This window comes from Anastrepha obliqua, chromosome 3, assembly GCF_027943255.1.
Source record: "Anastrepha obliqua isolate idAnaObli1 chromosome 3, idAnaObli1_1.0, whole genome shotgun sequence".
In the NCBI taxonomy this organism is placed as follows: Eukaryota; Metazoa; Arthropoda; class Insecta; order Diptera; family Tephritidae; genus Anastrepha; species Anastrepha obliqua.
Window position 1 is genome coordinate 24,467,660 of NC_072894.1, and position 288,358 is coordinate 24,756,017.

At 36.7% G+C, this 288,358-nt stretch overlaps 20 protein-coding genes and 1 long non-coding RNA gene across 34 annotated transcripts; 10 read left to right on the forward strand and 11 right to left on the reverse strand.

Annotated features, from left to right (window-relative positions):
- The first annotated feature begins 80,485 nt into the window (after positions 1-80,485).
- Positions 80,486-120,628, forward strand: LOC129243078 (SEC14-like protein 2). 3 transcript variants are annotated; one of them, XM_054880178.1, is made up of 9 exons: positions 80,486-81,338; positions 81,406-81,641; positions 109,777-109,846; positions 109,947-109,990; positions 112,700-112,817; positions 112,876-113,166; positions 113,247-113,446; positions 119,594-119,903; positions 119,969-120,628. In XM_054880178.1, the coding sequence occupies exons 2-9, from the start codon at positions 81,579-81,581 to the stop codon at positions 120,112-120,114; spliced, it is 1,242 nt and encodes a 413-aa protein (XP_054736153.1). In that variant the 5' UTR covers positions 80,486-81,338; positions 81,406-81,578; the 3' UTR covers positions 120,115-120,628. The 3 variants fall into 3 exon arrangements, with proteins under 3 accessions (XP_054736153.1, XP_054736152.1, XP_054736154.1); XM_054880177.1 differs by having other exon boundaries at positions 80,486-81,311; XM_054880179.1 differs by having other exon boundaries at positions 80,486-81,183.
- Positions 120,629-120,729: 101 nt separating this feature from the next.
- LOC129243077 (mediator of RNA polymerase II transcription subunit 14) lies at positions 120,730-126,235 on the reverse strand. Its single transcript, XM_054880176.1, has 11 exons — positions 125,692-126,235; positions 125,409-125,616; positions 124,640-124,799; positions 124,322-124,580; positions 123,972-124,237; positions 123,587-123,908; positions 123,219-123,523; positions 122,963-123,154; positions 121,652-122,893; positions 121,232-121,501; positions 120,730-121,173 (listed from the first exon to the last, which is right to left on the reverse strand). The coding sequence occupies exons 1-11, from the start codon at positions 126,218-126,220 to the stop codon at positions 121,030-121,032; spliced, it is 3,897 nt and encodes a 1,298-aa protein (XP_054736151.1). The 5' UTR covers positions 126,221-126,235; the 3' UTR covers positions 120,730-121,029.
- Positions 126,236-126,474: 239 nt separating this feature from the next.
- Positions 126,475-129,885, reverse strand: LOC129240760 (mediator of RNA polymerase II transcription subunit 14-like). Its single transcript, XM_054876740.1, has 3 exons — positions 129,419-129,885; positions 128,153-128,285; positions 126,475-126,789 (listed from the first exon to the last, which is right to left on the reverse strand). The coding sequence occupies exons 1-3, from the start codon at positions 129,583-129,585 to the stop codon at positions 126,475-126,477; spliced, it is 615 nt and encodes a 204-aa protein (XP_054732715.1). The 5' UTR covers positions 129,586-129,885.
- Positions 129,886-131,415: 1,530 nt separating this feature from the next.
- On the forward strand, positions 131,416-134,169 carry LOC129241025 (phosphatidylserine lipase ABHD16A). Its single transcript, XM_054877149.1, has 10 exons — positions 131,416-131,633; positions 131,706-131,759; positions 131,825-132,138; positions 132,203-132,363; positions 132,426-132,584; positions 132,642-132,904; positions 132,969-133,150; positions 133,209-133,351; positions 133,640-133,764; positions 133,825-134,169. The coding sequence occupies exons 1-10, from the start codon at positions 131,574-131,576 to the stop codon at positions 133,933-133,935; spliced, it is 1,572 nt and encodes a 523-aa protein (XP_054733124.1). The 5' UTR covers positions 131,416-131,573; the 3' UTR covers positions 133,936-134,169.
- A 44-nt stretch (positions 134,170-134,213) lies between these two features.
- On the forward strand, positions 134,214-135,995 carry LOC129241026 (uncharacterized). 3 transcript variants are annotated; one of them, XM_054877150.1, is made up of 5 exons: positions 134,214-134,435; positions 134,492-134,768; positions 134,848-134,953; positions 135,633-135,747; positions 135,850-135,995. In XM_054877150.1, exons 1-5 carry the CDS (start codon positions 134,304-134,306, stop codon positions 135,988-135,990), a joined length of 771 nt encoding a protein of 256 aa, XP_054733125.1. In that variant the 5' UTR covers positions 134,214-134,303; the 3' UTR covers positions 135,991-135,995. The 3 variants fall into 3 exon arrangements, with proteins under 3 accessions (XP_054733125.1, XP_054733127.1, XP_054733126.1); XM_054877152.1 differs by having other exon boundaries at positions 134,645-134,768; XM_054877151.1 differs by having other exon boundaries at positions 135,633-135,782; positions 135,850-135,936.
- On the reverse strand, positions 135,300-136,881 carry LOC129241028 (zinc finger matrin-type protein 2). The gene is made up of 2 exons (XM_054877153.1): positions 136,619-136,881; positions 135,300-136,516 (listed from the first exon to the last, which is right to left on the reverse strand). Exons 1-2 carry the CDS (start codon positions 136,728-136,730, stop codon positions 136,035-136,037), a joined length of 594 nt encoding a protein of 197 aa, XP_054733128.1. The 5' UTR covers positions 136,731-136,881; the 3' UTR covers positions 135,300-136,034.
- Positions 136,882-139,204: 2,323 nt separating this feature from the next.
- Positions 139,205-140,214, forward strand: LOC129242760 (uncharacterized). The gene is made up of 2 exons (XM_054879582.1): positions 139,205-139,632; positions 139,697-140,214. Exons 1-2 carry the CDS (start codon positions 139,474-139,476, stop codon positions 140,210-140,212), a joined length of 675 nt encoding a protein of 224 aa, XP_054735557.1. The 5' UTR covers positions 139,205-139,473; the 3' UTR covers positions 140,213-140,214.
- A 564-nt stretch (positions 140,215-140,778) lies between these two features.
- Positions 140,779-142,106, reverse strand: LOC129240335 (peroxisome biogenesis factor 2). Its single transcript, XM_054876080.1, has 4 exons — positions 141,957-142,106; positions 141,817-141,894; positions 141,330-141,761; positions 140,779-141,262 (listed from the first exon to the last, which is right to left on the reverse strand). The coding sequence occupies exons 1-4, from the start codon at positions 141,993-141,995 to the stop codon at positions 140,954-140,956; spliced, it is 858 nt and encodes a 285-aa protein (XP_054732055.1). The 5' UTR covers positions 141,996-142,106; the 3' UTR covers positions 140,779-140,953.
- LOC129240333 (bifunctional coenzyme A synthase) lies at positions 140,987-148,804 on the forward strand. The gene is made up of 4 exons (XM_054876078.1): positions 140,987-141,078; positions 146,756-147,502; positions 147,556-147,905; positions 147,976-148,804. Exons 2-4 carry the CDS (start codon positions 146,959-146,961, stop codon positions 148,660-148,662), a joined length of 1,581 nt encoding a protein of 526 aa, XP_054732053.1. The 5' UTR covers positions 140,987-141,078; positions 146,756-146,958; the 3' UTR covers positions 148,663-148,804.
- LOC129240336 (chromatin modification-related protein MEAF6) lies at positions 142,946-143,870 on the forward strand. Its single transcript, XM_054876081.1, has 4 exons — positions 142,946-143,179; positions 143,241-143,454; positions 143,516-143,650; positions 143,712-143,870. Exons 1-4 carry the CDS (start codon positions 143,033-143,035, stop codon positions 143,861-143,863), a joined length of 648 nt encoding a protein of 215 aa, XP_054732056.1. The 5' UTR covers positions 142,946-143,032; the 3' UTR covers positions 143,864-143,870.
- LOC129240337 (probable Golgi SNAP receptor complex member 2) lies at positions 143,864-144,827 on the reverse strand. The gene is made up of 2 exons (XM_054876082.1): positions 144,631-144,827; positions 143,864-144,570 (listed from the first exon to the last, which is right to left on the reverse strand). Exons 1-2 carry the CDS (start codon positions 144,765-144,767, stop codon positions 144,060-144,062), a joined length of 648 nt encoding a protein of 215 aa, XP_054732057.1. The 5' UTR covers positions 144,768-144,827; the 3' UTR covers positions 143,864-144,059.
- LOC129240334 (thioredoxin-like protein 1) lies at positions 148,799-150,194 on the reverse strand. The gene is made up of 5 exons (XM_054876079.1): positions 149,971-150,194; positions 149,753-149,909; positions 149,580-149,693; positions 149,237-149,520; positions 148,799-149,173 (listed from the first exon to the last, which is right to left on the reverse strand). The coding sequence occupies exons 1-5, from the start codon at positions 150,063-150,065 to the stop codon at positions 148,960-148,962; spliced, it is 864 nt and encodes a 287-aa protein (XP_054732054.1). The 5' UTR covers positions 150,066-150,194; the 3' UTR covers positions 148,799-148,959.
- A 1,890-nt stretch (positions 150,195-152,084) lies between these two features.
- Positions 152,085-171,568, forward strand: LOC129240886 (uncharacterized). 2 transcript variants are annotated; one of them, XM_054876950.1, is made up of 6 exons: positions 152,497-152,565; positions 152,624-153,337; positions 166,771-166,879; positions 167,427-167,529; positions 167,770-167,920; positions 168,837-171,568. In XM_054876950.1, the coding sequence occupies exons 1-6, from the start codon at positions 152,558-152,560 to the stop codon at positions 170,878-170,880; spliced, it is 3,129 nt and encodes a 1,042-aa protein (XP_054732925.1). In that variant the 5' UTR covers positions 152,497-152,557; the 3' UTR covers positions 170,881-171,568. The 2 variants fall into 2 exon arrangements, with proteins under 2 accessions (XP_054732924.1, XP_054732925.1); XM_054876949.1 differs by having other exon boundaries at positions 152,085-153,337.
- Positions 152,634-153,773, reverse strand: LOC129240887 (uncharacterized). Its single transcript, XR_008582106.1, has 4 exons — positions 153,431-153,773; positions 153,128-153,371; positions 152,821-153,060; positions 152,634-152,742 (listed from the first exon to the last, which is right to left on the reverse strand). It is a non-coding gene; the product is annotated as an uncharacterized LOC129240887 (long non-coding RNA).
- Positions 171,569-175,294: 3,726 nt separating the features above from the next.
- LOC129240888 (trafficking protein particle complex subunit 3) lies at positions 175,295-177,637 on the reverse strand. Of its 2 annotated transcripts, XM_054876953.1 has the most exons (3): positions 177,356-177,535; positions 175,674-176,084; positions 175,295-175,598 (listed from the first exon to the last, which is right to left on the reverse strand). In XM_054876953.1, exons 1-3 carry the CDS (start codon positions 177,392-177,394, stop codon positions 175,512-175,514), a joined length of 537 nt encoding a protein of 178 aa, XP_054732928.1. In that variant the 5' UTR covers positions 177,395-177,535; the 3' UTR covers positions 175,295-175,511. The 2 variants fall into 2 exon arrangements, with proteins under 2 accessions (XP_054732928.1, XP_054732927.1); XM_054876952.1 differs by lacking the exons at positions 175,295-175,598; positions 175,674-176,084 and adding an exon at positions 176,091-177,269 and having other exon boundaries at positions 177,356-177,637.
- A 1,395-nt stretch (positions 177,638-179,032) lies between these two features.
- On the forward strand, positions 179,033-183,928 carry LOC129240891 (PHAF1 protein CG7083). Of its 2 annotated transcripts, none has more exons than XM_054876958.1 (2): positions 179,033-179,148; positions 181,389-183,928. In XM_054876958.1, exon 2 carries the CDS (start codon positions 181,653-181,655, stop codon positions 182,943-182,945), a length of 1,293 nt encoding a protein of 430 aa, XP_054732933.1. In that variant the 5' UTR covers positions 179,033-179,148; positions 181,389-181,652; the 3' UTR covers positions 182,946-183,928. The 2 variants fall into 2 exon arrangements, with proteins under 2 accessions (XP_054732933.1, XP_054732932.1); XM_054876957.1 differs by lacking the exon at positions 179,033-179,148 and adding an exon at positions 181,191-181,321.
- Positions 179,033-185,999, forward strand: LOC129240890 (DNA primase small subunit). 2 transcript variants are annotated; one of them, XM_054876955.1, is made up of 4 exons: positions 179,033-179,148; positions 184,470-184,635; positions 184,711-184,867; positions 184,928-185,999. In XM_054876955.1, exons 2-4 carry the CDS (start codon positions 184,503-184,505, stop codon positions 185,946-185,948), a joined length of 1,311 nt encoding a protein of 436 aa, XP_054732930.1. In that variant the 5' UTR covers positions 179,033-179,148; positions 184,470-184,502; the 3' UTR covers positions 185,949-185,999. The 2 variants fall into 2 exon arrangements, with proteins under 2 accessions (XP_054732930.1, XP_054732931.1); XM_054876956.1 differs by having other exon boundaries at positions 179,045-179,148; positions 184,487-184,635.
- A 427-nt stretch (positions 186,000-186,426) lies between these two features.
- Positions 186,427-188,198, reverse strand: LOC129240889 (heat shock 70 kDa protein 14). Its single transcript, XM_054876954.1, has one exon. It carries the CDS (start codon positions 188,091-188,093, stop codon positions 186,540-186,542), a length of 1,554 nt encoding a protein of 517 aa, XP_054732929.1. The 5' UTR covers positions 188,094-188,198; the 3' UTR covers positions 186,427-186,539.
- An 858-nt stretch (positions 188,199-189,056) lies between these two features.
- Positions 189,057-217,209, forward strand: LOC129240246 (rab GTPase-activating protein 1-like). 3 transcript variants are annotated; one of them, XM_054875921.1, is made up of 11 exons: positions 189,057-189,122; positions 189,485-190,199; positions 192,701-193,030; positions 193,458-193,641; positions 193,707-193,894; positions 193,958-195,096; positions 195,277-195,361; positions 195,423-195,526; positions 195,858-196,577; positions 201,300-201,767; positions 202,544-202,769. In XM_054875921.1, the coding sequence occupies exons 2-11, from the start codon at positions 189,944-189,946 to the stop codon at positions 202,754-202,756; spliced, it is 3,687 nt and encodes a 1,228-aa protein (XP_054731896.1). In that variant the 5' UTR covers positions 189,057-189,122; positions 189,485-189,943; the 3' UTR covers positions 202,757-202,769. The 3 variants fall into 3 exon arrangements, with proteins under 3 accessions (XP_054731896.1, XP_054731895.1, XP_054731897.1); XM_054875920.1 differs by lacking the exon at positions 189,057-189,122 and adding an exon at positions 189,146-189,351; XM_054875922.1 differs by lacking the exons at positions 189,057-189,122; positions 202,544-202,769 and adding exons at positions 189,147-189,351; positions 217,078-217,209.
- A 2,650-nt stretch (positions 217,210-219,859) lies between these two features.
- On the reverse strand, positions 219,860-234,211 carry LOC129241848 (uncharacterized). 2 transcript variants are annotated; one of them, XM_054878380.1, is made up of 10 exons: positions 233,790-234,208; positions 233,352-233,709; positions 232,861-233,262; positions 228,360-228,728; positions 227,936-228,289; positions 225,924-226,262; positions 225,604-225,751; positions 225,405-225,517; positions 223,242-223,446; positions 219,860-220,899 (listed from the first exon to the last, which is right to left on the reverse strand). In XM_054878380.1, the coding sequence occupies exons 1-10, from the start codon at positions 234,003-234,005 to the stop codon at positions 220,344-220,346; spliced, it is 3,060 nt and encodes a 1,019-aa protein (XP_054734355.1). In that variant the 5' UTR covers positions 234,006-234,208; the 3' UTR covers positions 219,860-220,343. The 2 variants fall into 2 exon arrangements, with proteins under 2 accessions (XP_054734355.1, XP_054734356.1); XM_054878381.1 differs by lacking the exon at positions 219,860-220,899 and having other exon boundaries at positions 223,353-223,446; positions 225,604-225,765; positions 233,790-234,211.
- A 3,995-nt stretch (positions 234,212-238,206) lies between these two features.
- Positions 238,207-248,999, reverse strand: LOC129241508 (isocitrate dehydrogenase [NADP] cytoplasmic). 3 transcript variants are annotated; one of them, XM_054877884.1, is made up of 2 exons: positions 248,834-248,999; positions 238,207-239,629 (listed from the first exon to the last, which is right to left on the reverse strand). In XM_054877884.1, the coding sequence occupies exon 2, from the start codon at positions 239,627-239,629 to the stop codon at positions 238,397-238,399; it is 1,233 nt and encodes a 410-aa protein (XP_054733859.1). In that variant the 5' UTR covers positions 248,834-248,999; the 3' UTR covers positions 238,207-238,396. The 3 variants fall into 3 exon arrangements, with proteins under 3 accessions (XP_054733859.1, XP_054733858.1, XP_054733857.1); XM_054877883.1 differs by having other exon boundaries at positions 248,820-248,999; XM_054877882.1 differs by lacking the exon at positions 248,834-248,999 and adding an exon at positions 243,939-244,167.
- Positions 249,000-288,358: the final 39,359 nt, after the last annotated feature.

The following is a 288,358-nucleotide window of genomic DNA, read 5'->3' on the forward strand; positions in this document are numbered from 1 at the left end:
ATCTTCAAAATAAAAAAAAGTTTGAAAAAATATTGATTAGTTTGTTTTTTATAGCCGATTCAAAAAGCAAATTTTATATGGTCCACCCTATAATTAAAACCGTAAAAAACGGTAGTGGTATTCACAGGGCTGTTGTAAGTGTTGCATTGTTGTTGTTATGAACATTTAATGGCTCAAATATTTTTAAGGAATTCATAGAATACCGCACAAGTCATATTTTGGGTTCCCACACAGTTCACATATAGTTGGTGGTGGCTTCAAGTCCACCAAGCATTTATTTCACCGCTAAAAACTTTATGACATAAGACGATAACTGGTGAGCCACCTAAATTTACTTTTATTCGACGTCGAAAAAATACAAAAGCATTCAAAGTGAGAAAAAATAGGCTGTAATACATTAGGTTGGGGAATAAGTTCGTAGCGTTTTTATATAATATTTTCTTGTATTTTACAACGTTTTATTTGCTGTTTGGCAAAGGGAAAGTATTAATTTGATAGAACTCTTTCTGCTCTGGTTGGTTGGTTAGGGTGGTAATTTATCCAGAACCCAACTAGCGCTTCCTCACCATTTTGTTGCCACATCCTCGTTACCAACCCTGCCTTACCAGTTATTTACGGCATGACTATATCCATTCTGTGAGGCTTAAGAACCGTATTAGGTTGTTGACATCTAAGTCAGACAGTTGTTCGAGACTCTCGAACAGCGATTTACCCAGGGTTAACATTCTGTCCTTCCATAGGGCAGGGCATTCACAGAGGAAGTGAAAGATTTTTTTCTTATTCTCCGGTTGTTTACAACTATGACAGTATACGTTGTGAGGGATGCCCATTTTGGCTGATTGTTCTCCGACAGACCAAAAGCCAGTTATGACCGCCGTTAGTCTCCAGGCGTCCCGTCGTTTCATGTTTAACAATGTTGGCTATTGTTTGAGGATGTAGGTGGGACATAACGTTCTGCTTATTTTGCATTTCGTCTGGTCTCTCCATCTACAATCCGCGATTCGAAGGTATTTTAGGGAAATTGTGTTCTTGACTGCACAAAGAAAGTCGCCTTCAAATTCTTTTCAGCATCTTGCCCGCCATCGAGCAACATGCAGTCATAAACAGAACTTTTTGTACCGAATTATCACGGGAGATGAGAAATGGTGCCTATACATCAGTATGAAGCAAAAAACAGAGCGGGTGGCCCCAGGAGATACACCAAAGCCGAGAGTCAAGCAAGATCTTCATCCAAAGAAGATCGTGATATGTGTGGGACTGGAAGGGCATGGTGCTCTGGGAGATGCTCGAAAAGAACGCCACGGTCAACAAGGAGCTGTATATTGCCCAGCTACACCGCAGGAATGAGGATATTCGTCTGAAAAAACCTGATCGACATGAGGATATTCGACTGAAAAAACCTGATCGACCCACTCTCCTTCACGGCAACTCCAGGCCCCTTATTACACAAGTCGTCAAAGCCCCACTTCTAACTCAGAACTCGAATCGGATGTTCTTAAATATCTGCCGCATTCTCCGGACCTTGTACCGACCGATTACCATTTTTTCCACTCCTTGTCAAACCATATGAAGGGGCCCTTAAAACTGGCTCAACAACTTCATTAACACCAGACCAGGCGGAACGGCATCAACAAATTGGTCGAGAGGTGGGAAGAGGCTGTAAACAGCAACAGCAAATATATAAATGATTAACTTATTGATAAATTATTGTTTTTGTGTAAATAAAAGTCTTCGGTAACGAACGCTACGAACGTATTCCCCGACCCGAATACGTATATTTATAAAGGGTTTTCCAATAATAAGTGTTATCTATCGCTGTCGAGAGATGATTAACGATTTTTTATGGCCGGAATAGGATGGTATTGAACTGGATAACGTTTATTTTCAACAACACGGCGCTACGTGCCACACAAGCAACGGAACCATTGATCTTTTACGGGAAACGTTTCCGGACCGTCTTATCTCTCGAAGAGGTGATCACAATTGACCATCGAGATCTTGTGATTTAACACTTTGTGACTTTTTTCTTTGAGGCCACGTGAAAGAGAAGGTCTAGGCCAACAGCCCAGGGTCGATTCAAGACATCAAAAATGGAATTCGTGAGGCTATCGAGGACATAGGGCAGCCACTTTGTAATTCGGTTATGGAAAATTTCATGAAAAGGATATTGTGCTGTAAGCGTGGTCGTGGTGGTCATTTGCCTGATGTTATTTTCCACTATTAACGGCATACCTTCCTCTTTATAATGAAATAAACGTCCGAAAATTTATATTAAAAAATAGCATTTTTCCTTGAATATCAAAATAACACCATTTATTCGAAAACCCTTTCTGTATAATTGGCTTTTACATACTTTAATGGATGTTTGGCAGAGCTGGTCCTGCTATTTTGTTGTTCGTCTTGATCTTTTTTTCACAAATATAGGCACCTATAATTTTAAGCCAACTCCGAACCGCAAATGTTTTTTTTTTTATGAGGAGCTTTTTCATGGCAGAAATACCTTCAGAAGTTTGTCATTGCCTGCCGAGGGGCGACCGCTTTTGAAAAACAATTTCGAGATTCGAACCCGAGCTTTCCTTATAGTAGTCACGCACCAACTCATTCAACTACGACGGCCGCTGCACACTTAGGCTGTTAGAAAATTGCAAATACTTTTATAAATGTCCTCCTTTGCGTGCGGCGGGTGTATGTGGGCTAATGCATTAAACATCAGCGTGCATACATATTTATCTTTAAATCTATACTTAATATAGTAGCTTTTCAACTTTTCCAATCAGCTATTCCTTCTAAATTCTAGTTACTCCCCTTCAATTCATAATACCTGTATATTAATTTTATCTTCTATTATCTGCATTTTTATACTTTTTTATGTAGGTTTACTATTGTATTAATGCAAAAACTTTGTTAACTCATATCTAACTGCCCATCGCCGCATCAATAAACGTTCACCCTTCGCAAAAGTGATATTGAAACACTCACAAACGGCTGGCGGATGCCACAAAATGCCACGCAAAAAAGCCCCCAGCGTATTCCGTCAGCCATCGCCACCCCTGCCCTTCCCCTCATTGACGCCAATTCAATTCAAAAGCAGCACTTGCCGCCAACCTCAACCTCAACCACTTGGGGCGAAAAAAAGGCGAACATTGATTTTTCTGTTACTGATACATTTTTCTAGTGTTCAACAAATAATCGTACATGTCCAACAGCCACAGTTGTTCGACAGCCATTGAGAAGCTATGCATGAATATGTATGTATGTAGTTGTTTTGCCACTTCATTGCCCTTTTCAATTCCACCAACAAACATACGAACAACTACAAGTATTGGCTCTCCAAACTCTCTACATACCTCTGCTTAGATAGGGTTGGTCTCGTGGGTTCATCCGCATGCGAGCATTTCTGAATGCCTTTAGAGACTATTGGCCTTCTTCAAAATGAATCAATATAGACATCGGAGGATTTAGTTGGGCGGCGTGCAGGATATTGATAAATATGTTTGGCTGTAATGCACAACTCAATATTGAAAAGATGCTGTTGTATGATTATGTAGCATATTTTTTTGCGCTCACGCAACCTCGACTACCTACACCTATGGCAATCGACAAACAAATGTTTCAAAAGCTAAATACAATATGTTGTTCTGTTATCCTGCTCTGTCTTGGTGGTATACTCGTATGTAGGGGTATTTTATTGACAACTTGAGTGAGTCGTTAAAGTCGAGTGGGATATGGAAAAAATCTCGCTACTTTTTCATAACTATTTGATTGACAAAGGTTACACAGTAGACAGAGGCGAATCGCCAAACGAATAGCATAGTTAGTCAGACAGGCAGAAACATAGATGGGCTTACTTGCGCCCACCTCCAAAACTACTGCTTTCTAACTACGAATTTATTCCTCGTACGCACTCCAGCAGGCGAATATTTTATAAATATTTACATTCGCGTCGTTTGACTTTTGTGTGATTCACCCACGCATTCACGCAGCACGGCATTACCCAAACTTTTATATACCAATGTATGAAGGTAAATTTATAGCATGAATGATTACCCCACTACATATCACTTCCTTCCTTCCTATTTCTCCCTTCAACTTTACTTGTGCCAACCGTCAATTCAACGCCGCCTCGTCTTTGATTTCCACTTGGCTGGTCTAAGCAAACACTTCGTCAGCACACCCCTCACTCAAGTTGCTCGGCTAAGTTTTCCAATGTCCGCAGGTTGTTTTCTTTGTATGGTATTGTTTTGTGCCACCCATTCTATCAGCCGACACAGTTGCAGTGTTTTGGGGTAACTGTCAGTGGACTTAATTAAGAATCGAGCGGGAGAATATGTGTGTGCGTGCGATGGTGTGTGGGTGTGTTTGAGTGCAAAATGTAGTTAATCATTGCTTAATTGTAACCTGATATGTTGATTTACACAATTTGATTGCTGTTCAAAGAAAATCCAAACGAATTACTCATATTCGGGGTCGCTACAGAGTAGATTTTCGTGTTATTTCTTGCGGGTGGTCTTAGTGTAATTATTGCTTGTACTTACTATTTCGAGAGGTGTAGAAAAGTGAATTAATAAAGAAAAGAGGTATTTCGATTGCCATTTAAAAGGAAAATCTTTCAAATCCATGTGTGTTGTTTAGTAAAGAATTACAAAACCAGCTGATTATTTCCTCCTTCAACTGTTCCTGGTTTATTCACATAAGCTTTATCTTTGAGATTTTAAAATGCCCCAAAAGAAAGTGGCATAAAGGCGTCAAATAGGGCGTTCTGGGTGACGAAAAATTTGGATAATATCAAGAAATTATTATTTGCGGGAATTTGGTTTGCAATGAGTTGATTTATTGGTTGTGCGACATGTCGCATCGTCTTTTTGAATTCACATGTCCATACCAACAACAATAGGCCATCAAAAAGTTACAAATATCACCTTAGTACGATTGAACTTGTCCAGAAAGTCTATGTCTATTAAGCTTTGCGTTCTTTGCATTTCACTGATCCAATTCCATCCTATAAAAGTTTGTGGTTGCTCATTAACCTAGAGTCACTAGAAGTAACTAGATGCACTATCCTCTTCCTGACATTCGTTTTCGATTTGATAAAAGGGGTGATTGACTACCCGTCGTTACTGGTCGTCGTTGTTTAGCATTAATCTGTTTTTCACAGTCTGTAAGAAATATTTTATTATTATTATTATTAGTATTTATAGGAGATATATTCAATATAACCCTAACTTAATTAGCACACTGGCTACTAGGGCCTTCAGTGCTAAGAAATATTTTGTTTCTAGATTACTAATGACCCCACAGCCCAATGAGACCACCGACCTAATCTTAAAATACTGGTGGCTGAGCGTAAAGTGCTTTGGTAAAATTAATAATAAACGTCAACCTTTGATGGTGTAGACAAAAAATTGACGGAAAAAGAAGAAAGATCTAGACGACGACGACGACTGAAAGAAGAGGGAGGGATTGTAAGACAGAGAGAATCACTGGCTGTTGCATTTACTACAGAAGTAGAGCAGGGTCTTGAATTCTGAGCTCAGCTTGCCGGACATTCCCTGCCATGGACAAAGTTGCAGCTTAAGATTGATGCCAGTTAAGCATTAGAGACTCCGTTTACATTCTTAATGCGGTGGTAGAAGCGCTTGGTCTGAGTAGCGATGATTTGCCTATTAACAAATACTCGATTCTAATAAAATCTAACTTCCAAAACAATGTACCCGAAGTAGTCACAGTCCATTGGGATGGACTCGGGTTGGGTATACGAAGTTCAAAAGAAAAACGCTTGGCAATTTAATTTCATAAAAGAACATATCGCCGTGAGAGACATTCAAGCTTTGCTATAATAATATTTTGTAAGGCAGAATTAAACGAAGGTTTTCAAAGAGATTACTACGCAAATTGGTCGAACTGTGGGTAATACTTTTGGCAGGAGACACAGAAGAAAACTTAAAAATAAGGCCCCCGGAGCTATGCATCAGGCACGCTAGATGACGAGAACGATCTATTCTTTAAAAATTAGTTGTTCAGTCACAATGCAGAAAGACAAAAAGGATCTACAAGATATTTGCTTATTTGTCGTGATGTTGTTTGTTGGTGTTGTTGTATGTTAAGGCTTGGCTCGAATGCACAGTGGCGAATAAAGCACCTCACCAAGATTTACGCCTCTTGAAGAGGTTAAAAGAGTACGAAAAAGTTGATGCACCAATTTCTAAAACTTCTATAGGCAAGTTTAGGTCATCACTTGTGGTATTTATGTGAAGAGAAAGTCATTCTATCACTGTTTGATGATGAAGCTGATAACCACACTAAAAAGAAAATAATTTCCAACTTCAACAGAGACAAATAATTATAACAAAAATTAAGATACAAAAAGAATAATTCAAATTAGAGTTAAAAGCGTGGGATGCTTGATATAGTAAATATTACAATCATTCTATTGGCAACTACCTATGTACAGAAGGTTATGAAAGTGGAGCAAAATGCATCCCACGCTTTTAACTCTAATTTGAATTATTCTATTTGTATCTTAATTTTTGTTATAATTCTGTTCTGAGGTAGTTGACTATGACTGATCGTTCGATTTGCTTTTACTTCATTATAGGTCTCTTTGTCATTAAAATTTATTTTCTACTTTTTAGTTCGATTAGCAATAAAAGCGTGTTTTTTAGTTTTTTTAAACTATTTTTTATTTTCTACTTTTTAGTTCGATTAGCAAAAAAGCGTGTTTTTTAGTTTTTTTTTAACTATTTTTTATTATGAATGAAAATTATTGTTATCATTGCAGCCAGTGAATTAATGATTCGATATATTCGTGTTATATAATATTTAATTCCTTTCTTATCGACTGTGAGTCTAAAGCTATGCAGTTATCGGCTGTGATAAAGAAGTAATCGGGATGAAGAACTTATTTCGTGGAGGGAGCCTGAGAAACGGCTAGCCCACTCCTGAAACGGAGAGGTAACAACAAAATATACTGACATAATCAATATGTTACATACTTTTTCCCATATAGATCATTGATTGAAGGTCGAGCCTTGTTTTTCTGAATGAAAATTATTGTTTTTATTTAGTCAGTGATTTATAGTCCGATTTAATTGTGTTATATTTAATTTCTTCTTTACCGACTATATAGTATGTCCAAAGAAAGACCAGCATTGGCCTTGACACTCAGCAGCATTTGCCGGACACTCTAGTATTCTTAAAAACTTTGAGTTCATCCCTAGGGTGCTGGACCACTGTACACCCACGCTAGGTCCGAGCGGACCTTTTTCTACCCACATTCCCTCAAGGGATGAGTGGGCGGGGTGCAACATTCGGCGGCAAGGCATGGCAAACATGTTCACGGATGGCTCGAAGTTGGACGGAAGGGTTGGTGGGGGAGTATTCTGTAAGGAGCCTCCCATCAAACTTAAATTTAGGCTCCCGGACCACTGTAGTGTTTTCCAAGCGGAGGTATCCGCAATTAAGGAAGCGGTGGATTGTTTGCTCAATTCGGTAATTGCCGTTAAGGAAGTAAATATCTACTCCGATAGCCAATCGGCAATTAGGGCCTTGGGCTCGCTGTTTGTGCGCTCGAGATTGGTCGGAGAATGTCTGGCTTCTCTACTTCTACTTCATCATCAGGCTCATTTGGGTTCCCGGGCACAGCGGCATAGAGGGAAACTGCTGGGCAGATGAGTTGGCTAGACAGGGAACTTTGGAGACGGTTTCGTCGCGAAATGAGAGAATTGGGGTTCCCCTGAGAACCTGTGGTCTGCTCCTGGAAAGATGGGCCTCGAGTCAACTCAGCGAGCGCTGGGCTACTGCGCAAACGTGCGAGGTCGCGAGATCCTTCTGGCCACGGGTAGATCGGGGACGCTCAAGGGAACTCCTAAAGCTAACAAAACCCCAGCTCTCAAATTTGGTGGGCATCCTTACCGGACACTGTCCGTTAGGTGTTCACGCCGTAAGGCTTGGGATTGCCTCAAGTCCGTTCTGCAGAAACTGTCTGGAGGACGAGGTGGAATCATCTCAACACCTTCTTCTCAGCTGCCCTGCTCTCGTCTGGCAAAGACTTAGATATCTGGGTTCTCACTTTTTCGCTACGCCTGCGGATATAGCCTATCTACATAAAGTTGGTGAAGTTCATTAGTAGCTTGTTACGGCTAACTACGAACGCAAATCAGCCCCCGTCGGCGCCGTCGTAAAATGTATGGTCGTCATCGTATCTAATCCCAAGGCTCCTTCTTCCTTCCCATCTCCTTTCCCATCTCCCATGTATGGCACCACAACGGACGAATTTACTAACATTTGTCCAAGTGAGCCCTTTAGCTAGGGCAGCCTTGACACAGAATAGATACTCTCAGCACAGAAAAAGGAGACCGTGGATTATATTGACACAATCAAAACGAGATGTAAAGTTCCAGTTTAGTTTTTTTTAGTTCATTTTTGTTGTGAATTGTACTTTAATCGATAAAATTTTATAAATGAAATTATGGTAATGATAAATTCCTTCTTTATTTGCCAAAATTTTGTTGCGTAAAATAATTTTAAAATTTATGTTTTGATTATTTTATTGTAATTAACAAAATTACATCTTATATGAAAATTGTTTCATCTTATATGAACATTGAATAGAGTAAATTTGCGTATATGAGACTTGTAGTATCTACGCATGTGTAAAGACTATACAAAGTGAGAATGCAACTACCCTGAAAACGTTTTAGCCTTCTATTCGTACTGCAGTGCCGCGTGCCCGAGCAAGTTCGAATTCGAAAGAGTAAGTCGTAGACTCCCGAAATCAGTAAGAGTAATAAAGAGTAAGAGAGTGCAGGCATGCGCAGACCGCGCGTTAGCTCTGTCTTTCTTACTCTTCTACAGAAGATCTACTGCTGTGGGCAAAAAGTAAGGTGAATTTATTTGTCAAAGTTCGCGGGATTAAAATTTCGCTCTAGTTATTTTTTTCCTGAGTTGGCAGCACTGTTAATAACATCTGGGCCAACTTTCATGTGAACGTCATTATCAGTAATATATTTACGCTTGTGTTTACCAAACGACCAAGAGTGCATTTTTCGATTTTTACAATGTCTGATTTGATTGAGGATGGTTCCATGTGTAGAAGTCCACGCAAGTGGGGAAAGTTACTGATCGCCATTCACTTGGGAATGGCCAGGACGATTCTTCTGCATATGGTTCAAGCAGCTCACAATGGCCGGGATTAGCCCACGTATCCTCTGGGTAGCTTCCGAACATCCGTTCGGGAGTGAGCTAACGTGAGAAGGCGAAATATTCCAGGATAGCTGGTTGTGCGTTGGGTTTGGGACCCGCCACTTAAAAATCGCCCCCAATGAAAAGTGTAAAAAAGCCTCGGATGAGACCTCCCTATACTGATGACGACCCCTGCAAACGAACTAAGGATTATGATTTGAGGGCATGCACCTAGAATGTCCGGTCCCTTAATGGGGAAGGTGCCTCTGCCCGGCTGGTTGATGTCCTCGTGAGAGTAAAGGCTGACATCACTGCCATCCAAGAGATGCGATGGACGGGGCAAGGTAAGAAAACCATAGGACCTTGCGACGTCTACTACAGCTGCCATGTAAAGAAGCGCAAATTCGGTGTCGGATTTGTTGTGGGAGAGAGACTTCGTCGCCAAGTACTGTCGTTCACTCCGGTGGACGAGCGTCTTGCAACAATCCGCATCAAAGCCCGTTTTTTCAACATATCGCTAATTTGCGCCCACGCCCCGACGGAAGAGAAGGACGATGCGACCAAAGATTCCTTCTATGAGCGCCTGGAACGTTCCTATGAGCGCTGCCCCCGCCACGACATAAAAGTCGTGCTTGGCGACTTCAACGCCAGGGTGGGCAAGGAGGGAATTTTTGGTCCCACAGTCGGAAAATTCAGCCTGCACAACGAAACATCCGGTAACGGACAGAGGCTGATCGACTTCGCCGGGGCCCGAAACATGGTAGTCTGCAGCACCAGATTCCAGCATAAAAAGATACACCAAGCTACCTGGCTGTCTCCTGATCGAAAAACGCGAAACCAGATCGATCATGTTGTGATAGATGGAAGACACGCTTCTAGTGTATTAGATGTACGCACGATCCGAGGACCCAACATCGACTCGGATCATTACCCTGTTGCAGCCAAGCTGCGCACCCGCCTCTGTGCAGTAAAAAACGTACATCTACCTACGCAAATAATGTTCGACATCGAAAAGCTGCAATCACAACAGACAGCCAGAAGATTCGCCACTCGACTCTCACTCCTGCTCTCCGAAAGCACTGCCCAACAAATCGGCATGCGCGAGCAATGGAGCCACATTTCTCGTTCCCTACGTACCGCCGCCGAAGAAGAAATCGGATTCCGGCGAGCCCGAAAAAACAATTGGTACGACGAGGAATGTCATGCTGCCGCAGAAAGAAAAGATGCCGCTTATAGAGCCACGCTGCGATCGGGCGCAACGCGAGCCATGTGGGATCGCTACAGAGAGCTGAAAAAGGAAGAGAGACGTATTATCCGAAAGAAGAAACGAGAGGCCGAAATACGTGAGTGCGAAGAGCTTGAGATGCTGGCCAACAGGAACAACGCCCGAAAATTCTACCAGAAAGTTCGGCGGCTTACAGAAGGTTTCAAGACCGGGGCGTTTTCCTGTAAGAACAAAGACGGCGAACTGGTGACTGACGTACAGAGCAATCTTAAATTATCAACACTTCTCGAACCTATTAAACAGTGACAGCTGCGCATGTCACAGAGAAAGTGAAGATCCCGATACCCCAATCGTTGACGACGGAATTGTCGTTCCGTTACCCGATCATGACGAGGTGAGAATAGCGATAACGCGGCTAAAGAACAACAAAGCCGCGGGCGCCGACGGACTGCCGGCTGAGCTATTCAAACATGGCGCCGAGGAGCTGGTAAGGTGCATGCATCAGCTCCTATGCATAATATGGTCGAATGAAAGCATGCCTGCCGATTGGAATTTAAGTGTGCTCTGCCCAATCCATAAGAAGGGTGATCCTGCAATTTGTGCCAATTACCGCGGGATTAGTCTTCTAAATATCGCCTATAAGGTTCTAGCGAGCGTATTGTGTGAAAGGCTGAAGCCCACCGTCAACCAACTGATTGGACCTTATCAGTGTGGCTTCAGACCTGGAAAGTCCACCATCGACCAAATATTCTCAATACGCCAAATCTTGGAAAAGACCCATGAAAGGAGAATCGACACACATCATCTTTTCGTCGACTTCAAAGCTGCATACGACAGTACGGAAAGGAGTTACCTGTATGCCGCGATGTCTGAATTTGGTATCCCCGCAAAACTAATACGGCTATGTAAGATGACGTTGCTCAACACCAGCAGCGCCGTCAGAATTGGGAAGGACCTCTCCGAGCCGTTTGATACCAAACGAGGTTTCAGACAGGGTGACTCGCTGTCGTGTGACTTCTTTAACCTGATGTTGGAGAGCATTGTACGAGCCGCAGAACTTAATCGCTCAGGCACAATATTTTATAAGAGCGTACAATTGTTGGCGTATGCCGATGATATTGACATCATTGGCCTTAACAACCGCGCTGTTAGTTCTGCCTTCTCCAAACTGGATAAAGAGGCAAAGCGAATGGGTCTGGTGGTGAACGAGGACAAAACGAAGTACCTCCTGTCTTCAAACAAACAGTCGGCGCACTCGCGTATCGGAACCCACGTCACTGTAGACAGTTATAATTTCGAGGTTGTAAAGGACTTCGTCTATTTAGGAACCAGCATTAACACCGATAACAATGTCAGCCTTGAAATCCAACGTAGAATCTCTCTTGCCAACAAGTGCTACTTTGGACTAAGTAGGCAATTGAGTAGTAAAGTCCTCTCTCGACGAACAAAACTAACACTCTACAAGACTCTCATCATGCCCGTCCTAACGTATGGAGCAGAAGCTTGGACGATGACAACATCCGATGAAGCGACGTTTGGAGTGTTCGAGAGAAAGATTCTGCGTAAGATTTTTGGACCTTTGCACGTTGGCAACGGCGAATATCGCAGACGATGGAACGATGAGCTGTATGAGCTTTACGACGACATAGACATAGCGCAGCGAATAAAGATCCAGCGGCTACGTTGGCTGGGTCATGTCGTCCGAATGGATACAAACGCTCCGGCTTTGAAAGTATTCGATGCGGTACCAGCTGGTGGTAGCAGAGGAAGAGGGCGGCCTCCTCTGCGTTGGAAAGATCAGGTGGAGAAGGACTTGGCTTCACTTGGTGTGTCCAACTGGCGCCGGTTAGCACGAGAAAGAAACGACTGGCGCGCTTTGTTAAACTCGGCCAAAATCGCGTAAGCGGTTATAGCGCCAATTAAGAAGAAGAAGATTTGATTGAGCAGAGAAGTGCCATCAAATTTTGTTTGCGGAATGAAATTTCGGCTGCGGAAACGTTTAGCATGCAGAAGACATTTGGTGATTCGACAATGTCGCAGAAAAATGTTTATAAGTGGTACAAAGACTTCAAAGAGGGTCGAGAACGTGTTGATGACTTGGAGCGCTCCGGACGACCATCGACGTCAACAGATGACCAACACGTCAATAAAGTGAAGAAGTTAATGCTCAAAAATCGTCGGTTGACTGATATGATCGGAATATCAGAAGGATCTGTGAAAACCATTTTGAAAGACCAATTGGGCCTACGAAAAGTCAAATCTCGTTTGGTACCGAAAACTCTCAATTTCTTGGAAAAAGTCGTCGCGTTGATGTGTGTGAAACAATGCTTTCAGACTATCAGGACAAGCTCAAATGCATCATTACGGGAGATGAGACTTGGATTTATGCTTACGACCCTGAAACAACCGACCAATCAAACGAATATCGTGCTAAAGACGAGGCCAGACCGAAAAGAGCACGTCAAAGTCGTTCAAAAATAAAGGTCATGATGACAGTTTTTTTCGATTTTCGTGGTGTGGTGCACTATGAATTCCTTCCACCTGGCCAAACTGTTAATAAGGAATATTATTTGAGCGTTATGCTTCGTTTACGTGAAGCAATTCGTCTAAAAAGACCAGAATTATGAGCCAACAACTTTTGGTTTTTGCATCACGATAATGCACCGTCTGACCATTTCGCCAAAAATTCCACGCCGTAGCTCCGTGTGACTTCTGGCTATTCCCAAAACTCAAGAGACCACTCCGGGGAACGCGTTTCGAGTCGATTGAGGAGATAAAAGTTGAATCGAAGAAGGTGCTGATGGCTATACCGGAAATGGACTATTTGGCATGTTTCGGGGATTGGAAAAATCGTTGGCATAAGTGTATTTCATCGAGAGGGGATTATTTTGAAGAGGATGAAATTGATTTATAAGAATAAATAAAGATTTTTCATTTTACAACCAAATTCGCCTTACTTTTTGCCCAAGGTAAAAAAAGAAAATATTAATCCTGGCAATCCTAATAAGGATAATGGAAAACTTTTATCAAATTATTGCATTGTCATCGGTCCTTGATCGGTGTGCAAAATTCCAAGTCGATCAGATTTTTAGAAGCCAGTGAAAATTAAGCTCAAAAATTCCGTTACATACATACAACCCGAGCTAATAAAAGTGTGTTAAAAAAGGCTTAATTAGCAATTCGAAAATGATGCGAAAACAAATTTCGCTTTCATGTCTCACCTTCTAAATGCATAGGTAGGCCTACCTTTTGAAGTGCATAGGTAGGTCTTCGATTCGAAAACTAGGCCACTCTCCAGCAAAACGGAACTTTCGTTACTCGAATGGAAATAAAATCCTTAATAAAAACTGCAAAAATCCCAAAACATTAACGTACTTGTACATCACCTTCTCATTTCTTACTCTCTCTCGCCAGAATATATGTATGTATATGTATGTATGTGTGCTGGTATTTGGCTACATTCCAATCATAATCATTACTGCCAGTCTGCTTGTTTGCAAAAAAACAAAATTGAAAATTCCTTTAATTTGAGGAACAGGGGCCATAAATTTGCATATTAGCACCAACTATGAACTATTGTTGTTATTGAAGTAATGCCACACACGAACTTTGTTTGGCGGCACCACATAAACATTAGCCACCATCAAAATGGTAACGCTTAAAGAAAATGTAAAAACAACACAATGCTATGCAATTAAGGCACCTCATTGCCTATAAACTTACCTTACACACACGCACACACACTTGCGCATATGTACAAACTAGCCGTGTTAGGCTTGCATAAATGTGTGTGTACAACTCCGTTTTCCTCGTAAGGGGCTATGCCCGCCATGGATAACTTGAACCGGATGTCAGACACTTTTGATGGTACGCTAGTAAGAAACAATTTTGCAACAAAGCCAATCGCGAATAATAAACTTTTCGTTCAGATTTTAATGTTGTTGCTGTTTCTTCATTGCAACATTGCATGCCACAAGCGAGTAACTTATTTTTTGGACATTTCCGTTTTGGTTCTTGTATGAATAGTTAACGAGAGTACTAGTATTTGGTGTTGTTGTTGTTCAACATTTCTTGTAGAAAGTGCAATGCACCGATTGTTGTTGCTGTGGTAAAAAAATTTGTAAGCAACACGAAAACAAGCCACACATCAATCAGTCGACAGAAAGGTGGCGTTAGGAGGGCATAACTGCTTGTCTTTAGGTGAGAAGTTTTCAGGTGTCTGCTTTTTAGTAAATTTTATGAAAACTTTAAGAACATTTTTTATTGTAACATCTAAACATTTTAAAATAAACCGAAAGAATACATACAGATGTTTAAGGGAACTTAATATAATGGCAGAAATTTATTGAAAGATGGAAGATGAAAAGACGCCAGGCTCACATTCAAACTATAATATTATCTATGATATAAAAATTGATGGCGCAATATTAATCGAAACTTTGTTTTTGAATAACATTTTCTTTTTCAATTAAAACCAAATATTTTGAGTGATGGAAATCTTTATTTTTGATGGAGCTTGCTTGTTTTTTACTGCAACTGCCTAGTTCCGAAGTGTCAAATACAAGGTGCCGTCCAAAATAAACAAAACTGGCGTCATAAACATGTTTTTGATTGCGCCATCTTTTTAATGAGTTAGTGCGTTGGAAGTTACATTCCTAGCTGACTTCCAGAGAAAACTTAGTGACGCTCGATTCAGTGGAAGCGGAGTTATTGCGTCTAAAGTGTTAGTATGTTTGTGTCATCGGTACAAAACTGAGTTCCGAACAAAGACCTAATATCAAATTTTGTTTTAAAATCAGTAAAACGTTTGCCGAAACATTTGAATTGATGAAAAAAGTTCATGGCGATGATTGTCCATCTCGTGCCAGAGGTCATGAGTGGTTTATACGTTTCAGATATGGGTGTGAGGTCATAAATGAAAATGAACATACGGCCCACCCAAAATCAATAATCATCGAAAAATCCATTGAATTTGTTCGTAAATTTATCAAAAATGAATTGAAATCATCGGTGAAATTCATGGAATCTGAGTTGAATATCTCCAAAACATCGATTTATTGCATTTTAACTGATCATTTGGGCTTAGGAAAGGTCTTGGCACGCTTCATTTCGCACAAGTTAACTGAGGACCAAAAATTGCTCAGAATTCAACATTCGAAAGACTTCATTAAAGAGGCGAGAAAAGACGAGAACTTCCTTTACAACATTGTAACTGGTGATTAAACGTGGTGTTTCCAACATGAATTTGAAACTAAGCGTCAAAGTGCCGAATGGAGGGCCCTGAACGAGCCACCACACAAAAAGTCGCGTTTGGAGAAGTCCAAAATCAAGTCGATGGTCATTTGTTTTTACGATTCCAAGGGAATTGTCACACAAGGAGTTCGTGCTAACGGGTCAAACCGTCAATGCAATTTTCTATCTTCGGGTTTTGAAGCGTTTGTTGCATCGCATTCGTCGAATTCGCCCTGTATACCGCGAAGACGCAAGCTGGCACTTATTGCATGATAATGCACCCTCTCATCGATCCAGTCTTGTGACTGATTTTTTGACTAGAAATCACATTTAACCATCAATCACTCACCATATTCCCCTGATATGGCTCCGTGTGACTTCTACCTATTCGGAAAATTACATTTGACAATGAAAGGAAAACGTTTGGGTCCGTAGAGGTCATCCAAAAGGCTTGTACCGACAATCTTAAGGACATTACGGTCAATGACCTGAAACACTCTTTCGCAAAACTTCTAAGTCACGCAAAACAGAGTATAGAGGTCACAGGGGACTATTTTGAATAAATAAACTCGAAGGTATCAGAACAAAGCTCCTGTCGTTTCTATTTTACCTCAGTCTTGTTTATTTTGGACTTCACCTTGTATAATAAAATTTACGTACGACGCCATTTGTAAAAATTATTAATCTTCTAATACGGCGATTAATTTTGCGCCATTTTGTATATTCTATAAGGCGTCTAGCATTTTTAAATGGGGCACACAGGGGGCTGCCCTTTTCAAATTACTATTAAATAACAGGCTCTAAAACAGCCGGCCTCTCCCAGAGAGAGCAGTTAATTCATAGTTGCCAAGTTAGTGCCTTAAGCACTAAATTTAGTGTTTTTTTTTTAATTAAAACGATATGGTTTAGTGCCTAGTACCATTTTCCGTGCACTCTTCTGAAGTCAAATGCCCCTTGCGCCCACTTCTCATGCAAAAACATTAAATAATAATTTCTGATATTTAAAGCTGTGCTAAAACTAAATTAAAAAAAATCTGTAACGGCGCCAAAATTAAATTATTTGAAAATGCGATAAATATAGAAATTCAACTCTTGGCAATGCAATTCAGAAGTTGAGCGCGTTTTCAGGACAAAATTCGTTACCGTTTATCACTTCTTTCAGTAAATGCATTACTCCCCATAAAAACGGATTAAACAGAGAAAATTGTTGTTGTGATAATTGGGCCATTTACATATAAATATATAACCATTTTTGGGGGTTGGGCCGAACTCCTACTTCTATTTGTGGCGCGCGTCTTGATGTTGTTTCACAAATGGAGAGACATGCAGTTTTAAGCCGATTCCGAACGACAGATATTTTGTATAGGTACAGAGTAATTTTGTGGCCTAACATTAAGGGGTTAGGTGGGTTTGAAAATTTCAAAAAATCGATTTCTTTTTTTTTGTCTTATTAAATAGTATAATATGTTTAAAATATTCTCCTAAAATTTCAAATTGATCCGAGTAAAATTCTACGAGATAGACCCTTCAGAAGTTCCGCCCATCAGGCCATGTCAGTGCAGCGTTTCGCAGGTATACGCGTTTATCTCAAAACTCGATTTTTTAAGTCGGTGGACACGATTTCTCGAAAAGTTATGAAGCGATTTTGTTCAAATTTTGCACATATCTTTGGAATAACATTATCAAGTTATTGAACGAAGGATTTTTTTTTATTTTTATTACAACTAATTTTTTCGAGCCAACACATGACGAAAATTTGACCAAAAAATGTGTTTTTTTGTTCAAAGTCTGTCAAAAATTCAAATTAAATTTTATTTTTTTTTCCTTCGTCCAGTAACGAGATTTATCCATGTACTAACGAAATATTTTTGGTTTTTTGATTTTAAATGAACCAATAATGAGTTATGCTGTCCACGGCAAGAGCATTTTTTTGTGAGACGTTAAGGGAGATGAGGTACCAACGGCTGAGTTTTCGGAATTTTTAAATAAAAATTTCACAAAATACTGTTTAAATATGTATCTTTGATATGCTGAATTGTTTAAATAAAATATATGATTGTATATATTAAAAAAAAAATTGTAAAAATACCCTTTTTTTGAACCTCTGTAACCCACCTAACCCCTTAAGATAACCTCTTCTTTCTTATCCACTAAGTAGAGGAAAGGCAAGAAAGATCTTACAGGGACAATGATTTATCGCAATTAAAATCAATGAGAGGTGACTTTAACCTAAGCCGATTTAAAGATTGTATGGAATTAAATAAGAATAATTTCAGTATCATCACAGAAATTCTAGAGGAACATTTTAGATTCAATTGTCATCTTATTAACCCGGAAATATATTGCAATGGAACTTCCAGGTTCTGTAGGGAGGAAGATGAAACCGCCAATAAAGTGTCTGTCATCGTGCCCAACACTGATCCAATCGGGGCAAAATTAAGCGTTTTAAGAGTTTTAGCAATTTTACTGAAAGGTTATACTCAAAGTCATGTATAGCCAAGGCATATACATTTAATAGTTTGGTTTTACAACCGATTTTGATGATTTTTTGATATTTTGAAATTCTGTATAAATAAATTTTCTCAGAGGTGGAATTAGCTCTTAGTAAAATAGCATAAACACTGAAATTCATTGAGAAAGTTGGCCTCAAAGAAAAATTTGATTCGTTGAAGGGTCGCAGTGCAAAATGCCTTCACAATAATAATAATTATTATTATATAAGAAAAATAATTTCTGCTATTTGCTGTTAAATTTGAATTTTTTTTAATTTAAGCAAAAGTTTTTGTATTTATGTTCATTTGAGTAACATATTTTCTTCAAGTTAGATTTATAATGGCATGTGATTATAAGAATTTGAAGTATACTTATAATTTTGTAATTTAATGCGCGCTGAGACCGAAAAATATTACAAATACAAGCTCACAAAAATAAAATAAAATAAATACAAATCGTTATGAAGAAAGTATTTGTTTAGGCTTTTAAAGATAGATGTTAGAAGGCTTTTTCCCAAGTTTTAGTTCTTTTGGAAATACAAAAGTTGGCAACACTGAGTAAATTCTACAGTCGCGCCAACATAGGCGTTGCACTCGCTATTCATTGCATTTTCGCCTTAATAAAAAAAAACTGTGAAATGTTCCCAACTTTCGCTTTGTCGACTTTCATTTTTTAGTGTGAAATGGCACCTTGACAACGAGCATAAACTTTAATTTGTTTGAATGATACTTTACGAGATATCGATCACTGCAGCGATCTATTGAGAAAATAGAGGATTTCTTCTTCCTCCCTAACTTATTTTTTTTTTAACAATAGAGCCTATAGTAAACCGTCTTTCACATGAGCCCCCAGATGTTTTTCTAATAAAACATGGAAACATGTCTACAGATAAAACCCGTCAAACAGTCAATTCATGGATGCTTAATTGTTGAGAACTTAGAGATGTCGATGTTAAAGGTTATTCAGCACATTTTGCGCTGCAGTGGCAATAATTTCAACAGGACGTTTAGTTTTTGGTCTGCCAGTCCTTTTTCTATCTTCGTTTCTGGACATTTTTTCACCAACCTTTAAATTGTCGTCTCATTCGAACATTTATTTACACCAAAAAAATCGCGAATTTTGTGATATGTTGTTCTTAAAGATAAACCATTTTCATCAGAAGTTTCAATAATTTTAACGCGTATTCAATCATTTACGTATCCACGGTACATCTGCCTACTTGACAAATGTCCAAGATGAAATACAAATAGTACCGTCTAGGAATTAATCTAGGCGCCACTTTCGAAAGGCCCTTTAATGTACTTAAAAGTTTCATAATCAATATGACAACATAATATTAACAGATTGCATGTTATTTACTTACTTACTTATGTGGCGCTTGTAGGCTTTGGCCGATTCCAAAATACCGCGCAAGCTGTTTCTGTTCGGTTTCGGTTCGTACGTTCCATCCTTCCTCGTCTTCTTTTTTTGGGCTACCATGTCATAGACTCACCTTGCTGGAACGCATTTGTTCATATGATATGGCCAAGCCAGCGTAGTCGTTGAATTGGATTGGGGAACAAGTTCGTAGTGTTCGTTACCGAAAACGTTTATTTACACAAAAAACAATAATTATATCAACAAGTTAATCAGGTAGGTATATATTCGCCATTACTGTTTAACACCTCTTCCCACCTCTCGACCAATTTGTTATCGAAAGTAGGCCCTCCGTATGATTTAACAGGGAGCAGAAAAGATGGTAATCAGTCGGTACAAGGTCCGGAGAATACGGCGGATGCTGAAGGACCTCTCATTCAAGATCTTCGCCTGCCATGCGGCTTTGACGACCTGTGCAACATGGAGCCTGGCGTTGTCGTGACGGAGTATGGTTTGACCATGTCGATCAAGACTTTTCATTGGAATAGCCTCATTCATGCGGTGTCGCTGGGCAATGTAGTGCACCTTGTTGGTCGTGACATTCTTTTCGAGCATTTCCCAGTGCACCATGCCCTCCCGGTTCCACCAAAAACAGATCCGGCTTGACTCTCGGCTTTGGCGTATCTCCTGTAGTCACCCACTTCTTTTTTTTTTTGCTTCATACTGATGTATAGGCACCATTTCTCATCTCCCGTAACTATTCGGTGGAAAAGCGCTGCTTTTGTCCGCGTGTTGTTCGATGGCGGGCGAGATGCTGAGAAGCAATGTGAAGGCAACTTTCTTTGTTATTTTCGTTGAGCTCGTGAGGCACCTACGCTTCCAATTTTACAGTAAATCTTATTGAATGAAGGTGATTGAGAATCGTTGTATGATCCCATTTCATTTTTTCCGCCAATTCACGACTAGTTTGACGACCGTTCTCCTTCAAAAGCGATTTGTGATGTTCTTCATCGAATTCTGAAGGCTTTCCGCTGAGGGACGTGTTATCGACGTCAAAGTCACTATCTTTGAACTTTTCAAATCATTTCCATGCTGTAGACTTGCCTATGGCACCTTCTCCGTACACGTCGCAAAATGTTGAAGTAGCAACAATTTTTTGACCTCGATGAAAATCAAAGAAGAGCAGGTGTCGAAAATGTTGATTTTTGCCTCCTGGGCATTCCAGTCCTAAGCCTCAAACCTAACAAAAAGTTAAATAACTCAAAAATACAATTTACATAGTTTTGTAGAGCAGAAAAAGTTCTATCGAATGAATACTTCTGCTTTTCGAAACCGTAAATAATTCGTTTTAAAATAAAAGAAAATACAAAATCGCTACGAACTTATTCCCCAACCGAATATTTTTACACTCTTAGCTATGTCGCTGCTCCTATCTATAGTAGCTCATACAGCTCGCTGTTCCACCTTACACGATACTCCTCAATGACGCAGAGGGTGAATTTTTCTCTCGAAAGCTTCCAAAACCTTCTCATCTGCTGTTGGCATCGTCCATGCTTCTGCACCATACAGCAAGAGGGGAATGAAACCCGTTTTGTAGAGTATCATGTTACTGCTTAATGTTAATATTAAATTTTTCAATTTAAATTGCCTTTTTCGTATTCACCGATTTAATTTTCTTTTCTTGCACATATTGAGGTCTTCCACAAGAAATCAGTTATTTCGAGAAAAATAAGTCAATGCCGAGCTATCTATAAAATTACGTACATACATACGTACCATACGCACACGATTTATTTGACGCTAAATAAAATATTTTCCTAAAACAGATAAATTATTTAGTTACAGAAATATTCCATCCAATACAAATCCTAATAGAAATCATTGAACAAATAAAATTCCTCATCATCTATTAGTTTTATCAAAGAATAACAAAACTAACTCACATAAAATGATAACGCAAATACCCAGAGCAAACCAATATGAGATTCAAATCAAATTAACGAATTATAATGCCTGTTATCTGTGACTGATACGCCATTATTTATTGTTTTTAGCCGACGAATGTAACTATTGGTAAAACCGGAAAATGTACACTCATCCAGCAATAAGCTCTTATCGCAATGTTAACCATTTGAGTGCGTTCGGGATGCGGTAGCTGTTGGTTGAGGAGTGTGCGACGGCTGGACAAGCGGAGACAACAGAACAGACACGCGAACACCACCCTTTTGACATATAAAAAGGTAAAAAGAAAAACAAAAAATAATAAAATATGAAACATATTTTTATTTCAATGAAATTTTAGGAGCAAGCTGACGTATTTCTGGGCACCAACCCCTAGGTGCCTGCCACATGCCAAACATACATACATAAATTCATACATAAATGGAAGCGAAACTTTTACAAGTGTACGTGGAATATTCACAAAACAAGGAACTGCCCCTTGCAAAACGTTGTAGATTAACGAGAGTGGACATGAAAGACAGTTTGCGTGTTTAAGCGCAAGACCGAGCCCACCATATTATCACCTGCCTGGTGAGCCTTGGAGTTTGAATGGCTGACGTGTGTAGCGTGTGGTGTACTTGGCTTGTTGTTGGCCTAAATGATCGCGATACGCCCAACATTCGCGCCACTGTCATTCATTATGGCCGACAAGCTGTTCGCAGCGGAAGCGACCACTGTACGTTTGTGTTGTAGGCAAGTAAACATTTTCGTAAAAAAATATGTATGTACGTACTCGTAATATGATGGACAATGTATTCACTGGCGACTAGTGTATGTGAGCGCGTTCTTCCATTTACTACCTGCATATGTATGGCATGTAAGTGACATTTTTGCCATGTTGTTGGCCATGGCTGAAAGGGTGAAGCTACTTCTTCATTAAAGTTTTATGCTGATTAGTGTATTTGTTCAACGGGTGGCGAGGGTGTGTCGCCGCAAAACATATTTAATCACTAAGTTTGGAAAACAGGGTACTTATGTATTTATGGCAGCCATTATGATTTGGCCATATCATTGAGTGCGTAAAACATGCACGGCAACAATAATTGATAAGCCCACAACTGATAAGGGTACACCAATATATTTGCTTCTGATAAAATGACATACTCAATAATAAAATGAAAGTTAGAAAAAGAAATTACAAAAAAATTATGAAAGCGCGTTGTGGCCAATTTTTTAGCTCACGAAAGGCTAAATGGCGATGTTAATGAAAATATGTACTTGAATTTAGGTACGTGAATATGTAAAATTGGAAAATTGATTTGAGTGAAGGTCGGGCAGACGCACAAAAAGTGATCCTCCTCTCCATAGGCTGGGCAGCGTGCACTGTCTGAAATGTCTATCTTTTCCATGTTCTTTGCCCATAGAAAGTGGCCCGTCATCAGTCCAACCAGCCTCCTATAGTCTCTTCGGCTTAATGATACAACGGACTCAGAGCTCATCCTAGCTAAAAACTCAGAGGTCTCGTTACCCGCTATACCCACGTGTCGCAGGACCCATGGATTTTATACATCAGGATATTATATCTAGCAACATAGTTCAGTTCGAATGAGTTGATGCGTGACTACCATTCGGAATTCACAGAGAGAACGTAGGTTAGAATCTCGGTGAAACACCAAAATTAATAAAAACAGGCAATGGCGAACCTCCGAATGTATTTCTGCCAAGAAAACAGCTCCTCATAAAAATATCTGCCGTTCGGAGTCGGCTTGAAACTGTAGGTCCCTCCATTTGTGGAACCACATCAAGACGCACACCACAAATAGGAGGAGCAACTCGGCCAAACACCCAAAAAGTGTGTACGCGCCAATTATATATGTATATATATATATATAGTTCAGCTCGGATTTACAAGACTCAACTACGCTTGAAGTGGTTGAAGGGCTGTCTAAGGCCATGAGCGCAGCTTTACTGTCGCTCCAGACACATGCAGATCTGCCTATCCATCTGTTTTCCATAACAAAGTTCATCGCTTCTTGAACAGCATACACTTCCGCTTTAAACATAGAAGCGCGTCGTGCAAGGCCTTCTGAATTCGATGAATAATGTCTCCAATCACTTTTGAATGAGAACGGTCGCCAAACCAGTCGTCAATTGGCGGAAAAATGAACTGTGATCATAAAACATTTCTCCCTCCCCCTCGTTTAATGGAATTTCCCGAAAAATTGGAGGCCTGGGTGCCTCACGAGCTCAACGAAGAACACAAAGAAAGTCGCCTTCAAATTTCTTCGCGCGCCATCGATCAACTCACGATCATAAACAGAGAGTCAAGCCAGATCTTCATCCATAGAATATCCTGCATGATAACTGTTTGCTGTGACTGGAACGAAAAGAATGCCATGGTCAACAATTTGCTCCACAATTTCTTTGACACCAGACGAATTTTGGTGGAACTAACTTATTTGGTGGATTAACATATATGATTATTGTGTTTTGTTCAAATAAAAGTCTTTGGTAAAAGCACTAAGAATTTATTGCTCAACCCAATATAGCGGTCGCCCCTCAGCAGACAATGACAAACTTTCGAATCATGAAAAAGCTGATTAAAAAAAACCATCTGCCTTTTGGAGGCGGCTTATAACTGCCACATTTTTTTTTAATTTTTTTCATATGCTTTCGATGGCATTATATGAGCAGTGTAATTACTGCAGGTAGGCCATCCTGGTGACCCATTCTTTTGTATGACATTTCCGCACAACTGCATTTCAGTTTCGAACAAATAAGCCAAAGGATACCGTCGGGCCAAAATCCACACGAAACTGTAAAAACTGAGCCCAAGATACCGTCGGACCAAAATCCACACCAAACTGTACAAACTGTAATTTTTGAGGTGAAGATGCACCACATCTAATATGTGGTAGAGCTCCGTCGCTTCGAATTTGGCAATTTAGCTTGTGTGCGAAACCGCTGAACCAGAAAGGAAACTTGTCACTGAAAATTTTCTGACTTTCTTACAAAGTTAATTTTCCTATCAAGTTCAGTGACGAAAAAAGATAACAAATTTTAACAATTTAAAGGCGGTGATGAATCGTGTGGAGTCTCATTGTTAAATGTCAAGGCGAAATAATCACTCTTGCCACATTTGCCAGCTGTATATTTTCAAAGATGGCCGCTAAATAATATTAAATAGCGCACCTATTGATACACCTTTTATATGTACAAATGATTTTTAATATAACAATAATTAATAGAACAGTGCTCATTAGCCATAAAAAGTATTCATTTTCTATGTTCATACAAATGTTAGAAATATGTTTGACTTGACAGCAAATACGCAAAATCTGATATCAGCCACTCTTTATCAACCATCTGGTACAGTTCAGCCAAATTATAATTTTGTTCGTACATACACACATGTGTGTATATAAGGCCATAATATCGGTATATATATATATATATGTACATATACAGTGAAACCTCCTCTAACGGACACCTCTCTTAGGCAGACACTTTTTCCGGTAGCAAGTTTTCATTATAAATTTCAGAAAAAATTCGTCTAACTTAAGCGGGCACTCTTTTTGCCGAACACGAACAGTTATTTTTCACAAAATTTACACAAAAACGTCTTATTAAAAGATATCAAAAACATCTGTTGAGCGGACGCGAACTCCCCCACAAGATCTAAAAAATGGGAGTGAGCATTACTTACGAGTATTTTACTTAAAAAAAGAAATAAATAATCGGCGCGTACACTTCGGTTAGGTGTTTGACCGAGCTCCTCCTCCTATTTTTGGCGTGCGTCTTGACTTTGATTCACAAATGGAGGGACCCATGGTTTTAAGCCGACACCGAACGGCAGATGGTTTTTATGAGGAGCTTTTTCATGGCAGATATACACTCGGAAGTTTTCTATCGCTTGCATACTGAATATATGGAAAACAAGGGAGTCACCGGATAAAGTGTGATGTTTTTTCGTGCACACATTTAATTTAGTTTGCGCAGTGATTTTATACTATTATTTCACTCTGGTGATATGCACACGTCTGAAAAATATCCAAATAATTTACTACCAGGTAATACGTCTTCAGTTTGCCAACCTTTAGATCAAGGAGTGATTTTAAACTTTAAAATCTATTATCGAAACCTTTAAGTGAAGCATATTTTGGTAAGCTTAAAAACTGGCGTTAGGAAATAGGAAAAACGAGTGCAGGTTCCACAGACTACATGACTTCGCGCTTTAATTGAGAAGGTTTCATACTACAATTGCGGAGGAAAATGGCCCAAAGGCATGATGCCTGGCCGTAGGACTGTTCACATTTACACAGACGGCTCTAAAACTTTAAACGGAATGGGAGCGGGTATTTACTGTTAAAATTTAGGGATTAGGCATCCATTACAAGCTGCAGGATCAGAGCAATATTTTCCAAGCGGAAATTTTTGCTGTTAGGAAAGCCACAACTCAAAATAACTCAAAATTAATATTTACGTGGACAGTCAAGCAGCAATAAAAGGAAACAGAAAGACTGCACATCTATGGGATACCGGGTCACAAAGGCATCGTAGGAAACGAAATAGTTAATGAGATAGCTAAAAGTGATGTTAACCTACCTTTTGAATAAGATAAGACATACAAAAATCGTTAAATATCATTTACAACGAAATGGACGACTGCATAAAGAAGCAAGCGGAAGCTAGATTGACTGATCAGACCACATGCAAAACTGCAAAAGTCATGTGTAGAACTAACGACAAAAACTAACTTACGCTCTCGCAGAACTATCATAAGTATGCTGACAGATCATAATCTATTGGCTGCACATGCGTATAAGATAGGGATTGCTAGCAACGACAAATGTAGGAAATACAGAGAGGATATAGAGGAAACTTTAGAGCATCTTCTGTGTCTTTGTCCGGCATTATCAAAAACGCGATCGGAATGCCTGGGAGCACCACAGTTTGGGGGTCTGGAGGATATCGAAAAAAAAATTGTGCAGTGGTCAGGAAGCTTAATTGGCTGCTTGATGTCTAGCTTAGCGCAATAAATCCCTACACCTACTCCGTCCATCATTTTCGAGCCGTCAGAATATATATTAAGCATATTGGTGCTAGGTTTCATATCTCTTTTCCACCTCTTTTCTTCTATTGTTGTTCGAATCTCTTCACCCAATTTTATTTCGGTGTCATACAACAGGACAGTTACTTCACCAGATTTTTGAGCTGGCTCACGTAGATGACAGTTACCGCATTCGAAAGAAACTACGAGTTGTATGATCTTTACGGAAATATTAACATAGACAAACGAGTCCCCCTATAGCAACTAAGGTGGCTGGGTCATGTCGTCCGTATGGAAGGAACTGCTCCGGCGAAGACGGTGTTTGAAACGGTAATTGGCGGTTGGCGGTTGGCGGTTGGCGGCGAAGAGGACCGGTCGACGGCGTCCGGTGGAAGGCCCAAATTGAAGATAACCTGGCTTCTCTTGACTTAAAAACTTGGAAACTTGGTGTGCAGAAAACAGAGACGCCGACGAGCCATTCTTCGGCAGGCTGTAACTCGGTAACGAGTTGTTATGGCCAATTAATTAACTAAATAAGTAAGTAAGCAAAATAAGCTACCCTCCCCTTGAGCGGACACCGCTTTGGGCTTTCTGTAGCTGGCGGGCAAAAGTTGACTAACGGTGAGTGCCGCCCAAGGGAGGTTTTACTGTATATGAGTTGGGGTGTTTCGTTTTTAACTTACCCATAACAAATAACAAATAACTACACACGTATGCACATAGCTCCAACGGTTAAAGCGTTCCACCACTCCAACCCACTTTGGTTGACGTTAATTTTTATTTTCTTTTTTCTGTTGTGCTTTATTTAACTTGGCTAATTTTTTGTCAACATTAATGGCATGTCATAAATCATAAAAATATTTTCTGTTGACGTCGATAGAACGAATGGCATTTCCTTGTATTATGTGAGCATGTATGTATGTGTGACTGATAGCGTAATTGTTGCTCTTAGCCGTACGTATGCTCACATGTATGCATGTGTACATATGTATGGGTGTATGTACGTACCTATGTATACGCGTACAAGTAAATTCGCCATTGATTTCGTTGTGAGTAAATTAGCTGAAAAGTATGGCGGTATTATTATGAATTCGTTTAATGGAAACTTTGTTAATTATGTACTCGCACATACATACATACATATGTGCGGTTGATGTCTGTAACTGCACTCAATATTTTTTTCTCTCGTTACACCAAATTTAGCAGCGAGACAAATTAGTGTGAACAAAAAGAAGTTTATAAAAATGTGCGTTCATACGAAACTGAAATGTGACAACGTCAAGTTCTCCCGCTACTCATTTCATGTGAAAACTTCAGTTTAGTATATCGCGTAAAGTGAGTATCAGTTACTTTTGGAGTACGAATACTGAGTTATTCCATACTAACCCCTGGCGAATTCCTGCTAAATACCTACTCGTGCGTTGAGTAAAAATTATAACCCCATCCCTCTAAGTCGATTGGCCTTTTCTGTGACTGGTTCTTGTAATAGCCATGTACGGAATAATCAACTTTTGTTCTGGGTATTGAACCAAATCAATTTTTTAGGAGGTTGAGTCATAAATAAAAAAGTGATTTCTCCGATTTTTGTGGTTAGCCTTCGAAATCAAGATATGGAGCTTCTATGTTAGAGATTGAAGCTTTCGTAAAAAATTATTTAAATATAAATGTGCGTAAATAACTAAAAAAGTTAAAAACTGGTCATGATCCGCTTATTCCAACTATTTAAATAGTAACTACTTTTGTTGCCGAAAATTATATTACAGGTGCTTTTAGGGGTAAAGATCAGGTCTTGTAAAAATTAGTAGCATCTCTTAGAAAAACACTCATCAAGTTTCAGCGAGATCTTTGTGTTAGGCATTCGTTTGAATCGAAGAAGTCGAGTGATTTTCCTTTTCCAGCACGACAACGCACCAGCTCACACCTCAGCACTTGTGGTTGCAAAATTAATGGAAATAGGGTTCAAACTCGTTTCACGTCACCAGATTTGACTCCCTCGATTCCCCAGGACTCCTATTTGTTCTTCAATTTGAATAATTATCTGGCGGTAAAAAATAGCCGAAACGAATAGCTATTTTGCAGGCTTGAATAAATATTCATATCAACTGATAATAATTGTAATAAATAAACAATTAAAAAATAAAAAGTTATGCGGATAACACGTCCCGCAGCGGAGACCAAATAACTTTTGAAGGAGAACGGTCGCGTGAATTGAGTCGCGTATTGGCGGAAAAAATGAACTGCGATCACAAAACGATTCTCATTCACCTTCATTCATTTACCAAAGAACTAGAAGTCTGGCTGCCTCACGAGCACAGCGAAATAAACAAAGAAAGTCGCCTTCAAAATGCTTCTCAGCATCTCGCCCGCCATCAAGCAACACGCGGTCATAAACAATGCTTTTTGTACCGAATCGTCACTGGAGATAAGAAATGGTGGCTATACATCAGTATGAAGCAAAAAACGGAGCGGAAGTCGACCAAAGCCGAGAGTCAAGTCAAGTATTCATCCAAAGAAGGTCATGATATAAGTTTGGAAGAACTGCGAGTCTGAGAAATGCTCGAAAAGTATGGCAAGGTCAACAAGGAGCTCTACATTGTCCACCTACACCGCCTGAATAAGGCTATTCTACTTAAAATGCCTGATCGGTATGGCAAAATTATACTCCTTCACGACAACTTCAGGCCCCATGTTACACAAGTCGTCAAAGCCGCATTCCAAGAGCTCGGATGGAAGCTCCTTCAGCATCCGCTATATTCTACGGACTTGTACCAACCGACTATCATCTTTTCCTCTCCCTGTCAAACCATATGAAGGGCGTTACCTTCGATACCAAAGGGGTCCTAAAAGCCGGTGCTTGCTCATTAATCTAAAATCACTATAAAGAAGAAGGGCTATCCTCTCCCTTACTTTTGTTTTCGATTTGATAAAAAGGATGATTGACTCCCTATCCCTACTCGAAAAAGTTAATTTCAATATTCCTCAGCGAAGCTACGAAATCACGACATTTTTCGGTTAGGGATGTTTAAAACAATTTATGCTTCCGATGCTCCAATTTTTAGGACTAGAATGTAACTCGCTTTCAAGCCATATTGGCCTTGATTTTTTTTCCACAAAGTAGATACTACATCAAAATATTACTAAATGAATTGTTTAACTATGCTTTGTAAGCTGTAAAAAAATATTATATTTACTTCATTAACTTTTACTTCAAGTTTAATTCATTTCAAATTGAATATTTAGTATTAAAAATAAAATTGTTTAGTATTAGTCTTCAATTTTGTTGCTAGTCGGTATACAGGTGAGGCTAAGTATTTTGTTGCATTATTTCAACCCTTCTGCTGATTCACAATTTCTTCAAAGGGTATTTCGTGTTATGACTAACGACCACAGTAATTTGGTACTCAAAAAATTGGAGTCCAGATTCAAGAAAATTCGGAGCTTCAACATGAATTTCTTCATAATTATCCGGCTATTTGCCAGATCATTCACTAAAATAGCTTAGCTTAAAAAACTTAATGGCTTTAGAGTACCTTACGATATCATTTCATTAAATTTTTAGCAACCAACAACTTAATCAAAAACTTATATTTTTAAAATTGAAATAGTAGAGTGTCATAAAATTCATACACAAATTATCATAAAAAATTATGTTTGCCTTCAAATCCAATGCAGAAGGTTCTTGTCAACAAGATATTCGTAATTCTCTGAAGGTAAGTTCGATATTCGTTGAGAAAGCTTTTGGAATACTCGATCGAAATGCAATATTCTCTGGAAGTAGATGTACGCATTGATTTAAGAACAGGATGGTGTAATGCAAAGGCCCTTGAAACGGAACACTCTCTATCCAAAAAATGACAGCGACTACTTAGTTTCTGTGCTAGCAGTGAAAGAGCTGAAAATGGTGTTCAATGTGACTGTCAAATTAATACACCTTTTATCTGATAAAAGCGGTTATGACAAAAATTCATAAGGTGTGACGCACATTAGACCATTAACCGGCTCTTTGCGATTTTGAAGGAATCAACTGATTTCTTGACGTAGCCGTGGCCACAACGGTTTGTTTACAACAAAACTGAGACTGTGTTGGTGCTATAAGAAAAAATATATGAAAAAGTTACTTCGTTGCCGTCTGAGCTAGAAATGATTGAAAAAGCTTAAGAATACGTGTGAAATGAGCAGCCAAAAGTCTGCTACCGAATTCTCGATGCAGCCAATGTTACTCCCAAAATTTTGCTTCGGATGGCCAAACCTGCTAATCTATCGCGCATTAGATTATGGCCAGTTGGCGAAGTAAATATATTATTTTTTCTTTTTTAATTCACTACTTTACTACACTCGTTAAATTCTTCAGGCCTTCAAAATTATTATGAAAGCCAATTGATTATTCTATTCAAAGACTGCCAAATCTCCGACATAGTAAATCATTAATTTATTAAGTCATTTATTTAGTTAGTATTTATTATCAAATTTATGGTTAATTTTGAAAGGCAGATTTCTTCGCCTTTATAAAATATTTCCATACAACACCAATATTTTGCGCCTATCCAGTCAAACGCGGGTAGTCTGTGCAAAAACCTCATCACTCAAATATCGGTTGACACTTTGGGTGACGAAATAAAATGCCGTTGGCTATAAGTTTATTATAACTTTACTTTTGCTTTGCTTCGCTTTTTTTTAATACTTAGCTATATAATGGGTGTTGCCATTGTAGTTTGAAGGTGCGACTGCTATTCACAACACTCTAACACTTCTTTATTTATTAATAAAATCAAAAATATTTAAAAACTCATAAGAGTGAAAAATTGAGTAGTGGGACGGCACTTAAAAGGACTGAAAGGAAAAGGAAGCGTAATGTGTTGGCAGCTGGCAGCTTTCTACAATTCATTACAGCATTAATGTCGCCACGTGTCATCTTGATAAATTGCTCGACAAGTTTGATTAAAAAACTTCAACGGAAACGGATGTTCAAACATGCACCGCATTTTGTCACCGAACCAAAGTGAAGTGGCGGGTTGCTGCAACCACGGCAGTACGTATATGGAATGATGCAAACATCAAGAAGGATGTTGCAGAGGCGCGATAAGGTTGGAAGTGAGCTGAGCTGAGTAGTGCAAGTGTGCTTGCAAAAAGGCTTCTAACAAAGACTTTCTACTAATAATTAAAAAGATTGTACCAAAAAATGTATTACCCGAAAACCGAAGTTATCACAAATTACCATTATTTATTTTACAAATTTATGTATGTATCCAAATACGTACACACATACAAACAACTTTATTTATGGTCATTAAAAACACTCTTCCAAAAAACATTCTTCTTTTAAATATTTTATGGCTTTGCACATTTAAACCCGTCGGCCGCTCATTAAAACTCTAACTAGCAACATAATGTGACATTTCTGCGCTTGACCTGCTGCTGATATCGCTTTGATATAAGCCGCCATTGAGCTACTCACTAATACACAAACGAATGTATGCATGTGGCATGTTGAGTATGTCCTTAGCACATGTCTGCATGCATAATGCCCATCAAAGTGAGCAGCCAGTGAGGACAACTGAAATAACAATCGTCGGCTAATGTCCGAAATGTCCATCACTTATGTTGGACAAGCGAGAAAATGTCGACAAATGGAACTAAAAATTTTACCAGGTTCAAAAATAAAACATGTCCATCCAATTAACAATCACATATGTACGAGTACGTTGGTCAGTGTCTATCAAATTAGACAAAAAAAACGAAACAGAGTTCGCAAAAAGCGTACCAAGAATGTTAAAATATTTTTTTGCCCCGTACTATATTAGATATCTATTTTTCCAAGCATAATTGAATTAATGCATTTGCACACACAAATATGTAGGAACAAAACGTGAAAAAAGGTATGTCCTAACTCACTCACTTATTTAACAATCCTTTTCCCCCACTTCCACCCGCCCACACTCAACTCCTTGTGATTGTGACCTTTTCATGGCGCTCCTTCTTTTTTACAGACGCTACGCGAAAGTGTGAATTTCATTGAATTTTAATGAAAACAAAAGGCTTGAATGCGTTTACCCTACCGTTCGCGCACAAAAGTATGCCTCGAAATAAGGGTGTCTTACACCCATCCAAACAACTTCTCCAACTCCTTTCAAACTCAGCCGCTGCAAACTCATTATTTAAGCCATTTTCTATTAAGCAAAACGTCAAAATATGCTATTAAACAAGTCATTATGGTTGAGTGAAAATCTCGAATCTCACACCAGCTACTTTGAAAGGGATGCTACAACCAAAAATTACGTCTACACAGCAGCGGCTAATCCAAGTGGCGCAGGTGTGTGCATGTGGAAATGGCTGCGCATTTGTTGTTGATTTGATAAACATGCCAATTTAAAATGTAAGACTACGTCGGTCGGTCGTCTGGACGCGGAAGCATTGTCTGCTTAATTCCGCCGTATATTTGCATTTAATGATCATTTGTTGTTGTTGATACTTAAATTTTACACCATTCTTGACTTCTATGGCTCTGTTCTCGACTTTCTCCCACTTGGTATTCATAAAATTTGCACTTATACTTTGTAATAAAGTTTATTTTAACGATACAACTTTCGATGCAAATACCGTTATTCATGCCGAAATCAAAAATATATTAAACTAAAATATATTGTTGCACTTACTTTGCTTACCCTTTAGGATCTAATAAAAACTAAGTGAAATGATGCCATTAACTGTTATGGCAGATTTTGTGGGTCGTTTACCTTTACTGAAATTATTAAAAAAGTTTTAAAAACCCTCAAAGTGTTGTATACGAGGTGTGTCCGAAAAGTATCGCGAATTTTGTGTTTTTTTCAAAAATTATTTATTTATTCATTAATATAATATCTATTTTGTCCCCTTCCAAGTAATCCCCATGAAATATTATGCACTTGTGCCAACGTTTTTTCCAATCTTCGAAGCACTTCAAAAAATCATTTTTTTTTATCTTGTTCAGCTCCTCCTTCGATGCCGTCTTTATCTCATCAATCGTAGCGTAGCGTCGTCCTTTCATGGGCCTCTTCAGTTTCGGGAACAAGAAAAAGTCACACGGGGCCAGATCCAGCAGGAGCCAATTTTTGTTCTTCCACAAATCCGGGCGTATCTGGTCGATTGCTTGGCGCAAATTGCGCATAACTTGCAGGTAATATTCCTTATTGACCGTTTTACCCTGTGGCAAGAACTTTTGATGCACAACGCCCCTGCAATCGAAGAAAACGGTAAGCAAAACTTTTACATTCGACCGAACTTGGCGCGCTTTTTTCGGCCTTGGTTCGTGCGGCAGCTTCCATTGAGAGGATTGAGCTTTGGATTCCACGCCATAATCATAAACCCACGACTCGTTACCAACTGGAGCAAATTTGGGTCGTCGCGGACAGAGTCCAACATCTCATTAGCAATGTTCTTGCTAGTTTTGGTACGAATTTTTCGACCCGTCTCATGCCCAAATCATTGAAAAAAATCGAATGGCACGATCCAATCGATATGTCTAGGTCCTCAGCAACTTCTCTAACGGTGATTCGACGATTGGTCAATACCATTTTCTTCCCTTCATCAATTTTTTCGTCTGTTGTTGAAGTGCTCGGGCGTCCAACACGCTTTTCGTCGTTCACATCTCCTCGGCGCTCTGAGAACATTTTGTACCACCGATAAACGTTGCTTTGGTAGCTAGTAGCTTCTCCGTATGACACAGTCAACATTCGGAATGCATCCGCGCACTTAATTTCGTTTTTCACACAAAACTTAATACGGGTTCTTTGATTCATCTTTTTGAATAGGTAAAAATCGAAGGCGAGCCGAAACACGTGCAAGCAAAGCAGCTGTCAACGATTGACTGAACATTCAAAATGGCCGAACTCGTCGGCATGAGTACCAACATATCGCCACAAAAAAATCGAAATTCGAATATACGTAAAATTCAAAATTCGGGATACTTTTTGAACACACCTCGTATTGCGGAAAATCGTAAAGAAAAGCTAAGAGAAGGAAGTCCGAGATTTTTAGACTTATGTGCATATCTTGTGAGGATATTTAAAAACAAAAAAAACAAAACCGCAATAAAAAAGTTGATCAGATTGGAGGTACTTTTTTCCAATAGGGTTTTTTGACAGATCACGCGTGACTACTATCAAGCTAAATATATAATTTTTTCAGTATTCATTGACATTTCATCAGGGAAAAACTTACACCTCAAGAACAATAAATCGTAGGTACAATTACGTAAATTGTGAAAAGTGTTCATCGCGCTCAGGCCAACAGGTGTTCATGAGTCCCATTTTTGGCTTGATGGCTACGTCAATAAGCAAAATTACCGTATTTGAGCTGAAGAGCAACCGGAAACCAGTCAAGAACAGCCATTACGTCCATTGAAAGCAACCATTTGGTGCAGTCTATGGGCTGGAGGCATCATCGGCCCATATTTCTTCAAAGACGAATCTGGCACCAGTGTAACAGGGAATGGCGATAGCTATCACGCAATGATACTCGTAAGCCACTATTTGTTGCCGGAAATTGAAGCCTGTGATCTCCACAACATTTGATTCCAACAAGACGGCAGCCAGCGCTACTTGCCATACAGCCCGTGAAACAATGGCTTTACTGCGTCGTCGTTTCGGCGAGCAATTTATCTCTTGTCTCGGATCAGTGGATTGGCGCTTTTGGACTTTTATTTGTGAAGGTATGTTAAGTCTAAATGCTTTGTAGATAAATCAGCTTCGATTGAGGTATTGGAAGTCAACATTACTAAAGTTATTCACGAGATACCGACCGAAGTCCTCCAGCGAGTCAGTCAAAACTGGTGTTCACGTATGGCCGAATTGCGACGCAGTTTTTTTTCAATTTAAAATCCGATACCTCTCAGTTGATCGCCCTTTATATATAATTGGAGCTTATACCTTTTATATGATGCTTGGTTGAGCTCCTCTTCCAACAATTTGTGATGTGTGTCTAGATGTTTTTCCACAATTTTACGCCACCTCTGATTGGCAGATAATTTTTTTCATGGGGATCTTTTTCGGCGCTGAAATACACTCAGAGGTTTGCCAAAAACTGGGGGGCGACTGCTTAAAAAAAAACTTGTTCTGTCAATTGGTGTTCTGTGCCAGGAATTTCAAACCTGAGCGCTACCGAATGCCACGGACAGATGTGAAATGAATACATTTATAAATCGATTTCTTTCCTTTTGCAATACAGTATACAGAACAACTGACCTACAAATCAATTGGCAGCAATATAGATGCAGATGAGTTTGTTAACTATACGACTGAGTTCCACAATTCGTTAGATATCCCAGGGATGTCACCATACATTTTGTCACTCAAATTCCCTATTTTACGAAACATAAATCAGTCTATACTGTCCTATGGAACAGGAATGCCGTGAAGAAATCGATGCCCAGCATCATCGAAGTATGGTTTTTGGTCTATAGGAAAACAAGCAGCCAAAATGGGCATACCTCACAACACACACTGTCACAATTGTAAGCAACCAGAGAAAAAGAAAACGATTTTCCATTTCGTCTGCCCTGCATTATGGAAGAAGAGAATGTCAACCTTTTGTAAACCACTGTTCGGCGTCATTCAGGCTTAGACATCAATAGCCTAATAAGGTTCTTAAACCGTATATACAGGATATAGTCATGCATAAAATAACCGTTAAACATGTTGGTAACGCGGATGTGGCAACAAAATTGGATGAAACGCCACTTTAACCAACAAAGCAACCATCATCGAACCATCCAACCATTCTCAATGGTAAATCAAGAGAGGAAGATGTTCTGATTACAAGCAGCGACATCATCTCAAATGACATGCCTATTGATTTCGAATGCTTGCAGTTTCCCGTTCGCCTTGCTGTCTCAATGGCCCGTATTTTCCTCACAACCAATTCTATCTGGCATGCTTCCGGGTGGGAAGCCCGAAAAATTTATTTATTTTTACATAAATTGCAAAAAAAAAATGGTATACCCAAAAGCACTGGAATGAAATATCTTTAAAAAAGTGTTTATATTAGCGCAGCAATGCAAGCCGGATACGCTATTTATAAATAATATTAATAGGCTTTAATTACTTCAATTACCATACTCAGTGGAAATTAATTGTGATTGACTCTTTTCTAAAGGTTTCTATAACCCTTTATTAAAACTAGCCAAGGTAAAAGTATTAGCATCAATTTTAATTAAGTTCAATAAGTTGGAGTTCAGGCCATCTAAACTTTTGCCTACAATAACTAAGATTTTTCCACTAAGCCATGACAATATAAGTACTTATAAATTGACATTTTAAAATGGCTTCGATAATCTTTGAAAAAATAAGAGTTTTAGATAAATTTATTGGCAATAGGGAATTCGAGTGTCAATCGAATGAGTAAAATTAAAGACATGTCATTATAGATGAAGCCTAAAGGTTTAATTGCAAGTCTATTTGTAACTAATTGAAATGCATTCTCCACCTGTCGGAAGTAATACGAATAGTTTGAAAGTAAGAATTTGGCCTCTCACTCAACTTGTCAGTAATCATTAGAAATATTGGTGGTTAGAAGCTTTTATGAAATTTACATACTCACTTACTTATGTACATGCTTACATACTTTCATGCTTAGATACTTGCATACTTATATACTCACATACTTGTATGTGCAAAGGCAATAAATACACTGGTGGAAAAGAAAACAGAGACAAGAGCGATTTGCAACTCTTACGTGTAAATATATTTTAACTGACCGTTCAATCAAAGTCGCATTACATACCTTAACAAATTGCTTTCAAAAACTGTTCAGCTTCTCAGTGTTTTTAGAACATTGAACTGTGGCACGCTCGTAACACATGGGCTGAAAAGTCCTTGGCCTGACAAAGAATTTTTGTTCAAAAATAGTTTTATTCATCAACTGAATTTCCATCAAGAAGAACGCAATCATTCCAACACCACTCGAACATTTAAAAACAACTTTTGTAAAACGAATTAACTTTTGCCTCAAAACAAGCCTCAGTTTTAGCGATAACCGTTAACCTCTTCATTCGAACGAAATTTCGTACCGGCGAGCATTTTTTCAGGTCTTCGAAGTAATCGCTGGGAGCCAAATATGGTGGATGTGGGAGCACTTTGAAGTTCAATTCATGTAATTAGTTTTGCCACTGTTTTGATTCATCAACACATTCTTGTTTTTGGTCAAGAGTGAGCAAACGCAACACCCACTTTGAACAGAGTTTTCTCATTAAGTCATTTAGTCATATGCTCATGCAATATAAAGCCAACACTTCTTTTGATATCTTTACAATGTCAAGTAACTCACGCTACTTCACTTTTCGATCATTCGAAACGATTTTGTGTATTTTTTGGATGTTTTCAGGGGTTGCTGCCTCATTTGGAGTTCACTGCGTTTTACATCATCGGTGTCTCTATAACCCCGTTTAAAGTCAGCAATCCATCGTTTTATTGTTGTTCTGAAGGAGCGGAGTGCCCATAACACTTTTCAAGTCATTGCTTCGCTTGAACGGTATTTTTTCCATCAAGAAGCAGTGTAAAATTAAAACACGAAATTATTTTTGATTCATTATCTTAAAAAGAACAAAAGTAGGGTCACTCTTAGCATAATAACTTCACGAACTAATGAATAGAATATCATGAAATTTTAACAGCTGTCTTTTTAAGGTTAGTACTAACTGCAACAGAAGTGAATGGAATAAAACCAGGGCCATCTATGTGCTAAGCTTGAAACTTTTCAGCCCATGTGTTATTTTTATGGAAAGAACTAGAAACAAATCAAATTAACTTTGCGTTTTTCATTTGAAATGTAAGTAAGCCATTTATTTTCCATTTAAACTTAAAACATACAAATGTTCTCGCTGTTTTAGACAAACTTTATACAAAAATAGCAAAAATGGGCAGAAAAAACAATTCATTTCAATTGAGAAAATGATAAAATACTTATAAAATGAAAGGAGAACCATGAGCCAAATTGTCAGAATAATAAAGTGCTTCAAAAAAAAAGGTATTCACAGTTGTCTATGCATATGTAAAAAAACAGAAACACAGGGGCAGAAAGCGGAAAATCACAGTGCATCAGAACAAATCGACAAATCAAAGAAGATCCATTCAGCAATGCTGAGGAGATAAAGAAAAATATGCAGTTGGAAGTGATAACCGAGCAATCAGATATAGGTTAAAAGAGGCAAGTTTGCCGACAAGAAGTCCAAGAAAAAGTCCATTATTTTCCAAAGAGAGTATCACCCAGAGACTTTCCTTTGTGTTACAGCATTTTTATCGCAAATATTGGTTATATGAGTACAGGGTGGGCCATATAGCGTTAGCTTTTTGAACCACCTATTTTTTTGAGAATGGTAATACAAATGACATGTCAAATGTGTTCATAATTTACTTAAAGGTTTGACATTTACGACATGGGACGCTATACGCTTGAACAAAATTGGGAAACATTGAAAACCTATTTCCAAAGTGGTGAGTCTTCTTCTTTTTTTCTGATTTTCAGATCGGTGGCTACGTCAATAAGCAAACTTGTCGGATTTGGGGCTCAGAAAATCCACATGTTACTGTAGAGAAGCAAATGCATTCACAACGAGTCACTGTTTGGTACGGTTTTTGGTCTGGCGGCATCATCGAGCCATTTTTTTTCGAAAAGCGAGAAGCCGCGATTACAGTAAATGGCGAGCGTTACCGTGACATGCTCAACGAGTTTTTTCCAAAAATTGAAGAGGATGACATGGACGACATTTGGTTTCAACAGGGCGGTGCAAATTGTCACACTGCCAAAGTTACGCTCGAACTTTTGGCTACCGTTTGGTTTGAAAACCGAATAATCAGCCGAAATTCCGATATCAATTGGCCGCCTCAGAGATGTGATTTAAGCCCGTTGGACTATTTTTTGTGAGGAGCCGTTAAGGACAAATGCTATGCGAACCATCCACAGACGATTGATGCTTTAAAACACGAAATCGAAGTTGCCATTCATGAAATTAGAACCCAAACTATCGAAAATGTGCTTAAAAATTGGGTTGATCGAATTGCCTACTGTAAAGCCAGTCGTGGCAGTCATTTGAACAATATTGTTTTTCATTCATAAATGACAATGTTTAATCTTCAAAATAGAAGAAAAAGTTTGAAAAAATATTGATTAGTTTTTTTTTATAGCCGATTCGAAAAGTGAGTTTTACATGGCCCACCCTATATATCGAATGGTCCAGATGAAACCAAGATAGATTTGTTCTGATCCGTTGGAGAATGTTACGTGCGATCCTTGAGGGGCTAGGGGTAGTCAGAATTTTCAAAAAATCGGATTTTTTTTGTATTTTCTTAAAGTATAATATCTTAAAAATATTGTGCGAAAGTTTTAAGTGAATCCGACAAATACTTTTCGAGTTATTAAACAATTAACAAAGGGCGTTCGGAAGCTCCACAGCGTTCGAGAACCAAAGAGCTGGATGCTGCAAGTATGAAAGTGGCAGATAAGGCCGCTAACGTTAAAACTAGAGAAGGTAGAATGCTATCTAGGCAACAGCAAATCGATATTTTGGAAGAACTATTACATGGCCCATGAATAGATGACCCAGTGTAAGTGCGAGATGACACATGCGTTTTACTCAAAACCATGTTTTCATTATTGTAAAATAAAACAATTCACTAGCAAAAAAAACATTATTGAAAAATATCATTTTTTCTGGCCTCTGTCTACCCCTAACCAAAAAAAAAAAATCAGATATGGTGGTGGATCAATAATGTTACGGGACTGGTTTTCTGTTTGCGTGTAGGTCCAATTTTTTTGATTGAAGGCAAGATGTGCGCCACGAACTACACATTTATTTTAAATAGAGCAGTGCTCCATTTGCTAGAGTTGAGTTGCTTATGAAGTTAATACATTTTTAACATATCCTACAGCATTTCTAATAATGTACTGCAAAGTGTAAGAGAGCTTAAGGTTCTTGGAACCGATACGAAAATTTTCCTCCAGTGGGCACATACATTTTATTCTTTCAAAATCGTATTCGGTTCTAGGTTTCACTCGTCGCAATGCATCTGAATTTTCTGACCCGTATAGCTATAAATAAGTCGCAGCCGAATGGGCATTCGGAGAATGAAGCTTCGAATCAACATGAGACACCATGAAACAAGCAACCTAGCTAACCTGACCTAACCTAACCTAATATTAATAATTTTTTGCGACTGGTTTTTCCCTGTAACAGGAAGTAGATGTTATTCTGCATTATTTGTTTGTTTCTATTATATTTTCCAATTAGCATACTAGGTTAGGTTAAGTTAGCCATGTTGCTTATCTAAGACAAGACACTCGGTGGTTCTAAGCCCCGTTGTGTATTGAATTTGATTTCCAAAAAGTCAAATTGGGTCTGATGATTGTTTTGCACGCCCATTGGCATTTATACGGTTCAAGACCCAATTTTTTGTCAAATGTTCTTTTACAGATAAAGAGGGCATTAGAAACTTTCTTCATCCTTTCCTCGCTGTTCATTTCTTTCCTTTTTCCAAGAAAGCTTTGAATCCAGAATTATGTCAAGATACTTGGCTTCGTTTTATGGGGCTAGTGTTACTCTATTAATAGACGGTAACTGAAAACTCGTTATCTTATATCTTCTAGTGAACAGAACTAGTTCTTTCTAGGCTGGGTCAACCATTAGACCGTTTGAGGTCACCCACTTAGACAATTACCTTAACTCTGATTGCATGAGCCCGCTGATAGCCGAGAGAAACTTCCCTGTCATCAGGATGACTACATCATCCACATAAGCTACTATCTTGATCCGTTTCTTGCTCATAGTAATAATCAATTCATTTTAAAACTAGTTTCCGCAATTACGGCGTGGTGACACCCCTTTTGGGATTCCTCTGGTAACTGTTTTTCCTAGACTAGTAATACCTAAAATCGCAGTGATTACTCTGTTAGACAGCATCTGGTCGATCCATCGAATAATCTTTTCGTTCGTACCTATGTTCGTTAACGCTGAATTTATAGATTTTATATCAACATTCTTGAATGCTCATTCGAGAACCAGAAATGCCGCCATAGTGAATACCTTATTTTTCAAAGACTTCTCTATTATTCCAACAACTTCGTGCAGTGCTGTCTCTACAGTTTTAGCGTTCTGGTGAGCATATTGGGTATTGCTGAAGTTCTCGGTATTAAGAGTGATCTTGATTTCTAGATCAATCAGCCCTTCTAATGTTTTGAGTACAAACGAAGATAGACTAATTGGTCTAAAATCTTATTCAGTATTCCCCGCTTTGAAAATAAAGACCTCCCTGACTTTCCTCCATGAGTTAAGGATATTCCCTGAAAATAGGGATTCTCCAAAGATCTTATCTAACCATATATTGATCGTTCCCATTGACTGGTGTAACATCATTGGTATAATTCCGTCCAGTCCTCCTGACTTGTAGTGTTGGAAGGAGTTTACCGCTTGGGTTACCTTAGTCTCACAGATAATCTCTCTTGCAAGTTCATCTATCTGAATTTCAGAAGAGCTAGAACTTTGTGCATTGTTCGTCTATTTTTGGCATCCAGGGAAGTGTGTTTGTATGAGATATTCAAGTGTTCCCTGCTCTGTTTCTGTGTGCACGGTTCCTTGAAAAGACATTTTCTAAGTCTTCAAAACTCAGATGTGTCCTCCAATTCTTCACAAAATCTCATCCAGGATTCTTTCTTTGCCTTCTTTATTTCCCTCTTAAAGAAACTATTTCGATAGCAGTCCCAATCCTCTGCGTACTTTGACGCCTTTTCTGCCTTGTGAAGTCTTCTTGTTTCTCTTCATAGTAGTAGAGCTCGCTGGTCCACTATGATGGTTGGTTTTTCCCCTTTGGGCCTGCTTACTGGACAAGATTTACGGAATGCTTCATCTGTTGCAGATATCAACAAATTGACGTTAGTTTCCAAGCTGAAGTCGTTAGTTGTTTCCTCCTCTTCAGGGAGATCTAACTAAGCCATAAGCATTAATTGTTAATGAGTTTCTTGTTAACGGCTCACATAAATATTTTTGAAAAAAAAAGAAAATGCCAGAAATTGCCTTGTCTCTATTATTTATTCCACCAGTGTATATGGCCGCCAAAGTAGTCGGTCCAACCTAACTGAATATACTACAACATAAATATAATATATTGGAAAGAATTGCATACATATACATTAGGCCGGGTCGATTTGTGGGGAAGCAAAAAAATCGCCCATTGCTCTGTGAAAATCATATTCTAGGGATCAAAATAAGAAACTTTGCCGAAGGAACCATACCTCTAAAACGAATTCTGATGTCCCCCAATTTGGGTCGAACTTTTTAGTTTCTTTTCTACGAGTATAACTCACTTAAATTAATTTTTTCATTTACATATGTTCTGACTAAATAAATTTCTTAAGAGAAAAAATAGATATTATTATAAATAAATAATAAATGTTATTATACAATAAATAAATAAAAATAAAGAAAAAGCATAGCCATTTAGCCGATTTTTTCATGTAAAGGCCAAAAATGCTGATATTTTGAAATTGGGGGACATCACAATTCGTTTTAGAGGTATGGTTCCTTCGGCAAAGTTTCTTATTTTGATCCCTAGAATACGATTTTCACAGAGCAATGAGCGATTTTTAAATCGACTCGCCCTAATACACATACATACATGCATATTTCTGGTAGGGGCTTAAACAGACAAATCATTTAATCTAAATTTTATGTTGGCTGTCATGTCTACTTAAGTCAAAGTCCAGTGCATTTGGCAGAGCAACGTTGAAATATCGCTATTTGTGGAATTATTAAACGATTTAATTAGAATTTCATTCATAACTCTCAGTTAGAATTTAATGAATTAGTGTAGACATGGCGAACTTTTAAACTAAGTACGAAATTTCTTGCTGTGAATGCACTTTTAAACTTTAATAAGCTACTTTGTTTCACTTTCAAAAAACTTTGAGTAAAAATACTACGTTTTAATATTATATTTTTTACTTGCGTAGAACTTTTCACTCAACTCACCCAACTACCTAGCATCGCTCAGTCGAATACATTACTACACACATACACTCACTCCATTAATGAATGCCAAGCAACTGCAGTAGGCAACAGAAATGCATACTTGTGCATGTCGAACAACATGAGTTCGCTGTGACGCAGCAACCCTAACAGGCAGCCCACCCACTATGTATGATTTTTTGCCAATCTGCCAGCGCGCTCCATGATGCCACCCACATAGATGCACAGCTCAAATTTAGTTGATCCACAGTGATCGAGTGGCTGCCTGTGCTCCCCTGCCCCGCACCCCCGCAAAAGCCGCCTACCGTATAATAGAAAAATATCAAATGCAAACCGCAATAAACAAGTGAAAAATGTTAATCCCTCGAATGCCAAAGCGCGCACAAAATGTAAGTGATATCAGAAAAACAAAAAAAATGTAAAACACAGCAACGAATGCTGACAAATACATATGCACAAAAACAGAAGAAAATGGCCCACACATGTGTCATACCATAGTTATTTGTATTTTATTTAAATAATTTTCAATGAAAAACATTTATTCTCGCACATACTTTGAGGGTTAGTCACATTTTTTTTTTTATTAAATTTTTTTTTATATTTAGACCATTATACGACGGAAACCATTCGAAAACAGTCAATATATATTATAGTCCAAATATATTATGCAAATACGGCCATCCACATGGGTGGTCTGGTTAATTTAGCTCGGTTTCCCTAATGGGTCTTTGTTATTTTTCGCGTGCAATTTAGGTACTCAAATTCCAAAAAAGATACACATGGAAAAATTTTTATTAATTAAGGTGAAGAAACTCAAGTGAATAAAACTTAAAAGAAATACAATAAAATGAAAAAAAATGAAAGGAAAAGTAAGAAGTGAAAATAAACCGCTCCTTAAGATTTGGTACAAGACTACAAAGATTATATTGGGTTGGGGAATAAGTTGGTAGCGTTTTTATATTTTCTTTTATTTTACAACGATTTGTTTGCTGTTTGGCAAAGGGTAAGTATTCATGCGATAGAGCTATTTCTGTTCTACAAAACTATGTAAATTGTATTTTTGAGTTATTTAACTTTGTATTAGGTTTGAGGCTTAGAACTGGAATATCCAGGGGGCAAAAATAACATTTCAACACGATTCTCATTCACCTTCTTTCAATGAGATTTACTGAAAAATTGGTAGATTATGTGTCTCACGAGCTCAACGAAAAAAATAAAGAGAGCCGTCTTCTCAGCTTCTCGCCCGCCATCGATCAACAGGCGGTCTTAAAGAGTGCTTTTTGTACCGAAACGTCACTAGAGATAAAAAATGGTGGTTATACATCAGTATGAAGCAAAAAAGAAGTGGGAGTCGGCCAAAGCCGAGAGTCAAGCCAGATCTTCATCCAAAGAAGGTCATAATATGATCTTGGAGGGGCTGCAAGTCTGAGAAACGCTCGAAAAGTGTGCCACGGTCAAAAAGGAGCTCTACATTGCCCAGCTACACCGCGTGAATAAGGCTATTCGACTGGAAATGCCTGATCCACATGACAAAATCAGTTCCCTTTACGATAAAGCCAGTTCCGATCTTGAAGCAGAAATATATCTCGAAGTGACAAGAAAAAACCGGTTATTTTCTTCTGACACAGACTGTATGTGAAGTTTCATTTCAATCTGTCAGTTCAGTTTTTATCTATAGGGTTCGGCACTCGAAATGTAGCAAGCTTCAGATCCCTCGCTCAGCTGGTGCACGGGCTTCAGCTCTCTGTTAGTTAGCTAAATGACAGACCAGAGTATTGTTTATAAGCGAGCGGAAGCATTTTGCCGACTACATTGATGGCCTTTCGAATTGATTACCCTTCGAGTGCCAGACCCTGTACAAGCCATTTAGTATGGATGTGTCACAGTATTTTCTACAACAGAAAAAATCAAGTATGGTGCGGTGATTTAATTTTTATTTTTGGAAGGTTTAAAAGCAACGAATCTTAAAAGTGTGAAAGGACCTTTCGCCATCAATAAGTGCAGTAGGAAGATGGGTTGCTGAATTTAAACGTGATCGTACAGACCTTGAAGACGATCCACGTCAAAGTCGTGCAAAAACAGCAACAACACCAGATCGTAGAAAAAACTCAGGATATCGCATTGGAAATTCGTCGAGTGACTGAAAGAGATTTAACTAGTAGAGGCCCTAGACATCTCATTGGGCAGTGTAAGCAATATTTTGACGGGGGAATTGAGTTTCAGAACGGTGTGTGCAAAATGGGTGCCGCTTTCGCTAACAATGGAACAAACACACATTCGAATGCGACTTTCTCAGCAGCATTTAAAGTGTTTTCGAAAGAATAAAGTGGATTTTGTGCATCGATTCATCACTATGAATGAGACTTTTGTCTATCACCATGATCCTAAATCAAAGCAAGAGTGTTCGCTTAATTTTTTCATGATGTGAGAGATATTTTGTTTGTGGACTACTTCTAAATTGGTAAAACAATAAATTCTGAATATTATTGTAACCTTCAAGACCAGTTGAAAAGCAAAATACGTGAAAAAAGACCAAGTATAAAAAAGGGAAAAACTTTTCATCAAAACAGTGCAACGTTCAAAAATATAGAACATTTTGACAATGAGTAAAATCCATGCATTAAAGCTCGAATTGTTGGAGCATTCACCACTCACCGGATTTGGCCCCTAGCGACTTCCATTTGTTTCAGACCTAAAACAATGCATGTGTGGAAAGCGTTTTTCATCGAATGATGAGGCCATAACAGCTGTGGAAGCATATTTTGCAGCTCTTCTGGATTCTCACTTCAGGGATGCAATTCATAAATTAGAATTATGAGGCTGTACTGAAAAGTAAAGTGTAATTCAAACCAGATCTTAAATTATGTTTTTCTTATCGAGCCACAAAACTTATTGAAAAACCTAGTATGCATGTATGTATGTATATGCAATATATATTTCAAAGAAAATTCAAATTTTCTTAGCATCTGCATACCTATGTCAATGTGGTATATTCATGAGAATTGCGATCTTTTATTCTTTTACTCTTTCAATCGAGATCCCTTCATATTTTTCAGTGTAAATATGCAAACAATTCCACAAATAAGCATTTAACCCCACAAACCGCTTGCACTGCCGCTCGTTCAACTAGGTAACTGTATCCAGTATAAGCAATGCCCAGCGCCGGTGCAGAGTCCACTTAGTTCATTCCATGTTTGCCTCAGCCCAGCTCCCTCCCACCCACAACTCTGCTCGCACATTCGTGCGTGGCATACTCCCCAGTGTCCGGTGCAATTCAATCTAACGAGGTGTTTAGCATGAAATGATATGATAATCATAATTCCAGTCGCGCATTACAAATTTATTGTTGTATTTGTTGTTGCATTCGCAACAATAATTCCTGCAACAAACAGCAATCGCCTAGCAATTGTACGTATATGCATATGTGTGTATGTATGTAAACTCTCTTATGTATTTATTGTTGCTAACTGCTTTGTTGTGCGCCGATGAGAAATACGGTGGCATGCCATAAAGCAGCAAATAATCGCATTAAGAGGGAGGCATGCGCACCGAGAGACAGACGTGCAGACAAAGGCGAATGGAGTTGCGATTGCGACGAAGGCACTGGCTGATCGGCTCGTCGACAATGTTGGACCTCCAATGTTGAATTGTGGCACGATCATGTTGTTGATAGTCGTTTGTATTTTTTTGTTGTTGTTGCTAAAGTTGCAACGTTGCAACAAATGTTCATTATGGCAATTTCAATAGTTGCCGATATAAATTACTGCATTATGAGAGCGTGTGCGTGCACACAAGCAAATGCGCGGCGTGGGTGTGTGTCAGCGATTTGTAGTTGTAGATTTTTCTATGATACGAACGTAAAAAGTACAAGTGGCCTATTGTAAGTTAGCAGGATGGTCAGATTCGAAGACGACAAATGAGGAATGAGGTGCACTGAGGTGCAGGGCTCTCGCTGCACTTTATCAATGAACACATTTTTCACTGCGTGCCACTATCCGAAGTAAGCGTTTGTTGTGTGGCAATTTTCGTTGGACTTTGAGCGGCAGAGCAAAAAATAATAAATAATAAACAGAGGAAACGCGCCAACTCCGATGTCTTACTTCGTGTGTATGTATGTATGCATATATGTATGTATATATATGAGGCATACATATCTTACTGCTTAAAAATAAACACCGAAAGTATGCAGCGCCGCTGCAGCTTTTTATTGTAGGTGGCATATTTTGTTGCTATTATTGCTGTACGTTGCACATACCACTGTTACTTGGGTTGCATAATGCATACGAATACAGACGAATTGAGCGAAATGCTGGCTACTTGCCTGGCTCATACTTTATGGGTGTTGAAATTAGAGTAGCCCGCGGCGTGAATTTAATTGCCCATCATTGGCGTTGTAAAAACGCTTCTGTTGTAATTAGTATGCGTATCAGTAGCATACAGCGTTTAGCATATTTCACTGGCATTATAAAATAGAAAAAGAAAATATAATAATAATCATAGAATAGTTCAAGAAGCTATGGAAATATCGGCAAAACGAGAATGAAAATAAACAAAGTAAGGCGCTAAGAATTCTTTTGAAATTTCTATTAACGATATTTTGATTTACAGTATGTGTCAGAAAAAAGGAACCGCGATTATTCATGAAGTATAAAAGGTATATATTATATTTAAAATGAAATTACAGGAAAGTACAATTTGCAATTACTCAATAAGCGGCGTAGTATTCATCGCTGTCGAGTATAGCCTGGCATCTTCTTCATGCTTTGAACCAGCCTTTCTACGTAGCTCGTCGACAAACAGGACTAGATTTTGCGAACTTGACGCACGAGTTGCTTTGAATCATGGACCATTGGTCTTCCGGCAAGATGCGTTTTCATAGTTCCCACACATTTTCAATGGGGTCGGCGTCTGGGGACTGGAAAGGCCAGTCCAATACTGTGAATGTTTTTTTAGAGCAGTGGTTTTGATGATGTGGGACGGTAGGATATGTTCGCCTCCTTCAGTCGACGTTCGATGGCGTTGATACTCACATAAATTCCATTTTTAGCAAGAACTGATCGTGCTTGGCGTAGTCACAATGAAGGTCCCGCTTAAAAAGTTGGACGATTACTTTATCCTGTTTATTTGTCGCCACTCGCTTCAAGCCGCGCTCGGAAAAGTGATCTACATTTTTGTACACCTTATACCACTGATTCCACATCAGAACAAACTTTTTTAATTTCTTAATTAGGGGACTATTATGCAGCAAAAAGCAGAACGGAAAATCGAACGAAAGAAAAAAACCGACTCTTTTCTTCTGACATAGACGTTATGTATGTATACGTACATTAGCGATGCCAACCCCGAGATTTCCGAGATACCGAGATCTCGGAATCCGCATTTTTTTATAATTTCAAAAATCCCGTGATCAATCGATTCGCAAAACTGAGCAGTTAGCGTTGGCAACGCAGTTTTTTTGTAAAACAGCTGAGTTTGGGTAAAGTTTCACCGCACTTCATAAACTTTTTTACACAAGCAGGATTAAAGTTTTTATTGCCACTTTTTAATAAGTATTTAGGAAAAATACATTTAAAATAACTTGTTTAATTTAATTAATTCACAGATATCAGATAATATGCTTGGATTTTTTTCACATAAACAAAATCTTTATTAGAAATGGGCTAACAAAATATATCGGAAAACTATCTTGGTCTTCACGAAACTGTATAAACTAAAAATAAAGTATCATAGTAAGAATGCAAAAAAATTGCAAAGTCGTAAGACTTAGTGAATTATTAGTTACTTGCATCATATGGTTTTTGGAAATATATCGCTACTTTATTGCACTATATGGTTAAAATTATTGGGTTGAGGAATAAATTCATAGCGTTTTTATATTTTCTTTTATTTTAGAACGACTTGTTTGCTGTTTGGCAAAGAGTAAGCATTCATTGGAAAGAATTTTTTCTGCTCTACAAAACTGTGTAAATTATGTTTTTGAGTTACTTAATTTTTTATTAGTTTTGAGGCATAGAAATGGAGTACCCAGAAGGCAAAGATCAATCTTTTCGACACCCGCTCTTCTTTGCTTTTCATCGAGCTGCCGAAGCAGCCCAGGCCATTTTCGACGTGTACAGGTATGGAAAAGATGTCAAAGGCGAATCTACAGCATAGAAATGAGCTTACTCCCCAACCCAATAGATATCGTCATGCAATTTTTACATAGCATAAAAGCCTATTCCGTGGCCATTTCTGCATACTTATCTAAAAAAAATAATTTTTGTAATATATTATACAGGGTCCGACACTTGAAGTGTAACCAATTTAAAAAGCCATAAATTTAGTTTTTTACTTTTATTCAATTCATTATTCAATTAAGAATCAATTTACTTTTGCCCGATATGACTACCTTTGCCTAGACTATGGCCTTGAGACGGTCCAGAAACGAATCGCAAGTTGCCCAAATGTGACTTACAGGTATTTTGGCCCACTCGCGAGCAATAGCTTTTTTGAGCGCCTCGAGATTAATGAATCTTTTAGTTCGGACCTTGCTCTCCAAAATGTCCAAAGAGAATACAGGGTTTGATTGAAAAGTAATGAGCCTTCCCGCGCGGAGCGTCTGCCAAGCGATCAACCAAATCGGCTGGTGGGGCAAAATTATCGTTGGACCTTCCACTAGTAACCGGTCCCAGTTCGCTGGCAACAGCGGTGCAGTCAACATCGCTCCGCCCGTGAAAGCTGTTTTAAAAGTGTGTTAGGATTTTGCAGTGGCGAAAATGCAGCGATCGTTGGAGCAACGTTACTCGATCAAATTTTGCGTAAAGCTAAACAAAACGAGTACCGAAATTGGGCTACTCAAGGAGGCTTACGGGGACCAATCTCTGTCCAGTGCCCAGGTAAAACGGAGGCACAAGTCGTTCAAGGAAGGCCGGAAGAATGTCGAAGACGAACAGTGATCTGGAAGGCCTTTGACGACGCGAACAGACGAAGTTGTGAACCGCCTTCCTCTGCACCACTGCATTGGCCAAGATGGGGGTTGCAGTGCTTCACCACCCTCCCTACAGCCCAGACCTGTCCCCTCCGGACTTCTTCTTGTTCCCGCGCCTGAAAAGAAAGCTAAAGGGGAGGCGTTTCGACTCCATCGAGGCGATCCAAAAAACTGTGACAGCCGAATTGAACGCGATTCCGGCGGATGAGTTTAAAAAATGTTACCTGCAGTGGAAGGACCGCTACCAGCGGTGTATTGACGCTCAAGGGACCTATTTTGAAGAATATTAGTTGTATAAGCCAAAAGGTTTAATAAAACTGCTTAAAAAAATAAGGCTCATTACTTTTCAATCAAACCCTGTAATCTATCGGATTCGCGTCTAGTGAACTTGAGTGCCATTTTGTAAACGTTATGAAGTTCAGAACGTTGTTTTTTAGCCATTCTTGGTTCACTCGAGCTTTGTGAGACGGTACTGAGTACTGTTGAAACATCCATGGTCTGCCCGAAATGGACCGAAATGTGTGTCTGCCCACGGCTTCAAAGCAACCTCCAAAATACTTTCCCGTGGTGGCCAATCGATGACTCAAATTCTCGTGTGAACGGTTAGTCAAATAAACCCCATCGATTTGGGAGTTTACGAATTGCACAATTTTAAAAATTTTCTCGTCAGAAAACAAAATGTTCGGAAATTGTCCGCTTTCGGCCAAGCGAAGCAACTCCTTCGCTCTCTCAAGTCTGACTTGTTGCTGCTTTGGTGTGAGATCATGCGCCTTGTGGATCTTGTAAGACTTGACTTTGAGATCATTTTTCAGTATGCGGCGGATGCTTCGGTAAGATATTTTCTTCTTGAGTTCCTTCGCCATTTGATTGGCGCTTCGTCGGGGATTTCTCTCAAGTCGCTTCTTCACTTTTTGAACCATTTCATGTGGCGTTGCAGTCTTTTGATTACCACCTTCATGATGTTTCGCGATGCTACTAGAATCACTGCTCGAGCTCACGAAGAATCGCTGGTTGTGATTTTCCAGCCAAATATAATGCAATCACACGTGTACGTTTGAAATCCATTACTGATTTTCTTTTTTCGCGTTTACTATCGGAAAAAAATCCTCGCACGCGCTTGTAGACAATACTCTGGACTGTCAGTTAGCCAACTAACAGACATCTAATGTCGGTGCATCAGCTGCGCGAGCGATCTGAAGTTGATTACTTCTTCTAGTGCCGGAGCCTGTAACGCCATTGAACACACCTGATAATATTTCGTCCAGTTGTTTCTTCCAGCTAAGTAACATCACTGTTGCGTAGATGGCTGTAGTGATCGATATCTCGTAAAGTATCCTTCAAGCAATTTAAAGTGTATGCTCGTTGTCACGACGACATCACTACACTACAAAAATTCGTTTGCCGTATTTTTTTTTTTTTGTTCCATACAGTTGTGAGTTACAGGGTGTTACCGATAGAAGAAAATTCGGTACATTTTACCTTTCTTCTTTGATAAGAGCGAAAATGCATGTCAGGCCGCTGAAATTGTGAATGGGGCTTATGGTGCCAATACTGTAACAGCTAATTATGTGCAATTTTTTTTCACCAATTCCGTTCAGGCGTTTTAGATGTTAAAGAAAATGTCGAAAAAGTCGAACTCTTCTTTGAAATCACAGAAATAATCGAAATTAACCGGTATGTTAGTAGTCGTAGCATCGCTCAGGAGCTAAACATCGTCTATAAAACAGATTTAAGCCAGTTGCGTACAGATTTTACGCAAAAATAATGAATTTCGTTTTTCCCAAAATAATATATTAATAATAAAAGACATTGCCTTAATTAGCTTGAGAAAATTTCTTTTATATTCAGAAATACAGCGCGCTTTAAAAAAAAATTATCAATAATTTCATGGAATTGTTCTTTAATTAAAAACCCTTAAATGCATCTTACTTCTTTTTAAATCAAATTGTTTTCAAACAGTAAAAATTGCACAGACTAACCAGTTCGTTGACATTTGCATCGGATGGGATACAGATTTGAACTTAAATGTATGTATGTGTGTATGTGTATGAACGGTTATGAATAGTATCTGAGAGCTCCTATAATGAAATAATTAACTCAGCGCTTTTGCATTATGTTTTATTCCCCTTTTTTGCCAAATACTCAAAAACATGCGCCGAGTACCTATGTGCATATACATGTACGAGTACTTTTCTGTATATGAAAAGATTTTCTTTTTTTTTTGTGGCGCTACAAACAACAGTCGCTGCGACAACAATGACAAAATCCAAACATGACAAACAGGAAATGAAGCTACAACGGAAATGCCGAACAAACAAAAACCAACGAAATATTTTCTGAATTTGTAATGAATATGATGGCGATTGTGGTTGACAAGGCGAGTGCCGAGAGGCGGAGAAGAGATGGGTAACTCGATGCTGAATGGCGGCAAATACTGCGAAAAACTTTTGCAAAAATATCTGCACGGACAAAAAAGCAAAAGCAAATACGCATACATGTATAGAACATGAGTGCATATGCACACTTTTGCAACACATGCACGCATACACATGCAAAAACAAAGAAAAAATGTTACCTCAGCAAATAGTAGTTATTATCCTTGGAACCTTGCTGTTCTATTCACAAATACAAATGCATGCGTGCACATGTGTGCGCTTCACGGTGGGTGGAACCATTCAAAACAAAGCTCAAATGCATGCATACACTCACACATGCATTCGCACTTACCTACACACACGCACATGCATATCGACAAAATCCTTATGAAAATTGTTTTGTTTCGCGCTTTTATTTATTTGTTTGTCGGTTATTTTTTGTTTTTTTTTCTGGTTTTGCAAATGTTAACTCCCCAAGACCACTGCGATGAAAAATCTGGAAATTAAAAAAGTTTTCCTTTTTCATATCCATACGCAGCTATGTCCAAAACACAAATGTGTTTATAGTATAGTCGTAATGTGTACAAATTGCAGAGGAATCTGCTTACTTTTTTATATCAATACATTTGCTAATACAAAAATACCCATATTTTCGAACAAAACAATTAAGCATTTTGGAAAAGTGTTCGCAAGGTTGAGGCAAAAACAACTACTACATTAAATGTTTAAACTGCAAACCATTCCGTGCGTACATAAGTACTAGGTGCGACTAATAAATAACGAGACCGAAGCTGTAAGACATTTTATTTTAAGGCGAGTGGTCTTTCTGTGTTATAGCATAGACAGATGGTGGCGTTAATCGAGATGAACAACTTAGTTCGGAATTATCTCAGGAATTAAGTGCAACTAAGCCGCATCAACTACTAGACTTAGTTCCCATAATTTAAGCGGGTTAGGGCAATTTCCGATGGCAAAACTGCCGAAAAAGGTCAGTTAATAGAATATCTATTGTAAAATAAAAAAAAAAAACTTTTAAAAAGAAGAACAAGAACGACTGAAAACATTCATTGCAGTATTAGCCCAGTATTGTTACTTATGAAGCGAATGAAAATATAGGCGAATTAAGCAGTCTCGAATACTGGATGCGAATCGCTAGCGAATTTGCCACAAAATGGGGCACGCGTGTCGAAAATTAATTTTCTGTATCGCTTCACTATTACTGTCAAAATTTGGCTACTACTTATTCTTATATAATGCATTTAATAATTCCTAGATAAAAGCTATAGAAAAAAATTGCAAAAATGACCACAAAATAGCGCACGAGTGTCGGATATTAATTTTCTGTATTGCCATTGGCAAAAAACCTACATTCGTTTCGCCATTACTGTCAAAATTTGGCTACTGCTTACGGCGCATTAAGTACTGAAGGTGCCATTAAAAAACAGCTACTTTACTCTGAAGCAATACGAAAAAACTCCCGGAATTGTGGAAAAAAATGCATGGCTTTTGCATCATGATATTGCACCTGCTCTCCCATCTTTGCTTGTGAGAGGTGTTTTGGTCAAAACCCACACCGTCATCATGCCTCCGCCACCATATTCACCAATTTTGGCCCCCTGCGACTTTTTCCTGTTCCCAAGATTGAAGAGGCCCATGAAAGGACGGCTTTTTGCGACGATTGAACAGATAAAAAACGCTAGCAAAAGTGTATTACATGTGAGGGGGACTACTTTGAAGAAGATAAAATAGAAATTGATGAATAAATAAATATTTGTTGAAAACCATAAAAATACACTTTATTTTTTGAACACACCTCGTACATCAGTGATGCCATATCAAGTGATCCAAATATGGTATTTTGGACACAGTCCCAAATTTTCTAAACATTGGTTTTTTTTACAGGCTTGAGTTTGAAAGAAGTAAACTGAAACAATTTTGACAGACAATTTTTTGAAAGTTTATAATTTTGACACTTATCAATCAATTTGGTATAGAGTTTTTCAAAGGTCTTTGGTTGTTTTTAATATTTAATTATTTATTTTTTTTTTTAATATTTTTTTTAGAATAATTTTTTTACTTTAATTATTATTATTGTAACTTTTTAAATAATTAGTAATTAACTTAATTTTTTTATTAAAAATTTGTGTCTAATAAATTTGGTTTTGTCAGTTTTAAAAAACACCTCCTTCAGATCTTTTTCGTATTTTTTTTTTTCATTAATATCCGAAATTCAGTAAACCCCTCGATTAATACTGAAATGTCGTAAATAAGTAAAAAAAAGGTCTACCCTGTGCCTACTTATAAAGCAATCGTGCAGTGGGGCCGATACCTTATTACGAACGAAAGTGATGGTTGGACTGACTTTTTTACAGAACGAGTTGTACTGCATTCGACAGAGACAATGATTTCTTACAGACTATTTAGCAATTATAAGAACATAAGAATATAAATAAAAATTGTCTTAACCAAAGAAAAATCAAGATCGGCAGATGTTGAGTTTTGATTAAATTCGCAAATAGCCCTTCCAATAGGTGCATTACGGGCATAATAGCCACACCTCGTAAATAAATATATTTATTAATGTGCACTAATGCAAAAATTCCTCTGAGTATTCGTTTTTTCACAAATGGCAGAGATTTTGGTTTCCGTTTATCTTTTGATGTATAGGAAAGTAAAAACCTCCTCTACGTATTTCATATCACTTGCACACAGACCGCGTACATGTACACTCAAACACGCTCACACAAGGAAATACAGTAAAAACTTCATTATTGGTACATTTGTGTATTAATTTGTTCTTGCTATTTCAGTATTATTGTCACTATCAATCGTTAAGCTCGAAACTAAAAAATGTTTATGTTACTAAAGGTATGTATCTGCTATTGGCACAACTTCTCGAATAAAGCGATTTGTGTAAACAATTTCAGCAGAACTCACTTTTAATAGGTCCTACCAATGAAAAAAGAAGCTTTTACCTAAATTTTGTGTCGCTTTCAATGGGTTTTGTTAAAACAATAACTCATCTTCTATGTACATCTTGCCGATGTCTTACAGCATTTCTCATTCTTTGTTGCGAAGCTTGGATGAAATTAAAGTTGTCGGCTATATTTCTACGAGTAACTTTTCATTTATTGAGCATATCCTATGATATGAAAGTACCGAGAATGTTTAAATAAAACAAAACAGAGTTAAAGTTCAGGAAAATTTATTTTATCTCCTTCAAAATATGACCCATCTGAAGCAACACACATGTGCCAATGTTTAACCCAGTCCTCCATGCACCCCTGGTAGGCTGACGAAGGGATGGCCTTCAGCTCCCTCGTCGCATTTTCTTTGATTTCCTCTATCGACGGAAATCTCCTTCCGCGAAGTGGTAACTTCAACTTGGGAAACAAAAAGAAGTCGTACGGGGCCATATCAGGTGAATACGGTTCTTGGGCTCGGTGCGATGGCTCATCATGCAAAATCCAAGAATTGTTTGCCCACATTTCCGGCCGTCGACGTACTGCATCTCTCAAACGCTTCAAAACGAATAAGTAGTGACAGATGTGTGTCTTACAGTCCTACCAACATAAGAAAAAATATGGACCGGTTCCCACGTGCGCGGTTCGTTTAAATTAAGCATTCCCAGGAATGATCATAGGGTATAAATCATATTATCTTGAAAGCCTACTCGGTATTAGAGTTTGTGCGGCGAAATAGTTCCAAATTTACTGATTCTTATGCTCTACATAGAATTATTATATACGTACCTTGTTCGTTTCAATTTGAAATGCAGGAGTCGAAGTCATAAAATCTATTGGGTTGGGAAATAAGTTCGTCGCGTTTTTATATTTTCTTTTATTTTGCAACGATTTGTTTGCTGTTGAGCAAAGGGTTCATTCGATAGAACTATTTCTGCTCTACAAAGTGTTAATTGTATTTTTGAGTTTTTTAACATTTTCGACCACTGCTCTTCTTTGCTTTTCGTCGAGGTCAAAAAGCTGCCGAAACAGCCCGGGACTTTTCCGACGTGCATGGAGAGTGAGTTTACAGCACGGAAATGGTTTGCAAAGTTCAAAGATGGTGACTTTGGCGTCGATAAATGAATTGCGATCATAAAAATGATTCTCAGTCAACTTCATTCAATGGAATTTACCGAGCATCGAGCAACAAGCGGTCATAAACAGCGTCACGGGAGATGAGAAATGGTCCCTATACATCAATATGAAGCAAGTAAAGGAGAGAGTCAAGCCGGATCTCCATCCAAAGAAGATTATGATATGTATATGGTGGAACTGGAAAAGCAAACTGCACTGAAAAAGAATGTATGGTGCACTGGGAAATGCTCGAAAATATTGCCATGGTCAACAAGGAGCTCTACCTTGTCCAGATATACCGCGTGAATGAGGCTATTCGTCTGAAAAGACGTGATTTACATGGTCAAAAAATACTCCCTCACTACCACGCCACGTCCCATGTGACACAAGTCGTCAAAGCCGCACTCCTCACTCTACTGGGAGGTCCTTTAGCATCCGCCGTATTCTCCGGACCTTGCAAAACCTTCGAAGACGGTGAATTGGAGGCGTTGCTTAATAAGGACCCGTGTCAAGCGCAAGAAGAGCTTGCTTCAGTATTAGAAGTTACCCGCCAATCCATTTCCAAGCGATTGCATGCTTTAGGAATGATTCAGAAACAGGGGACTTGGGTTCCTTATGAGTTAAAACCAAGGGATGTTGAACGTCGTTTTTTCGCCTGTGAACAACTGCTCCAGCGGCAAAAAAAGGAAGGGTTTTTTTCATCGCATTGTGACAGGTGATGAAAAATGGATTTATTACAGCAATCCATAGAACAGAAAATCATGAGGACTACCCGGTCATGCTTCTACGTCGTCGCTTCGGCCGAATATTCACGCTGCAAAGGTTATGCAATGTATTTGGTGGGACCAAGTTGGTGTTATTTATTATGAACTCTTAAAACCAAGCAAACCCATCACTGGAGATCGGTTTCGACTGCAACTGATGCGATTGAGCCGAGCACTCCTCGTATCGTATAAAGTGTTAACATGTTACCATTATCAGTATTTTCTACGGCTCATATAATGGAGTTCATGCCTACACTACAAAATAAACCGATTGAAAAAGAATTTATTCTGTTCACTCAAAAAGGTTCTGTTACAAACTCACACGAACTTTATCCGCAAGTTATACTTTTAATTGTGTCTTATTTGAATGATGATCTGTCTGATTATGCCATAAGTCTAATTTTTCGAACAAATGGCTGCCTCAACCTCAACGCAAAAACTATTAAAATCACCTCCTCCGTGACCTGCCCAGTTTGCAACTTTGATTTATGTTAAACTTTTTCCGGTTTATTTGCCCTGGTCCAAATTGTAGGCTCTGCGAATAAACGGTGCTTCAATGCTTTGATATCATTTACGTACTCGTATAATATACACATTAATAATTTAACTACTCAGTTAATCGAGGTTGTACTGTAACTTTCATGTGGGAACGTACTAATTTATACTCACACTATTCTGTGCAACAATTTTTGTGATTCTATTGTCTTGCAAAGAGCACTTGTGTGTGTGAGTGTGTGGGGATGTGTGCAACAAACAATGCCAAAATTTTAATTCATTAACTCATTAAAATACTCATAAGCAGCAATGAAAAAAAAACGCAAAAAAACAGCCAAACCAGACGGGCGCAAAAACACATTCATCCACACATACGAGTACTTACGAGTATAAATCTGTACTTTGGTGGCACTATAGGAAATGCATCCTCTGATGGGGATGTGTGGATGATGATTCTCACTTGTGACAAAAGAAGTTATGCATCGGAATTTACCATCCTTTTGCAATCATACTTCTCACATGTGCCGTACGGGTGGTAGTCATAAGTGGATGGACGCAAATGTCAAGTATGCAGTTGGTTTGTAATTTAAACTTCGGCATATGGTTATTAGTAAAAAGTAACTGTTTACGTTGTTCTTAATCAGCTACTTACGGTGATTCTCCAACTATATAATATATAAAATGGTCGATCTGTCTCTGCAAAGCTCTCATCATTTTTACTTGAGTTCAACAATATCGGTTTATTTTGCGGTCTGTGTGCTTCAATTAGACGGTCTTAATGGGGCACTCACTGCAAAATTATTCAGTTAATTGTTGAAGCGACTTTCCCTCGGTAAATTAATGAAAGCAAATGATTGCATTTTATGACCATAGCTTTGAGTCCAATCCTGTATTTAAAACATACATTGAACGGATTCCGGTTTGTGTTGTCCCTCTAAATACGATCATAACTGTTTTTTTTTTTCATTATAACTTGAATATTTGTTGAGGAGAAGAGGGGAAATAATATTCTACACGGATGGATCCAAGCTAAAAAATAAAGTAGACTATGAAGTATAGAAATATTGAAAAAAATTGCAGGGCCGATGAGTTAGCCAGACAGGGTACTAATTTTCCACTTCTTGAAAACAGAGGCATCATTGGAGTCCCTATGGCAACTTGCAAAATAAGAATAAAAATATGTACAATAGTATTCTCCAGGAGGCAATAGGTCATTGAGAGAAGAAAATATGTATGTCACAACCAGGCTAATTTGGCCGCAAATTGATAAGAGAAGATGAGGAGAGCTGTTTAACCTCTCAAGAGAGAACATCTCGAAGGTCGTGGCTTTTATCAACGGTCATTGGCTGTTAGGTAGGCACTCTTCTAGGCTAGGAATATTTTCGTATGAATACTGCAGAAGTTATAGAGACGAGGAAGAAACACTAGAACACTTCCTTTGTAATTGTCCAGCCTTAGCTAGGAGTAGAGCAGGATTATTGGGAAAATACCATTTTGACTCTGATGATCGGTGTTGGTATAAAACCTATTTTACGCTTCATAAGAGAGTCTAACTGGTTCCATGAAAACTAACTGTAAGATTCGCGTGTTACACAGTGGTACCACAACGGACCTACATGGTCTAAGTGAGTTTAGCTGCTACTACTCTAAGCCGACTGTCACAAAAACCTAACCTAACCTAACCTACGAAGTCATTTTCACTCAGTTATCCAGAGTTGTACTGCGCTTAGATATTATTTTCGTTTCATCAATCTCCAGTACTTTGAAATTTATTGGAAGCTTGTCTTTAAACTGTTTTGCTAAATTTTTAAACAGAAAAGTAGCGGCTATTGTGGTTGCGAGTATAGCGAATGGTGTGAGAAAATGATGTTAGAAATTTCGCAAGTGTCCAATTATCTCATGGATGGGAATGCTGGAAAAGATTAAAGATTTGAAACGACGAAATCGAGTTTACGTTTGGAAATGGTTGATTGATCAACTCCCAAAGTTTTTGCAACCTCTTCTTGCGTTTGAGCCGGATCTTGATCGAGCAATTCCTCCAATTCGGTATCCATGAACTTTGGCGGCGCGGCCAAAATCACCACTTTTAAAGCGTGCAAACCACTTCTGGCACGTTCGCTCAGCTAGAGCATGCTCACCATAAACTTCCACCAAGATACGATGACTTTCGGCTGCTTTTTTCTTCATATTAAAGAATTCCCCGCAAAAACACATTATTTGGCACGAAATTCGACATTTTCAAGTGTGGTAAAAATATTGTTGTTTACGCTTCAAATAAAAAACTTATACTGACGTTTGTGCCTTACGACAGTAGCTCTCCAATGAATGTTTGGAAATGTGGATCGATGGAATAATAATCAAGTTACGCCATCTGTTGTAAAACCGCACGAACTTATCCATAGACCTATTAATTTAAAAAAATTTACTAGTTATAAAAAATTAAGTGTAGAATGTAGAAAGTATTTTCAAATAAAAATAGAAATTTATTTAAGGTACACAAAATACTTTTTAAAAACTATTTAACTGCAAAGAGACTAATATTTCTAATTCTTAACACCTTTGGCTACCAAGCTCAAATAAAAAATTTGGGAAGTCTCAGCGCTCAATCAATAAAAATTCATCCTAAAAGCAAGATAATAGACTACAGTCCAATCGTGATAGTCCGACACATACGGGACCGACTCGTTGTCGGATTATCAAATATTCCGGACAACCGAAGGTTCCATTTAATCAATGTTAATTCGAAAATTATGATCAAAATGCATAATGCAAAAATAATCTTTTTATTAATATCTCTTTTAGTGGGGGAACAAAAACGTAACTGCTAAACTTAAAGAAAATAATTACACGCAAAATTTTTAGTTTTTTATACATATGCAGTTAATATAAAACATGAACGTAAGTATATACATTATTGTAAATACATATGTAAAAACCAGCTTACGTTGAAACACCAAATATGAATTACGAAAGCGAAATAAGCTACTTAACATATGTAATCCACCACGTTCTTGTGACCAGCGTAGCAGTGTCGTAGCAGCCAAAGTGGCCTCGTCACTGCTGACAGTGAATTGCGTCGAAGACACCTCAACCTCGTCATATGTGCGGCCCGCATCTTCCGGGTCATTTTGAGCTGCCGTGAATTCTTCAATTATCTCGTCATCGGTGAAATCGGCATTAAAATCTGCCTCTAACAACCATTTTTCTAAGTCTTCACGCGGTAGTCCCTCATTCGAACTAAACTTGACATTTTGATAGGAACAAACCATAGACAGAGAATCTAAAAACTGTTCGTCAGTTTCATCCTGATTATCTGGTAACTGTTCTAATAAAGGATTGTCTGGCCAAACGTTTTTCCACGATTTAACAATGTTGGAAGTTGATACTTGATCCCAAGCATAGGCTGAATTTATCACTGCATTTTTAATATCAAACCTTTTCAAAGCCTATGAAATGTCACTTTGTGCGTCACTCACTATATCCATTAATAATCGTTTTTTATAGTGCATTTTCATGGCTTTTATTACATTCTGATCGAGGGGATATATTAAGGCAGTAGTGTTTTTTGGTAGAAACATGATCTCGATGTACCCATCTCGAATTTTTACTTTCAGGTTTTCTTCATCATCGATCGGGTGTCCTGGTGCATTATCCAATAAAAGCAAAGCTTTTATGGGAAGATCTTTTTTTTTTTTTAATTCTTTAACTGCAGGAACAAAATTTTCGGTGTACCACTCTTTAAAAACTTCACGTGAAACCCATGCTCGGCTTTGAGATTTGTAAACAACAGGGAGGGTTTCTAATTTAAAATTTTTAAAAGAACGCGGCCTTTTGAATTTCCCTACAGCTAAAAGTTTCAATTTATGCCTGCCTGAAGCATTTGTGCAGGGCATCAAAGTTAAGCGTTCTTTTCTGAGCTTTCGACCGGGTGCGCCGACTTCACCATGTGTAACAAAGGTTTTGGTCGGCAGTTGACGCCAATTTAAACCTGTCTCATCTGCATTATAGACCAGGCCAACTTCTAAAATTTTTTCTCTGAGTTTGGTTTAAAGTTTTCGATTTGTGATTCGTCCGCAGAAAGCTTTGCACCACTTACTTGGAGAAATCGTATGCCGAAACGGGATTTAAAATTGTCAAATTTAATGACAAATACGTTGTGACCGGAAAACAAAACACAATCCCCCTCTGCTGCTCTGCTACGACTGATCAAAATAAAATAATGCCAATTGCATCCATAGACGTTATGAGATTGTCGGATTACCGAACGTGTCGGATTAAGAAATGTCGGACTATCACGATTGTACTGTATTCACATTGCACTCACTAACAACATATTAGCAGAGAATGTTAATGAAATTTAAACATTCTCTGATTTCACTGTCGATATCAGATACGGCACCATTCCTCACTTGCTTCTCTTTCCACAGTGCTCTCACCAGATCATCTCACTAACAACATATTAGCTGATAATGTTAATGAATTAATGCAATTTAACATTCTCTGATTTCATTAACATTCTCTGGTATCGGCACCATTCATAAGTTCAGCGGCCTTTATCAAAGACTAACTGTAAGATGTACCGAATTTTCTTTGTTGGCTTCCTTTGTTAACACTCTGTAACTCACAACTGAATGGAACAAACAAAAACGAAACGGCAAACGAATTTTTGTAGTGTGAAATGTCACCTTGACCACGAGCATAAACTTTAAATTGTTTGATCGATACTTTACGAGATATCGATCATTACAGCTATCTACCGAGAAATAATGGATATCTTTTCCCCAAACAATATTTAAGGGCATTTGAAAAAAAAAAGCGTGTAGCGTAGTGCAGTGAAAGTGCAAAGTAGAAGTGAAACTTTCAAGGCAGATAAAGAAATAGGGAGAGACCCGAGAGAGAATGAGAGAGAGAGAGAGAGATAGAAAGAATATATATCTAAATAAATACACAACATTTGCAGAGAACACAAAGAGACCAAATTTACAAAAAACGGAGAAGGGTCGACCGGTGTAGGTAAACGCCCGACACAAACCGTGGCAACAACGCGCGCTACTTCGAGCGTTTATCACCCGCACAAAGGCAGCGATTCCAGGACCGCAGCAACGGCACAAATTGCCGCAAGGCAATAACAATAAATCCGACGCCGGAATGGATAGCACTTTATAGTACGCACAAGCACTAGCCAGGAAACGGATATAAGCGCCAAAAAAATAAGCACCAAAAAAACCGCGAAAAAATTGGGACCAAAAAACGCCCCAAACAGTAGGCACAAAGGAAATATAACGCAAAAAAATAGGCGCCAAAAATATATTTCCTACAAGTTTGCGCCAACAAACAAGCACCAAAAAGTAGGCAGTGTTATTTCTCACTAGAAATTAGCAACCACAAGGAAAAACTCAGGAAAAATAGTCTAAAGTGTATCTAAGATATATATAAGGTATAGCTCTCTCTCTCCTTTTCCTCTACGTTATATCTTTTTTCTCTCTCGCGGAACGAAAGTGCCGAAAACGTTGCATGACCTTGAAATTTTACTCTCCATTCTCGCTCGTCCATCGACGCCTAAGAAGTTTCACTTCAAAAAATATTTGTGGACATTTGAAAACAAAAATTGACTCGCATTGATTTTGCATGTAGACCAATGAACCCGGATATTTCAGAGAAAAGAAGGGAAAGGAAGGGAAAGTCATAAGTTGAATGATCTCCGCCATTTCTAAGCATCGCTATTCCTCAGCTCGTATACTCCCCATTCCCTCGCAACATGCTCAAACGATTTATCTTTGAATTTATTACAAAATCTCTAACTTTCTCCAAACTTTATTACTTTCGTTTACTGGGTTCACCATAGAAAATTAAGCAAGGTGTGAGCAAATTTTGACTCCACCTTGCACCTGCCAGTTCGGTGTTTTGAGGTGACTTTTAGTAATTTGTGGTCAACGCAGTATGTTGCTAGAAAGGACCCGATACAAGACACAAAACGTGCCAGTACATTAACATACACACACACACACACAAGTGCAGCTAAATATGTGAATGTGTAACGTCCAGGAACATGTGGAAATGCAGGACGAGATGGCCAGGCGTCGGTGACATGGCCGAAAACATGCCAACCACTGTAACAGTTACAGCATATCATTAGCAACAAGATGTTTCATTATCACCACCAACAACAACACAGTTGCCGTTGACAATAATGACAACAAAGTGACTACAATTGGAAAACATTGTCAAAGCACTTTAGGGCGTCGAAGTGAAATTTCACCATTGACTTGCTGTCTGTAGTTGTGAGCAGACATAGTCGTGTTTCAAGCTCAGCTTTTGTTGTAGTCTGAACAAATTTGAAAGTCGAAAATCAATTACATGAATCGCATATACGAGTACCTACTATACATACAACTGCATGCGTTTGTAAAATATTTACATGTAAATATGTATGTATGTACGTGTATGTCGGCTACACGCATACATACTTACAATACATACAAACATGACCACCTAAATGCGCCGCCTACTGTGCATTTCAAGCAATTGTGTTTAGTCTCAATAGTGGGTGGGTGGGTTGGTTGGTTGGTTTTGGACATTTTGGTCGGCTACTGCAACCGCAGCGTGTAGTGCGGACGGACAGAACTAATGACATGGTGGACAAATGCAAAACATAACGGTAATGCACTTTGTGCGTTTGTGTTAACAAGTTGTAGCTCATTACGTGTAAACACAGACAACCCACAAAACCCACACATCTCAACAGGCAGTCATACCCAAGCCTACGTGTCATACAAATGTAACTGCAAATGCGTGAAATGGCTGTGAAATCGTTCCTGCCGGCTTCCAACACACCCGAAAAGGATTGCTCGCCCTCGTAGAAACATGAAAAGAAGATTTCACATGTACATATTTCTAAAATTACTTGTATGTATGTGTGTAATGTATATAAAGATTGACTGTTTTTGTCAAGAAAATAAACGGATACTCTCTTAAAATTTATTGTATGGATTCCATTGCATGACTTAAATTATTAATTTGCCATTTTGGTAATTTTTTTAATTTAATTCATACCGAATTTGCAGAAAATTTTTAACTAATGCCTTAAAATTAATCGTGTGCTTTTAACATTTCTTTACTTATTTCAAACAAAGTTACAAACTTTAAAACTTATTTATGCTTATGCTAAGTTTCAGTTCAAACAAAAAAAATCGCATGCAACTTTTTTGACGATATTATTTACTAGCGAAAAACGTTGCATAAAAATAGGCTGCATTAACAAGACTAGTTATAGTTGACCTCTAGATGGCGCTGCTAATAACTTTTGCGACATCTATCTTTAAGGACTGGAAGTTCCGCCACAAACCATTGCTGAGCGCTCTCTACTTCTCGAATTTTACTGCTAAATATTTTTAGTACGATTGATTTTTAATGGTGCTCACAGTCATCAACGTAAACGCAGGCCCGTGTCAACTGATGCGATGAAACTAATGAGAAACACACACAAACCGATGTGTTGTGTAAATATGTAACTAAAAGAGCGCAGTTGTTTTCGACGGTATACATTTTGCTCAATTCTTTTGTATTCTACGGGCTGCGGAAAGCGACTACGATACGTTGGTGAGTGTGACCACCATAAAAGGTTTCTTGTAAGGGGCTTTAGAACACCGACTTTATAGGAACCGCACGGAGTTTTGCCCACACAAAAGATAAAAACACCACGAATCTCTCAGCTCAACATTAAATTAAATAAGATTTTTTACTATTTTCTTATTTTTGAAATAATAAGCGTAGACATAAAATTTATAACACAAATTTTTTCGATTACATAAAAAAAAATAAAAAAGTAAAAAATAAAAAATAAAAAAAATTGGCGCCAGGAATTGCTGTCAAATCATACATGTGGCAGGGATAAAGGCGCGGTGTGTTTGAACATTTGCGCCTTCTCATTTCATTAATATTCCCCGCTTATTTAACGAAAAAGTTAATCGAGCAGTGTTTTGTCTCTTAGATGTTGTGAATAAATTTTATAATTCTATATAGCAGAATTATAAAATTTGTATGCCAGAAATCTCGAGATATAAAATGAAATGTTATATGAAATTAACTCTCCGTTGGGCACCTTTTTTAAAACCTTCTGCTGGGCACCCGGGACTGGTCAGACTCCCATGTACGAGTATTTACATGCATTTGTATAGGAGTATGTGGCAAATGCGCCACATTTATAATTCATTTTTAAGTGTCGCAGGTATATATATCTTTTTAATTTTTTATTGAAATTTATTATGGTTTGAGTTACATACAGAGGCAAAAATAATCGCTGAAAATATTTTAGTTTGCGAAAAAACGGTTTTTTGTTTTGTTTTTAATTTTAGCTTATTTCAAAGAAGATTGAAGAAAAAAAGTTGATTACAGTGAAATTTATGGTAAAATATGAAATGATTCGGATTGTGGTTTTTGAGTGCTGTTGACATACTAGATTATTGCATATAACGAGTTTTTCGACGACGACAAAGACGACAATATCTCTTCGCTGTGAGTGTATCGGCTCCGGTTGTTTGGTTGACTCCAATATTCTCAGAGATAGTAATTGGTTTGCTGAAAATTGATTCCATAGCCACTATGATTCCATATTCACTATTGGGAATTCACGAATTGAGAAATAACGGCTGGATTATTCGAACAATCTTCGATGTTTCCAAGGGCCAATGCATTCAATAAAGTCATCAAAAAATTTCATCGTGCATCACTTTTTCTAAGCCCATCAACTTTCTTGCAAATACAAAATGTTTTTGAAAATAATTTTGATTTTTCGTTAGCTTATATTGTGTTTATTTTTCTTCTTCTTTATTTAGGATAATTTCCTGTTTCAATACTTTAAACAAAAAGTGCATCACATGGAAAATATTAAACAAATCTCATCACTTTTAAATTAATATCGCAGTTCAAAGTTCAGTCTTTCGTTGAGGTGGACGTCCAGCTTCTCTGGTCGGTGGTCTTGTTGCTGTAGGCTTACACACCATCGTAGCTTTGGCTAGGCGATTGTCTGACATTTCATTACGTGATCTCTCCAATCTTTTCGTCCTTTTCGGGTCCATTTAATTACATTCTGCGCCTCGCAAATTTCACGTATGTATGCATCCTTGGCGGCCGCCGTAGCCGAATGGATTGGTGCGTGATTACCATTCGGAATTCACAGAGAGGTCGTTGGTTCGAATCTCGGTGAAAGCAAAATTAATAAAAAAAAACATGTTTCTAATAGCGGTTGCCCCTCGGTAGGCAATGGCAAACCTCCGAGCGTATTTCTGCCGTGAAAAAGCTCCTCATAAAAATATTTGCCGTTCGGAGTCGGCTTGAAACTGTAGGTCCCTCCATTTGTGGAACAACATCAAGACGCACACCACAAATAGGAGGAGGAGCTCGGCCAAACACCTAACAGAAGTGTACGCGCCAATTATTTATTTTTTTTTTATTCATCCTATCGAGCGAAACGCTTGTATTTCAACTTTGCTAGCAGCACGCTCTGTGTCTTTCGCCTCTTTACTCATATGCTTATTTTTTCAAATTACGTCCCTGAGGCACTCAGACGTGAGTGTTGCTTTTTGCTGCAGATCATCTTCGTTATCCGATATAAGGGCCGCATCCTCAGCAAAGCATACAATTTTAATTTCTTGTCCTAACTTGAATCCTCGCCCCGCCCCCCCTTACATTTGATATAATCTCGTCCATTTTAACATTGAAAGAGATGGGACTCAAATCCGTATCTACTCCTTGCCTGATGCCAGCTACAGTTCGCAGCGCCAGTCATATTTCATTTTTGAAGTGAAAACTTCTTTAGAATCGTTGGGAGTGATTTGAGGAAAAGTGAAACGAAAAAGCGACCTCTTGGCTACGAAGCATTATTTTATATGTTAATATAAACGTAGCGACGAACTAAATAACTTTTATTTTTTCTTGTGATTCGAACCACGGATTTCGGATCGGAAGCTCACATTGCTAGTCGCTCGGCTACCGCGCCATGCTGTCGGTGCTGGCCTAAAAGTTATTTAGTTACGAAGCGTTATATTATATGTTGATATAAACGTAGCGACGAACTAGATAACTTTTAGGGCAGCACCGACAGCATGTCGCGGTAGCCGAGCGACTAGCATTGTGAGCTTCCGATCCAAAATCCTTGGTTCGAATCACAAGAAAAAAATTTTTTTATACAGTTATTTTATTTTATTTTATGATATGTTTATGAGGAGCTTTTTTTCATGGCAGAAATACACTCGGTGTTTTGCCATTGCCTGCTGAGGGGTGAGCGCTATTAGAAAAATAGTTTTCCTTAATTTTGGTGTTTTCACCGAGATTCGAACTGACGTTCTCTCTGTGAATTCTGAATAGTAGTCACGCACCAACCCATTCGGCTACGGCGTTTGTTTAATTTTACTGATGCAAAAATGAGGGAAAATATTTGAATAAAGTTTGCTTACTGTTTACACATTTTCCAAAGGTGACGGAGAACCAAAAAGAAAGTCGATTTTTAAACAAATACGAGTGCATATGTGTAATTGTGTTAGAGTTTCGGTCACGCCCCAGCAAAACCTGCGTGCATATGTGTTTGTAACATTCAAAAAAATGTAATTGTGTTAGAGTTTCGGTCACGCAGGTTTTGCTGGGGACGCTCATAATAGCAACCGCGTGTGTATTTTTATATTCGTAAATATTTTCATTTTTAAATATTTACCGCAATTATGCCGAAAAATAATGCAGAAAGGTGTCGTGAATATCGACAGAAAAAAAAATTAATAAATAGCATCACGGAATTCATTCACGAAAATTTAATAAAGCATACACCAGAAGTATCGCGGATACTTAGAAAAGATTACGATAAAGTTCCAATGATTTTAAGTGGAGATTTTAACGTAAATTTTGCATTGGACACAGCGGTTCCTTCAATTGACTTTCTCAATACAACATTCAATTTAAAAATGTGTAACAATCGCACTGAATCAACAACACGATCAAAAACAACATTTGACGCGGTATTTCAAAGATATGTTGACAACATCGAAACCAAAGCATTTGTATCATATTTTAGCTATCATAAGCCACTCGTATCATTTGTTGAAATTGAAAACATTGAGGATGAATAATAATAAAATGAAGAAAATAAAATATGAACTTTATAGCAGTATTATAATGAACCTATAATTATCCCGCCCCTAATGCTGCTTTCGTCTCATTCTCTCTCAGTTTGTTTTACGGAAGGTTTCACTTCTATCGCGTCTAACCGTTAGACTGGTATTTTTTTTATTCTAGCGCATGTGCTGTTGTTCGTATTCAGATCTTTTTCACCTCCATAATTTCGTCGCTAATCCCGCAATTCCGCAAGCTGGTTATAACATCGTTAAGAAGTACTCTGTCGAATGCTTTACTTAAGTCTACAAAACATAGAAATGCAGGTTTGTTAAATTCGATGGCTTTTTCAGCAATTTGTCCTACTATAAATATAACCTCGGGTGCCATAAGTTCTGTTACAAGTTAAGTCTTTATAGATATGAAATAATAACACTTTTTAATGAAGTTTGTTTTATTTATTCCTGACAAAAACATAAAAAAAAATAAAAATTTTAATTTTTATTCGAAATGGCTTTTACACAAGTCTTCAAACGATTAGACCATTCAGCTATTGCAGCACGCACGGTTTCCATGGATATTGACGTCGCTGCTCGAATCAATAATTGTTTGAGACCCTCCCCATTTCTGTTAGGTCTTCGACAGGCCATGTTCTCTCTCACAAATGTGTGGTTGAATGGATTCAGATCTGAACTTCCAGTCGTCAATGTTCTGTGGCTATGAACCCAGGAATTTTGTTTTTTAGCCACTACTGGGTGGTTTTTGCCTTATGGCCTGGAGTGGAGTCTTCCTGGCCAACGCTCTTCATTGAAGAGAGTACTGCTCAACTGCTTCACCACGCCTTCCAAGGCACCCTTCTGGACCACTTTTGCCCCAGTCTTAACCCCTTTTTCACGGAAATGAAAAGGTGTAAAAAACCTTTACAAGACACCAAACCATTACGGAGGCTGGATGGTGACCACACTGAACCCTTTCAACAACATATTTTGCGTATTTAGAAGTTTTAGCATAGATTTTGTCGTTTTGCTTGTTAAAATGAGTGAAAATTGTCTCATCTGTGAAAATAATATTTTCATACCCGTAAACGCGTGCCACCAAAGAATTAATAAACCTTTTGAGACTTTGGGCGTAGGATCGATCGTTGGCTCAGTAACAATGATATAAAATTAGCAAATCCATATGAGTTATTGCGCCGCGATATTGACTGCCGTCGTGATTTTCTTTAATATTTTGTGTTTTTGTTGCCTACAATGAGTAACCAAACACGAGAGTTTATAATTATAGCAAATGTCATTGACGGAGCGGATCGTACTATTATAACGGGCAGATAGTTCACCCGATATTTTATGCCACACTTCCGTCCTCTTGCTTCCATTATAACCCAAGGCGAATTGGTATTCTATCATTCTTGATTATAACCAGCGCTTTACAAAATTACATACATACATATTTAAGAGCACAAACTTTTTGCCACAGAGCTCATCGGATGCTCATGAAGCAGGTCTGTTCATGAAGCAAATAATTTGTAACAATTGTTACAACTATCAAGCTTTGGTGTTCAGCTACCCAAAAAACTTGCAAAGTAGGGGAAAATGAGAGAGCAAAATAACATTTCATTTTGAGGGGAAGTTACAAGTTTTTACAGGATACATTTTTACTTGTAAGAATTTGGAAGTGAGAAAAACAGCTGATCGCAAAGTAAAAATAAAGACAAATTAAAATTTGCAGATTGGGTGAAAATTCTATATTTAAATAAAAATTATGATTAAAATAGAGAATGTTGGTATGTATATTTTAGATAAAATTTATAAATTTTATTTGATATGTATAAAATATATTAAATAGAAATCGGCCATTGATATAAAGATATGTAGTTCTGAATTACAGCCTCCAACCGTCCTTGGTGCAGTTTCCGAAATATAAAGTTGTTGTCCGAAATAAAAGTTAAATGTTGGTAGATGTTTTATGTTTGTACTTTTTGGTTATTAACTAATTTAGAAATATTTATACATATATACATGCGCACAGGGAAGCAAGAAATATAAGAAAAAAGCTGTGATTGCCACAACAACAAGATTGCTAATTGAATGTTCTTCATCTGACAGAGACAAAGAAAAGGAACAAATTAAATTTATGTGAACAAAATAAAATCATGTGATGATAAGCTCGTTATTTTGCATTTTATTTGCTTTCTTTCTTTTTTAAATAATATTTTTTTTTAAATATTAAATATTTTTTTATTACGAGCAGCTTATCTGAAATTTTGTTTACTTTTTTTGATTTTTGCCGTCAAAAATTTAATCAGCTGTTTGTAAAACTTTAAAATTTTTACTGGATTTGCGTTCATGTACTTTTTTGATATATTTCTCTTTGAGAGCGAATTCTTAGAAATTAAGTTATATTATTATAATTTTTACACGAACAGACCTAATGTAATGACTCCACTAATATATACTTGTACATTTACATACCTTTGTGTATTCGCTTGTCCATTCATGTTTATAAAGCAAACGTAAATCTCTTTCATAGCAAATCTATTTTTAAATAAACTACAACACTTCGCATGCATAGTACATGCATATATAATACATACATATGTATATAATATTATTATTATACAGGCACCTTATCAACAGTTCATAAATATCCTATTAATAAAAACATAAAGTTAAGTATTCGAGTATGTCATATTCAACGGCTGACAGTTCACATGACTCGATGGCAATGGATGTTTGATAGAGGTGTTGGATTTTTTTGTTTGTTTTTTATTAAGCACGAAAAATCAATGGAATGGCCACTAATTTTCCACGTATCTCCAAAAAGAATACAAGTTAACGGCTTAACACACACTTTGGTCTGATGTTGTGATATACTATTCTATGTATAGGTAAGGATATAAATATATATGTAGGATATATGTAAATAAAACACATAATTTCAATATTTTGAACCTAAATATGATTTCAGGGCCTTTCATCATCCTGCGGGTATTCAGCCACATATATTTCTTCTCTGGTCTTTGTAAGTGAAAATTCTGCAAAAAGAGCAGAGAAGCACTGCAATTTCTCATACTGAGGGAGCAAGTGAGAGAGATGTATGTACATATGTAGATTTTGGAATTAGTGGCCGAAAGTTCAGCAGCTTATAGGCGGCTTTAAATCTAGCGAAAACCCTTATAAGAACAAGAAAAGTGGCTTTGCGAGTAAATTTCTCATTAAATCGAAGAGTTTGGGGTGCACAATTTTCCAAAGCGACACAAATTTGAGTTAATAAAGTGCAGTGAAAAATGTTTTAATTTAGATCAAATATGTTACCGAACATTTTAGTTAGTTCAATACATATACATAAATACAGCGGATGTAGTGTCAAAGTTAATTTTTATACTCCACACTATCGCGATCAAAAAATCAAATTTCAAGGTGATAGATACTTCTTAGCGGTAGTATCATGATGAGGCATGAAGGCGCTACTAATAACACTAATTATTTAAATGAAGAAGAAAGGAAATGCGACCTAATCATTGGCTGCAAATTAACTGGAAATGTAGACAGTGATATCAGAGAATGGCGGATTATCGTTTAGTGACTGATTTGTAAACACTAATCTACATATTAAGAGGATTGCCGATAAAAAGTATACTTTGCTTTTAATACTTAACAAATATCGGGTGTTTTTTTTTGAGAACCACAACAGTACTTAAAATTATAACACAAAACAGAACTACTGTTTTTTGTTTAGCATAATCTGCTAATTTCATGGTATTTATTTTTTGAATATAATATCTGGCATATATCCGCCGCGGCTATGAGTTACATGGTGCATTCGACCAGCCCAATTTTTGACTACTTTTTCCAATAAATCTGAATGAGCTTAACCAGCAACATGCGACGGTATCGATGGTCATTTAGCTTCATTTTTTACACATTTCTGGTTGGGTTGGAGAATAAGTTCGTAGGGTTACCGAAGGCTTTTATTTAAAGAACAAACAATAATTATATCAATAAGTTAAAGAATTACCGATGCTGTTTACAACCTCTCGAGCAATTTGTTGATGCCATTCCGCCATACCAGGCTGGTATCAAAGAGGTTGTTGAGCCAGTTTTTAAGGACCTCTTTGTTATCGAAGGTTTGACAGGAAGCAGAAAACATGGTAATCGTTCGGTGCAAGATCCAGAGAATGTGGCGGATGCTGAAGGACCTTCCATTCGAGCTCCTAGACTGCGGCTTTGACGACCTATGTAACATGGGGCCTGGCGTTGTCGTGAAGGAGTATGGTTTGACCATGTCGATCAGGTATTTTCAGTCGAATAACCTCATTCACGCGGTGTAGCTTGACAATGTAGAGCTACATGTTGACAGTGGCATTCTTTTCGAGCATCTCCCAGAGCACCATGTCCTCCGAGTCCCACCAAACATATGAATAAAACAATGAATATCTCTGAATGAAGATCCGGCTTGACTCTTGGCTTTGGTGTATCTTCTGGAGCCACCCACTTCCTTTTGCTTCATATTGATATTTAGACAACGTTTCTCATCTCCCGTGACGATTCGGTACAAAACGCGCCGTTTATGACCGCGGGTTGCTCAATGGCGGGCAAGATACTGAGAAACAATTTTTTTTGTTTTTTCTTCGTTGAGGACAATGCCCAGCATGTTGAGAACGATGTCAAATCGACATTTTAGCTCTTATGTGTTTAGATAAAGTAAACTCCCACAATTTGTAAGCTTTGTTCTGGCATTAAACGATTCATTTTTACTTGTCAAACCTTACTCAACAGAAATGTGAACACGATTTGTCATTCGTAGCTATCAAACCATAATTGCTCTCAACTATATTGATATCGAGATAGTTTTCATGCAGCTGAAAATACACCCGATAATCTGCAAACAATGTGTGGATTTGAGATTAAACTTTCTAGGGAACTGAAACACTTTTGTTCCTTAACTATATTGCTCGATGGTAAAAAAAATAAGAGATAAGGATAAATATTTATTACTGATATATATATGCGCTTACTTTTGTACTTGATTACTATTAACAATTTGAAAGGGCTTAACTTTAGCTATGAATAATACAGATTATAGAATAAAACTGTATTTTATAAGCAATTAAAATCGGTTCGTAATTTAAATGGTTCACTTATTGCATGTACATATGTATTTTGATCTGCACAATCATTAAAATTTATAATTTGCAATCACAGATACACACATATGAACATACCTATGCACCTACGAACAGATGTTAAAACTAGTAAGGAAGGCTAGATTCGGTTCGGACCGAACTTTGTATATCCGCGCACTTGATAGAATAACTTCATTTGAAAAATTAATGGAATTATACTAATATACTGGGAGTTGTAGCTTTCAACATCAAGAGGATGAATGCAAATTTAGTTTTGAGATATAAAACAAAGGCGAGGTGTTTATCCAATCTCAAAACGGGGGAAATATGTGTACCAAGTTTTATTGTCCTATTGTGGAACACATCAAGATGCACGCGACAAATAGGAGGAGGAGCTCGGCCAAACCCCTAACATAGTAGATAAATGCTGGCAGAGCGTATTTTTCAAAATTTCTTCTCTTGGGTTCATCATATTTACCAAATTTGAGTAATTCCGCTTCGTTTATAAGAGAGGTATCACGTTTGCTTATTCTTTTAAATTGTTTTTAATTTAAATGAAAGAGAGTAAATCTCTTACATATGTATATTTTCCAACGTTGATTCCGTTTTGCTAGAGAATGGTCTAGTTGCCGAATCGAAGACCAACCTTTTTCCACATTCATTATCGAAGGTAAGACTTGAAGAAAGAATTTGGTTTTCCAATAATTTTCAAATTCCCCCTGTACAATACGTCTACATTCTTCTCGACAGCCTGCTTTCACTCTATGTTGTGAAATTCTCATCTTACGTACATCGTCTTCTACGTCTTGCAACCATCGTCGCCTTGGTCGGTCTCTCCTTCCTGCTCCGTCAGGATTTGCTTAAAAACTTTTTTGGTCGCTCTTTCGCTGCTCATTCTTAGGACGGGTCATTGTCACCGTAGTCTTTACGACTTTCGTACCGCAATTAAGGGGGTATTCTAGTCTAAAGGCCCGAACTTCGAGCATTTTTTGACGGTGAATAAAATAAAAGCTATTGATATTTTTAATAAAATTAAATAAATTAAAAAAAAAATGCATGGAATTATGCGCCCTTGAAGTGGAAGGGGAAAACAAAAGGCAGTGTCCTCGTCGTCACGATTTCTAGCCTTCTGGTCATCTGAAAAAAAACTATGACAAAAAAACGCAGAAAAAAAGGGAAACAATTTTTTTTCATAAAATGGCGGCTACTAAAAAATTGAGCTCGATTTTTCCCTAATTTTTAAGCTTTCTCGAATTGTTTACACATATTAAAAAAATGAAATTTCCAGTTTTTCGTGCTTCATCCGATAGAGATATATTTAAAGAATATTCATGATAAACTTCAAGCAAATCGGTTAATTAGAACTTGAGATATCGTGCCGACCGTATCGAAAAAAGGAGTTTCGAGAAAAACACGTTTAAAGTTCGCCGTCCGCTCAAACCAGTCTAGGTGTCGCGTCACTAAAATAGTTGTAACTTCGAAAATAATTCGAATATTGAAAAATCCTTTTAGGGAGATATTTTTGAATACTTAAACTATCGAATTTTAAAAAAAAAAAGTTCGATACTTTTAAATTTCTAGACTAGAATACCCCCTTAAATCACGAAGCTCGTATTCGGTACGCAACATAAAGTATAGGGACGAATATTTTTCTGAAAATTTTTCTTTCAAATAACATCAGTAAATTCACGTCATTTAAACAGCCATAGGTGGAAACCGAGCTTATTATAGTTTTGTACATCTGGAGTTTTTGTTGCTTTGATACCAATAAAGACTTCATAAGTTTGATATGACCAAAGTATGCTCTGTTAGCTGCCTGAATACGATATTTTATTGGAGAGGAGGGATCCTTTTTATTGGTTATACATTTTTATTTTTTAAGCGTAACAAATTTCCAAGTTCTATTTTATTTAGTTTTTATTTTATTTTTTATAAAATTATAACGCATTCTACAACATAATACAAACGAAATAACTCAAAGCTCGAAACTTTGTACGAAATACAAAAAAAACAATCGAATTCTCCAATTCACGTTAAAAAAACTGATCTTACAAGCCAAAAAAGGTAAATAATGTTTCACATCGAATATGTCGAAATCTGTTAAGCCATTTGAGCAAATTAACCAGAAATTATCAAACAAAATCCTTAAGTAACTAGGACGACTTTCCCGGTAACCCTGTATGATTATTTTATAGTAAAAGCTTGCAAACTGTTTTTTAATCTATGTATCTATATGTTTTACCTCTCATTCTAAGTCAGAGAGGGTTATAGATGTTCTATACCCCACCATGAGTTAAGCGGCATAAAAAACAGCTTTTTTAGTATGTACTTATTAAACGTTTTTCTATATTGCTGCTGTTTTTGTGATTTTATGTGCATAGATAAGTGCATAAGTGGACATACTCGTACACTGTACTGCAATAGCCCTGTAGGAAAAAATACTGGGTGTGAACTGAAATACTACCAGTTTACTTTTTAGCACTTTTTTCGATGTGAGTCAATGGTATTTTTAACGCAATATCAATTGTCCGGCCATGCATATGCTAAATACCAGTAAAAATACAAGATCATACGAGCCAAAAAAAATTCTAGTCCTATATGTTTCTAAAGTAACCAGTAAGTATTCTAGCGGTACCAGCTGGTGGTAGCAGAGGAAGAGGAAGGCCTCCGTTGGAAGGACCAGGTAGAGAAGGACTTGGCTTCACTTGGTGTGTCCAACTGGCGTGGGTTAGCCCGTTGGCCAAAATCGCGTAAGCGGTTATCGCCCCTATTAAGAAGAAGAAGAAGGAATATGATTTTTCTTAAAATTAAGTTAAACTGCTTTCAAGTACAATAATTGGCGAAGCATTCAAAAATTGGTTCAAATTTACACTATAAATAAATACTATAAAAATTAAAACAAATTCTTTAAACTGTTTTAACAAAGAAATAAAATTTAAGGCATTCACTTTAGGAATATAAAGAAAATTATTCCTAGTTAGAGTCTTAAGCTCCCAGATGAGCCTTAAACTTTCTTTCAAATTCAACTCATTTTATTTAGTATGAATCCTTGTATTAAACACCTATATCTGAACTAGAATGTTTCCGTACTACTTTAGCTGCGGGGAGGTTACGCAGTTATAGAGCTACTAATATTTTTTAAATATGCAGCAATGACATCAGTTCACGCACTCACCAAAGAAATTTAGATAAAATCTTCTAAAATACAAGTTATCAATATTAAAATTTCTTTCCACACATTTTGGCTTTCCTAGCTGTCGGTAGTGAATAATTCCTAGACTGTACATTTTTATTCTGTGACATTTGTCAAATAGACAGATGTCAAATTTTACACAGAACAATGCGCTAAAATTATTGAAACTTATGGTCGGTATTTAAGAATAACAAATCGCAATATTCTTGACTTTTTTGGGAGACATAATCATATGAATGAGGCGAAAATTCAGAGGTTGGTGAAAAATTTTAAGAAACGGGTTCTGCCGAAGATAGAAAAAACGGACTGGCAGACCAAAAACTGGACGTTCTGTTGAAAATTTTGCTTGCGCTAGAGCAGCACAACCTTCAACACGGAAATGACGCGTACTCACCAATTAGGCATTCACAAATCGACTGTTAGGCCGATTTTACGTGTAGATGGTATCATGGTGAACATTTAAATGATGTAATTTTTCACATAAATATAATTGTTAAAAGCCGCATTTTGAATAAAAACCTGAAAGAATCTATATTTTTACATTTTTTATTTTAAAACGATATCTAGGTGCGTCTTTTAAAATAACCTGTATAAGCATTTATTTTTTGATACTCAACTGTCTTGCAGGGAAACGTGAAGCATGAAACAGTGTGAGAGAGAGAGAGTAAAAAGAGCGATTTTATTAAGCATTCAGCAAAGAACTTTTTGAAGTTATAAGTAAAGTTGCCACATTGAGTAATTTTCTCTTTGTTTTTTTAATGGAAGCCAATGAAAACAAAAAGATAATATTTTCTTAATATAAATTGTTAATTCTTAATACCTTCGCAACACACTTTTTCCAATTTAGCTCCCAATTCCAAATAGTATTATACTTTTTCTATTTTTAATATAACAAGCCGAAAGCAAAATTTTTGGTTCTTATTTTTTGATCCAGCCGCCTCCAAACTGCAGTACATCAGGCTTTTCAATTTAAATCAGGTATTTTGCATAAATGTATAATATTTGTGTTTAACTATAATCTCAATGAAATATATCTTTAAAAATACACATAACATTAGCCATTGCATGAAAACAGAGGAGCTCCCGCTTTGTCCATAATAAAATTATTCTAATTCTCTAATAATAGCTTGCAAGAATTATTGCTCCTAGACTGAAATAAATACATGAATAAATACCATGCCCGTGGTAAAAGAAGAAGGATTTCTATAAAAGTAGTGAGAAATTTGTTTGTTGACGTAGGTAAAATTATGCTAATGGCATTGAGTAGAAATACATTTACATTATATTAAAACTGTAAACCAAATTCCCCATAACAATGTAACGGAATCGAAATAACTAGATATAGACTTGCTCACCCCATAGTTTCAGAATGGCAGTCGGTTTGCACAGCAGTCAGTTGTAGGTATTACTTTAGCAGCATTCGATAACAACAAAAAAGAAATAAGGAATCGATTTATCTATACACAACTGCTCCTACATTCATGTCCACGTTGACTCAAGTAAAAATTTAAATATCCCCTCACGAAGAGTTTAGGGAAATATTAAGATATCTCAAAGAAACTCATGCCAATATTGATAAAGAATTGGTTAGCATTAATAATATTAAAAAATTATATTTTTCAGTAAGCAATAAAATAAATAATTAAATTGGAAAAGTAAAAAAATAAAAATTACAAAGTTCTTTTCTTAATTTTTTGGTTGTTTTTCCTGCAAAAGGTAGGAAAACACAATCTAGTGGCATCCATGGTATAATTAAATACCGTGAGCTTAAAAGCTCTTCATGTACCGTGATACCTTCTAGGAATATTTTATAGATGGGCACACTGCATTATACATATACTGCATTACAAATAGCGTAATCTGATACAATACTGATAATGCGAATTAAATTTCATTATCAGAAACATTTTACTGGTTACTGAAATAAATTGCAGTAAAAATATTTTTTTACTGATTAATGGATAAAAATTGCAATAAAAATATTTTTTTACTGATTACTGGAAAAAAATTGCAGTAAAAATATTTTTTTACTGATTACTGAATACAAATTTCGGTAAAAATATTTTTTTACTGATTACACGAAAAAAATTGAAGTAAAAATATTTTTTACTGATTACTGAATACAAATTGCAGTAAAAAAAGTTTTTTACTGATTACTGGAAAAAAATTACAGTAAAAATATTTTTTTACTGATTACGGAATACAAATTTTTTTATTGATTGCTGAATACAAATTTCAGTAAAAATATTTTTTTGCTGATTACTGGAGAAAAATTGCTGTAAAAATATTTTTTACTGATTACTGGAAGTTTTAACTATTAATTTTAGTTTTAATTGCACAGTAAAAATCATATCCGTGGTCTAACAGAAATCCAGCTTATGGTTAGACATTCACAAAATGGGTCCTTTTTTGCTTAAGCAAAGTTGGAAAAAATTAGAAGCATATGCACTGAAAACCCTTGGTTGAAAATGCGAATTTCCACCGGTGAATCCATATTTCCATCTCAGCTGCGCTACATGCCATACAACCAACATTAGAAGCCAAAACGGTGATGTGAATTCACACTAATTTACCTTTCTGGATTTTTATTTTTTTTAGCAATTTATTTGCATATGTATATATCCACATGTGTCAGCATACATACTTACTACATACATAGAAAATGAGTCAGCCACAATTATATTCTTTGTACTCACAAAGCATTCTCATTCGCTTCATTTGTATTCGCATACAGCAGTTACAATCGTCTTCTGAACCGCATACATACAATTCGTATAAATATACTCGTACCTATAATTCTACGTATGTATGTACATATTTATGCATAGCGAGCGGCGAAATAATTTCCTACAGTGCCACTTTATTTAGGGGCATCAATCGTGCCCGATAACAACTGGCTTCGAACGTAGTCTCGCGCTCGCGCACTTGTTGGCAGCTCACTCTACATGCAATAGCCAACAAGCCACAACCAACAATCAAGAGACAAGAGACAAGTTCAACTGAAACCTTAATGTGCTTGGCGGCGTTTAGCATACACTTTTATACATTGTACAGAAATGGATCTGTACAATGCTTTTATATCAGTGCATAAGCCAGTTCCGTATTAGTTTCTAAAGAAACGCGTAGCTAAACAATTCGAAAGACTTCTTGAGGTGCACCTAAAAACATCAGAGTACCAAGTTGGATAATTTTGGTTACAGTCTCGAGACAAGCGCAATTTGATTAAAAAGGAAGGAAAGAAGAAAACGACAAAAATACCAAAGTGCAGCAGCTGTAGAGAATTCTTACAAGTTGTGTGACGAATGCTTGCTTGCCTTCAAACGACTCTTGCTTTCAATGACAATAACAGTGAAACGAAATTACACAAAATTACCCATCGTTCCGTAGCATAATAAACCTAAATTATGAGAAAGTGAGAGAAAATTGCTTTGTTTACATTGCAGTAGCGCATTTTAAAGAAAGCGCCAAAAAAAGTAGTACATAAAATAAATATTTATAATTCATTTATTGTGACAAAGTGAAACCTTCATTATTTGGCAGTTCAACGCAAAAGCTCAATGACAAACAGAGAAAAAATACATAGGCACTTGACGAGAATTTAATGTGAGGCAAAGTATACGGGTAAATGCGAAGTTTCATATGTAAAACTACAAAGAATATACAAGTATAAAAGCTAAACAAAAGAGTGATAAATAACAAGAACAAAAGCGAAAACATATAACATACTTACATATAAGCTCGGATATCGGGTGAGTGTCGAAGCACGCAATCGGCCGGTAAAACAAATAGAATCTCATTCAGGCTATTTGTAATTTAATCATTTATTTTCTTACCTTCACACAGCGAAAACACCACGCGTTTAACTCAGATAAATACAAACATACAAAGAGAAAAATTAACAATTAAAATTTTACACGCAAGTCGAAAGCCAAAAACTACAGTACCTCCAAGCATACATAAGTAAATAAATAAAGAATAAATATAATTACTATTTTAAACATTAACGCCATATACGCATGAACACCGAAATGTCCAGCATACCAAGTATCAGCGATGAACAGGAAACTACTTTGAAGCAGGTGAGCAAATCGATTTATTGGCAAGAGATATTGAGTGCTAGTAGTTTTTTTTTTTAAATAGAATAGCGTACTTAATACGTTTATAGACGGTAATTGTTTACATCGAACTACTATGTATAGTGCATAGGAATATTTGGCACGAAAGTTCAATGTTGTAGTGATTGCTAGTTGAGGCAATATAAAATACATACGTGTGCATGAATACCCAGCAGGTACTTAAACTATGTATATATTGCAAACTGGTATTTGGAATTAAATGAGCAAAACGAACTAGTATGGGTTCCTTCTCTTTAATACAATAACAATCTGACAACCAAACCGATTATCACATTTCTTGCAACCATTTCGTATTCCAAAAATCGTTTATTTATTATTTAATGCGCAATGTAAACAAAACATAGTATTGTTCTGAAAATTGAAAAAGCTGACAAATGGAATTGTTGCTTTTGAAATTTTGATATGATGATATTTTGGAAAGAGTAAGCAACAGTTAACGCTAAGTTCACAAAAACAGCCAACGTTTCGAAGCTATCACAGTACAAACTCGAAGAAATTTTCCGTGTTTATATATGTATGTACGAGGGGGGTTCAAGAAGTACTCGTGTTAGAAATGAAGACACCATTTTTTTCAACATAGTCTCCTTTTAGAAAGAATCACTTCTGCCAACGCTTCGGCCGTTTTTTTTAACCCCTGCAAAAAATAGATTTGTCGAACTCTCCAAAATACGCCTCTGTCTCGGCGATGACTTCCTCATTTGAACTGAATTTTGTCCACGTGAGCCACTAGGAAAACAAGGAAAGTCGCAGGGAGGCAGATGGGGTGAATACGGGGGGTATGGCAGCAATTCAAAACGCAATTCATGCAGTTTGGCGACGACAACTACGGATGAAATTTTTTTTTTTTGTTTTTTTTTTTTATTGAAATGTTATAAATTTTTATTTACATTCCATAAAGATTACACCTAGTATAAAACTAATAAGTAATTTTCATTTCACAATTTGAAGTAGCTTAAACAATATTGACAACTAAGTCTTGAGGTTTCTTTCTTTTCAATCTTCTTTTTACAGTTGCTTCATCGCTTAGTACGGAAGCTTCTGCGTTAATGTGTTTTTTTAATTTTTCAGCATGCTTAACTGCACAGAAATTGGCTGTGTCTGAGACGGTTTTTAAATTTAAATCCTTGTGCAGATCTTCATTACGCACGTACGAGGGAGCTTTAACGATTCCCCTGATTACTCTATTTTGGAGGCGCTGTATAATGTCGATGTTGGTCTTTGCAGTACATCGCCATAATTGATGACTTGGTTGACTTGGTTGTATATGAGGAGTTTATTTTGAGTTGATAGCTCAGAGTTTCTGCCAATTAGCCATTGGAGTTTTTGCGTCTTTAGATTCAGCTCAGCAGCTTTGATTTTCACGTGCTCTTTCCACTTGAGCTTTACATATAAAGTCATGCCTAGAAACTTTGCACTATTAGCATTTGGCACTATTGCTGACAAAATATGAACTGGTTTGTAGATAATTTTTTTATTAGTAAAATCCACGTGAACTGATTTGGTTTCGTTTAGCTTTATGTTCCAATTTTCAGTCCATGTGACTACTTCGTCAATGGACTTCTGCAGTTTCTGGATGGATTCGTTTTCAGTTGATCCAACGGCTAAGATGCATGTATCGTCAGCGAATGTAGCTACTTTGCACATTTTCGATACTGGTAGGTCTGCGGTATAGAGTAGCTACAGTACTGGGCCGAGTATGCTGCCTTGTGGTACTCCGGCCAATATTTGTTTTATTTCCGAATACGCCTGCTTTTGCTTTACTCTAAAGTATCTATTTGTTATATAGGATGAAAGTGCTGGTGCGTTCACGTGGTGAAACATAACCTTCTTTTTCGCCAAATGCAGCCATGCCTCCTTCAGTTTTTTGTGAAAGCGTTCCAATAACTGACTGTGGTATTGGCCAGTGATCGTTCTTACTTTTTCTAAAAAGATCCACGAGGATGACGCCGTTGGCATCCCAAAAAATCGTCGCCATGACCTTCCCGGTCGATGGGACTGTCTTCTCTTTGGAGCAGATGCATCGAGAGAAATCTATTGTTTTGATTGTTGCTTAGTCTCTGGTATGTAATGATGAATCAAGGTTTCATCAACGGTGGCAACTTGACGCAAAAATTCTTTCGGATCTCGCTTAAATTGCTCCAAACACTGATTCGAAGTTAACAGCCGCATCCGCTTATTGTTGCTTGTGAACAATCGCGGCATCCATGGGGCCAACAATTTTTTCATCGCGAACTTATCATGAAAAATATTAATTGCCATTCTGGCCGACACACCGCGCACTTCTACGAATGGTCAATTAGCGAGAATCATGTCGTGGTCTTTTTGAATGATTTCTTCGGAAACCATGTGTGCCGGGCCTCCAGGTCGATCCTCATCAAAAACGGGTGTTCGCCCTCGTTTAACCAATAACTAATATAACTGTGGTCATAGATGGCGAAATGTCCCCATAAACAACACCCAACTTTGCTGTTATCTCCTCGCATTTTTTCCTATCCAAAAACAAAAAGCGAGTACCGAACGATACTGCTCTTTCTCCATCTTAGCGAAAATCACGAAACACATCTTACTCGAATAGCTGCCAAATCCAAACTAACCTATCAATCAGTGTGAAATTTGTTTTGCCGTCAGTTGATAGATGGCAGCACACGATGCTAACACCAAATTCCCTCAGGAACGCGCTCTGTCATCAAACACAGCTACTTATTGAACCGCCCTCGTATTTAAATATATTCTTAATGTTTGCAGAAGATTAGATTGAGGTAAATGTACTGCTTATATTATTTTGAGAAGCGTTCCTAGATGTTTAAAAAACTAATCGGAAAACCATTTTTAACTGTAAACCAAACTCATTTAACACGTCATACTTCACCATGTAATGATTCTTGTTTGATTTGCTTAGAAGTAATTAATAATAAATAGGAGCCCTGAGCTTCAAAAATTGTTGTATAAATCAAATGTTTGTGTACTTTTGAACAAAGGTTTCGGAGATAAGAGTTAACGGTACTACGTCCATATTTACTTTATTTAGGGCTCACAGTAACCGCAGATTTGTGGTGAAATTAAAGATTAATTTTTAGTTTATTTTTTCCTGACGATAATACTTAACTAAATTAAAAAATGCATACTTTTTATAGCGATGATTTAGAAGGAGGTTTTTATGTTTCGGGTCGGACCAAAGAATTTGTTTATTCAGTAGAAATTGAGACTCGGAGGCATTTGCTAGAAATAACTAGGCAAACATTTAAATAAAACAAAAAATATGTACGTGCATACCTATATATATTTATATATTTATAATATGTGTAATTGGCCCGTACATCCTTTATTGGGTGTTTGACCGATCTTCTCCTCCTATTTGTGGTGTGCCTCATGACGTTGTTCCACAAATGAAGTGATCTAAAGTTGTGAGTAACAGGGTGTTAACAATGCAAGCCAACAAAGAGAAAATTCGGTACATTTTACAGTTTTTCTTTGATAAAGGCGAAAATGCAAGCCAAGCCATTTGTGGCTGAAATTGTGAATAGTGTTTATGGTACCGATACTGTAACACCTAATTACGTGCAATTTTGGTTTCGCCGATTCAGTTCTGGCATTTTTGATGTTAAAGATGCGCCTGGGTCAGACAGGAACGTCACATGTTAGTAGTCGTAGCATCGCCCAAGAGGTAAAGATCGACCACAAAAAATTTTAAACCATTCATTCATATAATAATAAAAATGTTGTTAATCGAAATGGTTATTCAATACGCCAAAAATTAATACAACAAGTAAAGAAGTTCGAACTGCCTTTATATACCCACGCACATTTTAGTAAAATTTTATTGTATTTGGACTGGATGTTAATTTTTGAAATCAATCAAATTCATGCATAGAGAATGGCAGTCATAGCTTCTAACATCAGACGGTCGGACGGAAATTTTGTAACACATAAGCGTATAAAGAGTGGGCGTGGTTTCGTGTACCAAGTCTTGACGAGTTTCACTGAGGTTTTATTAATTTGCCCAAAAAAGGATATGGATACGGCCATTTTTCGAAAATTTTACTTGTGTCATACTTTTTTTGTACTTCTTCATTTGTTTATAAAAGAGATATCACTTTTTTCGTTTCTGAAAATTACCGTTATATGGCAGGTGGGCACGGTTACTGACCGAATACGCCCATTTTCAATATCAAACTTTCCTAAATAAAGTGTAATATGTATACTAAGTTTCATTGAAATATAGTAATTTTTGTTCTAGTTATCGTGCGCACGGACGGACTTACGCGAAATAGACTCCACCCATCATTCTCAGTATTTTAGCATATATGTATATGTCTATATCAATCTCAACGTTATATAATATTAACGAAATCGCCCGTGGGCTAATTCAGCTCAAGTCACTTTGCTATATGAATCCATCGCTTCCGCCACAGCTGCGGTCCAAGTGTCGATGGCGACTACTTCTTCAGAAGTTTAAAGTTACATATACAAACATATACATACATAGTAAACCTGAAACCTGAACGTCAGGTTAAGTTAGGTTGTAATGGTTGCCCAGAAAATGGGCCCACTTGGACGAAAGAAGCATATATACCCTATAAAACCTGAAAATTAAGGAATAATTTGTTGCAATCATTATATTTTTATCAATATAAAAATGTATAGTTCTTGCATTTCTCTTCTGACTTACGTTACTTCCAATTTGCTGCTTTGACGCTTTATAAGATTTGCCAGCAAAAATTCTTCGAGCAAAATCTTGCAACTTCCAACATAGATAGAGCAGCTCATTTACTTTCATATTTGTACCTACTTCTGGCAAATTCTAGCATGTTGGGAGACCAAGCTATATGAATTGTATGTAAATATGTGTGTGTATGTAGGTGCCATTGAAATCTTTGCAAATATATCACAGCGTAAATTTTAATATAGGGTGGGCGAGGTAAAATTTGATTTTTGAATCGGCTATAAAAAAAAACTAATCAATATTTTTTCAAACTTTTTTTTATTTTAAAGATTGAACATTGTCATTTATGAATGAAAAATAATATCGTTCAAATGACTGCCACGACTGGCTTTACAGTAGGCAATTCGATCAACCCAATTTCTAAGCACATTTTCGATTGTTGAGGCTCCAATTTCATGAAAGGCAACTTCGATTTCGTGTTTTAAAGCATCAATCGTCTCTGGATGGTTCGCATAGCATTTATTCTTAACGGCTCCGCACAAAAAATAGTCCAACGGGCTTAAATCACAGCTCCGAGGCGACCAATTGATATCGGAATTTCGGCTGATTATTCGGTTTTCAAAAACGGTAGCCAAAAGTTCGAGTGTAACTTTGGCAGTGTGACAAATTGCACCGTCCTGTTGAAACCAAATGTCGTCTATGTCATCCTCTTCAATTTTTGAAAACAACTCGTTGAGCATGTCACGGCAACGCGATGATGCCGCCAGACTAAAAACCGCACCAAACAGTGACTCGTTGTGGATACATTTTCTTCTCTACAATAACGTGTGGATTTTCCGAGCCCCAAATTCGACAATTTTGCTTATTGACGTAGCCACCGATGTGAAAATGAGCTTCCTCAGAAAATAAGAAGAAGACTCACCACTTTGGAAATAGGTTTTCAATATTTCCCAATTTTGTTTAAGCGTAAATTATGAACACATTGACATGTCATTTGTGTTACCATTCTCAAAAAAATAGGTGATTCAAAAAGCAAACGCTATATGGCCCACCCTGTATATACATATGTACATATATAATCTTTAAATCTTTAATTGTTCTTATTTTTATTGGTTTTACTCATCATTATTTTTCGTATCACGTATTTATAAATATGCTGCCAATCTAACGAATTTAATAAGTTATGCAATTTTGGATGCTTTTGTTTTGAGTGAGATCCTCTTAATGATATTTTCGTATTTGCCTAGAATACACGAGGGCGGTTCAATAAGTACGCGGGCCTGAAGGAAGTTGGTATTAGCATACCGTCTATCAAACGACGGCAAAACAAATTTCAGACTGATTGATAGGTTAGTTTGTGTTTGCCATCAATTCGAGTAAGATGTGTTTCGTGATTTTCGCTAAGATGGAGAAAGAGCATTACCGTTCGGTACTTCGTTTTTTGTTTTTGGATGGGACAAAATGCAAGGAGTTAAAAAAAAGATAAAAAGTTGGGTGTTGTTTATGGGGACACTTCGCCATCTATTTATTACCACAGTTAGATATTAGTTCAACGAATTTACACGTCTGCGAACATCCGTTTTTTATGAGGAGCGACCAGAACGCCCAGCAGATGTGGTTACCGAGGAAATCATTCAAAAAGTTCACGACATGATTCTCCCTAATCGACGAACAAAAGTGCGCGAAGTAATAGAGGCCTTAGGTGTGCCGGCCGGAACGGCAATTAATATTTTACATGATAAGTTGGTGATGGAAAAATTGTCGGCCCGATGGGTGATTGCGATTGCTCACAAGCAAAAACTTAACTGTTAACTTCGAAGCAGTGTCTGGAGCAATTTGAGCAAGATCCGAAGAAACTAAGGAACAATAAAAACAATGGACTTTTCTCGATAAATCTGCTCCAAAGCTTTTTTCGGTAACAACAGTATGCACATATTCTCGCCTTTACATTTTTGCGGGCGAAGACAGTCCCATCGGCCGGAAAGATCATGGCGACGATTTTTTGGGATGCGAACGGCGTCATCCGCATAGATTTTTTAGAAAAAAGCAAGAACAATCACTGGACAATACTACAGTGACAAAATTGAAGGAAACAATGCCGTAAAGAAGGTGCTGTTTCACCACGATAACGCACTAGCACATTCATTCGGAGTTTTCGCCGCCAAACCACATGAATTGCGTTATGAATTGCTGCCGCACTCCCCGTATTCACCCCATCTGGCTCCCTGCTACTTGTTCTTATTCCAAACATGAAGAAATGGCTCACGGGAAAAAATTTAGTTCAAACGAGAAAGTCATCGCGAGACAAAGGCGTATTTTGTGAAGTTCGAAAAATCCTACTTTTTGGAAGGGTTAAAAATGGCCAGAGCGTTGGGAGAGGTGTATCTTTCTAAAGGGGGACTATGTTAAAAAATAAAAAACAAAAAAATGTTTTAAAAAATAGTGTCTGCATTTCTAACACGGTGACTTATTGAACCCCCCTCGTAGTTATTTAACTGGTTAATTATAATCGTTAAATACAAAAAATTGCTCTAACCCAGTTGATTATTTATTTATTTACTTTTGACAGCTTCTCGTTCTTGAGTTTTATTAAATAAATTAGTGCCGTTATCAGTATTCGTAACTCTCAAAACTACCTCGACCAAGGTCACATAAAATTATTTTATTGAAAGTGTGACCAAATATTATACATTTTTTATGCTACTAGCGGTCTTATGCATTTTATCCATATAAAAAAATCGAGCAGTCGTTGTATGGAAAAAAACGTATAGCATCGGCAACAAAAAAAACTATTACAAATCAACATGGATTTTAAGCAACTTTAAACTGGTACCCGATTATACCAAATTTACCACTTTATTATATAAAATATATATATCCGGAGTTTTGATGAAAATTAGTTGATTTTTTTTTTATTTTTTTATATGTTTGTACAAAGTTTGAAATTTTAGGTTTTATGATCTTTGTTGTGGCATGAAATATATTTGAATGATTTGTTGCTTCGCTTGGCCGAAAGCGGTCAATTTCCGAATATTGTTTTTTTTTTTGCTGACAAGAAAATTTTTCAAATTGAGCAATTCGTGAACTCCCAAAAAGATAGGTTTTATTTGACCGACCGTTCATACGAGGATTTGAGCCATCAATTAGCCACCAGGAGGCAGTACCCGTCACAGGTAATGATTTGAGCCCCTGTAATCGCAGATGGGCGCTCTCCAATCGGAAAGTATTTTGGAGATTGCTTTGAAGCCGTGGGCAGACAAACCCGTCTTACAAAGCTCTAATGAACCAAGAATGGCTAAAAAACCACAATCCGAACTTAATTACGTCCACACAATGGCTCTGAAAGTCATCAGACGCAAATGCGATGGATTATTCTCTTTGGGCTATTTTGGAGAACAAGGTCCGAACTAAAAGATTCACCAGTCTCGAGGCGCTGAAAAAAGCCATTGTCCGCGAGTAGACCAAAATACCTGCAAGTCACATTCGGGCAGTTTGCGATTCGTTTTGGAATTGTCTCAAGTCCATAGTCAAGGCAGAAGGTGGTTATATCGAGCAAAAGTAAATTGATTCTTAATTTTGTATTATTTTCACACATTTTTTACCTATTTTAAATTGAATAAAAGTAATTTCCCAAACTAAATTTATGGCCTTTTTAATTGGTTACACTTCGAGTGCCGGACCCTGTAGGGTTCCCAGTTAAAAAATCTAGCAACCTCCTGGGCCCATAAAAGCACAAAATATTAGTGATTTGAAAGGCTGCGTACAGCAACTTCTCTGCAAAAAACTATATATTTGAGTATTTTTCAGTCTTCATAAGATTTTTGAAGATAATACCCCAATCCCATCCGTTATAGAACATAAGTTCTCACATTCCTTACATGATACCGAACTTGCATAATTTGGAAGAAAAACTATTAACTTACTTTTTAGTCTTAAACTTCGAAGCCGACAATGAGCGTAGAGGGATAGTAAAAAGAAATTGGATCGGTCAATGGAACTCACTCATCTAAACACGAACTGCTGTGATAGTATATTAAGAATGGAGTTTCAATAGAGAAAACAAGAGTACCCAGACCTGACAAGTTACGCATTAAACTGCACCCTCCTACAAATTTTTACTTGTTTTCTGCAACAAAGTAACAATGAAATGTTTTTAAAAACGAACATCGTGCTGATAATTTTTGCTGAACAAAGTTATTGTCCAACACATCTCAGATTTTTGTTTTTATTTGATTCCAAGTACTAAAGCTTGAAGAGCTCGAGTCTTGGTAACCGAAGAAAAGTTGTTTCATAAAAGCAGTTAATAATTTCGTGCCTAGACTTCGACGCGCCATCCTCTCTTCTTCAACCCTTTCTCAGTTCTTACCTAATAACTAACGTTCTACTTCATGATGGACGTTGAAATTAAAGAGGGAAATAAGCGTAAAGCAGAAAATGATTTGATTATTAGCATCTCAAAAATATGATCACGTTTTGAGAATTTTTTGAAAAACAAAGAATCCCATCCTTTTCACTGAAAATTTATTATGTATTATGGTGAAGGACGCATTCACACTTACCTTTTTTCTATTGCCCGCGAACGCCTGAGTATGGGGAATGTTTATGCAGTTACAACAACAACAACCAAAACCTGTTCACTAGAAAGTGCATTAATTAGCATGAAGCATCTATTGATTAACTGACGGAGCCTTAGACATACACTTTTCCATAATAACTATACTTATATAAATACATTTAATTGTATTTAATTGGGCAGTATACTTTATAACTTTAATTTACCGTTGGGCATAGTGCACTAAATAATTAATGCAATAAGTCGATAGTTAAAACACTGGAAAACTGAAGGTTTAGTTATAATGAAACCCTTATTTTAACTACCACTAAAAAATTAGTGGGCTGCCATTTAGTGGGTAGCGCAAAATGCTCAACCCTGGTTAATTATAAGGGTAGGCTTAATAATAAGTGAAAATAATGCAATGAACCCAACTCGTTTAAATCTGTATGCTGAGGACTTTCCTTTGAAGTTACGCTCATACAAAGTAAGGCAATTTGATCTACAACTGATATTTTCGATCCATTCCAATAGGAATCCTTTACTGAGTGGGTTTCTTGAAACAATCCGAAACTTACCTTTTGTGTGGTGACAATTGCAATTAAATCTCGATTATCCGGGATGATCGGGACCGAGCTAATTAGGTATAACCGAACATCTCGGTTAAATGAGTTTGGCCACGCAACACAATGTGTGTGTTTTTACTACGTTATCTTAAGACTCTTAGTAAGGTCAAGGTACTTTTGCTCTTTAGCTTTTAATTTCTTTTTGAGTAAATGGCTTTATATACGACACAGTAAAAAATAAATAAACATATACAAATTCATACAACACGAATAATAAATAATAAATAAATAATAAAGGCAGGTGATGGATTATTCTGCATTCTCTCTACCGTGTGCTGGAAATAAATGACGGTTAAATAAAATGGAGTCACAGATAATCGAGATTCAACTGTGTTCAGATACCTATTTATATAGACCCCACTGATCAGAAATTTTAAATTCCACTAAGCCTCGTCACCGCTCTACTGGTTAAAGCTGCGTGGACAAGGAACGCATTTTCATTGAGTTAAAAAGCTTACTAGAGGGGTAGCTAAAACAACACCTCATTGCATTACCAAAAATGATGAAAACTACACAGTGTTCACATGTAATAAATGAGAGAATTTATTAAGCTCTCAACTACAGAAATAATTCATCAACAGAGCAAACAGTTGGTAGGGGTATTCTATATGTGTTGTATATGCCCTTATATTCCGTATTTATGGTTTGTATGGTTTTTGTAGTAAATGCAGTACAATTTTAATAACAAAATACATGCACTTTTTAAATACAAAACTACTGCTAATACAACACAAGCAAGTCGGTTGCACTCGTGGTTTTATGTACCTTGTATTCTTTGCTTAGCTGATCGTAACAAAAATATGCCTGGATCTGCGGTACAATGTAAATGTTTAAAGGTATTATTATGAATATTATTATAAATGAAGTCTTTTGAGGAGTTAAATTAACAAGAAGAGGTAATTTAGCTGTGCGGGAACTTTACAACAGGGTGTTTGCGATGTATGTATATATGTAAACCTAATTTTTTTATTTATTTTGTTTTATTTTATTTTATAAAGGTTTATATAACAATAAAATTATTATATAAGCTGATAGTAGTGCAGCGCTGGCAGGTTGATTATGGCTCGATTAGATCAGATGAAGTAGATCAGTGTCTTTGAGATGGTGATATAATATAGTTATGCTGGCTTCGATTGGGTTTTTTAATATTTCAAGATGGTCGATATTGCGTAAGTGATGATGTTTAGCCAACGTCTAATTAGGGCATGAAGAGAGAAGGTGATTTATACTCAGAGTGGAGTTGCAAAAAGAGCATAGGTTGGATAGAACGCCTTGAAATATATAGGAGTGTGTAATTATTGTGTGGCCTAGCTGAAGGCGTGTGTATGGTGTGACTATATTCGTTGGGATTGACTCACTAAAAAAACCTTAATTAATTGTAAAAGTACTAAGAAAATATTACGAATGCAACAAATGTCGAATACCACTAGTAGTATACCAACACTAATCGTTAATTGATATAGAATATACATTATTATTCTACCATCCGGTTTCTTAATATTGAAAAGCAAGTTCGATATATCAAAGTTGCTGAAATAGAGCTCAAATCTTGGTTTAAATATCGAAATGGTTCTTATATTCTATACTTTGTTTTACATGGATTCATAAAAAAGTTAACAACTGACTAGTGTGAACGGTCTTGCCCAGCAAGAGTGTAAGTAAATTATTGTAAATAATATTTTTATTTATCCTTAGCTAAGCTTTCTAAGTAGTAACCACTTAAGAGTATATGCATGTAAATAAAGCTTCTGTAAAAAAGAGGTTGTCTGTAAAGTCGGTTTACTGACGATAGTTTAACGTGACAACGTCATAAGAAAATACTGATGTAATGGTTGCAATTTTCAAAACAAAATTTTAATTTTATTTGTTTGATGGATATTTTGTATGGATATAGAAAAGGAGGTAAATGGAATCGCAATGTAATAGGTCAAGTTACATTTACACAAACGTGAAAAATGACGAAACATGTATCAAATTCATGAAAGATATGTTCAATTTCGATTATGCATCAGACGTTAATAAGTCAACAACACTAAGAGGCAACATCATCGATTTGCCTTTTTCAAGACATATTACACTCGAAACACTCCCTTTCATTTCCTACTTTTCTCATCATCGTCTTATTCTCAACAGAGAAATGGTTCATTACCATACACACAGGAAGAAGGCATATGCAAATACAAATATGTGAATTTATATACATATGCGCATATACATACATATACATACATATATATGCTCACTCAAGTAGGAGAGAGCCAGATGTCGAACGTTGCCGAACGCGGGGGCCGATTGTGCTCTTTGTCGTTTGTTCCGCGCTTTCGCTTGCAGTTCAAACAAGGTAACGACGCCTAAGCAAGATAACGACGAATGAGCAAGATAACGACACATGTTTTCGTGCGTGCAGCGGGCTAAGTCGAATTATAAGACGTTATCATGTCAAAAGTTATTTAATATTATGATAAAACACGTTGAATTGAACTAAAAATACAAAATTTATAATTTATAATAAACTCATTGCTTATAGAATGAATTTAATCTAATGATTAAATTTTTACTTATTCAATTACTTTGGCCGTATTTTTAGTAAACAAAAGTGGATGTCTTTGTTATTTAAAAAAAAAAGATAATAAACAAATAATTAATTAATAAACAGAATTTGTAATATGTTAATTCCACTCCCTAGTCATTCCTTGTCATTTCACATGTCATGATGTTCCCATTGCATTAGAATCTCTTTGCCAACCATTTTATATAGTCAGTAAGAGAGAGGAGGACTGCGCTCACATAACATAACCACAAGATTGCGTGATGTCGCACTGGTGCAGTTGCGTGAGAAAAATTTGAAAACTCAAACATGAATGCATGAAATAGAAGTAACTACACAAACAACATACACAGCGAGTATGTCAAAGTCAATCATAGCAATAGTAATAGATATGGATGGATAGTAATAGGAATAATAATGATAGGGATAGTAATAGGAGTTCAGCACCACCTTTGTACTCTGTACATCGTGACATAGCAATCTTAATATATTTGTTTAAAACCAGTTATAATATAATATTGTACTAGAATTTATTATAGCATAAGCTTTAATTTTTCATAAAAAAATAATTGAACCTAAAAAATAAATAGAGTAAAAACTTGTCAAGCTGTGGGGCTTTTATAATATTGCAACGGGGTATATTTACATATTTCGAAGGGGGCTGAATTCGTGAGTGTGATACGTCCCATACCAGAGTGTAACAACTTTATAAAATCTCTTTTGGCACAGCATGAACTATAAGGCCCAGAAATGTAAAATTATAAATACTTGGCCTTCAAATTAAAGGGAACAAATAATTCCATTTCGATGGCGATAAAAGCGCTCAGTGGAGCGCAAGTGTGAAAGTAAAATTATTTTCTTTACAAGTGATAAAAGAGAATAGCGGGGACTACAGTTATCGAAATTTTACAAATTTAAGCTCATAATAAGTGGAATCGAGTCTTCCACGTTAGGAAATAGTCCAGAATTTTAATACGTACCTCCAGAACAAGATAAATCCAAAAACGTGGTCAGAGAGGAACAATTCTACATTCTTATGCTGTACGTAAGTTTTGACGGCGTTAAATCAAACACTAATATATTAAGCAAGAAAATTAACTTATATGTATCTATAACCCAGTGTTAGAATTAAATTCATGTTGTTTGGAGATGTAAGGGAAATGTTTGTAATGAGTTTAGCTTCGGTTTTGTTATGCTAACACTTTGAATTTTATGAAAAAACACTTTGCAAGTGCAGACGTAGGTAACATCTAGTATATTACATACTTGTACAAGTATACGTCCACGTGACTTCATTAGGCGACTCAATCATTTACTTATTAAGTCAACCTATTCACTTTCCGCTTGCTACATTTCTAATTTGCAATTTTAAATGCAAAAAAAAAATCATTCACATATATTCATTTTCAATAAGAAGGAGTACGGGCATATGTAAAATACGTATCTATATATGTAAGTATACATACTGTGTACATATGTATAGTGTAAGTGTGAATGCTCTAGAAATGCTATAAATAACTTAATAGCACGCATAAAACTTAGGTCCAAAGTACTTTCACAAACTAATTATGGTTGTCTATGCCTTATATTTATTTATGTTAATAAATTATTGCATCTAGATATATCTAATATACATATGTATGTATTTACCAAGCATAGTAAAGAAAAACAAAGAAAGAGGAAGGCGTCACTGTCTTAATCAAATATAGACCTTTTACTAGTGTCTACAAAAGTGCTTTAAAAAATACCATTCGAAGCAAAAAGTTCCCGGAACAACCGCCAGGTGACGGGTGACGCTGTAAGTCAACTGATTTGAGTTCTGTTTTGTTTTTGTTAGGCTGTCACATCTGTGATTAACATTCCTACCAAAATTTGATTGGTATTGCTTGACAGTTGTAAAAGCTACGCCGTCTTGAGTAAATGTACCGGTGCTCGTGTTTTCGATTTATTTTAAAAATGGATATGAATTCCCAACAACGTGTTGGTAAAAAAAGTTTGCATTAAAAATGGATTCAATGGTGCGAAAACCTTAGAAATGTTGTGCAACTGCCTCGCTAATGGTACTCAAAAGAAAACCACCGTTTACGATTGGCATGCAGGCTTCAGAAGAGATCGTGAGACAATCGAGGATGACAAACATAGGTGCAGGCCGTCGACATTGAAAACTGGTGAAAGCATCAATAAAGTTTAGGTAAAGAGAGTAAAGAAAAGTTGAATAATAGCCGCAAATTAACCATCAGAGAGCAGGCAAAGGACTTAAACATTGCTAATGGATCCATTCAGAACATTCTAGTTAACGATTTGGGTTTGTGCCGTGTTGTTACATTTTAGGAAAAGTTAAAAAGGAACCGCGTTGATATGGTCAAAAACATAATTTCCAATGCAGAATCCGACCCGACATTCATCAAACGCATCATTACTGGAGACAAGACGTAGGTTTATCAGTACTTCACGCCATTCAGACCTCAGACGAGTGAGGAGAAAGCTCCAAATGAACCAAAACGTTAAAACCACGTCGTTTTCAGTCAAAAGGAAAGCGATGCTCACGATTTTTATGGACACCACGAAATTTCGCCAGAACGTTAGAACGTTAATAAGTTCTATTTTTGGGCGTTATGAGACGTTTACGTGAAGCAATTCGCCAAAGAAGAAAGAATTTAGGAGAAAACAACTCGTGATCGAATTAAAAAACCACTACGGGATCCGGATTTGAACAGCCAACATACGGCTTGGAAACCAACATACGGCTTTAAGATTGATTGATCGTTCTAGCTCAGAACTTTCTCCTTATTATCTGACTCATTCTCAAAAAAAAAATGTCCGATTATCGATGCAATGTTAATTCAATAGTTCTGAAGTTTTCGCTTTGACAAAATTTGTGAAAATTTGTAAATTTGAAATCTAAGGGTTTCTTACACATTTTTTTCAATTGTTGATTTTTCTTTAAATCATTTTTAATTTAGTACAAAGTGTCTCGTTCAGCGAAAATAAGTCAATTTCTGTTTTGTATTATCATTATTTTTATTATCTATAATTTTGTAAATATATATTACCATTTTAAACTCTCAAACTCTTAAGAAAACATTCTTTATATGCAATATTAATACAAAAGATTTTATTAGGGCATAGCGTATTTTTAATAGAAGCATTGAAAATGCGAAACTCCATTAGCATTTGTATATAAATAGTGTTACTTTTTTAAGAGTTTAAGGTACATACATAGCTACCTCACAAACTGTTACCCTTTTAGAATCCCAAGTAGGTTGAACTATTAAAGTCAAAGAGAAAATTGAAATATGATTAAGAACTTTGAAAAGTTTAGAAAAATGCACAGTTTTCTTTCGGAACGTATCATTGGGAAGTAAAGGGTGATTATTTAAGAGCTATAGGAAAGTTTTTCGAAAAAACACACGTAAAATTCAGAAAAATGCATGCAATTTTTATTTAAATCGATAGTACAGTCCATATAATTTAATGTTTGAAGATTATATCATGCAAATGTTGACCGCGACTGCGCTTCAAATGGTCCATCCGCTTAGTCCAATTTTGGCATACTCTTTCCAATGTTTGGGCCGGTATCTGAATGTTGTCTTCCAATGCGTTAATTGAAGCAGGCTTGTCTGAATAGACATGAGCTTTAACATAGCCCCACAAAAAATAATCTAAAGGCGTTATATCGCACGATCTGGGTGGCCAATTGACAGGTCCCGAACGTGAAATAAAATGTTCACCGAACTCGCCTCTCAATAAGTCCATTGTTACGCGTGCTGTGTGGCATGTGGCACCGTCTTGCTGAAACCACATGTCATGCAAGTCAGTTGGATATCATTTCACGGTAGCGCTCACCATTCACAGTTACGTTGCGATTCACAGCATCTTTGAAGAAGTACGGTCCAATGATACCTCCAGCCCATAAACCGCACCAAACTGTGACCTTTTCTGCATACAATGGTAGCTCTTGCAATTCTTCTGGCTGATCTTCACTTCAAAATCGACAATTCTGCTTATTTACGTACCCATTGACCCAAAAATGAGCTTCGTCGCTGAACACAATTTTTCGACTTCAAACTTTTTAAACACGCATTTTTATAATAAAATTCAATGATTTGCAGGCGTTGTTCGTTTGTAAGACGATTCATGGTTAAATTAAAGACCAAACTGAAGATGTTTGACAGTGGAACAAAACCCGAAACCTGCGTCAGCTGTTTAAACCAACTGTTTGAAAAGATAATAGCTAAATAATCACCCTTTATAATAAAAATAACAGTGTGGCTAGTATAAGCTGATTGTTAATAAAAACGGATCCTAAATACTGCAATGTTTATTACACCACGATCAAAAATAAAGCAAATAGTTTATTTAAAATAAAAAGTTACGCCTTCGATTCGTCACTTTTCTGCGTCGCTTGATGAAAAATTTGCATGTGAAAGTAACAATAAAGTTATCGACCCAGATTCGCCGCTAGCAAGTATGATTATGCCTCATAAAACTGGTATACTTAACTCACTATTTTCAATATTGCCACATCTTTCTTTCCTAATCTTCGGAAACCTAAGTAGGTTTCATTAGACCGCGTTCATACAGGGAAGCTTTTTTTGCTTCAGCTTTGTGAATTCTTTTTTGATGGTCCTGCCGTATTCAATGCAATTGTTAGCTTTTGGTCTACAATCAACAATAACAATAACAAGCAACTAGTTAAAGCAACAAATGTTTCCCTATATGAACCCGGTCTTGCTAGTAGTCATTAAGTGCTTCCAATCAAATGTAATTTTTGCCAGCTCCTTTCCGGTGCTGTCAACATATGTTTATTTATTCCATATACCCATATATCATATTTGTTCACCACTTGCTAATGCTCGGCGAATCGGAGAGGCCTTCTATTGAATAACGAATCATACGTAAATGTCATAAAACCCCATATTTTTTTAAGGCGCATTTATTAAAGGTGGTGGCGCTACACCAACAAGAATGTTTTGTACTTTTGATTGTCACGGCAAAGTATTGGAAAAGTAGAAAACAAAAAATTAATTCGCCTTGTTTTATTCTGTGCTGACTGCCACATGGACACAGCGAAAGAAAAAAAAAAAACAAATCAGCTGATTTACCAATACCACCTTTAATAGATTCGCCTTGGATTTTTTTTTTAAAGAAATATGATTTTTTTCTAGTCAATTACAATTTATTATAAAAACTTGTTAAGTACATATAGTGTATTACTACAGGTTTTCTCTACAGAAGAGAGTATTTATACTAATTATTTATTACAATAAAAATGGAAAAAAATAAAGGCTGCTGACTCATCACTTCAACGATTAATGATTATTTAACGAAGTAAGATAACTAACTGGTTTAATTGTATTGTTATTTGTAGATTGTAATTAACAACACACGACAGCCGTAGCCGAATGATTTGGTGCGTGACCACCATTCAGAAGTGTTTAGGTTCGAATCTCCATGCAAGAAACACCAAAATGGCAGAAACAGTTTTTTCTAATAGCGGTCGCACCACGGCAGGCAATGGCAAACCTCCGAGTGTATTTCTGCCTCATATAAAATGTCTGCCATTCGGAGTCGTTGTGGTTCCCTCCTACATCAAAATGCAGGTCACAAATAGGAGGAGGAGCTCGGCCAAACACCCAAAAAGGGTGTACGCGCCAATTATATGTATATTAAATATTATTTGCTGTAGTAATTTATGGTTTATTAAATATGACCTTGATTTTCATGCCAAACTTTTTTAAAATCATTCACTTGTGAATCGTTATCCATTTTTCGTACTGTTACAAGTTTAAATAACGCAAATTTTGACAGCACGGCTGATACTGGTATGTACTTATATGTAGGTATGTATGTAACATATGTGGCTTTAATTTGCTAATTAAATTTTTTTATAGTAATTTTTTGAGTTATCAGGTTTCTGCCGTTTATCATATATAGAATTTAATTGCAATTGTAAAGTAGACTTGCGCGACATTGTTTACTTCTTCTGTGTAAATTTGTACATTTATGCACATCAGCACATATTTATGTGCACATGTACATACAATACATGCCCATATAAATAAGTTTTAATGCACGTTTTATATTCTGCATTCGCCTGGCGGTTTTTTTTTTTTTTGCTTTCGTTTTTTTCCAAGCTGCTCTTGAAGCTTAAAGGTATTCAGTATCGCTTAAATTTATGTCTGCGATGTGAATTCATTTATTCCAAGTCCAACCGGTTTTCTAAGTAGATTTCCTTAACGCGGCAGTGATAATTATTGTTTCTTATTTGTGCTTCGAGAATATCTCTTCACGCTTTTTTGTTGGTAGAGTCTGCAATTGAGTTAGTAGCACAGGGTTTTACTTCCACTTTTTATGTCTCGAAAGTATACGAGTATAATCGCAGACATTAAAACTTTGGTATAGTTAAAATTGAAGTTCAATGGTGTTTGTATGTCAATGCTAATTATTATTGCAATATATAACATTATAATGCATTTCAAATCATTTCATTTAAACATTCACAATTTACGAGCTTTGAAACACAATTGCTTAGTTTGAGCCTGCAGAAAAGGGCTGAATTAGAACGGCGTGGCCCAACGGCTTCTTTGACGAATTATTCCAACTCCATCAACAGAGGATTTAAAAACTCTTACTACCTACCTAAACTGAATACTGTTGAGTTAAGCTGTGATGTTGCTAATATGAAGTTCGTTGATAAAAGCGAACCACAAGCTTTGGAGGGTGAAGGAGGAAGCCCTAGAACATATCATGCTTAGTCTTGCCATAAATTCTGTGACAAATTTTGCATTACATACGGCAAGAATGAATTCGCAGAAAAAAGTTACGTTATTTTTGCTTTTGTTCATATGCATTTTATACTCATAAAATGGACTCAGTTTCGTGGCAAATTTCGCTTTTTAACAACGGAGTGGGGAGCTGAGGAAAATCGCATTGCAGTGATTTCACTTCATAAGAGCAATGAGATTTACGAATTGCTGAAAAAACTTAATATTTGCTTACCGCACGATCAATCATTTTTCCCAAATGTCTGAAGTCACAGACAGAAAAGAAAGTGGTCATCCTCGCCTGGTTCGAATCAGTGCATTCATAAACACCGTTCAATAAAAATGCGCAGAAGTCCGCTTAGAAAGCAGAATATCATGTCGAGGGAAATGAATGTATCGACCAGATCCATGTCAAGACTAATTAGAAATGATCTCCACATGAAAGCCTTCCGTCGCTCAAGTGGTCATCTTTTGGCATTCAATTTGGCGCTTGAAGAAAATTAGACTCGACAGATGCAAGCAGCATCGATGGTGGCAAGCAGGCAATGGCCATGAAAATATTATTTTCACAAATGAGAAAATTTCACTGCTCCACAAGTTTTTAATAAGCAAAACGACAAAATCTCTGCTTAAACTTCTAAAAACGCAAAAAATGCTGCTCCAAGGGTTCAGCGTGGGCACCATCTAGCCTCTGTAATGGTTTGGTGGGGAGTGTCTTGTAAGTGTTGCCTCTCTTAATTTCTGCGAAAAAGGGGTTAGAACAGGGGAAAAAGGGTGCCAAGAGGATGTCTTAGAAGGCGCACCAGTTGAGCACCACTCTCTTCAATGGGGAGCGTTAGATCTTCGAGCGGAATTCCACTCCAGCTCATAAGGCAAAAACCTCCCGGCAGTGGCTAAAAAAACAATATTTCACAGAAGATTGGCCGATTGGAAGTCTAGATCAGAATCCATTGGACTACAATTTTTGGTCAGAATTCGAGACCATGGCCAGTCGAAAACCTCACAGAAATTTGGTTAATCCGAAACAATTTTTGGCTCGAGCAGCGACGTGAATATCCACGGAAACCGTGCGTACTGCAACAGCTGAATGGCCTAATCGTTTAAAGGCTTGCGTAAAAGCAAATGATGACCATGATCGAATGAAAATTTAAAATTTATATATATAGGTATACATATATACATTCTTTCTGGATGTTTAGCCGATCTCCTCTTCTTATTTGTGACGTGCGTCTTGATGTTGTTTCACAAAATGGACGGGCCTACAGTTTTACGCCGACTCCGAACGGCAGATATTTTTATGAGGAGCTTTTTTATGGCAGAAATACACTCGGAGATTTGCCATTGCCTGCCGAGTGGCGACCACTATTGGAAAAAACGTTTTCTTCATTTTGGTGTTTCACCGAGATTGGAACCTACGTATGAACCTTCCGAATGGTAGTCACGCACCAACCCATTCGGTCAGCGTAATATTTACATTATTAAATAAAACTAACTTCATTGAAAAAAGTATTATAATTTCATATCTCTAACGGACTTTACTTGTAACAAAACTTATGGCAGGACTAAGTACATATAATCCAAATACGTAGACTCATACACTTCAAAATGTGAATATTTTCTCCATATGAAATTCCGAAAATGTCGTCCTTTGTTTTTAAGAGCTTGAGAGCTTAGAATGACAATACAATGCAGGAATATTGTTGGTATGATATTTTTTTAAATTATCTGGTAGATAATTTCATGGCATTTATTTTTTGAATATGATATCTGGCGTATAACCGCCGCGGCTACCATCGATCAGTCCAATAAATCGATTGTCAAATATCGTCGATATCGTTGACTTTTGGAAACAAAAATTCAGTCTGCATGGCTCGATATCGATAACCATTTACCGTAATGGCAACTCCTTCCTCAATTCGAAAGAAATAAAGAGAGATGATGCTGCCAACGAGTAAGCCGCGCGTTATATGGATGAAGTGCTCTATGAACTTCGCGAGCACGTTTTTTTTCAAAGTAAATTCTTCCAATTTGGAAGCATTGTTTTGACGTTAAAAGATTCATGATGACTTGTCAAAACTTGTTCTTCTCCTTTATTGACGGGATAACCGCTAACGCGATTTTGGCCCAGTTTAACGGAGGGCGCCAGTCGTTTCTTTCTCGTGCTAACCGACGCCAGTTGGACACACCAAGTGAAGCCAAGTTCTTCTCCATCCAGCATTGCTTTTCCTCTGCTACCAACAGCTGGTACCGACTCGAATACTCTGCGAGCCGGAGCGTTTGTATCTATTCGGACGTCGTGACCCAGACAACGAAGCCGCTGGATTCTACTATTTGTGCTTCTTTCCAAACCTTTCTGAACAAAAAAGTGAAAACTGTTTGCCATTCTCTGCCATCAAACCATAGTTATCGATATCGATAGCTCTCATGCAACTAAAAAAATACCCGATATAATAATTATGCATAACTACCATATAGCTAAGATTTCCAGCTGGCGCATAAAGCTTAAGTGGATAGCACCGAATGTGTATAATTTGCATAGCTTTTACCTTTTTGTCCTTGAATCGAGAATGGTAGGCTTAAATTTTCAATTTGGCAACGGTTACATAAATTTGTAGCTGATTTTCGTATAAAGCATAATCAACTTTTGCAGTCTTAGCACGTTTACCACTTCAATGTGCGGATATGAAAAGTTATAAACAAAATTTATAAGAAATAAAGTAAAAAAATAATTAGTTTGCTAAAACGTGAACCACAATCTGCAAGTCACCCACTGTAATATAATAATAAATTATGAAACAGTACATCGGGAATGCAAACTGATATACTTACGTATTATACAGTGTACATATTTGTATATACATACATACATACATACATAAATGTATACAAATTAATGCGCATGCGTACTTTGATGGGATTCATTACTCGGCGTTTTAATAGTTGGAAATTCTAATTTAGAGCCAACCAATGATTTAGTAAATTAATGAAGTCTAACCATTGTTGTTAGTTTCGTTAATAAACAATCAGGTTGTGCACATCCACAAATGACTTTTTTTATTTAACACCCAACACTCCCTTGTGTTAATCTGGGCACAGCGGCGCCTCATTTTATACAAAAAACTTGAAGCACAATGAATAATTTTTTCAATACATATTGATTTGTTTTTTATAAATACACAAACTTCTTCTACGCTTCCGTTTTTAATTGCTTTTTTTATTATTATAATTTTTTTTTTATGTTGAGTCAAATTGGCATTTTTTTCCAGGGGCTTATGCATGTTAAAGATACACCAATACTAAATTATGTACGATGTGAGGTTAAAAAAATAAGGTGAATTTTCAAATTTCGCGGGCTACGTACATTCGACTTTCGATTCTTATTTTTTTATGTTGATACAGTCCTCTGGAAGATATGTTCACGATTTTAGCAATATACTCGTATGATGTTTAGTTTGTTTGTGAGAGGCATAAATAAGACAAGTGTTTTGCGTGTTCAGCGATTTTCTGCTATGGAATAGAATGGATTGAAGAAGTGGCATCAAATTTTGTGTTCAAAAATGGAATTAAGTGCTCAAAAACACTTGAAATGTTGACAGTCGCATACGTTGAGAGTACTCTGAGTCAAAAAAATGTTTACAAGTGGTACAAGCTTTTCACAGAAGGTCGACAAGATGTGAATGTCGACACTCGTTCTGGACGACCCAGCACATCAACAACCGATGAAAATATTGAGAAACTGAAGAGAATTGTTACGGAGAAGCGTCGAATCACAATTAGAAGACTTGCTGAGGATGTCGACATATCGGCATATCGGTTGGCTCATGCCATGCAATCTTTTCGGAAATTTTGGGCATGAAGCGTGTGGTAGTGAAGTTCGTTCCAAAATTGCTGAATTTTGACCCAACAAAACGTCACATGAGCATCGCTCAGGAATTCTTGAGAGACATCAGCATCATCCAGGTTTATTTAAAAGTGTCATAAGTGGAAACGAATCATGGGTATATGGTTATGACATCGAAACCAAAGCCCAATCGTCCCAATGGAAGAGTCTAGGAGAGATAAGACCAAAAGAAAGCACACCAAGTTTGATCAAATGTTTAGGTTTTGCTCACTGTTTTCTTCTATTACCATGGCGTAGTAAATCAGGAGTTCTTTACACAAAGTCTTACGGTAAATAAGGAAGTTATGCGCCGTTTACGTGAAGCAATTCGAAAAAAATGCGACCTTTTCCTGTTCCCAAGATTGAAAAGACCCATGAAAAAACGGCGTTTTGCGACGATTGAGAGAGCTCAAGGACATACCAAAAAGTGCATATCAGAACTACTTCGAGGATTGGGAAAAACGCTGGCACAAATGCATTATATCTAAGAGGGACTATGTACATTGAAGGATATAAAATAGAAATTGATGAATAAATAAATATTTTTTGAGAAAAATGAAAATTCACCTTATTTTTGGACAAACCTCTTACTTAAGGGGTAATACCACTGTACACGCGTAAAATAAACACGATTTTTAAAGAATTTTTTTGTATAGAAGGAAATGGGAAACAATTACTCTGATTTGGGAAGTTATTACTTATATACTAAAATACAAAACTACAAAGTTTGATCGAAAAATTTTACAAAATGGCGGCATTGGAGACATTTTTGTAATGTGGTTTCTCTTGAAGGAGCTCCGCGGCACGCAGCACAGAGGGTGCATATTTTAATCTGGAACAAAGAAACATTTTTTTTTCTTAATCTAGATAAGAATAGCTAGAGAAACACGTAGGGGATTTAAAAAATATTTATTTTTGTGGAATTAGCAAGCATTTGAAGGAAAAAACTCTATTTTGGACTAAAAAAACGGCACTTAAATAATTATAACAATCGTTTAAATTAATCTATCGAAAATCCCCTACGCTCTTCTCTTAAAAAGGTTATTATACAGACGTAGTGAAAAACCTGATTAAAAATATTTAAAATTGTTTGAGTTATGCTGCGTGCCAATTTCAGAAAACGTGTTTTGAGAAAAACGCGTTTAAAGTTTGGAAATTTGGAGAAGTCGTTAGGTAGCAGTCACTAACGCTTGGTTAAAAGCTTAAAATATTTATGAAATAGACTTCGGTAACGTATAAAACTTTTTGTTCTGTATTTTAAAAGGTTCAAAGAATTTTTTAAGCTTATAAAAAAAATCAATTTTTTGAAATTTCTACAGTGGTGTTACCCCTTAAAGGATTCCCATAACTATATAGTAGTTTTGAGAAAACCACGTTTAAAGTTCCCTGTACGGGACTCGTCGGGCTAAGGCTACTAACTCTACTAAATTATAACTTAAACAAATCTTAATTATCACAATTATATCCTGGTTTTTTTCGATGCATTTTATTATTTGTGTAAAATTTTTTAGAGGATTTTTCTTTTTTTGCACAAAATAATATATCAAAGACATCTTCTGTACTTCTATGTATGTATATCTATTCATATGTAGAAGGTAGTCAAAATTAATCACGTACATACGTCAATTATTACAATATATATTTCACACTTGTGAACTATACAGCTGCAGTATTCAGCGAGACAAGCAATGGAGTGAGTAAAGGTCAAAATTTCAAAGGTTAAATTTCCATCAGTCAAATTAATTTTTTCTTAGTAACAACTTATTCAAAAACAAAATTATAAATTTTATGTCACCTTCGAAAATCGAAAAAAAAAATATAAAAAATTGCTGGTGTGCCATCAAAAGAGGCTACGCCGAAGAAAAACTACCTACCTTATTTACATATCCCTAACCCCTAAATGATTGTTACAACAATGAAATCTAATAAAAAATGTTCATAAGTAATAATTTATATTTTTTTTAGTTAGCTAGTAACAGTTTTTAACGTATCTGCTGGGACTCAAATTTGTTGTTCGAAAACTTGATCCGAAAATAAATTCTACATATGTATATGAAATTGTTCTTTGACTTCCTCTATTAAAGCTATATTTAAATTTGAAAGATTGCTTTAACTTCTCCCTTAACTAAATTAAAAACTTTTTTGACATAAAAGTTTTGACAAAAGCTCTAATTTTTTTTTCGAATCGAAGACGCGTTAAATTTATTTCGATTGCATTAAAAGGTAACAAGCAACTGTTATGGTATTATCACCAGAACATCATGCATTAGTTTGTACGGAATAGATAAACGGGAACTAAAATTTGACAACAAAATCACGTCGAGAGGCAATCGAAACTGTATTTGAAGGTTAGAAATGAGTTAATTTTAATAAAGAAAAAATAAAAACAGTTTTTATACAGAGTCTTTAAAGTTTTAACGGAACTCAATAGGCTAATAGCCTTACTTGCCGCTTGAAGCATGCGTATGTATTCGCGTATGTAAGCTTTTAACATTTAGTAGTTATAATTACTAAAAAACACCATCAATGTCAGGGGGCAGAGTGCAAAAGTGTATAGTATACAACATGCATATGTATGTATAAAGAATAGTAAGCATATGCGCGTTCAAAACCTCGAATTTATTTATAATTCACGTTTAATATGTATGACTGCAAGAAGAGGATAGAGCGTAACCGCAAACGAAGGCATAGAATGCGTGTATGAATGTTACGAGTAGGCATACAAAAACAATGAGTATGAAAAGGTCTACGGTTGATTAAACATTTTCACCTGCGTTAAGCCTCGAAGAGTCAGGATAAACAAGTTCACTTCCCACAAAAAATAATTCGCTGATATGCCTAGAAGTAGAATCTCTTCGGAAATACGTACATCAAAAAGCGCAAATTGCCTTCGCAGTGCAACCAGAACATTCAGAAATGTAAAACTTGCAGCACTGATAACTTCAAATATTCAAAAATGTAATTTTTCTATAAAGCGTCACTTATAATTTGCATCAAAAATATACACTGTGCTTTTGACGCTTAAAAAAATTCGGAAGAAAATTTAATGGAAACAATTTTTTGTTTTGATTTTTTTTGTATGGAAATTTTCACTTGTTAAATGAAATTTTAAATAATTTTGTATTATACATTAATATTTTTTAGCGACTCTCTATCTGCGAATGAGGTGAACGTTAGGTTGAATTGGAGATGAGGTGCGAACCAAGAATTTGATAGATTACCAGACTTGGTCAATCTGCTAGTGAAAAATAAAATTGTGCGACCTTCGGCTGCAACGACACCGAGCGCTTTAGCAACAACCCACGGTTTCCAGAAGTTTTGCATGAATTTTTTAACATCGCAAATCGATTTGTTTATTTCTTCAATTATAATTAAATTAGAGAACTATAAACACAAATGACTTTACCATATAAAAGCATATGATTTCAAAACGAAAGCACATCTTAAAATACAAATACAAAAAAATTCAGAAGGTGTGGCCAATATCAGACCGTTAATCGACTCTCATCGATTTGAAAGAATCAGCTGATTGAGCGAATTATGCTTAGTGAATTTGGAAATATTACTTCTCCGTCAACGAATCACTCTATTCGCTTTTTGGTGGTTCCCGAGGATGATAGATTTGTCGGGTTTGCTCTTTAACGGTGGTAAAAATGAAAATTATGAAGAGAACTTCGGCTGCCACGTTACTTGGGAGATTGAGCCGAGTTCTGCACAATCATTTCACATATATTCACACACTCGTTCAATCAGTCGTTATCCAATAGCAACGAAGCGTGAGGAGCGAAGATTGTGTTGATTTTTTTCGTACATAACTAACGCAATCTTATCGCCAGCCGAAATTTGCACAATCATTTCACATATATTCACACACTCGTCCAATCAGTCGTTATTTAAGACGACAACGAAGTGTCCTTCGTTGATTTTCTTCATATATCACCAACACAAGTTTTGGTGTAAACACATCCCAAGTGACGGCAGCCAATCAGCTGACTCTGTCAAATTCGCTCAGAGATTCGGTCTGCTAAAAAGCACAGCTCTAAAAATCTTCTCACCATGGTAGTTCCGCTCAAAGAGATGTAACAAAAATATCACCGTCTTTATAAATATATGACTTGAGAATTTTATATATGTGTGTGAGGTCGCGGTTGATCCTTTCATTCAGTTTTAACTTCAAAATCTCGAAAGTTCGTTTTTCTTTCAAATGGAAATTGTAGATTATTTCACACTTGTATGTAGTGATTATTTCTGCTCTTTATTAGACTGGTTACCACCTAAGCGATTTAGGCCAATTTCAACAAAGAGCACGGGTCTTATCCGGAGCTTTGCGCTACATACTTCTCATTGGAATGTTTCTTACTCTGCGGATCAAAACCCAGCGCGCAACTGTTTTTGGGAATTCAAATAAAGTCAAGCATTTATATGGTGCCGTAGCCGAATGGATTGCTGCGGGACTACCATTCGGCGTTCAGAGAGAACGTTGGTTCGGATTTCGGTGAAAGACCAAAATGAAGAAAAAGTTTTTTCTAATGGCGGTCGCCCCTCAGCGGGCAATAACAAACCTTCGAAAGTATTTCTGCCATAAAAAATCTCCTCATAAAAAAAATATCTACCCTTCGGAGTCGGCTTGAAACTGTAGGTCACTTCATTTATGGAACAACATCAAGGCACACGCCACTTCAAGACATAGCCAAACCAGCGCTTAAATAGGCGCTCCATATATATTTTAATGTGTCCTTAAACCGAATATGTCAGTGTGGTTCTTCCCCCTTCCGTTGTGAGCAAAGACTGCACACAAGTTGATTACCACATTTCACACATGGGTTACTCACTTTACCTATAGTGCACGAACGTGTGGACGAGAGTCGAGATTAAGTTTGGTTATTGCATACTCTGGGGTGCTTCTCTACTATGTATATCTCATTGCAAAATTAGATTAGAAAAAAAAATTTCTTTTAAATAAGGCAAATGTTTTTTTAAATTTTAAAAATTATAGTAATATTTAAATCTAATACGTATTTATTTTTCAATTATTCTTACAGTTCCGCAAGAGCGTTTCCGACATTCTGAATGACACGCATGATGATTACTACCTTCTGCGTTGGTTGCGTGGTATGGCCAACGTTTTATTATACTTTCATAATCATAAAACATATTTAAAATCCGTCCTTTTTGGACTAATTCATGCTTTTCTCTCTTTTTATCAATCAAGCAAGAAAATGGAATCCGGACGCGGCCGAGGAAATGTTGCGTGCGGTAAGCTGGTCATACATATTTACACCCGCGCGCACTGTTGCACAAGAGTATTATAATTTTGTTCACATAACGGTTGTTTGTCTGAATAACAAAATAAAGGAATCAAGTTAGAAATAAGCATTTGGGTGACTCCATGTCGAGTGATCCAAGTATTTACGGCATTATTGTTAAGTCTTCAAAGAATTGGTTTGCTTGAGTGCTTTACAAAAATTACTAAGAAAAGATGTATTTTTCTATTTCGAACAAAACAATATTAAATATTTAATTATAAGAAATGTAAAAATTGATTTTTTTGGGTTCAACATTTCTTTCACAAGTGAGACATTTTTCATCGTCCATAACAGAAACATCATTTTTTTCTTTTTCAACTATTAATTGGTAAATAACCACCAATTTCGCATATTTTGACTACCAACAAATAACTAAGTATCTTGGACAAATGGTAATATGTGTACCAAGTTTTCATTTTTACTTGAGTTATCGTGCGCACGGACGGACGAACTGGAAAAGCTAAATCGACTCTTCATCATTCTTAGCATTTTGGTAATATATGTGTTTATATCTATCTCGATTCCCTAATGCCTAATTTCCGCCGTTATATGAACAAAATTATAATAACACGGTGCTACAAAAAAAAAAACGAAATACACCTGACAAATTACACACTGTAGGTTGTTTATATGGTCGAATAATGCATAAAAATATTTTTGTTATTTTTGTTGTACCCTCCAATTTTTATTTATTTATAAAAAACCGTTTTTTTAGACTTTGCGCAGTAATCTACGGATATCTCAGTCATTTTTTCACCCATTTTCAATATTTTATATGTTTTGAAAATGATATTGTCAGACCTTTCAAATGATGTAGAACAAGTAATTATTCAAACTAGTTAGTTCTGATTTTTATTTGATTAAACCTGGAGAAAGTGTTTTTTTTTATCATTTTTTTAACTTTAACAATTTTTTATTGCATAATTTTACTACAAAATTAAAGATGTTTGTTAATATTCTTTGAGTGCATTTATTAACGAAGAAATGTATTACTTTCAATAATCGGACAAAAATTGCGTAAACTGCGCTAGTTTTCCGTAAATAGAAAATATGGGCCATCATGTGTATTGCAGTGTGTAAAATGTATTGGAGTAAAAAGAACAATCATACACAATCATTTTATATAAATTTTTTTGTTGATTTTACATACCTAACTTTTTCTAAAAATGTTTACCCGACCTTCGTCGTTTTAAAGAAGAATCGCTCGTCTCGCGTTTGAGCGACCAACAGTAATCCGCCAACATATGTATTTCGTTTTTTCCGTGGAAACGTTTTTCAATTGACGCAATTTCTTGATGAAACCTTTCCCCTTGTTCATCGCTGACTTTCACTATAATTGCGCTCAAAGTGAAGATTGTATGCTTCAACCACGATAGTATTTGTTTTTAATTCACGGCGATGTTGTTTATCAACAAATAAACCGCAAACGTAGCAGAAATTATTGCGTTTGTCACACATCTTTAACTAACTTATAAACAATTTTAACAAAAAAACACACTTGAGAAAAACGCGATTTTGGAAGAAGGAGATAAAAAGGCACTGCCAATCAAAGACTGGTCTAATAGCTGTTTCAGACTATGGTGCGTTTCGTAACTATAGGACACATAACATGAATATTTAATCTTTACTCCAAAAATATGTAGGTACTCTGTAAAAATAAATGAATATATGGAATAATACCGTTATTCTTCTTAGTATCAATAAACAATAATTAATTTAAATCGTTTTTTAAGTAAATAAATATCAATATGCCACGCGGTTCAAAACTTACCGAATTAGAGAGAGGTAAAATTACTGCGCCTCAGAAATCGCGCGAAAATTATGTCGCAAAATTATATAGAAACACGTTAACCTTTCATTTGTAATTTATGATAAATTGTCATTGTCAAACATTTATTGTCAATACATAAAGAATGCAGTGATTTTTCCAAGTAAATAATCATTAAAGACAAAAACTATGGTTCCACAAATGGATAGATATTCAAGGCATTTTTTTCTATTTACGGAAAACTAGCGTAGCTTACGCAATTTTTGACCGATTATTGAAAGTAATACATTAATTTCTTCGTTAATAAATGCACTCAAAGAATATTAACAAACATCTTTAATTTTGTTGTAAAATTATGCAATAAAAAATTGTTAAAGTTAAAAAAATGATAAAAAAAAACACTTTCTCCAGGTTTAATCAAATGAAAATCAGGACTAACTAGTTGGAATAATTACTTGTTGTACATCATTTGAAAGGTCTGACAATATCATTTTCAAAACATATAAAATATTGAAAATCGGTGAAAAAATGACTGATATATCTGTAGATTACTGCGCAAAGTCTGAAAAAACGGTTTTTTATAAATAAATAAAAATTGGAGGGTACAACAAAAATAACAAAAATATTTTTATGCATTATTCGACCATATAAACAACCTACAGTGTGTAATTTGTCAGGTGTGTTTTCAGTGTTGCACCGTGTAACCTTACGCAAAAGTGTGCGCGGGTATAAAAAAACTTTTCCTCACATTCAAATCAAAATTTTCAAACAATCAATCTAAACTTCTGAAGTAAAAATGGAAATTCTCAAAAACACTGAAAATTGTTAAATTAAAAACAAAAGTCGAAATTCCAGTAAAATTCGCATATTTTTAACCCAAATATTTTATAGAGTTTGAAGACACGCGCTATGTGGAATGTGGACAACTTGGAGAAGTGGGATGTACCTCGCGCCCTGCGTGAATATCTACCTTACGGACTAATTGGTTACGACAACGAAGGGTCCCCAGGTAGGTGAAACGATCCGTTAAAAGTTGGTTGACAATTTTTTTCTCACAATTATCACAGTTATCGTTTGTCCATTCTACAAATTCGATATTTGGGGCATGCTACACTGTGTCACACGTTTCGACTTCCAACGTTATTTGGTGCTACTATTGGAGCGTTTTATGCAAGCTGGCTATGAGCAGAGCAAAAAATATGGCCCACAAGCACGTCAACTAGTAGTCTTCTTCGATATGGCCAACTTCAATATAAAGCAATATGCGTGGCGTCCAGCGGCAGAGTGTGTTCTTTCAACGGTCAAGCAGTATGAGAGCAACTACCCCGAATTGCTAAAAATGTGCTATATCATCAATGGTAAAAAATAATATTAGCTCTACTTGTAATTAGATTTTGTAATAGAGATTTGTTTTTATTACATTTACTGCATTTTACAGCACCCAAACTTTTCTCGGTCGCTTTCAATTTTGTCAAAAAGTTCCTAGACGAGTACACAATGAGCAAAATAAAAATCTACAAGACCGGCTCAGATAAGTGGAAGGAGCCGCTATTCTCTCATGTGAGCCCAGATATATTTCCAAAATGTTTTGGTGGAAATTATGTCGATGAGAATGGAGATCCCGATTGCAAATCCAAGGTTAGTTGGTCCAATATAAACGAATGTGTAAAAAGGTGAGCCGCCTTATAAGACAATTAGGGGACAAATAGGGAAGACGAATGTCAATCAAAAAATGCTTCAAGTTTGATCTTGCAGATTTTGCAAGGTGTTGTATTTAAATAATTTTTTTTTTGTGATATCCGGAAGTTGAGAAAGATCGTGCACATAACAGATATGGTTATAAAAAATAATTTAGAAACCACCCCATTTCTCACAGTTTTATATATAATATTATGTTGCGGGTATGGCCAATTGTCTTTAGTGAGAGAAATTTGTTTCGTAATTTTAATTGTTAAATTTTAATTGAGATTTAGAATACAGGTACACTTCTGAACTTAAACTTCTATTCTAAAACTTAAACAAAGTCGTAATCAGTGAAATTTTTCGATTGAAGAAAGTCAGCACTTCCTAACGTACATTTTTTTCTAGAAACAAATTGTAATTTGAAAAATTTTGATTTTTCATATTCGCAATATATAAGTAATATTTTTTGTTCTTGTTCACTCCTTTCGGGAGCATAGGGCCTCGACAAGGCTCAGTCTTGCGTTGGTTTCGTTAATCAGCTTTTGATTTCTGACAGGGTAGGTGATTAGCCTGTCGCTACCAGTCCTAAGTAATGGGAATGCCCTCCTGTCGTTGCTTAGGAACAATGCCTTCTTACTGCTTGGAGCGCTATCTGTGTCTCACATTTTTTTGGCAGAAGGATCGCACAGATAGTTGAGGACCTCGCTAAATTTCGTGTGTCTGCGCTATTACCGCGGTCGCCTGCTTCCCTTTGCTGGCGCCACTGATGCAATGTGTGACTGTGGACAGAAAATATTTATTTACAAAACTGGTCTGATGATTTTTCAAATAATCACTTTTTCTACTCCAGCTAAGTTACTTGGTTGTTTAATAAGATTTGCGGTTCGATAAGAGAGGACGTTGCTACTAGCCTACATTTTTTTAATTTTTATTTTTTTTGTTATGTTGGTACACTCTTCATATGAACGTATGTCGGATTTCATTACTATCTGTCAATTCATACTTTTTTTACAAGGCATTTAGTATCGACGTGTCACAATATTTGCTACAATGGAAAAAACCAAGTATCGTGCGGTGATTGAATTTTTATTTTTGGAAGGTTTAAAAGCAACGGAAATTTATAAACGAATGTTGAAAGTGTAAAAGAATCTTTCACCGTCAATTAGTACAGTAGAAATATGGGTCGCTGAATTTAAGCTTGGTCGTACAAGCCTTCAAACCGATTCACGTCAAGGACGTCCAAAAACAGCAACAACGCCAGAAATCGTAGAAAAAACTCACGATATCGTATTGGAAATTCGTCGAGTGACTGAAAGAAATTTAGTACAAACCGTAGGCATCTCATTGGGCAGTGTAAGCAATACCCCCTGATCAGAAAGTAGTGGGAATGTTTAAATAAAACAAAACAGAGTTAAATTTCAGGCAAATTTATTTTATCTCCTTCAAAATATGACCCGCCTGAAGCAACACACATGTGCCAACGTTTAACACAGCCATCCATGCACCCCTGGTAGTCCGACGAAAAGATGGCCTTCAATTTCTTCGTCGCATTCTCTTTGATCTTCTCTATCGACTGAAATCTCCTTTCACGAAGTGGTAACTTCAACTTGTTTGGATATTTGTCTTACAGTCCTACCAACATAAGAAAAAAATATGGAAATTCGACCCTCTCAGCAACATTTAGATCGTTTTCGAACATTTAGATCGTTGTGTCGTGTCGCCATTTTTTTTGGTTGGTGAGGTAGGGTTCAAAATGCCTTCGCACTTACAGCGACCGTCGTCTACTGCATCGTGTGGTGTGGCCACTAAAACGATCCCTCCTCTCCTTCTGGGGAGACACCCTTCTCGGAACTGCTTTCTATATTACTTCGGGAGGGCCCAGAACGGCATCCATAAAGGACCAATTCTATTCACCCACGTCTGGTATCACCATGATCCTAAAAAGTGGTGTGAACCTGGTTCTTCGGATCCGAAAATCGTGGCCAGAAATCGGCCAAGAAGGTGTTAGCATCAGTCTTTTGGAATTAAAGTTCGAATGGTTGGAGTATTGCCATTCACCAGATTTTGCCTCTTGCGACTTCCGTCTGTTTCCAGACCTACAAAAAATGCCTGCGTGAAAAGCGTTTTTTATCGAATGATGAGGTCATAACAGCTGTGGAAGCATATTTTCCAGCCCTTCCAGATTCTTACTTCAGGCATGGAATTTATAAATTGGAATCTCGTTGGAACAAGTGTACTGATGTTCAGGGAGACTATACTGAATATTTGTATATTGTGAATATTTTACACCATAAAATTGTGTTTTCTATCGAAACGCAAAACTTGTTGAACAACCTAGTATCTGCAAAACCGCTCCTTTAAGCATCGAAAAACATACGTCTGACAAATTTTATTTTATGTTCGAGAATAAAGAGGAGTTGTTTGATGCCAAATCTTTGCAGCCTTGATGAATCGTCCAACCCAAAAAAACTGCATAAAAATGTTCTGGGCTTGAATCATATTTATACGCGCGCAGAAGGGTGCATATAATACTTTTTCCACATAACGGTTGCATGTAACAGTATAAGGAAATGGAGATAGATATAGAAATATGTATATCAAAATGACCAGAATGATGAGAGGAGTTGATTTAACTATACCTGCCCGCCCGTACGTACGATAACTCGAGCAAAAATCAAATATATTTCATTAAGACACATATTTCTCTTTGTCCAAGGCACGTTGGTATTAAAAATATGCGAAACCGGTCAATAACCTGCTCCCCCGTTAATTTTTTATCAAGTAAAAATTGCCTAAATTCGGACATAACCAAGATATATTTTTTCATATTTACATTTTAGTAAAATACAAACAAATACAATTTGGATTGACAAGTGAAGTTGTATGCGAGTATTAATTATTCGATACGGGCCAAATTTAATACTTTTTACTTGCTTCGATATAAATTTCTCAAGTCAATATAACTCAAAAGTAACTCTTATGAAAAAATATTTTAAGTGCATTTAAATACGTACCAGATTTGGCTTAACTTCATTAGTATTGCACAATTAATACAAAATAAATATACACTTACGTACAAAATAATAGAATCGCGATTTTTGACGAGTTTTTCCTTTGGATTTTTCTTAATTTTCATACGTATTCATAAAAATATAGTTCCTACAACAATGAATGCCATATAAATAAGGGTTCAACCTTTGTACAAAATTCGAAATTCTTTTATATGGGAAAAATCCCTTAACATCGTAGGGGGGAAAAATTTTCAAAAATCAGCGATGTTTCATAATCTCCTGAGCATAAACCGAATGGACTATAAAACTGCATATCCAGAACTTTTCTAAAGATATTGAATAAAAAGTTCAAAATTTTGATGTTAATTTTTTTTGTTATGTAATAATTTGTGTGAATTTGATATAACTTCATAACTTGCCTTTGATTTATATAATATTTGTTGTAGAATAAACTGCATTTTGATAAAAAAAATATAAATTTAAAAAAGAAAAAAATAAATAAAAGAAAAGTAGTCAAAACAGGTCAAAGTATGGCGATGCTATTATTTTGTCCGTAAGTGTATGCCATAACTCTATAAAAAATACCTATAGTAATCTTAACAATAATAGCAGTAACCAAAATTTTCAGCATGGAAAAGTTACTCCGGTTGCGGGAGTTACGCCACAGATGAAAATATGTAGTTTAAGTTTTAATATTGGGTTGGCAACTAAGTAATTGCGGATTTCGCTCATAGATGGCTTCAGTTGGATTTTTAGGTTTGCAGACGTAGTACAAATGTAAACTCACATTTTGTTATTTGATAGTTGGCAATTCAGCTGCCAATCAGTAAAAAAAAGTTTTTTGAGCGGTTGCGTAGTTTTCGTTTGGCGTTCGTTGAAAAATGGAAAATCAAAAGGAACATTTTCGGCATATTTTGCTTTTTTATTTCCGCAAAGGGGAAACCGCATCGCAAGCTCATAAAAAGTTATGTGCTGTTTATGGGGGCGAAGTCTTAAAAGAACGGCAGTGTCAAAATTGGTTTGCCAAATTTCGTTCTGGTGATTTTTCACTCAAAGATGAAAAACGCTCTGGTCGTCCAGTTGAAGTTGATGACGCCCCAATCAAAGCAATAATCGATTCGGATCGTCACAGTACACCACGTGAGATTGCAGAGAAGCTTTATATATGCATTGAAAATCACTTAAAACAACTTGGCTATGTCCAAAAACTTGATGCACGGGTTCCTCACGAACTGAAAGAAATGCATTTAACGCAACGGGTTATTTACAACAATATCAAGCGGAAAAAATCGTGGAGCAGGCCAGGTCAACCAACTCAAACAACATCAAAAGCTGAAATTCATCAAAAGAAGCCTTTTTTATCAGTTTGGTGGGATTACAAAGAAATTGTCTACTTTGAACTCTTACCACCCAACCGAACGATCAATTCTGATGTCTACATTGAACAACTAACGAAATTAAACAATGCAGTTAAAGAAGAGCGGCCCGAATATAAAAATCGAAAAAGTATTGTTCCATCATGACAATGCAAGGTCACACACATCTTTGGCCACTCGGCAAAAGTTATTGGAGCTTGGTTGGGATGTTTTGTCACACCCACCATATAGTCCTAACCTTGCACCATCTGATTACTTTTTGTTTCAATCTTTACAAAACTCCTTGAATGGTAAACATTTCAATAATGATGATGATATCAAATCGTACCTGATTCAGATTTTCGCTAATAAAAACCAGAAGTTTTATGAACGTGGGATTATGATGCTGCCTGAAAGATAGCAAAAGGTCATTGATCAAAATGGGCAATACATTACAGAATAAAGTTATTTAGTACCATCAAAAAATTGTCTTTGATTTTCTAAAAAAAATCCGTCATTACTTAATTACCAATCCAATAGATAGGTCGGAGAAAAGTCCTACACGGCGTATAAGTGATATCCCGCAGAGCAAAACAAAACCAAAAATTAATAGTAACAACCGTTTCTACACCACCAGTGCTACGAAGCTTATGAGCACACTAACGGAACGGCCCAAATGTATAAGTATCTGGCTGTCCGGCCCCGTCCTCCGTGATATTTGACGGGATTAGAAAGAATATGATTTTAGTATATCCACATTAGGGCGGGTCGATCTAAAAAAAATCGCTCATTGCTCTGTGAAAATCGTATTCTAGGGATCAAAATAAGAAACTTTGCCGAAGGAACCATGCCTCTAAAACGATTTCTGATGTCCCTAATATAAAAATATCACCATTTTTGGCCTTTACATGAAAAAATCAGCTAAATGGGTATGCTTTTTCTTTATTTTTATTTATTTATAATAATATCAATTTTTCTCTTAAGAAATTTATTTAGTCAGAACATATGTAAATGAAAAAATTAATTTAAGTGAGTTATACTCGTAGAAAAGAAACTAAAAAGTTCGACCAAAATTGGGGGACATCAGAATTCGTTTTAGAGGTATGGTTCCTTCGGCAAATTTTCTTATTTTGATCCCTAGAATATGATTTTCACAGAGCAATGGGCGATTTTTTTTGCCTCCCCACAAAAGACACTAAAAGTTCGACCCAAATTGGGGGACATCGGAATTCGTTTTTTTTAGAGGTATGGTTCCTTCGGCAAAGTTTCTTATTTTGGTCCCTAGAATATGATTTTCACAGAGCAATGGGCGATTTTTTTGCCTCCCCACAAATCGACCCGGCCTAATCCACATACAAGTGAAGAAGTACTAAATTCGGTCCGGACAAAATTTTATGCACCCGCAAACGTTTTATCAAAATTTAATTTGGGTTGATTGATAATTTTCTTACTTGTTTGCACTGCATTTTCTTTTTTTTTTTTTTTTTGCTAGTGGTGAGCAACAGATTGCCGATATTTTGTTGTTATTGCCAATGTGGCCGGTATTTTCGCTGAGAACGTAAGGCTGGCTCATAAAAAGTAGCGCAGCCGCAATTATTGAAACTATAAACACACTCAGAGGCACATACGTATTAATACCTACTCAATGCATTAAGCAAAATCGTACTTACGTTCTTACAATATTCATATAATATGCATACAATGTACAAATTTTGATTCTTCCTTATTACTTTCAGATAATTTGGGGAGGTAAAATTCCTCAAGAAATGTTTGTGGAACAAAACGATGAAGATAATGACAAGGATTATAGTGAGATCACGATAAATAAGGGCAACAAACTCAAACTAGACTTTCATGTTGATGAAAAGAAAGAGGAAAACTTAGTGCTGTCGTGGGACTTTCGCACCTTCGACTATGACATCAAATTCGGCATATACAGCATTGATAAATTAACCGGTGAAAAACGTAGCGAAGTGGCGCTTGGCACAGTTTATTCCAACGAAATGGATGAAGTGGGCTTCATCTCAACACGACCAAATACGACATGTAAGCGCCGTTTCTGTATCTTGAAACAAATAAAATATCATTGAAATTTGTTATTTCTTATCCAGATACGGTGGTGTTCGACAATTCACACAGCTACCTGCGTAGCAAACGTTTGCGTTATTGGGTGAATTTAGTGTCCGAAGTCGATGATATTACAGAGCTCTCGGCGAGAGTGCAAAATACGGATATAGTCTCGAAGAATGGTAATTAGGACGTTTGAGGCGTTACGTACATGACAAACAAGATAGGATCAAAGGATCGATATAAATGTGATAAGTACAGGTTAATGAATGCTACCAAACCAAATATTCAGGCATGTTCCACGCACAGTATATCGAGTCATAATACACTAATGTATGAATTATTGAAAGCCAAACAAAAACAAATACAAAAGCGTATATGTAATGTACTTATAGCAAACCTGCATTTTATTTGCTAAGATAGATAAACTCATTTGTTAATTAAAAGAACTATTGAATGAATTGAAATAACATGCTATACTTGTATATATATATATGTAAAAAACAAAAATGAAATAAAAAATATATTAATAAAAAAAAAGTTGCCTCTGTGAATAAACTAATGTCTGTCTATAAGAATATACTTGCATATTGCGGAGCATAATTTTGAAAAAAATTAGTTCAAAGCTAAAATAAATATAGCTAAGTGTATATGTAAATACCTGCATATATATGTAATAGACATTTGTGATACTTCTAATATACAATCATCTATATTTAGCGCTTAAATTCTGCATATATGAAAATATATATATTTTTAGTTATTAGACATTATTCCAACTGTTTATATAATCAAGCAATCTTAATAAAAGTTGTATTCCTCTCTCGTTATATATAATTTATTTTCAAACATTTCATTACAATATTACTTAACCTGCATTATCTCCTTGGTAATTTGTCACAATTTGTCATTGCCACTTTTGTGTGTAACGATATGCGATATATCCAAAATATTAACATAAAAATCAAAATGTAAAGGCCGGTTAATTTGTGTCCCATCTGCTTTCCCTATAAAATCCTCGAGTAGTGATCATTGCGCATTAGTCGCCGTCTGCACTGCCAGCACAGTTGCTATTCTTGTTTACCGTGCGGCGTTTACGCCTTCATCACTGCGGGCCTTGGTTCTGTGCCATTTGCGGGTAACCGGGACCTACCGGCGACGGACCCATTTGTCCCATTTGCTGCATGGGCGAATGCATCATTGGATTGGGGCTGGAACCGACCACTTGTCCGACTTGTGGTCCGATATTCTAGCGTTAATAAATGAATTAATATTGGCGTACAATTAAGCTTGAAATAAAAACTAACTTGATTGGGTGGTGGTACATCATTGGGAAGCTGAAGATTGGTTAGCAGCTCCAATACCGCTGGAAATAGGGAACACTGACCATGTTGCACACCGAATTCTGTGAAACGACGCAGTGATGCACTGACAGCATTCATCGATGGCGATTGTACTTGTTCGCGTCTCTCAACCAGTTGCGTAATATTCGAAGTCAAATCGTAAACCATAGGCAACAGCAGCGATGGGCTATCCTTCCACTCTTTCCCTTTGTATGGGATGCGCGTAATTTGCAACTGGAAAATATATTTACATTAAATGTATAGAAAAAATTCAAGGGCAATAGCCGAAAGCCGCAACGTGCAGCTGTATTGCATTTATTTTTAGTTTCAATAAATTTTATATTAAACTAATGAGGCAATTGGAGAAGGGGTAATATCACTTACGAAAAATAGAATCTTCAGTTTGCAAATGTAAATACCCGGAGTTCCAATTGGTATTATTGCTGCTGATGGTGGCACTCGCATACAGAATTGCAATGCCCATTTTAATTGGTCACCCATTACCTCCGGTTTCAGATCAAGCCGCATAATTTGCACAAAGTCTTTGAGCACCTGGCCCGGACAACTCAGCACACGACAAAAGGCAGTCATAGCGTTTGGTCGATACGGTGGTGACACTACACGCAAATCAAAGAACTGTTCCAGCACAAGCAAATCGTCGGTACTCAGCTGGAATGGTTGCTTGCCGTCTTGCGTAGGCGGTGTAGGCAAATGCTGAGCCTTCAAATGCAACGATTCCATATGCATCTGATTTAATATAACCTGAAATTGCAGGCCGTCCACCTTGAACAATACCATACCAGGTTCGTTGGAATTAAGTGGAGTAATCGACTCGTCGCCTTGAATGTGGCGCTGCAACATGCGGCGCATAAACACACAACCCAAGAAGCGTTCTAATGGACTAATTTCAGGACCTGTAATATCTTTATTGGGATGAGGACTTGGACGACAGAGCGTTTCCAGCGCTTCGTGAGTCAATAGCGTTGGTACGGCACCCGCCCATGACCGATTTGAGGGCACACGCGACATCGCTGATGTAGTTCCGGTATTGCCACCAGCGCCACCGCTTGGTTTATGTTCCGGACTTTGTCCCGGACGTGGTGACGGCCGCGGCATACTGGGTGAGCCTGGCCAATTCGTATTAGCCGGCGACATGGCTGTAAACGGTGAATCCTGATGTCCTTGCATATATAGCGTATTAGGGCCAGGGCTATGCACCATATGAGGGCTTGGTTGTGGATTCAACGGTGATGATGGCATAATACCACCAGGTGAAGGATGTGGCATGTGATGTGCCGGCGGCGAAGTTAAATTGAAATTAGGGTGGTTTTGACCGCTACCGCCTCCACTGCTAGCCGATGGATGTGGGCTTGCTGGTGTGTGGGGATTTGAGCTGGAAGGTGGTGTATGTGGCGCGGGGAAACGCAAACCGCTATCACGTGGAGACTGTGGCCCACGCATACCGCCACTCGTAAAAGGCGATGAGCCGCCAGCACCTGCGCCAGTCACACTGCTAGGACCACTGTAATTGTCTTCCATACCCAAAGGAGATGGTGGATTATCATCTTCACTTTGGGAGCGACCACGATAAACGGCATTTTCATCAACGTGTTTCAATAGGAAGCCCTGAAAACGAAAATCATTATATTTTAAAAATTATTAACATAAATATGTTCTATGTGGCAGAGGACTCACTTTCAACCCTTGGATAGGCGTAAACTCGTCGATTAAATTGCGATCGAAACGAGAATATGCGCCGTCTCTAATAGACACTAAACGGCCGCTGCGCATGCGTATCTCCAGACAATAAATAGCTTGATATGCCAACCGTATAAGACACGGCGATTGTGGAAGTATGCAAAAGGACAAAATCGGTACTTGTGGACGCTGATTGTTGGAATAAAAATAGAAATTCATATGATTAAATTTTATAAGAATAATAAATACGTACCGGAATGCCTAGCAACGGTATTATAGGCAACTTAGCGATCGAACTCAGCGGATTGTAGGTTTCATGCAGTATTTGTACCACTTGTGTAAGATTGTGCTGACGATTTAGATGCGAGGATAACTGATCGCGCATCATAGAATGGGCATTCACTGCAGATATACCGCCCACGTAAATTAGTCGGAAACAGTAAGATTGTGCACACCAATATATATTGCAAGTCACTTCTTTCTTGGGCCCATAGCCCAGTAGAAGATTCATATAATTGTAAGACTTTACACTAACCATGTCGGAGAGATTCAGACATTCTACAAACAAAATTTGAGTAATTAATAAAATAATTATAAAAATCCTACAGTTGTTACGCTTACTATTTTTAATATGCTCGGAGAAATTAAAAACTAAAGTGTACAGATAGACAATCTTAGACCAATCTCGCAATAAATCATCCACTGTTTTTACAAAATCGTGGTTTGCCTGCTCGTACGTCAAATATACGGTTCGCCGATTGCCTTGTTCCTTTTGGTGCGTGCTTTGCAGGGGCGTACTGTAAAATACAAATTCCACACCCCAATTCCGTATTTGATTGGATTTATTCATTTGTGAACGAACAGAGATCGAAAGCAAACGCTTCATTAGGTCATTCCAAACAGTTTTTTCAATGCCTGGAAGTGACGTAACGGTTGGATTTTGCTGAAAACAAGAAGCAACGAATCATCAAAAATCTTCTACAAACAATTTGTATGTTGAAATTACTTTTTGCTCTACTGGCGGCTGGCCCGGCATAGGTAGCGATAGTATTTTCAGCACCAAAGACGTAGCGTTAGCCTCCACTTGTAGACCACTATGCGGTATTTCCCGTCTCGACAACTCCTGCGCCAAATTCAAAAATGGTATCTTTTCATCACACATTGCAATAACGTGCGCTAATTCCGGAATAAAATAGGCTGGGTAAATTGTCTTCTGTTGTTTGGCAGGAGGTCCCAGATCACTATTCCATTTGCGCTTGTGTGGAGGCAATTCTTTGTAAGAAATTTAAAAATGGATAAAAATTAATGTAAATAGAAAAAATAATAAACTGAAGAAAAACTCTATAATGTAAATACCATCGACATCCGTCCCTGGCCCGTGTGTGGCGACAAAAGTATCGAACTCAATAAGGCGCAGCAGCTTCGTATATACTTTCGGTACCTCTGCACTTACTGTTGGTGGATGTGGAGGTGGATTCGAACTGGAAACTAAACGCGTATTTTGGGCTTCCTCGGTGGTAATATCAGTTTCAGTTGTCTGATATGCGAGAAACCCCAAATGGAATGTGTATTCCATTTCATTGGGCATATTGGGTTTTTCCTTTAACTGAACCACCTATAAAAACGTATTCATTAATTATGATTCTGTTTATATAATAAAGTAAGGCCACTTGCAATTATAACATTAGGATGTCGATGCAGTTTAACGTAAATTTTATGTCGACCGGGTTGCATGAGCGGATTATCGGGCAACGTTAAGAAAGGCAATGTCTCTGTTGTAGCCGCTGGTAAATGTTGCAAAGTTTTTTCGCATCGACGATGTGTTATCCAAAATCTACATCAGCACACAAAAAAAAAAGATAAAATAATTTAAATTAGGCACATTAAACACATAAAGGCGAGCAGATATATGCACACCGCGACAAAACGAAGTGAACGCAATTTTTTTGTAACACGTCAAAAAAACAATTATAGAAAATCAACGCACTTTTTTAGCGTCTTCAAACTTCCACTTAATTCTACTAAACTTTAAAAGCGCATAGACTGCGTCTTTCTAGAAACTCTAATTAAACTCTATGGAATTGGGATTAGAAATTTGTGGAACTTTTGTCATTTTTGTATAAAATTTTAAAACTTAATGTATATGATTTTTGTTAGAGAATATGCTATAATACTTGTATACAAAAATAATGAACATACAAAAAAAGTCAAAACTGGAAAAAAAATTTACGCGAGTTGTGTGTATCTCAGCATACATTTAAAGTACATTTTTGAATGATTATGATATTGTTATTGTTATTGTAGCAGCAGAAACATTCCCCATACATATATATGAGGAATGCTGCTGCAGTGACAGTCCTTCACCAAATATAAATCCGGGTCGTTCCGGTTACGTAGCACCGACTGTCGTGGGAACGAAGGATTCTGATATCTTTTTATTCACCTTAATTCCGACATAATTTGTTGCAATTTACTTCGATCGCCGTTCAAACAAGCCTGCATTTCAGGCACTATCGGGCAGTCCAGATGCTTTGGCACGTGACATCTTAACATACCAGTATGAGTATCAATTGTTATATGTACTTGTTCGGCGCGCAAGCAGGGTGTCAACACTGGTACTGTCAAAATAGCTGGCGTACCTTGCAGATTAACTATCACAAGAAATATGGATAACAAATTAATACATTCTCTTTAGAGTTTTGATTATTTTACGAAATTACACTTACAATCAACGTCTTTTAAAAATGATTGATATTCCAATTTTAGATCATTGAGTCGTGAAACAGAACGTATATATACAGTATACACAATTAAACGTTCCATAGAAAGGTGATCAGATCTTACGGCACGATCGGCTACCTCTGCTGATTCTTTTGCGCCCAACGAAGGTACATGTACCACTGCCAATGGTCGCCCAATTTCATTGGGATCTGATTGCACTGTTAGGCGATAACCCAATTCAGATTTTGGATCCTTACTAGTAAGTTCGCGCCAATATGAAACTGTTATTTTTACTCCCGGTACATATTCTTCTACGTTAATGTTATCGTCCAAGCGTTCATAGCTGAGACGAAGCGTTTGTGTGTAAAGAACTTCTAACTGCAGAGATTGACAAAAGTAGTGCAGGCAATTGTAAACTTCGCTCAATGCATTTGGATTTTCTACCAAGCGTGCTTGTATTAATTGGTGAATATAATTAACTTGAAGTTGATGCACCAATGCTTTGCCATCTAGAAAACAATAAAGAAGAAACATAAGAATAACTTCGTAAATGTGGAAAAATTTAATATATTATAGGGATGCCACGAAAGCTGTACGAGTATATACTTGCCTCCGGTTTCTTTGTCCTCGACTAGTATGTCAATGTCCAAAAGACGCCATGGCACATTGTTGCCATCACCCATGACCGTCAACGACACATTGAACTCATGCTTAACTTCAAATGTTACGCGTCCATTTTTGATCTAATTCAGAAAAGTTTTTATTTTATATTTATTTATTTTATATATTCAATTTAAATCTACTTTGAATTCTCTCATTTGTGGCATTAACTTGCCGGTGACCAAACGATGTTGTATCACTTGGTTTAGCCTCAAAAGAGTCTGCTTCTTTTCTGCAGGTGTTATGGGATCCGGAGGCACAATGCGCTCGCGAATGCATGTGGGAAGACGATTGTATGTGCCAGTGGTGAGCACCTCCACAGCGGCAGGGATATGAAAATTTGGCAGACGTGCACGTATAAGCGTTTCCCGCGACATGCGCGCCAACATATCCGCAGTTTCTATAAACAGCATATTTTGCTTATCCAGGAAGCTCATGATATTCTGCAATCAGCAACAGAAATTTAAAAAGTTATTATATTTTATGCCATACGTATCAGTGGAGCTTTCTATGTAAAAAAATTCTAAAAATTGTGGTTAAAAAGTTGAAAGCTGTGATGAAATTTACATAGAAAAATTTTGTAGCATAGAATTTTTGAGCATCGGACGGCATATTGCAAGATATTATTGATAACTTAAGGGATTATTTACGGTTAGAATTTTCAAAAAATGTTTTTTTTTTATTTTTTTTTTTTTCTTAATGTACATATGTATATTTAGGAATAATTTAATATCGTTCCGGCGAATATTTTCGAAGTTATACGCAAATTTGAAAAGGCGTTTCAGAGTGCTTGAAAGTGCTTTTCAAACTTTAAACGCGTTTTTCTCAAAATGGTGTTTTCAAAGTCGGTGACCAACATTACTCGAAAACGGCTAAACCGATTAGTTGCAAGTTTTAACACGAGCTTCTTAAATATATTTTTAGTAATTAATCGAAGATTTTTTCTCACCGATAAAAATTTTTGTTTTTTATAAACCATTTAAGGTCGAATTTTGGTCAAAAATCGTTTTTTTTTTTGAGAAACCACCATTTTGTCAAAATAATTTGTTTTGCTTATTCCTTCGATTTATTATTAGATTTAACATTACTTTAACGAAATTTCAGAGGATCCAGTTCAGAGATATAGTGGTTACCGCAAAACGTCTTTTTTGAGAGGAGCTCCCGGAGATCAGCTGTAGCTACTTTCCTAATAAATATTTTTACTAATACTAAGTCTTAAAATACCGTTCAAAAATAACATAATATGTGTACAAATTTTTAGATCAATAAATCTAAAAGTTTTCTCAGAAAAAATTCTGGGAAACTCCCTTTTTTCGGCCTTCTAACTGTATATAAACCCTGAAAATCTTTAATGTCTAAAAGATTCGTTGCAGTCATCCAAAATAAGGGATTTTCTACAAAATATTAGCATATACACGTTTTTGTTTACACCAAAATAGGGGTGAAATAAATACATATTCAAAAACCTAGAGAGAGTACAGTTTGCACTTCATATTATTTACGATGTTAATAAGGAAAGCTCCTGCGTATTAGTTATCAGTCAACATAAAAAATAATTGTTGGGCAATAACTGTTTATTACATAAAAAAAATAAAAATTATTTCTCTTGCATAACAGTTATTAAGCAACAGTAAGTAGAAAAAGTAAACATTGAGATATAACTCTTATTGGCAAAATAAAAAAATATTTCTAATTTAATAACGTTATAACCTATAACTTATAACATTGATGTTCCCCCCTATTATTACTATTTTTTGTAGTTTTGATAGTCTTCCGGTAAGCAATCTTAGATTTATTTTTACTTACAGCTGATTTATCCACTTTCGAAACAGAATTGGCCCATTTTACCAAGGCAATAAGTCGTATAAATAGCTGCCTAGTTCGCGCCGAAAAATTGTAAATCTCGATCTTGCGTTCCATATCAGTTTTGCGTGGTAACCTGCAATCATGAAAATAGAAATGTATAAAAACATTTTGCTCCGAATTCAATAAATATAAAGGTTATTTCAAAAGAGGCGCGCAGATGTTTTAAAATTAAACATGTAAAAATTTAGGTGCTTTCAGGTTTTACCCTTTATATTGAAAATACTCCTCTTAAATATTTAACTATATTTGAAAAATTATATATATATATAATTGGTGCGTACACCCTTTTTGGGTGTGTAGCCGCGCTCCTCCTCCTATTTGTGGTGTGCGTCTTGATGTTGTTCCACACATGGAGGGACCTACAGTTTCAAACCGACTCCGAACGCAGATATTTTTTATTAGGAGCTTTTTCATGGCAGAAATACACTCGGAGGTTTGCTATTGCCTGCCGAGGGGCGACCGCTATTAGAAAAAACTTTTTCTTAATTTTTTGATCTTTCACCGAGATTCGAACCGACGTTTTCTCTCTGAATTCCGAATGGCAGTCACGCACCAACCCATTCGGCCACGGCGGGCGCCCAAATTGTAAATTACATCATTTAAATCTCCGCCAGCTCGTCTACTAAAATCCGCTAAACAGCCGATTCTTGAATGCATAATTGTTGAGAACGTCGAATTATCGATATTTCGAAGGTTGTTTAATGGATACAAACGCTCAGGATCTGAAAATATTCGATGCGGTACCAGCTGGTGGTAGCAGAGGAAGAGGAAGTCCTCCTGCGTTGGAAAGATCAGGTGGAGAAGAGCTTGGCTTCACTTGGTGAGTCCAACGCGCTCCTGTTAGCACGAGAAAGAAACGACTGGTGCGCTTTGTTACACTCGGCCCAAATCGCGGTAGCGGTTTCAAGCCAATTAAGAAGAAGAAGATAAGAAAACCATGGTGTTTTAAAATTGGAAATCTTTAAGTTTAACTTATCCACTTCTTATAATCCATTCTTTAGCTTTTACTTTACCTTTTATTTTATATAGTTAAAAGTAATATATTTTAATGAGAAATACAGTTCGTAGGTTGATTGTTAAACTAGAATATTAGAAAAAGAAGATATGCTACTGAAAGACCTACATAGTCTTACCATGTACGACATTTTATGTAAATGGATGGAATGGTAAATATGGCTTAGCGAGGATCTATCAGGTTTTACTTACAATTCTGCGAGCACAGTGAGATCATGATAAGTGCGTTGAATAATAAAATCAATGAGTACAGCAAGAGAAATTGTGTTCATGCGAGGTCCACCCTCCTGTCCTGAGGGTAGGTAGCCGGCCATTGGACCTTGAAATTTGCCCTCAAGGGGTTGGGGCGCCGGTGCCATATTGTTGCGCGTAGGTCGCACAATGTGTTATTTAGTTACACCTCTTCTTATTAACAGCGTTATTTTTAAGAATTTTGAAATTAAAGTCTAAAGTTATCAAAACTTTTCTGCATCATACGCCGCAGTATATGTATGTAAAAATTAGCGAAATATGTGAAAATTCGCAGTCATTTATTTCCAAGAAGAAAAATCACTTTTTTTTTCATTTATACAATCGATAACAATTCACATTAATAATTATCCACTTTTAAGGTAATAAATACACAGTTAAGCATTATTGTTTCGGAAATTTATTAGATGTTCAGTCGCCTCGATCAGAGAATGAAGTAAAGAAATAAAATTTTCATAAAGCGACCACGGCGAATATATCACTTTATTTTGCTGCCAATGCAAGGCAAATTGAATACTGAAGGTGGCGTATTGCCAAAACAGCTACTTTACTTTTCGCAATTTTCACAGGTCTGACGCCAAGCTCCTTTCTAATACAAAAAAAAGGAGAAGTAATTATATGCTTCGGAAAATACAAAAAAAAAGGCCAACTGTCTATTTTTTCCATACGGCAAGTGCGGCGAAAATGAAAACTGTTTAAAGAAAACAATTTTGTATCGCGCAAATTTGTATCGATGGTGTTTTTTATTATGTGAAATTAAATGCAGAAAATAAATGTTATTTAAATAAATTGCTTCAATTCAAATGCACCCACCGTTTACGACTACCATAAATTCTATTAAAACCCTCCTTCCCTTCAATACATTCATTGTATAATGTATTTTATAACAAAAACCTGTTTATACACATCGAAATAAAATATTTGCTTTCACGACAAGAACTACTGATTTTTTTTTGTTTATGTGCGGTAAACTTTCATTGGCCATCACTTTTATACGTCACGTTAGCCACTGTGACGGCCCTTATGAGCAAGGCTTATTCATTTAAGATGGTGGCAACAGACCAACAACAATGTTTTGTACGTTTAATTGTCACGGTAAAGTAGATGAATTGGCCTTGTTTCATTTTGACAGTCGCACGGAAACGGCGAAAGAAAAAATCAATCAGCTGATTTACTGATACCACCTTTAATAGATTCGCCTTGAGACCAGATGACAAGACAGAAGTGGGCAGAACATATAAAGTATATTACCATATCTAGAAATTACGATAGCTGTTAAGCACATGTTATATATACACAGGTGCATGGTTGAGACGTGCAAACGTAAAATAAAGTGAAATTAAAGCAAGCAACTATGTTGCCGTTAGTTTGTGACATTTATTTAGCAATCCAGTTGCAAGTTGAATTAAAAAAAAGCCGAAAAAAAGAAGCTGTGTGAAATTCTGAAAACAGTATTTTATTAAAACATTAATTTAATTTATTTTGTTTCAATTAGACTTATTTTAAAACAAATAATTATAAATATGAAAATCGGTACATTTTCCTTTTAACAAACGAACTGTAGTCGTCAGTTGTTTTTGCTGCCTTATTTCTGGTAGCCCGCCATTTCGTGTGCCAGCTGTTCATCAGAAAGTAACATAAGCAAAGAATGGTTGCCTTGATTTTTTCGGACTTGACCAAAAAAGGCGTAGATTTTTCCGACATCTGTTGTAAACAAACCACTCTCACATTGTTATGTTAGAAAGTCAGCTCATTCCTCGTGAATCGCTGAGAGCCGGTTATCGGTCTGATGTTGGCCACACCTTCTGTATTCTTTCCACTTTGATAAAAGTATAAGAAACACGCTTATTATTTTCTATACTGGGGATTGCTGGCAACACTTCTACTTATCAGCTGGATATTGTCAGTTTAATCCAAGGCGAATTTATTGCAGCCCTCTTCCTTGGTATTTGTCAGCCACCTCTGGCTTTCGCTTTCGACGCAACTAGAGCAATAAAACCAATACGAATTTGTTAATTTGTGTTCGCATAGTAATTTTTCTCTGCTGATTGCATAGTTACTATTGGCAAATAATATTTGACCTCGTATTATTACAACAATGGGTTTTTTAAGTTATGTGCTTGGACCGAAATTATATCAGGAATATGGTTTGGACAAGGTACATCTATGTATATATATAGTAGACATATTCTACAAATGGGAAACAATTTTTATGCATTTCGCTTTTTAGAGACTTTACGAACCGGGTGGCTTGGAGCGATTTGGGGATCAAATATTATCAACGGTAAGTTTGAGATCCTTCTTCAATACAGATACTTCATCAATACTTTACTCCTTATTGTTTTACAGCTTTCTTTGATGTGGAACATTAGTTATTATACATCTCCACTTATAGTAACTTTCTTGTATAGAAGAGGCTACTTAGTTGCAGATTCCATTTCCTCATTTGTCAAGTTTACCACGAGCATTGGGATTATTGTTGTAATATCACTATGTATTCGTGGTTTTGGTCGCTCTCAGTCAAGGTCATATGTAAAAATGATCAAGGCAATTGAATTATCTAAATTAGCAAACTCTGATGCAGAAGCACAACGCGCCATTCGAAAGTTCGATTTTGATTTCCGCTCATGGCAGGTAGACTTTGATGCAAATAGTGTGCAAGGGTGAGAAACAAAGAAACTTCTTAAACGAGCATGTAAAAGAAATGTGTTTATCTTTCCTTTTTAGTGATGGTAAGAAAAAACCATTGGTATCTGTCAGCAGCCGCGACACCCGCCAATTTAGGTTTGCTACATTACCATGCAAGCTCGCTGCTTACGTAGCCATACACACTTTTGGCATACGCATGATTTATCCCGGATACGTAAAGATTTTGCAATATTATATGCGTAAGTAAAATCTCAACTTTTTATAACGGTAAACAATTAGAGGGGATAATTTTCAACTTCAGATGCGTTCTTGGTGGAAGGTCGCTCTAAATTAGTTGAAGAGCACAATGCAGTGCGGTACAAAGTAAAAACTTCAGATTGTAATGAAATCGATAGCATCTTTGTAGACAACCGTCAAAATGGAAATGCAAACGGTGATATCCTAGTCGTTTGCTCTGAAGGTGCATTCATATTGTTGATATGTTTATGTAAATAATTAATGTAATTTAATTTAAAAGGCAACGCCGCCTACTATGAAGTCGGTATAATGGGCACACCATTGGCGCTTAAATATTCTGTGTTAGGATGGAACCATCCAGGTTTTGCAGGCAGCTCTGGGGCTCCATATCCAGATCAAGATAGAAACGCCATTGATGCCATTTTACAACTCGCAATTCATCGTCTTGGCTTCGGTGTCGAAAATATTATTTTATATGGTTGGAGTATTGGTGGGGTAAGCGCCTTGTGGGCATCAAATCTCTATCCTGATGTAAAAGGAGTGGTAAGAAAATTTGTTTAATCGTACCGATTTATGTACATATAGGTATAAAGGCTCATCCATTTAGATTTTAGATGCAACGTTTGACGATGTGTTATATCTCGCACAGTCACGTATGCCTGAGAGTCTGGCTGGTATAGTTAAGCTTGGCATACGCGAATACTGTAATTTAAATAATGTGGAATCTATACAAAATTACAACGGCCCAATATTGCTCATACGTCGCACCGAGGACGAAATAATTTCCGAGTAATTTTCATAGCTGTTTTACATTTTTTCATATTTCAAAGCCTTTGTTTAATTTTAGGGATAATCGCATCGAAACAAATCGAGGAAACTACTTGGCTCTGACTCTACTCAAGTATCGTTATCCATTAATATTTAAGACGTCACAATTGGCACGAATTAAGAAAATTTTGTCACGACCACTAGAAACAAAAAATGCTCCATGTAACTATTAAACTTGTTTTATTGTTCATATAATTTATATTAACTCCTTTCACACATTTGCTACGTCTCAAAATTATTGATACATTTAATTTATATTTACGGATAAGTCTTACCGATTTGGAACTAACAGTTTTAATTTTGGAACCAAACATTTTAGACTTTTGTAGTAGGATAGTGTGGAGTATCCAACCAATTTTCACGCTCCTTGTTGATTACGATAAATTTCATATTGGCAATTTTAAATATCAATTATTTTAACACTATCAATTATAAAATAATGCATTTCAGTAACCAACGACGACCTATGCATGTCTCGCCTCATAACGTACGCTTCTGATCAGGGTAAATCATTTCCAATGTTGATTGGCGAGGATTATACAGAGGAAACTCGTGATCAAATGGCCGAATTTTTAGTAAGCACTAAAAATATAATAATAATAATAATAATATGATAAATTACTGTTTATTTTCAGCTGCGAAAACATTTTCGTGACTACAAATCTACGCATTGCACTCCGTTGCCTAGAGATTACTTTGACATTCCTTGGGACATCCCCATTGAAAGCGGCTTTGTATTTACATAATTAATTCTAAGCAAGCATGGTAGCTGTGACTATCTTCTAACAACATCATTCATTTTGATGAAGTGATTGTATGCAAATAGTTAATGATGATTGATAGTTCTAGTTTCGTTTATGATATGTGAAAATGCATTTAGTTTTAATTTGATTATTATTTACATACAAATTTTAACATTTGTTTGGGACGCTCTATTGGAAAATAAACAATAAAATGACATTGAATAACATCACAAATAACTGAAAAGGAATGAAATTGCAAAAACAAAGAAAATTAAACAAAAATAACTGAAAATTATAAAAGTCAGTTTATAGCAGATTAACACAATATTTTATTTGCTGCGTATTGTTTTTGTACTCATTTTAAATTTTGCATGCCAATTAGTATGCACACCAGGAGTATGTGCTCGTGGATAGTTCTTTTTTCGCTAGTTTCGTTTGCAGATTGCTTTTGGGGTGATAGTGTTATAAGAGACATGATAAATAGTTTATCCAGTATTACAGAGGTATTAATACAACTTTCTTCCATTGATCGTATTTTTATTTTTGCGTATACGTCAAGGACGATGAATGTAATCAACAGGACTTGTGTGATGAAATGCAAATTATGTTGCATTTGGCTTGTATACGAGTGACAAGTCCCGAACGCATATTGCTTTTATTAACATGGGACTCTAAAAATAGTACATGTAACAGTGTACACCGTGTTTTGCAGCACATAAACGACACTCTCACAGATTGCGTACCGCTGCCCTCAAATAATCTCTACATGCGGCTCTATCGTGCATTGCAATTCTTTAACGGACAAATTTGCGGCAAAGCAGAAACCAAGTCGAAACGTTGGTAAACCGGCATGGTCTCCATCTATGAAATTACTCTGTTTAAAAACGCTACAAAAATTCTTTATTTGACATGCAGATCTGGAAAATTATCGCAGCTGTATAGCAGAGCTTCGTGAGGATTTGATTGATTGCGAAGGCCCGGCTGATTGGTTCGAGAAACGGAGTAAAGCATATGTTTGCAGGTGGGTCCAAAATAGGATATATGTACATATATAATTGGCGCTTGCACCCTTTTTTGGTGTTTGGCCTAGCTCCTCCTCCTATTTGGCATGTGCGTCTTGATATTTTCCACATATGGAGGTACCTCCGAACAGCAGGTGGTTCTTTATGATTTTGATTTCATGCCAGAAACCACGAAGAAAAAACTTCTTGTATTATTTGTTGTTTCGTGCCCGGTTCCATTGAAGTCTTTATTTAATGACATTAGTTAAGCATTTGGTGGTGGCTAGGAAATATGCAAACTTGCAAAAATATTTTTTTTTTTCTAGAGCTCTTAAGGAGTTTGAAACTTTCCAAATAAAAACGAGATTTTAAAAATACCGCAATTTATGGCAAATTTCATCCCTATAACAATAAAATTGCAATTCTTAAAGTAAGTTTCCAGTTGAACTCTCTAAATACATTATATTATATGTTTAAAAATTCATCCATATCACGCAGCATGTGGAATTAACAATTAATTTCAAAAACTAAAAGGCCGATACAAATTTTTATTGAAAACTAGCTTATATTTAAAAACCAACACTTTGGCCAGCTATTTATATATGTATGTATGTATATGTACAAGAAAGTGTATAAAGAAAAAATCATAAAATTATTACCTCCTAAGAATCAGTAAAGTCCTTCTTTCATATAATCTAGACAATTCACCGAAATAATTAATTGCGACTACTTAAGAGCGGCTCTACTCTGTGGGCTTAAACCAGCACGTATGTTGCGAAGTTTTGCGGCTGAAGTTTTAAACAAAGCGCTAGTGGTAAGCTTTTTTGGACTTTATAGATATTTTTATTCGTAAGTATATATATTTTTGCAAATTATCATTAATTTTTTCTGAAAAATCTTCATACAATGTTTGTAGTCCAAGTGCCCGATTACGTCCACACTACCGCATGTAAATAATCCAATGTCAGATGCTTGCAGTCGAATGCTTCCACATGTATCTCCCGTTCAAATTTATATATTTTTACTAGCTTTTATGTTACAATGTTTGATGCAATAACAACTTTATTACATATATAAAAAAATACCGCCGCTGTGCTTTTCCTAAGAGTTCTTTTTTGATCCACCGAAGCCGGAGAACCCCATTATAGCAGCCATATCGTCAGACAATCCGCTACTGATAACGTCTTCATCATTTGCTTTTCTTTTACGCTCTTTTCTTTTTTCTTTTCGATGTTCTTTGTAACGCTCTTCTTCCTCTTTAGCTTCACGTAGTCGCCGCTCTAGCTCGTAATCCTTTTGCTTTTCTTCCATCTTTTTTTTATTTGCCTGAAAGCGTTCTTTCACCTGATCCACCGTACTACGTTCAACTTTCATGGACATGCCCAAATTTCGTTGATGTTTTTTCCCATTAATATGGTCCAGAAAATTAATAGAGTCTTTGACAACACAATCGCATACATTACAATAGTATCCGCCTGATTGTGAGGTAGGTGTGTTCTTATTAATAACGACACTTTTTCCCAGTTTGCTATCGAGATCGACTTTGTAGTCACGACGCTTCAGATTCTCCCGTTGCACAGGTTCTAAAAATTGGAAATATAAGTTTGTACATTGTTGAGAACTATTCAAGCTTGATGCTATGTAAACTAATGGAATTTTTGCAATTTGTATGTATGAAATATAACCTTCATCCTTTTGATTCGCCTTGGTTGCTTGCGTCTGTAGCCTTTCCTGTGCCAACCGCTGGTATTCGGTCTTGTCCCATTTCCGGCGGTGGTCATCTGGTCGCATTGACATTGTCAGCAACTTTCCAAATTATCCGCTTTTCTTCACAAATTTGTCCACGAAATTTATCACAAATCTAGAGTTGTAAACAAGACTCAACAATTTCGCTAACATTCCACTTTTCGTTCCATAAAACAGGGATTCTGTTGAACATGTTGGCTACCAATGCTATAATGCTACGTTTACAATGTCTCGTTTATGACCGAAATATTTTTATTTTATTTTTTTGATTCGGTTTGCCAATTATGTATTTCTGGCAGGTTTTCTTTAGCACTTGAAGTTTTGTTGTCCATTTAAAAAAAAATATTGTATTTACTATTAAAAATTGAGAATTATTATTATTTATAATTAAAAATCGAGAATTAAATGAATTTTTTCCATTTTTCTTGTCTAAAGATGAAACCCTCAAAGGTACGCGATTAAATACGACTCTGTTGTACTTAATGGTACGTTAGTAGTGTGTTAGAGTCACTCGCTCTAGAGAAATGGAAAATATTTAATAAAAAGTTTAAATAGATTTTAACCAAGAATGATAGCAAGGCGTATCTATAAGGTGATAGCAGATGTACGAAAACAAAAGTTACATGTAATTTGTTCTTGCTTTTTTGGCAAGGCGAATTGCATTGTGAATAGTAAATAAATGCAAACAAAGTTTTTCGAGTGTCGCGTTAAAGTGTTCGAAGTACATTTGTGTTATTAATAGCAAAAATAATTATATATATATATATATATATATATATACTATATATATATATTTATGGGGAGCTTTTTCATGGCAGAAATACACTCGGAGGTTTGCCATTGCCTGCCGAGGGGCGACCGCTATTAGAAAAATGTTTTTCTTAATTTGGCGTTTCACCGAGATTCGAACCTACGTTCTCTCTGTGAATTCCGAATGATAGTCACGCACCAACTTATTCGGCTACGGCAGCCCCCGTAATTAACAACTAGGATTATTATTTACTCCTGAGCAAGAAGTTACAGCATTCACAATAACAAAGTGTTAAATTTTGTTATTAAATGGAAATGGAGAGCAGGTAAAACGAAATTTGCGGAGACATAGGTATAAAAATACATTTTGAATTTTATTAATATCTTGCAGACCGAATTATGCCTGCGGATCATCATCATCAACATTTGTGGGTCTGCGTTATGGTGATGTGTATGTAAATGCAAGCAAGGGAATACTTATCTCTGCTGCACCTGCTATGAGGATCAATCAATCTCGTTCCCACGTCAGTCGGTTCTACGTAACCGGAACGACCCAGATTTATATCCGGCCAAGGACTGTCACTTTAGCAGCATTCCTTGCATATGCATAAAGTGACTATGTAAACACAAAATAAAATGGTAATCTTAAAATGCAAAAGAAGCAAATAATTTTTTTCTGAACAGAATGACTATGAAGTTTTCGGATAACTGTATAAATTACATTTATTCTTTACTACATAAAGCTAGCGTTATAACGAAATAACTACATATATATACATCTATATATATATAATTTACAAATTAAGAGTGGATATGTTCCGAAATACGTACATTATTTTTGTTTATTTCAACCTTATAACTATTTGGATTTTGGATGTTGTTGTTGTTGTTGTTGCAGCATAAACATTCGCCATACTTACATAACGAATTTTGGTTGTAACGATTTGCGCTTCATGGTATCCTTACCATCGGGCGCTGAATGGGGTTGTCTTTTACGGAAAATGTATCCTAGTGCCATAACATTGCCAGATACAAAAGGATATTTCAATCTTTTTACCACCCCAGATATCCATTCCGTCATCGTAAGCAATAATCTATTTGGAACACTGTCGATGTACTGCAAATAAAAACCAGCCATTGTTGGTGTTTTAATTTGGAATTTAAAATATTCATCTTCTTTCAAACTGCCTCTTGGCAAAGTGATTAATTTGTAATGTAACCCCCAATTGAAGTCACCACACACCAGGGGACTTGCGTTCTATTCAAACGTATCGGGACTAATGAAATCCATAATCGGTACTGGTATAGTGGAATTCTCTTGCTTCGCAGCATGGACAAGAGGTTCAGCCCACTGCTGGTTGACTTTAATAGTTTAGCATAGGAAAACAAGCACATCGCCTTCCGCAGTATATGCATCTACCATACCAAGATCTGAAACATAAATTGAAACACATAAGACAAAAAGAAAGGAAAGGAAATTTGCTTACCATCGCACCAGCGCATAATACACATTTCACCATATTTACATTCAAAATAACAATACAATAATATGATATTATATACGGATAATCTTTATTTTTTGCGTTTCAATATAACTGTTACAAATATATTGAATAACATTGTAGAAACAAAGAAATACGTAAACAAACTTGCCACTAACTTTTGACAGAAGTGCCAATTCGCCCTAGGCAAATTAATCAGTTCTTCTAATGATACCACCTTCTATAGATACGCCTTGAATGATAGAGAAACAGATTACGCCTTCCGAATTCGCCGTGCCGGATGAATATAAAAGCAAAAGGAAGGGGAAGTGGAATTATTTGTTTGTAAATTAGACGAGTAGTCAAGTAACTGTTTTTTAATGGCGCAACCATAGTACTCAATTCGCCTTGCTTTATATTTGTATGTTTATTTGTGTATTGAGTGTAGAAAGGCCGTCCAGCTGTCAGCCTATCAGTGTGGGAAAAAGTTATATCGAAACGGATAAGCTTGTTAAAAGATTCATATTTTGCCATTAACTTTTTTGCTCTCATCAAATATCAATATGTCGCAGGAAGAACCCAATCTAGTCAATGCCAATGATTTAAAAGATCTTAAGGATCGTATGAAACTTATTGTTGAAGCGGATCCCAAACAATACCACAACGATTTTTCTTTAAAGCGTTATCTTCGAGCATTCAAAACCGTAGATGCTGCATTCCAAGTAAGTACTTGTTATAAATCAATAAATTACTGTTTACTGATAACGCGCCTTAATCACCTGATAGGCCCTTCTTAAAACAAATAAGTGGCGAGAACAATATGGAGTGAGCACACTGGGAGATTTAGACGCTATAAAATTATATGCAAACAAAGCGCGCGTCTTACGGCATCGTGATTGCATTGGTCGTCCTGTAATTTATATTCCTGCAAAAAACCACAATTCCAATGAGCGTGACATAGACGAGCTGACAAAATTCATAGTTCATTGCTTGGAAGAGGCATGTAAGAAATGCTTTGAGGAAGTGGTAGATAGTGTGTGTATCGTTTTCGATTTAGCCGAGTTTAGTACGGCTTGTATGGACTACCAGTTGGTGAAAAATCTTATATGGCTGCTAAGCAAACACTATCCGGAACGGTTGGGTGTGTGTTTGATCATAAACGCTCCGGGTATATTTTCTACCATATGGCCGGCCATTAGGCAATGGCTAGATGAAAATACAGCAAAAAAAGTAATTTTTGTGGATAACGAAATTGATTTGTGTAAATATTTAATACCCGATATCCTGCCAACTGATATGTAAATATATTTAAATTAAAAAAGCAAATATCCGAGAGTGGTCTGAGCAACCGTATCGAAAGTACCTTCATAAATATTTATTCTAATCTAATAATGGAACAAACCCACAAATTTTAGATCTGGACAACCCAGTGTATACGTATGGATAAGCATACAATATTTGCATACTTAGGTGTACAATTTGTTAGCGGAATAGTCGCTATGAACTATCCTACTTGTATAATTATATATGTATATACACTACATTATTTTAGTGATGTGTATCTGTTCTTCACTGTTATGATCTGTGACTATGAAATATTCCAAGAATTTACAAATAAAGCACGATTGTGCGTAAATTATTAATATAAGTAAAGATGTAATTGTTTTTTTTTTTCAAATTAAGATTTGTAAAGTTGTAACCGTGATATATACTTTATTTTTCCAATCCGTGAAGGAATCGGAGAAATCAAGTGTTTGCTTCATTACACTTCCGGGATAGAAAAGTGGTAAAAAGTGTTTCAAGTGTTTTTGTTATTACACAGTTTGCTAACTTTTTCAATTCATTTTCTTATTTGAAAACATGAAAAATTTCTTCTGTAAAAAAGTAAAGTTTTTATTTTGAAATTTTAACGTTATATAAAATCAATATAGTGCATATTTTAAAACATGGAACACGATAGTATTCCCCTTTATAACAAAACATATTCCTAATAGTGCATTCTACAATGTATGTACAAGTTATTATATACAGATGCTGCTATAACTACACCGCGTGAATTCCATTTGTACAACTTGCACCACAATTAATGCAATTAAAATTTGCATCGGTAAAAATATTGGCTGACAAACAATAATAGCAATAGATGTGCCCGCAACCCATGTGATGAGGTAACGTTGGTCGTTCACCGCAGTAGGTACAAACAGTATTCGAAGTCATTGTAGTCAATTTATCCTCGACAGTATGTGCCCTCGCACTATTTGGTGTCATGTTGTGTATGCTTTTCAGGGCATTCTTAAAAATACGTTGAATTATTCTAAAATTGATTATCGGCAGCAATAGTCCCAATATTTCCTGTATATTCATGTATGTAAATAAAAAGTTATACTGTCGAAAACAATTTAATACAAAAATTTATTACCATGAAACCACCCCACAACAACTCGCGTGTGAGGTATTTGTATCCTATGTCACGTCGCTGATTGTGGCGTAAACTAATGTAATCCAAGCCTAGTAAATAATCAACGAAACTTGGTTGACGACCGGTTTTCAAGAAACGGAAAAAATTTAGCACAGAAAAGAGCAATGCTGTATTTTCGCCCCACTCGATTATTCTGTGCAGCCATTCAGTGCGTATACTTAATCGACGCTCATCCAAATTTTTTACGTATCTAGGAATTATTGTTAACATAAAATGTAAGAACAATCTTGGCACAGTCAAACGTTCTGGATCATAGGACAGAACAAGCAATTGCTGACCAAATGTAGAGCACTGTCTACCAACGGATCCAAACCAAATCGCCGATTGTATAAGCAAGTCCAATTCAGGTTGTATCTTCGCAAACAAGGTAGGCTGCAATGCAGCATTAAGTTTTCTTAAGTTTCTTTGAAAATGAAATGTCACTTACTGAAATTTCTTGTAAGTTCTCAAGTAATTTATTCCGTATTAGCCGTGTTATATCTCCATTCAGGTGAATGGCATCGATCTATGAAAACACAAGGAAAATTTTGATTATCCTATTTATACCAGATATTCACAAAATTATACCTGGTTGACACGCGGCACATACAAGTTTCTTTCAGCCATTCCACCTTTATATCAGTATGCCTATGTAAAAAAACAGGTAAAATAAATATTGCTTTGAACTATGCTCCTTTCAATAGGCTCAATTGCTAGATGAGACAAAATAAACGTTTTTGCGGTGAAAACAAAAAAGATAATGGGATCAAAACAGAATAAACAATAACGTGCTGCCACATAATTAAAAGAAATAGTTTAAATATCAGAAATATTCAACCTGATTGCTTAACCCAAACGAATTTCGAAAAAAGGAAATTGTGAATTTTGAATAAACAAAGTGTGAGGAACCATTATACATAAATGTAAGAATTTAAAATGTAAATTTAATGCCTTCTTGAAGCTTTGTTGCTCCAATCGTCCAACGCTATTTCTTCTACAATTCGGAAAGCGGTACTATGCATTGGTTGATAATTTGATTTACTTTGGCCCTTTATCTACTTTATTTAAACAACTTAAATTTTCACAAAACTCATACAACTTCCAACTGTCAAAAATTCAGTGGTTTCGAAGCTCGATTTTCTCATTCTAAAGTTTTTCTGAGGAAAAAATCCTCTCCGGGAGTTTGGAATTAGACAAATTTTTCATCCGTCTGATTGTCTTTTACTTTTTAATCATCAATTTACATTATGCAGTTGCAATACTTACATTTTAAAAACTAAAATTTTTAAATTTTTTGATAAGTAAATTCTGTGCTTCGTGCTTAGCTTTAAATGTTTATTTAAAACTTTCGAACATTGCTTTCTGGAAATGTGTTCATAGTGTCGCAGTTATTAACTGGGGTAGAAAATTTTGTGTAGATAAATATATATTTAGAGTTGCATTGAGACTGCCTATTCAACGCTCAGCATAAATGATCTATTAGGCTGAGTATAAACGCCATATAAAACTATTGATTATTGTTAGAAAGTAAAATATTGGTGGCATCCTTTGATGACATTTAAAAATAAAGGTGCTGGCAGCACAGTGGTAAAAATATTTGCCATTTATTCGGACTATAGTACAGATTTTATTTTCAAACGAAGTTTTAGTGTTAATTTATAAAAATGAGTTCACCAAGCAGCAAAAATAATAACGATGTAAGTGCTGCAAAGCAGCGAAAATCGTCTAAAACAAATTCAACGACGAAATCTACCAGTTTAGATACCCGTGCAGAATTGGCGGACTTGATTAAAAAAAAAGCCGAGACATCAGTAAGTGCATTTTATTTTGGTTGGTCAAGTTTTCTCCGTTAAATACTTATCTTTTTTCTAGGAGCAATTGGCCAATTTAGAAAGACAAATTTATGCCTTTGAAGGATCATACCTTGAAGACACGCAACTATGCGGCAATATAATACGTGGATGGGAGCGATACCTCACCTCCAACAAAGCCACAAATTCCAAAGCAGATAAACGAAATCGAAAATTCAAAGAAGCTGAACGCCTATTCTCAAAGTCAAGCATTACTTCAATGGCTATATGTAACCGTAAGTTGTATATGATAATTGCATACATTTTCTTTATATATTTATTTTATGTTATTGTAAGCTGAACGCGCGAGTGAGTCGGATTCTATAACAAATGAAGATTCGAGTGATAATCAAATAGCTATGAATCAAAATACAACAACGGCCCACGATGGACCCGCATCGATAAAAAGCACTGGCAAAGAAGAAAATAATGGTAGGTTGCTTGGTTTAGGGTAAGACTCCTAATCATTACGTTATTTTTGTTTACCGAGTAGATCGGGCAGCAACACCTACCCTACAACGTGATACTTTAAAGGATCCTAATATCCCAAGTGGAAACACTAATTCGAAGAATAAGCTTTCCGGCAACTCTAGTATATCAGCTAAAAAAAGTGGTCACATTAACAAAAAGATTAAACACCGATGATTAAGGGGAAAACCACGTTATTTCCGCAGCACTTAGCTGGATTTCTTTTGATGTCGACATTTATTTACCTCCAAATTAGGATGTTAAAACTTAAATATAGATCTTATAGCGTATTTCAACCTACTCATATTTTAAATTATAATTAGTAGTAAAAAAAATTAATTATAATTTCACATACTTTTCCTATTAGTTTTACTCAAAATACTACAAAATAAATGACTAATCCAATAATAAGCAATGTAACACCCATGCCACCTAACATTATATATTTATCCTCTACAAAACGACGCTCAATTAACTTCATAGTGTGATTAGATAGACCAAGGGTGCTGCCGATAGAATGGATTCGACGTTGAGCACCCTTTAGTGTTTCCCGCTGATTTATTAAACTAGTTAATATATTGCCTCCAGAAGCAATCATATCATCTACTCCTTGATGTGCATTGTTTAGTTGCGTGTGATGTTGCAAGGAATAGTCTATGTCTAGGCACGTTTCTGTTGCATTAGAATTGCTTGAAAAGCGGTGACTTAATAGCTGCTCACGTTCGGAAATTTCTACCAAGCGCCGCTGTCGTTTTTCCCGATAAAGTTGCAATGAACCCTGTAAATGTCGAATATCATATTTTAACTGGTCGATACGCATTTTTGCACTTGGGCGTTGAGAAGCCGGTACTTTATAAAGTAACACATCTAGACGGTCACAGTTCCTTAACAAAATTTAAAATATAATTACAAAGGGCGCACAAATCTCGTTTAAAGCAACTTACGAATTTGCAGCAGTAATTTTCATTTGAATATCATTCTCAACATTTGTCGTGTCAGGACCGTTTGTTTGCGCCAACTTCTGGAAATTCTGCTCGATTTCCTGCAGCATTCGATTCGTTTGGTGATAAAGTGGTTCCATGTTAGCAATTTAGAAAGATGAAATTTTTAAGACCGCCTTTCACAAGTGCAATCATTTATTATGACGTGTGTTTGCACTTAACATACCTGTACTAGTTTCCAGGGTTGCATTAATTATCGATATTAGTAACTTTTTTTCGGCTTAATGTTCCTTCACTATTCGACACAACCGTTGTACAGATTCAATGGACATTGTACAATGGATGCAACTTACCATAAAAAATATCTCAGTAGGGACATGTCGTAAATTGTTACCATAAATAGAATTTTGTTGTACTGTCCTTGTATCCAGGCAAATTCATGAGTTCACTAGCAACACAACAACACTTAAAGATATTTTGGTTTTGCAATTTTGTAGCTTGATTGTCAAAATTTAAATGAGAACGTAAACAATCAATCAGGCAACAACGAAGAAGTAGTACAGTTTAACACTCCATCAGCAAATCGCAAGAAAATAAACAAATCAGCTGCTATAGCTAAGCCACCTCGTGTGAATTCGTCTTGCCTTCGAGTGATGCAAAATTTTGATAATGGGATATTACAATTTTTAATGGAGTATATCCACGCCACATATATAATATGTATTTTGGTTACAAAATGCTGACGGGAACATTTTCTAGCTAGCTGGGAACACCTCGATTGAGAATTACCAATCCAATAATTAAAATGTAGAGTAAAATTTTTCTGTTCCGAATCAATGGACAGAAATATTTATTCATTTGCATGATTAAAACTGTAATTACGCTGAAATAGACAGTTTAGTTTAGTAGATTATATTTTGTATTTGCTGGGGATTAGTCTATAGTGGAATTGATACAAGGCGAATCGAGAGGCTGATTTGTTTATCATTTCATTCTTCGAATTGATACTTTCAAACATCAACAAGTCGATACGCTGAAATCAATTACTATGGTGAATTCCAATTCAACATATTTATGTCTGTTTGTATTTTATAGTATGTTATTATTGACATCAAATAGTATACCAAAACATTTTTTTGACATATTTTTTAGTAGTAGTGTGACACCAAAGTAAGCGTCTTAAAAAAAGATAGGTAGTTCAAACAAAGATAGATGGTAGGTCAACAGGATTTTGGCTCTTCAGGAGATCTGAAACGAAAAAGTCAAACTGATTATTATTCTGTAGGCTTGTCATTCTGACAGATGCTACTTTCGTTTCTTTTCAGCTCTAACTTTCCATACTACAGTCTGATTTCCACCCGAAAAACAAAGTGGGTCCGCCATTTTGTTATTTTTCAACAAAATTTTCGTATTGTAGCACCATCGATCGCATTTATTTTCTTAAACAAAATTCCTATAAAATATTTATAAAAACTGAGTATTAGACCAAACTAGTACCTTAAATTTAAGATAGTTTAGAATACGAATGTATTTGGAAAGAGATGTATGACGTTTTTTACGTAAGTTATGTTATATTTTGAAAATAACCTAAATGTACATTCAAATATATATATATATATATATAAATGAATACAAACAAATAACTTCAAAGTAATTTTAATTTAAGAACAACATTTAAAACAAACACAAAATGTAGCACATTTCGTGTGCTTAGGTAAAGTTTGTTTTAAACTTTCTTTTTGTTTCAAAACTGATTTTAACCGAGGCTGCATAAGATCTACAAGTTTTTTGGTATATTCCTAATTCTCTTATAAAGCTCTTTAAAACTTGTTGATGCAGTGCATCAAGCCTTGTCAGTGAGGTGTAGTCACTGATTGGTATCGTCTATCTGACGGTAAATTGAATACTGAAAGCGGCGTCTTCCCAAAACAGCTACTTTATTTTTCGCGATTTTTACCAGTCTGACGTCAGGCTCCTGTCCAATACAATTTTTGTTGTAAATCTGCTTAAAGTTTCTTTCAATTTATTTTGTGTACATGATGAAAAATTATGTATCTTTAAATACACATTTAAGTGTTTTTGAAAATGTTAATTAAAAAAATTTAAAAAATATTTTCATTTTTTTCAGTGGAGACTGATGACATGATTAGGCATATCGAACGGTTGTCATTCCTATTGTTCGCGAATTTTTTTGCATACCTAACTCGGCGGCGATTATCCAGCTGATTTTCTTATCACAAATATATAAACACGTTCAAAGTTCATCTATTGTTTAACATTTTCTGATTTTACTTAATCATATGTTTAATAAATTTATGAAGGGATAAAAAAATGGCTTCCACAGGCCTTTTAGTTATTTCCAATATAAAACAAGTCGGAACATCGCTGCGAGCTATAGAGAAGTATGTAGGTAAAATATATATACACCTCAATATTCAGGCGGAAAAATGTCAACCAATGCCGACCTGGGGTCATTTGATATCTCAATTGTATGTGGACCATAATCGATCGTGTAATAGAAGCTTGAAAATGAGTATATTGGTAGGGTCATTGAGAGGTCAGGGTATCAATGCTTTGCAAATAAATCCTGTCGATATGCTATTTTGCGATAGTTACTATCCCGAACTTTGCGAACGTATGCGACAGCATTTTGATATACCCAGTCAACCAATTTACTTAGAACAAGAGTCAAACCCGGCCATAGATATTAGCGAATACCAAAGTTTCAAAGATTCTCAAAAAATGTATGATACAGTAGTAGTTGGTGGAACTTTTGACCGTATACATGCAGGTCACAAGATATTCCTCACACAGGCGGTAGTTCGTTGCTGTCGCCGACTGGTAGTCGGTGTAACTACGGAGGGAATGAATAAATGTAAGTTTGAGTATAGCTAAACAAATAAAATATATAATAGTTATATTTCGCAGCTAAAACGCTTTCGGAATTGATACTACCTGTGGGGAAACGAATAGAAGAGATACGGGGATTTCTTACGGAAATTGACGCGAGTTTACAATACGAAGTCGTTCCAATCGATGACCCATTTGGGCCAACACTAACCGATCCAGATATGGATATGATAGTGGTGAGCGCCGAAACGCAAAGAGGTGGTCAGAAAGTAAATGAGCTACGAACTAAGAATAACTTGCGACCGCTTGAAATATATTGTATAAACATTGTAGAATCCAGTGAAATGGGCGGTGGTCCGAAAGAAAAGAAAGTAAGTTCAAGCAATACACGTATCGACTTGTTAGGAACTCGACTAAAACAGCCTGAGGTTAGTAAACTGTTCATGCAACCTTTGGGGATATATTTAATTATATATTTACTAAATGTTTCAAATATAGCCCCGTCCTAACTTATATGACGTGCCCTATGTAATTGGTCTTACTGGTGGCATAGCTTCTGGGAAAAGTATTATGTGTAATCGGCTGCTTAAAAAAGGTGCGCAAGTGTTGGATTGTGACAAGATTGCACATCAAATTTACGAACCTGACCAAGTTTGTTACAATAAAATAATTGATCACTTTGGTAGTGGCATTATCGACGTAGATAAGCGTATTAATCGTCAAAAACTTAGCCAAATTGTATTTAATGATTCGAAGCAATTAGAAGCTTTAAATAATATTGTATGGCCAGAACTTTTAGTAGAGGTTAAGCGTCGTATACGTGCGGTTCACGATCAACATCAGTGCGACGTTGTTGTAATCGAAGCGGCTATATTATTAAAAGCCGGCTGGGACAATGAGTGTCATGAAGTATGGTCAACTGTAGTGCCACCTGAACTTGCTGTGCAACGTATCGTGCAACGCAATAACTTAAGTGAGGAGGACGCACGAAAACGAGTCGCAAGTCAAATGGAGAACAGTGAGGTAGTGTCCAAATCGCACATTGTGTTTAGTTCCCAATGGTCAGATGAATTTACCCAACAGCAAGTAGACAAAGCCTGGTCTATACTAATGAAGGATATAGAAAAGCGGAAACAAAAACAATCATCTAGTGACGATAGTTCCATTAATAATAGCAGACTTTGATATAAGTGCAATACTTGTACTCATACATTTAAATTTTTATCTTTGATATTAAATAGTTATGGCGGAATGCTATTATATGCCAAGTAATGTAAATTGGGTAAATATGGAATAAATATTAAATACATTCAACACATAATTCGAACTATTTAATACTATGTTTTATTGCATCTTAACAAGACACCAATATTACTGTATAGTGTAGTTCGGCCTTGAATCAGTTTATCTTGTTGAAAACAGTAGAAAAGCTTCTGGCAATAATTTTGCAATATAATTTACAGATGTTTAGATTGAGAACTATTAATGGCTTTCGCCTTTTTTGCCGGCAACTCGTTTGAAGTCTGTCATTTTTGTTGTCGTAATAGGTGATCCTATGAAAGCAATATAATCAATTTGTGTAACATCTCCACCAGATTGATTATTCCGCACATATATTTGAATATTTTGCACATTTTGAAATTTTACGTAACGCAGATTAATTTGTTGACCATTTTCGAGTTCCTTAGGCTCCAATCTAAACAACAAAGTAGTAAAAAATCATAAAAATACATGTACAAAAAATTATATAAATCCTTACGTTAGGTTTTGTACACTAGTCATAGATTCTGCCATGTCAAAATCAATTGTACGGGGTTGATTGATAAACAACTTAATTTCTTTAGGTCCTAAATGTGGTGGTGCCTTGAATTTCAAAGAGTGTATTTTGACTAGCTGATTAAATGTAACTGACAAAATTAATTGCTCGTCACAATCAGACTGGAGATAACCCCCATTCGATGTAAGACAATGGCTTAGGCAATGGTCATCGGCTTCGTTCAAACACTCGCATTCCTGTTTCGATATGAATGTATTCAGCTCCATCTAAAATATACATGAATTGCAACATTTTTGATTTTTATAAATATATAATTTGCACACACGAGTCCTTGTCCATAATCTTCTCCTGTCTCGTCTCCCCCGCTAGAGCCGATGTGCTCTTGTATTTTATTTTCCAGAACCATTATATCCGCACCTTGCACGCGATCAATTTTTGTCTAAAAACCGAACTTTTTTAGTTAATCATATGTATATTATTAATTGCTTTTTTTTATACCCGATTACGATAAAAAATGAATGTAGGCATAGCTGAAACACCTTGGATGGCAGCCGTGTCTTGGCATTTATCGACGTCCACTTTCAGGAAAATCGCTTTTGGATATTTGGTAGGAAGCATTTCAAAATGTGGAGCAATGCGCTGGCATGGACCACACCTACGGTGTTTAGATACAAATCAAGTAATTTCTCCAAATTTAGATAAATACGTTTACTTACCAACTTGCAGTAAAATCTACTACCACAAGGCGGATTCCAGCTGAACTAAGCTCTGTCTGAAAGTGAGCATCGTCATTGATTACACGTACACTCATATTGAAGATTTTATTTTAAAAATATTTTCCTTAATTGAAAATCTGACTATTTTCTGGAATTCTTTACCGAATAAATTCGCAAAACCTGTAGTAATCTATGACCTGACAACCACGATGACTGGCAGTTCATTTGATTGCACAGGGTTGCACTTTATAATATTAAAATTTCTAAAATAGGAAACTATAAGTACGTTCACAAATGCATTAATTACCAATAAACCCACAAAATTAATCTACCCGTTCACAATACTGTTTTGAAAGAAAAATGAAAGAAATTATTTTGGTAGAATATTTCAGTGGTTTTGGTGTGTTTAATTATTATTAACGATAGCTAATTTAGAAGTAGAAGGAATAGCTAATTTAATTGCACAATAGGCTGCTAATAATGAATAGTTGGAGGAAATCCGTAGACGGTGTTACATGAATGCATAGTTAATACTACCTAACAAACATTTTATTAGAATTATGTCTATAAATCTGTTTTCTTTGCTGGCATCCATATTAATTAGTATTTACTTTGACGTTTTTCTTTACACGCGCAAAAATAATTATCTATTATACAGAAAACACAGGGTTGTATATCAAAAAGTATGGATATTATCTAGGATTATTTTTTAATCTCATATTTTGGGAGACAAATTTTGTTTGGGTAATCTCACTTTTTAATTACGGATTGGGAGCTAAGCACGAAAAAGTATACTTATGTATATGTGAATGTATTATATGGTTGAAACAGATAAGAAAACGAAAAATTTCCTGAATGAAAAAAGAAACGAACGAACATCTGATTGCTGTAACTCTAAATTCGCACAATAAATTTTCACTTATTTTTGAGTTCTGTTGAAGGTTGATGGAAAATTGTAGGAAATGCTCAATTAAGTTTTCCAGGTTCAAACATGGAACACGAAATGATAGAAAACGTTTTTTAATAGCGGTTGTCCCTCCGCTCTGGATTACTGGATGTCTAGGATACTGCAGACAACTTCGCTGAATTGATTGTCTCACTTAAGGCATCTGTCGTCGAAATTGTGCAGACAGTTGCTAACGCCGAACGGTGTAACCGTGGCATCCTAATGGCATCAATAGAGAGACGATACGGGGGTTGACCACAGCAGGGGGTTGACCACCAGATGGAAACTGTTTTCGCTGTTGCCGATATACGCAGTTTAGCATATTTGGAAACAGCAGACTTATTAAAAAATATGAAGTGCCAGGCATTCATTAGAGGCTTACGAGATTCGGACACGAAGCGGACAGTATACCAAACAGCGAAGGGGCGTTTGTTGAAGCAGTGTTCTTTATACTGACACAAGAAACCGCAGCTCCCCTAAGCAAACCACTACGCAAACTCTATCGGGTTGATGTTGCAGAGTATACTTCGACGGAGAAACCCATTTCAAATGAAACGACTCAGCAGTTCGGATGTAAGGTGTTGCAACTGCTGTAAAACTGGGAATATTGCACGCAATTGCAGAATACCACGGAGGTATTGTTATTAGTGTTGCTTTCAAAATTTAACAGGCGGCACTACATTTTTATTGTAAGGTTTAATTTAAGACTCATAACTCTGAAAATCACTATATTCACCAGCCATTTAATGAATAAGTAAGTAACTTATTAACTTCAAGTAACTTCTCTTCCTTTTGTTTATTTAAATGAAGTAGAAATTTTTGGAAGACGTCACCTTCTATATTCTGTATACTGGGCACCGCGGCTATATTCAATTTAAAGAATATAATTTTCATCTCAATCTGTCAGTACTATTCCAGTACCATTTTGTTTCCCTTTTCATTCGAGTAATCAATTTCTCTGATCATATTTCTCTCAACTTTTATCGCGATAAGTGGTCTATAGTGATAATGAGCAAGATCGAGTGTCAAAAACTAGAATTAAGTTTTGTTTTTCATTTCCTAATAAGAATGCATTTTTATTTTTAATTGATAAACGGAATTAGTGAGAAAGAAAATTCCTGAAGTGTTAGATTTATAATAGCAAATTGTATTCAGATAGTGTGACGCAATGGATTTTTTACGTACAACCACAGTAGAAACAGCAGAGAAAATTACACCAACAAAAGTAGTATCATCGATGAGAACAATGAGCACAGAAAATGATACCGCTCACAGAGATTTTGATCCACATATAATTGATGATCAGTCCTCAACATATAACTCCATTCCTTCAAATTCTACGTCTGCATCGTCTACATCATCCACAACGATGTCACCTCAACTGCAATTAGAATTGCTGGATAGCTTAGACGAGTTACCTACGGATTTTTCAATTAAATCGGATGAATTTTCTCCAGCTCCAAGAACTACGCAGCAAATGGATACGATTCAGTTGACCTCCGATACAGAGCAACAGTTACACCAACAGGTGCTCCACCATTTAGGATTAAGCTTAGCTCTAGAAGACACTACTGATTTGGTTTATCCAATATACAATGCAATAATGGCACATGAGAGTGATGAAACTATGAAAATTGGCGAATGTGTAGGTACTGATGTGCAATTTTCGCATGTCTCTTTATCTTCGCCAATTAACGCAAACTTTAGCAATCCTGTCGGCGACGACGATGATAACGATGCTGATAATTTAATAATGCGCTATCTGAGCGGTTCATTGGATACTCCAGCAATATTTCTGCCCGACGTTCAAGTATCATCACCTTCATCTAGTACTTGTCAATCACATAATCAGGAACAAACACAGTCATTGTCTAGAAGTGAATTATGTGAAACAATGTTGTCACCTGCTCAATTCCCGTTGATGTCCCCATTATCCACGTCATCTTTTATATCTCATGATTCATTTGAAGACTCGCAGGTGCCTATGATAATGCACCAGTTCCATCAACAACCACAAGCCATTCAAAATTCATCAATTTTAGCTGCTGAGAGAATAACTGCGTTTTCACCAACAAATGTAGATTTGATGGACCCGGCCACTACAGATACTTTCATGAGCACAAAACCTACAAATAATAAGAACACTGATATTTGCTTAAGATTGGAGTATAAGTTTCAAAACCAGCAACTAGTCCAAGTACAGCCTCCTACCGTGGTAGCAATGAATGTTCTAACGCCAGTACTTGCAACTCCCTTAATGTGTTATGCTCAAATGCCTATATCAACTAGCATGCATGTGAACAGATCGGAAGTGGACAACGCTGATCTCACATTGTTGTCTTCGCCGTCGTCGACATCGATTGCTTCTGATCTTTTAGATCGTCAGCAACATAACCCAACAGATAATAACTTGAAAGAAAGGTAGTTCTGTTTTGAGTTATCGATTTTACAATCTCTAAAGTTGCTTTCTATTAGTTTTTTATCTGCTATATTGTGGAACATATTAATATTTACCTTTTGATCAGTCTTGTTTGTTGCACGATACAGCTTTGCCATAACTAATCTTTATTTAATTTCTGAAAAATTAAAAAAAAAATATATGTCTCACGTATGCACGTATTTAAAATATGTATGAATCTATGCGATTAAAAAAGCACGCTCATTAATAACCAAAACAGAAATATTTATAAATTCTCTTTATTAATTCTGCTAATGGTTTCATTTCATCGACATTGTTTTTGTTTTGTTATTTTCAGTTTGCTTCGTAATTTTATTTCTCATTTCACTCATTCTTTTTTCGTTGTGTTTAAAAAGAACTGCTTTACTCGCTTTATGCTTGTTTGTTGTTGGTGCTTCCCTTGTGGCCGCTGCAAAAATAAGTGCATACTTTATTGACATATTTAAACTTTTGTTCATGTCTACATGTCAATATGTCCATAAATGCCATTTGTTATTTGATTTAAACTATTGATATTTGTTTAGCTGGGACAATTTTTATTGTTTTATGAACTTAAAAAAATTAATATGTTTGAGAAAAGACAACATATACCTAATATTAACCTTCACCTTGGCATTATTTACATTTGTAAAGATTTAGGTTTTCAAATAGCTATACATTTTTGGCGCAATCTAAAACCATTACAGGTCATTGACCAAAATTTGCTTTTTACTCCGTTAATAAAAATAAAATACAAATTTAGCTATTTTTGTGGTTTTTTTATTTGATTTTTTTTTCTCACTTAAATTTAGTACTATTTATATTTGTAAATATTGCTAACTTTTAGGAAATTTATGACTGAATTTAACTTCTATGTTGTAAAGAAATAAATAGCAAGTACATATATATATTATATATAATATATGAGTAAAAATATGTATTGTACATAAATTTTTTCGGGCAATTATTACATTTCATAAGTATTTTCATTTGTTCGACACAAACCGGCTTTTGCATTATTGCAGTTTTCTTGTGGATATTTTACTTTTAGATTCTTCGTGATAGCATTAAAGCAACATTATTTAATTTTTGCATGCCCATGATCGCCTTCAATGGGGAAAACTGCATAAAGTTCTTATTGGTTCATATTGAGTCTAGCATTTTATAGCATCTCGCTCAGGAAATTATGATACCGCTCTAGCTATTCTTGCCTTTGCATCGTACATACAGCATTGTTTTTTTAGATGAAGCTATCAAGCTAGATTACAAAAAAAAAAAGAAAAAAATTTGTTTAGCAATTTCAAACTTGCACTTTATTATTATTATACTAAAATTTAATAAGCTATAAAACGCTTAACAAAAATGTTTCCAGAAATTCTGATTAAAAACCGTGGAATTGGGATGAAAAGTTTGTGGAATTTTTCCAATTTTTTTTATAAAATTGTATTTATATTTATATTATTTAAATTTTATACTAGCTTATGTAGTAAAAAATTGGTGCCAAGGCGAAGGTTATATATGTTATAAATATATATGTATATATATATAAAAGAGCAAAGTGCAGTTTTGTCCCGTCGGATTCCACGTAGACCCCCAGCCGGAGCGGTGCTCACTCCTGGAGCCATCAGTGAAAATGCGAAAACAGTGTTTACCGGGCTCATTTTCTGAGTTTCACCACAGTTTAAACTCTGCCAGCACCACACTGTATCTCTTCTCAAGCACGACTCTGAATGGGTTGGAGTCAAGGGGCATGACGAGGATCGTTGGATCAAAGTCCATGCTTACTCTGTTGCCCAATGCCGGACAGAGGCCGTCCAATTCCCATTGTATTTCAACCTGCAGATGACCTTCAAGGCCTCTCCTTAGATGGAAACATCAAGTGGTGGTAGACTAAACAGAGCATCTAATGCCAGGCCTGAAGTAGTCGGGAAAAGCTCCGACGCAACAGATGGCCACAGTGCGTTGTACTCTCGATAAGGCCCTCCTGACTCCCAATAGAGGGAGTCTACTCATCCAGACCACTGATGCATAGATGATAATAGGTCTTATCATAGCCGTGTAGATTCATAGGATCTTGCTAGGAGAAAGACCCCATGGCAGAAATACACTCGAAGGTTTGACATTGCCTGCCGAGAAATTTGTTTTTTTTTATTTTGAAGCTTTGGGTAATAAAATGAATTATTTTTTTATTAAGGAAGTGTTTGGCGGGTTTTTACATCCTTCCAAGTAGGAGGATGGCAGAGACTGGAGCAGAATTCCACAACCAGGCTACGTCAAAAATAAAACCCTTTGGTGTTCAATTTGTTCTTTTTAATTCACTTTATGTCTATTACTATCATTACATTATGCTCCTTAGTGAGGTATTTAACACATTTTATCTGTGATACGTTCTCCACATTTTCGTTTTTAACAAAATACGTATTTGGTATGTGTAATTGCTCGTATTTGTATATTATTATATTTAATGTATTTCATTTTTAGAACGCAATGTCAAGTGGTCGAAAGTTAATTTTCCTCCTGTCGTTTCTCAGCATTTTTGGACTTAAATTATGGTTGCATTCAAAATTTTCTGTTGCTAATTGATGAAAATTTTTCGAATTTGTACATACCCACATGCATATATACACACACATAAGTCCATATGTATATATGTATGTGTATGCATTGTCATTGCTGTTCCCAAGCGCCTCTATTTCTTGTATTTGTACTATGTCTATGGCTTTCATTGCTGCTTAATAACATAGTTCTAAGTAAGAGCACTTGCCAGATGAAATATTTAAGGAGTACAGACGCCTTGGATGCTGTAAACACCTGCCAAAATTAATATTTTTCACAGTTGTAAATAGCCAACATACTTTCATTTACACAAAAAAATATAAAGGGTTTTCCAATAAGAGATGTTATTCCCGTAAAAGATCAATGATTTCGTTGCTTGTGTGGCACGTAGCGCCGTCTTGCTGAAAATAAACGTTGTCCAGATCAATACCATCCGATTCCGGCCATAAAAAATCGTTAATCATCTTTCTGTAGCGCAATCCATTCACCGTAACTGTTGCTCCAGCTTCATTTTCGAAAAAGTAAGGTCCAATGACTCCGCCCGACCATAAACCGCGCCAAACAGTCACACGTTGAGGATAGAGAGGCTTTTCCACAATAACTCTTGGATTTTCTGAGGCTCAGATTCGACAATTTTGCTTTTTGACGAAGCCACCGACGTGGAAGTGGACCTCATTACTCAAGATGATTTTTCATGCAAATACGGTGTAATGACGTTTGTGGAATGCCTAATTCCAAAGAACGACGAGGAATGGACAAACCTGGGTTTTCTTCAACACTTTCGGCTACAGCAGCAATATTTTCGGCTGTTCTTGAGCGACGTGCGCGGGTTTTATTCTTCACATCACTAACTTGTCCCAACAGCTTGAATTTTTTCATCAATTTCTGTATTGCGGTCCGACAAGGTGCTTCACGATGACCCAAAAATGTTCGAGTTTTACGAACCATCTCTGTCAAATTTTCACCATTTTTATAGAGAATTTGAATAATTTCAATGCGTTGTTTAAGCGTGTATCGTTCCATTTTTATTAATGGTCTAGTTTCTACTTGTCAAATATCAAAAAATGACAGCTTCAAAAGTTATATCTACCGAAATAGTGGACTATTCAAAATAACACCTGTTATAGGAAAACCCTTTACATCAATACAAACGTCTATTGAGTGGGTGGTGTGCGGGGTTAAGGTGATGTCGTTCGTGTGATGCTGTCTTGGTCAAGACTATAAATAGCCAATTAAAATGATGAGCGCATTTACGGAACTTTCTATTTAATTATTTTATCTATACAATTTTTACTATAAAACTCTACACATATTGCAGTAGTAAAATATCTATTTTTAAATTATGACTTCCAAACAAATTGTCTTACGTATGGAGGTGTACTCGTATGTTTGTATGTACACTATTTTATTTAGAGTAACACATAGTAATATATATAGGAAAGAAATTATAAATATGCACCCAAATACAAGACGGGTGGGAATTGGGAAATATTCACCCCAAAATACTCAACGATACAGGGTCTTAAAATTACTTTCTCCGATATATAGTGAATCACAACTTATTTGATGCAGTTTTAAAACAAAAATTTTATTTTCATATTATTGGGTTGGCAACTAATAAGTAATTTTATTATTAAAATTTTTACCATTCAAGAAGTTTTGTAAAGACCGAAACAAGAAGTAATCAGATGGTGCAAGGTCAGGACTATATGGCGGATGTGGCAAAACATCTCAACCAAGCTCCAATAATTTTTGCATTGTCATGATGGAATACGATATTCTTCGATTTGTCAATTCGGGCCGTTTTTCTTCAACTGCATTGTTTAATTTCGTTAGTTGTTCAATGTAGACATCAGAATTGATCGTTCGGTTGGGTGGTAAGAGTTCAAAGTAGACAATTTCTTTGTAATCCCACCAAACTGATAAAAAAGGCTTCTTTTGATGAATATCAGCTTTTCATGTTGTTTGAGTTGGTTGAACTGGCCTGCTCCACGATTTTTTCCGCTTGATATTGTTGTAAACAACCCGTTGCGTTAAATGCGTTTCTTTCAGTTCGCAAGGAACCCATGCATCGAGTTTTTGAACATAGCCAAGTTGTTTTAAGTGATTTTCAATGCATACATGAAGCTTCTCTGCAATCTCACGTGTTGTACTGTGACGATCCGAATTGATTATTGCTTTGATTGGGGCGTCATCAACTTCAACTGGACGACCAGAGCGTTTTTCATCTTTGAGTGAAAAATCACCAGACCGTAATTTGACAAACCAATTTTGACACTGCCGTTCTTTTAAGACTTCGTCACCATAAACAGCACATAACTTTTTATGAGCTTGCGATGCGGTCTTCCCTTTGCGGAAATAAAGAAGCAAAATATGACGAAAATGTTCCTTTTGATTTTCCATTTTTCAACGAACGCCAAACGAAAACTACGCAACCGATCAAAAAACTTTTTTTACTGATTGACAGCTGAATTGCCAAGTATCAAATAACAAAATGTGAGTTTACATTTGTACTAGGTCTGCAAAGCTAAAAATTCAACTGAAGCAATCTATGAGCGAAATCCGCAATTACTTAGTTGACAACCCAATATTATGTATTCATGTTATTAATTTACTTTATTTCCTGCACTGCTTTCAGCTTTAGAAAAAAATATTTTTCAAAATGGTTTAGTGTTTGGTGTATTTAAGACGATTTTCAACCAAAGAAACAACTTTTCGAATTGACTACTTGGCTGTAGTCAGTGTTGATAGATCCGATGCACGCCAGCCAAATGTTGTTCATATTCACGGATGAGAAAATACAGAACGTTGCGCGGTCCGTGAACTGCTAAACCGCTCTAAGAGAATTTGGCATAATCAGCTGTCTTGGCGACGTGATTTAAGAGTTTTTGTTTTCGTGCTGACGAAATACAAGTATGTTGTGTCAATGAACGTTCTTGGTCGTGGTGCGTGTGGAATAATAGCGCTGTACAAAAAAAAAAAAGACCAGCTGCTGATGCACACAGAACATGTTACGATTTTGCAGTTTGCTCTATCAAAGTAATCTTAGGTGCAGCAAAATTACTCTCCGATTTTCGTTTCAATCTGCGTGATCTTTATGAACCAACTACTACAGATCACGTGATCGGCCAACCGTGGAATTGTAATGAATTTGAAAAAAAAAAAAACGAAGCAAGAAAAAACCCAGTCAACCAAAATGAAACAATTTTTATATGCTATTTATTTTAGTAAGGAAAATTCTACGTATTGATTGATTGATATGGTCCTGAGCGTGTTCGTGAGCCAAAAGGTTAACAATTGCATTATGAATTTCTCTTCGGCGATATTTCAGTACAATAATCAAATACGGCCGTAAAAACGTAATTTTTAAGCTTTTCCTTGGGGTTCTATAGAGAGTTCTATTAATTTAGTAATAATCTAGTTTACACCCCGGGTGCCTAAATATTTCAGAAATACTCAATATATCACACTACAGATATCAACAAAAAACCTGAATATATAAATAAAGTATATTTGTAGTAATTTTTTTACGGCGTGAACACCTAACGGACAGTGTCCGGTAAGGATGCCCACCAAATTTGAGAGCTGGGGTTTTGTTAGCCTTAGGAGTTCCCTTGAGCGTCCCCGATCTACCAGTGGCCAGAAGGATCTCGCGACCTTGCACGTTTGCGCAGTAGCCCAGCGCTCGCTGAGTTGACTCCAGGCCCATCTTTCCAGGAGCAGACCACAGGTTCTCAGGGGAACCCCAATTCTCTCATTTCGTGACGAAACCGTCTCCAAAGTTCCCTGTCTAGCCAACTCATCAGCCCAGCAGTTTCACTCTATGCCGCTGTGCCCGGGAACCCAAATGAGCCTGATGATGAAGTATTCGGATGCAATCGAGAGAGAAGCCAGACATTCCCCGACCAATCTCGAGCGCACAAACAGCGAGCCCAAGGCTCTAATTGCCGATTGGCTATCGGAGTAGATATTTAAATGACATCATTCGTCTTGCATTCTCTATAGCCATTAACAAAACTCAAGTGTGCGGATTAATCTAGAAAACCGGTGTTTTTCACAGGGCCAGTTATTTTTAATCAAAAAAATGAATTTGCACTGAAGATGGGAACATAAAGTTTTCTCTATAACAAAGTAGTTCTAAAAGTCTGACGCTGTTGTTGTTGTTGTAGCAGTAATACAAGCCCCGTCAGTGTAGGGTATATACTTTTCACTAGACAGGTTTAGTTTACTGGGGCGGCAGCCCTTGGTAGGGAAAACCCGAGTTATTCCGGTAACGTAGAACAGGCTGCCATGGGAAGTCTGACGCTCTTCAACTATGGTATACCGGTGACACCTGTGGCCGATAAATGTTTTGGAATTTTCCTTGGAGATTGCATTTAAGAAAAACCGCCTAACACTCGGATAATTTTAGTGTTTGGAATTTTGGAGATTTTTAGAGATTTAGCTATAGCGATTGATGGAATCCATATGTAGGAGAACTTCTTTTTTAAATAGCGTTCCAACTGCTTCAGTGAAATACACACAAAAAAATTTTTCCCATATTACTATCTGTCGTTGCATAATTATAAGCGCACAATATTCTTACTATACAGTGCATATAAAAATATTTTCCCTAAAAAATAATAAAAAATATAAGTAAGATTATTGTGCGTTTATAATTATGCAACAACGTGTAGTAGTATGGGAAAAATTATTTCGGAAAAAAATTCACATAAAAAACAGCAAAAACAACATCATTTGTATTAGGCAAGAAGATAGTAGACAAATAAACTGTTGTAAAAGTATAAACGCACTTTGGGCATTCTTTTAAAACATTTTTTATTTGCTCTCTATTGTTGTTGTTGTTGTTTTAGCAGAAACTTTGCTCTATCAGTGTAGTGTAATCACCGGTCGTCTTCGTTTAGCTCATCTAACGGTAGGCTCAGGAAACTTGCTGTTCCAGAACGTAGTTGTGCCAAGGTTGCGTGGGAAGTTTGAGCTCTTCGAGTGCAATGGGTGGTGGTTGGACTCTGATGACGGCATTCGGGGGTCGGGAGCTTAAGAAGGTGGCAAGGGTCACCCGATCAATGTCGTTTATTGTCTGTCTGCACCACACTGTCCGGTCCAGTAGCTGTTGGTCTGTTTTGTCCTGGAACTTGTCCGCGTAATTAAGGTGGTGCCTCCTGACATGCCAGGCTCAAGCTGGTGTCTGCATGGATGGGACCTGCGGTAACACCCTAGCAGGAACTGCTTGCTGAGCAGTTTATTATGCTCCTTCACAGATATCATATGGGCCTCATCATAAAAATGTTGTATTGGGGACATCAGAAGACATCCTGTCGCAGTCCTTATGGCAGTGTGAGGCAGGTCTGTAGCTTCTCGCACTGCGACTCCCTGGTTCCAGGCGACCATACAGGCGCAGCATAGTTTAGAACCAGCCAGCCTATTGCCTTGAAAGTTGATAGCAATATTTCTTTGTCTTTGCCCCAAGTGCTGCCGGCAAGCGATTTCATGACCTTGTTGCGGTTCTGTACTTTAGTGGCAATAGCGGTTGTGTGCGCTGAAGAAGCAGAGCAAACTGTCGAAGGTAACTGCCAATATTCTGGGGTTGTTTGTGTGGTATTTCTATTATTTTCAATAACTCAAATATCCGGTTCAAATAACTTTTGTAGTACTTGCGCGCCAAGGGAGTCCCACGAACTCTTCCTTTGTAGAGTACTGCTTATTTTCTCCATAAGTTGCTCTAACCAATACACCCCACACGTTCTCCATGTAATTGAAATCTGGAGAAATTAATGGTTAATCTAGAAAGGGGATACATTGTACTGCAAACTAATTCAAAGTGCGGTGAGATGAATGAAAGGCCTTGCTTGGTCTTGCTGGAAAACAAGGTTATCCCCGCACATTGAGAAATGGCAGTAATTTATCTGAAAGTAATACTCTTCGAAATCCATGCGTGTTGATGGAAAGTGGATATTAGTCTTTCCAACGGTACATACAGTTCGCCACACCATCAGAGATCCACCGCCAAAATTTCTTTTTGGAAAAATATCTTACCATACTAAATCCATCTGACCCATCTAAGTTAAATTTATTTTTATCAGAAAAGATAACCTTAAAAAAAATTGGTAAAATTTGGAACACTTATACATTTTTGAAAAGCTTTTTTATTTATTTTAAACTGTCAGATTCCAAAACGATTCATATTTTAACGAGCGAAGGTTTTCCGTCTCGTTTTGAGGTCAGCGGTAAGTTTTTGAGGTGGCTTCATTTTAGAGAGCTCAATGCTCCCCGAACGCTTAAAGTAGCCGGAATAACTATCGCACTTCACGAGTGTTTAAAATTTGTTTTCATCCACGCTGATTATTTGTAGTTCCGTAATTTTCTTTTTTTTTTAATTTCGCACTCTACAATCACGGGTTTGTCACGTACAAACACTGGTACTTCCCATATGTTGCAATTGTCTAGATAATATAAATAAATCGCTTTTACACTGCCCTTTTACGCTTATTAAATTTATTTGTGTGTTGTAGCCTATCTCCATTGCACTTTAACTCCAGTTTACGCTTAAATACCGAGTATTATTCAAATACCAGAAGCCCCATGATCTCACTTCCAGAACGATGTCAATTCAACTTGCGAACTTGCCAGAGGCTGAACAATATAAACAAAAGATGTGCTATTATTAACTTAGGTTTGTGTGGTAGAAGTTTTGTACAAATAAAATAAGATTTTCCAATTTTGTGGTAAATATTGGGCATGGGAATAAGTTTCCGTTCTTTCTTAGCCAAAGTTACGAATTATTTAAACAATTAAATAGTAAATGATATTATGTGAAGTATGTGACATTGGAAGCTACAACTTTACTCCATCTTTGGGACAGCATACGGATTCCTCTGACGAAAAATTCGAGTTTTTTTTGACTTGAGCCATTCATTGGGCCAGTTTGCGATGCTCGCGTACGAAGTGAACTGCTCTCCAATAAGGGCTGACTGCATTGATCGGAACAGATGGTAATCCAAAGGTGCAATGTCTGGGGAATACGGCGGATGGGGCAAGATTTCCCGATTCAGTCCCTCCAAGTATTTCGGGACCGATTTAGCAACATGTGGCCTGACCTTGTCATACAGCAAAATCAGTTCGTCATGTCTACCGTCAGTTTTTCATGACTTCCCGCAAATGTTTTTTTTTTTTTCGGGACTTATGTAGACATTTTCGACGCCAGATAAAAAAAGGATCTTTACGCTTCTAACGAATGTCAACTACTACGATCGAGACCTCACATATACACCTTCAAATCACCATCATATTACTAGAGCAAACTCACAAAATAGTATCAGCATCGACGCCTCGTTTACGAGAGCGGAAACTTATGCCTATACCCAATATTATGCAGAGTGTCTGGTGGCAGAATTAGGATTTCAAAGCTATATTCAAAAAGAATTTCTAATGACAAAAGTTTATTGGAATATCTATTACAAAGAAGACAATTGCAGATTTTATTTTATTTTTTAACTATTTCCTCTAAATGTTCACGGTTACGTCGGATACACTCCGTGTCACCATATACTTTACTTTTTACGCCATAGGGGTAAGATTGGACGACCTACCATAGGTGGCCAGGATGTGTCACCAAAACGGCTTATCAGTTTGTTAGGGGATAAATCATGCAGTATCTGGGTGTTTGCGGCGTGGCGTCATCTTGCTGAAACCATGCGCCGATACGAAACACTGTCCGCAGAAATTGCTTCACCTCAACGATTTTCAAAAAATAGGGTCCAAACGCCACGGAACATGTCCGGAACCTTCGCACCCAAGAACGAATCAAATCTTCACTTGAGGCGTCACGTAAACTTCGAATATTATAACGTGTTTGTATTGTATGTTTCGAGATTGCGAATACATTCACCGGACTACTGCGACATCGTGTCGAAATAACTCGCATTAATAACGAATAACTCTTTTCTGATCATACGCTCAGCGGTTAAGGAGAAACTTTAAATATAAAACCTAATTCTGCCACCGGACACCCTGTTTTTTCAGTACTAAACGAAGTTAATATTCCCATTATTTAGAAAAAAACGAATGCTAAACATCAAACCCAAAACCCAAATATTAACCTTGTGATACGTTTCACACAGAAATACAGATGGTTCTGTTGTCAGCAAACCTATATGCAAACAAAAATCAGCTGTTTAAGTTAACTCCATTATTAAGTTAAAGTGCTAATGCTTGATACTTCCGAAACATAACAGATCTATTAGCTGCAGTTGAGTTTTTGGTGGAAATAGACTATAACACTTTTTTAAAGTCATGAAATTATTGAATAAGCGAAATTTTTTTTTGGAACAAACATATTAATTTCCGTACGCAAATATGTGTAGAAATGCTGTGTTTATTTACGCATTTTGAGTCTTATTAAAAATTAATATCAATAGCAAAATTAGCAACTATTTTTTTGTGCATTTGGAAACACACGTACATATATACATGTAATGTTGACCAAAACTTAAGTATCTTTTTAGTGCACGTTTTCATATACAACTATGTACGTACATACTTAAGTAGTAATTTTTTTAAGGAATTCCCTTTACATAATTATATAATGCACTATGCTTTTTATCAGTATATATGTATTTGTTATTAACCATTGGGAAAATATTTAAAACCACAAAACTAAAGCGCTGAAATTCTGTTGAAAAAATGTGATACGTTACGGGAATTATTTAGCAGTAGGTACTCTGGGCGCTATTGAAGAAGTAAAAACATGTTAATATAAAATATTTATTTCTCTGAAAATAAATATATTTAATTATCTAAATTTCTGCTGGCAAGTAATTTCTTAACCTCAGAAGCTAGCAGAGGTTGGTAAAAATAACAATGCCACAAGAAGGCGAAAGCTGCGTTCCCACGACAGTCGGTTCTACGTAACCGGAACGACCCGCTACTAAGGACTGCCAACTCAGCAGCATTCCCGTATATGTATGGGAAATTTTTATGCTGCTACAACAATAACAACGTCAGCAAATTAGCAAAAGATTGGTTTAAATAGAGAAAGTAAATGTATATATACATGGACATATTTGAAAAGCAGTTTCTTGACCATTTTTATATTTTATGATATATACATTTTTTGCTTAACTCATTTTGTTTAAATGTTTTGTTCAAATGCTTAATCCTGAAATGTATACGTCAAGATTTTCCTTTTTCGTTATTTAATATTAAATTTCAAAAAACTATAATATTATCTAGGCGGGTTAAATATGAGACTGATTGAAAAAAGTAAATGCGTACTGAAAAAGAATATCATTGCTGCTTGTCGCACTTGAGATCATTACACTGTGGTATTAATTAGGAAAAAAAAAATAATTAGAAAAGTGAAGAAACAAACTGAAAGATTTCATGTATGTAATGTCATTGTTTTAATATTTGAATATAAGAACAGTGACTGGAAATACAAGTCATCCATGTATACGAAGTTGGAAAAAAAAGTAATTGAAAAGAAAATATCCAAGGCGAATCTATTAAAGGTGGTGTTGGTAAATCCACTGATTTGTTTTTTTTTTCTTTCGCTGTGTCCATGTGGCTGTCAGCCCAGAATGAATCAAGGCGAATTAATTTTTTGTTTTCCACATTTTCAATACTTTGCTTTGACAATCAAACGTACAAAATATTGTTGTTGGTCTGGTGCTACCACCTCTAATGAAGGCGCCTTAAAAATATCCAATCAATAAAAAATCAGACCGATTTCAATGATTTTGAAGAAAGCTTGCACATCTCCTGCACGTTCTATAGGAAGACTACTACTACAACAACAATTACAACAGAAAAGAAATTAGATCCTAAATATTGCAAGGGGGAGACAGTATAGTCTTTTGCTTCCCTGATCAATGGAGAGGGAATTATGGGTCAACGAATATGAAGTTGTCATATCAAAATATGTGATATTGCCCGACGCACTGGTGCAGAACGACGATAGCGATGTCGACGAAAGGCATTTCCAAAACGGCGTAAAAACTGCCTTCAGAGTAAGATTATAGAAGCTCTTTATCCTTTCGCAAAACCAAAGAAGAACGCGTGATATTATTAACAACTTTCTATGTTTAAGAGATCTGTAACTGTTAATTTCAGTTGATTTTTAGTTGCCATGTTGCTGTTGTTGTAACAACATAGTACATATTCCCCACACATTTGTGGACTGCTATTGAAGTGATAGTCCTTGGTGGGATTTAATTACAGGTTGTTCTGGTAACGCAGACCTGACTGTGTTGGTTATTTGCTATAAAAGGTGTGCTTTAGTTTTGTTCATTAAATTTTCTTTTATTTTATATTTCTTGATCCTAATTTCTAATTTATGAAGTTCTGAAATCCGCCAACTTTGGTTTGGTCACAATAAAAGAGTAAAATGAAAAAAGTACATTTACAAAATGTACGAGTACTTAAGTTTTGGCCAATACTGTATATATATTACTTAGATATGAACATTAATTTATTTTTCTGTAATTTAGCAAGCAATATTATTCAAACGAAATGCGCCTTTTTACTTGTGCCGGCTCACTTTTAATTGAATTGTGTCACATGTTTCCTGAGAATAAATGAAATAATTGCTAAATACTTATTAAATGTTGTATAAATTGTTTCTGCTGACTTTCAATGTAAAATACAACTTAGAGGCTTTTTGTTAAAAATAAATTTACAGCCGCCGAATTCGCTTTCCTTACTGACAGATCCGCTGCAGCTTTCAAGAATATTAAAACAAACGAAACTAGGCAACGATATGTTTGCAATAAAAAAAAATACTTACACTACTTTGGATTAAAATATTCGATATTCTTGTTTTTCGTAACCTACATATGTTATTTCGAATTGCGGTGGTTTTTAGTTACGTGGAAGTAAATAATCAACCCGATGAACTTTCATTATGTATACGCCCCGGTGCCTTGCACAAACAGAAAGGAGAGCCAACTCATGCGACAGTTACTACTTTCGAGGTATACAATTCAAATATCCCACATTTTCTTTTTCCATTAACGAAATATTTTAATACATACCATAATTTATTAAAAAAAAAATATGTTCTAGTTCAAGCTAACAGCAATTAAATACCTTAAGAGATTCAGTTATGAAAAGCGCGTTTGTAGCACAGCAAAACCTTAATGATTTTTTTATTTGTAATATTTACCGTCTTTTTCATCAGAATAGCCGCTCTTTAATAATGATGCCATTTATATTTAACAACAATACTCCCTGTCTCTTCTGCTAGTAACTCAATGCGATTATGAAGTATGCTTATATGATACTATCGATTTTAATAAGATTTTATTTGCAATTTACTTTATACAATTTTATATTGTATGCTTTGCATGTTTGCTATATCTGTGGCAGCGATAAGCAGGGGATATATATATCCATTCAGCTGTGAAGCTGTGAACTCCCTGCCTCCGCTGCAGCAGATGATCAATTTATTACAGATCGCAATTGCGTGTACTCAAATTTGTTTTTCTTTTGTTTTACATTCTTTTATTTTGGCTTGAATAGAACTCGGACGATGCGCTTGGTCGTTATAATTGTAACTATGAAAACTGCAACCGCAGCTACAGCACTATTGGAAATCTACGTACGCATCTAAAGACACACAAAGGTGAGCTGCGAACCATTTTCGTTCAAAAGTTTAAATACTTATGAATGAATATACATATGTATGTACTTTATTAGATTACAAAGAAATAATTGTTTATAATTTTCAAAAGTATTAATTTTGTTGAAACAATCAGAAACTTTACATTGTATGATTATTGCGATTTTAAATAGCTCATATAAATTTGTAGATATTGTATTTTTGTGTAAATTTTTGTAAATGTAAATGTTTGAATACCTACAGGTGAATATCGCTTCAAATGCACTGAAGATAGCTGTGGCAAAGCTTTTCTTACGTCTTACAGCTTAAAGATTCATATTCGGGTGCATACCAAAGTGAAACCTTATGAATGCGAAGTAACGGGATGTGAAAAGGCTTTTAATACGCGCTACAGGTATGTTTCAACTTAAATTTGAAAAAGTAAATATTTATATTTTTACATGGAATTTAAAAGTGTTTTATCAGTACTAAAAAGATCCCATTTACTCTATGGGGAGGAGTATCAGATTTTCAATTAGTAAATCTGATTAATAATGAAAATACATAGTATAGCAGAGCCCAATCGTTGCAGTTAGGCGCTTTAGACGATAACCAAGATTTTTCCCCGCGAAATTCGATACAATGTAGACTGAGATATACCTAATTAATTTCGGCTGCTGCATTATTTTCGGCGCTTCGACTGGTGCGTTATCTCACTGGCACTGGCACTTGCTATAACACGTGCAGCCACTTTAGTGGGACGATTAATGCTAAATTGGAGAAAACACTTTCCTCGCATGAATAAAGCTTTGAAATTGCTAGATAATAAAATAATTCAAGATATTTAAATGCAATACTGTTATGCCCTTACTTATGACCCCGTTCTAATAGATATAATTCTATATATATATATATAATTGGCGCGTACACCCTATTTGTGGCGGCGTCTTGATGTCGTTTCACAAATGGGGGGACCTACAGTTTCAAGCCGACTCCGAACGGCAGATATTTTTTATGAGGAGCTTTTTCATGGCAGAAATACACTTGGATAAACACCATTGCCTGCCGAGGGGCGACCGCTATTATCAAAAAATTTTTTCTTAATTTTGGTCTTTCACCAAGATTCGAACATACGTTCTCACTGAATTCCGAGTGGTAGTCACGCACCAACCCATTCGGCTACAGCGGCAATCGATTCACAAATGTATAATTTTCCCGAGTAGATAACAACTTTATAACTTACACTCATATCTTATAATATTAAATATATTAATATATTATTAATTATTACTATTTTGACTAATATCTACCAAATATTCCATCTTATACAGATTGCAAGCCCATTTGAGGTTACATAACGGTGAAACATTCAATTGTGAGATATGTCAAAAGTGCTTTACCACTTTGAGCGATCTGAAAAAGCATATGCGCACCCATACGCAAGAGCGGCCATATAAATGTCCTGAAGATACTTGTGGCAAAGCTTTTACAGCTTCGCATCATCTTAAAACGCACATTCGCACACACACCGGCGAACGACCATATCCATGTGAGGAGACTAGTTGTCAGAAGTCTTTCAGCACTTCCCATAGCTTAAAATCCCACAAGAAAACACACCAGAAACAACGCAATAGGCGTCAAAGTAATCCGCTCAACAATAAAGAACGCCGCTTAAAGATAAAAAAAGAGCGTAAGCCGTCGTTGTTAATAGAGAATGGCGAAGGAAAAAAAGTTATCAAAGTGGAAAGTGATAGCAGCGGCTACAATGAGGAACACACATCGAACGGTGAGGACGAAAGAGAAGAAAACTCATGTATAGGAAGTGTGACTGGTGATGGCAGCCTACCATCGCTTAACACTGACAGTTTCATCAAGTCGGAGGCAGTTGAATATAACACCGCCAATTTATTTGCTGTGCAAATGCCAGAAGTGAAGCACACAATTCTACCTACTCTAGCGCCCAAACTTGAGTCATTATCTCTTCCAGAAACGTCGCAAGCGCTGCAATTAGCAATCGCCGCCGAAGAGGAAATACCTGCGCCTTGGATGAACGCAGGTGTTCTAATTTCGAAACCAATTATACCGATGGCGCCAGTAACCAACGCATGTGTAGCACTACCCACTGAAGTGCCAAGCTTTGTGGATTTACAACAAAGCTACGGCAATTATGGCAAAGCAGAAGTTGCAATTATGAGCAATACTGAATCAATATTAAACACTGGCATGCCAACCTTACCCGAATCTAGCGATCCCTGCGATTATTTGGGTATCAGTGATCATTGCACATACAAAACAGCGGTTGAAGATTTATCGAACACACCCACAAACCAAATGCAAACGATGCCAGAGACACACATGGATATCGAATTTAATAATATTGCAACAACGGTGGGAGCAATAGGAGTAGGGGAGGCGATTGCCGTAGATCAGTCGATAGATATGATGCCAACACAGGAGAGTATTGAAGAACTTTTGAAGGATGATATGCAATATAATAATGACGCAGAAGATATGGAAACTGAATCGCTACTGAATGAAATATTGATGACTATCGATAACAATACACGTCTGCTGCAGGAGACATTACAACAGGCAAAGGAAGTGCCGGAAGACGCAATGGGTCTAATTGAAGTTGATTTGAGAAGCGACAAACCAACCTTAAAGCAAATAACTGCAGATGCTGGCATATGTGGTTGCACTAATTGCAAATGCGACCAAACACAAGATTGCCAAGGTGGTTGCACTAATGAGACGCCTTGTGGCAAAAAAGGAAATGGTACACATAAATGCTGCCAACACCATCATAAACATCAGCAACGCTCGCAAAACGTCCCAACTCAAAAATTGGAAATGGACACAAATGCAAAACCAAAAAATGTATATCGTGGTAATGATTGCTGTAGCAATAAAAAAGAGCGCTCCGCAACGAAACGTGAAGCAGACATCAATCAAAATATTGAAGATGTAGCCTTACTGTTACAGAACTTAGCTGCCATGGGCGACGGTACTAGAAGCAGTTGTTGCGGTGGCGGTAAAAACACTGCGGGAGGTTGCGGTGCATCTAATAAGGTCAAATCAACTAGTCAAATAAGTTCAGCAGACGTTAATGTCAGTAGTTGTTGCGCTAATAAATCGGCCGCAGTTCCTAAAGCGCCTACGGCCACAAACGCCGCCACAAGTGCACCACCACCAAAATCACTTAAAAGTGCTTCTTGCACATGCAAGAGTCCGGCTGAAGGTGTTGCTAATGGCTGCTGCGTTATCATTTGCACCAAAACTCTGCAAGCTTTGCGTCGCGTATTGACCCGAAAAAATCTTAACTTGATGGTGTGCCCGCAAAGCCAGAACTGCACTTCTACAATGACAAATAAATAAATGCATTATTACCAAATTACTTAATATACGATAAATGGGCTAAACATTTTTCAAAGATTTAACAACCTACGCAAGTCTGAAAAATATTTGTTTTTTAATCAAAATTATCTGGATTAACCGCTTCATTATAACTTTAATACTGTTTAACCAAGTATGCATATTTTTACAAAACGTAAGTAAATAAAAAATACAAAAATTAAATTTAATTCCTAAAATTAAAAAAAATAATTGACTCAACTTTGTTAAGCCACAAAACTAAAATTTCAATTAGTAATTATTTTTTAAACTAATCGCCTTTACAAAATAAATTTATCGATCTACACATCCGCCATTTTCCCTGGGAGTTACCCATTTCACCCTTAATCGAAGTGAGTACTCCGTAGTATTCGAAAACAATATTGTTTTAATATTAGTTTGGGGAAAAAATGCATTATTTTTGCGTAAAAATTTTGGGCAAATAGTTTAAAATTGGTCGATCTTTAGCTCCTGGGCGATGCTACGACTATTAATATGCCGATTATCTGCGATTATTTCTATGATTTTAATATTTTGTTTAACATCAAAAATGCCTGAACGGAATCGATGAAACCAAAATTGCTGTTACAGTATCAGCACCATAAACACCATTCACAATTTCAGCGACCTGGCTAGCATTTTCGCCTCGAATTTTCTCTTTGTTGACTTCCATTGTTAAGGGGGGGGGGGTAAGGGATAAACGCTAAAAAAAACCCTTTTTTCATGAATTTATTGTAGCGAAACGGTTCAAGTCAGTTTATTAAAAGTTGTTGCATATTACAATATAAAGTAAAATTTCAAGAATATTTGATCAAATTTTCATGTAAAAATATTGCAAAATGAGTGAATGAGAGCACATTTACGTAGACGTCTTTTCAAAAATACATTTTGCAGTAGTCAGCATATCTCAGCGTAGAATCATCTGAAATCAAAAAAATCGAATAATTTAGTTAAAGTATGAGTTAAACTTCCCCCCAACGTTTATTTTGACGATTTATTTTCATTTTCAGCCATTTGGTAGTCGTTTGAAGTAAAAAGTGATTTTTGACGAAAAAATGCCGCCATTTTGTAGGTGTAAAACCACCTTAATATAAAAAAAAATGGCGAAAAAAAACGTTGGGGGGAGGTTTTTTATATGTAAAATATGTGTGCAAAATTTCAAAAGGATCGGTTGAGTAGTTTTCAAATGCCAATGACTACGCACTTTAAAAAAAAGGTTCGAGAAAACCGCAGGTATACGTTTGTAACGGACTACGCGCGCAACTGTTGCGTCTCGGCAGATGTTTGAGGCGGCTCGGCTTTATGCTCTATAACTTAAAAAGTTTTGCTCGGATTGACTTAAAATTTTAACACGGTATTTTTGAAATGTTTTACTACAATAACATGCAAAAAAAAAATCCATTTTTATCCCTTAACACCCTGTAACTTACAACTGAATGGAACGAACAAACAACAGCAATTAAATTTTTTAGTGTGAAATGCCACCTTGACAACGAGCAGAAACTTTAAATTATTTCATCAATACCCTACGAGATATCAATCACTACAGCCATCTATAGAGAAAATAAATAAAAATTCTTTTTCCCCAAACTAATATTTGAAATTCTTTGCTAATTTTAGGATTTTGTATTTGAATTCATTCAGTTTTATTCTCACTTTCATATATTTTACATAATAAATACAATATAAAACCATTTTATTTAACAATGCATACCAGCTTCAATAGGATCAAAATACTCGTATTTTGCACATGACTGGTCATAATTGTGGAAGTAGTTAATTCAAAACGTGCCATAAATTGCAACCGCACTCTTTAAATACAATGTAAGCATGTATATCTGTTTGTACATATACGTATACAAATATCATTAATTTATATTTAAGTCTAAATTAAATATTAAAGAAATGGCTAACAAGTACATTTTTAAATTGTGGTTTAAATGAAAAAGGAATATCAAGAAATTATTTATCCGCTATCTTATTGCCATCTATCATTTGGGATTGTAATTTCCAACCTAACGGCACAAACTTTGTAATATACAATATGCGTAATTGGTATAAATGTATCTCATAAACCAAAGTTCTTTAATTATTTTTTTTTTATTTTAAGGTTAGTCAACCAAAGTGCCTGTATTATGTATTAATATATTTAATAATGGATTAATTTGTATTTTTTTAAACTGTTTGCTTTTAATAAAAACAAAAATTATGCAATTTCAATAAAATTTTGCTTGAATATACAACTGTACGAAATAATAGTAGGTGAGATATGATTATAATTTATGTTTGTATTTTATTTATTAATTCTCCAGCTAATTCGTCAAATCATCATTCGAATAAATACAAATTTTGCCGACATATCCCGCTCAGTGACATATATTCCATTCATATTCTCCAATATATATACCCTATAAACCGAGCTCAGTAAGGCAGCCCCAGATGAATATTTTAGCACTCCTGTTTCAATGTGCTGAAAACTGTACTAAGTAGAGAAAAAGCGGTTGTTCAAACATAAAGCCTTTAAGCAAAAAATTACTATGCTTATTTCAGTATACCCTTGTTGTTGTTGTAGCAGTTCATCAACCCCTACCTGTGCGGTGTAGTCACCGATCGTCATCGCCTAACTCATCTAACTTCTAGAGATGTGTTAGGTGAGTGGGATTAAGAGGGAATAATATAGTTAGCGTATCGTGCAGGGTATCTTCAAATGCCGGACATATATTGAGTATGTCAGAATCGATTCCGGACAGGAGTTTAACCTGCTACAATATCCAAAACGTAATTGGGGAAAAATTACGCGGGCCTCTGAAGATTGTCGTCGGGTGGTGGTTGGATTCCGGTGACGGCATTCGGGAGTTTAGGAAGTGGTAAGAGACTCCTGAGACTCGTTTAATGTGTGTTTGTACACCGCCCGATCCAGTAGTTGTAGTCGTGTTTGATCCTGGATCTCGTCAGTATAGTCTGAGAAAACCGTAAAATTGTCTGCTGTTTTTCGACTGTCATATCTATTTTCTTTCATTTTCTATAATTTTTAACTGATTTTAAAAAGTAAGAGCAAACACCTATAAATAGTTGTGTTCGATCAAAAAAATTAGCCATCACCAACCATCAGTACAAATTAAGAACGTAATGCGAAAATATTCTCCCAAAAAGAACAAAAGAAAACAAGTTAACGAACGGAAAATTTGCTATCACTTCAAAAAACTGGTACATACATATCAGCTGAATTTGTTTGCGAATTTTTGTTTTATCAAGAAAAAAAAAACGATAAATATACTTTATATACTCACGCTTTTTGTTGTAAAATTTTCCATTTCATCATTTCTGACTATACTAAACTGCAAATTTCAAACCGGCGCAAAAGCAGAAATGCTCAAAAAATATATTTGTTTATTTACAAAAAGTTTTATCATATGTTTTCAGATTATATGTCTCAGTGCTGGCTAAAACTTCTTCAGCACAAAATGATAGTGAATTGCATCGAACTGTCACTTTGCTCTCTCAATTTTTAAGTGATGGATAATTTTTTGCTGTTAACGAACAGGTACTTGCAAAAAGGAGGAACACCTATTACAAATTTTTGTGTTATCGAAATCAAGCAGTATGTTTTGGGTAAACGCGCCGTTATTTAAAAAAAATACGTCGTACTTTAACTGAAAAATTCGACTTTTTTAGTTTCAGATGATTCTACGACGAATGCCGATTGGCACCGCAGAGCACCTCTCGAAAAACATATCTCCAAAAAAAACTCTGTCATGTATTTGTCAATATTTTATTATTAATATTTTTTTAAAACTTATTGAAAAGATGTACAATAACATGCAACTGATTTTATTAAAGTATCTTAAGCCATATTTCTGTAAAAAATTTAAAAAAAAAAGTGTTTTTTTTAGCGCTAAACCCTACCACCCCCTTAATACTCCAACTACAGAGAAAACTGAAAATTGTTTTGACTATTACTCGGCTTAGAACGTAGCAAATCAGTTGATCCCGCGTTTTACGCTACCTGCTCCAGCTGTTCAAATTCAGACTAGTAGCGACAGCGGCAATGAAAACTAGGAAGTAGCGGAGCAATTTCAATCCTTGTTTCATAGGGCTTTGAAATATTTACCGCTTGTGCGTTAACGATTTCTATCAAACATTTAAATTCGCACATATTCTCGCTAAACCCTTTTGGCGTTTGAGGCTTGATAAAAATGTTCTTATTGCAACAAGAGAGAAATTATCAGATGTAATTGTATAGTATTAACCAGCATCACTGACTAAGAGATATTTAAAAAGCTGCTACAACAACAAGAGATTTCAGCAAAGCCACAATTTGGAATTTTGCTAATTAAAAAAAAACTGCGGGGTCCAAACTAGTTTTTAATCTATGGTGTTATGATTATACCATAACAAAATGTTTTATATAATTTCTTTTAGTTTGGCAGCTATGAAATCGATTTGCCAAAATTAATTTTATATTTATTAAGTTTTTGAACAGTCTAAGATTTATTTAAATTTGTTATTTAGACTGCGTAATATTTTGTGGAGAGATACGAATGCGGCCGGAATGCTATTAACTTTTAATTAATAACTTAATACAAAAATACTCAATCTTCGATGTACGGTGGCCTCTAATCCTCGCCAGCAGGTATAGCGTCTTCCAGGCGGCGTACGAATTTAATTCGAAGCTCAGTCACATTGTCACCTTTCAATTGATCCTGATGGCGAATAATTATTCGGAAATAATTTATTGTACGTATTGTTACCTCAACATATTACTCTTTTATATATACCTGTACAAACCAGCACTGCACGTCCAATTGCACCATCTCCAGTGCACCGCGTATGCAACCACTAAGTATGGAACTATAACGTAAATTGGTTAAATCCTGAGGCAATTCGACAAATTCTGTTAGTGGATTGGTTTCGAAAACTAAGGAAAATTCATCCGAAGAAGCAGACCAGTTAGAAATGGTAGGTTGCACATTTAAGTAGATGCGGAATGCCTGCTGTAGGCGATCAGCTGTTTCACGCATTTCTAAACAGCGGGGAGCTGAGGTTCTTGCTAAGAAATCTTCTATTAACCGCATACCCATATTATAGCCTATACGTTCTAACTGTTTATTTACATCTTCGACATTCTCGAAATCACGCAACATTTGCGTTACTAGCGCACCATAGGTGAGCGTTAAGAACTCGGCATTCTGCAGATTATAGATTATTTATTATTAGTATTAATAGCATATGGCATGGATAGCGGATAGTCTTCATCTTCTTAAAATCCGTTATTGGAGTATTAATCTTAATGTTCTTAGAACTTAAATTTCATAACTGGTATTATTATTTGTACCAGTTAATAATTTTTATTTTATTGGCGTTATGGTTATACTAGGAGTTGGTGCTGGTATTGGCGTTTGATGTGGGGCGATCAACTTTGGTGGAGCCCGGACAGTTGCGCGTGACTGTACCGTTTGCATTTGTGACTCGCAATTACCGGAACCAGATCCACCCATTTCACCCTTTCCCTGTGCCGAATGAAAACGTCCACCTTCTCCTCGTACCCGATTCATTGCATGACGGTGACGAGACTCATGCAAATATTTGGAGCGTTCCTTTGGTATACGAGATTCCAATTTTGCACGAGCTTGTCGTCGTATTAGTATCCTTTTATATTGTTTAGCGTTAACATAAAGAGGTTCTTCTTCCGATTCTCCTTTACTTGAGTCTTCTTCTGCTTGTGCTACCGCTGCAGCGGCATCGTTTGAGTTACTGTTTGGATTCGTGGAAGAAGTCGCTTGCTGTGCTGATACTGTTGTGGCAGCTTGAGGTACAGCAACTGTTGTAGTTCCTGGCTGTGGCATCATAATGATTTGTTGCCCTACAGATGGGCCATTATGGGAGGGACCTTGCGGATGGGAAGCAGCGATTTGCATTATTTGACCGTTTATGTTTATAAGTTGTGGCTGAGATGTGGCTTGGGCAGTTGCTGTATTCGGATCTAGCGTTAATGAAGTTGCTGGAGGTTGGTAAAATAGTGTTTGGCCATCGGGCAATTGGAGGAGCTGCATGGCCTGTGCGGATTGGGGTGGCTGTTGCAACATTATTTGGCCCGTTTGCAGAGGAATAAGTCCAGTTGCTGTTGCTGTCGCTCCGCTTGCCGCTTGAGTCTGCTGTTGTGGCACTTGCCCGATAATTATTTGTGCTCCACCAGCGGTCATCATAGGGATCAGTTGTATTTTTTTCTGGTCTGAAAAGTTTTTTTTATTTTGTGCAAGTACAGCGACGGTTCCTGTAGTCTTCTCGGTTTTAAATGTATCGTTAGATAAAATGTTATTTACATCCATTCACCTTTATTGTGGCGTGAAATTAACTTTTGTTTCTTTTAATTACTGCAAAATCGAATGGAAATTGAGCGAAACTTCGATAGTGACTATCCGCTATCATATAAACCATTTGTCCTTCAGCATAAACTTACCACTTTTTTAGCGTCGAAACGTGAAGCTTGTCGAGACATAATAATATTATAAACTTTCCACTTTCCAACAGGAGAATCGTACAAAATTTTTAGCGAAATCGTATTTTTGCTAACAAAATGTAAAAGGTGAAAAAATTAGACTGATAGGGTGTTGAGTTTCTGTAGATAATCGAAAAATGTAAACTTACACGGGGTTTACACCAAATCAGCGTTGCCAATATTTAATTAAAATAGCAATAATTTTACTTGGATATTAACCTCTACATATAAGCCGTTACTTAATGTATGCTACAAATAAAAGTAAAGGTTTAAAAATAAAAGAATCAAAACAAAACAATTAAAAAAAAGCTTAAGGTTTTACGCTTACCATTTTACCACAAGTGTTGTAAATCTCCTAATTTTAGGTAACTTTTCACTTTATGACAGCTACAACAAATTAAAAAACAGTACCACAAGTTTACTGAAAAAACCGAATGTGCCAAATACAGAATTAAGCACTTTATTTATACCGATTTTGACAGCCGATTACGTCACCACAGCAAATAAAAAAAACTTTGTTTTCAAGTTTCTTGTGTGTGAATATTCAGTAAATGTCTTGGTAAATATTCTGATATCAATATTTCTGATTTTTATTTTAAACAAAATAACAAATGTGAAGGCTACTATGTGTCAAATTGTGAAACCACGAATAATAAAAATATATCCAAAGCAACTTTTTTTGCCAGGTTGCACTTCTTTTACTTACTCTTCCCTATGTTTGTTTATTTGATTAATTGCGAACAGGGAATTCGGAAGACGCAAGCTTAAGCCGAATTGAGTACTTTATCAAACACAAGAAATTATACACTGACATCAAGCTTGTAAAAATCGGGAAAAATAAAGTAGCTGCTTTTTGAAGGCGCCATTTAAGGTACTCAATTCGCCTTGCAGCCAGCATATAAAATCAGGGAAAGAGGAAAAAAGTAACTTAAATAAATTGAATTTAATTGTGGAAGTTATCGACTTTTTATCTTTTTATCTTCCTTCGGGAAGAGGAGGGTAGAAAATGCCACACATTCGCTTGGCTAGAACACAAAATTTTACAGCTCTAGCGCAGGGCGGAATGAATACGACATTACTGGGAGAAAGGGAAATCTCATAATATTTCGAAAATATTTAGTTTATTTTCATTTTAGTTCACACAACCTTGAATTATCTTGTATTTAATTAAGTACACAATATTAGAGTAATTGGTTTTTCTAATGTATCAGGAGTAGGACTGATGAGAGTAATTTGTTTGAAGCACCGATTTTTCGATATCTTCCGCACAAGACCGAACTTCATTCTGATTTATTTAACCTAGCGAAACGGTGCGTATTCTCTACTTGGACCATATATTATTGAGAAGGTGCTACATATAATTCAGTTTGTTTTTGTAATAACGCTTTTAATTATTATTCCAATAATTTATTTCGTCTGTCGTATATCTCAACAGATACAAATTTTATAAGTAATCGGTTTTTCCTCTTGCGCTATTCAATAAGTTCGAGCAACCCCAAGAATTGTAGAATGCGTGAGGAGCAACCCTGGCTAAGTAAATTTGTTTGCTTTACAAGTGGTTTGTGTTGGTCGTAAGTGATCACTAATAAGTGCGATTTAAATCAATAGACGAGATAATTTTTTTATTTAACGCGCCATCAAATTAATTTCATCTAGAAACCGGATACATATTATACGCTCGTAAGGTCTTCCTTGTTGGGAGTAAAATATTTCCAGTTGTAGAGCAAAAAGTAGAAGCAGTCATCCCGCCAAAAGTACGTATGAAAGTGATGCCACAGTTTTCAATATGTAGTTGAAAAGTATTTCTAATATTTTGCTTGCTGTATGTTTAAGTACAATTAAGGGCCATCAACTTTTCGTGTTGTGTTTGCTACGACAAAAACATTCAAATGATCACGAATGTGATATATATGTAGAAATTTTCAAGACCAAATGTACATAAATAGTATGTCAAATATGTATGTACAAATCACGGTGTACAAAAGCTAAAGGTGACACTTTTCGAAAACCGCTACTTTAGTTCTCGCGATTTTTACAACCGGCTGACGTCATGAGTTGGAATAGTACAAAACAAACAAAAAGAGGATAAATTAATTGTAAATATCAAGGCGGATTGAATTCTTAAAGTGGCACTTTCCGAAAACTGTTACTTCATTTCTCCTAATTTTGGCAAGTCGGACGTCAGCTCCCTTTTCGATACAAACCAAACAGCAGGAGGAGAATGTTTGTAAAAATTCAGTGTATGGCATGTTGACATTGCGATTTGTGGCATGTAAATTAAAAAAAAGTGCGTGTAGCGTAGTACACATAACAGAAGTAAGACTTTCAAGGCAGACAAAGAAAGAGGGAGAGACGCGAGAGAGAATGAAAGAGAGAGAAAGAGTATATATCTAAATAAATTCACAACATTTGCAGTGAATACAAATGGGCAAAATTTGCAAAAAGCGGTAAAGGGTCGACCGGTCGACGCCCGACACAAACTGTGGCAACAACGCACAATACTCCGAGCGTTTATCACCCGCAGAAACGCAGCGATTTCAGGACCGCAGCAACGGTACAAATTACCGGCGCAAGGCAATACCGTTTCCACGACGGTCGATTCTTCGTTACCGAAACGACCCGGATTTATATCCGGCCAAGGACTATAAACATAAAAATAAATTAAAAAAAAGGCCGCTTTTGAAAGAAATATACCCAAAAATTTTGTTCGTTCCGCAGTTGATGACAGTTTCAGTTCCTTTAGTAAATTAATATGCGAATATTCATCACTTTTCAAGTAAAAATCTTCAGATCATATTTTCTTTTCTTTCGGTTCAATATATTTCTCCTCCAGACATTCATCGACAAGTAATATTTGATGAATTTTTTACATATATATATAGTACAATCTTATAGTCCGCGTGTTCTTTCAAAGTGGTATTTGAAACAATATTGTGGCAGCTATCAACAATGTTTGTAACGTTGGTTTGAAACAATTTTCCCCGTGTGTGCCGTACTTAACAGGCATCACTTCGTTGTTTTAGTTTGTTTAATTTAGCAATCAAAATCACTGAATATTCGCAAACAAGTAACTCGTAAACAAATGTTTATTTATTTGCTATACTGGCGTCATAGGTTGTCCAAACAGCGAAAAATAAAGTAGCAGTTTTAGAAGTTGCCACATTTTGTATTCTGTACAACCTGATCAAGGTGGATTTATTAAGGTGACAGCATTCACCCAGCTGAATTTTTCGCCGTAGGTGTGGCTTACGTCAAAATGATATGCTTTGTTTGTATGTATTGGTATGTTTACATTCGTATGTTTACATTTGACTACTGATTTTGACGTGATGCTTGCACCAAACGCAACAACAAATACATGTAGGGTTTTACTTATATGTGTTTGCTGTCACCTGTAATAAATTCGCCTTGACCCTGATCATATATCGTGCATTACCAATTCAGTATTTTTAGGAATCGAGTAATCAGTTCATGGCACACAACTCGAGCTCCGGCATTCAAGGAATCCAAAACAAAAGAAATTTTCGAAAGCTAAAATTCTAGTCAGATCTTAAAATATCAGATGTTAAAACTCGATGTTCATAAAAACCGAATTTGGAAGAAAAATTTGTTTGGCTGTATTCCTATCATAAAGCTTAAATAAACTTGGTTTGATACTAAATAAGCACATATGTTTTTGTATGTGTATTTTTCTTTTTTTCGTTATGCTCTTAAATCATTTGATAGAATGCAACCATGGCTTTTCATTTTCTGCTCAGCTGTTGTCTTTGTTTTCACTTTAATCAGAAAATTTTTTGCTGGGTGCTTTGTGTGGATTTGTGTGTATTACGTCGAATCGAGAAACTGAATTTATTTTTACTTTTATTTACCTTGATTCAAAGTGTTTTATTTTTATAATCAAACAAATTTACTGATAACAATATACGAGTAAGATGTGAACATTTGACTTTTATTTGTATCGAATGGATTCTTTAAAATTTATTTTGCGTTTCAGTTTGCAACGAGAGATATTACTAACTATACACAAACGCACAAAAGTAGCAAAAAAAGGTGGATTAAAGAAGCGAAGTTCAGGGGCAAACGAGTCTCTTTTGGACACAAAGCAAAGGAGAAACGTTTAGGCGTGCCTGTGTTAAGGATTATACAAAATACTAATCAGTCCAAAATTTCCAACAGTGTTCACCACAGTTGGCAAAATAAGGAAATTAGACATCAATAAAGTGTTCACTAGTTGAAATTTAACACCTGCAGTCGTACCATGTTGGATTTAGAAATCGTGCCAGAGTTGTCGCTTGGTTGTGATGCTTGGGAATTTGTCTTAGGCATGCACTTTTCGCAAGCCATAGCGATCATTCAATCACAGGTGGGAATCATAAAGGGCGTGCAAGTACTTTATTCAGATACGAATCCATTGGGTGTGGATATCATAATTAACTTGCCACAAGATGGTGTTCGCTTGATTTTTGATCCAGTTGTTCAACGTTTAAAAACTATTGAAGTATTCCACATGAAGTTGGTAAAACTGAAGTACGGTGGAGTTCATTTTAATTCTCCCGAGGTGCTGCCTTCCATTGAACAAATTGAGCATTCCTTTGGGGCTACCCATCCAGGAGTATATGATGCTGCGAAACAACTATTTGCTTTGCACTTTCGAGGTTTAAGCTTCTTCTTCCCAGTGGATAGCAAATTACAAGAAGGTTACGCACATGGTTTGGGATCACTGATCTTTTTAAGTGGCGCATCGCCTGTTGTGTCTAAGATGTCATTGTATGCCGGTAGTAATGTTTCTGACACACGTGCTCCCCCGCTTCCATTGTCTTGTTACCATCGTCAAATCTATCTAGATTCTGCAACTGTTTTGCGTTCCGCAAACGGTTATACCAAGGGCCTAAAACTGAAGCTCTTCACTGAGGGTTCTAGTCGTGCTATGGAACAACGGCGTCAATGCTTCACAAGAGAAGTGCTCTTCGGTGACAGCTGCCAGGATGTAGCTATGAAGCTTGGTGCACCTAACCGAATATTCTTTAAGAGCGAAGATAAAATGAAAATACATTCATCGAGAGTAAATCGTCAGGCACAGAGTAAACGCAGTGATACATTTTTTAATTATTTCACACTTGGAATAGATGTATTGTTCGATGCTCGAACACATACTTGCAAAAAATTCGTTCTGCACACAAATTATCCGGGACATTTCAATTTCAATATGTACCATCGTTGTGAATTCAAGTTCAATATGAATTTTGAATATGGAAATTGCGATCGAAGCATAACCGACGACATTGAAGTTAATGCATATGCGAAGTGGGACGAGATTAGTGCCGTAGTGCCATCAGCTCGTCCGGTGGTGCTCCATCGCGCCAGCTCAACAAACACTGCCAATCCTTTCGGTGCAACCTTCTGCTACGGTTATCAGGATATTATATTCGAGGTTATGACGAACAACCATATCGCCTCTGTCACATTGTATAGTACGATTCCACCGGCGAAGCAAATCGAGCAGTCTTACCAGCAGCACAAAATGCAAGACATACGTTTAACAGTTGCGTGAGAAAACTCAATTACAAGTGGACCGCAGTCTTGGACTTATTCGCAGCGATTCAAAGTTATACAGAATCGTAAATAATTTTATTTAAAAGCATATTGTAATAGAAAGATATAAGCCAACAGATATTAGATGCTTATATTTGTAAAACAAGTGGTCACTCAACTTTATATAGCAAATGTTACTTTATAATATACTACCTAAATTCTTACACACACACATATTAAAGCGGCATTGGGGCAAGAGGAAAATACCAACAGGAAAATATATACATACATATGTATGTATATATGGAAGGCCAAAATTGAACATTTTTAAATAAAGTTTCTTTATACTTAGTTTAGTACAATTAAATCTTAAAATATTCTCATTACATGATCGATTACTTTTTAAAGAATGGCTTGCTTCCTTTTGTCTTAGTGCTGTCTAATAATGCTGATTACACGACTGTGGTCCGCGAAACAAGCGGCTATGCATATACAATAATATAAATTTGATTTCCCGTTCAATTATGTATGAACAGTTTTATTTTATACTGAACGCTTATCGGCTAAAATCTATCAAAAGTTTGAAGACATTGACTATATGTTAATAAAATATACTTAGGACGTAAGTAAATGTTTACATAACAATAATAAAGTTTAATTAAATCACCGTTTGGAAATATAGTACATAAGTTTACATACAAACATACGTATAATAGTGTATCTTAACTTACGTAAATGTACACAGCATTTTGACATGTGAAATACTTCGTATGACTAAATATTGCTGCTTGGCTGATTAGTCACTGAAGAGACCACTTAGGGGTGTTTACGTTTTATTAATACTTGTATTGAGTTTCTAAAGTTTCTACTTTATTATATTAATTGTACTTGCACATTTTTATCCCGTTAGATAAAAAGATATAAAGTAAAAAAAAGTAAAAAATTTATTAAAAAAATAATAAAAAATTATATCTATTAAAGTAAGAAAAAAATTAATAAAAAGCAAAATAAAATAATAAATAACGATAACAGCTACAATTTCTGTTTTTCTTAAATCAATTTTTAAGTTCATATTCAATTAACCTCTTCTGGTAAAATGACGAGTCTAGCTCGTCATTGGTTTTTCATGTCATATCGCACAATGACGAGCTACACTCGTCATGCATACTGTTGAATATGATAATTAATTTAGTTTAAAATTTCTAGTGTACCGAATTTGGCAACACATTTTTTACTTGTGGAAATACCACAGATCCTCATTACATATTGTTTACCGTTAAAATTTCTTGGTACAAGTCACGGGCGAATTGTTGATAGTCTGTAAGATTTCAGTCTTAAAAAGTTAATGTTAATAAAATAGTTATTTTATGCACTCTTTTTCCATTATTAAAGCATACCGGAGGGGGTTAATGAATTATTTGACATATTTTTCATAATTCGTCATAAAAGAATTTCACTTAACAATGACTCAAATTTAATTCATATAATTTATCTCATAATTTAAATAAATATTTTTAAATTAACTCGTATTAAAACATTTCAGCGCTTATTTATATATAGAAAATAATAATTTAAAATGTCCGAACAAACAACGCCAGATGAGAAGACTTCCAAGTACGACCCCAGTATACTTCCGGACATGCTGCCTGTCTACTACAAACGATTGTTTCCACATAAACCCTTTTATCGTTGGTTGTCTTATGGACTTTGTAAGTTATCAATGTAAATTTCCACTTATGACATAAATTATCTCAGTGTAAATTTGTTTCACAATTTCTATTTAGCTGAAGGCGGTATCTTTGCTAACCGCGAGTTTTCATACACTCTTCATGATGATATCTATATTCGATACCGTTGCTACGACACCCAACATGAGTTGGAAAACGACATCTGCACGACATGCCCGCATAAGATCGACATTGGTGCTGTTATGAATACCAAGTAAATTTCATTAATATTATTTTAAGTGGATATAATAATTGATTAGTTTAAATTTTCAAGACCAAAAAACTTTCGAATTACATCAACGGCAATGCAGCCGGTACAGCGCGAACTGGTTTTCGATATTGACATGGATGATTACAATGAAGTGCGCACCTGTTGTACCGGCTCAACAGTATGTTTGAAATGCTGGAAGTTCATGGCTTTGGCCGCACGTCTTCTTGATGCTGCGTTACGCGAAGACTTTGGTTTCGAACATATACTGTGGGTCTTTTCTGGTCGTCGTGGTGTGCATGGCTGGGTATGTGATTATGACGCACGCCACTTGGATTCCAGAGGTCGTTCGGCAGTTGCTGAATATTTGCAGATTTCTACAAACGTGACAGTTAATGGTGTGATTGTAGCTCGCGTACAAATCGGCGAACGAATGCATCATAGTGTCCGACGCGCGCTCAAGTTTGTGGAGCCACTTTTCAACGAAATTGTATTAGAAGATCAGAATTTATTTGGTGATGTTAAAGGTGTTGCTAAATTGTTGTCAATGATTCCGGAAGAGTCGGCGCGTAAGGATGTGGAGGCTTATTTGAATAAAACAAATGAAGATGGTGCACACTCACGTGTAATATGGGCATCGTTCGTGCGTTATGCCAATTCGATGCGAACGGGTGCTGTTAGTGTCTGGACACGGAAACTAAAAAATATTGTTGAAGAGATTCAGTTGGGCATACTTTACCCGCGTTTGGATATTAATGTTACAAAAGGCATGAACCATTTGCTGAAATCCCCCTTTTGTATTCATCCAGGCACTGGGAAGGTTTGTGTGCCGTTCAATTGTAATGCGGCTGCGAAATTCGACCCGACCACAGTGCCAAACATTTCACAATTGTTGCAAGAGATTAATGCTTTTGACGATAAATCAAAAAGTCTAAATAATGGTCCCGAAGATAAGAGCCGAATTAAAGATTATAAAAAGACAGGCATGTTTAAAGGTGTAGTGGTATTTGAAGAGTTCTTGCGTAAATTGGAAAGTAGTTTAAAAGCAAAAGCAATAGATGTAAGTGACCAAACAATGGAGTTTTAATCGTCATTCCTAATAATTTGTTTAAAATAAAACATATCTCTAAAAAAAGTAGTATTTGCAAATTTTTCTCACGCTTCTTGGATACATTAAATAACAAGAACATATTGTTTTCCAATATGCATATACATACAAATTAGCGCGTACAATTCTTTGTTAGATGTTTGGACCAGCTCCTACAGTTTGTGGTGTATGTCTTCCTGTTGTTTCGCAATTTTTTTACGAGAAGCTTTTGCATTGTCTGCTGGGGGCAACCGCTATTAGATAAACCTTTTCTACCACAATGGGATTTCAAACTGGTCCTACCAAATGATAGTCACGCACAAACCACTAGGCTACACGGCTTCCAATATTTGTACATATTTACGGCAAATATTACTTAAATAGGGACGACCTATGTTATTGTTTATTGTTGCCCTTTATAAAATAACATCTTTAACACAATTCTCAATGCAAGTACTTCTTTACAAATAACAACACATTTTCGTTTAAATAGAATGTTATAATTTAATATAATAACACATTAACAGTGATAAAGAAATATTAACTACGCAAGTTTTTATAAGTGTAATTTCTAAAAGGTGTTGAAATATTTTAAAGTACCCGTATTCGCAATCTCGGTTTTCTTATGGCTTCAGCGCCGACTTGTTTGCAATCGATGTCTGCCTCAATACGGTAGGTGCCATTATCTGCGGATGTGGTACCTTCCAAAAGAACTTCATTTACTTCTCCACCTGCTCGTACTCGGATGATGCCGCCATCCTCTGATCCTTCAGCTTGTTTCAATTCTATTTGTACTTTACGCGGCAGCGAAGTCCCCTTGCCAAGTAGAATTTGTGCATTTGTTTCATCATTGCCTTGCCAAATTAACAGGTCCTCTTCTACATATACTCGTTCTTCTGTTGCAAGCAAGTCTTGTTCTAGTGGTGCATGAAGAAAAGTTGCTTGGCGTGCACAACCTATAGCAACTACCTCATCAGCGGAAATTGCTGAATGCAATTGCGCGTTAGGGAAACGTGCTGCAATGACTGATTGCAATTTTGGTATACGCATCGTTGCTCCCAGCAACACAATTGAGTTGACACCCTTTATTTGGCTGTGTTTAGCTGTCGAACGTTCAAGGCAATCATTTAATGTCTGCATAAAATTGCTAATCACCGGCTGAATTAGGCTTTCAAATCGGGCACGCGACATTTGAGCATTGAAGTCAACACCGTCCATAAGTGAATCAATATATATTTGTGTCGAGGGAAGAGTTGTCAATATGTGTTTGCAGTTTGTAGCCGCATTCCGTATCTTTGCTAAAGATCGTCGACTTTCGTGTGGATCCAATTTATATTTGCGCTTGAATTCTTCGCAAATGAATTGAACTAGCGCATCACTGAAATGCTGGCCGCCGATTGGAAAAGGTCCATAAGCATCTAGTTGAGTGTAAAGGCCATCTCTCACTGCATACAAAGCAAAATGGCTATTCAAGCCACCACATTTAATAGTTAGCACATATTGCGTTTCGTCTCCAATGTTGGATTTTGAACTGACTTCGGATGCATCTTGTTCGCCTATACCGTAGGCGAGGATTGCAGCGGTTTGTTCCGTAATAATCTGCGCCACATGAAATCCAGCCTCTTCGGCAGCACGAGCCAATTCTGGCCAAGCAGTTCGAGGGTAATAGCATGGTATTGAAAGTACCACAATCGGGTCTTTTTCCGCTACATTATGGTATTGACGCGCTAATTCCAGTTCTGCACGAAAAAGTGCCACTTGTACTTCAAAAGGGGTCAACTCACGTACATCCTCCTTTAGTTCATCGCTCTTGTCATCCTGTATTTGACATTTTAGCTGGAAAGTATGACTGAGCGTATCATATTCACATGGAAGTTCACTAACTGCTGTGGAAAGTCTATCTGGATCTAACTCCTGCGGCATTAGCAGCTGAAAACTATTTGCAACTGCTTGTTTAGGCCTTGTGGCCATTTTTTGTTTGGCCGTCAATCCGCACTCGATTTCTTCCTGGCCACTCCAAAGGAGGCATGCTTGCGAGTTGCGATCACCTTGTTTGTTCGCAATGACTTCCGGTTTGCCATCCGCTTTCACATGTGCAATACATAAGGTGCTGTTGCCTATTTTAATACCGAACCTTGGCCACATTTTTCTTCACGAATCAGAGGATGTTAGTAAATTTAGTTCAATAAATTTGTAAAGTTCTTTGCCAAAAGGGCGCGTGTTCTCAAAAACCATTATACAAATGTCAAAAAGATAGGGAGTTGCCTGAGTTCGGATTGGTGCATGGTAAAAATATATAAAGGCTAGCGCAACCAGTCGCGGTACGGTACGAGAAGGTATAGTTCCATACGGTATCCGGTATTAAGCACCATTCCGTAAGGATGTAGGGAGTACATGATATTTATTTTTGTTGAATATAAAAAATAAAACAATTTTGTTTACGAGTTACTAGTTGTGTGAAAAATGAGGTTTTTTAATAAACAAAATAAAAAAGAAGTGCCGCGTATTAAATTGTGATAGCAGGCAATATAATATTTAAAACCTCCAAATATCGTGTTTTTGCTTTTTCTGCAATGATACCGTTATAATAAAGTGGGCAAAGTTCTGCCATTAAAACTTAAGTTTGATACTGCAGCGTGCTCAGTTGACTACGTAGTTTAAGTTGATATATCGTAAGTATAGATACCATTTAGAACTAGAGTTATACCACTTATTCATGATGAATACAGAGGCGTGGCCATCAGACCAAGACCGAGTGCTTCTTGCTGTACCTCACTATAGTGCAACGCGCCTGTTTGAGTGCCTTTTTGTATATTGTTGCCGATTCAATCAAGCACCCAAATTATTTGGATTGCCTCAAAGTAAACGGCAGGCCAATTCTTGCCAGGCGATTTTTAAGCGATTATTGCCTTTAAAAAAATTGTACCAAGTAAATGCATCTTAATAAAAGGACATGACATACATAATTTTCAAATTTAAACAAATTTTATTATATCTATATATAAATTGACGTTTACGATATCATTACATACATATACAAAGGAGTAAATTTATTATATGAATCAAATATTCCGGATGGCAGCTCAGAACTGTTAGGAAGAAAACAAAATGGATTAAAATGAAAGTGGCTTCAAAAGCAATAGTTTGGATTTTCACACAAGTTACAAAGAAGAGGTATAGAACGATATAAAATTGTTGTTCATTAACATTAAAACTATAAAAGTTGTGAAAATCATTACCAAAACAAAGATATCAAAAGACAAACTTAAGTTAAATTATAACAAAGACACCTTTTGTAAAAAAATCATAACAAAATATTATTTTGCACAATTGCGTGTGGTCGAAATTCGATAAATTCCTGGTCCATTAGTACAGGAGCGGGCGCACCACCCACCCAAATATTGTAATTTACCTACATACTTCGTATTGGCTGCCATCGCAGCTGCAACTGCGATTTCGATTCGTCATCATCGATCAGTTCGAAAAAAACGAGTAAATCTCAATACTTTTAATTGGTTTTAATTTTTCATTTTCAGTCAAACATCAACTTGCCTCACTTGAATAAGTTGAAAACAACGCTTGAGCAAAGTGAACAGCAACAAATTGGCGTTAGAAAATGTAAAAGAAAGCGAAATAGGAATCGACAAAATCATGGAAAATCAGCTAAGTATTGCAACGTAGTTTCCATTTTCATTGTACTTCGATCTGAATACATTTGGTATTGTTCAAAACGTAACGCCGCCGTCCCTTATAATACGCACTTACATATCTACCTGGAGTAGCATACTTGCATACATACCTAATGTATGTATGACCTCTTGCACATCGCTCACATTTACCTATTTCCAAGTCTACAAACGAGTACAAACAAATAATATTGCTCGACCCAACATTTATAGGAATAAAAACACCCTAAAACGCACGCTGATAGAAGTATTCTGAGATTTTAGTTGAACATATTAACCGGCGCAAATATATGTATCTACTATCAAGTCATGGATGATAACCTTAGTAGGAAATCTTCTGAATCCTCATTAACAACGAGTGGAGAGTACGAAATTGTTTCTGATATCAACATAACAACACCAATTGAAGAGCAAATGTCGGGTACTGGCCCCCATTTTGTTACATCGATGAGCAGTAAGTCGCCAACGCTAAACTTGGCCAATAATCGCAACATTACTGATTTGCAGCACGCAATGACAGACGCTTTGCGTGAAATAGATTTAAACTCTGAAATGCCTTCAACTGGTAAGAAAAGATCCTATAATTTACTCGTATAATTTTCAATTTATAAATGCAGATTTAGGTATACATGAATATCAACGTTGCCATCAAGGCCGTTCTGAAAATTTACTCGTATAATTTGCAATTTATAAATGCAGTTTTAGGTATACATGAATATCAACGTTGCAATCAAGACCGTTCTGATAATGCATTAAGTGTACTCGTATGTACGAAAAAATAATAAGTTGATAGCAAATTGCGAGAAAGTAGTACGGCCCACATATCACAATAAGGATTTGACTCTACACAGAAATATATCGCTGAAAAGAGATTTGGAGATACTATTTTATAGTAAAAATATATAGGATTTCAATATTTAATATTCTCAAGGGTTGTTCGTCAAGAATCATCTCCATTTACGTGCGACGCCTGCTAACGTCACCAACAGAGCTTTGGTTGGTCAGACACGTTAATACACCATCTAGACATCTAATCTGCAAATGAAGAACTTTTTTGCGTTACTATCATTTATTTGCTTCACTTTCGAAGCCCATTGTAAGCAGAAATATCAAAAGATAGCAAATTTTTTTTATAATGGTCGCCTTTCAGCAGGTAATGGACGCCTCAGAGGTGCCATGAAAAAGCTTCTCTTAAAAACCCTTTGCCCCTCTATTTGTGAGCAGAAGTTCGGCCATATATATATGTATTTATATATGTATATGGTTTGCCCCCGTTTTATGTTAAATTTTTAGCTTCTGGGCGATGCAACGACTACTAACATGCCGATCAACTGCGATTATTTCTATGATTTTAACGACATTTTGTTTAACATCAAAAATGCCTGAACGGAATCGACGAAACTAAAATTACACCTAATTAGCTATTACAGTATCGGCACCATAAACATCACTCACAACTTCAGCGGCCTGGCTTGTATTTTCACCTTTATCAAAGAAAAACTGTACTGTAAAATGTATTGAATGGCAGAAATACACACTGTGGTTTGCCATTGTCTGCCGAGAGGCGATCACTATTAGAAAAAACTTTTTTTTTTATGATTTTGGTGTTTCATGCACAGAGATTCGAACCTACACACTTCCGAATGACAGTCACCCACTGATCCATTTGGCTACAGCGGTCACTATAGTATATATTTATGTATAATAATAAATAAATATTTAATAAATACAGAGTTCGTCGTGGCTTTCTTAATTAAATGTTTGTTCAATTCCACTTTTTCTTACTTCCACCAATTTTTAAAACTTACTCGATTCTTTTGTCTTGATTCTCTGTTGACCGGAGGTAGAAATCGCTTTGTAAACTAAAACAGTGTACAGTATGTCAAGAATGAGTTTCTACATTGAAAATAAATTCAATTTTTTGATTTCAATTATTTTTATTTAATTTATTTATCTTTGACTTCTTTTATTACCGATTCATATTTATTCACAGCATTTAAAGGGCGGCCGCCATAGCCGAACGGGTTGGTGCGTGACTACGATTCGGAATTCACAGAGAGAACGTACGTTCGATCCTCGGTTAAACACCAAAATTAAGAAAAATTTTCTATTAGCGGTCGCCCCTCGGCAGGCAATGGCAAACCTCCGAGTGTGTTTCTGCCATGAAAGAGCTCCTCATAAAACTATTTGCCGTTCGGAGTCGGCTTGAAACTGTAGGTCCCTCCATTTGTGGAACAACATCAAGACGCACACCACAAATAGGAGGAGGAGCTCGGTCAAACACCCAAAAAGGGTGTACGCGCCAATTATATAAATATATATATAGTTACCACACTCCTCGTTAAGGTCCTTTGCAAGTGTTCTGAAGGAAATTCTCGGAGTTTGATCCCATTTTCGGATCATCAAGCACTCTGCACGTCCAGTAATTTTAGGTTTAGGCACACTTGCATGCTTTTGCTCTAATCTACCCTCTTTTCCGCTCGATTTATAATATTATAAGCTGTCTGACGTGATAGCGAAAACATATCAGACAATTCTTGAACACTTTTACCCAAGTGGTTTTTATTACATAATAATTGCGTAATATCAAAGGATAATCTTTTGCCGATTAGTCCGAAAGTCCAAATAAAGCGAAAAAAATAAAACGAAAGCATCAAGTGATTATTGCAAAGCAGAGATAATGGTAAATCAAAGTTAATCGCGCAATTCATTCTAAATAAATTGAAAAAGCAAAATGTAAAAACAGTTCATTGTGTCGAAATATGTAGTATCTTATTTGTTTTTGCAAAGTATTTGAAAAAGATAAATAAAGAGTGCTATTTTTTGCTATTGAAGTCGAAAAAATTGAATTTATTTTCTATGTCAAAACGCATTCTTGACATACTGTGCATAATATTTCAAAAAAAAAAAAAAAACGAAAAAACAAATAACAACAACTGACAAAACAGCTGCTGTTTTATAGCAAAACTAGAATCGACGATAACAACGCCTCTCATATCTTCACAAATAATGAGTATTATACCACATTGTATTAACACTTTCACAAAGAGTGCACTTCTATTTCAGCACCCAAGGCGGTTACGTTGAGTAAACAAAAATCTTTGACATTACCACTGGCCGGTACCTCGAGCCCGGCACTGCTGGTTCCAGAAAACGAATATGAACAGCAACAGTTAGTTCCCTTGAAGACCGCGATGAAATCACAATCACTAAACCGTCATCACACAGATTACGCTATAACACCAAAAAGTGATGACGCGTCAACTTCGGAACATAATCGTGTTGGCCAATCGGTATTTTATGATTGCATAGATGCAAGTCCAGGGGGCGTTGGCGGTGGCGTTGAAGAAAAACAAGATCTCATGAAGCCGGAGAAGAATGATACCGATGAAGAAGGTGAGCCTTTTTCACATTTATTTTCAGATTAAAACGTATGTTCATATTGTGATGGTATTGTAAGAATATCTTTTACAAATACAGGGTGACCCACATAGTGTTTTCTTTTAATCAAATGTTATTTTGACAGAAAGTCAGTATCATATCTCCACTGAAAGAAATGAATAGCGAACTACGTTGAGAAATATTGCAAACTTATTTTAAAAGTCTTATGTTGTGGAGAAGAAAAAAGAAAACAAAAGCAGCCTCATGAATGAAATCGTGCTTCATAAATAATGGATAAACATAAAACATTAACTTAGGGAATGAAATTTATTTTTGTTTGAAATTTTTTTAAATTCAAAAATAAATCACTATAAGGGGCACCCTATATATGTTTTACATATATATGTATGTGTATTGCATGTATGATACCTTCATCCATTAGTTTCAGAGATCGATCAAGGATGCACTATATTTTCCGGTGTCACATATCTAGGAGCCGCAAATATAAATGCGCCCAAATCAGAAATCGATATATACCGCATAATGAATGAACTGAACAGTAACTCAGACTCTGTAGGACTTAAAATTTCAGTTAGCATACCGAACTGTTCGGATGGGCTTGTCGTGTAAGCAATTTGAACTATTTGTTAAAAAATATTTGCATATATTTATATAAAATTAACTTATGTAGTCTTCATGACGGTGATACCGGCTCCATTATCGCCACCTACGAGATACAAAGCATTATTTTGTACTTCCGTGGTCCAGTAGAATCGCCCGAAAATGGTTGTTTTGCCTTTACTTGGTTACATGGCGATTCGCTGTTCCAATGCCATGTTTTCCGTTGCCATATACCGGAAGCGGTTAACCAAGTTAGCGGTGAGTTACAAGTTATTCATTTGTTTTAAAAACATCTCTTATATTAAATTTTCTCTTCTATAGCTTGTTTTCAGAAAGCGTTCCGCACATATCCGCCAAGTATGACGTGCAGCTTGACTTCAGCTGTCGATAGCAATATGTTGAACTCGATAACATCCGATGTGAGTGGAAATCCACTTAATACTGCGGGTTATGAATTTATTGTGTCTTTGGAAATTCGTGAAAAAGTTGCTAAAAATTCATTTTCGGCAGTGCCTCGCGATCGCAATTACTTTAAATTGCGGGCAAACACTGACAAGGAAGTGATTATTACCGTTAAGCAAACCTCTTCGACTATACTTCAACCGTTGTTTATAGAACGTTGTTTTGGTGTACTTCTGAGTCCTGGCAAGTTAGTTCGCCAGGGCGATATGCAACTTATTGATATGGTTAGCATGAGCTACCATTTGCCCACTACCACTGCGGCCGGTAGTCATGCTAATGGAGGCACATTGGGTAGTGCTTCAGGAGATATTATCAGTGGCGCAGCTACAATGCCACTTTGTCTTAACCCATATGTAATACGTGCGGAATGGAAGGCCAATGAAACCGCATTCGAGCAGCTGAACGTTGAGGCCTCTAAAACTTTTCTAACTGTAGCAGTGGATATAGTGGTACGTGGCATACGCGATCCGGTACGTTTTGTTATTGAGACACCCGTCGTAATACAGTCGGCAAGTGAGATACGTATAATGGACCACTTTATATCGAAGCGGCCAATGACTTTGCGTTTCTATCTACAATTGGAGCGCACCAATGACGAATTCAGTTGGAAGGTCAGCTCAATTGATCCATCAGAAGAGATTACTGAACCTCAGTCGCAATCGTCACTATTGAAATTTGGAATGAACAATTTGTCACGTATTGTACGTTCTTCATCGATTGTATCGATTGAGGACGATTGCCCCACTGACTACAGTTCCGATGGTGATGAACCGTTGCTAAGTGGTACAGGTGAGGTTTCCAAAGATTGCTCACAGGATAAATTAGATGAATGGGATCCAATACTAAAGGAATGGGATGGCGAAAAACGGCCAAAGAATTTAGCCCCACTAGTACGTTTGGGCATACCAGAGGCATTGCGCGAGAAAGTATGGCAGAAGCTGGCAAATGTTGAGAGCAAAACCGAAATGCTTGACATGTATAAGATTTTAATTACCAAAGTAAGTAGATGAATGCGCAGTCATTTGCTGCAAGAATATCATAACTTAAAAAAGTCTTGCTAAATATTCTAACATTCATATGCTCCATAAGGGATGACATAAGTTTAAAAGAAGCTGTTGATTTAAAATGCGAACAGATATTATGGGCTCTTTGAAATACCGATACAAATATCTTTGTAGGAAACCAAGTGCGAAACTGTAATACAAAGGGACATACACAGAACTTTTCCGGCTCATAAGTGTTTCAAGGAAAGCGGTGGTTCAGGTGAGTGGTTCTTTAGGCAACATTTTATACTTTACCCAACGCATTCGTTTTAAATATGTAGGTCAAGACTCATTATTCAAAGTATCAAAAGCATATGCGGTCTATGACAGTGAAGTTGGTTATTGTCAAGGTTTGAGTTTTATCGCCGCAAGCCTGTTGTTGCACGTAAGTTGTAAAGCATTAGATTAGGGGTCTCTTAGTGTCTAGCACGATTGCAGGAGTTGCAAAAATCCGATACTAAAATATGCAAGAGTTGTAATAAGAGCAAAGCAACAAACAACTGGAAAAAATCTTATTTGTCATGCTTCGATTCACAGTCTGAAGATATACATAGGTTTCGTTGTTGCATATTTTGTAGATATCTTTTCGTGTAATCCGTGCGCTGTGCAAGGGTTTTGTAAGACTAAGAGAATCTCCCTTATTATAATTATAATTTATACTGTATTATATACGAATATGTAGCATAATGTTTCATAATATTTGTTCATCTATTTAGATGCCCGAAGAAGATGCATTTTGTGTGCTGGTTGCTCTCATGTACGATTTTGGGCTACGTGACTTGTATAAGCAAGGCTTTGAGGTACTCTATTTGCGCCTCTATCAACTCGATCGTTTTATCAAGGATCAATTGCCCAAATTGCATGAACATTTTGCGGCATGTGGCATTGAGACGCACATGTACGCCTCACAATGGTTTCTCACACTATTCACGGCACGTTTTCCCCTGTGCTTTGTATTTCATGTACTCGATGTGTTCCTTCTGGACGGTGTTATTTTGCTTTTCCAAGTTGCTGTCACGTTGCTTTCCATTTGTGAGGCTGACTTGCGTCAACTTGATTTTGAGGGTATACTAAAATATTTCCGCGTAACGTTGCCGAAAAAATGTCGAAGCCCTAGCCAAGCACGCCGAGTTATGAAAATGGCTTGCGAACGTAAAATTAAGAAATTGAAGCAATACGAAGAAGAATTTCTATTGAAAAAGCAGCACAAAGAACGTATAGAGAAAGAAGCTCAAGTTTATGAGAATCGTTTTGGGGAAGAAAAGCGAAAATTACAAGCGGAGATCGACGATCTCCAGAAAAAGTTGAGCGAGGCTAATGAACGGGCAATAGAAAAAGAGAAGAAACACACAGGCATTATACAGGACTATAAGCAAATAATACAACGATTAGAACATGATACGACAAATTTGAATGAGACAGTAGGAAATGTAATGGTAAGTAATAGGATGTTAAAAAGTATCTTGTATATTATTATTATTATTACTTATCATGATTAACAAAAATAAATAAATTAAGAACTTAGTATAACTTAAGAGCGGCCGCCGTAGCCGAATGGGTTGGTGCGTGATTACCATTCGGAATTCACAGAGAGGTCGTTGGTTCGAATCTCGGTGAAAGCAAAATTAATAAAAACATTTTTCTAATAGCGGTCGCCCCTCGGCAGGCAATGGCAAACCTCCGAGTGTATTTCTGCCATGAAAAAGCTCCTCATAAAAATATATGCTGTTCGGAGTCGGCTTGAAACTGTAGGTCCCTCCATTTGTGGAACAACATTAAGACGCACACCACAAATAGGAGGAGGAGCTCGGCCAAACACCTAACAGAAGTGTACGCGCCAATTATTTATTTTTTTTTTATAACTTAAGAGCAATAGCTGCCAAGGCTATCAGCTATCAGAAAATTACCAACGTGCATTATCATAAAAAAGAAATACTTGAGAGATCGGGATCATTCAGAATTTATATAGGTGTTGGGATAGTTTTTATTAAACTGAGTGGACGTTAAGCTCATTTAAGTCGGGGGCACTCGTAGAGTATATATTTTAATGTTTTTAGTCCATTTGGCAGATCGGCCACCAGATAGAATGTGTTGTGGATGCATTCGATGCGATCAGGACGGGATGCTGGGATGAGAGAAAGTGTGAATGAGCCCTTTCGAAATAGTGGTCGGATAAATTGTGTCTCTGAGCTCTCGGTTTATGTTAGAGTAATAGTGGACACGAAACACCAATTGATAGAAAGAGTTGTTTTCTATTGGCGGACGCTCTACGAGAGGCAATGGCAACTTTTTTTGTCTTTCTTTTTTACTCTTTTTATGTTGTATTTTTGAGAATAAAGCTAGAGGAAGTACCGTGGATGTCATTCTGCTCTTTGAATCAGTCGTCTAATTTATTTGCTGACGAAATTACAGTTTTGCGTTAACTTTTAGGACTTCTCCAGGTAAAATGTTAATTCAGTTTTGAAACTTCGATATGTTTGCCTTTTGGGTTTGTATTTAGAAGAGTTGCTTTTAATGTTTCCGTATGGTGTTTTGAATCTCTGAATTTGTTCTAGGAATTGCTATTAAACTTGGAACGGACGATGCATATTTTCACATTGACACGTTTCGACACATTTTAATTTTTGGGCCTATTAATATTGCTCTCTATTTTGGTTATTAAGGAATTTGGTACACTTTTCAAAATTTTGCTGCTTTTCTATTTTCAAATTTTTTAAAAATAATTACATTTTGTGTAGCTTTGAATTTCTGCAGGGCTTTAATTTTTTCTGCCTTTCTTTCTTTCTGCAACAGGCCACGATACGTTCTTTTGGGTAACTTGTTTGTGGGATAAAGCGGTTTGCCGCTACTCGGATGGGTTTAGTGATGTTTTTTGTAACTTGCTTGGGGGAATAATATGGGCGTTCGAGCTTCTAATCCAATGCCTACAAGTTTTGCAAAGTTAGGCCAGTCTGTAAATTCTAAAAAAAATTTAGGCACCGATTTTATTCTTTCTTAGTTGATATGGTTTAGTGACATGGATAGAAGAATTCTAGTTATCGAGGATTTGCCATTAAATGAGTGGTAGGAGGGTTGGTGAACAAAAGGAAATATCAATGTGGGTGAACGTAGAGTGGGTGAAGAAATGATCATTAACCTCCATTATTCAAAACGCAAAAATTCGTTCGAATAATTGATTTTTTGATAAGTCGTCCGCGAAGATTGTCCCTGCTGGATCTCCATAAATTCCTCCAACCATAGAAGCACCCACTAACAACAATTGGCGAATTTACTGAAGAAAAAATACTAATCAGGTCTCTGATGCAAAACGTTTGGCTGGCAGGTATAACATATTAATAGACATTAAGGTGGATTTCATGTCTATTTTGATCTCGAGTGCTACCACTTTAGAATGATCGGTAGTCTATTGTGAGGCATATGGCCTCTTATCGGAATACCAGCTCCTTATTTTGATCGTGTGTTTGATGTTGTATTACATAAATAGCCGGAGTAGATTTTTTGGAGTGTTGGAGTGAAATAATTGTTGCATTGGGATTCCTGTAAGGTGCTAAAGGGTGGCTTAGATTGTTTTATGAGCGCCTGTAGTTCGGAATAATCATATTCCTCTAGAGAATATAGAAGTCTATATCGATGTGAGCAAGATATTCAATTTAGTTTAGAGTGAACCAGATGCTTTTTTTTGATGTGACTGTGAATGTACTAAAGATATTCTTGCGAAGAGTTCGTGGAGTCATCTAGGTTTTTCGTACTTGTATAATATTCATTGTTGGCAATGTTTATGAAGAAGGCTTACCTTGGGGCCTGTTGAGTTTGTATCGAATGGGTTATTGCGGGTGGAAAGAGCTCTTGAGGGTGGTTGCGGGTTGCGAGGAGTTTGGTGTACTATCTTTCCTGTAGGGGTTGATTTTCGGTAGGTATGGCTTTATTAGACAGGATGGTTCCTTTTCCTCTGTCTGGGTGAATTTGGAACATTTGCTGTCAAAGGAGAATGAGAGAATGAGGGGGGAGATTACAATTTTAACAAGCAGGGTTACTTTTGCATCGATTTTGGGTGTGCCCCTGTAGTATGATTATAAGTCGGATATGCCTTAACATTAATATTCATAAACATTTTGTTTTGGCTTTTTATTTTATTGTCCACTTATGCATTCACTGTGCTGTGCCGTTTAAATAAAGTATCATATTTCTTAAAAGGTTCATTACACTTGAAAGTAAACGCAAACATAGCTAACGTAATTATTTTATGCGCGGCGCGTGAATGCTAGAATCATATTACAGAAGTAAACACCGAAAAATTGTTGTTGGCTTGCATTGATAAAAGTTACTATAAAAACGCTTGTAATTAGTATGTAAGACACAAGAAAGAAAATAATCGTTCGCCAAGCTGGATGCCTAGCTTGGAACGACAAATAAATAAATATAACAAACAAATAAATAATAAACTTTCTTTACACCCCGATTGATGGAATTTTTTGCATCGCATAAGATTCGAAATGTAGAGCTGCATTTTAACTTTGTTTAAGACAAAGTCGACGGACTCTGGGAGGCGGTGGGGACCGAACGTAAATACTATTAGTCCGGTGAAGATCGATTTACCACCAACTAGGCGCGAAAACTTGTATAATCCGGCAGCATTTTGGCTTAACTTTCACGCCCTTTTTTGGCAAATGCCTTAGTTTTCAAGAATTTGTTATTGGTGCGAGTATTTGAGTTAAGATTAGTAGATTACCCTCTCTTATCTGCGGAGTCGACTCTATTTCAGTTGTTATGACTTCGATGCATTTTTTAATGGCAAACGAGAGGGAAATGTTGTAGCAGCATAAATAAAGGGATCCGGCTGTGGCCCGTCACTTCAGCAGCATTTCTTCAAACATTTGTCGGGAACATTTATGTGTCTACAACGACAACGGTTTGAATATTAACACATTGGCTGCCAAAGCCTTTTTAGAATTTTGATCGTTCAGTAGCAGTGTCATTTAACAATTTTGGTCACCTAGTTATAATGGTTTTTTTGTGTCGCACATTTTCGTGCGACATGACCTGGGAGATCAAAAAACATGTTTTGGGACCACGTCGCACGAAAATGTACGACAGTAATTTTTTGTAGTTTTTGAGCTGTATTTGATATTTTTGGTTTATTTTACTTAGTTTTCCACCAGGAAGCGAAGGCAACGAGCTTTTGAAAAACCTCTTGCTGTTATTGATTACAACAAAGCCAAATTAGGTGTTGATATATCCGATCAAATGACCGCCTACGCCACCACTCTCAGAAAAGGTGTTAAGTGGTACCGCAAAGTGGCTTTTGAACTGTTACTAGAAATGTCTGTCGTAAATGCCTTTATAATACATAAAAAAGCTACAAACAAACAAATTTCAATAACCAAGTTCCGGCAGGAGACTTCAAAGGCTTTGTTGGACTTCATGTCTCCAGAACCCATAACAAAAGGAAAACATTTTATAGAAAAAAGAAAGGACGATAACGGAAAAACAATAAGGCGTGCTTGTGTATTGGGTTATGCCATGTCAAAAAAATCTGCTGATAGAGTAATAGCCAGAAAGAGCTTGAAAAGTACCACCACCTACTGCCCAATAAACCGCAACTATGTGTAGAATGTTTTCCTAAATATTCCCACCAGAAAAATAAATTTTTGCACTGATCTCCATTAAAAAATTGAATTTTTAATTTTAATTTTTTTGTTTTTCTACTGATTTCCATTTGAATTTACATGCATATATATTTTTATATTTGTTTTGTTCATAAATGAATTAATTTTTAAAAGAATTAATAAAAAGACAAATTTTAATTTACAACTTTTTTATTATCCAAAAAAACACCTTTAAAAATACACAACGGCCATGGGAAATACACCAAAATGTTCACCACAGGCCAGAGAATCCAAATTATATGTAAAATTCCATATTAAAATGTACAAAATGTGTGACGTGGCCTCAGGGTAACATTTACGTGTCGCATGAAATTGTGCGACGTGGCCTCAGGGTAACATTTAGGTGTCGCATGAAAACGTGCGACGTGGCAGCCAACGTGTTAAAAGAAGAATAAAATAAAAAATTAACGCAGCTCTAAGTTAATTAAGTCGATTTTAAATAAATCAATTTACCACATCGCCTTAAGTAAAATAACATTTATTCTCCCGTAGAATATCGTTTCCAAGTGCAAGAATTGTGTACAACAAATGGAGAATACTGACCACAGTGTAAAACTACCGACGCTGACAACCAGAAGCAGCAGCGTTAAATCCACGCAACGAGGCTGCAACAAGCAAGCCATAGATGCTCCACTTGGTCCACTGGATCCAATAAATGTAGCTACACAACGTATACGTGAGCTTGAGCTAGAATTGGCGCAAGCAAAGTTGGCACATGTTGAAGCTGAATGCCGCAATCAAGATTTGCATCATCAATTGAACGCCATCAATGCTGAAATGCATTCCAACCGCAACAGTTGGCAACCGTGGCTATCTAAAACGCTCAATTCCTTACAAGAGAAGGTAACAACACGGAGCAGTCGCGACGCCGCATTGCCAACATTCCAATCATATACGCAACATGCATCTGCTAGTGCATCAGCGGCTGGTAGCGAAACGAACTCGCCTAGCAGTAATCAGGTATCTTGAAGAGGGTATAAAATATATGTGCAAGCTATTGATTGGTTTTATTGTTTTCAATATAATTTTCCAAAAGTCTTGTTTGAAGCGCCAGTATGAACTAATATGCCTTCATACATACCTATATAATAATAGTTTTAATGATGTCGCTTAAATTTATAATTTTTTTCATCACATGACAATATAAAACGTACATAAATAAGATAGCACCAAATATCGATTCATTCATTCATTCAAATCTATTTCACTTATTTCTTTTGAAATTATAAACAAAAAAAAGTTTATTTGCAATCTTTACTTTTATTCAGTAACACAAATTTTATATGTAACTCTGCTTGTAAGTTAAGCTCGAATTTACCTTTTACGTTGCGTTTCTTCTACTAAAATACCTTAATGCTCGTTTCATTCGAAGCAGCATACCTTGTTTGCATCATTTAATGAGTATTTATGTACTTATGTGCAAACACGGTTTTATATACATACATATTAAAATTGGAATTATTTTGATGTTATTTTTAGCTCCATTGTTTTCTTAATATACAAATATATTTTAGTTTAATGCATTCAGTAGTTAGTACATACATACCATACATACATAAATACATACGAATCCGATACAATATTGTGATTACAATACGATTTTTTCAAAGTTTTTTTTGTACACAATTTTGGCTTAATTGAAAAATGTTTTCACACATTAAAAATATAAACAAAAAACAAATTGGATTTACAATGCATTTAAATTGTCTTGTTTTTAAATGCTTATCGTTTTGTAGGAGTTTAAAGCCTTTTCAGTGGGAGGCTCACCGAAATTGCCAGCAAAGTTACAGACAGTCAAACTTCGCAATAGTATTGATAGTTTGCGTAACATTGTCGTGCCGTTGGAGAACAGTGCAGGGCGTGCGATTGGTGTTGGTGCAAGTGCTAGTGTGAATGTTGGCGTCGGCGTGGCTGATCACTTTCGGCAACACCTACAACCATCAACTTAAATATCGACGCAGATTTGAAAAAAAAACATTTAAATTTATTTAAAGGCATTCATTTGAAATATACATAAATATATGCTTAATTTTAGCATACATACCTACATAAATTTAAATGTACATATACATATACATGCAAGTATGCATATAACAACAAGAATCACAATATGAAACGACATTGGTCATTATAAATTATCAAAGGTATAACAGACATACATACATAAGTATGTACATAGGTACATACATATTTACATGCAGAGAGGGAGGGTTGTGCATATAGAAAATGCAATTGCAACATTTTTTTTAGCAAATATTTTATTCCTAGATATTACCTGATACAATTTTTTTCTTCACAATAATGTTTGCAGAATTACGCGAAACCCTGCAAAACATACAATTTTGGCTTTTCGATTGAAATACATTCATTTTCTAAAATAAGCGAAATTAGTTTTTAAGTAAAATATGTTAAAAGTAATAAATACATACTTAAATACATACATACAGTGAACCCAAAAAAAAAACTTGTACACCAAAGGGTTTTGTCTTTGACATGCATTATCTCTAAAACCATTTAACCCTTTGGAGAGGGAGCCGCTTGGCGGGCGAGCATCGCTGAGGACGAGCGGTAATGAAGTGCGCAGTAATGAAAATAAATACGTTGAACGTTATAAAAACTAAGGCTTTATTTAATACAAGAAAAAAATTTCATAAAATCATAATATTATACAATAATATAAATAATTATAAACAAACAAATTGAAAAAAAAAAAACAAAAAGAAGTTTGGTTATATTTATGTATACGTTTTATATATCGGCATTGTGCGGTATCGTTCAAATTGACGACGTAATGCCGTCATCTTCCGTCTTATCAGATTCCAAGTAATATTCGTGAGAACTGTCACTATCTACTGTATCATCTCTAGATCGCTTAGCCATCATGCGTAGAATGAAATATAAAATATATAAAAAGCCTGATGGTTCCTCTGGCAGAGACCCTGAGAGATTGAATCGAAGAATTGAAATTCGTTCTGACTCTACCGTCGTCTCACATCGTGAGTTTACATTATAAGGAAGATAAGACTTCATCGCTAATGGCCCCTAATGTATTTGAATGAAAACGTGACTCTTTTACTATACCTATGCGTGTCTTATGGCTCAGAACGATAGACGTCGCCAGCCTTACAGCTACGAACTAATTTGGACGGCTAAATGCCGACTTGCGTGCGCAACGGTAAAACGGCTTGGGCGGCTATATGCCGACACTCGTCCCTAAAGGGTTAAACTTTAAAGTTGCAACCAAAAGTAACTAAATAGCTATTTTATTCTCCTTCAATTAAATAAAAAGAAATAAATTAGTGTAGTAGAAAAAATTTATTTTCAAAAATTCATTGACTACCCAAAACTTAAAGTAACTCGTTTTCCGAGGACCAAAAAAGAGTTGCACACTTGCGCTGGCAACACTTAAATGCATTTATTTGGTAAGCAACTTTATTTGTATCCGCTATAATTTGCGTGTTGTGGGGTTGCATGTTTTTATATCGTATACCTGTAAACATACCTGTCATTAAAATTATTTAAAATGAAGAAGTCAATATATTTTTTTCAAAAATGGCATACAGTTTATTTATAGATTAAAATAATAAAAATTTTTTATTTTTATTTTAATAATTTAAAATGGCGGAAGGTCGCAGCGGGGCTTCTCAATCGGCGGGAATTGTAACATCGGCGTCAGTGCCTGAATACAAAAAAACCAAAAATTTTTTTGTTTACTAATGTCATCATTTCTATATGAATTAAAGAAAAATGAAAAAAAAAAATCGCGGATTAAAATGCTTCAAAAACAAAAAAATGAATTTTGGGGCTATTTTTGCTTCGAAAAATTATTTTTTCGAAAAATTATCGAATTGTAAATTCACATAGAAAGTAATATCATAAAAAAGATGTGTGCAAAATTTCAGGGAGATCGGTCAATAACTTATCGAGTTATCGTGTACGCCAATTCGAAAAATATTTTGAGAAAAACGCGTCTATAGTCGGCAACGTCACTATACCTCTCCCAGCGGTCGAACGCAAAGAATAGAGTTGTCACGGTTGACGATCTATAATATATGAAATACTTAAATTTTCGTTCTAAAATTTTTTTGATATATTAAAGGATTATATTAACATTTTATGAAAAAAATTTTTTTTAAAGGTGTGGGTAATCTTGTTTTCGTCGACGAAATAATGAACATATTGGACTACCAAGCAATTTTAAAAATTATTGGACTCAATCGGCTTCTCAAAAAGTAATTGTTTTGGTTTGCAACGTTTAAATGGTTTTAGAGGAAAGAAATGTCAAAGCTAAAACTCCTTGGCGTTCAAGTTTTTTTTTTTTTTTGGTTTACTGTTAATATTATATATTACATTTCACAGGGAAAAAATATGCATGACGCGAAATTTCCAAAATATTATTCTTCATCAAATTCGAAAGGAATCAATAATTTTAAGAAAAACATTTGTTTTCAACAAAGACAAAAATATGTTTTTCGCCTTGAAGCTTTTATGATTTACAGATTTTTACATTTATACAGATTTTGTATTCTTATTGAATTGTTATGAATTTGTTTTGTGAAAATTCCTAAACCCAAAGTGCGCAACATACATGTATAAAAACTTACGAGTGTTACGTTTCAAGCTTCGATCTATGAAGCATTTCAATGGTAGAAGAAACTGTGAAACAAGTGCGCATAATATAAAGGTTGGTTCAAATACAAATTTCTTTTAGTTATATTTTTGTTTTTACACTTCGTTCTTTCTTTCTCGCTCGAAATTTGAACTATCAGTGAATATCACACCTTCACGGAAGAAAATAAGTCGCTTTTGCTTAGTACTCCTACTCCAAAGCGAATGGTGTGTTAATGATCCCTTATTTCGTTTAGCGCGGATTGGTCGTAGATCAATAGCGGTTTATCGTTAAGATGAGTGAAACTAAAATCAATCTAGCAATATTAATTTTTGTTAGCGATATTCCGCCATTTTTAGCATTTTATTTGCACTTATACCTACATACATATTTGAGACGGAATAATTTGGTGTACTTTGAATAAGAGAAATCTTGGAGAAATACTTAAAAGTAAAATTATAAGCGAGCGGTAATTGTTGGAACTCTATAGCATAAACAGGCAATTATAAAAATACATGCATATATCGGGTGTTTTTTTTTTAGCTCTATGAGAACGGCCGCCGTAGCCGAATGGGTTGGTGCGTGATCACCATTCGGAATTCACTGAGAGGTCGTTGGTTCGAATCTCGGTGAAAGCAAAATCAATAAAATCATTTTTCTAATAGCGGTCGCCCCTCGGCAGGCAATGGCAAACCTCCGAGTGTATTTCTGCCATGAAAAAGCTCCTCATAAAAATATCTGCCGTTCGGAGTCGGCTTGAAACTGTAGGCCCCTCTATTTGTGGAACAACATCAATACGCACACCACAAATAGGAGGAGGAGCTCGGCCAAACACCTAACAGAAGTGTACGCGCCAATTATTTTTTTATATTTTGAAGTGAAAACTTCTTTAGAATCGTTGGGAGTGATTTGAGAAAAAGTGAAACGAAAAAGCGACCCTCTTGGCTACGAAGCGTTATATTATACATATGTTGATATAAACGTAGCGACGAACTAAATAACTTTTAGGCCAGCGCCGACAGCATGGCGCGGTAGCCGAGCGACTAGCAATGTGAGCTTCCGATCCAAAATCCTTGGTTCGAATCACAAGAAAAAAATTTTTTTTATACAGTTATTTTATTTTATTTTATTTTATGATATGTTTATGAGGAGCTTTTTTCATGGCAGAAATACACTCTTTGTTTTGCCATTGCCTGCTGAGGGGTGAGCGCTATTAGAAAAATAGTTTTCCTTAATTTTGGTGTTTTCACCGAGATTCGAACTGACGTTCTCTCTGTGAATTCTGAATAGTAGTCACGCACCAGCCCATTCGGCTACGGCGTTTGTTTAATTTTACTGATGCAAAAATGAGGAAAAATATATGAATAAAGTTTGCTTACTGTTTACACATTTTCCAAAGGTGACGGAGAACCAAAAAAAAAAGTCGATTTTCAAACAAATACGAGTGCATATGTGTAATTGTGTTAGAGTTTCGGTCACGCCCCAGCAAAACCTGCGTGCATATGTGTTTGTAACATTCAAAAAAATGTAATTGTGTTAGAGTTTCGGTCACGCAGGTTTTGCTGGGGACGCTCATAATAGCAACCGCGTGTGTATTTTTATATTCGTAAATATTTTCATTTTTAAATATTTACCGCAATTATGCCGAAAAATAATGCAGAAAAGTGTCGTGAATATCGACAGAAAAAAAAATTAATAAATAGCATCACGGAATTCATTCACGAAAATTTAATAAAGTATACACCAGAAGTATCGCGGATACTTAGAAAAGATTACGGTAAAGTTCCAATGATTTTAAGTGGCGATTTTAACGTAAATTTTGCATTGGACACAGCGGTTCCTTCAATTGACTTTCTCAATACAACATTCAATTTAAAAATGTGTAACAATCGAACTAAATCGACAACACGATCAAGAACAACAATTGACGCGGTATTTCAAAGATATGTTGACAACATCGAAACCAAAGCATTTGTATCATATTTTAGCTATCATAAGCCACTCGTATCATTTGTTGAAATTGAAAACATTGGGGATGAATAATAATAAAATGAAGAAAATAAAATATGAACTTTATAGCAATATTATAATGAAACTATAATTATCCCGCCCCTAATGCTGCTTTCGTCTCATTCTCTCTCAGTTTGTTTTACGTAAGGTTTCACTTCTATCGCGTCTAACCGTTAGACTGGTATTTTTTTTTTTTTATGGGAACTATCGATATCGATAACATATGGTGTGACAGCTGAGAATGGCATACTGTGCTGACATTTCTGCTCAGTAAGGTTTGGCACGTCATCATGAATTTTTTAATGCCAGATGAATTCCACAACGCTGCTAATTTGTGGAAATTTACTTTGAAGAAATTAAATCTGGTTGCGAAGTCTTTGGAGCAAAGTGTTGAAGAAGACACTGAAATGTCGATTCGTCGTCCTTCTCAACTTTTTGGCCTTTGTCCTCCTATAAAATGCAGCTCGTGCAAGAATTGAAGCCAAATTGACATTGTTTGGTTCGCATTTTGCTTATTTGGCTTATAGATTTATTATTCAGATTTATTGGGAAAAGTAGTCAAAAATTTGGGCTATGAAATTATCTACAAGATTATAATAATTAAAATTCATTCCAACAATATTTCTGTTATTTCTTTTTATTATCATTTGATGTTCTCAAGCTCTTACAAAAACACCCGATGCTTATAAATATTATATATATTAATATATTTAAAACTTGATAAACAAATCAAGAGTGAGTTGGGGTAAAAAATAATACAAAGCAATTGTATGCGTGTGTTTTATATACAAATTAAGTATTTACTTGGTATAAACTCGTACATATAAAATACTCAATTGCATTAGTAATAAGCTTTAGTGCGATGCATGGCTTCATAAAAATCTATCTAACAGCACGATGCAACACAAAAATAATGAACGGAATATTAGAACATTTAAAAATTATTTCAATGGAGATCTGCCCGCCTTTCAAGTGGAGATGGTGGCTATCTGAAGGGCAAATAGTCTTCTAAATTTATAATAGCGCAATTTGGTTAGCAAATTTCAATTGAAATCCAAATGTCTGTGGTTACTGATATCGTTGGAACACGTTAATGCCTATTTTCGCTGAGTTTCTAGACGTAGTTGTATCGATGGAATGAAATAGATCATGAGATGCTTAGGCTGCACTTGGTAATGTTTTTTAGTGAGGCAGATACCTCTGTCGCGGCCGCCGTAGCGAATGGGTTGGTGCGTGACTACCATTCGGAATTCACAGAGAGAACGTAGGTTCGATTTACTATAGAAAACTGACGAATATACCTACTATACCATTTAAAAAAGGTCACAAGGCAGCGCAGTTTCAAATTAGGCAGGACAAATATAGATGCCCAATAAATCCACGCTGATGAATCAATAAGTCTCTGAAAGCTGAAATAAGAATGTTCTAAAAAATGTTTTATTTCGAACATTTCACTAAACGTTTATTTAACTTTTCGATGCACTCCAAATCAACGATAACACAAATCTCTTAGCACCGAGCCATCCTTAAATTTAGAAACAGAAAAAAGTCGAAAAGAGCTAATTCGGGAGAGTACGATTAGGTTGTGTGAGGGAGCAGTTTTAAAATTGCAGGGTGGTAACTTTTGCCTTAAGACCAATTATTTGGATCTTTAATAGCTTTGTCCCTCTATGAGTACGCTAAAGAATGAAGGTATCTACAATATATAATTAGTGGTGGTTAACAAATAACCAATTTTTATTTTGTCCAAGAAAGTGACTACCTAATTTCTATGTATTGGGTTGGGGAATAAGTTAATATTATCTTTTATTTTACAACGATTTGTTTGCTGTTTGGCAAAGGGTAAAAGTATTCATTCGATAGAGCTCTTTCTGCTTTATAAAACTATATTAATTGTGTGTTTGAGTTATTTAATTGTTTATTAGTTTTGAGGCTTAGAAATGGAATACCCTGGAGGCAAAAATCAACATTTTCGACACCTGCCACGCTTTGCTTTTCGCCGAGGTCAAAAAGTTGCTGAAGCAGCCTGGAACATTTGCGACGTGTGTGGAAAAGGTGTCGTAGGCGAGTCTAGAGTACGGAAATAGTTTGTAAAGTTCAAAAATGACGACTTTGACGTCGATGACACGTCCCATAGCGGAAGGTCTTCTGAATTCGATAAAGAACGACTCAAATCACTTTTGAAGGAGAAAGGTCGGCAAACCAGTCGTGAATTGGCAGGAAAAAATGGATTGCGATCATAAAACGATTCTCAATAACCTTCATTCAATGGGAAATTGGGAGCCTGGGTGCCTCACGAGCTCAACGAAAAGAAAGTCGCCTTCAAATTGCTTCTTAGCCCGCCATCGGGCAACACACGGTCATAAGCAGCGCTTTTTGTACCGAATTGTCACAGGAGATGAGAAATGGTACATATATTGTATATACATCAATATGAAGAAAAAAAGTAGTCGGTGGCATAAGGAAATACGCCAAAGCCGAGAGTCAAGCCGTATCTTTATCCAAAGAAGATCATGATATGTGTTTGGTAGGTCTACGAGGGCATGATGCACTGGGAAACGATCCAAAAGAATGCCACGGTCCCCAAGGAGCTCTATATTGCCCAGCTACATTGCGTGAATGAGGCTATTCAACTGAAAAGACCTGATCGACATGGTCAAACCATACCCCTTCACGACAACGCCAGGCCTCATGTTGCACAAGTCGTCAAAGCCGCACTCCAAGAGCTCGAATGGGAGGTCCTTCAACCGTATTCTCCAGACCTTGCACCGACCGATTACCATCTTTTCCGTTCCCTGCCAGACCATATGAAGGGCGTTACTTTCGAAAACAAAGAGGCTCCTAAAAACTGGCTCAACAACTTCTGTGATACAAGAACAGGCGATTTTTGGCGGAACGGCATCAACAAATTGGTTGAGAGGTGGGAAGACGTTATAAACAGCAACGGCGAATATAGAATTGTTAAACTTATTGATATAATTATTGTTTTTTGTTTAAATAAAAGTCTACGGTAAAAACGCTACGAACTTATTCCCCAACCCAATAAAATCGGTCACAGAAACTAAGTCCAGTAAAATGGGTAATATTTGACGGAATTGTTGATTAATAGAACTAAATGAGGTACCAAATTAATTGCTATTAATAAATCATAAAATTTTCAATTTGCAAAAAAAAAATCCATTAAAAATTTCGTTTTCACATATTTCTGTGGAGTAAATTGGAAAAGAAATGTTAAAGTTAAGCATACCTATAACCGATCTTACACACTTTATTCGGTGTTTGGCCGAGCTCCTCTTCCCATTTCTGGTGTAAAGGAGTTTTGCACTGCCTCCGATAGGCAGATGAATTTTTATGGGGAGTTTTTTCATGGCAGAAATATACTCGGAGGTTTTCCATTATCTGGCGAGGAGTGACCGCTGTTAGGAAAAACTGTTTCTATAATATTGTGTGAAAGAGCGTAGGTTCGTATCTGGGTGAAACACCAAAATGAAGAAAAAGTTTTTTCTAATAACGGTCGCCCTCGGTAGGCAATGGCAAACCTCCGAGTGTATTTCTGCCATGAAAAAGCTCATCATAAAAAAAATATATTTCTGTTCGGAGTTAGCTTAAAACTGTAAAAACACGCCACAAATAGGAGGGGCTCAGCCAAACACCCAGAAAGGGTGTACGCGTCAATTATATATATATACATATATATATATATATAATTTTGTGCGTAACGTCCGAAGATTCTAACTTCGGCACTGGTAGTCAGGCACCAACTCATTCGGCTACGGCTGTGAATTTTGGGAAGAAGGTTCCGATTTTCCATAGGAATTTGATAGTGTAAAGTTTGGATTTTTTTGCCCGTAAACTTCAACCAAACATAGAAATCTGTATTCGAAATTTTCAAACTTTCATTCATCTCGACAACGAACCTGTTTTCGAAGTCTGGTTAGTCTTAGACCTAAATTTTTTGCAGATCTAGTTACTATTAATATTTAAAGATATATAGGGTTTTTCAGTAAGAGCGCTTCAACTTTTGAACTTTTTTGAATAAAACACAAACGGTTTGACTTTTTTAACTAATTTTTTTTTTATTATCGAGTTTGAACATATATTCCAGCAATTTCGCGTTCAATATTGGCTCTGAGCTCACAAATCGTCGCCGGCTTATTACTGTAGACCAATGACTTCACATAACCCCAAAACGGGACGGCTTGTTAAATGGACCGTAAAATGGCCGCAATGCTCTTAAAGTAGCAGTAACAGAACGATTATTTTCATAAAAAATTTGCACGATTTGTAATCGTTGCTCAAGTGTGTAGCGTTCCATGATGAAATGTATACTAATGAAGTTTACAAATCACAAGCGAAAAATAAAAAATATTGCGTCGTTCGCCCTCCCTATCGGAAAAAAGTTGAAACGCACCTATAGAATAACCCTATATATTTACACGTAAGATGTTTGATCCGGGGGGATGCCTGTTTTTTATACGTTTCCTTTCGCAGATTCGATTTTAAATATGTAGGTATATAATCGTGCATGCCTTATCGAGCGGTGGGTAGATAGTGTTAGTGATACCACCGCTAAATTTTAGGCTTTCATTTAATTTTACCAGATCGCTTACACCTTGTAGTCATTTTTTTACGAGAGCGAAAATTTAGATGAATACCCCGTCAACATTTTCTGTTTAATGAAATTTCGCCAAGAAAAAAATATCAAATAATATACAGTAGGTTCTGTTTTTATGCGGTAGATACGTTCCGCAAGAAACAGCATAAAAAAAAACAGCATAAAAAAAGCTACTAGTTCTATAGTAAAATTATAGATACGTTTCAAAGTGCTAAAACCGCATAAATCTGAAATAATGTAATAAAATCGCATAAAAAAGGGCACTAGTCCCATATTATAACTATAGATACGTTCCATAGACCGCATGAATCTGAAATAATTAAATAAAATCGCATAAACAAAAAATTGTATTTTTGAAAATTATATCTTTATTTAAGAAACGTCAGAATCGAATAATAAATTTACATTGTCAGAAATAGAATCAGACAATACCCGCATGTTGCGCATTCGTTTAGGATTTGGCGTAAAATCACTTCCGTCACTTGAGGAAATGTACACGTCTGACCTAGATAGTTATGCAGGCGGTTCCATACTTGTGGGGTTAGCATTTCTGATGTAATCTGTGATGAGTTTTTGCTTAGCTGGTTTAGAATCTTGTTTATATGTACAATTCCCGATAGGTCGACATGTATTTTTTAATTAAAAAAAAAAACCGCACTATTTCAAAACCGCATAAAAAAAAGCCGCATAAAAACAGAACCTACTGTACAGTAGGTTCTGTTTTTATGCGGTAGATACGTTCCGCAAGAAACAGCATAAAAAAAAACAGCATAAAAAAAGCTACTAGTTCTATAGTAAAACTATAGATACGTTTCAAATGCTAAAACCGCATAAATCTGAAATAATGTAATAAAATCGCATAAAAAAGGGCACTAGTCCCATATTATAACTATAGATACGTTCCATAGACCGCATGAATCTGTGATGAGTTTTTGCTTAGCTGGTTTAGAATTTTGTGTACATGTACAATTCCCGATAGGTCGACATGCATTTTGTAATTTAAAAAAAAACCGCACTATTTCAAAACCGCATAAAAAAAAGCCGCATAAAAACAGAACCTACTGTATATATAAATATATACACCATATGTTTTAATATTTCTCAAATAAGTATGAATGTATGTTCTCTCGGCAAGCAGAGGTAAAACTCCGAGAACGATTCAACATGACAAACCTCTATTCATACATAAATGTACAATATATATTTTCTCAATGTGTTGCATGGTGTTATCAATGCTTGAAATAAACAAACAAACAAACAAATAAAATAAGTAATCCTATTGCATATGTATGTGATTCATATATGGAACAGTTTATATAAAATATATACATACATATATTCACAGCGCTGCGCAATATTCACGCCTCTTTAATTCGAAGTACTTATTACGTGAAGTCATAGCAACATATGTACGCAAATTAACCGACGTATGTATGTATGCATTTATTTAGTATTAATGACGATGAATAAAATTCTCAAACGTATATACATACATACATATATAAAATTGTAAAATATTAGTTTCATTTCTATCGACATGCAGTTCTATTTTTAAATAAGTAATACCTACAGAGGCAAAATTATTGTCCGATGCATGCACGTGAACCAGAGTTGACTTCAGCACAACAAAAGAACAAGAAATGAAAAATTACATATGAGGTGAAGTCCAAAATAAACAAGACTGGCGTCATAAAAATGTTTTTGATGGCACCATCTTCTTAATTAGTTAGTGCGTTGGAAGTTACATCCCTAGCAGACTTCCAGTGAAAGTTTGGTGACATTCGGTTGGTGACTTTCGGTGGAAGCGAAGTTATTGCGTCAGTATGTTAGTGTCATCGGTGCAAAAATGAGTTTTGAACAAAGAGCTAATATCAAATTCATCACCGAAATCATCGTTGAAATTCATGGAATTGGAGTTGAGTAACTCCAAAACATCGATTTATCGCATTTTAACTGATCATTTGGGCTTACAAAAGGTCCGTGCACGTTTCATTCCGCACAAGTTAACTGAGGACAAAAAATTGCTCAGAATTGAACATTCGAAAGATCTCATTAAAGAGGCGAGAAAAGTCGAGAATTTCCTTTACAACATTTTAACTGGTGATGAAACGTAATGTTTCCAACATGAACCTGAAACTAAGCGTCAAAGTGCCGAGAGGGAGGCTCCACACGAGCCACCACCCAATAAATCGCGTTTGGAGAAGTTAAAAATCAAATCGATGCTCATTTGTTGTTACGATTCCAAGGTAATTGTCCACAAGGAGTTCGTGCCAATGGACCAAACCGTGCAATTTTCTATGTTGGCGTTCTGAAGCGTTTGTTGCATCGTATTCGACGAATTCGTCGTGAATATCGCGAAGGGGCCAGCTTTTTGACTAGAAATCGCGTTTTAACCATCAATCACTCACCGTGTTCGCCTGGTATGGCGCCATGTGACTTCTACCTATTCGGATAGTTACATTTGGCCATGCAAGGAAAACATTTTGCGTCCGTAGAGGTCATCCAAAAGGCTTGTACCGACATCCTGAAGGGACTATTTTGAATAAATAAACTCGGAAGTTATCAGAACAAAGCTCCTGTCGTTTCTCTTTTATCTCAGTCTTGTTTATTTTGGACGTCATCTTGTACATATTTCATACAGCCTAAAATGGTGATTCTAATGATTAATTTATAACCTAAAAGGTTTTTATTTTATTTTTTAATGGGATAGTTTTACACGACCACCGTGACAAAAAAGGTTCTTAAGTGACTCCCATTCAGTTGATCCTGTGGACATGTAAAATCGAATAATAGGAACAGTTTCTTCAGTCATTTCACTGATCACTGTTGATGGAAATACTCGGGTCCAAGGTAGGAAAAATTAGTAGAGAAGTTTGCACGCGTGTGATTTGCATTTTCCTCTAACTAATGGATTTTACCAATAAATTAAACATATGCTTGCTTGCTCAGATGGCACTTCAACCATATATCGTTTTTGGCCAAATCTAAAACATTGCGCTATCTAGCTCGATTCGCTGCTTGCTGGTTCCAGTTGATGACACCGAGTGTTACCAGGTTATGCGGCACTTTATCTCGCCACCAGAGATTGGATCTTCCTCTTCCTCGTCGCCCACCAGTGAGTTTCCTCCCGGAGCATTTTCGTTCATTCTCAAAACATGGCCAAGCCAGCCCCGCCGCTGTATTTTAATACGCTTTACTATGCCCATATCTCGGTATAGCTCATACAACCCACTGTTCCATCGGATACGGAACTCATTCTTGGCCACGCGAAGAGGACCAACGATTTTTCGGAGAATTCTTCTCTAAAACGCTCCCAGTGCTCTCTCATCAGTTGTCGTCATCGTCCAAGCTTCTACGCCATATACAAGGTGGGAGATGATTAGGCTTTTGTTTTCGTTTTTCGCGAGAGGTCTCTACTTGTCAATTGCCTACTGAGCTCAAAGTACGTCTGAGCGATTGTCAACAGTGACGTGTTGTCCAAGATGCGAGGAAGCCTTGTATGTTGCCAGTATGTACTTTGTTTTACTCTCGTCCACCGTAAGACCAACTTTTTCTGCTTCCTTCTTCAGACTGGAGTACGCTGAGCATACGGCGCAGCTGTTCAGGTCGACAATATCAATATATAATAGCATGACACTTTTGTAGTAAATAGTGCCAAAGTGGTTTAACTCAGCAGCACGTATAATTTTTCCCAGTTTGAGATTGAAGAAATCACACGAAAGGGGATCGCCTTGTCTAAAACCTCGTTTGGTATCGAACGGCTCGGAGAGGTCGTTCCCGATCCTGATAGATTTCTCAACGTCATTTTACGCAGCCCTATAAGTTTTACGAGGATACCAAAGCTAGACATAGCGGCATAGAGGTCTGTTTGTGTTATCGAAAGCAGCTTTGAAATCGACTAAGAGGTGATATGTGTCGATTTATCGTTCGTGGGTTTTCTCCAGGATTTGGCGTATCGTGAAGATCTGGTCGATAATAGACTTACCAGGTCTGAAGCCGCACTGATGATGTCCAATCAGTTCTTAGACTTTCACATAATACGCTCGATAAGACCTTGTATGTGACGTAAATAAGGCTAATCCCACGGTAATTTGCGCAGGTTGTAGAATCACCCTTCTTGAGCATTGGATACGCTTAAGTTATAGTCGTTGGGCATGCAATCATCCGACCATATTTTGCAGAGCAGCTGGTGCATGCGGTGTGCTAGCTCTTCGTCTCCAGCTTTGAATGGCTCTGCCGGTAGTCCGTCGGCTCCTCTGGATTTATTATAAAGGGTTTTTCAATAAGGGCGGGTAGATGTTGAAATGGAATAAAATGGCGTTTGCTGTGTGGCACGTAGCGCCGTCCTGCTGGAACCACATGTCGTCTAGGTCCATATGGGTTAATATGGGCCATAAGAAATTGGAAGGGCCACCACGTCTACCGAAAAATAGGCGCAATGCGCGCAACGTTTGCGTTAATGAACACTCATTTTGATAATAAAGTTTTATCATTTGAACGTGCTGTTCAATCGTGTAACTTGCCATGATGATTTGGCATAAACAACTGAATAATAAACAAAAGGTTTGACAGATGTCACCAAAACAAAATGGCTGCCACAGGGCGCCAAAATCGACCCGCGCCAATTGAAAAACCCTTTATTTTAGCCGCGATATCGCTATTCGAACATCTTTAAGGTCGGGTTGGGTTATGACTAACCCGTCGTCCACGACTGTAGTATCGCACTCAACTTCACAGTATCGCACTCGCACTGCTACTGCCACCGTTTAGCAGTTGTGCGAAGTGATTCCTCCATAACCCAAGTACTTCCTGGACATCTGTTTTCATCTTTGTAGGAACTGGCAAACATATATGTAGCTCACTCGAATGCTTCTTTGTAGTCAACGATGACTAATAAAACGTGATGTAAATATGTATTCCATATAAATGAGAATCGAAAATTATATTATTTCGCTATTTGTTCTTCACATTTCATAAATAACAACAACAAAAAAAAATAATTGTAAGTATTAATTTCTATCATCTAATCCTTGTAGGAAAATTTCCAAAAGATAAAACCCTGATCTCTCTATAAACGAAGCAAAATTACTCATATTTGGTACAGGCGATGAACCCAAGAATAAGAAATGCGACGAAGTAAAATGGAAAATGGGCAGTGGCAGGACGATCACGAAGTAATAAGAGTGGTCCTTACTTACAGGGTCCGGCACTCGAAGTGTAACTAATTAAAAAGACCATAAATTTAGTTTGGAAAATTACTTTTAATCAATTCGAAGTAAAAAATTTGTGAAGATAATACAAAATTAAGAACAAATTTACTTTTGCTCGATATGACCACCTTTTGCCTTGACTATGGGCTTAAGACTATGGCCAGAAACGAATCGCAAGCTGCCCAAATGTGACTTGCAGGTTTTTTTGGGCCCACTCATGGACAATGGCTTTTTTCAGTGCCTCGAAGCTGGTGAATCTTTTAGTTTGGACCTTGCTCTCCAAAATGGTCCAAAGAGAATAATTCGTCGGATTCGCTTCTGGTCAATTTGAGAGCCATTGTTAAGACGTTATGAAGTTCAGAACGTTGTTTTTTAGCCATTCTTGGTTCACTCGAGCTTTGTAAGACGGTGTCGAGTCGTGTTGAAACGTCTATGGTCTGCCACCGAAATGTTTGTCTGGCCACGGCTTCAAAGCAACTTCCACATACTTTCCCGATAATATTTCGCATTTACCTAGGCTCGATGAAAATTATTGAAGAGCGCCCATCTGCGGTTACAGAGACCAAACCATTAACTGTGGCGGGTGCTGCCTCCTGGTGACCAATCGAGGACTCAAATTCTCGTTTGAACGGTCGGTCAAATAAACCCTATCGTTTTGGGAGTTTACGAAGTGCTCAATTTGAAAAATTTTCTCGTCAGAAAACACAATGTTTGGAAATTGATCGCTTTCGGCCAGGCGAATTAACTCTTTCGCTCTCTCAAGTCGGACTTTTTTCCCAATTCGATACATTTTTAACGTACCAACAAACTTCAGCTGAGAAACGGAAATTTTAGGAGTTTTATTTACAGTATTCAGCATGGAATGAAACAATTTATGCATTTTAAGAAAACTCGATTATTCACGCACCAGACCTGAAGCCTAGCCAGATCAGGCAGAAGTGACCAGCAATGAGTCATTCTTGCGGTAGTAGAGTAGACCTTCAGGTCATCTTTGAAATTTAAGTAATATTTGTCTTTTTCCAATCATTAATAAATGTTCCCGAATATAAGTTAGGAATGTTATATGTAGTTGGAAATCAACATTAAAGGTTTCACGAGGGCGTGCCAAGTTTAAAATAGAATTGCAGGGCTATTGATATCTGTTTTCTGCAGACGATTTCAGGGAAGCAATTCACTTTTCTTCATCCACCTCCGATAAGAAAACCAACCACCAAATACAGGGTGGCTAATGAATTTTGCTACATTAAGAAACTCAAATAACTTTTTTTTAGTGTATGGAACTCATTTTTTTTTTTTTTCAAGTTGAAGGTCATTAAATTTTATTAAATGTAGCTTAACTAGTTTTAAAAATAATTGAATTTAAATGCCCCCCATGCTCGTTGACACAAGTGCGGCATCTTAGTAAAAAGTTGTTCATTGCTGCTTTGAGCGTTGCGACAGGAATAGCCGCAATTGTTGCCCGAATGTTTTGTTTTAGTTAATCCAAATTTGTTGGCTTTGTTTTATAAACTTCTTGTTTACATAAACCCCACAAGAAAAAGTCAGGTGCAGTAAGGTCAGGCGACCTCGGGGGCCAACGAAATTCGGAGTTTCTTGAAATCAGTTTATTGGGAAATTTTTGTCGCAACTCTGTCATAACAGTCTGGGCTATGTGAGACGTTGCCCCATCTTGTTGAAACCACACAGAGTTGAAAGGAATTCTCTTTCGGCGTAGTTCTGGATAGAAAAATTCTTTCAGCATTTTCAAATAACGGTCTCCAGTAACCGTAACGGTGTGACCATTTTCTTCAAAAAAACAAGGCCCGACAATACAGCGTGAAGAAACCGCACACCACACTGTCACGCGAAGAGGATGCAATTCCGTCTCGTGGAGTATCTGTGGGTTAGAAGTACTCCATATTCGACAATTTTGTTTGTTCACATTGCCGTTTAAATCGAAATGGGCCTCATCAGACATGAAAAGGCAGTTCAACATGTTTTGGTCTTCTTCCACCATTTGCAGGATCTTCTGGCAAAATTCCAAGCGAATCGGCAAGTCTGCTGCATTCAGTTTGTTAACCATTTGAATTTTGTAGGGAAATAAGTCTAAATCTTTGTGCATTATTGTTTGCAAAGACTGTCGGCTGACACCAAGTTGAGCAGATAAGCTTCTTGTTGAAACCCTTGGATTGCTTTGTATAGCTGCAGCTACAGCAGCGATCGTTTCCTCCGTCCGAACTGGTGGGTTTCGATGATAAGGCCTTCTTGCGACTGTTCCTTGCTCAGCAAAATTATTCACCAGTCTCATTATGGGCCATCTGCTCGGGGGATCGCCGCCAAACATCCGCCTGTACTCTCTCTGTACCAAAACTACGGACTCCAGTGCGTGATAGCGGCGGACTATCCAAATTCTTGTTTGCGTGTCCCAGTTATCCATTTTAATAAATTTTAAAGATCAATCTGCAAATTAAAACAAAAATGGAACAGATAACTTAAAAAGAAAAAAAGTTCAATTTTTTTTTGGTAGCGGCTTTCATCAGCCACCCTGTAGAAAGGAATCAGACGTACTTTATGTCGTCGGCAGTAATATAATTGGCACAAAAAAATCGGTGAAAAGATACGCGAAAACTACTATTGAATGTACATACTCGTATATATTTTTAAAAAACATCGCAGTTTGCAGGTTCGATTTTCCAGTTGATTATTGCACGATTTGATTTTGATTTTCATATACAAGTATAAATATATTTCATATACATATGTATGTATTTCATAATTGAAGTATACATTTCATTAATATTTCCTTTAAATACATAATTGGAGTTGTTTAAGGTACAATGATGAGCATTTAGAATAAAAAGAATATATGTATATGTAGATACGAGTAAATAAATACCACACAGAGTTTATAGTAGATATGACAATTGGATTAATTGAAAATGTTTCGTGTTTTAAAATTAGTAACTAAATCATATTAAAAAAAATTTAACACATTCTACTTATATAGAACGCGAACAAAAATCTTGAGTTAGTCCCCTTTTCGCTTTTAAATAATTTACATCAACTTCCCAACCTTACTTTCACAACCTGGCTCTCAAATTTCCTTGTTTATTTTAAATCAAAAAGATCAACTCATCGTGCTTTCGATGCTGCTGTTCATTAACATCTGAGTTATTGTACTCCTGGATGGGTGAAGTACCTGGAGTTAAATGAAACAGCAAATCGGCCGAGGAGCTGCGTCTCATTACACCAGCACCACCGATCAGTGGATGATGATGCTGTCGGTTGTTGGTGAAGGATTTGCTACGCACATGACGTCTTGCATGGTTACGCCGTGCATGTTTACGATTGCTTACCACCCCAAAACACGATACGTCATGCTCACAGTCGCTATCTGTTTCGATGCGCAGCAATCGTTCTCGCAAATTGCCAGAATCAGCTGATCGATTCTGGTGTGTTTGATTGTGGGATGTGGATGCAACATTGACATCAGTAGAGTTGTGGTTAGCTGAACAGTCATCGTATAGATGCAAAATAGCGTTGCGCTGCTGCTGAGTTGACGTCGGCTGAAATTGTTGTTGTTGGAGTCGACGTGTGCTGATGCAGTGCGCGGAAGGATCTCGTGATAACTCCGAACCAAAATTGCTGGCGTTGCTAAGGAAAATTTGCCTGCAATGACAAGTCGAGTATGTGAAAGATGGTTTGAACTGTACTTATAAGATATCATACTAATATAAAATATTCAGGAAGGTTGCGTGTCTAAGGCACTCTCGGTAGCCTTAAAGCCCATTGTGATAACTGCATTTGATTTCCATCCTCTGACTAAGTTCCCTGAACCACTTAGAACTTTTTACGAACTAGTGCCTCCAGAGAGACATTTTGCATATTTCCTAGGTATTCGAAGAAATAATCGCCAAGATATTTGGACCGGCCTCTTTGCTGTGCAGGACATTCACAGAGGAGGAGTTGTAGAACTCAATTTCTTCTTCATCTCCACAGCTCCTGCCGATGGCATTGTGAGGTACACCCATTCTACTGGCTAGGGTGCCAATAGCGCAGTGACCCGTTATATTATGTGGCATTTTATCTGTGCGAGTCTCAATATTTGGCGAGCTATGTCTTAGACTGCTGAGAGAAGAAAATCCACTGGGCTACAAAAGCCTGTAAAGATTTAAATGCTGCTAAGTGTATCCTTTTCGTAATACGCGTTGTGCAATTGGTTAACCTTGTGAGAAATTTAGAAAAACGATTTGAAGCAGCTTTCCTATGTACACAAAAGTGTGCAATGGTACCGAAGGTAAAAACGTTGACGACTTCCCGGACTTGATTTTATAAGAAGACAACGAAGCCGAAAGTTTGTAAAGTGGAAACAACAAAATGAGATTAAAATGTTGGATTGTCCTTCACAGTCTTCTGATGACACGTCTATTGAAAATATTTGGGCAATAGTTAAGAAAACACTCTAAGAAAAACAAATATGAATGGTCAAACAGTTATCAAGACAAATTCGGCTGATTTGGAGGTGATTACCTCCACAATTTGCACAGAAATTAAGATAAAATAGGCCGCGAAGATGTGAAGCCATTATAGCTAATGGTGGTGACTCTACATTTTATTGAGTACATTGCGTATAATAAATATTACAAGCCCGCACAATACGCTTTGTTCGAATCGAATTGCTCAAATAGTCTCCAGGTTATGGCAGTCATGATACCTCTATTAGACAGATTGTATATGCAAAGGCTACATTCTCAGGGCTCGGAAGCCTGTGAGAGAAACTTACACACCAAATGTAAGCAAGAACTCTCGCGTGTCCCATTAGAATTTAAAGCCAATCGTCCTCTCTTTCTTTCTTGTGGAATGAATGATGTGTCATTCATTTTTTGGGGAATACCATTGAGTATACTTCCTGTCATAGATAACCTTCCTGTGCCGCCGACTAATAGCGGAATTCTTAAAAATTTCAACTAACTGATCAGTATATTGTCGTCTCGCTTTAAGATGTGTGCATCTGCTTTCGAAGTCAAACCGAGAAATAAAACAAAGCGCGTTGTTACTTGGTCTGTCCAATGTATGTTTTTTGAGCAAATCAAAGCGACTATTTTAAACAAATTCAGATGCCCTTTTTTACTTATGCAAAAAGGTTGAATTTTTGATTGCATTTATGTGAAACTGTAGATACGTCTTTCTCTCGAACGTAGAATTTGCGAGAAAACCTGTTCAAAAGCTATATCTGCGAGTCACGGAAACGTTAATACGCAGATTTTAAGTGCCCGGAACATGGCAGTATTTTAAAAACAACGTGTCGAGGCAATCGATTGCCAACTCACACCTTTCATTGAGATAAATATTAGTGGTGGGACTATTCGAATAATAAATAAAATTCGAATAATAAAATCTTTTATTCGACAGGTATTCGTAATTCGAATAATATAATATTTATTCGAATTTTTTATTCGTTTATTCGAATAATGCTATTCGAATACCTCACTATTCGAATACCTTACTATTCGAATACCACCTCACTATTCAAATACCTTACTATTCGAATACATCACTATTCGAATACCACCTCACTATCGAATTATTTGAAACGAATAGTATTATTCGTTTTATTCGAATAATGTTTATTCGAATATTATTCGAAAATAATCCCACTCCTAATAAATATTTATTCTGATAGCTACGTTGTAACTAAGCCATTAGGATAACTGATATGTGTGTGTGTGTGAAATTAGTCAGAGGATGCCTGATTTCCCTCGCATTAGAATATTTCGCTATCAAACGTATATGGGTAGGAGATTATCCCGAGAATGTATAGCTGGTGAGATAGGCAACCTTTGAGGTAAATTCTCCGTGCAATGTGAAATTAGAGGTTTCGCTGGCTATCTGTGGCTTGCTTTTAGATGGGTACATACATATACACCGAGTTAGGTTAGAATGACTGTCATTATACAATTTGATAAGCAATACTTTGAGACTGTACCGCAGGTGGTGATAAATCTACTTACCGGTCATGTGGTAGGTTGGTACCGTAACTCAGCCCGTCTGGGTAATAGGCATCAATGGGGAATGATTCTGGCACTGAAAAGGTATGACGCAAACGTTGAACCTTATAGTCATGTGTGCCGTTACTCACGACAATCCAAGAACGTTTCAAATATGTTTGCTCGCTGTAATTAGTTGTGCTCTTGGGGCGCGATGAAAGATTTGAATCTGGATATAAATACAAAGAGTTTTTCGTTTGAAAATGTGTGGAAGCTATTTAAATATTTTAAATATACATAAATAATTCATAACTACCGGAGCTTTTACAGGCATTAAAATAACGTTTTTGAAAAGATTCGAAAATGATTTAGATTTTTCTACTGTCAAAAAATATAATTTTTCAGTTATCTGTATGAAGTAGTTGGAAGAAGTTAAATTAAGAAAAAAACACACATATTTTAACAATAACTTTAAAAAAAAAAAGTTAAAAATGTAAAAGTATAGCAAAAGAAATAGTAAATGTTTAGCAAAAGTTAACCAAGTCCTTGAGATTTAAATACAAATTGTTTTATAACAATCTTTAGAACACTCTCTTTTCGCACACATATTTGCAATGAAAAGAGTAACAGTCCGTTTTTGACTAATGGAAGAGAGAAGCTTTATACATTTCCTCAAAAAATACCGGGAATTGTTCAATAAAACGAAAAAAATTATTTAACCATCAAAATATATTTTGTCACCTTCAAAATAGGCTCCATTCGAATTCTCCTTAATGGCCTTTACCGACTCAAAGCGGAGTGGCAACTTAAATGTTGGGAAAGAAAAAAAGTCACAAGAGGTTAAATCCGGTGAATACGGTGGTTGTTCGATGATATTTGTCGAGTTTTTGGTCAAACAGGTGTTCATAATATGAGCCTTGTGAGAGGGTGCGTTATCATGGTGCAAGATCCATGCGTTTTCTTTCCACAAATTGGGCCGTTTCCTACGCACATCATTCTCTCTCAAACGTCGCATAACTTCCAAATAATATCCTTTATTTACCGTAGAACCATTTGGAGCGAATTCCGAGATTCCGAGTGCACAACACAGTGATAATCAAGGAAAACGAGTAGCACGACTTTCACTTTCGACCGACTTTGACGGGGTTTTTTGGGTTTCGGCTCATGTGGATAGCGCCATTCAGCCGCCTGTTGACTGGTTTGCATGTCAAACTCGTATACTCACGTCTCATCACATGTTATGATGTGCTGGGTAAACGTTGTGCCCGAATCCACTTGCTCAAGCCTGTCTTCAAGCACTTTCTTCCGATGAATTTTTGGAAAGGAATTGAACTCTCTTGGAGCGAGTTGAGCAGCCACGCGTCTCATGCCCAATTGATGGTGTAAAATGTTGCGAATTGATTCGTGACGCATGCTAGGTTCACGAGCTACCTCCCTCAAAATTAAATGATGGTTTTCCAGCACCATATCCTTGACTTTGTTAACGTTTTCATCCGTTGAAGACGTTGATGGACGACCAGATCGGGGCAAATCTTCCATGGCTTCTCGGCCCTCTGCAAAAGCCTTATACCACTTGTACCCATATTTTTGATAAAGCACCTTCGTCATAGGCTTTCTGCAACATTTTCAACGATTCGGCACACGACATCTCGATCAAAACACAAAATTTAAGACAAATTCTTTGTTCGATTTGTTTATCCGTAGTGAAAATTTCCGAGCACACCTGTGGTTGAATGATATAAATAAACGCCAAAAACAGAAACTCTGTCAAATTAATCTGCGACACTATAGAGGACAGTTGTACCAACTTTCCAGCAAAAAAAAATTTAGACAAAAAAAAATTTTGAATGAACAATTCCCGAGTTTTTTTTTTTGACAGAGTGTACTTGCCAACTATTTATTTAATTCGGTAATATGAAAATCACCATCACAATTTGCAGCCCAATTTTCACAGATCCCACGAAGTTTTATCTTGACAGTGAAAAATCTCAAAGAAAGTTTATAACCTTCGTGTGTGAAACGAAATATGTACACGATTTAGTAGGAAGCTTCAATAATTTCTAATGAAAATAACACTTTCGCTAACTACTTTGGTAACTTGACTAGTAAACCAACTTGATTAGTCTAGAAAAGCTTTGATACCCCTACAAATCGATAAGCCATAAAAGGATTGCATTAAAAGCTTACTATTTTCGCTGAGAGCTATTGTTGTTTGTGGGATGCCTAGAGTGAGCGATATATTGAGGGAGTCATCTCGAAATTCGTCACTTCGTTCCTCAAGTTGACTCGGCGTTCCGGGACTGTATTGAATTAAGGTATAAAAATGCATTGGTAAATATGATCACTTTGTCCTTTAACCAATACCAAAGCATTCGTTTGAACTTACGAGCTTGCTGTGGCCTCCGGTTGTTCGCCAACGGTTGGGGATAGTTCACACCCAACGGGAAGCGATGTCGGGCCCGTTGGAACCCCCATGGATTGACAGCAGCAGCATCCCTGCGTAGCAGTGCCCGGCTCTGACGCGCCTGCAGCGCCTGTAAACGTGATTCTTAATGATAATAAATAGAACGTGATATTAAATAAAAAAATATTAGCTTCTGAAAAGCTTTTTGGATATGACAGGAAAATATGGAATAATGAGAAGGATGGTCAATATGTTTAATTTTCTCTGTGCTTTGAATTGTTATAGAAAATAAGAAGGATTACCACAAGCTACGGTGGCCATTAGCACACGATTGGTTAGTTCATTGCGTATTTCCAAATCTGGCACTGCAGCTCCTACAGCATCTGTGGCAACAGTGCCGCTAAGCGTAAGAGCCGCAGCTGCCGCCGATGTGGTTGGACGATCGCAATTATGTGTGTGAGGTATTACACATGTGGCGTGGCCGCAACATCGTTCAGGATGATGATGGTGGCGACGTTGACGCTGGCGTTGGCGCGTCACGTCACGAATCTCCTGCTCCATGCCCACCTTAATGACCTCTTCGTAGTCGGGTGGTGCTTCGTAACTGGGCGGTTCGTCTGGCGTCATTTCCTCCTGCCGATCTGAAGATAGAGAATTGTGGTAGCCGAAATGTTAATTTTTTAATATAAATAAATAAATTAGCTTTAGTTAATGTTTGCAAAAATAATAAAATATCGTTGCGACTCGAATGGACCAGTTCAGACAAGACCGGCACAGTGAGGTTTTTGAAGTGAAAACTTCTTTAGAATCGTTGGAAGTGATTTGAGAAAAAGCGACCCTCTTGGCTACGAAGTGTTATATTATATGTTGATATAAACGTAGCGACGAACTAAATAACTTTTAGGCCAGCGCCGACAGCATGGCGCGATAGCCGAGCGGCTAGCAATGTGAGCTTCTGATCCAAAATTCTTGGTTCGAAACACAAGAAAAAAAAATTTTTTTTTTTTTGAAATTTGCATTGTAGGACATTTCTGATTATTTATTGAAAACAGGTTTTTGGCTTTTCTATTTTTGGTTTAGATACTGAAAGTCAGTTTAAGTGAATCGGTATAAATATTTCGTACATTAATTTTTGTGAGCGTGTAATTCTCAAAAGGTTTATTACAAAATGTATTGACAAGGTAGTTTGTTGGTTGTGTATGGTATCTGTGTGTATTATACGCGTTACGACGCTCATAATAGCAACCGCGTGTGCTGTATTGCGTCCGTATTTTTATTTTTATATTCGTAAATATTTTCATTTTTAAATATTTACCGCAATTATGCCGAGAAATAATGCAGAAAAGTGTCGTGAATATCGACAGAAAAAAATATAATCAACCTATAATTATCCCGCTCCTAATGCTGCTTTCGTCTCATTCTCTCTCAGTTTGTTTTACGGAAGGTTTCACTTCTATCGCGTCTAACCGTTACACTGGTATTTTTTTTTCCTATCAGGCTGCTTAAGTGTACGTTTCCTGATTTGTAAATATGTGTATAAATACGTCGGTTTGTTCGTGTGTTCACTGTCGAACTAACGGTATTCGAGTGATATTGTCTGCAGACGCTCTAAGAATGCGTATCGTTCGGAATTCTTAAAATAATTTGATCTTCAAATACACTTCGGTTTCATGGAAGTATCGAATTGAAGATTTCTAAGAATTACTGAGCGGGGGTCGATTATGCCCGTTTTCACTCAGCCCAAATCCACCAGCATAAACGTCTAAGTCGACTTAAGAAAGAATGGTTTTATGGTTTATCATATTTCAACAAAAACGTATATTATATTTACATAAAATCGCTACCTCATTGATAATTTCTTTTATTTTTTATTAAAAAGAAAACGACTTGGCTTAACATATTTTCTTATGTAGAATATATATAAATCTTATTTCCGGATTTTCGACTTACATAGAGCAGCTTTCTCAACTAACCTTTAATTTTAAAACTCGCTCATCATGCCGATAAATATAATTTACGTTTTCTCACACTGAAGTGAAGTGAAATTAATTAAACGATGAAAATAAATAATAGTTCGTATCGTTCCCCGGCATTAACACCCTTGAAAATAATTGAATAAAATTGCAATTTTTTATTTCCTTGTCGCAGTTTCGAAACCAGCAAATTTATCTTTGCTGGGCAGTTGAAAAAACGAATCGAGTTAAAGAGCACTTTAAAGTTGGAAAAAGTTTATCGGCTAGTAAGGTCCAATTTAACCGGTTTTTACTTGCCACCACAGATATTTCCAAATGGCTAAAAAATTGTGTTTCCTTACCTAATAGCTCACTAATGGTTTGCAGGTGATTTTGCAGCTCGCGTTGATGGCGAGCTCTCACACCCATCCGATACAATATGACCATCCAACCCGTTAGTACGGCGAAAATGCCCAATGTACTTATTATGAAGATCCCAGTTGCTGTTTTTAAGTCTGGATACTGTTCTATTTTTGGGAAATAATAATTCGGCTTATGTGAATACCAGCGACGGTCGTTTTGTAAATGGGCCCAATCCTCTTCGCACGATTCTGGTTCATCAGTGCCGTCGCCACAGTGATCGAAACCGTCACAGTGTAGCCTTATGGATATGCAATGATTGTTACCGCACAGGAATTCAGAACCAATATAACAATCTAAGTGAAATATTAAACCATTAAGGCACGTATATATAATATTATGTATGTGAAGAATATATGTATTTACTTAAGTAGTTGAATACACTGTAGGAAATGGCCAATTTCGATGACATGCCAAAGACGCCGCGCAGACGTATGTAGTAGCCCGTTAGCACCGGCACAATGTGACTCTCTTTACTCATACCATTATTGGGCCAGACAACACTCTCTATTTCAGCAGCATCTGATGTTGTACCTTGACGTATGGTTAGATCCGAGCGTGAAGCCATGCCATGGAATTCTTCAACGCGCAATGATAGGTGTGTCTTCATCATCATGTAATTGTTGCCTGGCTTAATTATCCATATGCAGTCGTAAAATCTGACATCGGTGCTATTTTCAATCATATTCATCATAGTGATTGCGCCTCCAGGTCCGGACACCATGCCGCCACAATCTATAGAGAAGAAAGAAAAAAACCCAAATAATGTGCAATGCGGAAATGTGAGTTGGTGAGGCGGGCTAAATAGATGTACATTTAGCCGTACATATCGCGTATTATGAACATTTTCTTTGCTCCTTAGGAGCGCATTAAAACAACTACGAGTATCATCGTCGTTTAAGAAATTATTGTATAACGAACAGAACTAATAAGCCTATGGTGGGGACATGTGCACCAACATAATAGAAAATCGAATGTACTTTACATACTAATATATGAAATATGTATGAAAAGCCACCTCATTTTTGAACAAACCTCGTACATGAACCTTTTTGGAGCAGAAAATTGTGGATTCGTAATACATAAGAACTGGAACTAGTAAAGAACTGGAAGGTGCAGTGGAATCAGATATCCAGAAGTTTGACGGAAAATTTAGTTAACTCGATATGGAGAACTGCTACGCCTTCAAATAGCGAAAAACTTCAGAGAGTGCAATCTAAATATATATAATTGACGCTTCCACCCTTTTTAGGTGTTTGGCCGAGCTCCTCCTATTTGTGGCGTGCGTCTTGATTTTGTTTCACAAATGGAGGGATCTACAGTTTCAAGCCGACTTCGAACGTCAAATGGTTTTTATGAATAGCGGTTTCATGGTAGCAATACATGAAAAAGAATTGCACTCTATCGTCGCGAGGGATAACGGAAGCTTTAAGGGGGACTGGAAATTATGACTTTTCGGTTCTCAGCTACTAAGAATCGGAGACCGGAAGCCCGTCCTTTTCAACTTCCTCCATCCAATTCCATCACACCCGAAAAAAACAATCTTTCACAATCGACATGAGGGATAACGGAAGCTTTAGGGGGAACTAGAAACTAGGTGTTTCCGGCTCTAACCATTCATTCACTGCCATCATATTCACATCCGATTTAAGATTTCTAAACTTATTTTTAGTTTTTTATTAAGCGTTTTCCAATAAGAAGTGTTATTCCCGTAAAATATCAATGGTTTCGTTGCTTGTGTGGCACGTAGCGCCGTCTTGTTGAGAATAAACGTTGTTCAGATCAATACCATCCAATTCCGGCCATAAAAAATCATTAATCATCTCTCGATAGCGCAATCTACTCACCGTAACTGTTGATCCAGTTTCATTTTCAAGACCATAAACCGCACCAAACAGTCACACGTTGAGGATAGAGAGGCTTTTCAACAATAACTCTTGGATTTTCTGAGCCCCAGATCAGACAATTTGTTGACGAAGCCACCGAGGTGGAAATGGGCCCATCACTCAAGATGAGTTTTCGATGGAATTCCGGATCATTTTCATGCATTTCAATGACCCAATCAGCAAAGACACGACGTTGTTGATGATCGACCGGCTTGAGTTCTTGTGTTAACTGGGCTTTATAAGCTCTAAGACCCAAATCTCTATGCAAAATACGGTGTAATGAAGTTTGTGGAATGCCTAATTCCAAAGAACAACGAGGAATGGACAAACCTGGGTTTTTTCAACACTTTCGGTTGCAACAGCAATATTTTCGGCTGCTCTTGAGCGACCAATTTTCACCAATTTCTGTATTGCGGTCCGACAAGGTGCTTCACGATGACCCAAAAATGTTCGAGTTTTACGAACCGTCTCTGCCAAATTTTCACCATTTTTATAGCGAATTTTAATAATTTCAATGCGTTGTTTAAGCGTGTATCGGAAAGCGTGTTATTGGAAATCCCTTTAGTATCCTATATAAATAGCTGAGTTCAGTTGGTCTTCACTCTAGCTTACCTAAGTGGTTTGCATCTTATCTCACGGATTGTACTCATTTCGTTCGTTTAAACAATATAAAATATGAAGCCGTCAAGGCTACCTCAGGTGTACCGCAAGGTAGCCATCTCGGCCCAATATTTTTCCAAACCTTGGTAAACTATATTCCAGACGTTTGTTTTGACATCGCAACTTAAAAAATTTCCACCCGTGACGTCCTGACCGCATGAGGCTTGAAGAGGACTTAACAAGATGGAAAGATAATTTCTTGCCGCCTAATGCTGGTAAATGCCATTATTTGTCCTTCAGTAGACGCAAGGTTGCGATTAATTTCCATTACAATCTGGGCACTGCAACCCTGACAAAAATTTATGAAAAGAATGACTTCGGGTCCAGTTTACATAAAAAATGTCATTTTCTAAACAAATAGACTTTATGATTGCCAAGTCCGGGGCTATGCTCGATTTGGTAGTAAGGAATTCAAGTGAATTCTAGGAACTTTCTACGCTGAAGAATTTGTATGCGTAGTTTCTACTTGTTCAAAAGTGACATCTACCGAAATAGCGGGCTATTCAAAATAACACCTGCTATTGGAAAACCCTCTACAAGAAAATTCGATAAATAAAGAAAAAAAAACTCGATGACAAAGAGAATGGACAATTGAGAAGGATTTAATAGAACGGCAATGAAAACCGACAAAATATTGAAATAATAAAAACATATTTAAATCAGCTATTTATGCGGTATATGCCCTCACACATTGAATAGGATCACATCTGTTTTTTAATTTCGTGTTTCAGTTGAATTTTATATTTGTGTTAAAAGAGCGCGGCAAATACTAAACCTGTAATTCGAGCTGTAAACACTTAAATAAATTAATGGCCCCTATTATGAGCTGCATTCGATCTTCGATATTCGTTGGTTGTCGAAGATCGAATGTCAATTTGGTATTATGAGCGGTGCAGCGCTGTCGAAATTTTCGTTGTATACCGAATTTAGAGTCGAATGCAATTTTGCTTTCGATTGTATCGAGCGTATTGTGGGAAAACTTGTTAAAATGTAAGTTGTTTGCGATTCTTTATGGTTTTATAGTAACCAAATAATAAATATATAATTTTGTTAGTTTTATGCAGGTCGAAAGTCGTGAGTACCAAACAGCAATTAGAAATGCTAGTTTCATTAATGGAAGAGAATCCACAATTCGCAAAAGGGATTTGCACCAAAGTTCAAGCAGCAAAAAAATGGGAGGAATTTACAACGGAGCTGAATTGCTTGGGACCACCAGTTAGAACGGCAGCAAAATGGATTAAGGTTAGTAATGTTTTTTTTTTTTTTTTGAGAAAGGCTAGTTGCTGAGAAAGGCTAGTTGCAAAAAAATGGGAGGAATTTACAACGGAGCTGAATTGCTTGGGACCACCAGTTAGACGGCAGCAAAATGGATTAAGGTTAATAATAGTTTTTTTTTTGTGATGTTTATAGAAATACATTTTTATTTTCCCTTGGCAGGTATGGGCTGAAATACGTAGAGGAACTGAAATACATATTTTTTTCGAATGACGAATAATTGAATAAAGAAAATTTATAACAAAAATAAAACAGAAACTGTGGCGTAAAGGTTTCTATTTAATACTTTTTAGATTTTTCTATAATATTCTAAGAATTGAACTCTTCATCTGGAAGTTGAACATTATAAAACAAGCAAATGTTGTGCAAAGCTGCACACACATTAATAATTTGTGTTGCTTGTCTTGGAGAATAGTGAAGAGCTCTTGGCTCGGGTGCACTGCTGCAACTGGTTTTCTGTACTGGACAGTACGTTCATAAACGCCTCTTTAGACAATCTAAAGTTCTTTAAAAAACTGTAAGAAAATTTCTGTAATATTAAGTAAATCAACACATTTTGAAAATACTAAACTTACTCAGTGGAAGCCATTTGAAGGGGGTTGGATGTGCCCCTCAGCTGTTTTCTACATCTAGCTAGTTCCACTAATCTTTCATCGACCGATCGAACCACAACTCCGTTGTACTCATTTTCACAAAAAATACTTTTTTTAACTTTTAAAAATGTTGTTAGCAAAGAATTTCAACACAATCGGTTTTTCTTTTATATTGATTTGCTGTATCAGCTGAGAAAAATTATCTATTGTAAATGCGTCGAGCGATCGAAATTCACAATAGTCCTATTCTTCAACGAATGAGCACCATAATACCAAATGAAAATTCGTTCGATCAGCACTTTCGACTATAGTCGAAGATCGAATGTTGCTCATAATAAGGGCCAATATTTTTACTTAGTAAACCCTCTATGTGTTATGCTATACGAACGACGACAGCTTTTTTGAGACCTACAGTATGTACAAATCATCACTCTGACTTCCACTGTAACTTACCCGTATACGGCACCAATCGATCTCCCTTCAGTTGCTTAGATGAGACAAATGAAATCTCGGCACGAAATCCAACACCGGTATTACCGTTACCACGAAACTGCAACAATAGTGATTTACCATTGCTAATTGTGATGGGCGGTCGAAAATGTTCACCCGTATAAGAATCCAACATTTGGCCATTCGAATCGAATATTTCTAATGTTGAAGTGAGGCCCAGCTGAAAATCAGTAAAATCCAGTCGTACCTGACAGTTTTCCGATTCGCAGGTTAGTATATGTTCGATGCCATAATCTCGAGGATATGGCATTGGGAAATAGGGTGTTGAGATGATGTGCGGCTCGTTTTTGGAATAGTTGCTGATTATAGCTTGTCTCGGCGAGCCGCTTACAATTTTAACATTTCCTGTGATGAATTATATGTATGTATGTATATAAAACTATGTTTTAATATGAACGAATGGGCCTAAGAAGGCAAGTGTAAAATGCACATACTTTCCGAGAAATACTGCAGCGAAAAGACATGACTGTTGGTGGCACGATAGAAAAATTTCAGCAACAGCGTGCGCGTTTTACTGCGAAACACTTTGCCATCACCACAAAACTCTTGTCCGGATATGGTTGTATCGTAGGGCGGCTCTGAGAATTGAATGTGTTCGCAAGGACAAAGTGAGGATTTTCCAATGCCCGAGTTAGCAATGCGCTCGCATGTCTTAGAGAAGTTTACGTGAGTGAATGTTATGCGTATGACGCACTCAGCGCAGGTCACAAGCTCCAAGTTACATTGATACCAGATATCTGTGCTGCTGCGATTTTTCATTTGACTAGGATTTGTGGGTGAGAAGAGAGTGCTCTAAGAGATTGAGGAGAAATAAATTTAAAAAAAAGAACCCATAAGCAATATTTCGGGCGGAATGGAGCAGTTTTACACACTCGGAAAGCGGATGTCGTGACATTGCGTGCATGCAAATCTCCTCGTTCGCCCAATTCCAGAAAATGTCGACGTCCATTCCAATGATTGCAGATGTCGAGATCGCGAAAAGTGTTGGAAGGATAACCGTTCGCGTACACTAATACACATGTAATTAATAGCAGCGTGGTAAATGCAAAGGACACACTCGATGCTGTTAGGTTAGTATTTGTGTGCATCTCCTTGATTTTAGCTTAGCACAATACAAATATTTAAATACAAAAAACCAAAAAAAAAAAACGAAATTAATCGTATAGGATTGATTAATGCGGGTCCTTGCGAATGGTTTATTTAATTAGTGTTTTTTATTTAGATTTTTCCACGCGCCTATCGGTGTACGCATGTTGCACGTTTGAAAATGTCCGAGCTACTGCAACTAGCGCCTCAGCAAATCTAATAAAAGCTTGTTTTTCCGCAGATCAATTGAAACCTTAAAAGTGCTGGACAGCGAGCGGTGGACAGCGTAGATTTAAAGAAAATAAAATGAAAATTTTGCTCAGTTGTGGGGTTGTTGTGCTTATGAAAGTAAATGGCTAGTGCGTGCGATGTGCCTTAAAGTGTTGCTAAAGACCTTTTAAAGGGGTATTAGTGAAAGCAGACAGAAGACAATTGCCGGAATCAAAGTTGTAACAAAAAATAATCAATAGGGGTGTTGGTTACATACACATCTATGTATTTTTTGTTTTTTTTTTTATTAACGAAGAGGGACTCTTTCATAGATACCGTCACATAGATGGCACGCACGATATATACTACTTGCTAAAGGTACACCTCATATATAGCTTCATCAATATCTACTAGCTCAATGCATCTTAGCTCTCTTTGAGTTCTTGTAACGACTGTAGCTACTTCTTTCCACTTTTCTTCAGATCCATCTCTCATATAGCCAACTATGTCGGTTGCACTTTCTGTCGTAAACCGTGGATAGTGGAAATTGACATGTTCCGCGTCTTCTTCAACGTTGGTGCACACAAGGCAGTAAGGGCTATCGTCGTGTCCAAATATAACCAAGTATTTTCTAAACCCTCCGTATCCAGAATGGAACTGTGTCATGTGATAGGTTATATATGTATAATTTGCGCGTACACCCTTTTTGGGTGTTTGGCCGAGCTCCTCCGCCTGTTTGTGGTGTGCGTCTTGATGTAGTTCCACAAATGGAGGGACCTACAGTTTCAACCGACTCCGAACGGCAGATACTTTTATGAGGAGCTTTTTGTCATGGCAGAAATACACTCGGAAGTTTGCCATTGCCTGTCGAGGTGCAACCGCTATTAGAAAAATGTTTTTATTAATTTTGGTTTCACCGAGATTCGAACCAACGTTCCGTCTGTGAATTCCGAATGGTAATCACGCACTAACCCATTCGTCTACGGCGGCCGAATCACCAAAATTACGGTTCAACCAAGGTCGTAAATCATGAACCAGTTTACAGATCCATCGCCCTTTGCTGGAGGTGTTCCATCGGTCTTGCCACCTTGTTAGTGAAATAAGGCTTTTTTATTTCGGCATAAGCTGCACATCTGTCATAGACTCGTTTCATCTCGTTCGCGAGCATATCCGCTGGTATCATGCCAGCAGTGACAAACGCCGCATCATCAGATATGGTTCTGTACCCGCAACATACCCTTAGGGAACTTAGCTTATATACAGAAAATAATTTTTTTGTTTCCCTTCAGTTTCACCGCATTTGCCCAGACTGGGGCTGCATACAGGACGACTGAAGTAGCTGCATTCGCCAGCAATTTTCGCCTAGTTGATTTGGGTCTCTATGTTAGGTAAGATCCTCGAGAGTGCCGCTTAGATGTCCGCCGTTTTCTCTATCGCGAAGTCAATATGATCCCTAAAATTTAGTCTGCAGTCGGTCATGCCCGCTGGGTATTTCAGTGCTGATTGGTCAGTGCGTATAGTTTGTTTTCCCACTCTGATTCGAGTATATCTTCAACTTTTTTGCGGCTTGTTATCAAAACCACATGTACTCATATGCAAATGGTTAAACATAACTTTTAACGCTTATTTTTCAACTGAACTTCTTTATTTGAAATCATTCCCCAAGCTGAGTTTAGGGGATTGCCCATTTTGAATAGCAACCAATCATATATCAAGGCAATCAACCAATTCTGCCCAGTAACACAGCCACAACCCCAAATCTAGGAATTTGTGTTTCTTCTTAAATATATTTGTGATCGAAAATTTCAGTTTTTGGATCAAATCCTCGTCATTTGTATTTGATTTTCTGATTGAATCCATTTCTTTATCCTCAAGCGCTGGCTTTGAATGGATGGAAACTGTTATAGGTCCCTCATCTATCTTGACAAATCTCCCATTAGCGCAGTAGTGCTCCCGGACACCGTCTAATGGAAAACATGGGGTTTCCCTCTAAAAATTTCTGTCGCAGTTGCAGGAATCAAGAGGAAGCGGAGAGTGCTGAACGCTCTCTCTGCTAATGTCCTTTAATTGCTAAAACTTGACATCGCATTCTAAACTCTTCCTTCACGTAACAGTATTTTATGTATTATTAGAGAGGCGAGGTGGTTCTGTCTACTTCATAAGTGCCAAATTTGTGGCGCAAAATTGTTTAATGATGGTGATAGTAATACATATGTACATATGTACCATCTTAACTATTTATTCAGTTGGTAAATTTTGTCTGTAGTTGAGCAGTTTTAGATATCGACGCACGAAAACTCTTTTGGGCGAGAGAAGCACAATCGGAGTATTGTATTTATTATTTGCTATAAGCGGGATTTTGCGGAAACGTAAATTAATAACAAAAATTTTGTAAAAGGTATACCATAATATATGAAGTATTAGTCTAAAACCTCGATTAGCAACATTAGGGATCAGTTCTGTGTGCTAAGGGAGATCATTGCTGATCAGCCAATCTTAACCTAAAGCCTTTTGGAATGATGACATGAATGATGCATATCAGCCCAATACTAAATACTACTTTGAGTTCTCTCGACTGGAATTTATTGTTTTTTTTTATTATCCTTCAACTATGAACTCTCCGAGAGATTTTTCTTTTAGAGGATTTACATGTACGAAGTGAGGAAAAGCCGCTCTAGCCGAATGGGTTGGTGTGTGTGACTGCCATTCAGGAGTACGTATGTAGGTTCGAATCTCTGCGCGGTCGCCCCTAGGCTGGCAATAGCAAACCTCGGAGTGTATTTCTGCCACGAAATAGCTCCTCATAAAAAACAATTTGCTGTTTGGAGTCGGCTTAAAACCGTAGGTGCCTCTCTCCATTTGTAAACCAATATCAAGACGCACACTACAAATAGGAGGAGGAGCTCGGCCAAACGCGCCAATTGTTTATTTATTTTTAGTGAGGAAGGGCATGGAGCCATGGAAGCAAACTTAACCCATTACAATCATTGGTGGGGTTTGGTGGACATTGATCTCATAGTATATGCAAACTTTCACCAAATACTTGGTACAGTAATTCGCATAATCTGCAGACTCCTTCGGTACCTTTCCTCCTCGCTTTGGCTTTCGTTCTTACTGCTTCAGCCGGCTCTTTCAGGTTATGTAAGCCGACACTCGACCATCATCCGATGGGATAATATGTTTACTTTGTATTTAATTTGAAAACAAACCCATGTTTGGGTTGTTGTAGTAACCGATCGTCATCATCTAACTCCCATGTTTGGGTCTTTCATTTTAATGATATTACTTACCTTTGGATATGTAACGTTCAACTCAATTCCCACGTTCCGTACATATAACACATGCGCTGAAAACACATTTTTTTTGTTCAAATTAGCTTTATTCATCCAAGTTAATACCATCAAGAACCACGCAATCATTATAGCGCCGCCTTAACATTTCAATAGCACTTTTCTAGAACGATTTATGTTTTGCCTCAAAATAGGCCTCAGTTTCAGAGATAACCTCTTAATTCAAGCGAAATTTCTTACTAACAAGCATTTTTTTAGGTCTGCGAACAGCCAGTAGTCTCTGGGAGCGAAATCTGGCGAATACGGTGGATGTGGAAGTAATTCGAAGTTCGATGTTTGTAGTTTTACCATTGTTCAGAATCATCAACACGTTCTTATTTTTGGTGAGCAAACGCGGTACTCACTTTGAACAGAGCTTTTAGTCATAGAGACAAAAAATTTTGAAAAGAATGGAACCGTCGGGTGGATCCTTGAGGAGTTTATATTCTTATTTTAGGAATTCATACCATATTAAATTAAAAAAAAATTAAGAGAATTAATTTTTTGCAAAGTCTTTTAATCTTCCGTTCGTTGAGTCGAGTAAGTTTCAGTAATTTATCGTAATATCCTCTTGAACTTACTTAAACTTAGTAAGAAGTTCATTGTCTTCAGGTGTGAATTTCATTATCATTAAAATTATTGAATAGTAAAGGAACGTCATGAGTACCGTACCAAATAAAAAGGCATTTATTGACTTTACAAAGTTATAGACAGTTTACACATTGTGAACAATGAATTATACACTGAGCATACTGCACTAATGTCTAACATTTAATTTCAGTAATACAATCACTTGCACCTCATAGGTGCGAACGGATGTCTTCGTTTACAATATGCACACTCGCATTGGTAAGTCATTGTCCAAGGGCCTTTTGTAGATTTTCGGCTAGCTTGTCCATGAATTCGAATGTCTCTAAGTAATCGCTGCGTTGTACTTTGTTCATGCCCTTAATGCATATAGCCAAATCTTTCGTCATGCTACCTGATTCGATAGTATCAACGCACACTTTTTCGAGTGTTTCGGCGAATTTCTGAAGGCTTTCATTATTGTCCAATTGGGCGCGATGCAATAAACCGCGCGTCCAAGCGAAAATCGATGCAATGGGATTTGTTGAAGTTTCTTTGCCTTGCTGGTACATGCGATAGTGACGTGTTACTGTACCATGAGCTGCCTCAGACTCAACTGTCTTTCCATCTGGACAGATCAGCACCGATGTCATCAAACCCAGTGAACCGAAGCCTTGTGCAATCGAATCGGACTGTACATCACCATCATAGTTCTTGCAGGCCCAAACAAATCCACCCTCTGATTTCATACAATAAGCAACCATGTCATCGATAAGACGATGCTCATACCAGATGCCTTGCGCTTCATACTCTTTCTTATAATCTTTGTCGTAGATTTCTTGGAAGATGTCCTTGAAACGGCCATCGTACTTCTTCAGAATGGTGTTTTTGGTACTCAAATAGAGTGGCAGCTTACGCGATAGCGCATACTTCATAGAAGCGTGTGCGAAATCAATGATGGAGTCGTCCGTATTGTACATGCCCATGGCAACGCCAGAGCCTTTGTATTGGTATACTTCATGTGAAATGGTTTCACTGCCATCGGCGGGCTTGAAAGTGAGCGTCAATGTGCCAGGGCCAGGAACTACAAAATCTGTAGCCTTGTATTGATCACCGTACGCATGACGGCCAATGACAATGGGTTTCTCCCAACCGGATACTAAGCGTGGAATATTATTGCAAACGATCGCTTCACGGAACACAGTGCCGCCAAGAATGTTGCGTATGGTACCATTGGGTGATTTCCACATTTTCTTCAGTTTGAACTCTTCAACACGTTTCTCATCGGGCGTAATAGTGGCGCACTTAATACCAACATTGTACTTCTTAATCGCTTCAGCACAATCGATTGTGACTTGATCGTCAGTTTTGTCACGATTTTCCATGCCGAGATCGTACGTGTGCAATTCGATGTCAAGGAAAGGTAAGATTAACTTGTCCTTAATCGAAGACCAAATGATGCGAGTCATTTCATCGCCGAGTATGTCGACAACGGGTCCAGCGCGAATTTTTGTGGCCATCTAAACGATAAAATTTACAATTAATAATTTCTGATCATAATAAATTTATTTATATAAATGTAATACATTTTTTAAGTCTGTCAATCTAAAGATAATAATTCAATACATTGTATATATTTATTTTGAAATTATATATTACTTTGCCACCTCGTCTCAGTAGATAAAGTAAAAATGACCAATTAGAAAAATATTAAAAAAAATATATATAGTTTTAATAATTTTATATCTTTATGTAAGCACATAAACATCATTTTTGGTTCTCCTCATTTGGAGCAAACATTAAAAACTTATTTGAAGAACCAAATCTGCAGCCATGGGAAGAATATGGACTTTCTATGTTCAATCAAACCACATTTAAAGATTATCCTTGATGCTTTATCAACGTAATAGGACTATGAATAAGTTCGTGCGGTTTTTTTCGAAATTTGAAACTTTATTGACGTAAAATGGTTACAAATTTAATATTCAAAGTATTGTCCATCGCTTGCTACTACTTTTTCCCATCTTTCTGGCAATTCACGGATTCCCTTTGTGAAAAATTCGGTCGGTTTTGCCGCAATCCCCGAATCGATCCATTTTTTGACTTCATCGTAATTACGGAAGTGCTGGTCAGCCAGGCCATGTTGCATCGATCGGAAGAGATAGTAATCGGATGGCGCAAGGTCTGGACTATACGGCGGGTGGGGTAGGACATCCCATTTGAGCGTTTCTAAGTATGTTTTGACCACTTGTGCAACATGTGGCCGAGCATTGTCATGTTGCAAAATAACTTTGTCGTGTCTATCGGTGTATTGCGGCCGTTTTTCTCGCAGTGCTCGGCTCAAACGCATCAATTGTCGTCGGTAGACATCCCCCGTAATCGTTTCATTCGGTTTCAGTAGCTCATAATACACAACACCCAGCTGGTCCCACCAGATACACAGCATAACCTTCAGGCCATGAATATTCTGCGCCGACGTCGATGTTGAAGCATGGCCAGGGTATCCATACGTTGCCCGACGTTTTGGATTGTCGTAATGGACCCACTTTTCATCGCCAGTCACAATTCGATGCAAAAAACCCTTTCTTTTGTGCCGTTGAAGCAGTTGTTCGCATGCCATAAAACGGCGTTCAACGGCTCTTGGCTTCAATTCATACGGCACCCAATGGCCTACCTTTCGGATCATTCCCATGGCTTTTAAACGTTTGGAAATGGTTGATTGATCAACTCCCAAAGTTTTTGCAACCTCTTCTTGCGTTTGAGCCGGATCTTGATCGAGCAATTCCTCCAATTCGGTATCCATGAACTTTGGCGGCGCACCCTCGCGTTCTTCGTCTTCCAAGCCAAAATCACCACTTTTAAAGCGTGCAAACCACTTCTGGCACGTTCGCTCAGCTAGAGCATGCTCACCATAAACTTCCACCAAGATACGATGACTTTCGGCTGCTTTTATCTTCATATTAAAATAATGAAGAAGAATTCCCCGCAAAAACACATTATTTGGCACGAAATTCGACATTTTCAAGTGTGGTAAAAATATTGTTGTTTACGCTTCAAATAAAAAACTTATACTGACGTTTGTGCCTTACGACAGTAGCTCTCCAATGAATGTTTGGAAATGTGGATCGATGGAATAATAATCAAGTTACGCCATCTGTTGTAAAACCGCACGAACTTATTCATAGTCCTATTAGTTTAGAAATGCAGGGCGCAAGGTAATAAATTCTGCAAAAAATTAAAAGTATGTTCTACGTTCCGGTTAAATTGAAATATGTTGAAATATCTTAACCATCGGTTGCAGCTAGGGGTTACATTTTGTGATCCAAATGTGTTTTTACCTCTTCTTAAATAGTACTGGCGGTATTAGGACTGATAAGGAAGGAGTTGCCGTTACGGAGAATGGCGAGCGCAATAATTAGCTAAACATCCACAATATTTGGTTCCAACAAGATAGCACAACTTCCCATACAGCGCGCTTAACAATCGATTCACTGGACTGATCGGTTGGCCCATGAAACTCATAGTAACAGCGGACATATGCCGGATTCCAAAAATAAATGCTATGAAATTATCCAATAGATTGTAATAACAGAATTGTATGCCGACATTATTTCTGTTTTGTATTATCATTTTAAGTTCTCTTAAAAAACACCCAATACATTGCTACATAGGCAGATAACGCATGTGTATTTCATTCAGGCAGAATGGTAATTATTTTAACCCAAGAACTCTTAACCTGTTTTGAGATTTTGATACTAAACCTTACAGACCTCTTTTCTTTCTATATGTTTTTGTTTAAGCAAAGAATGGCTTACTCCAAGGATAACAATCGGTTATTAGACATCAAAAGATAATTCATTTGTATTGTTTATATGGAATAATTAGAAAATGTACTGTAGCGATCCTTCCGGACCAAGTTTTTTAATTTTTTTGTGGGTAAATTTGTGTAATTACAATTCTTTCCTCTGCACTAATGCTCTTTACAATGTATTTTATAAATATTTTGTAAGTATTTTGTTCCCGCAATTTTTTAAGTTTTTTATTAATAGAAAATTGGTTATATTTAGAATTATTGGCTTGAAGTAAAAACAATAAAAACAATTAGGTGATTCACAAGGAGCCATAAATGTCGCATTGCCCTAAAGTTTTCTATGGTTAGGTTAAATAAATATTTAGAGGACTCAAAATCATGACCAACTATTTTTTAACTGCGTGAGAATTTATAATATGTCTTCCTCTGTACTTTGTGAACTTCTTAAATATATTTTTAGCCGTTTAAAGTTTATGACATACAATAATAGGACACTCATGATACTCTTGTGAATATCCCATATGAAATTCTTGCACACCTAAAATTGTATTGAAAATTAGTAGCAGAAAGTCCTGAGCTACGAGAGGTTAAAGCGACCGATTCTTTATAGGGTTGAAAAACAGCTCGTTTCAATGCAGTAGGATAGAATTAAAAAAATGTTTTTTTTTTATTTTAAGATGAAAAAGTGTTATGGAGAAAATTGTAAGTCGGCTTCGGGGGGTTTGTCGTCTGATAAAATGTTTGCAAATGTAGGAGAGTCCAGGGCTCATAATAAATGGGGTTAATAATTAATATACGTAAAACTAGTTTCGAAAACTTACTCAAAGAAACATTCATGTTTCATGTAGAATTCTTAAATTTATAATTAAATTAGGTACGCTGCTTTTATCTATCAATTTCCTTATGCCGCTCGAAAAAATTTAAAGCTGAAATTTCACTTTTTTAAATGGCATCACTGCTTCATTGTGAATTTAAAAGACCCTTGTTATGGTTGTACAGATTCGGTTATTTTCATAAAGTGTAGCCACACAAAAGTGGCCATTAACATAGGCACTTTGCGAATAACTCATTTCAACTAATTAAGTTAAAAATATTGAATTACTTAAGTACCCAATTAGGTAGTTCATTTAATAACTAATAATTAATATGAGTTTCCAAAGATGGGCCATGCGTAGCATTGTACAGATTTTTACAGTGGCCTTACGAAATCACTTTCTTGGAATTCACCTAATATTAGACCAAGAATGATAAAATACAAGATTGCACCTTCCGTTTTCGCTGTGTCATCAGGCTCCATGAATAGACAAACAAAAGGAAGGGAAACTATTTGAGTGTGAAGTGGAAGAGTAGACGAAAGCAATATAAAATACCAAACACGTTTCCACGACAGTCGGTTCTACGTTACCGAAACGACCCAGATTTATATCCGGCCAAGGACTGTCACTACAGCAGCATTCCCCCTATGTAAGTATGGGGAATGTTTATGCTGTTGCTATAATACAATAACAACAACAACCAAACACAGTCGGTTCTACGTAACGGGAACGATCCGGATTTATATCCGGCCAAGGACTCACTTCATATATGTATGGGTTATATTTATGCTGCTATAACAACGACAACTAAACACAAGAAATTAAATATACACACTCTTGCCACGGCGTCATCCGCATAAAAACTACATTCGAAGAGTTTATATTCATTTGAGCTTTAACATGCAGTACTTCATTTTCATTAGATCCTTTAATTTAAATGTCACAAATCACAATATTACCAAGCCATTCACCGAATTTTCACAAACATGAAAGTTCTTTCCCTTTTGTTTGTTTTGTATTGTTAGGAGCCTGACGTCAGACTTATCATAATCGTTTTGGGAAGACTCCACCTTCACTATTCAATTCGCCTTGATATTAGACTGATTTGATAGAGTTTGACATTATCAAATAAGTATAAAAATAATCATATTTCGTTCCGATAAATGTAATTTATTTACTTTTTCTGTTAGAAGCATATCTTACCCCATTGTTATTAATAATCGCAGCAGTGAATGCCCGCAAAAATGTTGGAGTGTATGAACGAGCATAACGTAACGAATGCATTTTTGTTAAATATATGAGAATTTACACTTTTTTCACTTTCGTTTTGCTAACACCACAACTTTACTATTTTTTTTAAAGCTAAATGAAATATGTTAAAACAAAATATGCGGTATTTAAATTTAATGGACGTTGAGCGATTGCTCTCTCCATTATGTGTAAAACAATTCTAAAAGGCAACATCTAACAAATTCGAATGCCCCTTTTTTTGTCGTAAAAATATATTATGTAATGCCTATTGATTACTTTAGGGGATTACTATTGCTTTATTTCAAGAGTCTACTGATAAGATTGTCAATGTTCTCATTTGTGCTCCCCACTATATACATATTTATATATGTATATACGTGCAACTAAACTGGCACAGAGACTTTGCACTTCAATTCTTTGCAAGACCCTCGTATTGAAATCGCCTTGCAAACACCGCAGTTGTACGAATTATATGAGGTCGTGACACTGTGATCACTGCCATTTGTAAACAGCTGACGGATGTCACGATATTTATATTACATGTATTTCCGGCTTTTAATTTCAATTAAAATGAATTATTTCGCATATACGCGTTATTTGTAGATTGTCGTTCGTCAAAAACTCTCATCATTGCCGGGGTGAGTTTTGTTGATCGATCTTTGGTGAGGTGATTTACCCATCGCTTCAACTTATGGGCGATGTATCTACCTTGTTTTCCACACCGTCGTGATCCAAGCACCACAATTGAGGCAGCTAGAACAAATTAATCATCGGAAAGTATTGCTGTATTGATAATGTGCATAAACTAGTTAAGTATTACAAATTTGATTTTCTTAGCATATTAGGTTTGATGGTTAACTGGGAACAGCTGCAACGCACAGCAACTCCTGTTTCTTATAATAGAGACATGGGAGTCGTCTGGGTACAATGTTGTCACTGTTGTTACTGGCCTGAGTTAAAAGTCCATATTTAGTTAGTTTATGTCCATTATTAATGCAGATGATTAACTTGTTTTAGCTGCCTCAATTGTAATGTTTGGATCACGACGGTTTGAAGAACCTGGCAGGATACATTTACCATAAGTTGTATTTTTAGATTCCCAGCATCAGGTAATAAGGTACATTGTAAGGAGCAATTTTGATTGGCAAATCACCCCAGTAATGATGAGAATTTTCGACGAATTGCAACTGCAAATAACGCGTATAAGCAAAATAATTGAAATTAAAAACGATGAAATACAGGTTTTTAATAAATTTAATTGATTAAGTCGATTTATAGTTAATATTTCAATTACTTGTTATTTTGTATGGAATATGCAAATGCATTGTATGGAATGGTAAGTTTTACAAAGGTTGCACTAACTGAATTTTTATCCGGAAGAGGTTTTACATTATACTGTATGTTCCCAAAAATTCACAATCGAACTCTAAATTATGTATTCAACATATTTTATTAATACAAATCACTCAATTCAATAAATATCACAATTTCTCTTCAGCCTTGACTGACAATAAGCAAAAGCAAACATTTTTTACACAAATTTCGTTGTATCCGTCAGCTGTTTGTTCGTATCTTTTTTCATTAACGAAATTTGTCGTAATCTTATCTTTATGTATTATATTAAATTTTGCATAAATAGCAAACACCATCGGGAAGTCGTTTTGAGAAAATGATTATTTGCGCTGTTATCAAAATTTGGTTTCAGTAAAAAAGCGATAATAAAAAAAACACATACTAAGAATCATACCACACTTCTATTTAAGTAGACACTATAGTACTAAAAAAAATAACCACTTCTGAGATAACGTTGAAATTCCCGCTGATTCGAAATGCATAGCCAGTGATTACGTTCCAATTGTTAACTATATGCCTTGTCATGTTCTTGGCAGCATGGAGAACAGTTATGCACATACATACATAGGTATTATTGTATGTATCAAGGCACATTAAACAGGTAGGAGCAGTAACAATTTTAATTTTTACGTATATATTTAGTCTCTAAATTGTCAAATTTGCTTAAGTTACTCTGAACTGTCAATTTTTGTTCATAGACTTTGACATTCTAGGTACCAAAAACAAAATACAATTGATCTTGTTTTTTTTTGCTCTACTGCTGCTGCTGCATATTTAATTTGCCTTTTTTCACGCCTTTGAGTATGAATATCGGTAAGGCAAATTCGTAAAAGGTAACAACATCATAGCAGCTGATTTGTTTTTTTTTTTTGCTATTTGATAGATTAAATGTTAAAATGCCTTGCTTCTTTGTTTGTTTTGTTTACATTCTCATTGAAAGTTTCACATTCGAACAACCAAATTGGAAAAGCAAAACACATGTAAATGTTGATTTCGCTCTAAAGAAATAACTTCCTATGAATTCGCTTTAATATCGGCTGGCCGTCTTTGAGCACACGTTCCACAAAGTCCACAACGTTACACATTCAACAAAGCACGGGTGCCAACCCATACTTGACTCAACAATGATCGATTTGATTATTTTGTCAAAAAGGAGTAAACAAAAAAATTAGCCCTTTGAATGTACCATTTTTGCTAGAATTAAATATCACTTGAAATGAAAGTATCTGTAAACATGATATTATTTAAAATTATCTTAATGTCAACTCTATTTTAATAATTATTGCATTACTTGTTTAATATTATAAAAAAAGTTTGATTCTTTCCTTTGAATTTTCATCACATCAATTTAGCTATTAAAGTTTAACAGTGCGAAATTTCTTTTCTACTAAACGTATTAAAAATTACCTCCACTTTTTTGGTATTCACAAAGAATTCTGGTTTAGGTTTTATCAAACCATCATTTGAAATTTGGGCTATCCATGTATACGAGGAGAATAAAAAAAAAACGTAAGTATATAAAGTATATTTTTGGTAACTTTTTTTTCGAAACCTCTTGACTTTTGTCGTGAATTGTTCATTTTGTAGACATAATATATGTATGTATATACAAATGTATATGTAGTGTATCTTATCTCATGTTATACTCAGAGCAACATTGAATGACTTGAAAAAAACTTAAAGGCTCGTGGACGATCTCCGCACAATTTCGATTAAAAGATTAGTGACGAAGTATTTATGGTGATAACGGAGCCTATCTACTTTTATTTGACGCATAATCGTTGTTAATTAGTTGCAAGCAAGGCACATAAATAAGGTAGCAGATGTAGGCTGCTGATTTGGCTTTTTTAATTTTATATGTTCTCTAAGCTACCAAACTTCGTTTAGCTTTAACTTTTACAAAATACATAAAACTGAACAATTTGACATTCTAGAGAATTCAAACAGCAAAAAATATTTGTCTATCTCGACTCCGTTAAACTTTTACAATCGTGGTAATGGGCAAAAGATTTAGTTCAAAGTATTTCAGCATTTTATAAATGTTTAGCATTGAAATTAAATACGTATATTTTATAGGTACTATATAACATATAATTAAGTAAGATATTATTATTGCTCTTGTTTTCGCTTTATTTTTATTAAAAAAAAATGCACTCTAACAGAGAATTTAAAAAATTTACCCTAGTCAAATTTATATACATAAAAATTAACAAGAAAAACGCGATAATTTTGATATTCAAACCGGCAAATAGAAAGCAAAAAATAATCAGCTGTACACCTGTTGTCACCTTGTATGGATTTGCCTTGAGAGAAATATTTTCCACTGAGCGAATATTGTGGATTGCAAATTATCTTGTTGGCATGATAACTCGTTTGTCACTGAGTACAAAGTTTTTATAATTTTTTTTTGTGATAACCGGCTAACATACACGCATACATATTAAAATGCATTCTTTATATTGTATGTACATATTTTTACTTCGAAATTGGTAGGGTACACTTCTTGACAAAAGTTGTGTTTAAATAATGAGTAGAACCCTGTGTGTATGTGCCTAAGTTCAATTTAAAGTAAATTATTAACTATTTAAAAGTAGAGCACTTATTTTCACTAATAAAATCAGTTTATGCACAAATGCATTTTTTTTCCATGCATAAAATATTTAATAGGTAAATATTAATTAACCCTTTAGAGTTATATTGCTTCCAATAAAGAGTGACATTGCATTATATGCAAGTATTTATGTATTTACATACAAGCGCTAATTATGCATCGCAGAGGTGGCAGCTGAACATTGATCTCACCTAGCACCGAATTAGCACAGTTCACATCAGTTCAAAGCCTTTGAAAAGCCAATATGCTTGCATATATATATGTATGTTAATAACTTCTCTAGGAATCTATTAACTTAAACACTTCTAATTATTATCATAGATACTAATTCATCTTCATTTTATGCTTATTATATGCCAGCGGACATGACTTTTTTGTCAATTCATCAAGTTGTGAATTTCCGTCATCCCACAACTAAAGGCAAATACATACAAGGTGACTTCGAAAGATTAGATTATTTATTTTATCTTATTTCGATTTGATAATTTGAATGCCAAGATGTGTTGCTTCTATGTTCGTACTTTGATTTTTTGTTTACATTTCCATTGAAATTCTGACATTCAAACCAACAAATTGCAAAAACAAAATACATGCAAACGCTGTTGATGCTTTACCGAAGTCACCTTCTATGGATTCGACTTACCACAACCCTTTTGACCACTGAATTTTTTGTACCATACTACTGCAACTGCATTTTATCATACTTTTGTAAAAACAAATACGTAGTATGTATCCATGTATGCATAAACCAAATGATTAAGTCTGTATGTGTACATTAATACTCAACAAATATGGAAAGCTTATATTACAGATTTATAAACATGTATGTATATAAGAATATATTACTCGTATAAACTATAAAGACACACCTTTCTTTATTTACCCCGTATATTAATCCAATAAGAGAAATCTCTGAAATACGTTTGTGTGTTATTTAATCTGATTGACTGCCGGTTGAATTACAAATGCTCCCACTATTTGTCAAAGGTGGATAATATAATAAATTATAGAACCACTGGCCGCAACTGAAAGAAATGTACTGAACTACTGAAAAGCAGCGTTGCCAACCCGTAGCGCTCGGATCATGGTATGGAGAGGGAGAAATGATGGTATTTCAGGGAAAATAATGGTATCTACCGATAAAACAGGGTGCCTCAGGGAAATTCAAATTTTTTATATGATAAACTTCTCAACAACATAAATTTTTCTCAATGACATTAATAGTTATTCAATAGCTATAGAATCCGATTCAGACATCTTCGAAAATAGAATTATCTTCGCCATCCTCTTCCCCGCTGTCAACCGCTGTACTTCTAGTTTCCTTCGGCTTATCATAAAGAGAGTTTTCACTTGGACGGATGTGATTTGATCGACCGGAGGTTCTAGTGAATTTTTGTGGCGCTCTCGGAATGTGATTAGTATCTAGCTTTCCATTCTTACACCTCTACTTTCATGGACAGAATATAGCTAACAACAATTCAAAATAGAATAGAATAAACCGATTGATCACTTCAATTGTAGCTGCGAACGAACGGTATACAAATGATTCAGTCACGGACTGAAGCCGTGTCATCGATAAAATTGTCCAAAAACTAAGATAAAAATTTTAAATAAACGCATCGAAAAAAAATTTTTTCCCAAATCATTCATTCCGTTTCTCCTGAGGAAAAAATGTTATACCATGATACCATGATAGACATCATGGTATATGGTATGGGACTCAGTTTCATGGTATAGATACCATTAAAATGGTATGGTTGGCAACGCTGCTGAAAAGTACGACCAGAAATTCTAAACTACCAACTGAGTAGAAATCAGCCGTTACCCGAAGAGGAATGAAAACACAAACAAAAACCTGAATGGATTGTGTATTAAAAGCAACAATAAAAAGACTTGTCTGTGATAAAAGCTACAGCTGCTACAATTAAAGTATAAACAGAATCAAATCGCTGAGCGAATTTCGTCCGACGAAAGTTCGTTGTCAAACTCAAGACACACTGCGCACTGCGACGGCGAATTTTTTTTTGACAAAGCTTTATACCAAGGCGAATTGAGTACTATGGTTGCGCCCTTAAAAAACAGTTACTTTATTTTCCGCGATTTTTACAGATCTGACGTTAGCTATGTTTGCAATACAGAACAAACGAACAAAACAAACAAAAGTAGGAAAAATTACATATTTCTGAAAATTCAGTGAATGGCTTGGCAGTTTTGTGATTTGTGAGATTTAAACTAATCAAACTAATGAAAACGAAGTGCCGTGTGTTAAACTGTAAAAGCACAAAGCACTTGAACGATCCGGATTTTTTCCATGAGTGTTGGCAGCACTGATTAAAACTTTTGGTAGTACGAAGAGACATAAACAATTTAAAGGAACAGTTATCGAATCTGCATGCGGGATACTTAAAAAAATATTCCGACGATTAATTCATTTGAAGAAAAATACAACCTTAGACTCATTAGTTAAAATAAGACAAAATTCGTTATTTGGAACATGACGTCATTGAAGATGAAACATTAATAGGAGATTTTAACTTCAAATGGCGTTTTTAAGTGCTAATCAATTCAAATGCTATCAATTTGCCGAAATAGTTTATATATAGTTTTAATCACTTAACATAAAAGTTCTCTGCACTAACCTCATTCATCATGAAATTTATTTCTGAAATAAAGCTTTATTTATTTAATTATAATTTTCAAAATTTACTTCACGTTTATGCATTCATTCATTTGTCAGGGCTACTAATTGCAAAAGGCTGTGCTGTCAAACTAATGACGATAAGCAAAACAAATAGACCCAGTAGTGGAATTCACTAACAAATTTTAACGAAATTCGTATTGTTATATTGCAGTCTTCAAGCTTATTCAATTTTAAATTCTGCTTTTATATTACCAGGTACTAACTGCTCTGTGATTTTTCGCAACTGGATATTGTAAATGAACCGTGGGTGATCAATGGGGAATATCTAGGAGCCAGAAGTCCTTTAGCCGCAGCATAAATCATGTAACAGATGTTATCAACCGTTCGATATTGCGGAAAGATGAGGTTCCTAGGGACCAACTGAAAGTGGAAAAGAAATTTGTAATTTAGTTGCTCGTCTTGGTGCGACTTTTTTAGGAGCTGTCACTGTTATTCTAAAGCCATAAATAAAAATTAATAAGCAAACGATAACTTCAAACAAATAGTTATTTGACAAATATAACTGAAAATTGAATTTAACAGCTTGACAGTTGATTTGACAGCGATGTCACTCTTTATCAGTTAGAATAAATAGGAGAAAACAATTGTTTATTATTAGTGAAGGCGTATTCATTAAACCTGGTGGCACTAGACCAACAACAATGCCTTCTAGGTTTGGTTGTCAAATCAAAGTATTGGCAAAGTAGAAAACAAAGAATGAATTCGCATTGTTTCTTTTCGGGCTGACAGGTCAGCTGATTTACCGATACCACCTTTAATAGATTCACCTTGGTATTAGTTAATAGTTGTGAATAGCACAATCGTCAGGGTAAATCACAGATGACTAGATGCGAAACTGTCTCATTTCATGTAAGTACGTCCGAGTGGGATGTTTGAGTATTTGGCAGCTCCGCAAATCCCTGGGCTGATGAACAACTGATTGACGAAATGACGGATTGTCAGGCACCAAAAATAACTACTTAATACAGTTCGTTTTTGAGTATACATATCGCACCCTAAATACAAAAGGGTCACAACTCAAAATTTTCCACACTCGAGCTTGACTTGTTTACAGTAGCACAGAAAACAAACTATGTGACATATCACGCTGAAATTTGCCATGTAAGCTTATAACAGTCCTACCAAAAAACAAAAAATTTATTTTTGCCATATGTCATCCGCGGACCGTTTTATTGATAACGTCTCGTTCATATTTGAGCAGAAGTACATTTTGAGTTGTGACCCTTTTGTATTTAGGGTGCGATATGTATATTTAGAATTATGGTTTTCGCATTCATTATTTTTGTCTTTTAATGTTCGATAACTTCATTTAAATATTAGTTTTTGAATTTTTGTTCATGCATGTAATTTATAATTCAGAGGCCTACCGTGGCCGAACGGGTTGTTGAGTGATGTGCACAGGCTCGAATTTTTTCTAATAGCGGTCGCCCCTCGGTAAGTAATGGCAAACTTCCGAGCGTCGGTTGGTTGGCTGGTTAAGTGGTGGTTCATCCAACTAGCGCTATTGGTTTATTATTAGGTTGTTGACGTCTAAACTAAACAGTTGTTCAAGACGCTCGAACAGTGGTTTGTCAAGGATTGGCATTCTCTTCTTCGGTAAAGCAGGGCATGCACAGAGGAAATGGCATGAAATTGAAATTGAAATTTGAGAAGGTCAAGCCAAGGAGCACCGAGAGAGATTTGGTGGTTCCTAAAACACTCAGGCTAAAAAGCTCATAATGAGCTTAAAGCTATAAAGCTCTGAAAAGAAGGTAGATAGTCAAGGAGGGAAGGAGAAAAGTATCAAAGAAAGAGATAGGAAAGAATAGAGACAGAGGTAGAGATAATTAGTCCTGTGAGAATTTTCCAGATTCTTTGGTAAATCTGTTAATAGAGAACGAGTATTACTCATTCTCACGACGTCGGAACCCAAAACTCGTAGTCGTGCTCTAGCAAAGGCAGGACACTCACAGAGAAAGTGCTCAATGTTATCCGCCTCCTCCAAGCACGTCAAGCACATGACGGCATGATTCCAATGGTGGTCATATGCTGACCCCATGGGTTGTGCCCTATAATAATACCGACCATCAACCGAACGTCTTTCCTTCCAAGTTTTAGTAGAAAGTTTGGCAGTTTTCTGTTCGGACTTGTCACAAAACACTTTGCAGTTCTGCAGCGTTCTAGACCGGACCATCGCTCTTTATGTAGATTGCATACATAATCGCTCATCCAATTCATGATTCCTGCGGAACTGATTCCGATTATTGGCTCTGGCCCTTGTGGGGGCACCGCTAATCCATGGTTGGCCAATTCATCGGCAATTTCGTTTCCTTGAACACCGGAGTGTCCTGGAACCCATATAAGTACAAGCCTGTTTTTTTTTCTTGCGACAGAATTAAGCTTCTTCTTACATTCTTGAACAATCTTTGAGGTTTGCTTTGCGTTCTCCAGGGCCTTTAGTGCAGCCTGACTGTCACTGAAATCTCCAATCTGTTTCCCACTCCATCTTCTCTCGATTACCCATTCGGCTACTTTTAGGATGGCAAAAACTTCCGTTTGGAAAACAGTTGCCATTTCCCCCATAGCATAGTGATACTTATTACTATCGTTTAAGTACCATGCGACTTCAGACCCTATTACATTCTTGGACCCATCGGTAAAGAAAATATCCGTCAAACCTCCTTGAATGCAGACATACCATTTCCTTTTTATGCGGTTGTTTACATCTTTGATAGTGTGTGTGTTGTGAGGGATGCCCATTTTGCCCGCTTGTTCCTTGATAGACCAGAAGCCAGTTATGTATGTATATATTTCTGCCATGCAAACGTTCCTGATAAAAAAAATAATTTGCCACTCCGTTTGTGCGACAAGTTGTCTATAGGCAAACAACTAAACCACTGCAAGCAACGGAACTGCTTTGTGCGAATACGCCGGGCAACACTAAAGGACAATTCGCAAAAATGAAGCAACAAAATTTGTTCTTTATCAACGCAGCTTTATGTGCTGAGCTGTAATTCGCTACTTTCATTGTATTTGGTATTTTGGTATTTTTTAGCATAAACTTGAATAGAATGTTTTCACTTACAAGCTATACTGTATATATTGGAACAATTGTCGCCCTCCATCGATATGTGTTGTTGCCTCGAAGTTGTTTTTTCGGTATTTTTTTTTGTTTTTATATTATGGCACTTGCAGCAAATGAGCGATATACATATATATATGTGACTTGTACATATTCGTAACTGGAGTGCCAAAATAATATCTGTACATTACATTTAGAGAATTTTCGCAAGCCTAAAAGTATGCCATAGTTTTTGAGTAGATTTGTTATTACTCTTTGTTTTATAGCAGCATTGTACATATTTTACCCAACAAGAAAATAAATTTATACATAGTTGCATGTATACGTATACATTCAGATCTCTACAGAAAGACCCTGAATTAGTGAAATAATTTTCTCGTTCAGTATTAGCGCTTTTTCTTGGAATCGATGAGCTACTTCCCAAAAGTGTCTCTCTCTCTTGGCAAACGGCTTTCGATTCAGTTCGCTAATCTCGACTTTTATTCGGGCTGTTGAGATTTTCCTGCACTAGTAGACGCGAACGCATTTATCGTTTTCACGGTAAAATCATCTAGGTCATGACTGTCTAAAATCATCGTTCTTAATTCACTAAAGACGCACTAGTCCAGTACAAGTTGACTTTCTTAGAGGGTAGTGAAGAGGGTAATTCTTAGAGGTAATTTAGATTCTTGCAGGTTTCACTATTTTTATTCAAAATACGTCCCTTAAGTATTATATGTGAAAAATTACAACATTTAAATGTCTACCATGAGTACGTCTTCATACATGTAAAATCCGCCATATAGTCGATTCATGAGTGCCTCGATATGTCGAAGGTTGTTTCGCAAGACTTTGCGCTGCAGCAGCAATATTCTCAACAGAACGTAAAGTTTTTCATTTGTCAGTCATTTTTCTATTCTCAACAGAACCAGTTTCTTGAAATTTTTTCACCAACGTTTGAATTGTCGACTCATTCGGACGATTATTTCCACCAAAAAAATTATGAATTTTATAATGATCGATCTTTTTTTTCTTAAAGATCGATCATTTTCATAATAAGTTTCAATAATTTAAACGTGTTGTTCTATCGTGTAAAATAGTTTATTTGTCTCTTTGACAAGTTACCGTCTATAAAAAAGGTACCGTATAGGAATTATTTACTACTAACTTCGAGGCGTCACTTTTGAAAGACCCTTTTTGTATGCGCATACTATTAGGCTACAGTAGCCCTCTTGGTGCAAAAATACATATATATATACATAGGTAGCAGCAGGAAGTGAAATGGAAAAGAACAATAGTGCTTTCTTTTCTCGAAAAGATGTCACCCCATTTATAGTAGTAGTATGTAGTAGTAGTAACAATACATAGGTACATATTTATTTTTCAGAAATTCAAACAAATTTTACAACTCATTTTGTTTATAATATAAATATCGATAAATTCATAAGACATAACAGATATACAACCAGTTGTCGGAGCGGTGCTCACTGTTCTCGATGCCAGTGGACAATCGTAGGAAGTACGATGTTTTGATCCCAGATAGAGATCAATGGTTAAGTCTAGAGAACCTATTAACGGGATATCAGCACACTTTCTACACCGACGGATCCAAAACCAGTGACGGTACTGGTACTAAGTACTCCTATGCCACAGGACAGAAGGCCACGGTATTATTTACAGAAGTCTATGCCATCTTGTACGTGGCGTACTGGCTAATTGCGAAAAAGTGGCGGGGTAGCAGTATTGGAATTTGTAGTGACAGTCAAGCTGCACTAAAAGCCCTTGCTAATCCACGCTGCTCTTCGAAATTGGTCGGTGATTGTAAGACAAAACTGAACAGTGTTGCAAAGCACAACAAAGTTAGTCTTATTTGGGTGCCTGCACATTGTGATATTACAGGGAATGAGTTAGCTGATAAATTGGCTCTGCAAGTATGCCAATAGGCCATGAACCCTCTCTAGTTATCAATTCCGCATCGATTCAACTATGGATTGACGACTTTATGTGGTCTACCCATAGAGGACGTTGGTCTGGGTTGAACTCGTGCAGAGTGGCTAAGTGCTTTGCGAAAGAACTAAACAGGAAAAAAGCGATCTTCCTCCTAAAACTCAGCAAAAAGGATCTGAGAGCTGCCATGGTGGTCGTCGACAGCCCGATATGTCTATCCTGTCTTGAGGTTGACGACACTGCAGTGCATTTTCTCTGTAGCTGTTCGGCGTTTTCCAGAATCAGACTTAGGATATTGGGTTGCGATATTCTGAGTATGGATAAGGTTCATACTCTTCCTCTTGCAGATCTCTTAAGATTTATTAATGAATCCAAGAGATTTGTGGAAGAGTGACATCAAACTAATTTATCCGTCTTACCACCCACTTTTTATCTTTCCTATCTATATTCTTTCTACTGAAATCTATTTCCTGACTGAGTGCTTGGACTTGTCCCACGCCCCACAGATCTAATCTAATCTAATCTAATCAAAGACATACCAATTTGTTGTCTGTCATTTTTCTTACATAAATATAAATAAAATAACCAACTGGTTAAACTCCACCATCAAAAAATTTCTATAGCATGAAGCTGAATACAAAAACCCAAAAATTTTATGCAATTTTCATCGTTTATAACGTATTTTTCTGTTCACTCGGATTTTTCTAAATAAATATTTCTAAACTTAGCGAGTACAGGACATCTTCCAATAAAATGCTTCACATTTTCTTCTTCGTCCAGATTGCAGAGGCTGCACATTTTTCCAAATTTATTGGCATTTAACATAAATAGGTTACATCGGGCTTTGAAAATCGTTGAGATATCTTGAAGCCGCATTTCCGCTTTTATGTAGGCTGAAACTTTTATTTAATCTAAGTATTTGTGTGCAGCACGCAACTGCCTTTTCGCTACGCTCTCTGGTGTTTTTGGCCTTTAGTTCTTTAAAAGCCGTGCCACTGCGTGCTATTGATGCATTTGTCGTTAAGTTAATCCGAATTCTGAGCCAATTTCATTTAGATGTTTATAGCAGAAAAGGTTTTTTCGTGTCACATATTGCGACAATTTATGCGGAAGTCCGCTTATTTTCATAAAAAGTTTTAAAAGTACATTTCACGTGAAGACCCAATGCAAAAAACTGGCTTTCTTCAGCTGCGGTTTTCAGTTAAATTGCAGAGTTTGGCTTGAAGATTGGTTCGTATTCTTAGGATCCGTTTTATGAAGTGTCTTTGCAGTTTGTCGACCTCATCCGATAATGTATAACCCCAGACTTGGGCAGCATAACATTGTATGGATATACAGACAGCTTGAACTTGGAAACTTTTCCATTTATTTTCTAGCGATACTGACGATTTAAGTCCCTCCAGGTGCAATTATTGCTTGCCTTAGCTACGTTGTTTCTGGCTGGTAAGTATGACCGCCGTAGCCGAATGGGTTGGTGAGTGACTATCATTTGGATTTCAGAGAAAACATAAGTTCGAAACTCTGTGAAATACCAAAATGAAGAAAAAGTTGTTTCTAATAGCGGTCGCCCCTCGGCAGGCAATTTCAAACCTCCGAGTGTATTTCATAGGAGAATAGCGCAAGAAATACTCAACACTTTTACAAATTATATATTTTATATAAGGCGATTTGTCATGCTTTAGCGAGTGGCGAATAGATGAAGCAACTGGCATAAATAAACATTTGTTTGCAGCACTGCAAAAGATCTGCTACATTTGTTAGGAAACTTATGAGACTTTATTCTCCAGCGGCGAAAAGTTATCGAGCTTTGATGTTGCTTTTTCATGAACGTTTTTCGTGAAGTGAGCAGAGCAGAGAGATAGTGAGAAGTGGCGAATAGAAGAGGCCTTTAGTAAGACTGCGATCATACAAGGAAAATTTGTTGCTTCCAAGTTGGGGTAGCCAGAGGCCCGAAAAAATTATGATTTTCATACATTTTTTTGCGAGTCAATTGCTTTATTTTAGAAAAATAAACACATAGAGCATTAATACATCATGTTTCGAATTGACTTTAGCAAAACTTCAAAAAAAAAACTAATAATTGTAAAAGTTATCGCTGTTTCTGTGGAGCCCGTTTCTCCAGAAGTCTCTTGCGGTGATCAACGCAAGTTCTTGGAGATTTATCTAAAATCAATTGGACAAGAGATATTAGTTTTATTAACAGAGAATCTTGTGCCTGGATGAAGCTAAATAACGTGAGGTGTTTTTTTTAATTTTCTATACCTCCCTCCCCCCTGGTGAGATGTCGTGAGATTTTATTCAACCCCCTCCCCCATCCCCCAATCTCACGTGAGATTTTTCCAAATGTGGTTTCTTCTGTAAACGCGTTGGATTGTTATTGTAAAAAGAGAAAAAAAAAATGCTTCGTGCTTTTATTTACAATTAGTTAAGACTAGTAATCAATATTGCTGAGAGTTAAAGTGTAATAAAAATTTAACAATAGAAGACTTAAATCGTAACTACTGCGATTAAAAAAAGAATATCTACTCTAATTCAGTCCATGGAGAATCATGCGCGGTTTCAAGAGAGACTATTGGGACCAACATGTCCATATGATTTTCAGTAAAATCATCTGCTCTTTCAACTTCGTTCTGATCTATCCACTCTAAGCCGTTGCCGCTCGCGCACAGTAACTCATTAGCTCGTCTTGTGACAATCCGTGAGGGTCGCACTTTGCGGAACATACGCGCTTGCTTAGCTGGTGCAATGTGAGCTGCTCGCCTGTGCTCTGCAGCTCTTGTGATAGATGCGAAGTAAATACCGCATGTACTGCAGCATTTTTTCTCTAAATTATCACGTATACTTGGGCAATAGAGATCATAAGGCGCGCTGATGAAGGCATTCAGCGGTTGAATCGGTAGGCGTATTCGAAATGGAGCGAATGACTTTCCGTCATGTTCTTTAAAGTCCGAAATTGTCAAACGTCCATCAACCTGAGTGATAGGGTATGGAGGTGGCAGAAAACGGTCGTGAAGAATCATATGCAGATCACTCCGGCGTGCGCTGCAGCACTTAGATCAAGCTCCATATGCAGCTTAGCAATCTGTTTCTTCATAGTATTTTGTGCTGGAGTGGGACGTACGTTAGATGGTGTAGTGTTCGACATAGCTTCATCCACATCATCGCTGATCACAAGAAGCTGATTTTGAATTATGTGAAAACAGTGAAGGAAATGACCGCGCTAATATTTTGTAGTTATGATTTTAGCGAATTTTATCAAGAATTTCCCTGTTTCAGTTTTTTTTATGCTATTAATTGTAACAATAAACTTTATATAAAAAAAAGTATCTTCTTAAAAAAATAAATATTTAACCTACCTTTTGAAGGAATGCTAAAGTAGACCGAACTTTTCTCTCAGTGGATTCCCTGAGAAGCCGTTCAATCTCATGTTTAATGTGATGTATTAACTCTTCTTTCTTCGGGAATTTTTGCTTCGCAGTATTTCATAATTTTATCACAGCGTCGTAGCAGGACTACTTCGCCTTATAGACGTATCTTTTGACGTATGCGTTATAAAAATCTTGATAACTCATTTTAAATTAGTAAGAGCATGAACTGAGTCGAGTAAAACATTTACAAGAATAAACAAAGAAGGTTGGAACCTGTCCGTGTGTCGCTGCCACTCAGCTCGTACGCTCTTGTTCATTGAGTCGCGCGTTCGGCTGATAGTGGCGCGAAAACAAACGACGGGCTACACTGTACCGTAAATTCAGATTAAATTGAGCTATTTGGTATAAAACAAATATGGTGGTTTGACAGTAGTAATGTACATATAACGTCGAAGTATGAATGAAATTATTTTCTTTCGAACGAATTAGTGAATGACCTTAATCATACTACGATTACGCTTAAGATTAAATCTTAAGCATGTACAATCTGGATAATGGACCAAAATAGTATACTTTTTTTTCAATCAGAAAAAAAATTGCGTGATATTTGCCGAGACCTCCCCTCTCTCCAACCTAAGATTAGATGAGATTTGACTCGACCCCCTCCCCCGTTAAACATCTCACGTAATTTATAGACGCCTCCTAACCCCTTAATTTGTTGTGCTGACGTCACTCAAAACAGCCGATTCCATCAAATTCGAAGTACAAGTAGCGATGCTGTGGATGACGCCACCTTCGTATTCTCTACGAGTCCATTGTGTTTATTATCTTCGCTAACGAGACAAAGAATAAAAGGTCGTTCAGAGTTAGGAGAATTCAATGAAATGCCATTTAAGGAGCCGCCAAACCAACATAACTGGTGTGTGCGATTACATAAATACATTTCAAAGCCAATAAATGTTACATAATTACTATTAATTTATTGTACAAAGTGTTGTAATGCTTTTCTTTTTGAGGTTGCCAACAAATATATATTTACTATTCAGCTAGCAATCGGTGTTACGGCCAAAGTATGTATGTATGAATATGCAATACAAATGTGCATAAATATGTTCGTATGCAGACTGGCCGCAATAGTCAGTGACAAATTTTCATTTAAATTCTACGTAGCCGATGTGTAGTGATTTTCACCATTTATGTAATTACTCGTTACGCACAAACACATATCTATGGATTATCTTTAAGAAAGTAATGTCGGACACTTATTCATATCTACATACATACATTTATGTAGTATACATAAGCAAAGAAATTTCGAATATAATAAAAAATACTCGCATAAAATTGAGGAAATGCCAGCAATGTCAATAAAGTTAGCTTAGCCAATTCGTAGGCACACAGCTCTGCAAAAGCAAATCAGTTGGTATGGTAATATGTATGTGTGTATGTGTTTAGTGCGTATGCATTGGCAACATATTGCTCGTAATTCTCAATTTTCCCACGTACTGCAATTTACTCTAAATCATGCTTGTATGGTATGCGTGCACGGGTACAGTACGGTTCGAAACTTAGGCAACTTTTTGGAACATAGCGAATTGAATGATTATTAATTGCCACAATTCATATATTTGGTTTATGTTTCCACTCTTAACATTCAGTTATGGCGACTAGTGAATATCCTAGTATGTCTTTAGGTGACATATGGGATGCTTAGAAGTGAACCATGCAAATTTAACGTTCCACCCTAACCGCCCTAACATGAAATGCCAAACTTGTTATATCAAAAATCGGCGACAATCCTACGAGGGCACTTCTGACACTCTTCTGACAAAGCTCATCGTAAAAAACAATTGCAACTTAGAGGCGGCACCTCCGGAGGCAGGAGCGGGGATTTTCTCTAGATGAGCCAATAGTTCAGTCTTCTTTAAACTGCTGAAAAAGTGAGAGAGCAGAGATTTTCGCGATCCTGCAGGCAAGCAATATGTTTAGGGATCGGTGTTTGGAGGGAGACGTAAATATATTTTCCAGTAGTCAAGGCCCTGTCATCGCCATGTTGCAGCTCTCTTCTGGCCAACTACTGTAAGCAGGAGATCAAACGTCCCGAATGTGCAGGTAACATATCTGAAAGACGATATTCAGGATATTCTTATCTGGGTTACAGGGCCTGGGAACATAGAGGGAAATGAAATTGCTGATGAGCTTGCCAGGAAAGGGTTGACAAAACCGGTTTCAGTTGTCCCCACCTCAGACATCGGTGCCCTCTTGATTGTTGTTAAAGAGGAACTGCACAATTACTTTCTTAAAAAAGTGCAAGACAGATGGAATTCCATCTTATCGTGTGCTATCTTAAAAAAATTTTGGAGTCAGTTTCTTAAAGTGCTGGGCATCCCACGAAACTTCCAAACTTATAGCGGTGATTACCGGTCACTGAGTGATAGGAGCTTATGCGGTGAAGCCTGGACTTCCGTTCAATCCCCATTGCAGAAAATGTGAGGATCCGGCGGAGAAAGATACTGTTGAACATTTTCTTTGCAAATGTCCGGGTCTGGCGGCTAGATGCTTCCTTGAGGTGGTTCCTTGGTGTGCCTTTCGGGGATATCCTGAGGCAGTTTTCCAGCCTAGATCCCGTTTCTCTACTCCACTCTATCAGCAGCAAAGAATAAAAACCATCTAAAGCCATCCGATAGTTTTTATTATTTAAAGTTTTTGAAGTTTTTCGCTGGTAGGGGTCTACATTATGGTACCTAACGGTACTGTAGTGCTACTTGTAGAGTACCCCTGGTACTCTTGCCATCTAAACTACCTACATACCTCTCTGGAGGCGGCACAGAAATGTGCCAGGGTGAATCAATGAGCCTCTGAACATTAAGATGAGGAGCACTCTATTCGAAAAAAAGTGTTATTCTTCAACATAGTTGTCTCCTAGCTCTTCATTCAACGCTCCTGTAATTGTTTGGTGGGCACGAAATATTCTAATTTTTGAGACCTTCAAAATGGGCGTTAATTATTGAATTCAATTTCATCATTGTGACTGCCAACTGGCGTTTCTTAGAGTGTTTGAGAGAAGGATTCTACGGAACATTTTTGCGCCTTTGAACGTTGATGAAGGCGAGTAAAAGGAGGCGAACGAACAATAAGTTGCATGAGCATTACCAGCTGCTTTATGAGATGCTCCTTTCCAAGGTAATCGAATTATGGTTCTGTTGGTTCTACGTTCCCGTAATCGTCCGGATTTAAATGTGGCCACGGTCATTGTCACTTCAGTAGCATTCTCCACACATTCATTTGTTTGAGCATTGCCAAAAACTCCTTTGAAGTTAAAAAAGAATTTGCTTGTTGTCAATTATGAGCAAATTGTGGCACGCATCTTGCGCATAGCGTTTTTATATTAAAAAAAAATATGCAAAACTGGCATTCTTGGATGGACTTGATAAGCCTGCAGCTTTTTCAAGTATGCACACAAGTATGCCGACTGTCCAATACAATAACATATGAGCCGTTTTCTTTGAAAGTGTTGTAAGTCCATTGTATATTATATGGAGATATTTGAGGAAATATTGGAATATATTAAAGCACTGATTTTATGTTTTTTTTTATATTAAATTGATTTAAATTTATAATGTAATCATTTTTTAACTGTGATTAACAAAAATTTATACTTTTAATGTCTTCAGAAGGACTTACACCACTTTCAAAGTCATCAAAAAGTATAACAAAGTGAGCTGTTTCCTTTGAAAGTGGTGTAAGTCCATTTTGACAAAAAATTAGTTAATGATAAAAGCAATGAAAATTTTAACAGATTTTTTTGGAAAAAGTTTATAAATAAAAAGTTGATAGTAAATTGTATTAATTTTTATCATTAACTAATTTTTTGTCGAAATTGATTTACACAACTTTCAAAGAAAATGGCTCATATGTTGGAATATTGAATTTAAGTTAAATTTTACGTTTGGTATTTCGACGCGTTTTAATTTTTTGGCAATCGCCAATGAGAAGTTTTTAATGCCAGAAATGCATTTTTCAGTAAATTTTGCATATATTTTGCACAATATTGTATTTAAGGTCTTTATGCAGCGCGCGCTATTTAACGAATGCATGTCGCGCGATTTTGGCATAACCAGCCGTTTGTCGCTAAAAGTTGGAAAAAAGTAAAAGTGGTTGTATTTATTATATGCATGTTTGTAGTTTTTATTTTATTTTTATTTCCTTAACGCGTATAACATTTAGTGGCGACAGCTTTTGTTTTTTAATTGCGCTCGGTATCTAAACTTTTTTGCTTGCTTTGCTTGGCGCCACGACTAACTGGAGTTTGGCTAAATGTCAATGAACGTGAACACTTTTATCCAACTGCGTAGTGTTGAATTTAAATAACATAAATGCATATGCACATGAATAATAGGGAAACATTTTTTTATTTAAACACTCAAATTTTTTTTCTGTGCAGTGCATAGGTCTACAACTGTGCGTCGGGTTTTCGCCAGCTGCATCTTTTCTATGAAGTCATTTATCTCAAGCTCTAAAAGGGTTATTTTGGCTTCTTGTGATTTCCCAATTCATTAGCGACTATTCTTTAGTGCGTCATCCAATCCGACTTCACTGAGCGGTCAAAGCTAAATACTTGGGCTTCAAGTTCCAAATAGGACATCTTCTGAGGTCAGCGAAATAACTTTCTTAAAAAAAAAAAATTAATACAAAATGGTTCCAAAAATGATTATTATTTTGGTTGAATAAGTTTTTATTGCAATAAAAAACAAACAAACAGAGCTACCTGCAGCACCAAAAACTTGCTCACTGGCCATACTCGAAGTGTACTTTTCTAACATACTTGTCTCTCTCCCATTGAGCAGAGAGAATTGTCCCATGATTGTATGGTCTTATTAAGAGTCTCTCTCTTTATTAAATGGATTATCATCAGTGTGCTTATAATACCCGCACGCTCTTGTTCAAAAGGGTATTTTAATTTTGCTCACATAACGGTTGCATAAGTATGTATGTATATACAATAACAGCTTAAAGCGATCGAGATAGATATAGACAGGGACAAGGTAACCTTTCCTAGCGGTTATCTCCATTAGTCGGACACTTCCTTGGGAAGACACGTTTGAGGACCATCGTTTTATTGTTGTTTCTCATGGAGCGAAGCCCCCATAATACTTTTCAAGTCATTGCTTCGCTTGAACGGTATTTTTTCCCATCAAGAAGCAGTGTAAAATTAAAACACGAAATTATTTTTGATTCATTATCTTAAAAATAACAAAAGTAGGGTCACTCTTAGCATAATAACTTCATGAACTAATGAATAGAATATCATGAATTTTTAACAGCTGTCTTTTTAAGGTTAGTACTAACTGAAAAAGAGGTGAACGCAATAAAACTAGTACCATCTATATGTGTTAGTACCGTGGTTTTTCAGCGCCGGTGTTACCCTCTCTTGAGCAAACATCTCTATGTCCAGCCAAGGGAGGTTGCACTGTATATACCAACATGAACAGAATGATAAGAGGAGTCGATTTAAACATGTCTATTCGCCCGTCCATAATATAAATATTTTAATGAAACTTAGTACATTATTTTTTGTTCAAGGTAGTTTGGTATTGAAAATATTCGAAATCAGTTAATAATCGCGCCTAAATGTCACATAACGGTATTTTTCAATAACAAAGAAAACGTGATATCTCAGTTACAAACCAATTACTAAACCCGTACTCAATTTTACCAGGAGATACAAGGTTATCTTCCCGTATAGGAAATAATGAAATACCAGCCTAAAATGGCTACAGTATACAGATGCATCCGAAACGCTCCAGGGAGTAGGAGCAGGAATAGCGGGGCCTAGAGCACACAAATCTTTAACAATGAGTGCAGGTACCATCATTTTCCATGTGGAGCTTTTCGCCATAATGGAAACAGAGGAAGTCGTGTCCAAAAGGGGATTCGGAAAAGTAAAATATTAAAATTCTTTCGGACAGTCAATCTTTTTCTTCTTAATTGGTGCTATAACCACTGGCCGAGTTTAACAAAGCGCGCCAGCCGTTTCTTTCTCGTGCTAACGAGCGCCAGTTGGACAGACAAAGTGAAGCCAAGTCCTTCTCCACCTGATCTTTCCAACGCAGAAGAGGCCTTACTCTTCCTCTGCTACCACCAGCTGGTACCGGATCGAATACTTTCAGAGCCGAAGCATTTATGTCCATTCGGACGACATGACCCCGCCAGCAAGCTGCTGGATCTTTATTCGCTGCGCTAAGTCTATGCCATCGTAAAGCTCATACAGCTCATCGTTCCATCGCCTGCGATCTTCGCCGTTGCCAACGTCCGAAGGTCCAAAAATCTTGCACAGAGTCTTTCTCTCAAACATTCCAGGCGTCGCTTCATCGGATGTTGTCAGCGTCCACGCTTCTGCGAGATACGTTAGGACGGGCATGATGCGAGCCTTGTAGAGTATTAGTTTTGTTCGTCGAGAGAGGTCTTTATTACTATTTGCCTACTTAGTCCAAAGTAGCACTTGTTAGCAAGAGAGATTCTACGTTGGATTTCTAGGCTGACATTGCTATCGGTGTTAATGCTGGTACCTAAATATACGAAGTCTTTTACAACCTCGAAATTAGGTATAACTGTCAACAGTGACATGGGTGCCGAAACGCGGGCGCGCCAACTGTTTGTTTGAAGACAGGAGATTTAATAAATAGGACTAAATAACTTTACGTTTAATTCAAAAGTTCTTATAGAGCGCAAGAATGCACTCAATAAACTGGCGACTTTAATCAGGTAAAACAGATTTTATGCAAAAAAAAAAGACAGACGAACCATTTATTGGACCGACCCCATTTTTGGGCTTTACCAAAAAACAACCTAAAACAGGAAACCAAAGAATGGATCGAAATAAAAACTAGGGAATAATGGAACGGCACAACGAACTTTAATATCAATAGAGCAAAATTTGCTCTAACCCTAGATAACCAGGCCACTTTGCTTGCAATAAACATTTCAATACAATAGGACTGTCCAACACTAGTTTATGCAGATTCTGCTGTGATGGAGAGGAGTCCATGAATCACTTAATCACAAGTCACAAGAGAAACAGAGTCCTGGGCTTGTACCTACAGGGGATGAAGGCTTACGAATGCTCCCTTCTAAGGAGCTGGTTCGATTCTTCGCAATACTAAATAATTTAAAGTAAGTACTTAGGGGCGCACAATAGATCAATCTGGTCACAGTGCATAAAGGCCTTAGCCTAAACCCGTACAACCATTATCATTGCCATTATAAACCAAGTAAAAGTATTCAAAATTGGTACAAATGACGAACTAAAGAAAAGAAATACGACAATGGGCGTGAGTCTCGGTAACGACTTAATAAAACTTACTACACGCTTCGTACTGCTCGTATACCTCATTTATATCCGACATAAATATTATTGAGATCGGAGAAAAAATCACGCTACCTTTTTACATGTTAAGATTCAATTTCCGTATGTCTGCCTGATATTACAAGCTAAAACTCGAGAAAGAGTTTACCTGTAGATATTTTTGTGATACTCAACAAGAACGCTTAACTTTATATAAGGCAAGTTTATCCTTGTAATAGGCGAAATTGGTCAATAAGCACGGCCAAAATGAAATACGAATAGATCTGTAATAAAAAGTTCAGACAAAATTTCCGCCCGTCCATTTGATGATTAGTTGGTTGGTTGAAGCGGTGATTCACTAAGCATCCAATAAGCGCTTCAACCCCATTTTTTTGCCACATCTTCGCTACTAACAAGTTTAAACGAGTATTTCTTCATGACTAAAGTACATCCAGTTTGTGCGACTGTTTATGCCTATGCCGGCCAGCTCTTCGAGGTTTTCAAAAAGCTGTTAATATCCTTGCTTTCCATAGGACAGGGCATTCACAGAGGAAATGAAATATTTTTAAAATAGGACGCATAGGTGTGGTTTACCGATGGGTACAAATTGGAAGACGTCAATGCCGGGGCTGGAATTGTCGGACCATACTTCAAGAAGGCAATTGCAATGGGAAAAAACGACTTCCATTTTTCAGGTTTCACGGAGGTTCACGCCTTAGAACTATGTGGCAATGAATGTCTTCGTAGAAGGGCGCGTGGTATCAATATCAACATTCTCTCCGACAGCCAAGCAGCTGTAAAATCGCTAGATAGCTTCTCATTTCAATCAAGATTGGTCTGCGAATGTTTTAAAATTCTCGAAACTCTAGTATCAAGAAACTTTGTAACTCTGATGTGGGTACCGGTACATGAGCGGCGCGAAGCGAATGGAATTGCGGACACTTTAGCAAAAACGGGTGAAAATACTCCCTTCATTGGTCCTGAACCTTTCTGCGGAGTAAACAACAGCTTCAAATGTGCATTTTTACGTGAGCGGCAACAACGAGGCTTAGCCGAATACCGGAGAGCCCAAACGGACATGCGGCGATCGAAAATACTCATTGATTCAGAACGTATAAAGGTAGAGGCAGTTCTTAACCTCAGCAGAAAAGATATAAAACTTTACAGTGAACTAGGTAGGTAGGTGAAATGGTTGAAGTGTCGGTCTGGCACTTCTCAAGTTGCACTAAAGCGCCGTTTTGATACCATTATGAGACCTCCAACAGGCAGATATCTACAGACAGCCAGAGCTGTTGACATAATAGAGAAGATTGATGGGATTAAGGTTGGCGCACTGCCCCAGACTGTCGAAGAAATGAGCTCCCAGTGACCTTAGTCGTCTAGCTGCCAAACACGGACATTTACAGAGAAAATGCTGTACAGCCTCCTTCTCTGAAAGGTCCCCACAGCTTTTGCAATGGGGGTTAAATGGTAACCCTTGCTTTTCCGCGTGTGTGTCGATCGTCGAGTGACCGGTAAACACAAAATTAAATGGCGAGGAGTCCAAAGGGCTTTCTGAGTTCTCCGTATATCGTATTGTGGCCAAAGGGTTTTCGAAATAGCACATGAAGAAATGGAGCTCTATCTTTTCTGCACTTTCCTGAGAAATAATTAGTGCAGTTTCCCTTTAGCCACTGTTAGGGGGATGCCGATGGCCGGGTAGGAGGTCTCTGAGGCAAATTCAGTCCCCTTCCTGGCAAGCTCATCCGCAATTTCATTTTCCTCTATGTTCCTATGTCCTGGAACCTAAATCAGAGAAATGTTACCTGCACACCCAAGAGATTTGATCTGCTCTTTACTAATTTCGTTCTGCACCATGGCGTCGTCAGAGCCTTAATCGCAGCTTGACTATCGGACTATCGCGGCTTGAACTACAAACAGGATATTTTAAACTCAATTACCACATGAAAAAAATTGGAGGCTCTGTAAAGAGGCATAAGAAACAACAGAACATATTCTATGCGACTGCCCAGCCCACCTGGTAAGCGGGGTTATAGATCCAAACCTCCTGGTATAAATTAAGCCTACAGCAGTTTTAGGATTTATTAATAGCCTAAAACTGTTTGAGTGGGTTTGAGCGAGTTTGATACCAAAAATTAATATACACCCAAAACCAAATTTACTAAAACGTGCGCGGGTAAATATGAGTAATATTCGGTTCGGACCGAATTTAGCTTCTCCTTACATGTTTTTTACTACAATTTCTTGCTTACTACATTTATTGCGCTATGCCATTCATTCAATTTCCCTTTGCCAGTTTTATTATGTAAATTAACTTTTAGTTTCATTTACGACATGAAACCGTTTGGCTGGTTATCAACAAAGAGTAAAAAGAAATTGTTTAATTCTCTTTGACGCGTACCAGAGGAACCTTAGATTTACCTAACTTGTATATATGTAATATATGTATGTATGATAGGGCGGGTCGATTTAAAAATCGCTCATTGCTCTGTGAAAATCATATTCTAGGGATCAAAATAAGAAACTTTGCCGAAGGAACCATACCTCTGAAACGATTCTGATGTCCCCCAATTTGGGTCGAACGAAAAATCCCACTTTGACCCATTTAGAGTGCTCCAATCGAGTTCAAATGTATGACCGACCCCCACTAACTCTGGACGGTCGATCCACCCATGCCAGTGGCACACCCCCTGGAACTCTCCCATACAATCATTTCAAAATATCACCTTTTTTGGCCTTTACATGAGAAAAGAAACTAAAAAGTTCGACCCAAATTGGGGGACATCAGAATTCGTTTTAGAGGTATGGTGAGCGATGTTTTTGCCTCCCCACAAATCGACCCGGCCTAATGTATGTATTCATGCATATGTGTAGATATATCATAGTTTTACATAAGGTGATGGCTAAAATAGCTGCATGAATGGTGTGGGACTGTAGAACCAGTTGTAGAAATGCACACACACACACACACATGCCCACACACATACACACACATGCAAATATGTAGATAACTATTAAAAATAAGTTATTTGCGAAAGGAAAGGTCGAACGAATGAAGTGCTTAAATAGATATGCATTTTATATGAGAAGGTGAATAATTAACGGTGAAATGACATAAAAAGAAATGTATGCAAATTATTGTTTGTAATTGTATATGTATACATGCATATGTATGTATGTAGATATAATAAATGTAAGCAATAATCATAAATACAAAATTTAATGTTAAACAAACAACAAAGTGTATGGAGTATTAACCGTAACAAAAATGCGCAAAAATATAATCCCAATTATTTGTCATTCATTTTTGTCATTCCTGAAAAAAATATACGAACATTTTATTACAACGGCAGTCAAAGCGAAAATGAACTTGTAAACCATTCATATTTGTATTATCCAAACGACTACAGTTATAACTAAAATTTTATCTTAGAAATTTGAAAGTGTTAGCGTTTATTGACATTTAAAAATCATGGCAAAAACAACAAAAGTCTATTAGTATTTACATTTTTTGTTTGGGTTTGAGTTTGAATTGAATATCTGTCGCATCTGGTATAAGTGAAACAGATCAGAGTAAAAGTTTCAGTCATTTAAAGATCCTATTTATAATTTAAAAAGGTTTGAAATGTGGTATACAACTGAAGTATGATACTAATGCTATATTATCTATACCTCTTTCCCAACATTTTTATGACATTCGCTTTTTGATCTTTCTGATCATTCACTAAAACTTTTCAACATTAGCGATTGAAGTATGAAATTTTTTCATTATTTCAATATTTCAAAATTGCTTTTGTTCCGTTGCTGACCTATTTCATCTATTTCATTTACCAACCTAACTCAAATCCACAATGTATGTATGCACCAGACTTACAACTAGGGATAACAGCAACGGATACCTCCTTTAGAATAAAAGAAGGTGGTTTTCCGAAGGCTAGGATTTTTCGTCATAGTGTTATCTTGGAAAGCCAAAGGTTTAGAACAGAGTTTAAGGTAAAGTTCCTCCCGCGAAGGGAATGGGATTTAATCTCAGCAGCCAAAGAGAATGCGACTGCACCTCACACTGACGGTTACACTGATCAATTGAGGCCTACAGCAAACAGCTGGCTGCGAAATTGGCACTTAGGTCAAGAGAATCTTCTAACTTACTCACTAGCAGAAGGGGTCACGCAAGAATACTAGACGAATACCCCTTCTTGCATCCAACGACAGACTTTTGTAACTCAGTAGCGTTGCATGTAAACACATCCTTTACCACAACTTTCAGAACGAGAGAAGATTGGGACAATGGGGTAATGGACAATAAAAGCGGAATCAGTATCTCTACTGATGGTTTCAAGCTGAATGAACAAGTAGGTGGTCGCCTTCACTCTGAGGAAATGAATGCCAACATTTCATTCCGGCTACCGGATCACTGCAGTGTATTTTAAGCTGAAATTCTGGCTATCAGGGAAGACCTGTTAGCCCTAAATAAAAGTGTCGTCATCTCAAAAGATATAAACATATATTCAAATAGCCAATCGATCCTGAGAGCTTTAAAATCGCCTAATATTAAATCGAAGACAGTAAAAGAATGTATCGACGTTTTGACAGTACTATCATAGTACTTTGTAATAAACCTGCACTGGGTGACGGGTCATAGAGACATAGAAAGCAACTGCAGAGCAGATGAAGCGAGATTGGGCACAATATCGATCCAACCAGATAAAGCGAACATACCTATACCTTTAGCAACTTGTAAGATGCTTATAGACAAACATGCCATCAAGCCTGCCAACGTGCTATGGACCCAGCCCCTGACCTGTTCAACAATTAGAAAGACGTGGCCAGAATGGAACATGGGCCGCCACAAACCGACTGTTGAAACTGAACAGGAAGAACAAGAGAAATCTTCTCGGAGTCCTAACAGGGTATTGTCTGATTGGCAGGCATGCCAGTAGACTGGGAGCACCACATAACGACTATTGCAGAAGCTGTAACGACATTGAAGAAGAAAAGACTATATGTAGAACACTTTCTATGCGGGTGCATGACTCTAGATAGAAGAAGGTTCAATATTTGAGGAAAAAGTTCCCTGAATAATTTGGCAGAAGTACCCAATATACAAATAACAATCCGTGTTAGATAAATTAAAGCCACAGGTTGGTTCGATGAGGACAATGTAGAGTGAGGAGAGGTTGGTATCACAATGGGCCTACTTCCCGCCTAGGTGTGCAAACCGACATCCACACTTCCTACCTACCTACATTGACGGATCGAAGATGAATTGCGGCATCGGTGTGGGTATATATTCGAAAGACCACGAAACTTTCAAGCCTTTGCGCCTGAGGAATTGGAATAGTATTTTTCAAGCAGAAGTTCTCGGGATAAGGGAAGCTTGCAGGATAATTCAAAATCCTCCACCGCAACTATAGGAAATATGTATTTTTTTCAGATAGTAAAGCACCCATCTTAGCTTTAAAGTTACCTACAACCAATTCAAAAATCGCCAGACAATGCAAAGAAGAACGTAATGCTTTAGCGCGCACGACAGGCATGATTCTCATTTGCGTACCTGGCCATAGGAAAAGAGAAGGAAATGAGAAAGCTGGCAAAACAGGGGGCATCCTATAACGAATCCCAAGCTGTGCGCAAAAGGGAGATCTTGTTGCTATTCCCGAATAGCCATAGGCAGATTCATAGTCAAGTAAAGATGTTTTGACTAATAAAAAGTAGTGGTTCGGCAACTGGTGTATTAAAATGACATCTTGAATTTGACTTTATCAATCAGAGAATTTGTGAAATCAATTTCATAGATATGTATATATAGGTAGGTACATAGGCAAGTATGTATGTACTTACTTGAAAAAGAGGTGGACCACCATATTTTTTAAGCACCCACGTACATGAACTTTTAGCAAATTTGCTTTGCTAATTTCTGAGATACGTCCAATTTCAATACCAACTTTCTAACAGATATTTAAATTTTTTCTCGCTTCACGCTTCCCTCAAGTGACCCTCAAGTGACTCCTCAATTGGTTCATAATGTGAGCTACCCTCAATTTAATTTCGTCGTTAATCATGTTTGGTATAAGGACTCGTAATCAAGACTCCTCCTAATTGCTATAAAGCGCGGGCTCTCAAAGAGTGGCATGTTTGGTATCCTCTTTCTACTCGTTTCCGCACTGTTTGCAGAGAGGTTCCCTCTTATGCTTGAATTTATAGATGTAGGATTTAAAACATGCATGGCCGCTCAAAAATTGGGTAAAATAAAAGTCTGATTTGCCATGTCTTCTATCTATCTGGGCCTTCAAGTTTGGTATGCATTGATGGGTCCAAACACCATTTGATGAGTTCTTTAAATCTTGTTGTCATTCTCGGATGCTACTTCGCTTTACTGCTGCTCGTAGAGCTGCACTTACTGGACACATTTCATTGGTAATTGAGACGCCTCTTTAGCCAAGGTATTTAGCGTGACTAGAACCCAGATAACGAGTTCTGCTTACTCCGATACAGTTTTAAACGCGTTGCATACTTGGTGGCCGCAAAGTCGATACGTTGAATTTATGCTCCGGTAGTGTGGCGTATGGACAATCACTTGTGACCTGATAGGTGCACGGTAGAGTATTTGGTTCTAATTTGGACCTAATGCGAGTATATTTCGTCATATTTTAATAAAATTTAATTTGCGCTGGCTCGTAGAATATAAGGCGTATAGCCTGGAATATAAAGTGGACGGACGGAATTTTTTTCTTAACATATGACATGGGACAAGTTTTTTCCCGATTTTAATAATATATAATATTATTTTTGTCCAGTTTGGACGAGTTTTACTAAGATGTTAACGAGAGTCATGCATTTACCCATAAGTGGGAGTGGCCGCACCTATTTTCAAAATTTTACGTATTTCCTCTTTTCAGTTCATATTTTGTACGAAATGCAAGTCTTTTATAACGCAGAAGCCACGTTTGCTTTCTTTTTGGTTTGGTGCATCCATTATTTTTGCGTACAGTTTTCGCGCAAATGGTTCGAAACTGATTTATGGGCGATCCATGACTCCTGGGCGATGCTATGAATACTAACATGTCGGTCAACTTCGAATATTTTTGTGATTTTATCAACATTTTCGACATTATCGGCATTTTATTTAACCTCAAAAATGTTTGAACAAATTCGACGAAACCAAAATTGCACGTAATTATCACGTACAGTATCGGCACCTAAAACACCATTGAGAATTTCAGCGGCCTGGCTTGAATTTTCGCCTTTATCAAATAAAAAACTATAAACTGCACCGAATTTTCTCTCTGTTGACTCCTATTTCTAGCGCCCTGTAACTCACAACTGAATAGAACAAATAAAGAACAGCAAACGATTGTTTTAAGTGTGAAAAGGCACCTTGACAACGGGCATACACTTTATATTGTTTGAGTGATACTTTACTAGATATCTATCACTACAGCCTTCTGCCGAGAAAATAATGGCTTTCTTTTTACCATTTCTGGGTTTTTGGCCGAACTCCTACTCCTATTTGTGTTGTGCGTCATGATGTTTTTTTTTTACAAATTGAGGGGCCTACATTTTCAATAGGCGCCAGAAGTCTAGAGCTCGAAAATTTAGGGTATTTTCAGCCATTTTTTTCTACTACGATATTTACGTTTTTAAGGCATTTTATTTAACTTCTTTTACATACAAAAATGATAATGAACGGGTGATAGCCATTGATATGAAAATTTCAGATGATTCAGTTGAATAGTTTTTTTTTTTTGACAACACCAAATTTCACAGTATATTCTTAAGATAATACACTTTCGAAATATCGAAAAAACAAAAATATCGATTCCGAACAGCTAATGGTTTTTATGAGAATCTGTTTCATTAAAGAGATACACTCGGAGATTCGCCATTGCCTGCCAAGGGACGACCGCTATTAGGAAAAAACATACCTATCATTTGATGTTTCAGGTCCGAAGATTCGAACCTGGGAACTTCCGAACCTGTCCATTCGGCTACGGCAGCCACCTAATACCATACATATATTAATTTGAGTTCGGGGCTTTATCGACTCCTCTTAGCGTTTTATAAATCTAAATCTCTATCTATATATCTAAATCTATATATACATATTAAGGCAGCGGCATCAATTCTTTACTGGTGTACCTCCACTTGCTGAGTTGAAAATTGGCTACCAAAGGAGGCAGGAAGCCTTTAAATGTAAACGCTACTCCTATTTATGGCGTGCGTCTTTATGTTGTTTCACCTACATCGAGGGACCTTCGAGGGATCTACACTTTTAAGCTGATTCCGAACGGCAAATAGTTTTTATGAGGAACATTTTCGTGGCAGAAATACAATCGGAGGTTTGCCATTGGCTGCCCCATCGCGATTAGAAAAAAAAAATTTCTATTATTTTGGAGTTTCACGCTCGGAGATTCGAACCTACGTACTTCCGAATGGTAGTCAAGCACAAATTTATTCGACTACGGCGAACGCCACTATAATGATGCAGCTTTTTTGACGCGTTTCGGTCATACCCTAAATATGCTCGAAATTGAAAATAGAAGTGGTAATTCAAGCTGATTTTCTGGTTATATAGAATACCAATACCAAATGATCGACACTAACGCAGAATTTGCATCACCATCGTCTTCGTCGAAAGTGGCGCAAATGATGAAAGTAAAATCCACAACTGCACGAAATTGATTATTTGCACACGAGTATGAACTCAATTGACGCCCCAGTGAAATCTAATGAAGCATCTACAATCATATACGCATACACTGATATGTACCAGTATGTACATATGTATCTACTCGTACTTATATGTTTGAAAAAAGTAAAACGTAACAATTGTATTATATTTGGAGGGTGTGGACTATAAACAGCTAGCGGTATCCGTTAACTCCAGGAAACTCTCCAAAGGTATTTCAACTATGGCTTTGTGAGTGAACATGCCTATATTTATATATGTATAGTATGTATATTTACAGCATCGTCATATGTATGTATGTGTGTATGAAAGTAAAAGTGTTACCTTTTTTGGTTGCCTACAGTTTTTCGGGAAAATATTGCAGTTTCATTGTGTTCTTCTATAACTTTCCAATTTTTTATTTATTTTTTATATCTGCTTACATATTGAAATTTAACAAATAACTTCTAGCTATTAATGATTTTATTTTATTAGTAATTTCTACGCATTCAATGTTTCAAAAGATGTACAGAAAAAGAGGTAAAACTATTTCTAGCTCTCTATACCATATACGAGTATAAAACCCCGATGCTTTAGTTTAACAGGCGGATATTGGTGGCACCCTTGACTGAGAAACTTCTTTTTTTGAACGGCAATGATATATCGGCGGGTAGATTTATCATATACTAGCAAACCCGGCCCCCTTCGCTGGGCACACTAAAATAGAATAGATATGGTTTAGAACAGAAAATATATGGTTTTCATATTATTTATTTCTTTATTCTTTATTCAAGCGCTTTGGCATTAACAATATTTTTTGTTTTTCTTTTTGTTTTTGAGTAAATATAAAATATAAATTGAAAATCAGGAAAAAAGAAGATTGTTTTTAAATTTCAAATCAACGCATATGAATAAACAATCGTCTTTTTTTCCTGATCATCCATGAATTTTTCGTTTCAATTTATATGTTTTATTAAGCATTGGAGCTTTTTTAACCATTATCCATTTATATTTTTCAAAAAAAAAAAAAACGAAAAAAATTTCATTCACACATAATTTCATTCGGATTTCACATTAAATTCTCAAATTTCGTAAGAAGTTATTCACTGTTCCAAAATCCACTCCAAAAAAATTCACAAACAATTTTTACATATTGCACTTACGTTTTTTCCTTATGGCATCCAAACCAGAAAGAAATATTGACACATTGTAACTCACACAGTCAATTTGACAGTTCAGTTCCGCCCCAAGCGTTAAAAAAGTAAGCGACATTATAGCTGGTTCAAAAGAACGCTGTACCCGTTGCCAGTGCTCCGAATTACAACCAAACTTTACGAAATCCATTTTCAATACTTACTTAACAATGTGCGTAAGTTTGGTTTAATTTGGTGCAAAGACACGGCGGGTCCACGTTTTGGCATATATTTCCAGACCCTAGTCATCAATAGGTATGAAAATTACCCCGTATTAAAGCACTTATCAACAGCTTTCATTTGATACCCATATTGTACACACACGTCCGAAGGTTACCCGGGTCCACGTTTTGACCTATATCTCGAACCTTATCCACCAATAGGTATCCAAACTATACGGAAACCATCTTCAATATCTTCTTAACAATGTGTGTAAGTTTGGTTTAATTCGGTGCAAAGACACGGCCGGTTAGCGAACACACACAAAAAGTTGACTTTATTTTATATATATACTAGAAAACCCGGCCCGCTTCGCTGGTCAAAGACACGGCGGGTCCACGTTACGTTTTGGCATATATTTCGAGACCCTAGTCATCAATAGGTATGAAAATTACCCCGCATTAAAGCACTTATTGACAGCTTTCATTTGATATCCATATTGTACAAACACATTCTAGGGTCCACGTGTTGGTCTCTATCTCGAGACCCTAGTCACGGAGCGGCATGAAAAATACTCTGAACTAAAGCATTCACCAACAGCTTCCATTTGATACCCATATTATACATACACATCCGAAGGTTACCCGGGTCCACGTTTTGACCTATATCTCGAGACCCTATCTACCAATAGGTATTAAAACTATACGGAAATCATCTTCAATACCTACTTAACAATGTGTGTAAGTTTGGTTTAATTCGATTCAAAGACACGGCGGGTCCACGTTTTGGCAGGCATATATTTCGAGACCCTAGTCACCAATAGGTATGAAAATTACCCCGCATTAAAGCACACATATACAACCAAAGGTTACCCGGGTCCACGTTTTGACCTATATTTTGAGACCCCAGTCACGGAGTGGCATGAAAAATACTCCTTACTAAAGCATTCACCAACAGCTTCCAATTGATATCCATATTGTACAAACACATTCTAGGGTCCACGTGTTGGTCTCTATCTCGAGGCCCTAGTCACGGAGCGGCATGAAAAATACTCTGTCCTAAACAGTGATTATAATTCAAATTGACTCCAAATTTTATTTTGAAAACGTTTATATGGGAAGAAGAAAAGTGCTGTTTTTAAGGTTTTCCCGGCAGTTATTCGAATTTTTCTCACCTTTTAAACCTTCCCTAGATCTCTACGGACATTTCAAGACCAAGATAAGATAAATCTGTTCAACCGTTCTCGAGTTTTAGCGAGACTAACGAACAGCAATTGATTTTTATATATATAGATATACGATTTTTTTCAGTTTGTGTCCGAAAAATCCAAATATCTTACGGAACCCTATTTTTTTCCAAAATAAAATATAATCTATGTTACTCGTGGATAATGTAGCTTTCGAATGGTGAAAGAATTTTTAAAATCGGTCCAGTAGTTTTTGAGCCTATTCATTACAACCAAACAAACAAACAAAGTTTTCCTCTTTATAATATTAGTATAGACGAGTATGTGACTTAAAAAAATAGCTGCCTATGTCTAAAATCATGCTTTCGAGAAAAAGACTTATTTATTTGTTATTATACAGTGGTGTCTGTTAAATACGTTAAATATTTTCTTAAATATTGGGTTGGGGAATAAGTTCGTAGCGTTTTTATATTTTCTTTTATTTTACAACGATTTGTTTGCTGTTTGGCAAATGTTAAAAGTATTTATTCGATAGAACTCTTTCTGCTCTACAAAACTATGTTAATTGTGTTTTTGAGTTATTAATTTTTTATTAGTTTTGAGGCTTAGGAATGGAATTCTTCTTTGCCTTTCATCGAGCTCAAAATGCTGCCGAAGCATTCCGGGACATTTGCGACGTGTATGGAGAAGATGTCATAGGCGAGTGTACAGCACGAAAATGGTTTGCAAAGTTCAAAAATGGCGACTTTGACGTTGATGACACACCCCGCAGCGGAAGGTCTTCTGAATTCGATGAAAAAAGTCTCAAATCACTTTTGAAGCAGAACGGTCGCCAAACCAGTCATGAATTGACAGGAAAAATTAACCGGGATCATAAAACGATTCTCAATCACCTTCATTCACAAGAGATTTTCCGAAAAATTGGGAGCCTGGGTGCGTCACGAGCTGAACGAAAAGCGTCTTAGCATTTCGTCCGTTGTTTCGCAACACGCGGTCATAAACAATGTTTTTTGTACCGAATTGTCACAGGAGAAGAGAAATGGTGCGTATACATATTATATGTACATCAATATGAGGAAAAGAAAGAAGTCGGTTGCTTAAGAAGATACGCTAAAGTCGAGAGCTAAGCCGTATCTTTATCCAAAGAAGATCATGATATGTGCGAGGGCATGGTGCACTGGAAAACGCCCCAAAAGAATGCTACGGTCAACAAGGAGCTCTATATTTCCCAGTTGCACCGCGTGAATGAGGCTATTCAACTGAAAAGACCTGATCGACATGGTAAAACCATACTCCTTTACGACAACGCCAGGCCTCATGTAGCACAAGTCGCCAAAACCGCACTCCAAGAGCTCGAATGGGAGGTCCTTCAACCGTATTCTCCAGACCTTGCACCGACCGATTACCATCTTTTCCGTTCCCTGTCAAACCATAGAGGTCCTTTAAAACTGGTCCAACAACTTCCTTGACTCCAAATTGGTCGAGAGGTGGGAAGAGGTTGTAAACAGAAACCTTTTCTTTTCTGCCGTTCAAGAAGCATCTCACACGTCACCAAACATCTTTCGATATCCCTCTTCTTCTATTGATGTTGCACCCAGTTACCTGCTTTCTGGACCATTTCCATCGCGTACAAACATTTACCGACGATTGATCTGTCAACATCCAAGTCTTTTGACATATCATCATGAGTTCGACATGCGTCTTTATCCAATAATTGTTGTAGTTGAGTATTTTCGATTTTTTTCGGTGCCCCTTCGCGATCCTCATCATTCCCTTCGAAATTGTTTTGGAAACTTTAGAAGGTTCGAAACCACTCTTTTCGCTTCAAACGAATGTCAACTACTGCGATCGAGACCTAACTTCTATACATTCAAATCTTATTCCCATACCCAATATATCAGAGGAGGAAAGTCTGACAATTTTAAACATTTAAGTGATGTAATTTTTCACGTATTTTGAATAAAAATATCGAGACTTGAAGGAATCTAAATTTTTACATGTTTTATTTAAAAACAACAGGCACGTCTTTTGAAAGAGCCTTTTAAATGCAGGCTTATTTAAAAAAAGATGTTTATACCAATCTTTTTCACCTGTAATCTATGGTGTGCATCTTGTTGTTGTCCTCAAATAATGTCCCTACAATTTTTATGCCTCTTCCGAAAGTTAGATTGGTTTTTATGAGGAGCTCTTTTTTATGAGAAGAAATACAATCGGAGTTAATAAAACTTTTTATTTTAATATCAGCAGTCAACATTGATTCCAGATCTTAATTGGTTTCGGTTATCGCTTGCATTATTCCATATATACGACATAACGGCTTATAAAACATTTTTGAAATTATCGACACGCGCCTCTGTAACTGATCACAGAATCCAAATGGTATAAAAGCACACAACCCACAAAATTGCAATTATTAAATATCGCCATATATGTACATACATACATACATATGGATTAGTAGGTTAAACTAAATATGGAGGTAAGTTAACAAAACAGCCGCCGCAGCATGTGCTCGCTCTTTGGTTTCTGTGCAAAAATACATTATTAGGGGTTGTGTGCTGGTCTTAAATGTTGGTCATATCTATGTGTGTATATATGTTACGCACATTTCCATGAATGTACATCATTATTTGAATAGACGAATACTAATGATGCTGATAATGATGAGCTGCAGGCGACATACCAAAACCAAGCAGCCGCCGAGAGCTAAAACAATGCCAGCCGAACACATGCACCGTTTAAACAAACATTTGTACAAACATAAATAATAGTAATTGTCTTAATAATTAGCCTGTTCACGCGCCAGTCTTATTGAAAACTTTCAATTAATTGAAAGTGTTTTCCATTAAACATACTGACTCACAACTAAAGACATACATTTGCAATGACTTCGTTTCCAGCTTCCTCTGCTGCATATCTACGAATATACGAGTATAGGGTGGTTCAAGGGTGACGCAGATCTTTGTCGGTATTGCTTTGTGATATTTGTTTTTTTGTTATGTTTTTTAGACAATTTGTACTACAGGCAAACTTAATCATGGCACGATACTCAGTTGAAAAATGGATGAAAGTGATCCGCGAAGTTTTATGAACAACGGATCATTGACAAGCAAAATTGTCCCATTTCGGGTACTGAATATCGACATGTCATCCACCAAAAAAACAAAAAAGGATTGCACCCACCACAACTCACTGTTTGGTGGTGATGGTGGTGGCTTGCGATTGGACAACATTAAAATTCTTTCTCTGGGACTACGTGAAAATTATGGTCTAGGGCTATAAGTCTGATACGATTTAAGTGGTGAAGAACGAAATGAAATTCTAAAAAGTTATGAGCCATGGATATTTGACAGATATTGTGTTTTATATATATATGCCATAGTTTAAAAAGCATTATGAAATAAAAAATCCATTTCTATAAATTTTTTGTTATATTTTTATAAAAGATCATCTGCGATCTTATTGAATCACCCTGTATGTTACATACATGTGCACCTATGCATGCTTACTTATGTATGGTTGTGGGTATTACTGCGATTGTCTTATGTTTTATGTAAACTTTCACTTAGCTTTTTATTTTTTCCATACTCCTATCTTCTTTTCTAGATTTTATTTACTTCTTCTGTAATTGCTATTGGTCAAGTATAAATTAAATATTAAATTTTGCTATGTCGGCGTACGAGTATTGCAATCGAACTGAAAACATAGCAAAATAATGACATAAAAAATTCATCCGTGGCGTAAAATTCTTATATTACTCCCTTTCTAATTGATTTATCTACAGTCACTCACACCTTATTTGATACAGAGGAAAATCGTATCTGTATGAAATAAGGTGTGAGTGACTGTAACTTCTTATATCCGAACCAAATTTATATGTATGGTAGATAAACCTACACCTTGTACCTTGTCATCTGTCCGGTGGCAGAATTAGGAATTAAAATTATGTTTTAAAAATTATTTCCTCTAAATGTCGAATGCACTCTTCGAATCTGGCCTCCGTACTCGGGGCCACTCGCTTGATAAGTGATGTCGAGTTACCATTTGCCTCGCAAACGATATTTTCCTTTAGTGCTGAGATGGGCGCTGTGTTTTTTTCTTAGACTTTAATTTTGTGGTGGAAAAAAGTCTACAGTAGTACGATCGGGCGACCTGGGTCGCCCACTGATATGAGATATGCCACTGAAGCAGCTTATCACTTTGTTAGGGAAAAAATCACGCAGTCTCGGTATGACCTCTGTGACCATGTGTGACGTGGAGTCATCTTATTGAAATTGGGTGAGTGTACTGAAGGAAGAATGTTTTCTCATTATTTGCAGAAGCTAATCATTCAGCATGCGCCGATAAGACACACCGTCCACAGAAATTACTTGCTCTCAACGACTTTCAAAAAAATGGGTCAATTATTCCACTGCCTGACAATGCACACCAAATTATCACTTTGGGTTGGGTCAAATACCTAGGAGTGCAATTAGACACAAGGCTAACTTACTGGGCGCACATAAATTATGCTGCCACAAGAGCTGCTAAAGTAAGCGGCATGTTAAGTAAGCTCGTTGCAAACCTTGGAGGTCCAACGCAGAACAAGCGAAAATTTATAATGGACACGACGAATACGTTAAGGGTGCAATTCCGGCAAAAACTCTGCAATCAGTGCACTCTCAGAGTACCTTCTTCATACAGAACAGTATCTGAAGCAGCGGTTTTAGTTATGGGCGGAACCATCCCTATAGATATTCCAGCACAAAAGCGCAAACGGAGATGGCAGGCAAAAATCTCAGAAATCCCAGTATCATGCTTCTCCGATACTAGAATTCAAACGCTCACATTTTTGCAGGCAAGATGGAACTCTGAAAGGTACAGTAGATGGACAGCGAGACTAATACCCGATTTAAAAAAGTGGGTAGAGAGAAAACACGCTGTTTTTGTCCGGACATGGGTCCTTTCGCAAGTATTTGTGGCGAATGGGAAAAGTAAGCCTACAAAACTGCATATATGGAGATACTGAGTATGATGATGCGAAGCACACCTTCTTTAAATGCGAGAGCTGGAACTTAGCGAGAGCAGCTCTGCAACGAGCTATTGTTGTTTTTACACCTGAAGAAATAATCGGGAAAATGATAATAGATGAAGAAAAGTGGAATGGTAAATTACGTGCAGGATATTATCCGAAAAAGGAAGCGTGAAATAGAATCTTATGCTCAAAACAGGCTGGTCGCTGTGTGAGTAAGTAAGTGTCCTTCTCAGGACGCCGTCTTGGTCCTCTACCTCGAAGCAATACGGAAGCAGCCCCAGGGAGGGGGAGGGAAAAATCCAAGAGAAGAGAAGGGATACTTCACCACACCCGTAGTAGCGACGGTTACTATATGGTACGAAGGCATTTTTAACCCAACCTCACCGCCAAAAAAAAAAAGAAAAAAAATCACTTTGGGGCTGTGAAGTGGCTGTTGATATGTTAATAGTGGGTTTTGTTCTCTAGGTGACCAATAACGGCAATATTTCTCATTTACACTACCATTTAGATAAAAATGGACTTCATCACTCGGAAGTGTTTACCGTAAAAAATAACTCCAATATTACTTCACAGAAATTTTTACAAAAATTGTAATCGTTAGGCTTGATCCCTTGTAAGATTTTTATTTTGAAGCTGCGAAGTCTAAGATCTTTCCTTAATATTTCATACACAATAGTTTTTGGAAGTTCCAGGGCGACAACTCTGTTATCCGGCTGGGCACCGGTCGTTTTCTGTTTGCCACTGAATTTGTTGCATGGAACCTTCACATGCATGAACGAACCATAACGAACAATGCTTCCAAATTGTGGAAATTTACTTTGAAAAAATAAAATAATAAATCTGTTCGGGAAGTTCATAAAGCACTGGCGGCATCGTCGGCCCTTATTTCTTACGAATTAAGGAAAGAGCTGCCGTTACGGTAAATGGAGAGCGATGTTGAAGCATCTTAACGGAATTTTTGTTTTCAAAAACTAATTAGATAAACAGCGACGACATTTTGTTCCAACAAGAAGGCAAAACTTGCCACACAGCTCGCTTAACAATCGATTAATTGGACTCGTCGAATGGACCAAGTAACTCATAGCCACGGCGGACTTATATCGGATGTCATTTTCAAAAATAAATGCCATCTGCCATGCCTTATTATAATAAAAAAAATGCAATCCAACAATGTGTCTGTTTTGTATTATCAAGTTCGCAAGCTCTTAAAAAGCACCCGATATATCTTTCATAAGCACACTGACTCTTCGTAGCAAACCTTCTGATGCACATACTTATATACGTCTATACTTATTTCCTTTTCTTTATGATGTTATATACAATCGTTTGTGTATAAGTGCACGGATGCCCAAAATTATGAAGGGGAAGTTCAGATTCTAAGAATTTCCTCAACAAACGACTGATGAATATAAAAATTTAATCAACAATTTTAGGTCATATATTTTTACATATGCATACGTACATTAAGGTGTAATTAAATTAATTTTTCTTATACGTTGCCATTTGCACAGATTTACGCAAAATTTCTGCGCACCTACATTCATATGTATAATCTCTATCAATACATGCAGGTATGTATGTAGAGATGCAAAAGCATATGTGTAAGTAGATATGTGCATATATAATTCTGTTTATTTGTATCTGGGCATCGTAATTGGAAATTTGTATGTGAAATTTCTATTGTGAAAATTTCTTTTATTCGCAGAAAAATTTCCTTGATTACAGTAATATGGAACGCGTGAAATTTCTCCATACGTACTCGTATATTGGTGAATGTAACTCAGCATCAGAAGAAACTAGCATCAGCCATACACTACACTACAGCACCACAATAAACACTGCCAGGCCAGACCTCCACACCGTACCGCGCCTGGCTGTGCAAATTACATAAAAGTAAACCGCATTTGTGTTTGAGCCAGCATAGTGCGCACCTCAATAATTTCTAAATTCAATTGTTTTCACAAGTTCACAACTGAAAATCATTACTGTTATTATTAATGTGCAAAGCGTGTAGATAGGTATGTATGTATGTCTATGTGTGTGGAAGCACAAATTTATGAGCATATTTCTATTTCTTGAATTTTTTATACCCGCGCACTTGTGCCCAGGGGTATTATGATTTTGTTCGTATAACGGTTTTGTGCAACGTCATAAAGGAATCGAGATAGATATAAGACTTCTTCTAGCCGCCATTTCCCCCGCTCACTATCTCTATGCTGGATTAACTTGACGAAAAATATGCAAGCGAAAGGTTGTTCTTCCTTTCGCTTCATCGCGTAAGATTCGCCGCTAGCGAGTAGGGCTATAGCTCATTAGGCGCACCAACACATGAAATTTAAGGCAGCGCATTGCCGACATATGTTCATTTGTACCAGTTTCTTCATTTATTCGCCACTTGCCAAATCTTGGCGAAAAGAAGATACCCATAGATACATGCATCATCATGTAGCGATTACAGCTCAGAGTGAGTTTCAATTTAGTCCACAATCCTCTTCCAATCTGCACGGTTCATAGCAATGGATTTCCAGCTCCTAACTCGTAGGTTTTTGGCGGCTGCCGTAGACGAATGGGTTTGTGCGTGAGTACCATTCGGAATTCAGAAAGAGAGAACGTTGGTTCGAATCTCGGTGAAACCGCAAAAATTAAGAAAAAGTTTTTTCTAATAGCGGTCGCCCCTCGGCAGGCAATGGCAAACCTCCGAGTGTATTTCTCCCATGAAAAAAGCTCCTCATAAAAAATATTTGCCGTTCGGAGTCGGCTTGAAACTGTAGGTCCCTCAATTTGTGGAACAACATTAAGACGCACACCTCAAATATAGGGTTTTTCAGTAAGAGCGCTTCAACTTTTGAACTTTTTTGAATAAAACACAAACGGTTTGACTTTTTTAACTAATTTTTTTTTTATTATCGAGTTTGAACATATACATTTAAGTATGAAATTCTATTACTTTTGCATGACCACCGCGTGCACGTTTTACGAAGTCCAATCGTTGAACGCAATTTTCGACTACTCTTTTGCATAAATCGGCCGAAATTCCAGCAATTTCGCGTTCAATATCGGCTCTGAGCTCACAAATCGTCGCCGGCTTGATACTGTAGACCAATGACTTCACATAACCCCATAACGGGACGGCTTGTTAAATGGACCGTAAAATGGCCGTAATGCTCTTAAAGTAGCAGCAACAGAACGATTATTTTCATAAAAAATTTGCACGATTTGCAATCGTTGCTCAAGTGTGTAGCGTTCCATGATGAAATGTATACTAATGAAGTTTACAAATGACAAGCGAAAAATAAAAAATATTGCGTCGTTCGCCCTTCCTATCGGGAAAAAGTTCAAGCGCACCTATTGAATAACCCTATAGGAGGAGGAGCTCGGCCAAACACCCAAAAAGGCTGTACGCGCCAATTATAAAAAAAATAACTCGTAGGTTTTTCAGGTCAGCTATGACTTGGTCAAGCCAGGGTAACCTTAGACGTTTTCGGGTCCGGTGCGGTAGACAGTTTATTTTTAAAAAGGATTTTTGCGTACAGTGTGTCCTAACCATCGAAGCTTTTGGGATTTAATGCGTTTAAGGACATCTTCTCCCTGGCATGATCTTCTCAAAGGTAAGTCTCCCAATTTTGATGTTTCCAGTTGCAAAAGGTTTCAAAAAGATACCTTTTGTTCCTTGCCACAATTGCGATATCGTCCGCATACGCGATTGTTATTCCTGAGCGCCTAAGAAGGTTTCCAAACTTGACTTCTTTTCTTATCGCATAGTGAAGAAGGAGATTAAAGACAGATGTAGAAGGCGCGTCGCCTTATTTTACGTCACAGGATATCCCAAAGAGTTTTGACATTATTTGCTGTACAATTACTTTTCCAGTAGTGTTAGTCAGGATTGCCATTACCAACTGAATAAGTTTCCGCTGACATCCAAGTCGGCAAGCGCTTCTGTCTCGGAGAACACTGTTAAAAGCTTGTTAGAAATCGACGAACAGGATGTGTACGTCTAAGCTGCATTCATAGCATTTTTCAAGATTTTGCTTTGGCATAAAGTTTCGGTCTATTGTTGCTCGACCTGGGCGAAAGACGCCCGGAAAACAAGGATTCGAGAGAGGGTAAATTTTATATGTGGTGGTGATGCGTGGGATTTCACGGTAGTTTTCACAGTTCAATTTGTCTCCTGTTAAATCCGTTTAATAAAACTCGCCCAAAAGTGGTACATCGTACACCTCATTTCCTTATAGATCTGACATAATTATTATTGCGATCGTATAAAAATCACGCCCACTTTTTATATGTTAAGTTTAAACTTCCCTCTGGGCATGAGATGTTACTAACTATTACTCATATTACCTATGAGTTTGTTTGGTTCCAAAAATTAAATTTTACTAAAAAGATCGCGGGTACATAATTTTCGGTCCGGACCGAATTTAGCCTTCCCTTCTTGTTTGTTATTCCTTCTATTTTTTTTTTCTATTCGTATTGTAAAGCAATTCAGGCGAAAATGAAAAAATGCATCAAAAGAAGCAAAATATATGGAAACAAATTAAATGGGGCTGCATCACTTTTGTTCGAAATTTTATCTTTAGATGTTATATCTTCAGAAAATGAAAAGCACGCATATGAAGCCACCGACATGCAAGTATGAATATACGCACGTACTTGCAAAGGGTGACTGGACAGCAATAATAGTTTTTCCAATTCATATGTTTCAACAGCAGTCAAAGTTACCAATGACATCCTGCCTTTAAAATTTTCGGTAAGGTTTGCTATTTCAATATGCATCGTTACACGCTTGCCGAACTTGTGGAAATTATTAAAAAGTATCATCGAAGTGGCCTCAACGTGTAATGCGATTTATCGTACCTTACAAAAGTTTGTGTCTGAAGTGAAGAAAATTATCCGCCGTAGCAGCCAGTAACGAAGACGACCCAGAAATGCCGATTTGGCGCCAATCAGTTGGATTAGGGATTGTCAATGAGTCAATTTGGCTTATTTTAAGGTTGAACTTAGGCCTACATCCGCATAAGATTGTATTGTACTTATGCAAGAATTGAAGCCGGACGATACAGCGCTGTGAGTTCGCTAATTGGGCGCTGAAAATGATGGCGGATGATCTAGATTTCAGCCAAGAAATAATCGTCTCGTCTTCACTCAAGTATTCAACCATGAGGCGTCTATGAAGATTGGCTGCTTGGGGCAATTTATGACATAACTCTGCACATATTGGACTGAATCACTGCCAGCTAAGCCGAGGCAGGTATTTGACTTATTTGCTATTCTGTACGTAATGGCGCTGATGTAGTTTCAAAATAAAGCCAGATCAATTTGATACTCACAACGCTGTTGTTTTCTTTTCCTATGATTCTCATCTGGCCACCCTATATGTATGAAGATTTACTAAAGCTTAGCGAAATATGTGTACAACTTTCGATTGATACAAAATTACGTGCGCAAGTCAAGAGGAAAAAGTTAATCTAATTGAGATAATGGGAAAAATCAATTTCAATATTTTCGAAATGTGTGCTGAAAAGAAATAAGGATGTCTACTTTAAAGAAAAAATGTGAATATTACAATCGTTTAGGCAAATAGATCCGGTACCGTAGTGGTGTTTCTGATGAAACAGCTAGAGAAGCACTACGTTTTCCTATTCGCATTTGCCATCCTTTTGAGCAAAATCAAACAACTTCGTCGGATCCCAGGCAGGGTATCGGAGCACGGAAGAAGGGGAATATTTTTCGTTTGATTAAAGCTGATTTATTCAGTTAATTGTCATCAAAGTCTGTTTGAAAGGCACA

Excerpts from the sequence above, each read along its gene's own strand:
- LOC129243078 (XM_054880178.1), top strand. The coding sequence starts at position 81,579 with ATGAACACCGAAATGTCCAGCATACCAAGTATCAGCGATGAACAGGAA. Across the intron at positions 112,818-112,875 it reads CGACAACGAAGGGTCCCCAG|TTATCGTTTGTCCATTCTAC; the intron begins GTAGGTGAAACG and ends CAATTATCACAG. Across the intron at positions 113,447-119,593 it reads ATCCCGATTGCAAATCCAAG|ATAATTTGGGGAGGTAAAAT; the intron begins GTTAGTTGGTCC and ends TATTACTTTCAG.
- LOC129243077 (XM_054880176.1), bottom strand. The coding sequence starts at position 126,220 with ATGTTTCTTCTTTATTGTTTTCTAGATGGCAAAGCATTGGTGCATCAA. Across the intron at positions 124,800-125,408 it reads CAAATTATGTCGGAATTAAG|ATTTTGGATAACACATCGTC; the intron begins GTGAATAAAAAG and ends GTGCTGATGTAG. Across the intron at positions 124,238-124,321 it reads GCCAGGGACGGATGTCGATG|AATTGCCTCCACACAAGCGC; the intron begins GTATTTACATTA and ends TTTCTTACAAAG.
- LOC129240760 (XM_054876740.1), bottom strand. The coding sequence starts at position 129,585 with ATGGCACCGGCGCCCCAACCCCTTGAGGGCAAATTTCAAGGTCCAATG. Across the intron at positions 128,286-129,418 it reads CTCACTGTGCTCGCAGAATT|GTTACCACGCAAAACTGATA; the intron begins GTAAGTAAAACC and ends TCATGATTGCAG. Across the intron at positions 126,790-128,152 it reads CGAAAGTGGATAAATCAGCT|AATATCATGAGCTTCCTGGA; the intron begins GTAAGTAAAAAT and ends TGCTGATTGCAG.
- LOC129241025 (XM_054877149.1), top strand. The coding sequence starts at position 131,574 with ATGGGTTTTTTAAGTTATGTGCTTGGACCGAAATTATATCAGGAATAT. Across the intron at positions 131,634-131,705 it reads AGGAATATGGTTTGGACAAG|AGACTTTACGAACCGGGTGG; the intron begins GTACATCTATGT and ends TTCGCTTTTTAG. Across the intron at positions 133,765-133,824 it reads ATCAAATGGCCGAATTTTTA|CTGCGAAAACATTTTCGTGA; the intron begins GTAAGCACTAAA and ends GTTTATTTTCAG.
- LOC129241026 (XM_054877150.1), top strand. The coding sequence starts at position 134,304 with ATGCCAATTAGTATGCACACCAGGAGTATGTGCTCGTGGATAGTTCTT. Across the intron at positions 134,769-134,847 it reads AGCAGAAACCAAGTCGAAAC|ATCTGGAAAATTATCGCAGC; the intron begins GTTGGTAAACCG and ends TTTGACATGCAG. Across the intron at positions 135,748-135,849 it reads TTTTAAACAAAGCGCTAGTG|TCCAAGTGCCCGATTACGTC; the intron begins GTAAGCTTTTTT and ends CAATGTTTGTAG.
- LOC129241028 (XM_054877153.1), bottom strand. The coding sequence starts at position 136,730 with ATGTCAATGCGACCAGATGACCACCGCCGGAAATGGGACAAGACCGAA. Across the intron at positions 136,517-136,618 it reads GGCGAATCAAAAGGATGAAG|AACCTGTGCAACGGGAGAAT; the intron begins GTTATATTTCAT and ends TCCAATTTTTAG.
- LOC129242760 (XM_054879582.1), top strand. The coding sequence starts at position 139,474 with ATGTCGCAGGAAGAACCCAATCTAGTCAATGCCAATGATTTAAAAGAT. Across the intron at positions 139,633-139,696 it reads CCGTAGATGCTGCATTCCAA|GCCCTTCTTAAAACAAATAA; the intron begins GTAAGTACTTGT and ends ATCACCTGATAG.
- LOC129240335 (XM_054876080.1), bottom strand. The coding sequence starts at position 141,995 with ATGGCTGAAAGAAACTTGTATGTGCCGCGTGTCAACCAG. Across the intron at positions 141,895-141,956 it reads ATGTGCCGCGTGTCAACCAG|ATCGATGCCATTCACCTGAA; the intron begins GTATAATTTTGT and ends GTGTTTTCATAG. Across the intron at positions 141,762-141,816 it reads AGAACTTACAAGAAATTTCA|CCTACCTTGTTTGCGAAGAT; the intron begins GTAAGTGACATT and ends GCTGCATTGCAG.
- LOC129240336 (XM_054876081.1), top strand. The coding sequence starts at position 143,033 with ATGAGTTCACCAAGCAGCAAAAATAATAACGATGTAAGTGCTGCAAAG. Across the intron at positions 143,180-143,240 it reads AAAAAAAAGCCGAGACATCA|GAGCAATTGGCCAATTTAGA; the intron begins GTAAGTGCATTT and ends TCTTTTTTCTAG. Across the intron at positions 143,651-143,711 it reads TGGCAAAGAAGAAAATAATG|ATCGGGCAGCAACACCTACC; the intron begins GTAGGTTGCTTG and ends TTTACCGAGTAG.
- LOC129240337 (XM_054876082.1), bottom strand. The coding sequence starts at position 144,767 with ATGGAACCACTTTATCACCAAACGAATCGAATGCTGCAGGAAATCGAG. Across the intron at positions 144,571-144,630 it reads AAAATTACTGCTGCAAATTC|GAACTGTGACCGTCTAGATG; the intron begins GTAAGTTGCTTT and ends AATTTTGTTAAG.
- LOC129240333 (XM_054876078.1), top strand. The coding sequence starts at position 146,959 with ATGGCTTCCACAGGCCTTTTAGTTATTTCCAATATAAAACAAGTCGGA. Across the intron at positions 147,503-147,555 it reads TACGGAGGGAATGAATAAAT|CTAAAACGCTTTCGGAATTG; the intron begins GTAAGTTTGAGT and ends TATATTTCGCAG. Across the intron at positions 147,906-147,975 it reads CTCGACTAAAACAGCCTGAG|CCCCGTCCTAACTTATATGA; the intron begins GTTAGTAAACTG and ends TTTCAAATATAG.
- LOC129240334 (XM_054876079.1), bottom strand. The coding sequence starts at position 150,065 with ATGAGTGTACGTGTAATCAATGACGATGCTCACTTTCAGACAGAGCTT. Across the intron at positions 149,910-149,970 it reads GTAGATTTTACTGCAAGTTG|GTGTGGTCCATGCCAGCGCA; the intron begins GTAAGTAAACGT and ends TAAACACCGTAG. Across the intron at positions 149,694-149,752 it reads TCATTTTTTATCGTAATCGG|ACAAAAATTGATCGCGTGCA; the intron begins GTATAAAAAAAA and ends TTCGGTTTTTAG.
- LOC129240886 (XM_054876949.1), top strand. The coding sequence starts at position 152,085 with ATGGATTTTTTACGTACAACCACAGTAGAAACAGCAGAGAAAATTACA. Across the intron at positions 167,530-167,769 it reads GCATCTAAAGACACACAAAG|GTGAATATCGCTTCAAATGC; the intron begins GTGAGCTGCGAA and ends GAATACCTACAG. Across the intron at positions 167,921-168,836 it reads GCTTTTAATACGCGCTACAG|ATTGCAAGCCCATTTGAGGT; the intron begins GTATGTTTCAAC and ends CATCTTATACAG.
- LOC129240888 (XM_054876952.1), bottom strand. The coding sequence starts at position 177,224 with ATGGATGTAAATAACATTTTATCTAACGATACATTTAAAACCGAGAAG.
- LOC129240891 (XM_054876958.1), top strand. The coding sequence starts at position 181,653 with ATGTTGGATTTAGAAATCGTGCCAGAGTTGTCGCTTGGTTGTGATGCT.
- LOC129240890 (XM_054876955.1), top strand. The coding sequence starts at position 184,503 with ATGTCCGAACAAACAACGCCAGATGAGAAGACTTCCAAGTACGACCCC. Across the intron at positions 184,636-184,710 it reads TTGGTTGTCTTATGGACTTT|CTGAAGGCGGTATCTTTGCT; the intron begins GTAAGTTATCAA and ends ATTTCTATTTAG. Across the intron at positions 184,868-184,927 it reads GGTGCTGTTATGAATACCAA|ACCAAAAAACTTTCGAATTA; the intron begins GTAAATTTCATT and ends TAAATTTTCAAG.
- LOC129240889 (XM_054876954.1), bottom strand. The coding sequence starts at position 188,093 with ATGTGGCCAAGGTTCGGTATTAAAATAGGCAACAGCACCTTATGTATT.
- LOC129240246 (XM_054875921.1), top strand. The coding sequence starts at position 189,944 with ATGGATGATAACCTTAGTAGGAAATCTTCTGAATCCTCATTAACAACG. Across the intron at positions 195,097-195,276 it reads ATAAGATTTTAATTACCAAA|GAAACCAAGTGCGAAACTGT; the intron begins GTAAGTAGATGA and ends ATATCTTTGTAG. Across the intron at positions 195,527-195,857 it reads CCGCAAGCCTGTTGTTGCAC|ATGCCCGAAGAAGATGCATT; the intron begins GTAAGTTGTAAA and ends TCATCTATTTAG.
- LOC129241848 (XM_054878380.1), bottom strand. The coding sequence starts at position 234,005 with ATGCACACAAATACTAACCTAACAGCATCGAGTGTGTCCTTTGCATTT. Across the intron at positions 233,263-233,351 it reads GCTGCAGTATTTCTCGGAAA|GAAATGTTAAAATTGTAAGC; the intron begins GTATGTGCATTT and ends AATTCATCACAG. Across the intron at positions 223,447-225,404 it reads AATAGCTCTCAGCGAAAATA|ATTCAAATCTTTCATCGCGC; the intron begins GTAAGCTTTTAA and ends ATTTATATCCAG.
- LOC129241508 (XM_054877882.1), bottom strand. The coding sequence starts at position 244,019 with ATGCATTCGTTACGTTATGCTCGTTCATACACTCCAACATTTTTGCGG. Across the intron at positions 239,630-243,938 it reads CGATTATTAATAACAATGGG|ATGGCCACAAAAATTCGCGC; the intron begins GTAAGATATGCT and ends TTTATCGTTTAG.